Source organism: Anguilla rostrata, chromosome 3 (assembly GCF_018555375.3).
Source record: "Anguilla rostrata isolate EN2019 chromosome 3, ASM1855537v3, whole genome shotgun sequence".
NCBI classification, from domain to species: domain Eukaryota; kingdom Metazoa; phylum Chordata; class Actinopteri; order Anguilliformes; family Anguillidae; genus Anguilla; species Anguilla rostrata.
In genome coordinates, this window is record NC_057935.1 from 63013259 (window position 1) to 63294058 (window position 280800).

At 42.4% G+C, this 280800-nt stretch overlaps 24 protein-coding genes and 1 non-coding gene across 49 annotated transcripts in view; 13 read left to right on the plus strand and 12 right to left on the minus strand.

Annotated features, from left to right (window-relative positions):
• Positions 1-6238, plus strand: part of slc25a43 (solute carrier family 25 member 43) — a 9146-nt gene extending 2908 nt beyond the window's left edge. For all 3 annotated transcript variants that reach the window (XM_064329236.1, XM_064329238.1, XM_064329237.1), the window contains exons 4-5: positions 3267-3401; positions 5088-6238. In XM_064329236.1, coding sequence (XP_064185306.1) covers positions 3267-3401; positions 5088-5300 — 348 coding nt within the window. In that variant the 3' untranslated portion in view covers positions 5301-6238. The remainder of the gene's footprint in view (positions 1-3266; positions 3402-5087) is intronic.
• Positions 6239-6913: 675 nt separating this feature from the next.
• Positions 6914-10120, plus strand: slc25a5 (solute carrier family 25 member 5). Its single transcript, XM_064329239.1, has 4 exons — positions 6914-7126; positions 8655-9141; positions 9377-9517; positions 9672-10120. Exons 1-4 carry the CDS (start codon positions 7016-7018, stop codon positions 9827-9829), a joined length of 897 nt encoding a protein of 298 aa, XP_064185309.1. The 5' UTR covers positions 6914-7015; the 3' UTR covers positions 9830-10120.
• A 5648-nt stretch (positions 10121-15768) lies between these two features.
• si:rp71-46j2.7 (uncharacterized) lies at positions 15769-29502 on the plus strand. 2 transcript variants are annotated; one of them, XM_064329231.1, is made up of 16 exons: positions 15769-16201; positions 16632-16752; positions 17832-18045; positions 18781-18923; positions 19089-19248; positions 19790-19845; positions 20782-20957; positions 21591-21701; positions 22223-22348; positions 23397-23504; positions 23681-23836; positions 26192-26672; positions 26820-26883; positions 26998-27176; positions 28024-28109; positions 28288-29502. In XM_064329231.1, exons 1-16 carry the CDS (start codon positions 16013-16015, stop codon positions 28396-28398), a joined length of 2481 nt encoding a protein of 826 aa, XP_064185301.1. In that variant the 5' UTR covers positions 15769-16012; the 3' UTR covers positions 28399-29502. The 2 variants fall into 2 exon arrangements, with proteins under 2 accessions (XP_064185301.1, XP_064185299.1); XM_064329229.1 differs by having other exon boundaries at positions 15771-16201; positions 23678-23836.
• A 73-nt stretch (positions 29503-29575) lies between these two features.
• On the plus strand, positions 29576-35754 carry ube2a (ubiquitin-conjugating enzyme E2A (RAD6 homolog)). Its single transcript, XM_064329240.1, has 6 exons — positions 29576-29756; positions 30023-30103; positions 30799-30824; positions 33424-33513; positions 33732-33820; positions 34427-35754. The coding sequence occupies exons 1-6, from the start codon at positions 29713-29715 to the stop codon at positions 34553-34555; spliced, it is 459 nt and encodes a 152-aa protein (XP_064185310.1). The 5' UTR covers positions 29576-29712; the 3' UTR covers positions 34556-35754.
• A 1046-nt stretch (positions 35755-36800) lies between these two features.
• Positions 36801-43048, plus strand: haus3 (HAUS augmin-like complex, subunit 3). Of its 2 annotated transcripts, XM_064329234.1 has the most exons (5): positions 36801-36951; positions 37325-38283; positions 38594-39042; positions 39564-39846; positions 40875-43048. In XM_064329234.1, exons 2-5 carry the CDS (start codon positions 37327-37329, stop codon positions 41100-41102), a joined length of 1917 nt encoding a protein of 638 aa, XP_064185304.1. In that variant the 5' UTR covers positions 36801-36951; positions 37325-37326; the 3' UTR covers positions 41103-43048. The 2 variants fall into 2 exon arrangements, with proteins under 2 accessions (XP_064185304.1, XP_064185305.1); XM_064329235.1 differs by lacking the exon at positions 36801-36951 and having other exon boundaries at positions 37178-38283; positions 39564-39804.
• A 188-nt stretch (positions 43049-43236) lies between these two features.
• On the minus strand, positions 43237-49779 carry nkrf (NFKB repressing factor). 2 transcript variants are annotated; one of them, XM_064329232.1, is made up of 3 exons: positions 49193-49779; positions 47638-47762; positions 43237-46531 (listed from the first exon to the last, which is right to left on the minus strand). In XM_064329232.1, the coding sequence occupies exons 2-3, from the start codon at positions 47726-47728 to the stop codon at positions 44289-44291; spliced, it is 2334 nt and encodes a 777-aa protein (XP_064185302.1). In that variant the 5' UTR covers positions 47729-47762; positions 49193-49779; the 3' UTR covers positions 43237-44288. The 2 variants fall into 2 exon arrangements, with proteins under 2 accessions (XP_064185302.1, XP_064185303.1); XM_064329233.1 differs by lacking the exon at positions 49193-49779 and adding an exon at positions 48266-49148.
• Positions 49780-51375: 1596 nt separating this feature from the next.
• septin6 (septin 6) lies at positions 51376-74483 on the minus strand. Of its 6 annotated transcripts, none has more exons than XR_010329170.1 (11): positions 74330-74483; positions 71468-71582; positions 68359-68554; positions 66569-66755; positions 63486-63647; positions 61787-61883; positions 60046-60214; positions 59580-59712; positions 59230-59420; positions 57541-57594; positions 55106-56118 (listed from the first exon to the last, which is right to left on the minus strand). XR_010329170.1 is itself a non-coding variant. In XM_064329244.1 (10 exons), the coding sequence occupies exons 1-10, from the start codon at positions 74357-74359 to the stop codon at positions 53040-53042; spliced, it is 1290 nt and encodes a 429-aa protein (XP_064185314.1). In that variant the 5' UTR covers positions 74360-74483; the 3' UTR covers positions 51376-53039. The 6 variants fall into 6 exon arrangements, 3 of the variants coding, with proteins under 3 accessions (XP_064185314.1, XP_064185311.1, XP_064185312.1); XR_010329169.1 differs by lacking the exon at positions 57541-57594 and adding an exon at positions 58042-58098; XM_064329244.1 differs by lacking the exons at positions 55106-56118; positions 57541-57594 and adding an exon at positions 51376-53049.
• A 2902-nt stretch (positions 74484-77385) lies between these two features.
• sowahd (sosondowah ankyrin repeat domain family d) lies at positions 77386-81087 on the plus strand. The gene is made up of 2 exons (XM_064329256.1): positions 77386-77793; positions 78381-81087. Exon 2 carries the CDS (start codon positions 78521-78523, stop codon positions 79652-79654), a length of 1134 nt encoding a protein of 377 aa, XP_064185326.1. The 5' UTR covers positions 77386-77793; positions 78381-78520; the 3' UTR covers positions 79655-81087.
• Positions 81088-81123: 36 nt separating this feature from the next.
• rpl39 (ribosomal protein L39) lies at positions 81124-82777 on the minus strand. Its single transcript, XM_064329263.1, has 3 exons — positions 82705-82777; positions 82187-82290; positions 81124-81339 (listed from the first exon to the last, which is right to left on the minus strand). Exons 1-3 carry the CDS (start codon positions 82705-82707, stop codon positions 81291-81293), a joined length of 156 nt encoding a protein of 51 aa, XP_064185333.1. The 5' UTR covers positions 82708-82777; the 3' UTR covers positions 81124-81290.
• LOC135252074 (small nucleolar RNA SNORA69) lies at positions 81852-81985 on the minus strand. Its single transcript, XR_010329304.1, has one exon. It is a non-coding gene; the product is annotated as a small nucleolar RNA SNORA69 (small nucleolar RNA).
• Positions 82778-85590: 2813 nt separating the features above from the next.
• upf3b (UPF3B regulator of nonsense mediated mRNA decay) lies at positions 85591-90103 on the minus strand. The gene is made up of 10 exons (XM_064329250.1): positions 89881-90103; positions 89193-89299; positions 88965-89071; positions 88621-88719; positions 88409-88519; positions 88161-88204; positions 87890-88078; positions 87417-87577; positions 86969-87314; positions 85591-86527 (listed from the first exon to the last, which is right to left on the minus strand). Exons 1-10 carry the CDS (start codon positions 89992-89994, stop codon positions 86402-86404), a joined length of 1404 nt encoding a protein of 467 aa, XP_064185320.1. The 5' UTR covers positions 89995-90103; the 3' UTR covers positions 85591-86401.
• Positions 90104-90545: 442 nt separating this feature from the next.
• On the plus strand, positions 90546-91762 carry ndufa1 (NADH:ubiquinone oxidoreductase subunit A1). The gene is made up of 3 exons (XM_064329265.1): positions 90546-90772; positions 91438-91527; positions 91661-91762. The coding sequence occupies exons 1-3, from the start codon at positions 90671-90673 to the stop codon at positions 91679-91681; spliced, it is 213 nt and encodes a 70-aa protein (XP_064185335.1). The 5' UTR covers positions 90546-90670; the 3' UTR covers positions 91682-91762.
• A 2889-nt stretch (positions 91763-94651) lies between these two features.
• On the minus strand, positions 94652-99350 carry nkap (NFKB activating protein). The gene is made up of 8 exons (XM_064329254.1): positions 98309-99350; positions 97644-97724; positions 97411-97475; positions 97115-97204; positions 96873-96915; positions 96596-96781; positions 96163-96312; positions 94652-95330 (listed from the first exon to the last, which is right to left on the minus strand). Exons 1-8 carry the CDS (start codon positions 98659-98661, stop codon positions 95156-95158), a joined length of 1143 nt encoding a protein of 380 aa, XP_064185324.1. The 5' UTR covers positions 98662-99350; the 3' UTR covers positions 94652-95155.
• A 7750-nt stretch (positions 99351-107100) lies between these two features.
• tmem255a (transmembrane protein 255A) lies at positions 107101-120691 on the minus strand. 3 transcript variants are annotated; one of them, XM_064329261.1, is made up of 10 exons: positions 120567-120691; positions 116154-116296; positions 115013-115075; positions 112724-112813; positions 112473-112538; positions 112036-112124; positions 111696-111767; positions 110947-111109; positions 110007-110147; positions 107101-109710 (listed from the first exon to the last, which is right to left on the minus strand). In XM_064329261.1, the coding sequence occupies exons 3-10, from the start codon at positions 115013-115015 to the stop codon at positions 109567-109569; spliced, it is 768 nt and encodes a 255-aa protein (XP_064185331.1). In that variant the 5' UTR covers positions 115016-115075; positions 116154-116296; positions 120567-120691; the 3' UTR covers positions 107101-109566. The 3 variants fall into 3 exon arrangements, with proteins under 3 accessions (XP_064185331.1, XP_064185329.1, XP_064185330.1); XM_064329259.1 differs by lacking the exon at positions 120567-120691 and adding an exon at positions 117681-118303; XM_064329260.1 differs by lacking the exons at positions 111696-111767; positions 120567-120691 and adding an exon at positions 117681-118300.
• atp1b4 (ATPase Na+/K+ transporting subunit beta 4) lies at positions 119349-128130 on the plus strand. Of its 2 annotated transcripts, none has more exons than XM_064329258.1 (9): positions 119349-119602; positions 119797-119867; positions 120664-120883; positions 123211-123339; positions 123674-123778; positions 124115-124314; positions 125531-125587; positions 125683-125775; positions 125939-128130. In XM_064329258.1, exons 2-9 carry the CDS (start codon positions 119799-119801, stop codon positions 126098-126100), a joined length of 1035 nt encoding a protein of 344 aa, XP_064185328.1. In that variant the 5' UTR covers positions 119349-119602; positions 119797-119798; the 3' UTR covers positions 126101-128130. The 2 variants fall into 2 exon arrangements, with proteins under 2 accessions (XP_064185328.1, XP_064185327.1); XM_064329257.1 differs by having other exon boundaries at positions 119350-119579.
• Positions 128131-128684: 554 nt separating this feature from the next.
• On the minus strand, positions 128685-140898 carry lamp2 (lysosomal-associated membrane protein 2). Of its 3 annotated transcripts, none has more exons than XM_064329252.1 (9): positions 140706-140898; positions 138751-138866; positions 137761-137971; positions 137457-137618; positions 136411-136604; positions 135408-135533; positions 135041-135095; positions 134705-134872; positions 128685-129002 (listed from the first exon to the last, which is right to left on the minus strand). In XM_064329252.1, exons 1-9 carry the CDS (start codon positions 140749-140751, stop codon positions 128860-128862), a joined length of 1221 nt encoding a protein of 406 aa, XP_064185322.1. In that variant the 5' UTR covers positions 140752-140898; the 3' UTR covers positions 128685-128859. The 3 variants fall into 3 exon arrangements, with proteins under 3 accessions (XP_064185322.1, XP_064185321.1, XP_064185323.1); XM_064329251.1 differs by lacking the exon at positions 128685-129002 and adding an exon at positions 129361-129917 and having other exon boundaries at positions 140706-140895; XM_064329253.1 differs by lacking the exon at positions 128685-129002 and adding an exon at positions 129927-132621 and having other exon boundaries at positions 140706-140895.
• A 1213-nt stretch (positions 140899-142111) lies between these two features.
• Positions 142112-156338, minus strand: cul4b (cullin 4B). 5 transcript variants are annotated; one of them, XM_064329248.1, is made up of 21 exons: positions 156200-156338; positions 154979-155416; positions 154222-154337; positions 153567-153670; positions 153020-153089; positions 152834-152907; positions 152372-152534; positions 150801-150890; positions 150374-150456; positions 149220-149287; positions 148760-148878; positions 147398-147590; positions 146565-146669; positions 145491-145601; positions 145280-145365; positions 144903-145010; positions 144673-144786; positions 144470-144575; positions 143846-144018; positions 143527-143679; positions 142112-143373 (listed from the first exon to the last, which is right to left on the minus strand). In XM_064329248.1, the coding sequence occupies exons 2-21, from the start codon at positions 155148-155150 to the stop codon at positions 143278-143280; spliced, it is 2304 nt and encodes a 767-aa protein (XP_064185318.1). In that variant the 5' UTR covers positions 155151-155416; positions 156200-156338; the 3' UTR covers positions 142112-143277. The 5 variants fall into 5 exon arrangements, with proteins under 5 accessions (XP_064185318.1, XP_064185317.1, XP_064185315.1 ...); XM_064329247.1 differs by lacking the exon at positions 156200-156338 and adding an exon at positions 155837-156097 and having other exon boundaries at positions 144903-144995; XM_064329245.1 differs by lacking the exon at positions 156200-156338 and adding an exon at positions 155837-156093.
• Positions 156339-156350: 12 nt separating this feature from the next.
• mcts1 (MCTS1 re-initiation and release factor) lies at positions 156351-160077 on the plus strand. The gene is made up of 6 exons (XM_064329262.1): positions 156351-156516; positions 156908-157060; positions 157348-157445; positions 159085-159218; positions 159388-159455; positions 159865-160077. The coding sequence occupies exons 1-6, from the start codon at positions 156506-156508 to the stop codon at positions 159944-159946; spliced, it is 546 nt and encodes a 181-aa protein (XP_064185332.1). The 5' UTR covers positions 156351-156505; the 3' UTR covers positions 159947-160077.
• A 1017-nt stretch (positions 160078-161094) lies between these two features.
• On the minus strand, positions 161095-166070 carry c1galt1c1 (C1GALT1-specific chaperone 1). The gene is made up of 3 exons (XM_064329266.1): positions 165911-166070; positions 164202-164556; positions 161095-163564 (listed from the first exon to the last, which is right to left on the minus strand). The coding sequence occupies exons 2-3, from the start codon at positions 164541-164543 to the stop codon at positions 162953-162955; spliced, it is 954 nt and encodes a 317-aa protein (XP_064185336.1). The 5' UTR covers positions 164544-164556; positions 165911-166070; the 3' UTR covers positions 161095-162952.
• Positions 166071-168192: 2122 nt separating this feature from the next.
• On the plus strand, positions 168193-173359 carry urp1 (urotensin-related peptide 1). Its single transcript, XM_064329268.1, has 5 exons — positions 168193-168370; positions 170092-170220; positions 170586-170626; positions 171052-171154; positions 173150-173359. Exons 1-5 carry the CDS (start codon positions 168268-168270, stop codon positions 173179-173181), a joined length of 408 nt encoding a protein of 135 aa, XP_064185338.1. The 5' UTR covers positions 168193-168267; the 3' UTR covers positions 173182-173359.
• A 21-nt stretch (positions 173360-173380) lies between these two features.
• On the minus strand, positions 173381-179151 carry clic2 (chloride intracellular channel 2). Its single transcript, XM_064329267.1, has 6 exons — positions 178861-179151; positions 177018-177127; positions 176226-176351; positions 175808-175908; positions 175148-175329; positions 173381-174811 (listed from the first exon to the last, which is right to left on the minus strand). The coding sequence occupies exons 1-6, from the start codon at positions 178906-178908 to the stop codon at positions 174650-174652; spliced, it is 729 nt and encodes a 242-aa protein (XP_064185337.1). The 5' UTR covers positions 178909-179151; the 3' UTR covers positions 173381-174649.
• A 3656-nt stretch (positions 179152-182807) lies between these two features.
• Positions 182808-190029, plus strand: si:ch73-335m24.2 (protein eva-1 homolog C). Of its 5 annotated transcripts, none has more exons than XM_064329275.1 (8): positions 182808-183103; positions 185202-185404; positions 185729-185855; positions 186180-186332; positions 186699-186842; positions 187607-187678; positions 188073-188162; positions 189224-190029. In XM_064329275.1, exons 2-8 carry the CDS (start codon positions 185234-185236, stop codon positions 189595-189597), a joined length of 1131 nt encoding a protein of 376 aa, XP_064185345.1. In that variant the 5' UTR covers positions 182808-183103; positions 185202-185233; the 3' UTR covers positions 189598-190029. The 5 variants fall into 5 exon arrangements, with proteins under 5 accessions (XP_064185345.1, XP_064185343.1, XP_064185341.1 ...); XM_064329273.1 differs by lacking the exon at positions 182808-183103 and adding an exon at positions 183142-183707 and having other exon boundaries at positions 184822-185404; XM_064329271.1 differs by lacking the exon at positions 182808-183103 and adding an exon at positions 183142-183707.
• Positions 190030-190859: 830 nt separating this feature from the next.
• Positions 190860-213868, plus strand: ocrl (OCRL inositol polyphosphate-5-phosphatase). 2 transcript variants are annotated; one of them, XM_064329269.1, is made up of 24 exons: positions 190860-192036; positions 192663-192743; positions 194638-194729; positions 195289-195327; positions 196438-196551; positions 197637-197822; positions 198537-198789; positions 199585-199719; positions 200233-200334; positions 200644-200758; positions 201196-201312; positions 201795-201976; positions 202153-202264; positions 202531-202640; positions 203073-203208; positions 204041-204151; positions 205856-206021; positions 206364-206599; positions 207542-207565; positions 209185-209304; positions 210615-210699; positions 211594-211721; positions 212107-212218; positions 212754-213868. In XM_064329269.1, exons 1-24 carry the CDS (start codon positions 191984-191986, stop codon positions 212876-212878), a joined length of 2934 nt encoding a protein of 977 aa, XP_064185339.1. In that variant the 5' UTR covers positions 190860-191983; the 3' UTR covers positions 212879-213868. The 2 variants fall into 2 exon arrangements, with proteins under 2 accessions (XP_064185339.1, XP_064185340.1); XM_064329270.1 differs by having other exon boundaries at positions 190864-192036; positions 198540-198789.
• A 2948-nt stretch (positions 213869-216816) lies between these two features.
• vimr2 (vimentin-related 2) lies at positions 216817-228164 on the plus strand. The gene is made up of 10 exons (XM_064329276.1): positions 216817-216970; positions 217435-217576; positions 218208-218357; positions 218827-218946; positions 220942-221037; positions 222031-222159; positions 223835-223960; positions 225555-225665; positions 225764-225888; positions 227194-228164. The coding sequence occupies exons 1-10, from the start codon at positions 216861-216863 to the stop codon at positions 227234-227236; spliced, it is 1152 nt and encodes a 383-aa protein (XP_064185346.1). The 5' UTR covers positions 216817-216860; the 3' UTR covers positions 227237-228164.
• Positions 228165-244717: 16553 nt separating this feature from the next.
• On the minus strand, positions 244718-268738 carry apln (apelin). The gene is made up of 4 exons (XM_064329278.1): positions 268555-268738; positions 268172-268299; positions 254029-254200; positions 244718-248532 (listed from the first exon to the last, which is right to left on the minus strand). Exons 2-3 carry the CDS (start codon positions 268236-268238, stop codon positions 254034-254036), a joined length of 234 nt encoding a protein of 77 aa, XP_064185348.1. The 5' UTR covers positions 268239-268299; positions 268555-268738; the 3' UTR covers positions 244718-248532; positions 254029-254033.
• Positions 268739-280800: the final 12062 nt, after the last annotated feature.

Below are 280800 nucleotides of genomic sequence, written 5' to 3' on the forward strand. Positions count from 1 at the left end.
CACTACTAGTAATCGAAAGCAATGGGGTTCAATGGAGAACACTGATTTAGAATGTTGGAAAAAGCATTCCAAAAAGACCTATTATTCAAAGGGTTGAGTTTATTATATGGGAATGCTGGAAAACTCATGTTGTGAATGTTTTACGTGGGAATTGATTAATATACAAGATCAGTCCAGGAGAGGGCACACTAGCACCAGCGTATTACTGCAGCAATCATAATAGCAAGGGTGACTCTCATACCAGGGGCACCTTTTAGATGATTTAGAACTGTCAAAAACCAGTACATAATGCCAGTTTGTTGCATGCAGTTTCTTTATTTCAGAAGTATTTATTTGCTTTTAATTCTCCAGCCACTTGTTCTTCTTTGGCATGCTCATTTTCATCTGGTTATTGCCTGATTATGTTCAGTCGATCATCTCTTATGAGCTGGCGCCAATTCATAAATAGTTACACAAGAATGCATAGGATAAACAACAATAGAGTTGGAACTAAGGGAATAAAAAAGACGAATAGACAAGAAATATATAGTTGTTCAATTAACTATAGAGGTTAGTCTATGAAATTAAATTAATATAGAATTTGTATGCATCAACAAAATAATTGATTGCTACCACAACTGTGCAGTATTATAATTAAGCCTTACAGGACTACACGTAACAATACCTTACTGTAATGATGGAACATGTGTGGTAGGGGTCCTTATCAACATCAGCAGTGAAAACCGTTAGTGGAGGAACAACAGGATTGTGAATGGCAGGTGTGAATGAAGAATACTTTGCCTGCATTCGGTGGTCTATTCATAGGCCTGAAGGTGCTGGGGCAGCTGAGAATGTGGACCTTGCTCAGGGTCCAGTGCTGACATTCAGTAATATGGATACCATCCCTAAAGTTCAACAAACCACACAAGTGGCACACTAGCGCCTTGGTTATGGTCAAATCTGATGACAATAAAATCTTATGGCAGTATTTGTAAAAAAAAAAATTGTCACAATTAGAGATGAAAAACAGTACAATGAAATGCATCTGCAACCGTGTGGACCTGGATACTGTTTTGAAACAATAATCACAGTGGAGCTGACACAACAGGAGACATTAGACAGAAACACACTCCTATCCAGCAGAAGGAACTCTGAGGGACCAAATGCAGCAACCATAGCAGAAGTTCAAAACTGTAGATCATATGACTAGAAAGCATATGAACTACTGAAAGCAGTTAGAAATTGAACTAATTTCAAATATGTAGGTCTGTTCCTGTCGTAGAAAGCCGTATTCTCCAAAGAAAGTTTTGTCCAACGTTCGCCAATCTTGCATGACAAAAAACTCACTAGACAAAGTGTGCATTCTATATTACAAATTCATATTGGGTTTGTTGCAATGTACTATGCATGATTTGCTTTGCATTGTTGTAGGGAAGACATTTTGGGGGATTTTAATTTCAAAAAGTTAAACAGAATTTGCAGAGAAAGGTGTTTTTGTTCATTTTGCCTCACATAATTATTAGCCTATATCTACAAAAATAATGTTTAACCTTAGCTATTCCTTACATAGCACAGTGGTGGTAAAGAACATTTATTTTTTTTAATTATTTGAATAAGTGAATGAATATTTAATTCTTCTTGAGGTTGATAGGTGGTTTTCTAAATGTTTCTTACGAAGGTTGTTTCAGCTGGCCCTATATATAGTACAGTATGTGATGTGGAAGGCTCTGCCTGTGAGTGTGACTCTTGGGCTAGTTTTGTGTTTCCTAAACAGACACTGCAGTCCTTGTGAGATAGGGGCCCATTTTCCATGGGGGAGGGGCACTTGCCAGCAGTCACAATTGGTGGCACTGGAATTAGTGTAGCGTGGTTAGACAAGCTCGTGACTTGGAAGTACTTTTCAAAACCTGCACTGCCCAGTGGACTTGAACCATAAAAGGGAATGATAAAGAATAGACCCCCCCCCCCCTCGTGTGTTTGTCACATGTCTGCCCATTTGTTACCCTTGTCAAAAAAGGGAAAGAGAAAACATCTGAGCTGCAGTGTATAAAAATAGCATTTAAAAATACAAGAATGGTTCTCAGCATGAACATTCACTATGTAGACACTCAAGATTCACAGTTGTGCCCCCCCTTCCCAGTAACCACAGCACTGTTACAGCCAATGACAGTTACCCTGTGTTTAGCGCAATAGGACTATTATCATCACACACCAACAACTGTCTGACAAGCCCCACCTGCTAATTACAGAATTGCTTTGGTTGTTTTAGCAGAAGATGCTGTGGAAGGAACCAGTCTTTAAGTACATTCTGCTGAAGCAATCCAAATGTTCTGTGAAGGACAATAGGCATCATTACTTGTACCAACAGTGAGTCAGGGTGAGCAGTGAATCATTGTGTTGACAATGCCTCTAAGGGAGGGTGATTACGATACTCTACACCCAATTTGCATTGTGAATGGAAGAAAGTAAAGAGTAGGCTATATTGCAGAATTAAATCTCCCTGAAGACCAGTAGTGCAGGCTCGTAGTACAATGATGCCAGGTATTCATTCTATTGCTCATTCAAAAACCATTTCTGTTTTTAATCTGACAGATTGCAACTGTTTGGTCATGCAAGTCTTCCAATATTTGAAGAATTGTACATTTAATGCTTTAACATGCTCAAGCGAAAGTACTAATCAGTATTACACAAAGCTGTTGTTAAGTCACTTTTCTATAATGGAAAGACAATTAGGTACAACACATGCAAATATATGTAATTAGGTTTATGGCACTCCTTGTGTCAGTTCCTGAGCCTTTTTGATTATTGGAGTGTGTTCATCCTTCCAAAGTACCATAGGCCATGATAGTACCTTACAGCTGCTTCCTCTATAGGTCCCAAACCTCCCTTCAGGTACCCCCAACCAGATCCAAGTATTTGAAGTTCCACCTCAAGCTCACCTGATGAAACTAATCAAGGGCTTGGGTGGCAATGTAGTACAATGGTAAAGGAACTGGGCTTGTGATCCAAAGGTTGCAGATTTGATTCCTAGGTAGGACACTGCCATTGTAACCTTGAGCAAGGTACTTGACCTGAATTGCTTTAGTAAATATTCAGCTGTATAGATGGATAATATGTAAAAAGCTATGTAAGTCATTCTGGATAAGAGTGTCCACTAAATGCCTGCAATGTCATGTAAATACCTAGATTTGGTTGGTGGTACCCAAGGACAGGCTTGGGAACCACTGCTTTAAGGTGAAGTTCCAAGCCTGTCGCACACTGATGGGCAATTTTCCTCTGTCCTCCAGGCCCAGAATGCTCTGCTGCCACACTGTGGCGGGGCTGATGTCCATTTTAGCGGCACGCTCGACTGCTTCCGACAGGTCATCAAAAACAAGGGCATTCTGTCTCTGTGGAGTGGCCTTACTGCCAACATGATCAAGGTATGGCTTGGAGTTGTCTCGTCTCTTAGGTACCATTCACTGGTGATATTTCAATATCTGATATATAAAGCTTCAGTCAGTTTTTGGTTGTATTCTACAGTATTTTACAGCATGCTCTCATGGCCCTAAAACATGTTAGCAATAGGAACTGTCACATCCACAGATTTTATCATTTTTAAATTTTTTTGTATATTTGGCCTCATTCACAAAACATGCATGAGATCACATTTGATCGTGAACTGTGTGTGTAAGAACGTTTCCACAAACATTTCAGAATTCATCATTTTTTTCTTATCTGTATTTGTTCATGGCTGTTTCCTTATGCTAATCATATGAACATGATTGCGAATTAAATTTCCAAACAGTTAGAATTCATCATTTCATACACCTGGGATATGCACAAAAACTTAAGAGTAATTTCATAAAAGTCTTGTAAGCAGGCAAAATTCCATTCCACTGCCAAGATGCACCACTGAATGGAAAATATTTCATTCTAAAACAAAATGTCACTGAAGTGATAAATATATTTTTATTTACACTAATGCTCCCAAACTGGGCAAGTAGATAAGTGGAACTGGGAAAATGGCTCACCCTGTTCCCCTGAGGCTGTAGCCGGTTCAGAGCGCAGTGGAATGTAAGCGAGGCAGACACAGCCGCACCCAGAAACCCCACAATTCTCTCAGATGAAGCTAAACAGGTTTCCTTGTAGGTGTATCTTGGTTACCGTGCAACCTACCAGAGTAAAGACATTACTGGCCTCGCCCTTGAATGGAATGGTTGAAGACGTTTTTTTGCTCATGGATATTGTGTGCATGAATCCAGTTTTGCATTGTTTGGGAAAAGGTTTACACAGAGCTTGATGGTAAACAATGCCAAAAAGGTATCCCTTTTAACTAGGTCCAAATACTTTATGCCCTGTGTCCTATCTTGTTTTATTATGCAAACATAGTTACAAGAATCCGGATATAGCAAAAAAAAAAAAAGGAATATGTGTAATCATTTTTGTATTTATGTCAGAGGTACATAAATTTGTTTGTTCTTTATCATAGAGATTGATTAAATAAACTTTTGAATTAATTCTGGCCTAATGCACTGCATATGTATTCTGATTCCGTCAGAAGAATTTCAAAGTTTTGGACTGTTCAAACTGCTTTACACTGACAACATGTCACCTTGCGGCGTTCTATGTAATAACGCGAGACCACATTCTTTGCAAGTGTGTTAGTACGCTGTGTCCCTCTAGAAAGAACATTGTTTGTTAAATTAAATTTTTTAGTTGGCTCAAAAATATTAACATAAATTCTGTAGTGTTTCATTTTTACCTTTGGGTGGGATTTTCTCACTGTAATGGTACCAGTCTCAAAAATCTTCTTTACAGGAAATATAATTGGACTGTCTTCCCTCATGTAGACCATCAAATAGAAACTAGAGCAGATGCTTTGACTTGCATATAAAATTATACTACAATTTTATGATTTATTCATTGACAGATACTTTCTAGAGTGACTTACAGGTCCATCAAGGCAGGACATGTAAAGTTCATATCTTAAGTGTGAAAAAACAAGGATGTGAATGCTAAAAGTCATTAATACTTGTCAAAAATCATAAACTAAACTAATAGAAAAAAAGTCAAGTCACCAGTTACACATAACATAGATGAATATCTGGATGTTTTTGTCTCTTCAGATTGTCCCCTACTTTGGCCTGCTCTTTAGCTGCTTTGAGATGTGCAAGCAAGTCTGCCTGTATCGCAATGGCTACATCGTGTCTCCGCTGAGCTACCAGCTCACCCCGGGAGTGGACCAGAGCCTGGGCCCGTCAGAGTTAGAGGAAGTGAAGAGGTACCTGAGGAACAGGAACTTCTGTGCAAAACAGTCAACCATTGACAACCGGTGGTGACACAGGCCTCCAGCCCCTGAGGCCCTGAACTGCTGAATGCCAGCAGAAGGAATCATCAGCTCAGCCTGCCTATGACTCCCCAAATGGAACAGAAATCCCTGTTGGACAACTTGGGGGAGGATACTGCTTCTTGATTGAGAAGCCATTTTTGGTGCAGATGTTTACTTGCACACCTTGTGTCCATGGATTACCTTGGGCAGTACATGATGCAATTGGTACAGTTGTTAAGAAATTTGTGTTCCTCATGCCATATTGTATTTGCAAGTGGCAAAGCATTACACAGCAACTTGACATACTCAGCAGTACATACTTTGAAGTAAGTTTGTGATCAGACAATAACTTGCAGTACCATTCTCTAAACTTGATGAAACATTTGTATGAATTATCTTTATTCATTCAACTACAGGGAGTGCATAATGCATAGTATTATGGCATGGTTAGGTTCCAAGCACATCCAAAATGAAGGATAAGATACAGGAAAATGAAGCACTGACCTATGCTGCTAGAGATAGATTGTCTGCAGAATTATTGCTGGAATTATGTTGAATGCCTTAATGCAAATCCTTGCTGCAAATAGCAAACTATTTTGTTTGATGCACACATCTATGTGCCTTGTCATTTAAATCTTTACAAGCAAATTTGTGTGGTAAATCTTTATCTTGATCATATGCATTTAGAAACAAGATAATTATCTCATGATTTAGTTAGTGTTTATTCAAGAGAAGGCTTTTTTTCATTCCTGAAATGCAGTGCCAATCAGATGCCAAAAGCACTTTGCCACATGTCTAGAAACCTAGACATGTGGCAATGTGAGAGACCACTCCATTGAAATTTTAAGGAAAATACAATTACTGTTTGTCATATGATGTTTTTATGTATTTACGTTTAGGAAAAAAGGTGTCTTTCCATATGTGTATTAAAAACAAATGTGCATTGAATGATTTCTTGTATGTTTCCCAGTCATTTAATGTGCACTGCTAAAGTAGGTTGTATTACAGGAGTCCCTACCCCAGGTCCTGGAGAATTTCAGGGTCTAGTTTCCATTGTTACTCGGCTCTTAATAGATACATTAAACCAGTTGATTACATTGTTTAGCTCATTTTTAGAGTCTGAATTAATTGCTGATTTTATGGGGAAAAACAAATGCCGCACTGTGGCTCACCTGGGCCAGACTTCAATATCTACATAAGCTCTTTTCTCTTCTCTCCCTTATATTCATTCACAGATGAGCACTGTCTTTAGATGTGTTAATAAACTTAAAACCATTTACAATAGTAGATTGTATGTGGATTTATTCTTTACATTAATATGCTCTGTGTTTCATATTGGTAAGTTTAGAGGTAATTAAGCAATTGAGTAATTACAACTTAATACATATCGTAGACCTCCCTCTTTCTTAAATATAAAATACCAAATCCGGACATTTTAAAACAATTATTTAGCCATTTCACCTTGAAAGTATTATTCATATCTAATCATTCAAAACCTCCTTCATACCTTACATAATGGAACAATAGATCTTCTTGGCGTCATATGACGTAGTCCAAAATTTAACGTCATCCACCGAATTCCCGTTTTGTCTCGCGAGCATGTTCGCATTAAAGCCGTACTCCTCGAAACAATCGGCCATTTCGACTGCACCGCCGTAGTACCCGAGTGTCACGGCTGCTCAGCATTGTCCGCCAGAAACAACGCCACCTTGCCCACAGTAGAAGATGAGTGACGCCGTGGTTTCATTTGCCAAGGACTTCTTGGCCGGTGGTATTGCTGCTGCCATTTCCAAAACAGCTGTTGCCCCCATCGAGAGAGTCAAGCTTCTTCTTCAGGTAACGCGATATCTCTAGTAACTTTATCTGACTTGGACTAACGATGGAGTTTAGTGGCATCTAGATTCATTATCTCAATAATTGGCTATCTTTCGCGGAATAAATCTAGTTTGCTACATTTGTGTTTTTAAAATTTGGCCAAATGGTTAATTCGGCGTTTGATTTTCGTCGGCAGAGCAAAGTCAACGATCATTCACTGGAAATGATTGGAGATAGCAAGCTAGGTCTTGTTATATAAGAGGTTAGCTACGAAGCTAACATTACACGATCCATTGTTGGTGCCAAGGCGATTGGGCTTGGCACAAAATGAAGATGATTGGCCACTTCAACTACTTTAACTATCTTTTGTATTAATCTATTGTTTGTTGTCGATTGGTTGGCAATGTCTTGGATTTCCCATTATCAAGTCTTTATCTAGCTGGCTTACGTTATCCTTTTCATGACTGCACGTGTAACGTTGGCTGATGCTAATGTGCTAGCTATATTCTCACTGGATAAGTTAACATTACTTATCTACGGCCGTTTTGTTTCGGTCCTTTTTTGAAGGCAGTCAATTTTTTTAGAAAGTGTATTCGTTACCTTGTGCAGCGGGGCTCTTATTAACATATCCCAATCATTACCAATTAGGTAAGTAATGTTAACCTTATTAATTACTCTAGCTTTATCACAGAGGGGTTGGTAGTTGCCAATAAATCTGACCGTGCTTGTATGCGTACTTTCGAAGGTTCATTGACATTGGTTGACTTGGCTCTGGTTGGCCGGCAACGCAACTTTAGAAACTAGCTAGCTAACGTTAGTAGCACGCTTTGAAGAAATCTGACTTTATCAATACAGTATCATTGTGAGAATAAGTGTTCGGGGGCGGTTCGGAGAACAAGCAATCAGAAATGTGGCAATATCTTCCGTCTGCGGTGCCAAGGTCGCGACAAGGGTAGGCCTCGCCGCGCTAGGGCCTAGCGAGGATTGGCTAGCATTAGCGGTAAAATCGGAAATGAAGTTTCAAAGTGGTTGCGGGCATTAGTGATTTGCCTGAATGGAATGGCTGCATTTCAGTATGGATAAAATTGAAAAATTGATTTGGGTTTATAGTTTTGGATACAGCAATGCTAGCGAATTGTGTTGATGGTCGTTTTTGAAGGTTGTGACATTTGGTTTTCTTGCCATTCAGTTATGGCCTTTCCGTTTGACATGTTCTAGGTTTGCAGATTTGCGTTAGTGTTATGATGAGAAATATAAACTACTTGATAGTATCTCGTTTGTTTTTTCGAAGATTCTCCGGGACTCGGCCTGCCAGACCTTTATCCCATGCCACTTCTCAGATAATTTGTCCCCCGCAGACTTGTTCTGAACGTTTACATATAGCTTCAAATGCAGAGCAGGTGGTCTGTGTAATTTAAATCTAAAATTGAACTAAAAGGCTGATTGGATACATTGGCACATCTCTGTGAAAATGCATTGCTTGTTTAATCAACCACGTAGCCTAGGTCTTTATGGATTCACGTCATCTTGTTTTCTTTTTGGAATACAGGTACAGCATGCCAGCAAACAGATCACCGTGGACATGCAGTACAAGGGAATTATGGACTGTGTGGTCCGCATTCCTAAGGAACAGGGTTTCCTGTCATTCTGGAGAGGAAACCTGGCCAACGTCATCAGATACTTCCCCACCCAGGCCCTCAACTTCGCCTTCAAAGACAAGTACAAGAAGGTCTTCCTAGATGGCGTTGACAAGCATACCCAGTTCTGGCGGTACTTTGCTGGTAACCTGGCCTCCGGCGGTGCTGCTGGTGCCACCTCTCTGTGCTTCGTCTACCCCCTCGACTTCGCCAGAACCAGGCTGGCTGCCGACGTTGGCAAAAGCGGCGCCGAGAGGGAGTTCTCCGGTTTGGGCAACTGTTTGGTGAAAGTGTTCAGGTCTGACGGTTTGAAGGGCCTGTACCAGGGCTTCAATGTTTCAGTCCAGGGCATTATCATCTACAGGGCTGCCTACTTCGGCATCTATGACACCGCTAAAGGTACTTTTCAACTGTTGACCCGTTGATTACAGCATTGCCACAGCCTTGTAATCCCATGGTAGATAGCGTTATCGGTGGATCTCTTATGGCCCTCACGGGAATCGCATGTCTAAATTCTCTTTCTAAAGTAATCCATTCAGTGCATGTGTTGAGAAACCATTTATATGAAAATTGTCAAGCTTTCCTTTTCCGTTTCCATGCAGTTGGTTGAAATTTTATCCGTTTTTCAATTCAGGTATGATGCCAGATCCCAAGAACACTCACATCGTAGTAAGCTGGATGATCGCTCAGACGGTCACTGCAGTCGCTGGCCTCACGTCCTACCCCTTTGACACCGTTCGTCGTCGTATGATGATGCAGTCCGGCCGCAAAGGAGGTGAGCGCAATCCTAAAGCTACGGGAACTGTTCCATCTCTTGTATTCCTTGTGTGTAGCTCTGGAAGTGCCCGGCACGCTTACTCTGTACAGTTACACCTTTTTGACTGGTGTTGTAAATTGACCAATGTGTTTTTCTCCCCCCTCTCTACCAGCTGACATCATGTACACCGGCACAATTGACTGCTGGAAGAAAATTGCCCGTGATGAGGGTGGCAAGGCCTTCTTCAAGGGAGCCTGGTCTAATGTTCTCAGAGGCATGGGTGGTGCCTTTGTGTTGGTCTTGTATGACGAACTCAAGAAGGTCATGTAAAACCGTTTTGTATGTCCGCCATTAATGTTGTCGAATGGTGTTAACTGTAACATATCTTGTACATTTGGAAGGACTGTCAAAATTCCGCCTTATTTATAGGGACCAACTAGTGTTCACTACTAGTTGCACAGGGGGAATGTCATGTATTTTTCTTTTGCCCTACTTTCGGTCGGTTTTCTTCCATCAGAATGTCATTCCCACAACCCTTTTGGGAACAAAAGCGTCTACCTTTCATCCTGCCAGTCTGTTTTAGTCCATACTTTAATAAATTTACCCTTCTGATTGAACCTACTTTCAGTTGTGTGGCGAGCTGTCATTATTTTTGCACCAATGCATCAATGGGGTGTGGCGATAAGCTTCCAGGCTGTGAATGAAGAGGGGTTCACCATTAAGTATGCTGACTTGCTTAAGTCTCTTGGTTTGATTTACACTGGAGGCCCAGCTGGTGTGTGGAATGTTGGAGATGTAAATTGAGAGCGTGCTTGTCCTGCTCGGTTGGCACTGGGCCTCAGCCAAAGTAAGCTGTGAAGGTCTAAGGCTGGGCTACTGTCATCTGTCACATGACTGGTGTGCTCGGGTCTAAAGCTCATCCATGCTGCTTGTAAAATGTCTTTACCTGAAATGCCTGAGAGCTGATTGGAAGTGACAAGTCTTATTACGTAGTCATGAGACGCGTGTGTCTGTGTAAAATGCTCCTAACCAGATCACACTTTACTATGTGGTCTGTTGAAGGGAAGCGGGTTTGTCCTAGCCTTGGAGAAAAAAAAAAAGTTCTCCCCTTCCGCCCCCCGCCCCTTCTATGGGCAGGGTCCCAGTTAAGTTTCAGATGTTGGTGTTCACAAATTCTGAATCATACTTTTTAAGAAATTGAGTCCCCTGGGTTGTAACATCCCCTGGTGGCTATGAAAGCCAAGTTGGATTAGCAGTTGCATGACGTGGATTATACTCTATTCTAAAAATACTTGCCTTATCTCCTGTGCAGCCTTCTGTGACTGGTAAGGTAATGTGTAAGTGCTCTACGGGGACTTTAACCTTGAAACAAGTCTGCTAGTTCAATGTTATTGTGCCTAAGTGGATTTTGTGGACATTCCACTGCTCTAGGCCATGTTTTTATGCACTTGCTGATGGTTCAACGATTCATCGATCTGAAAGTTCCTTCATTTTGCGCTGTTGTCCTCTAACCTTTCAATCGGTTGCTGGCTGTGCAGCATTGGAGCAATGTTTTTATGTTTTGATTCTCTGCGTACTGCATTGCATTATGGTTATACGGCAGGCAAGGCCTGTGTTCTTAAGCAAAATGCAAATCTTGAAACAGAGTTCTTTAATTTTGAGATTTCCATTAAAGTTCCATTAAAAACCTGGGGCGGCACAGGGGGAAAAAAAGCGCATCTACCGTTTCTGTTGGTACAAACCAAACACAATGTCAGTTTGTGCTTGAATGTAGTCCCACAATAGACTGCTGCTAGTGTGTGTGGGACTGTATTTGTGCACAAACTGCCATTGTGTTTGGTTCTTTACACTTAACTGGTGTTCTACAACTCAAAGGATTGCAGGCTATGCAAGACTGACCTTACCCTGAGAAACACAAACTATAGTAGAAATGTAAAGTATCAAACAATTTTCCATTTGTTTGCTGCCTTTATTATTTTTCATCCAAAAATAGTGTGGTCGTGTGTCAGATGTGCACAAACAAGAAAAAAAAAAAAGTTTTGACCAAGTGGAGCGATGGAGCATTGTGGTCCTTAACAATGAATAATGAACTTTTTTCTTTATATTCATGTGTTCTTGTGTCAATATCAGTTAAGGTGCATGAGAATCAAGATTTCTGTTCCACGAGTGCAAACTGAATAGATTGGAGTTTGCAAACATGACTGATCTGAACTGGCACCTAACGAACCAGAGAAGCGTGATGACTGAACCTCACCCTCCCTGTGCCACGATATAAAGGATAACATGCCGCCTTCTGAGATGGTGCTGAATTCAGTCCAGATCATACAGAATAGCGCCACATTAAGAGCAAGTGTCACAAAATAATGTGCCTTTATTGCTAGTGGGTTATGTGGTGTAGTCTTTATACTAACAGATTGGCAAACATGCATTCTTTTCACGACTTGGAATAATGACCCACAAAAATGCCTAGAGGTCTGAGACCGGAGGTGGTCAACAAGGGCCCTGTCTCTGATTTTCGTGTCAACTTCTGGCATTACTTAATTAACCCTAACGTTTGCACCATCTGACATTTTAGCTGTTTGTTGTTTCTTCAAGAATGACAGCTGAAGACTTCCTGTGTGTCTATATGAAATGTTTTACTGTGATTTAATCTGTGAATGAACCAGTGTTTATGTATACAGACCGTTGGCTCATTTAGCCAAGGTTATTGGTGGAAACAAAAGCCTGCATACACACCAGGCCTCCTGGACCGGAATTTCCCACCCCTGCCCTTGACCCTGGAGACTGATGTTTCTCAGCCTTGCGATGAGAAATGTAATGTAATTTGTTCATCTTTGAACATTCATGTTCAAAGGGGAGTTTGCAAACTTTCACAATATAATGTGGTGCAAATATGCACCCTACCAAACCGTCTTTGTGAATATATACTTGCAGATGAATATTTATACATTTAAAAGATATTTAGTCTCACTATTTGTCTTCTATATCCTAAGCCCAGTTCATAAATTCCCCCACCACAGATTTTTTAAATTGGAAATATATACTGCTTCTAGTTCTCAGGCTTTGTTCATTTTCAAATGATGTTGGTTTTCATGGCCATCAAATCCTGCAGTAAGATGTAATTATTTTTAAAAAAATAAATGTACCAGTCTCGATGTAAAATTATGTGCTCTTCTAATCTGGTGAGGTGGGCATGTGCACCCTTCTAGTATTGGGGTGCAGATTATCCAAGAAGAAATGGGAGGTGTTAGTCTGCTCCCTTAGTTCACAAATTGTTTAGGTTTTGTCTGTCACCTGTCCCACATGACTGTAGATTGAAATATGGTTTCTGATGCCATCGTGTGGTGGAAACAAATAGTGTAATTAAAAAAACCTATTGCAGGAGAAAGTCCTATTGCAAAAGCTCTATGCAAGAGGTCTGTAAACCTGGTCCTGGAGAGTTGCTGGATTTAGTTTTGAATCACTTAATTGATTCAATGAAGCAGTTGATTACATATTTCACCTCGTCTGATTTCTTGCCTTGAAATGGTTGCAGATTTGTGGTGGCATTGTGCAGACAATTACAGTGAAGTTACCAGGAAAAAAACGAGTAAAGAGTTTTGACGATACAGAAAGGGGGAATCGTGTAGTGCCAAGACGAATGTATTAATGTACTTTCATTAAGATTTGATCTTCATATTATCCACAATAGGACATCTCTAAGGGTACTAAATCACCAAATATCAGATTATTAAATAAAATGTGTAATGCAAAAACATTTTCATTTGTTTTATAAGCACAGGAGTCATGTCAATGCAATATGACCACGTTTGTTGTTGAAATGTTCTCCCTACTGTCTTCATTAAAAAGATTGTCAAGGAGAAGAGCCATGCCACAACTCTTACGGACGACGTATGGGATTCTATTCAGAGTAAACTCCTCAACATGCCTTAATCCAGTTTGGGATTATTTATCCTATTCATATTTCTAGAACCCAGTTTTACCCATGAATTGTTTGCGGATGTGAGTACTACCAAACACATTGCGTTATATATTCAGGCCGAGTCCCAGAACAGCCAATTTCTTGGACATAGTGTTCGGAAACCTTTCTTCACTTTTTCAAAATGATCAGTTAATCCTACCAGATATAAAACGGCATTTGAGACTGCCCTTAGCCCTCTGTGGTACCGCGTTGCCTCTAAGTAACATACCCATTTTTGGACTTCTACACTCACACAATACATCCTCATTTATGATGCAATACTTTAAAAAAAAGGGAGGGCCCCAAGGAAACTAATAGCAGTGTTTTAATTTGTCACATGACTCTCTGGAGGCCAAGTTGAATCCATTTTTTGCGGCCTTCGTCACATGGTTCAGTTCCATCATCTCTCTCCACAAAATTGGTCTGAAAATGTCTTTTTCTGTCATTTTACAGTCTGGTAAAAATTAGATTCACAATAATAGGAGAGTAAAGTTTTATTTTTATTTGTTTAATGTACTTTATTTGATAATTAAGTCATGGAAAATTGTTAAAATGCAAATGTTGCCTTGAAGTAACACCATACCTTTATGAATTCCCACCATGACATTTTTTGGTATTGTGTATTTATGTTTAAATACTGTACAAAAGCATAACCGTCATCATAATTTTCTTTTTATCTCTACAGATTAACCTAGATAAATTTGATAAAATTTGGCAATGATGGCAGCAACACAACAAATGGTGGCAACATATGTCAGGAAAGACACACACCAGGAAACTGAAAACAAGCATTTAAATGTAACACAAATGATCAAACACTGAAATATGACTCACTATCTTGTTTTGAACAGGGTTATGATAGTTTGGTTTGATAGACTGTTGATGTAAAGTTTGCTGAAATATGCTTACACTCTTTAACGTATTCATTCCTATAGGCTGTTCCACAATGGTACAATGTTGTCTGAGGGTAACGTTCAGAGAAACAAACTTATGAAAAGAGTTAATTTTTAATGTTTTTCTATTTCAAATGGCATGAATTTTAAACTGGTTAGGCGATTGAATATTTTCCATGAGTATTGTAATAAATTTTATTCAAATTTTAAACAATAACTCTCTTTTTTCATTCCTTACCATTATGGTACTGTGTTGCATTAAGGCAAAGCACCCTAAAGTGTACCCCAAAAAAAATTATTTCTTGAAAATTTTTTAAAATTATGTTTACTTTGTCTATTTTATGACAAAAAAACATTGCAAACATTTTTTATCAACTGGCATCATAATACGTACCATAGAGGGTTAAGAAGGTCTATCTTAAACCATATAATGCTTTTGCATACTTTTTATTTTATTTTTTAGCTTGCCATATAATACGTAGAACTCCCACTGCCTGTTTGATGTGTGGAAGGTATGGCACATAATTAATGAGCTCAAGAAATTAGCTGAATATCTAGATACAGGCTTCCCCCTCTTTTCTCCCCTTTTACATGGTTTGTAATTTGTAATTTAAACCACTATGACACCAGGAGCCAATGACTGTGTCACAGCCTTAATGTCCTACAATAATACTGGACAGAGCTTGTGCTAATCAAAGGAGAGACACACCCCTCATTGACCTGTCCCAGGCCCATCCTTTGTTTTTGACTCCTTTACTAGTAACCCACATGGAACAACTTAAACCGGAGATTGAACCACTGAGATGAGAAGATTGGTGTGCATGGGTCTTCGGCTAATACCACAGTGAACTTCAAACCTGTCGTTATTACCGTGAAAAATGACTGTTTGTTCCGTTTTTTACTCATACAGGAAGTGTGTAAGAAAGAATTGTGTGCAACTCTGTCTTCATACCATCTGTGTTGATAATCGAATAAAAATGATTGAATTCTGTAATTCATTGTTAATGGTCAGGTGTTATCTTACTTCAAAGAAATTAAACCTGCTGAGCGTTATTTGGCATATTCTAATATTTCAGAATTGGTATCTCTTTACTCTATATCACTCAATATTCATTTTCAGCCCGAAATAATTTAGTAGTACTTTGCATACACCCACTTAAAAAGAACAAATATTGAACTATTACATCATAGGAATAAATTGATATATCAAAATAATTATAGTTCTTCCACAAAACTGCATCAGGCCCGTTGCTACACGCTCAGAGCGATCCAAATATCTTCGTTAGCCTAAATTTTATCAGCACTCTACAGCCAAATCAATAATTGAATATCTCTATTGTAAAGACATCTGCTGCCCTGAAGCCTGCGCTCCGGCATACAAAATCATAACCAGTTTCAGACGACCAAGAGAACAGAAAACTGATCTCGCTTTAACCCAACCAATCAGGTTCTTTGGTGATTTCTTCTTCTTAAGGTTTCCTTCCGGGGATGTCATTACTTTCTAACTTTGTTCTGATAAAATACATTCGGATATGGTACAGAAGTTATGTGAAATGAGAGAAATTCCAAGAAGCAAAACCGAAACACGTCACACGAATGTGATGATATAAGGAAAATCAGGAGGAAGCACTTTGGGACTCGCTTTGTCCTTCGATAAAAATGTATATGTATATCAGCTATATCGTCTTGACCATTGGGATAGTTTTGTTTATTTATAACTATGGATGGTTTATAATCCAGTTAGGGTGGAAAAAACGATGGTTTTTGACACCTACGCATGTTATTGCAAAAATATTTAACGAAATAAGCACTCAAACGGATCTATCCCATGCGGAAACGCTATCTCAGGTACGTGGCCGATTTTTTTTTTGTAATGTGCACATTAACCGCGTTTTAGAAATATTGAAACTTTACAGGATGAGCTAGCTAGTGGAACGATTTCCCATCTAACTTTAAAACAGTGCAAGCTACCAAGACTAATTGAAAGCTCCGTAACTTTGGCCATATATGAAGTGCAAGTCTTTAGCATAAGTAATGATATCGTATTAATACAACAATTCTAAGTTGGGTTGCTCAGAGTCTCTATTCCACATTGATGTTTATTGTCGCATCAACGACTGTTTATGGGTATACAAGTGTTCCTGGTGAATATTACCCTGGAGGCAAAAAAAATGTAGGCACACCGGGAACCTGAATGACGTAATGCCACACATCACCGTATCGATGACATGGAGCGTTTCCTGTATTCCTCCCTGTGTTCCTTTTTTTTCCTCAACAGGATGCCGGTAAAGACAAATATTCTTGCGGTGGTGATGAAATAGATGCTCCCAACAAAAAAAAGGAGTTGGCCCATGAAGTTGGCCTACAGTGCCCAAATGTGAAAAAGTCTCTTCAGCAGGGTAAATATGTAGTTTTGGTCAGCAACATTACATTACATTACTTTACAGGCATTTAGCAGACGCTCTTATCCAGAGCGACGTACAACAAGTGCATTAGTGCAAGGTGCAGAGGTGCAAAAGAAACACACTAGAGTGAAGTAAAGATCGTAGTGCCAGAAGTGACCACATAGATCAGGACTCCAACCCTGTAGGGTAACCTGTTCAGCAAACAAACAAACAATCCTGCCAAGTACAAACTAGCACTGAAATAACACATTTGCCTAATCAGAATCAGACAAAAAGAATCCTGCCAAGCGTCCAGAGGTGGCAGAACGGAGACATGGCAACGGAAACATGACACGGATGTGTGTGCTATTCTGTGCTATTTCTCTAGAATAAAAGTGAATTCCCTAGGGCAGAATTTATATATTTTTTGATACACAAGAGCCTTGTAAAGACTCTACAGGGTGCCATAGTGATGTGATGAATGTGTTTCATTCTGAGCATGCTAGCTGAAAAGGACTATTCATCAGTGTAAGTGCTTTGAGCCTTGCGTACTGGTTTTAAATGGTAAATGGTAAATGGACTGCATTTATATAGCGCTTTTATCCAAAGCGCTTTACAATTGATGCCTCTCATTCGCCAGAGCAGTTAGGGGTTAGGGGTTAGGTGTCTTGCTCAAGGACACTTCGACACGCCCAGGGTGGGGTTTGAACCGGCAACCCTCCGACTGCCAGACAATCGGTCTTACCTCCTGAGCTATGTCGCCCCATTTTCAAGCAAAGGGAGGAATTAGGGGAAAAGTGGATGGTGACAAAGCCTTGAGAATTAATAATCGATGATAATGCATGCTTCTAAAATTGGCTTATTAAACCACACTGCAGCAGACCACAAAAAAAAAACGAAGAAAAAAGAAGACACACTACTTCCTCAAGGCTGTGGTTTAACTGTAGTTTCCTCTTTCAAGAAAATACTTCACATTGTAGAGTCCTTTTCTGGCTTTGAGTAGTTTGAGCTAAAATAGGTCAGGTGTGGTGTTTACCACTGAAAGTCTAAGGTGACTCTGTGTGTATTGGTGACAGTGCATGACATTTCCACAGTGTTTGAGTGTGCATACTCCCAGCTCATCCTGACCTGGTACAGTGTCCCAGAGCCCAGGGACAACCAGCCACTGTATAATGCCCTGGGGAGGGAGTTTAACATGATTGTTGACCGGGTCATTGGGAGAGCCAGTGACATCAACATCTCTGCTATTGCTGTGGATTATGTCCGAATCCTCACCCAGCACCTACGCAATGTCAAGCAGCCAAACAGGTGAGACCGAGTATTGACTTCTTTCTGAGGGTGTTTACAGTTTGTGCATTTGGTTTCCTCTAACAGTCCTGCGATCAGTTTGGGTCCTGCTAGCTTTTGCTAGCATTAAGTTATAGATCAGTGAGTTTTCCCGCCTGCATGAGATCATGCTACATGTGAGCTTTTTCTGCCGTCCCTGCAAGTCTATGTCCAAAATCATGTTTTATGTTGACTCTCGCTAAGCACTTGTTGACATGTGCAAATGTTTCCAAGCAGCACTGTAGACCTACATGACATTGCGCTATGTGTGTTCTCCCACAACACTTCCTCTCCATCAATGACAAAACATTTTTTTTTGTCAAAGTCAGAAGACAGATGTCACCACTGAACAAGTGGCAGTTTCTTAGTGGTTCAGAATGCACTGCTGCTTTTGTGGGGATTTTGTTGCAAAGTCTGCAGTCAGTGTGATGTAAAAGCATTTAAAATGTTTATGAAAGTTAAACATCCCTTATGTGTGAAGTGTTGATATTAATTAACACAAGCATTACATTTCCTTCAATTTCACGTCCCTTACTGTAGTGAACAGGGGTGGGTGTAGGAAGTCTGTGTGTGTATACATACTGTATGTGCATGTGCTAATGCAAGTGTTTCCGTGTGTGTGTGTGTGTGTGTGTCCTTGTTTGGGTGTGTTTGTGTGTTTGTGTCCTTGTGTGGGTTTGTTTGCATGCGTCTTGTGTGTACACACACGTGTGTCAGAGGCCAGCTGTTCAACTCCAGGGCGGATGAGTTTGCGGTCCTCAGGGTGTTTTCTGAGGCTCTGGTGCGCAACCTCTTCCCGGAGTCCCTCACGGCCCAGGACCTCACTCGCTCTGCCCTTAACGAGATCGTGACTTTGAATGGTAAGCATGGTCGCGCAACCGCCACTTCTCTGACAAGCCACTCCCCACAGAAAAACAACTCTGAGGATGGTTTGTTCTTCGTCATCTCTCTCTTTTTTAAAATATTTTGTTTTACATTTATTTAACCAGGAAAACTTACTGAGATGTAGAATTTAACCTTTCTAGTGTTGGAGCTGTTGGTGAATTGGCTGTCTGACCCGGACAGCCTGAATCAACTACTTGTGAGTAGCCTGGACATCATGACACTGAAAGGGGGTGAGGATGAGCTGCAGGGGCCGAAGAGAGAGGATACACCCTCCTCACTGGACAGTGAGGGCAAAGGAGTGTGAGTGACATGCTAAACCCTCCCACCATCTACCTGGCTCACCTAAATACAGCACTGTCACACTGAAATCTCCGGGCCTGGGGTTCCTTCACCCTGGTGCTTGAGGTACACAAGGTTTTCATTAAGATTTGATTGGTCAAGCGAAGCTGTTTAATAGGTAGAAGTATCTATCTATCCATCCATCCATCCACCCCTGGAGGGAAATTTGGTTGTCAGCAGTAAACAGCAAATGCAAAAAGTACATTACATAAGGTACACAGAGGCTGTATTACGGTTATCTTGCCTCAGCTGGTTTCTTGGATACAACCTGGTTTTGGACTGATTGTTGATTTTCAGGTGAAAACAAAAACCAGTCGAGCCAATGGCTCTCCAGGACCACGGTTGGGGACCCCTGTTCTAGGCCTTCACTTACTGACTGGAAAGAAGCAGTGGTTTTGATACATGAATGACAGCTCCATCACTTGCTTTTGTCTACCTGTAGTAGATGCTTTTCGTGTTTGTATTTATATTAGCCCCTTTTCTTATTTTATTATCTTTGCAGCATAGCAGAGGGTACTGGAGATCTCCTGACCGATGATGTCAAGCCCAAAAAGAAAGGTGTGCAAAAGCTGTTCTGGAACTGAAAGCATTGCTCAGAACACATTTTGTGTAAAGTGGGAGGCCAATGTCAGCAGAATTCAGTATTTGTTTGCCTGTATAATGTATTGATTTAAATTTTTTAAAGGAGTACCATGGTGATTTTCACACTTTCTCGGTTTTATGTACTATTTGTACAAGAGGCATTGAAGAAACACAATGAGTAAAGTATTAAATATGTCCGTTCTGTAATTTTGGAGAAATATGCGTTTTAAATTTATCGTCCTATTTCCAACCGGTTGAGAAAGTTGTCAACTTGGTGCGTCACGAATACAGTAACCACTCCCCTTTCCACGCCCCGTAAACCCATGGGTAACTCGAGACCCATAGTTTGTGCCGCTGGCTTACAGGCAAGACAATGCAAATATTTGACTAACGTTAGGTTCACTTAAATTAGAGTGCCTTTTAAGGACTATTAGATTATTTCTGACGTTAGCTAGCTAGGTAGTTTGCTTTCATAAGGCAATGTTATCGATAACGTTAGCTAGCTAGTTTGCTTTTATGAGGACGTTATAGTTGTGCTTTTATCTTAACTTGGCTAGCTAGATAGCAAAAATTATAACTGGATATAAGTCAACGTCCTTACCTTAGCTATCTATCGATACTTGATATACTACTAAACTAGCTAGCTTGTGATAATTCAGTCTCCCAAAAAGAGTGCGTATCATGGGGGTAACTATGGTAACGGGGCATGGTCTGTCAATCATAGCTAACTGACAGTTCTTATTACCACGCCCAGGCGGTTCGGGTGAACTTTTATAGTGGGAAATTTAGGCTTAGAAAAATACGTTTTAAAGTACATTGAAATGACTGAATAATAAAAAAATTATGCACATTTGTTGTTGCCTAAAGACAACTGAGAAGTGTCAAGTCCAACCACCATGTTACTCCTTTAAGGTGCCAAGTTGAAAGAAAAGTTCTCCAGATTTATTGACAAAATGAAAAGGAAAGAGACCAAAAAAAAGCAAAAGGCGGTAAAGAAAGAGGAACGTGCGACTAGGAGGCCTGAGGATGAGTTGCTTCTGAGGAGCTTCGTGGCCTGCTCTGCTTTGTATCTCCAAGAATCTGACAGTGTAAGTGAATCTTATTCTATTAATTTTTTTTCCACCTTTATCTTTATTACAGTGGCTAGATAAGTAAAGCTGTTTGATTTTTGATGCTTCGTTCTTGAACCAGGTAGCAGTGTAGCATTATGGCTGAGGAACTGGGCTTGTAACTCCAAGCGAGCCTCGTAGCGAGGTCCTTAGCCTGAATTGCTTCAGTAAATATCCATAAGTGGACTGTATGTACAAAAAATATAAGCTGTGTAAGTCACTCTGGATAAGAGTTTCTGTTAAGTGCCTAAAATGTAAATGTAAACCATTGAATTAATTAATGTGAGCAACAAAATAAAATCATGATATAGTCACACAAAATAAACATGGTCATGTGACAGCAGTCAACCTTTCTTCATAATCTAATTTCACAGTGCTTCCCTTCAGCTACACAATTGCACCTTCAATACACCATGTTCTAATAAACATTTCAGCTTCAACATTATAATCATGCTTTAGGTGTACACAACCTTATGATGTACAGAGACAACCCTCCTCCATTCGATTTGGGTAAAATTAGCTCATTTATAATTAATTTAACCTCGATCCAGCTATGGAGACGGACCTCGTTTGTTGGCATCTTTTTCTACCTGCTTTCTATGTGATGTTCAGGATGACAGTGACCTGGAGAGCTGCCCTCCTGCTATCCAGGAGGAAATGATGGAGTTCAAGCTGTCATATGAAATGTGGCGCCTCAGTAGCTGGGTAGTGTCTGTAAAGCAGGTGAGGCTATTACAGGCCCTCTTATTGGTCCTCACGCAGGATATGTTGATGTCTCCCTTATTGCCACTGGTCAGTGCGGTACAATTGCATTTGTGTCTGTCTAATAATGATAATGAATAGATAATACTTAATACGCAATGAAAACAAGATGTGTGCAGACAAATGGAACAATAGATGAGAAGAAGTGATGAGCAGTTCATAAACAGGAAGTGTTACAACTGATCATTCAAAGGGTGGCCTGAAGGAGTGAGGTGGAGATGGTGTCAGTGGAGGGTGAAGAAAGGACAGGAGTGGGAAAAGCATAACAGTGTCATTAGGCAATGTGTATATTCTCAGTCCAATTCCTCAGTCGTCCTGTACAGTTTATTTTTTTTTTGATCAAAATTTTTATATTGATTTTTCAAGAGACACGTATAACTAACCTATATGGACATGCCCTGTACAGTTTGAACAGGACAGTGATAATAGAAGAATGGGATGAGATCATGTGGTTCAGTTTTTTGTGTGAACCTGGCTTGTAGGTGCAGGAGGAAGATGGGGAATTGAACTTCACCATTCGTCTGGAGGAAGCCAGTAACCCTGAAAAGCTGCACTGGGATGTGCGTAAGTCCCAGAAGGACATCCGTCTGTTCCACAGCAGTCTGCAGGTAAGGGACCGATGCACAAGAGAGAGAGGCACAGGTACTATAGAGGTCTGAGTGTAGTGTCTGAGACATCTCCTGTTCAGTCTGTTTCCAGACTTTTTGAATTTGTTTTTGTTCTGTTTTGTCTTCGGTTGATCTGTGCTGCCTAAGGGGCATTAAAATATACAAACATTTATACATTTTTAGACTATGACTATAATTCAGTATCACTCCTGTGGTGTTGAACACAGCATGGTTATTAACCCTCCTGTTCTGTTCATTTTTTAGGTACAGCAAAAATGTTCCCGGGTGATATAAACATACAGGGGGGGTTTGCAAATACATGAAATGAACCATTTTCATTTAGAATGTTGATTACACTAATTAAGGCCAGTAGAAGAAGTTTCATACTGAAAAAATAATTTTAAGTATTTTTCCTAGATTTTCAAACTTTAAAAAGGGTCAATTTGACCTGCAACATAACAGGAGGGTTAACTAATCCTTGAGGCTTAGAAACTGCATATGGGTAGTGGAAGAAATAACATAGGCTAGCAACAAATTACTTCCCCCACATAGAGACACCAAAGTCATACTGAGCTTTCTAACCAAACCTCAAGTACAATTTTAGCACTAAAAAGGTACCACCACATTACTGTGTGGATCGAAGTGTGGTGCTTGAAATCTTGCAGGGTTATGCTCATGTAATGTAAAAATGTTTAACTAGAACTGAATGTTGCAATGAAATTCATGTTTTTACATTTATTATATTGTCTCTATTCTATATGTTCTTGTTCTGTTTTTAATGTTAATTTATCTAATGGTATGCTGTATTAATTGTACACTGCTGCTGACAAATCAATTTCCATGTTGGGGATTAATAAAAATACTATCTTATCTTAAATTAGCTACTGATCAGGGTGATCCAGTTAAAGAGGCAAAAATCAGGTTTACACAAATCACAATAATTTGTCTATGTCAGATGGTCAAACATTAAAGGGAACTTGAATGTGCTTGTTAAATGGTAAAGCTCACCCCATTTTTATGGACTCTTGCTGCTGTGTGTCTTTCCCAGGACTGTCCTAACTTGCCCTCTATAGCAGAGCTGTTGGAAAGCACAGAGTACACCATGAACGATGAGTTTAAAGAACAAGCCAGAGTCACACTGGAGACCTTCTTAAAGGTACAGATTTCTATCATCCCCAAACACCATGACGTGTACCATCAATATATGTGTGTATCCACTGGAAAAATTAAGCGAATTCACCCGCACCGAAAAGAAGAATCACAGTGAATCTTAAGGTAAATGTCTCTTGTCTGTTTGAGTGTTTTAGTTCATCCCTCTCTCTCCCTCAGGAGCTGGTCAAAGACAGCCAGCTGGGCCACAGCCCGGAAGTGTTTCAGTTTCTGTGCCCTCTAGAGCAGCTGTTAACTGAGGAGGAGGCTAACGGTGGAGTGTGGAGCCTGCTGAGCAACCTAGCGTACCTCCTGACCCCAGCAATAGAGGAGGAGGAGGTGAGTAGGTTTGGGGCGTGCGCAAGATTTTGGCTTTAACCTAACATCAGCAGCCAGTATGACCCCCCAAGAAACCAAGTGGAGCTCTCTAGTGGGGCCAGAGTTGGTCACTTGGGCTTTACAGTACATAAGTATTACAAATAGTACTTTTGATGAAGCTGTTTGCAGTTTGCAAGACATCAGCCAGCCTTTTCTCCCTCAGTTGAGGAGTGGCCCTCAGGTTGATGCTGAAGATTTAACTATTCTTCTACAATTTTACCAATCAGTGAAGAAATAGTAAAAAATGACCCTTGAACTGTAATAAAAAGGCCTGCTATTATAGAATGTGAGCACGCAATAGCAAGTATAAAGACAAAGGTCAGTTTTTTTAAAATATTACTTTTACGCAGTGCCCTTTCACATATGGTATTCAGATTCTGTCCTATGGCTTAACAATGTGTCACTAAGGTGTGACACAAAGTGTGAAACATTCTTTTGTTCCATGTTGACTAAATACTTTATCTTCCGTTCACGCACTTTCTCGGTGTGTGGCCCTCGGTGTGAGGCTGGCAGCTGAAGGTACAGACTCATGGGTTTGTGATTGCCTTTTCATTCAACCTTTTAAAAAGAATCCAACTGAATATTTTAAAGATTAGCAATTATCATTTTTCTGACACAGACCATTTTGAAAGAAACATCATCTGGAAAATGTGTAGATAAATTAGAAAGTGCCAGTGTTTTCAATCTGTGTCCTTTTGATAGATTTATCACAGGATCAGATTTAACTTGACACCTTTCATGGAGACCGTAGAGTATAGTACTCTCTTCCAAGAATGCAGTTCCGGAAGAATTTGTTTTGCAAATACACCGTGCTGGATGACGGCTAACAATGCCTCAGAATTCCACCTGTTGCTGTATGACAAAGGAAAGCTTGATCATGTCAAACCGGCTGTGAACAGGTGCAGCCAGAAAATATGCAAAAAAAATGATGAATGAACAGGTGCAACTCTTGCTCTCAGTAAATATTTTGTGATCTTATTTAATCAATTTCTATAAAAACCATTGATGTTTCAGCCATAGTGTCAGGCTTTCATCAGAATTCTGATGAAGGCCTGAGACTATGGCCGAAACATCAATGTTTTTTTATAGAAATGGATTGAATAAATCTAAATATGTTTCCTGTGAGTGTTGTGCCTGTTCATGATCACGTCCCGATAGTGGCAATGCTGCCCTCTGTTGGTGTTTCAAAGATTGGCAGGGTCTGCACATTACAGTGATCTTTGTTCTATACGTCTTATTGAGGTGTAACCATGGTGAGGTTGTGGTTTTCATTTTCCATTTCTTATAGCCAATCATCTAGGTGTTTGTAACCAAAGAATGTAGTTGACCTACCAGAGTAGATGTCCAGTAAACCTCTTTGCCAACAATGTAAAACTAGCTTACCAGCTTGCTAACAACCAATGGTGCCAGTTTATTGAGGCCTGAAATGGAAAAACCTTATCATGCGAACAAACTTTAAGGGAAAAATGTGTCTTGACAATCTCTGACACTGTGTGTAACATTAATATTAATATTGGCCACAAAGAGATCAATTAAGTTATCATTGGCTCAGTGCTCTCTTGCCGGTAGGTAAATGACTTGCCTAGAAGGTCTGAATTGCCTGTTTTCATCATCATATATCGTTTTGTTCTTATTATAAAGTTCATGAAGATTGGCAGTTATTGTTTTTAATTGTAATATTCCTCATTGATCATCAATGGCAGTGAAAAACAATCTTGTGTACATGGCTCTTGCATTACTGTTGTCTGTTGTCTCACCTTAGTGCTGCTGTGTTGGTTGTCTTTTATACACACAGGGAGCATTGTTGCTCCAGTCACATAATTGAGTGCAGACACAACACAGCAGCACCATCTACAGTGGCTGCGGAGGTTTATGTGAACAAAGGGCTGGAATCTCTACACTGCATTATCTCACAGAGATTCTGATTTTCTTGCAGTCTAAACAATAAAGTACAGGGTAAACTGAATATCTGGAAAATGTGCGGCCTAATAATTCATCCAAAGAGATAATTTACAGAGAGATTTGATCTCTGGCACTGTATGTTGCTCGCTTTCTATTGGCCGGTCTCCATATTAGGGAGCATAGTATCAGATTTTTGTTATAACATGTTGAAGGAACACTTTAAATGATAACCAGTTTTGATGTTGAACTCATAATAGCATAACAAAGGCCACAAACACCATACCAGCACAAATCCTTGTCCCTTGCTCTGAATGAATTTGGTCAAGTGCACAGCGTCACTAGCATCAATAATGGAAGTGGGACGCAACAAGAAGTTGAGCTGACACGAGCAGATGCCTTGTGTGTTATTTTCAGGATGTCTGCGCACTAGGTCCAGCCAAGTCCGATGACCCTGGCACAGAGGGGGCGGGGCCTGAAGGCCTGGTTGAGACAGAGGATGAGGAAGCAGACTTGAAGGGAAGCTGTGACGCCCTTTGCAGATTACTTCCCGTGGTCTCTGGAGACAGCAGCAAAAGCCTGGAGAAGGCACCTGATTTCCTGGCAGCAAGTCAGCCAATCACAGACCTGTCAGAGGATGTTGCTTTGACGAGCAGAATGCAGAATGACTCCACTGATGACCGCTGCTCCCGCTTAAAGAGAGGGGCAGGCAAAAGGGAAAAGGCATTCATAGAATTATCTGCTGGACCCCAGAACAGGCGAGAGAAGGGCCAATTGATTGTAGGTAGGGTAGATGAGCACAGAGCTCCGGAGCCAAACAAGAGAGGAGTTAACCAGTCTGGCAAGGAGCAGCAGGAAGCCACCAAAGCCATTATTGATTTGTTGAAAGAAATAACAGGTTTGTACCAACTTTTCTTATCTTCAGGGTGCCAGATTCTGATTACTAAATGAGGAGGAGTCAATGAATAGTAATCGCTCACCACAGTATTTAAATCTGTCCGTGTCTCTTGTACTGATAGGATATATAATTTTTTGTCTTTGTCAGGTAATTCCATGATGTGGAACATCTTTGATGTTATCTTGAAGCCTGTCATGCCATTATTGAAAAAGTAAGAGCTGTAAAAAAGACAACCCTTCCTATATTCTGTACATATGTCTGTAGTTTTGCAGCTGTCATGCAGCTCATGTGGTCTTCCTTAAACATTTGTCTTTTGTTACCCTAGGAAGGTGAACAGCTTTTTGAATCAGATGAACCCCACTGAGCCTCAAATGGCCTCCTACATTGATTTGCTGAGGGAGAAGCAGTGGCCTGGCGGCGTGCCAGTGGTCTCAGAGCCTGCCCGAACCAAGGAGCAGAAGAGTCAAACCAAAGAGAGAGCCAATCAGCTCATCAACACCAAATGTATGTGTAGCACCAGATTCTGGGCCAGTTCAAACTGGTTCCAGTTCCACTCCCAATGTCAATTCAGTCAATTCAAAACCTACATTTTGGGAATTTTTTTTCCAATTCAACAGAATTTCAATTAATTTCCCCAACTGATGGAATTTGAAACATGCACAACACAGCGACCTTCATGTGCACCCCATGCATCGCACTTTCCCAAAGAGAACAACAGTGCTGGGGCACTCAAAATCTATGTTATGGGGCAGCATTGTAGTATAATGGCTAAGCAGTTGGTCTTGCAACATTAAAGGTCACAGGTTCGATTCCCCGGTAGGACACTGCCGTTATACCCTTGAGCATGGTACTTAACCTGCATTGCTCCTGTATATATCCAGCTGTATAATTTGATACAATATAAGTCGCTCTGGATAAGAGCGTCTGCTAAATGCCTGTAATGTAATGCATTGTAATGTTTTCTAAGATATTGAAAGACATTATAGACATGACTATAAAGCCAAGCCCCTTTGTATACAGAAACAGAACACACAGAAGCACTGTAGGTGTTTAGGTGTTAACTTGAAATAATGAATGGCAATTATATCTGTCCTTGTCTACTGTTCAAAAATGAAGGGATAATCTCTAATTAATTTAGAAAACCACTCCCTCTGTTCTGTTCCATTTGGACAGTTTGGGCAGGTGTAGTAGGCTTACTGTATGTTAGGTCTACATGAAATGAAAAATGCTATCCCTGAATGGGAAGTTGATAGATAATGGGAAGTTGTAGATAATTCTTAGCATACTGTGCCTAATGGTCACCAATAACCATATGCTGACATACAGACGTACATCAATGGTCTCTCTTCAGGTTCAAGTTTCTTCTTAAAGAAGAATGATGTTCAGGCAGTTTTTAAGGCCTTCCAGGACACTGAAGAGAACAAGAAGCTGGTTTATGTGAGTATCACCAGAAAAAAAACTTTTGCTGACAGCTATATATTCATTCAAAACTAGTTTTTATCTCTGTTAAATGAACAAACATTAAGTGTCAAAATATTGAAAGTATAGATTTGGATGTAGACATGGATCAATATGTTTGACTTTTATGTTGTTGTTATTTTTCACTTTCTTTTAGATGTTGCTGTCATTTTTGTTGAGGGAGCTAATGCCTGGAGAATCAGCTCTGAATGTTAAAGCCATTGCATTTTTGAACAGTCCTGTCTTGAGTCAATCTGACAAGAAATAATATGATGTCAGAGCGATTTTTGGCGGAATAACTTTTGGACTTACATTTAAAAACAGCTGGGACAATTGCAATATATATGCCTTTTTTGCGGGGGGGTGAAATGAGCAAATGATGATCTTTGTACATACATTTTCTTCAGGTGTGTAAACAGTAACTATAACAGTCTTAAACTGAATGAGTTTTTGTCATTTGTAGAAGTTCACAGTCATACCTCTGATGCATAAAAACCACTGCAAATTGTGTTCTGGGTTTTTTAATGTGAAGGTTATTGGATGATAATGCAGTGATTTTCTCATGGAGCAGTAAAAAGGGAAACCTTTGACATATAGTGTTACCTTCATGCAACAAACAAGTATCTCAGGCGCTGAAATAAATATGCGGTATACTTTTTAAAAATATAGTTGGAACTAACCAGAGAATTCTGGAGTTATTAACTAATTATATGAATTTTGATGTTTTGTATTTTTTTCCATATGAAGACAACACTTGATATGCAAAAGATAATCACATCCTATTGACTGGATAAATGAAAGCAGAAGGTGACTAAACCTCTGTGGCATAGCTGTGGACACACTTGATTTTTTACTAAATTATGCATAAACTTTGTACAAATGTCTTTCCACACTTTAGTGTTGTTTTGGTGCCTTTTGTAATTGATGTTTTGTGTTTTAATTATTTAATAAGACATTTAACATAATTTTCTAAATTTCTATATTCTAAAAATGTTCTAATTGTTGCTAACAATTTTTTTTGCTTTTTGCTCAGTTATCATGCTTTGGTTTGGAATTATTTAATTGCTTAACATTAACTATCTTGCTTCACTAAAAAAAAAAACATTGGCACCATTTAGCCTCACATAAGAATCGTGCAATAAGCAAAAACTCCTGGTGAGTTTGTTTAACGTGTGACGCAATGATTGCAAAAGCAACAGCAGAATGAGCATCTTTACGTAAGAAACAAGAAGAGTGTTCGTGTAAAATGGTGATCAAAATCAAATGCTGGATATGGCTATTGTGGAGCACAAAACGGTTTTATATTGACTGTACGAAGGAGTAAACGCTGTACAATTTTTCGGATTAATAAAATTTTACCGAATCAAACAAATTGCTCGATTCACGTCATCCGTGTCTCCCCTGCATTAAACATGGTACGATCCTAAGTGTTCTGATATCCTGGCTTAGGAAATCGGCAGTCTTGACAGAAATACGAAGCTACGGTTGGGTGCTTGGTTCGCCGAAGATACTAAGAAGTGGTATTGTCTATAAGTCAGGAAGTGAGAACTTTGTTTCAGTTTAGATTTTTAATTACAACAAGATGTCAACACCAGCTAGACGGCGTTTGATGAGAGATTTTAAAAGGTAAGCGGTGGAAAAGAACCAAGTCTCTACTCGGGCATTTTGTACATGTAGAACTAACATGGCGACTTTTTAAATATTGTTGCTAACGCGTTAGCTAGCTAACGTTAGCTATGCTTGACAGAACGCTATGTGCTAACGCCGGGAATGCGAAGGCCGCTACCACAAAGGCTGTGTTTAAAAAGTAGTCTGACTTAGATGTTGGCAAATGGCAAAAAGTTGGCAAAAAAGTATCTAAATTCCAGGAACGTATTACGTTATTTTACTAGGCTTCAAGAAGACCCTCCAGCTGGAGTTAGTGGAGCCCCATCTGAAAACAATATTATGGTCTGGAATGCAGTAATATTTGGGTAAGTAGTAGCTTGCTATCAATTGCTAGCAACACATACCAAGCTAAAGAAAGCAAGTTGTTTTTTCCCCTCATTGTGTTGGGAGCTAGTTAGCTAGCTAGCTAGCTAGTTGGCATATGTTGGCGTGCAGCTATCTATTAAGCAATCTCAATGTGACAAATAATATGGTGTAACGCTAGACTAGCTACTAACATTAGCTTGTAGCTGACATAAACTAGTCAGACAGATGTCCTACACCATTAGTGAATTTTGTTTTTCAGACTGAATTACTTAGAAGGAACAAACGCTAATACGACGTACTTAATTGTATGACGACTTCATTTTGGCCATCATTATGAACTCTACGTCAAACATGTTTTTCTTACGAAGGCATTAGACTACTATTCTCTCAAGTTGGTAATGTAAAGTTCTTATAACAGTAATTTGACTAGGAATGTAATTGGAATTCTTATTTTTCAAATAGCGGCTACAAATGAAACGTTTTAACCTTAATTTTAAATGGAATTTACCATCAGGATGCATTTATGCTTAATGTATATGCTTAAACTTCAGGGTGAATTTACAGTAGCATATTCGAATTGACACTGGAACTATTAACGTTAATGGAACCAAGTAATATGAAGGAAGTGTCTAGCTAGCTACAGTTAAATGTAGATCTTACTCATGAGTATTAACTTTTTTTCTTACATTTGCAGCCCAGAGGGAACGCCATTTGAAGATGGTAAGTTTAAAAATACGGGGTGTAGTTTTATACAAAATCAAGTAAAGACCACACAACTTGCCATGGCCATCTGTGGTTGTAGTTTTGTGATTTTGATTCATACATTGTATGTATAGCAAAAAGTTACACAAATAGTTCACTGATCCTCTGCTAGACAGGTTAACCACTGGTGTTCTTCTGTATTGCGAGATGATGGAAAAACACTGGAGGTTTCCGTGAGAACAAGCCTAGCTGCTCTGGAAGAAACTGAGAGTATTGTCAGTTATTGTGTCCAGGTGGAGCTCTGCATTGTAAAAAAAAAAAAAGATCCACTATGCTACCAAGTGACCTTTAATCTGCTGCATGGTTGTGTTCAGATTAAGCGGGTTGCCAGCATGAGTGGGTCGTCTGGGGCATGGTTTAGAATTGGGTCACTGCTGGGTTTTAAGGCCAAAAGCAATAGGCCATTTCCTATCTCCTTATCTAACAGTTATCTAACAATCTTAAGAGTTCCTGTCCTGTTATTCCTAAATTACTGCCAATCATTTATGACCACTTTTCAGAACGGTTAGGAAGTCTGGAATTGATTACTGTAAAAAATAAATGCATCCACACATTGTATTAATTGTCTTTAAGTTTTGATGTATGGATGGATGTATTTATCTAAGGATTTGGTCGGTGATGGGAGAAGTCGGTGTGTTGCTGCTGTTTTTTCAGTTTTGCACGTCTGTGCATTTAAACATTTTCTCCAGCCCACACCGTTCATGCCATGCCGTGGGTGTTAACACTGGGAACTAGAACAAAGAACATAAAAATACTGAGCTGCCCTGGGACTTGTATGCCTAGTGCTGTGGGTGTGTTCTCTGTACAGCAGCTACGCTGCGGAATGTTCTGAGTCTCGGTACACATTGAGGATGTATTGTATGCGCGGAAGTGCAACCTGTGCCTTGGAGTGCTCTGAGCTGATAGGGCCCCCCCTGGTGAGGTGATTAGTATTAGTTTACTGAAGACCGGTGTGGGTTTGTATTTGGCTTGGGAACAGAGCTGGTGGACTGCCCTGAATTTGAATTTTGTGGCAGCTGGCTGGGATGATGTTATACACACACAGGCACACACGCAGCAGGCACCAAGGCAATCGCATTGGAAATTGTGGGGGGGGGGCATGGAAACTGTATGCTTGGCAAGGACTGAAAAATGCACTCACCTTGAGCCCTTTTGGTATGGCTGCCATGTCTCCTGAACAAAGTTCATATGCTTCTGTGACCACGGGGCAGTGTCCCACGAGGCAGTGGATGCGTAATTGGTGTAATATTGAACCATAGAGGGAGGATTTTAGTTGCTGAGTCTGCTGAACAGAAATGCTGTTTGGTTAGGAGTCTTTGATCTGTTGGCTCAAGCTGGGTCACCTGCAAAACCCTGGCCCAAGCGTGGCAGACGAGTTGGTGGATTACAGTTAAAATTGGCTGACTGACACATGTCAGAAGTTGTAGAGAACCTCACAAACTGTCAGGGGAATGGTGCATCAGTGGGATGAACCCACAATAATTATTTGGCCAGAAATATGTAAAATAAAGAAATATTATAAATTAGATTCTGAAGTTGACACCAAGGTGTGAACGTGCTGTTCCATGCAACCGAGCATTTGCCAAAAATAGTTATAGGAGTGTGGTCTGCATCGTGCCTGAGGCATTATCATTGTGCAGAAATAAGCAAGACACTGTTCTGATATTACTGATAAAAACGAAATCTTAGGATTGCAGTGCGATTGCCAGACTCTGGCCTTTATTTTCAGATCTTTGGGCAGGGAGGGTTATGTAAATTCAGCCATGTAGTTCAAATGCACATGGATCTGCACACCAAGGTATTGTCATCAAGGAATCATGCATTTACAATGAGCTCTGTTTGGCAAATTAATATCCCATGTAAAAAGACTTGTGCATAGGGACCATTCAGTTTCAATTCGGTCTGTGAAAACTTACCTTCCTGGTGAGGCTTATAGCCTGTACTGTGAACCTGACCAGGCTGTTACACTGATGTGAATAAACAACCCAGATTACAGGGGCATGCTGTGGTAAGCCAATAGTCAGCTACTACTTGGGATGAATTGTCATATTGGGTAGGTGGTGAGGAGAGACTCGAACCTAGAGTGTCTGCACAGTCAGCAGCCTTGTGGAACCCATGCTTACTCCTGTGATCACGACCTCTGGACAGGTCTGAATATCCTGGGACCTGTGCTGTTTGAATAATCAAAAGCTCCCATTATATTTGAGAATGTCTTATGCTGATGAAGTGTGTAGGACCACCATCAGCTGTGGTGTTTCTTGGTGTCACCCTCTTATGAAGTTGGATGCAATCCAATGTTGGTCTATCTCTAGAACATCTGGAAATAGAAGTTGGTTTGCATGCTTGGTTACCTGCTGCATGGTGTTATTTGTGTACAGAACCTACCTCCGTAGCAAACTGATGGCACTAACAGTGGCCCAGATTTCAAGTGCCTACCCGGAAGGCCTGACATTGTTTTTTATAGCGACTACAAATTAGTTATTGTGCTGCATGACTTTTTTTTCTTCTGTTTTTATGTATTTTTTTACCCTTTCCTTGTTTTGTTTTGTTTTCCAAGGAACCTTCAAGCTCACAATAGAATTCACAGAAGAATATCCAAATAAACCTCCTACAGTTCGTTTTGTTTCCAAAATGTTTCATCCAAATGGTAAGGACCTCTTGTAATCTTAATTTCTGTTTTTTTCCCCTCATTTAAATTCTTCATGGAAATGTAGGTATAAATATTGTGCAGTGTGTATAGATTGACTCCCTCCCTTACGCATATTCCATATTTAAATATGTATTCACAAGATGATGTAATACAGAAGATCTCTTCAAATTATTTTGGTGGTAAATGGTAATTGCATCCCCCTCTCTTAATATCAGTCTATGCAGATGGTAGTATATGTTTGGATATTCTTCAGAACCGCTGGAGTCCAACCTATGATGTTTCTTCAATCTTAACTTCTATACAGGTAGTGTATTCTTTTAACATCTTTGATTTAAACATTACATTTGCTTTATTTATAATGGAATTGTTTGCTTAGCACCATATTCAGATTATTCTAGAGCTTACAATCTTTCATATAGTCCATTTGCACAGTTGGATATTTGCAGATTTAACATCTTGTTCAAGGGTGTAGTGGCAGTGCCCAACCTGGGATTTGAACTTGCAATACCTCTGAAGTACCAGCCCAGTTCCCTGTCCTCTACTGCAGCCTAATTTGCACACCAATTTTAACGAGGCAGTCTGTATCAAACAGCGGGTGCATCGCTGAACCTAGGAACCAGTTATGCCTGTACGTGCTATTTTTAACTTACATTTTTAAATAGATATTTCCTGTCTTCTAGAAAAGTCGCTAAAATTCTCCTAAAATTTTTGGAAGGTTACAAAAACAAGCACCGAGTACATATCAGATACTAAATTCAAAGGACTGTTGATGTTCTCATGTTAAAAATGGTTCATAATGCTCCACAGGGACCCCATGGTGATAGGGTGTCGGTATGTTTTCATGCTTTCTATTTATAATTTAACATTTTTTGATTAATTAATTTTTTAAAAATGTCTTTCATCGTGTTAGTCTTTGCTGGACGAGCCGAACCCAAACAGCCCGGCTAACAGCCAAGCGGCCCAGCTGTACCAGGAGAACAAGAGGGAATACGAGAAGAGGGTATCTGCCATTGTGGAACAGAGCTGGCGTGATTGTTGACCTCGAGCCAGTTCTAAAAGTACGAACTGTATCCAGTCAAGAGACAACACAGAGAAGAAAAGTGATATCTCTCAAGAAGACAACAAAAAGTGAAAATACACATCATGTTTTGAATTGTCATCATCCTCCTACTCGTATAAAGACATTTGTTCTGTGATCCTTGCAAGGTAGAGTGCTGTTGTGATGTTGTGGCCTCCTCACCCCTCCTATCCTTTTCACTGAATTTTCCTCCTGGAAAGATTGCACATTTATCTAAGTAAATGTACCTGGTTGTGCCCAGTTTTTTTTTACAATGGGTGTCTCTCACATGACCTTAAAATTAGATTAATTTTTTTTCTCTCCAGGCAGGAGTTTGACATATCATTAGTCTATTTTTAATTTGAACAGTTTGAAGTAGCTGCTTCAAGAGGGCTGACTGGATTCTGGATTTTATTTTATTTTTTTGGCGAGACTGCTCAGCCCCTATGTGGCTGTTGCCAGACTACTGATTTCCTGTCATTGTGAATCATAAATCATATTTGCATTTGTGTTTTTATTGTGGTTCACAAGACACAACTGCTTCATTTCTTGTCTGTTTTTTTGAAGTTCTCAACATACATTCAACTGATCACTGTTTCTAAGGAAGGAAGTGCAGTACCATGAACCAGTTTGGTTTATTTATGGTTATATGAATCCATTTAAATACTGCATCATGTCCTTTATTTGAAGGAAAGATTCTGGTTAACACAAGTCCATTGATGTGGCGGTTTTTACAAATCTTTGGAAAGGTGCTTTGTGAATCAGCCTTCTCCCCCTGATATCTGGTCGTGAAACTCGGGTTCAGAAGAATGTATGAAAATAAATAGAAATTGAATAGAATTGAAGGTTGTGTTTGCAGTTAACATTTTTGCATCACATGCTCCATCTTTGTTACAGCCAAGGTGCATGGTTACCTAGCTTGCTCATTTTCTTCAGTTCCATCTGTGCTGTTCCACACCCGCGTCACCCCCATTCGAAGAGCTGGAAAGTCTGTCCCAACTGCCTGAGTGTGATGCTCATGTGCTTGTTCTGGGGCAGAAGTATTGTCTGCTAAATCTTTTGGGTAGTCCTTTTTCTAATGCACATTGAGTTCCAGAGTGACAGTATAACTTTGCACTAGTAACCGGTGTTAAAAAACTACATTTTCTCACTTCTTGTAAATAAATTTTAAAAGTTCGAAATCTTGCTGTCTTTGACAATGGGGGGGGGGGGAGTTGGAGATTATTATTATTTTTAATTATTATTTATCGTGTATTCCTGTTGAGTGTTTAAGTGGTTGCAAACAGTTCTGTGTGTTATTTTCTTTCATAAAGGCTCTCTTATCCGGAGATCTCCAGACATCTTCAGTGCAGTGCCAAAATGGCAGCACAGTCATGATCAGGTGGTGCTAAAGTTGCTCAGTGTGTGTCTACAGAAAACTGAAAGCACAAGGATTCCTAGAAATTACGGGGGGGGGAAAGCTAAACCAATTAAGTGATTGAGCTCCAGCATGTCCTATAGCATGAGATATGAGTAAGCCTTGGAAGTCACAGACAACAGATTTTTTTTCTATTCTCTTGAGTGAATATGAGTTATGCATGAACCTTCTGCGATGAGTCGAACTGAGGTAGGTGTTTATATCTTACAGATTAATAAACAATTTTGGAGGCTGGCATGGTACAGCAGCCATTCATTTAATGTTTAACTTGCTGCATCCCCAGTACAATTTCTTAGGAAAGGCACTAGTTTCACTAACATGATAAGCTGTGAATTCAAACCTCATGCTGGTTTCATGATGCATGATTTACTGTATTTTCTGGTGCAACAGTTTTTAATCTTTGTGTATCGTCTCTTCATTTGAGTATTGGGATTTAAAAAAATATTTATGGATGTATCATACTAGAGCACATTTGAATGTAATCTAGTAAATAAAGCATTCCAATGGATTTTCCTTAGCCAACAACTGCAGGCAACTTTTCGGGAAAAATGGCAACAGCAGGACTACCAGTTGTCTGATTGCTGAAACTTCGCCTGCTCGATTTTACCGCATGTGACCTATCCTCTAGCCCCAGACTGTTGTAGCATTTACTGATAGTAAACAAATGATCTATTTCACATACGGTTCGTGAATTTACACCCCTTAATTCTGTTAATGTAACGCGTTCCGACAAGTATTCACCCCGCAACAAAATCAAATTATGTTGCTCATAGCAGACAAGTCACGCGACTGTATCGAACCAATGAATTGTAAGAACCAGCGCCTGCGCATCAGCAGCGGAACTCGGCTTACGGCAAGTTTGAGGAGTCAGAGCGCGAAATTGCGGACAAGAAGCAGGTCGACGGTTGTAAATTGGCAGTAAAGACGCTGTGTACACCAGGTCTGGAGGAATACGCCAGAGGTAATAACGCATATCAAAGTAGGAGACGTCCTTCGTTGACTGTTCGCAGGTGGCTTTAACTTAGCTTTTGGGTTAGCCAGCTAAGCCCAGCTGCAATAACGTTAGTTCTAACTAATCAGTTATCTTAGCTTGGCTAGCTAGCTAACGTTACAGTTCAGGTGGGTCTTTTCACTAGTTAAAGTTGGCGAAGCATCAATGAGTGCGAAGATCAGGACTCAGATTCTTGGGAACTGATTGGGAACGTCTGAAAACTTCGGATATGTGGGACTGACTGGACACTTTCCACTTCGTGTATTCCTCACACATATAGGATATAGTGTTACTTACATGTAATTATTATAACTTCACTCCTGTGTGTGGGATCGGATCTCAGAAATGTTGGACGGGGGTCGGTTTGTGGAGGCTGTGGCAAGACTGGGCTACCCGGGTGCCGCTGCGCTAAAGGGCGAGGATTTTGACTGGCTGTTCGACACGCCTGAGCACCAGCAGTTCCTGCGCTTCTTCTGCAGCAGCGTGAACAAGAGCAATGTGCTCTCCCCGGAGGAGGTGCGCTCCTTCCGGGCTCTACGGGACTCCGGGAAACCCCTCCTGGACGAGGCCGAGCTCGGGGAGGCGCTCAAGGCCTGCCAGGCAACCTCGGCACAGGCCGCCTCGTCCTGCTCTCAGCTGGAGGAGGTGGACGTGGAGCAGTTGGAGGAGGAGCTCCAGGCCCTGCGCACGGAGAAGAAGCTGAAGACGCAGAGGCTGAAGAGGCTTCAGGTCCTGGCCATCGGCCGCTCTGACACCGCCCTCCGGCTGGCGTCCCGGCAGGAGGACACTGCCCACAGGCTGAGAGACGACCTCTCCGCCCTGGGGGCCGAGAACGCCGAGACCAACGGTGCGCTGCAGGCGCTGACGGACGAGGTGAAGCGGCTGGCCTCCTTCCTCCGCGTGGAGTGCCCTCTGCAGGAGAGCGATGGGGCCGCGCCCACCCCGGCCCCGCCCCTAGCACAGGGCCCTCCCGTCTTCCTCTCCCAGCTCTCCCTGGAGCCCTACCTGCACCAGGAGGAGCTCAACACCAAGACCCTGGCCCTCTACACGCAGAAGCAGTTCTTCACAGGCATCGCGGGCATGCTCGAGACCTCCAGCCGGGAGAACTTCCAGCTGCTGGACCTCAGCAGCTGCGCGGAGCAGGACGAGGCGGCGGCGGTGGAGGCCCGGCGGTCCGAGATGGCCCGGCTGCAGTGGGCCCACATTGTGACCCAGCATCAGCTGCTCCTGGCCCAGGCTGAGGAGCACGGGACCAGGGCCGGCATGCAGTGGATCACCCAGACCCTGCGTGGGAAGGCCAAGGTGAGGATCCAGCTGCTGCTGTCTGTGTCTGTACGTCACTCATCCTCCATCCCCCACCCCCCAAACTCCCACCTATCACGGTGTCATGCCTCGTTTCTTTCCCTGGTACAAGCTAGGCAGTGGACACATCCAGAATAGACAACAAAGTGAATGATAAGGAGCAATTTGCCATGCCATTACTGTGGAATGCAGTGTTTTTCTGTGTAATTGGATTTTCCTGTTCTCTCTCGTTTCATTTTCTGGTACAGCAGTGTATAGGTTAAATAAACTTGGCAATAATGGCTCTAATCCCCCCTTCCTCTCCCGTTAGCCGTGTGGGTCGGCACAGGCTCTTCAGGCCCGGGAGGTGGGCTTTCAGCAGGAGCTGCAGGCGGTTGGGGGCGAGCTGGAGGCCCTGCTGCGCGAGGCCGTCCCAGCAGCCCTCAGGGGGAGCGCGCGGCTGCTCAACGTGCCGGTGGTGCGCGGCGACTTCGAGCTGCAGCTGGCGCGGCAGGAGTACTACACGTCCCGGCAGGATCACGTGTGCGCCTGCCTGCTGCGGCAGAAGGCCTCCTTCGAGCTGCTGCGCCTGGCCCAGGAGCTGGAGCTGCGGCAGGGGAGAGCGCTGCTGGGCCTGCTGGAGGAGCTGAGCGGGAGGCTGGAGAGCGCCAGCGCCTCCCTCAGGCAGCGCCTGCACGTCTTCTCCCAGCCCGAGCTCGGCCTCGCCCACGCCAGCCAGCCCTGCACCGTCATCGGCACCAAGGACACGGCCTTCAGCAGGTAGCGAGCGACCACGCCCTACTGTAGACTCCGCCCACCTTTACCTGCTCACCTCTGCATGGTCAGTGCCTTCACTTAGCAGATTCACTCATAAGTGCCAGAGGATCTTTCAAAAGGGCTGCAGCTCTGGTTTTAAGGGTACAAAAGTGTGACAACACTGAGAAGGCAAAAACAATTAGCCAAACGGTTAGTAGTACAACCAAAAGTAAATGCTGCTACACAGCTAACCTGTATTTACACGACTATACCTGCAACATTACTATCCCAGAAGGCACGTAGAGGATGGCTAAAGAGGGTCATGGTGTAGCTATGGTGCATGTCTGCAGAGGTGAGAATTTTAGATACAGTATTAATTCACAGGTGGGTAACTGTAAAAGTGCCTTTCAGAAACAAATCATGACTTTAAAAAAGAAAAATGCGACTGATTCTTGGTTCTCTATGTATGATACCAACGCTGAGTCCTTACAGCCCTTTGCAGGCAGGGTAAGGGGCTGGGCTGACTGTGTTATTTGCTCCTCCAGGCTGTATAAAGCCCTGGAGCGGGACAGTGAGGCCGCAGGAGCGCGGGACGAACCCTTCAGGACGTTTGAGGGGCTGGAGCGGGCGGCGCAGGCCCTGCAGGAGGAGCTGCGGTCCGTCCGGGAGGCTCTGGGCGGGGCGATCCGGGAACAGGCCTTCGAGGCGGCCAGTCTGGAGGCCGACTGCGACTTGCTCCGCGGGGCGGCGTACTCTGGGCTGCAGCAGCTGGTGCTGACGCCTCAGGTATGTGCCACGCCCAATCGGGAGCTCTGCCCAAACTCACAGGTACGTCACCGTCTCCTCTCCCTCGTCCCGCTCTGTACGTCTCTGCGTCTCTGACCCAAGGTACTGTGAACAGTTTCATACCAGCCACCTTCACTCATGGGTAAAGTGGTTGCACTGTTCTGGGTTTATTTATGTCAGAGCGACAGCACTCACCTGCACACTTAGTGGTGTTAAAAAGTGCTTTGTTTTAAAATGGGTCTGTTTGTTTTCATTTAGGGTGAACCAAGTTAATTCTCTAGTCTTGTTTCCCATTTTTTCAGATGTTTGATCTGGCCAAACGGTCATTTAGTGTGCATTCACGTGTCCTTAATATAATTTTCAGTGTCTATTAGGACTATTCTGCTCCTTTTAGCTATACATAGTAATCTCCCATGAGGCGCTTGTAAGGTATCCACACTGCTAGCTGTCCCCTATTCCAGATTAACACTGACCCTTTTCCCAGTTCAGGCATGCTGGGTTCTTGAAATATGAGATGGTGTTGACTGCACTATGAGTTGGTGTTGACTGCATCTTGGGTGCCTGGGGTCTGCCAGCACATTGGTTTCTTTCCAGGTTGGATGCAAGGAAGATGCTTTATATTGTATAATGCACTTTTTTCCCCCCATCGTTCTCAAAATTTCTCATTCTCTGTGGAGCCATCTGTCTTTAACTGTTTCATTTCAAACAGGTATCTCTGCATTTGTTTGGGTAATGTGTCATGTCCTTGTGTTTGCTGTTTTTTGCACGTGTGGAGCCTGACTTGTAAGAAGCTGTCGGGTTGCAGTGAGGATTTTAATATACAAATATGAGAATGTGTAATAGTGGTCACCAGAGAAGGGGCTTTGAAAGCCTATTGCACCACTAGTGTTGCTTGCCAATGCATACACTAGTATGCGTGTGCTTTTCTCCAGTGTGCTCAAAATAAAATTGCATTTGTATAAAAAAAATGCATGGAAATGAGGGAACTATCCAGTAAATTTGCCTGAATGAAGATGCCTTAGACTGGTCTCTCTTTCTTACTATCCCTTTGTCTGTCTGTCTGTCTGTAGGAGCTGAGAGGGCATTTGCAGGACCTGGAGGCCGAGCTCAGCAGCCTGAATAATCTGATGAAAGACATTGTGGGGGAGATCCGGGGCAAGAGGGCCCAGCTGGAGCGGAGCCGCACCCTGAAGAAGGAGCGCGATCTCTACATCTACTTCCACCTGGACGACAGGCTGCTGAAGAGGGTGGTGCAGGACCTGGAGAGCAGCGTCTGTGGGAAGGGGGAGCGCTCGTAGAGGCCTTGCGATGGGGGGGGGGGCAGGCAGGCTCGTATACATATTTTTGGAGGGGGTCCCTTTTATCACTGTTCAGAGGGGACCATAGGGGAGGCGGGGGAGTCCATTTTGACTGTTGGACATCAGCTCTTCTGCAGGAGTGACACAGACTGCTTCCTTTCACACACACACCACACACCTCGCCTCCACTGGGCTGCCAGACATCGGCTGAGGCTAGGTGTGCATGTTTGTTTCTTGTTAAATCCAAACCTATGTGACTGCTTGAAGACCTTCAGCTGGATAGCTGATAGTCAGGTGGATGAGGGATTGTGCAACACCCAAATATTTCAAGCAGTTTTAATGAAAATCCAACCGGTCTGACTGGAGTGCAGTGTATGCCGCTACAGAGTTTAACTTGTGCGCATCTAGACGTATTTTTGCCCGCAAAGCTCATCTACAACTCGATGGATCGAGTTGACTGATTGACTTACGGTTGATATGTAAAGCAAAGGGGAGAGTTTCTGTGGCTCTTATCGAATATTTCCTGAGGATATTCAGTGGAGATCTGTTGTTCAGATACTAGTCTTGAGATTGGATATCGCACTTATTTCCCCTCACTGATGGCAGTTGTCATGCTGTTCTTTCTTTGTACAATATTCGTCTTCGTGTTCTTAGCCTATTGATGCATGTTTGAATTTCTGACCAATAACCGGCTTCAAAGGATACTTCGCCCTTAAGTAGCTCATGAAATTAATTTGGTCCTGTACTAATGTATGTAACAACACCAAGTGCTCTTTGATTCGCATTACAATTACAGCCTTTGTATATGGGCATTTTTGTCACATCCCCCCCAAGTACCATGGCTTCTGCACATCAGTTAAATTTCATGCTAGAAAACGATTTGCCTCCTGATGTATTCCTGATGCCAATGTATTTTAGTCTACCATATCAACCATCCGTCAAACGTGAATGACTGACATACACACAGAGCTAAGATGGGTCATTGGCAACCTGCCTATGGCCATAAGGACATCCGTGGAAAGGACTAACCAAAATGTTTACTTCTCCTGTTTACATGTTTGCCTGACTACTCCCACAGTAAAAGGAACAAGTCTGGTGTTTGCCCTTTGCCAACCTATCTTGGACAATGAGCAGACATGCCCTAGCTCTGCATCTGCCCTTCAAATGCGAGTGAATATGGAGGCCAGTTTTACACTCACCTACAGTTCAAGTCCCACTGACCCCAGAAACATCTTTGAATTTCAAGTGATTCTGGTGTCACTTACTTGCCCTGTAATTCTGTGGCAGTGAAATGGACCAAACGTAAAAGCAAAGCTGCATTACAGTGTGAAAACGCACTGGAATGTAAAACAGGTAGGCAAAAATTAAACTTCACCGTTTCCTATAATTGGAAGGTCCAAGCTGAACCACACATCCATTTACAGCACCTTCAGAAAGTATTCGCCCCATCTTGAACTTTTTCCACATTGTCATGTTTACATTAACGCTATACTTGCACAGTACTGTAAGTAGATCTTCGTAGTGTCTGGGTTGGTCTTCATGACCGTACAACTGCTCTGACCTGCAGTTTCAGTAGCAAGAACTGATTTTAATCTACAGTCATGCAATTGAACACACCTGGATTTGAAATCCACATAGGTGGACCTTAAAGTTAGCATGGTGAAGAAAACAATATATCTGGCCCAATTTAGGTTGTTAATTTAAAGGGGTGAATTCTTGATTCAGTTTCAGGTATTTGTTAAAATAATTCATCTTAAAACTGAAATTTCTTTTCTAACATTATTTCCTTAAACAGAAATAGGAAATAAAAATCCAATTTAAATATATTATGACTTTGCAACACAGTAAAATGAAAAACAATTGGGGGTTTCCTCGCAGACGGGGTGAAGAGGGGTTTTGGTCTATTATGTAGCCAGCTAGTTGCCAATAAAAAATATCAAACCTGACCTGTCTTTCCTTTCACACCTCTCCTGCCATTTCTTTAGGGGTTCTAAATTCTCATATTCAACAACCCTGTAACATGCCTACCCAAAAGCCAAGGAGGACATCATAAAATCACAGAATAACCATTTACTTCTCTGCAGAAATCAAAACCTCTGTAAACTCCAGACAGATGTGAAATTAAATGGGAAAGTTCCTTTCAGATTTAATTTATTTGTTATTCATGGTTATTACAGCTGTAAAAACAGGCAGACAAGTCAACTGTATCCACATAAACTTTATGCAACATGTCAAGAAGAAATTACTGCTGGACAGTAAAGTCTGCATTTACCTGGTCAAGGAAATCCAAATTTCCAACTCAAGCACAGCTTGGATCTCTAAACCTTCACTATCACCCAAGAAATACTACAGATTTTCTTTTTTCTTTTGCAGCAACATCAGTGTTCCTAAAATAAGCGAAAAGACGTGACCTGATATTTCACTCTGAATAGTGAAATCCTTTTACGTTAAAGCAGAAACATTTTAGGTCCCAAAAAATGCTTGGAAAGTGTCTGGCTCTTTGCAAGGTTTTTCACAATGTAGTAAGTTAATGACCACGAGCAATGCATTTTAATACAATATAGATTAATATGCCATCAGAGAAAAGGATTTATTACAATCCTAGTATACCATACTCACATGACATACAACCTAAATGACACTTATGCAATGTTTCCAGAGGTCAAATGTTGCAAATGCTTCTTTTCTTTTTTTTTTTTTTTTAATGGCTCCCTTTGTAGTATGCATCTTATTTAACTCCAGTATTTGATTCACATGTTAGGAGAAAAATCATGACGGTAGTTTATGTACAATACAGTACATGGTGCTTAAGTTAATCTAAATACATAGACAAAGGGTGCAAGCTACAGTAGGTTACACTAAAAGGAATCGTGGAATGACATTTAGGAGAAGCAGAGGAGTAGAGAGAAATTTGATCCAACAAATGCAAACCTTTAAGTCCAATAACCTCTTCTCAATCATGACACACATCAAGTCTTCACTCGTTGAAAAGATAAGGAACACAGTGCAACATGAATGATTCCAGGGGGGAAAAACTGCCAATTTGAAATACGCGTTTAACTTCGCTTCTGAAGGAAAAGGAAAGAAAACAAAAACAAATAAAGATAGGACCTTTATGAAGTGCATTTATTACCCCATAACAATGGAGTACTGCAAAGTTCCACTGCACAGGTCCTGGCAGCTCAGTCAGTGCGAGGCCTGCGGTTTTACCAATTCGTATCGGCCCACCTGACCCTCCTGCAGGAGCTGGCCAATGAGCTGGTCCTTGTGGACCTTGCGACTGACAATGAGGAAGCGCTGCCGGCCCTGGCCGTAGGACTTGCTGCGCAGGCCGTACTTCTGGGATATCTGGTGGATCTGCTTGCGCTCGTCGTTGTTCAGCTCCGTGGAGAAGCGCAGCTCGTCCTGCCGTTCCGAGCTGGCGTAGTTGCGGATGATGTCCTCTATGTCGCGCTTGCTGAGCTGGTTCATGGGCTTGTCCGCGTCCAGTCCGAGCCCCTCCCTGGAGAACTGCTCTTTGACCTTGATGGGCTCCGAGATACCGTCCCCCTCCCGGCCAAGCCCGCCGCCCTTCCAGCCCATCTTGCGCAGCAGCTGGTTCCCGATGTTGTCTTCCTTGATCTCCTGGCGGGTGGCCTCCTCCCCAGACCGGGCCAGGATCTGGTTTCGGGAGATGGCATCAACGTTGCCCTCCTTCCTCAAATTGGACTTGACCACAGCCTGAGTCTGCCTGAGAGTGGCTAAGGCCTCCTCTGCAGCAATGTGCTTCACCGTCTTCTTGGGTCCGACGCCGGCCGCCACATACTGGCCCTCCAGGTACACCTCGCACCTCCAGCGGTGGTCTGGCAGCACCATGAACTTGTAGTCAGCGGACACCTTGTTGAACTGCGCCGTGTCGTTGATGATACAAATGGCGTTGTCCGAGTTCTCCAGGATGACCAGCTCGCTGAGGTGCTTCTTCCTGCCGCCATGGTGGCCGTAGCGGCTGCCTGAGGGCTCAGAGTAGTGGTGATTCCCCCTGGAGATCTGCTGCTCCTGCTGCTTGGCTGCCTGGTTGAGGCGAAGCTTCCTCAGGGCCTCCTCCGCAGCTGCGTGCTTGGAGGTTTTCTTGTTCCCGTTAGCCTGTGCCACCAGCTCGTCTTGCAAGTACACACTGCACTGCCAGACGCTGCTGTTAGGTACCGGATCGAACCGGTAGTCGATCTTCATCCGGTTGAAGGCGGCCGAGTTGTTGAGGATGCAGATGGCATCGTGGGCGTTGTCCACGATAACGAACTCGGTCCAGTGCTTGCGACGGTCGTGCTCATACTGGCCCTTGGAGCTGGGTGGTGGCTTGTCCTCAGGGTTGCGTAGTGCAGGCAGGAAGGCCGGGGTTGGGGAGTGCATCTGGCACACCACTATGTCATTGACGTACGTGTGCCTGTACTTACGCTGCACGACCCGCACCTCCACGGGCTTTAGGAAGAGCTTAACCGCCTGCTCAGATGCCCGGTCCCGGGCCCCATTTTTACTGCCAGAGTACCCAGTGGACAGGTACACACACTGGCATCTCAGCTCACAGGCATAACCGTCTGAGGGGACCTTCCTGTTCTTGGGCAGGTCTGAAGGTTGGATGTCCTTCAGGTTGACATAGATGTACTCTGGATTGGTTTTGCAGGCCTGGATACTGCGACTCAGGATGAAGTTGTAGTTTGGCGTGTCAGGGCCGCTCATGGACGTAGGGTCTTTGAAAGTGATGGCCATGGCTGCCGACACCCGGGCAATAAGCCTCTGCTTCTCGTCCAGCGTAGCATGGGAGATGGGAGCAGGCTGAGAAGAGCCAGACCCAAACTGGGAAGATGGGCTGCTGTCCCCAGGGCTGCTGTAGACCCTGCTAAAAGGCCTGCTGGAAGGAGGCCTGTCCTGGTGCCCGAAGCCTATGCCCTGACGCCCCGAATCCCAGCTGCCTCCGGAACGGCTGCCTCCCCGAAAATCCTCAAACCTACGGGCCTGAAAAGAGGAGTCTGACTGCCTGGCGCCGTGCGCTTCATATCTGGCAGAGTAGTCCTGCTGCGTTCTCGCCATAAAGTTTGAGGAGCACCCTCGGCTCCCGAATCCCAGGCCACTGGAGGTGCTGGCGGCCATGTCTCGGTCCCTGTCCCTGTCCCTCCTGCGGGCCCAGGAGTCGGACGAGTACGGTGTGGCGCTCTGGGAAAAAGAGGACGACCCGGGGGAGCTGTACGGTCTGCTGCCATATGACGACAGGCTCTCAAAGTCCCTCTGTCGCATGCTGTTCATCTCGCCCCTCCTGCGCTCCTTTTCGTTCTCCTTCTCATCCGTGCCGCCGCCACCCCCGCCACCAGTGGTGCCGCTGCTCACAAAGTGCACAGGCTCAAACCGGGGTCGAGGACCAAACTTGGACACAGGCATCTTCCTCATAGGCTCTTCCCCTGTGTTAAGGAAAGAAGCAGAGCCAGAGTCACCATGGAGTCACTTAGGATCCAAGAGCTCTCCAGAAAACATCAAAACCCCCCTGAGGAGTTTCAAAAATTAATATCCCCTAGTGAAGTCCAACAAAACAGGGCATTTTTATGTCCTTCAATGCAGAATCAAACAGTCCTTCAATGTGCATAGCAAACAAATTTGCTAATTAACTGTGTTTTTAAATCCTATTCCTATTAGATTCTATTTACTAAAATTAAATCTCTATAGCTCTCTATATATTTGGGGAAACAACACAATGTTAACTTGTATTTAGAATGATCTGATACATATACAAGTCATGAACGTGTAAGGAAGTTCTACATCTATTTTCACGTGCAAAAAAAATGTGCAAGAAAAAAAGGATACATAAGTGTTAGAGTACATATGAGTCCAACAGGGGCCATATGTACTCTAAGAATTGATTTAACATTGAACATTTTATTGTATATATTGGAGCATTTAACATGAAACATTTAATTACCCAGTTAGACTCAACACCACCAACAGACATTTTGAATCCCCCTTAGATGTCAACTCTGATGTTTTCACATCCTATCAATGCGTATTTGGCGAAAACACTTAAATGTGTTGGGTTTATCATTTGAAGAAAAAAATTCTAATCCAGGGCAGCCCAACCGTGTTCCTGGAGATCTATCGTCCTGTAGGTTTTTATTTCAACTGTAACTCCTGACTTCACTAATTAGCAGCTCAAGGAGACCTCTTGCTATTGAATGAGGTGCAATTTCTTAGGGTTGGAGTGAAAACCTACAGGATGGTAGATCTCCAGGAACAGGGTTTGGCAGTCCTGATATAATCTGCCCTCATCATATGGGTAGCAATAAATCTACAGTAGTGTGAAGTAGTCAATGCCATTTGACTACCTCCCAGTGCAGAGTGAGTGGTTGTTATATGATTCAAAACACCAAATGAGCTATGGACACCATCAAGAACTATGCTCATATCAACATACTTTAGAATTAAGTGGACAACAACACTGATTACTGATAACAGAAAACAAAGAAAATTTGACTATGACAAGAGCCAGAACAGGTAAACAAGAGTCCAAACTCACTGCCATCAGATGAAATCGGCCTCTTTTTTGCTTCAGAACTGGGAACCAGCTGGAAAGAGGGCATCTCGCCAACATCAATCCCTTCTGCCATGTCCAGCACCTTTCACATCAGTTGAGGGCCATACCTTCAGATAAAAGCAGCGGTTCATCAGGGACCACCAAAAATAAACTGTATCAATACAATGATGTTTAGCCTTCAGTTAGATACTATGAAACATCAGAGTAAACAGCAGTTTCACTACACAACTCAAAATACTGCTAGCTGACAAATACATAACTAACCAATCTTGCTAAAGGCTACGTTGGTTATATCGCCGTGGGTAGTTCCCACCCAAGATGGTGAGTTGGGGAGATCTTACCAAAGAAGATAGCAAGTATCACGTAACTTCATGCGGAGGCACCGGTTAGTTTATGTACACTGGCAAATTCCACCCTGGCTTATAGATTTCAACCACTACAGTCAAAATACGTATTCTATATAAACAACATATTGCAGTAACTTACTCCTCATAATTGTAATAGTATTACTGATTAAATTACTACACGGTTTAAAGTATACTGAAAGCATTTTGAAACTGACTATAGCTATCTAGCTGGCAGGCTAAGGTTTCCATTGTAGTTTTCCTACCTGCGTGCATCCCACGAAGTTAAGACGTGGCCAACAACTCACAGGCTAACTGTTACTTCGTCTGTATTATACTTGAAGATAAATTACGAACGGTCTCTGGTGGACCCGTTTGAAATAGAGAAATACAGAGAAAGCCACTAGGCCGCTGGCTTTCAGCTTAATGGGTATGTGGTGCACAAATGCGCGAACAGTGAACAGGCTAACGTCGTTAGCTATCCCAGGGCCATCTACAACATGGCTACCGAGTTCCGCCAGAGGATTGTGGGAACGCTATGGAGGAATTGGCTAATAACAATTATCACGTTGATTTTTTTAGTCAGATCCTGCTTTTATAAACAACAAATTTAAGAGCCAATGTAAAGCATGTATAGTAATGGAATGTTCATTGATGATAGCTAATGTTAGCTATCGTATGCTACCTTGTGCGCAATCGGTTATTAATCATGTCAACAAAAGGTTAGTTAGCTATAGCTAACGTTAGCTGATTATTATTTAGTTAGCTTGCCAACCTTGGTTCATATTATTTAATTACGTTATTACGTTGCAATATCTAGCTGGCCAAATATCTAGAAAACTTCGAATCAGTAAAGAGTTTGCATTTTTAAAAAGGGGGCACCTACAAATGAGCTAAATCGTACATAAATCCAATAATCTGCAGAACGCATCACGATATGCACAAATGACGCAGTCGCGACAAGCTAACGTTGGCTAGCGACTGCTCTTTACTGCTAACGTTAGCTAGAAAAACGATCAAATCGTTAAGTCGCCCACCTAAATATTGTGTCAACGAGCTGATTAATTAGCTATGAATTCCATCGCCCCGTGAACTCAAGATTTCCCTTGCGTGTAGACACGTCAATTCTACAACATTACTTGCTATCTAACATTTGCTTGTTGGCGAACTAGCTCGCTAAATGCCCTCTTTACCTGTTAGGGTGCAGCACCGATGCCCTTGTCTGAGGAGTCAATTCACAACGCAGGATGCCGAGACGAACATTTGCTGATATCTTCTAGAGATTTTGCTAACTAACAAGTTAGCTCTTACACGACCTCCCGCCACTCGTGCTCTCAGCAGCATGCTCTCCTCCCCTCCTCCATCCGTCTCTTCCTCATCCTTTGCGGGCCTGGAGATAACTGTGCAGACGTCATCGCGTATAATTCTAGCCCCTAAATTTCTATTACTAAGCAGGTATGATTTACTGATTTTCAAAGAAAAGCAACTTCTTCCTAGCTGACATTGCGTCACTGTTGATGGATCTTAACGTTACAGGACAGGCCTGTCGTTTTCCTGAATGCGTAACGGGATGAAATTTACTTGTTTTCTCCAAGTATACAGTTTATACAGTTTACGCTAAGCAATGTCTATATTATTTTCGCGGTTTATGATAAAGGATAATTTATCTACCAGCGGATAATGTCGACAAGTAGATGTTGATGTGTTGTCTAGTTCGCATCTGTATTCATCTACCAAGAGGTTTACAATCTCATAATCTGAAATTCTCTCTCAGTTTTGCAGCAATACAGTCTCTTGAAGTCAACTCGGAGAGTGCTAGATCAATTACAGGCGCCCTCTTGTGGACGTAGACACACACACACACACACACACACACACACACACACACACACACATATAGACAAACAATTCAAAAGATCCTATAAATCTCTAAATGCATCACTTGAATTTATGCGGAAAAGCTGCATTCTGGTCTGACAGAATCCCCCAAAACTGTACTGACTGTACTTTACTACAAATTAAGGCTATGAATAAGTAGGCTACAAGTTTACGAAGCCTACTTTATTCACGTCAGTAACTGAATATTGCAACGCCATTGCTTATTATTTATTTAATCACTTTTAGTAATTTGTGTAATTGTATTTTTGAGTAATTGCATTTGGTCAAATCCCATATTTGATTCAACTTACCTAGTTTAAAAATATATGGTGTACCTGATTTTATTGGTTCATATTGTATTGTCTTCCATTTCAAGGGATACATATACAATAAAAACACTTGAGATCTTATCTGGGTGTGTTGAATTCAGTACACAGATAATGTATTTGACAGTCTTAGATTATGACTGGCTGACATACAACACTAGTGGATTCAGTTTAGGTAATTGAAAACACAAAGAAGTCCTTTATTTTTAGGAGGTGCAGGTGGTATTGAATGATTTTTAACTTGCATTTAGAGGTCTATGGTTATCTTTTACAATTTGCCATCAGGATTGTATTCACATGGTCACGTACCAATATAACCAGCTAAGTAATGTGTACAATAGGAAGAGCTGGGAAAAGATGATAAAGGACTAGAAGATTTGTGGCAGAATTGTGGCATTAAAGCATTTAAATTGATAGTATGCGTTTTGTGTGCAATAAAGGACATTTTCTATATTTACTGAAGGTTCTGATGACTTGCCAGTTTTACGACAAATGGTACTGGGGCAATCAGAGTTTTGTAGTCCAAAGCAAAAAAATACACTTCAAATATCTCCTAAGTAGCTTGCACCACAATGCTATTCCTCCAGAGATGTATGTGTGTACTGTATATTACCCAGTTATTCTTCAAAAATTATGTTTAGTGTTATTTTTGGTTGGAACCATTTCCTCTGGTGCATACAACCTGAGTCTGCTGCACTCAAGGAAAGAAGTACCGTAAATACTAGAAATCTGTTCATATGTAATCCCTGGACATATCACATTGCTGTATCTGTAGCTCTGTAGTTACTTGAAGTGTATTTTCTTGCTTTAGACCACAAACCCCCAAATGCCACAATACCAGCCAAAAGCTGCTTGGGTCAATCCGAAACAATGGATAGTATATAATATTAAAGATACTGAGAAAGTGAACTATACCTTTAATTATCTAAGCCTAAATGACATTATGCATTATTGTTGTGTCAGGATATATCAGCTGCAAAAATTATTACGCCACAAGGAACAATAAAGACTTAGAATATCAATCGGCTCCTTTATTATTATAATTCTTCCAGTGCTTAATAATTTTGCATTTCATTGGAAGTTATTGATTTATGTTGTTAATGGCAAGCTGTGGTGATAACTGAAACAAACATTACATGCTGGATGTATGGTTAAAATTTTAAACATGCACGTTTTGTTGTTTTTAACATTTTATTGAAAATGGACACCAATGGAATAATACAACAGTAAAATATCTCACATGTAAATCTGAGGCATGGCAAGGCCATCGGCAGGAAGGGCCATGACGGACACCGATGCTGTCTAACTTTATGACACCACAAATTTTACATAGGAAGGGGGAAAAAGATTTTTAAACACTATCAGTTATCATAAGACATGTCTCCACTTCATACTTCATAATTAATTACACAAAATAGATCCTTATAAATCATGTATATAAATGTATTCCTATTATCTGGTATTTAGGTCATGCACTATGACCAATTCTATAACTGAAAAAAATGATAGCACTCATTTTGCTATTTGGCAAATGGGGCTGGACCATTTGTAAGAAGTATTACTGAAGCACAAGTTACAAATGGAGTGACCTCACAAGAGTAAAGAACTCAATATCGAACAGCTGAAAGTAGCACTGAAATATTCCCAAAGAAAACGACATTGCTGGTAATAAAAATAACTGCAAGAATCAGGGTAAAACAAAATACCTTGGAAGACGCAAAATATGGATTAGTCAGCAGATACACAAAGCACAATGCATCAGAGGCACTGTATGTGGCCTACATGGCATTTGGAAAATATATTTTGTGGCCGAAAAAGGGAAAACAAAAATTAAATATTTTTTAAATCCTAAAGAACGTACATGTACCATCTAACCCCATCTATTTCCATTTCTACAAATGTATGATCAAAACCAATCTAGAGTAATCTTTGTTTAGATACTACCTTTTTGCTTTTACTAGTCTTTTAAAATTGTTTTAATAGCAGTCTTTGGATTTTTAGCAAAAATCGCAGTTAGAATATTGACCTGGTTTAAAACCACAGCCTTTTGATAAAAATTGGGGCAAGTTTAAAATAAAATAGCTGTCTGACATTAGGCATTAGCTGCTATATTAGCAAACTTTAGAATTAACTCTTAATTTATAAATTAATATATAGTAGGTCAAAATTATGTTTTCTGAACTTCACGAGGGAATACATGGCATTGAGGTCAAATTAGACAGCATTACCATGTGTGCCATTGTGACAAATTTGTTTATGTTGTATAGAGAAAAAAACAATTAAAACATTTGAAATCTTACAAGAGTTGCACAGGGAGTTCCTTATCAAAAAAATAACTCTCTGGGAGCAGCTCTTAGTTTTGACAAAGAGCTTCTCCCAAGGATTAGTGTCTACTATTTAGAGATGTAATTTGTTTAGGAGTTTTTTTATATAAATGGTAAACCTGGCTAGGTCTTTCATTCCACCCCGCAAATGCCTTCCTTGATGGGAATGATCACTGAAATGTAAAAGTCTCACATAACATATCATAACAATCACACAGAGGAACATGGTGAAGGGTCAAGCTTCTAAAGGTTCCACCTTCTCTGGTGATTTGCTGATCTTACCATCTTTCCTTTTCTAATTTATTGGAAAAAAATACCATGTAAGGCCTACATATGTGTGTGCTTGACAGGGGAAGAGGGTGTTTGGGAGCGAGGGGTGGGGCTTGGGGATGAGATGAATATAAAAAGAAAATTCAAAAGGCTGATGAGAATGAGGAAGGAATGAAGAGGAAACGGGTGCCTAGTTCTTGTGGAAGCTGCAGTCTCCTCTTCATACAGGTGCCCGAGACAGATTAAAAGAAGCTGGAGGAGGAGGGGGGGGAAGAGAGAGAGGGAGACACAGAGAGAAGTGCGGGTTACCAGAAGGAACAAAGCAGCCAAAGAGAGCAGCCTGTGAAAGCGCCTGTGAAAGGTCAAGGGTCAGAGGGCATAGGGCAAAATGAAACCCTTCACATGCTATTTGCCCTAAATTTCAGTATTTGGCTTCTCTATGGGGTAGCCATGTTGCATTTTAATTTTAAATAATTATTCTACAGACTATGGAGGAACAGGAGAAATCTTCACATCATTTAGAATTAGTGTAAACATAATTAATTATGTAGCTTAGCAATTGTTTCTGATAAGAGGGATGTAAGCTGTCCTCAAAAATTAACACATTTAAATGGCCTCAACTAAAGTAGATGGATCAAGAAAAGACTTAAATATTCAGAATTAAATTATGCAATGCCACTGTAGCCTTGCCGTTTGAGCTGCTTATATACAGCAGAGCAAAATGGCATACAATTAAGAGATTAAATGTTCTCTCAAGTGTAAGTCTTTTTAATACCCTTTTACCAGGGCAAGTTGGATCATATTTTCTTGGCAAAAGCTGAATGTTACCGATTCAATCTACGTATAGAGTGGTGACTTAGTAAATGGCAAGTATGTCAAAAAGGAATTAAATTTGCCCTGGTAGGGAAGCACCACAGTTAAGTGCATAACAACAAAGCAAAAGCTCTATCGCACTGAAGCTGCCAGTAGAATGGAGCATATTAGTTCACTTCAGAAAGGTGAGAGAGGTCACAGCAATTAAGTGCCTTGATATCTGAGGGGGGAAAACATAAACAGTTAAGCAAGAAACATGCTTTAGTCACACAATAGGCAGACGACACTGTTAGTGCTGTGGGTTAAATATATCCAGATAACACAGTATCCTCCACAAAGCACGCGTGCGGTGTAGATTTATCGCTATCCCACAGGGGCAAGGTCCACAATCTCTTTCTCTCTCTCTCTCTCTCCCTTTCCTCGGGCAGTGGGTCACATTACCCACAATGCCAAGGGCTTGGTCCCTTAGTAAAGCCTGGTAGAGGAGCAACTACTCAGTGCAGAGCCAGGGATTACTGCAAAGGAAAGTAAATACACACAGGGCAGTGAGCAGGGAGGTTAGAGGCAAGAGGAAGGTTACACACCAGGTTCCAACCCTCGCAAAACTCACAAAGCAAAACTATCTGTGTGTGTGGGTGGGGGGAGGGGGAGGGGGAGGGAGGTGGCAAAAAGCTCCAAAATCCCACTACCAGCAAAACCCCAGCAGCTTAAGGATCCAGGAGGTGCACAGAAAAGCTTAGAAGTACCAAGTGTACCAAGAGCACCAACAACCAACAGGCAAAGACAGACACGGGTTTCCTGGCTTTCATAACCATCTGTCACAGTTGTTGCAAGCAGAGAAATACATAATTCAATATACCAAGCACGATGCACACGTTATCTCACATCTTAGTTTTGTAATAAACATAACCCTTTCTCCAGGGCACAGAGGTGGAAGAAGGAGAGGGAGAGGGAGAGAAAGAGTGAGATATAACACCACATGTCACTTGTACAGTCCTTCCTCCTTTAAATAAGTCATATTGACAGAGTATGAATAGTGCACACGTAGCATTTTGAGACAGGAGGAGAAACTGAAAGCCCAGTCTGTCCAGGCAGCAGTGGGTCAGAACCTGAAATAGCTGATCTGCTCCAGTCACCACCATGACATGCTGCGGACGAGAACACTGTACACTGTCCCACTCAAGAACAGCCTATTTCTGAGAGCCACAACTTTATAAATAAGGCGTAATAAGCATTCAAATAATCCAAATGGTGACCTTTAAAAACAAAGGCCGATTTCTGTCAAATGAATCCCAATAAAGAATGAAGATTCTGCAACATATTCACACAGTAAAACAAAGCAAAACTTCCATATTTCCAGGGTCCTGTAATGGTATTCTATACTGTATTGCTACTTTAGCTGCAGTTTTACTCTAAGGCAATGTATTTATACAACTCTTGGGAATACATGTGTGTGTCACATGTTGGTGAAAACGCAATGATTCTGTCCAAATGGTTGGTGTATAATGGAGTTTATTTTCTTTTAAGTAGGTAAGTATTTTTGTGAACAATGATACAGGTGCAATCCTGGTCCCTTCAAGTTATTTGGTCTTATATTTAGCTGAGTGTGCTCATACGTGTATAAAAAAAGTAAAAAATCACAATTGGTTTAAAAAGCACTGAAAACACAAAGAAAATACATTTAGCTAAACCGTTGCCATGCCGACAGCTTCCCTATCTAACAGTTTTGTTTTAAAAAGACAACGAGGTATGGCTGAAGATGACTAGTGAGCATTAATACTGTTTCTGCACATGCAGAGTCGAAACAAAACCGAACACTGCCAGTTATTAGTACATTCCTGAAGGTACTTTATTCCAATTTACGCAAATGTACTAAATTCTATTTTTGAAAAAACATAATAATAATAAATTAAGATGTAACATATCATTACCAACACATTAAACAAGAATGCTAATTCACATTATACTACTGTAAACCTTCATTAATCTTGGAAAATGGAGTGACTGGCACCTTCAGAAAGGGTAGAATAACATTGGTCTGATGCGCTGACTAGCGGGCTAGCAGTACCCTCAGGCTCTCAGAACACAGCCAATGTTCGTTTCGTTTCAACCCGTCCGCAAACTCCCGCCTCCACACAAACTGTACTCGCGCGTGTTAATGTTAACAGCACACTCTTTAGCTTGTGCAGAACCAAGACAGGTAAGACAAAAAACAGTAAGGAGTTCATTAAAATAAGAATCTAAGAGGGGAAAAAAATATTTTTAATTTTTTTTTAAATAAAAAAACAAAACAAACAAAACTGAGTCTTTTAGGGGAAAAACAGAATGTGTTTTTGAGTTAACAGTTCCATTCACAGTTGTGCTCGGCTTGGTCCACAGAGCATGGGAATGTTTGGGTTGTGTAATGGGGGAGGGGGGAGGACACACAGAACAGCAATGGCTCAGGAGGACAGGGGTGAACACTCATTCACAGCTGGCAGAGGGAGCACTGTCTACAGGAAGCCTGAACTGGAAACGAAAGAAAGGGATGATTAATGTTTCCTATGGGTTACCACCAACACTCACAAACATGTAATACTCAATAACCATAAATTATTAATAAAAAAGGTTCATAATTAGTGTTATTAATAGGTTATCATGCAAACAGTTTTTGAATTGTGCTTTTGAGAAGTAACTTGGGTGCTATTGCTCTCATCTGTGTCCTTCCTATGTGATATTTGTATACAAGACCAATCACCCACCACCTTCAGGTCTCCCAAGGGATAAACCTTTTCTAGTTTTATTATTAATTTTCTTAATTATATCTAACTCTTTTAAGCATAATAAGCCTGAAGGAGAGGGTACACAATATATCGGCAGTTTCCTTAATTAGGAAACCCTCTCAAATAAATGCCACACTGGACAGAGAGTTGAGCTCTAATTAACGTTCAGAAAGATTTATGAAACTGCTCTCTCTTTTACACACGGAAATATGACACTCCCGCCTCCCCTGAAGGACTGAAAGGAAACAGCAGTGAGATAACAGGCTCGCCTCTGCTTCGTTTCAGGACATTCTCCCACTCAACTGTTTCCTGAAAACACAGACTCTCCCACGACCTGCGCTCCATCAGGGCCTAACAGACTGCTATTGGCCCCCGTGTTTATAAGGAGGCACAAGCCCGCGCCGGCCCGAGCAGCCGAGATGCTGAAAAGTCCATCTTCTGCTCCCTCTCCTCCACAGAGGAATCGATGAGAACGATCATCGCCCTCCGCGGAGTTCACTAATTTGTTGGCGCAGAGGGAGGGGATCCTGGACAAAATATTGTTTAAAAAGCCAACAGAACAAAGATCTGTCTTCAGGGCCCGCACTGCGCCAGTGGGGTTTTATTAAGAGAGCTCCTATCTGAATGGTCTTTTATGTCACGTTAATCGGTGGGCAGAGGGGCGTCACAATGGCAGGCTGTTGTAGATCCAGAGGGAGGCCAGGACAGCGCATCAGAGAGAGAGAGAGAGAGAGTAATAAACTCTGTGCCAGACACTGGGACTGCGGCTCCAGTGCTGTGATTTACTTCCGCTCAGAGCATGGACCTCGCCCACAGGCGTGCTGGTCAACGGGCATTTTACAACTTTCACAAATGCAAGAGTGGGTTTCTCAGTCACAGCATGTCCATGTACGGTCATGCCTACGGAGATGTTCCTTTATTCCACGTGCTTCTTCAGAGCTCTGGATTTCAACAAAATGGCTTGTTTTCACATTCCAAGCCACACACTGAGGCTTAAATATCATTTGAAAACACAATTATATCTTAACTTAAATTTAAAAAAAAACTTCTCTAAAGGGGAATTCAGGATCGGATACTCAGTGAAATCTCCAGTTTATCTGTTGATTGGCCACCCATTCTCTCCCTTTACCAGGGTCTGATAGGGACAGAGTTAGTGAAGGAGCCTTACCAGGCCAAGGAGTGTCATGCAGCATGCAGCATGCAGCATGCAGGGAAGGGTTAACTGTAAGAGAGTACACACACACGCAACACAATGGATGTAACACAAGCAATGCATGCAACGTCGCATCATGTTCATACCTTCACAAGACATTTCATGCATAGGCCTCTGGGATACTGGGAAAGCACTGCATTTTGCTAAATACACTGACTAGATGTTTATTTATATGGTAGAAATGCAAGTGCAGTGAATGAAATATGTAGTGCATTTACAAGTGGTACCACAGAACTTAGGTAGTATATGAGTACATATTGAGAACTTGCAATGCTAGATCAGTAACCCATTGACACATGGTTATTGGAGATGAAAACGAGGGTTTGTGTGGAAGGCAAAATGAGAATTGCATGATGAAAAGGAAAAAAAAAGAAGCAGGATCCGGTTATCAGCTCTGAAGCTTATGCGGTACACAGGCAGAAAGGTATTTTCAATTTAAAATAAATCAAAGAGAACCTTCTCAGTGCAAGTGTCTTCATCCTTTCTAATGCCTTGGTGATGTGGTCAAATCAGCTTGAATACACAACCAGGAGTGGTTACCGACAGAGTGGGAAACAACGTGGCAATGTGAACACAGTTCCCCTTCATGGCAATGGAGACCTCAGCATCTCTCCTCCCTCAGAGCAAGGCCACCCCCCAAACTGAAATGACACCGCTCTCTCCTGGGGGAGACGCAGTGATGCTGCCGCTCCAGGCCTGTGTAAATGCACTGGGCTTCCAACCAGACTAAATGCAGCGGCCTAGAAAGGACTATTATTGGGTCCAAGTCCTCAGACATCCTTGTACTCTACTTCAACATTACTGCGCCTATCAACCTACCAACCGTACAGTAATGCTAACAGACTTACAGAAGCAGTGATTCTCACCGCTACACCTAAGAGCTGTTCACGCTTAAGTGTGGAGACAAAAACAAACGTGACTAAGTTTAAATACTTCTTGTGTCAAACAAGAGCATTTGTAATTCAGCCGCTAGAAAAAATAAACCTACACGTAACAGTCCTGTGATGATGGTGACTCCATTGCTCACTTTTACTGTGACACGTCAACGCCATTAGTGCCAGCCACCAACGCGGCGCATCAATTCAGAACAAAAAAACAATACGAGGAAAAAAAAACAACAACAACGACAGTGCTTTCTGGTGTGAGTGGAGCAAAATGAAAACTGTGCACAAAATACCTTCAATACACGAAAAAAAAGATTAAAGAAAAGATACACAAGTGAACGATATTGAGCTGAGCTTGCAAATCTAACACGTGTTTCTACGTGCTCCGTAAAAGGGGTTCACAGTTAAAACAAAATGAAGATTACATTCTCGCACGGATATATGAAAGCAACCTGTTCTAACCCAGGAATCGCATATATTAGGGCCAGCTACAGCTGAGCACAATAAAATTAAATAGACTTTCCTATTAACTTAAAATCAATTTAAAGGTCCTACTCAACATATTTAACCCTATGTTGGGCAACTTCTTCATATAATTGCCCTAGGCAGCTGAAAAAATGGGAAAGTGATCATAACAGTATTGAAAAGGTATGATCCTTCTCCCTGGTCCAGTGAGTCTGGTAGTGTTTATGCAGACAGTCACATTAGGGCCTATGCGTTTGTGTAAACTAGGCTGGACGATGTGGAGAGCAATACTTACTTTTTCCTCTCCTTTTCTCTCTTAAGCGTGGTGGAGCCCCCTGCCTGCTGTGCCTGGGACTGCAGCAGCTCTGCAGCAGTCTTCCTCTGCTTGAAGGCGTTGAGCTCGTCGTCCAGGCCCTTTCTCTTGTCCTCCAGCTTCTTCTTCTCATCCTGGTGCAGCTTTTTCAGACGGTCAAACTTCTCATGCAGCTGTGGGGGATAACATATGGGCACAACGGCCAAGACTCAGTCAGCTGTACTCAACATGAGCGCCTGGGGTACAGCTGAGCTGCATATGTCGCAGGCACGCGCACATTTCCTCTCTCTCCCCCGCCCCACCCTCACACACTCACTCACATACACACACACCTCTTTCTCAGCCTCCTTCAGTTCAGATTCCTTCTCCTTCACTCTCTGAACAAACATCTGCCTCATCTCCTCCTCCTTCTTCTGCAGCTCTCCCATGAACTCGTTCCTCTTGGCCTCGTACGTCTCCTGCAGACTGAGGGGGGCACACACAGAGGCACACAGTGGAGGGTGAGGATAGATGTGGTGAAGGAAGCACTGTGGGACTGCACTGGACCCTTCATTTGCAGGCACCACATTGGAACATGGGGAGCTCTGTGGTTTAAACCAAAGTCTCTGGGATGGGGTGTGAGTCCTGGGAGAGGGGCGCTCTGGGGGTGGTGCTGTGGGATGGGAGGTGGTTTGGGTTTGTGTGTGGGGGGGTGGGCTCTTTGGATGCTGTGGGGGAGCGAAGCGTTATCGTTGGTGCGTTTAAATGTGTGAAAGTGAATGAGAATAATTCCACCCAAAGAGATGGTCGCCTCCTCACCTGAAGGGCTTGCTGTCGGGGTCGGTGTCCTTGAAGCCCATCTCCTCCAGCTTGCAGCGGCGGTAGAGCTCGTAGTGACGGGTGTGCGTCTGCTCCCGCAGGTCCTCCATGTTCACCCGGATCAGCATCTCCCTCAGCTTCACAAAGTCACAGTGGCTCTCGTTCTCCACTGCCAACAACATCAATCACATCTATCAACCTCTCAAATTCACAGAGGCGCTGGTTCTCCACTGCCAGCAACAGACCCATAAGTCACATCTATCAACCTCTCAAAGTCACAGTGACTTTCTTTCTCTACTGCAAACAACAGATTCATCTTTGAATACTATTATACAAGAGCTAAGTGTCCTCTTTGTCCTCATGCTATATCCCATTTGTACCATCTTATTTTTAGATCTAATACTGAATACTCAGTCATCAGTCACACATCAATCACACACCAATCAGCTTCACAATATCAGCGACTCTGGTTCTCCACAAGCCAGTAGAAATCCTGTAACTTCATGGCCAAACATGTAATTTAGTGTTTTCCCCATTTTTTCTTCTGGTGGAAGAGTCCACTTTTATCCCTTTGGGAGGGACTGCAGCTGGCTATATAATGACACTGTGGCAGGCAACCCAAAATAAAACAGCAAAGGTGTGTGTGTGCCTATATGCATGTGTGTGTACGTGTGTGTGCGTGCATGTGTGATTGTGTGTGTGTGCATGCATGTGTGCGCGTGTGTGCGCGTGTGCGTGCGTGTACACACGTGTGTAACTTGGGAGACAAATGTGACACTAATCCCAAAGGCATCCAAAACCCCCATTCAAAATGCCCAGTGGCTTCACCCTCCCAAGCACAGTGGTTTCACAGTGGTTTCACAAAATATACACTAAACATGGGATTCCTTTAACTTCCTGTAGCTGGTCAATTTCACTCCCATTAGCACAGAGCCCACAGCAGTGACCTGTGTGCAGCCTCCCAACGAGCCACCGGGTCATGTGCAGTCAGGAGCAAGGAGGTGACACACAATGTCAGCGCAAGCTTCAGGCTCTATTGTATTTCTGGAAAGTCAAACCGTCGATCACACATGCATGTGAACACACAGACACAAACTTAAATGCACGCGCACACACACACACACACACACACACACAATAAAACACAACAGACACAAACGCGTGTTTAAATGAACATATATTCATCTAATTTTCCACACGTTTAGACTATCTGCAGTATATGTTAGAAACAATGCAATGAGGCGCGATTAATTAGAAGCGATTTAAATAAAGTGTGTCACCAATCAGTCCACTCTTGTCCCATGTCTGCTGGATCAGTACTGGGTCAGTGCCGATAAATCAATCACGGCAGAACAAATACAATTTATGACACGGTTTCCCAGGATGATTCCATTTGATTGATGTACTAGGCAAAAAGAGCAGTGTGTTCTCTAAAATGTACATTAATGTGTGCATACTGCTCCAAATTTTTTCTCATCTTACAAGAATATCCAGCTTTAAAGTTGCTCCCTGTGTGTGCCTGTTTGTGTACACGTGTTCCTCTGTGTGTTGTGGTATGTATAAGGGTTTGTGTATATGTGTGCCTGAGTGTGAGTGTGTGTGAGTGTGAGAGTATATGTGTGTGCCCATGCGTATGGGTGTGTTCACCAGTACTGTGGGTCTGGATAACAGACGTGGGCAGCAGGCGGGACTGAATTCTCTCTCTCTCTCATTTCCTCTGTGGGACGTGAGCCCGGCTTACCCTGAACCGTGCCCCAGGGGTACTGCCGTGCCTTCACCATCTTGTTCCCGATCTTCACCTCCTCCGTGCTGCCCACGACTGCAAAGGGCAAATGGCTCTGCGGAGCCAAGGCAAAGAGACACTTCCTGTCAAGGTCTGAGGCCCATGGCCCCTCCCACTCATTAACTTGTCATCTCATTGGACTCTCCACTTACAGATTAGCTACATCCACCACACATAAGAGCATGTGGGACAGTTAAAAACGCACTTCATACCAATATCGTCCAACATAAATTATTGAGTACTTCCTGAAAGCCAGCATTGTTAACATTGCTTTTTAACCAAACCTATATATTTCCAGCGACAAAACGAGGCATAAATTTGCCGAGGAATCCAAGCAGCCACGACAGGACCACAGAAACTCGGTTCATCAGGAAAAGTATGTGGAAAATAGCACAGCTGCGTCTGCTTTCCCCTTCTGTTTCTAAATGGCCGCTCTGAAATTTGAAGTGCCGAGTCTCACACCAGCTGGTGAGCACACCAGAGCTTCCAGCCTTCGCTCGGTTACTGTGGGCAGCGTCTGGCGACGGCCATTTCATCGCTTAAACGGATTCCACAGCGTTCATCTGAGGAACAGACATTCCCCACTTCGGAGCGTCGTGGCAGGAAGTGACATCGCAGGACAGCTCTGGGGCAGATGTGACGGCAGCGGCCCATCAGGACCTTGCGTGCGTCACGTCGTAACCCCCCGAGCTCAGCGGCGCAGTCAGAGCAGCGGGAGGAGGCGCAGGCCTCTCCCCCCCTGAAGAACCAGAGCCGCGGAGGAAGCCAACGGGAGCATCGCCCCCCCAGTCGGACGCCCGGACGACGGATGTGTTCTGACACCCGTGATCCGGGGGCGCGCATCCGACCCGCACCGGGGCCTGCAGAGAGAGAGGAGCCCGCGGGGGCTGGCCGCGGTTCGTGACCTTGCGCTAAGAGGGGGGAAGAGTAATTGGACGCGTGGAGAAAATGACTCATTTAAATCAGCTGGCCTCCGCTGCAAACGTGCACTCCCCCTGCTCAGCTCTCTCCCCCCATCCTCCTTATTTGCATTTTCCCTGCGGTGAGTGCGTGCTGCCTGCAGCATCTCCATCCTGATCAGCCATTCTGCTCCTCTGGTGCTGGGCTTTCCTGCTCCAGACAGAGGGATGCACTGCCCAAGATAGTCTAAAGCAGCAAAGACTGTTAAGCGCATTTTGTAATTGCTCTTCTTATTTATATATATATATATATATATATATATATATATATATAGATATTATTTTCTATTTTTTGAGAATGCAGTCTTGCTCGCTAGCTCCCTTGCTCCCAAAAATGGATCATTATTACACAGATATAATAACCTTGGAAGAAGACATAATTAACATCCATCTTGTTATGCTGTAACTAAAGTAAATAGCCAGCATTTCTCTCTGGACCAGTGGAACAGCTTTTGATATGAACACACAGCACAAACCTCTTTAAAAAATCCTGCTCTCACACTCCCTTCTGTCTCACAAGCAGCACTGTTAACACCATTACACATTAGGCCTCTGCTAATACTGTGCAATTTAGCAATCACAGCCCCAATTAGCATGCTCATAATTAACTGCGCTAATTAGCGCAAAAGCTACTGTGCAGCGGGTCTAACTGAAGAGCTGCACGAAGCAGCTGCAGAGAAGAGAGCAGCTCTCCTTACGTTCATGGTGGAGTTTATCTCCGCGACCGTCTCGTCATCGGTGGGGAACTGGTAGATCTGCACGCCGTTGCTGACCAGCTCGCTGGTGATTTTGATCTTGAACTTGGTGAGCTCGCTCTTGGAGATGGCATCTGATTTGGCGATGATGGGGATGATGTTCACCTGGAGGGGAGGATTTACACCGAGGTTATGAGAGAGGTGAAGCAACAATGACATACTGCACATTGCACCAACTACAATTCATACATACCAGCTTCATAATGCAATAAAGAAACATCAGGAAATACCATGTGAGGGAAAAATACTAAAAAAGAGATGCTTCAGGACGTTTCAAGGAAACAAGGAAGTTTCAGCAATGCCATATAAGAGGTGGAAAGTTTGGGCATTTGGTTTGGGGAGGGCAAACTGTATATTATTTTCAAAAATCAGAAATTGAAATTGCATAGCAAAAAGGAACACATTACACTAAGTATAATTATTAATTATTAATATTATAATTAAGGAGTGCTGTCCGACGTGAAAACTCAAAGCTGCAAAATAGGAAAATTATTTAGCCTAAATAATGAAGGTCTCCTCTAAACGCTAACTCGATAGAAGGAATAAATCCATAAAATGAACACTACCAATGCAAAGAGGAGACAGCTCATGATAGTCAGTGCAATGAGGAGTCAGCTCACAATGCAACAAACAGCCCACAGTCTCAGACCAGACCTCAGCCTTCTGCGACCACATCAGGACCCGGGCACTCTCTCAAGCTAGAGTCAGCCTCACAAAGCAACCAGGACCAGATAAAAATAATCTCAGAGATCTCTGTTGTCTCCCAGTCCTTTGGGCCCCGATTGGGAAGGTTTGGCTTAAAATAGGAAGCTTTTTCCGAGAAGACAAAGGATACATAAATGAAATAAAAAATAACGAATCTGTGGCAGTTCATCTGACGGGCATTTTCTAAAGACTCAAACCTAATGCTGCGGCATTTCAGTGATGCTGACAGGTTGATGCGAGACTGCCATACAGTATAAGCACTAGCACATGCTGGAGGGAGTACCACACTAAGCACCGGAAAGGGAATAGAACCAGGCCAGGGAAGAAAGGGGAGAATGGGCTCGGTATTGGCACTGCAACAACAGCACCATTATCAGATCAAAGATGAGCTGAATGATTCAAGATGTATGTCTTGAAGCTAACCAATCTGAGAGGTTAAAAAATTGTGCCTTCATAGGCCTCAGTTGACACCATTGCACCAGACAAGTGTGCGTTGTGTGTGGAGAGAAGAGCATCACGTCCCTGTCACTTTTACATTACAGTTTCCACAAGTTAAATCAATACCGCTGTCGTTAGTACCTCAATAATCATTAAGATAACAATAAACTGAGCCCAACACACAGCATACTTATAAAAGAATGGTGCACTGACCTATAAATTTAAACGAAAAAAAGAAGAAAAACCACAACAAAAAAGGAAACTAATTTTAGGTTGCTTTATTAATGAAGAATAAAGTGCTATACAGATGACTGAAGATACACTTCTGTGGTATTTAGTAATAGTCATGCAATAGCAGGACTAGTAGTCACCCATATTAGTCAGGATGGGCGGATGAGAAATTAGCTTGGTATTTAGTCTGATGACATTTAAATGTTTAGGTGAATTCCAGCTAAAGGGAAGGCACCACCAAATAAAAATGAACTGTAAATAGCGACGGAAATGCTTCATGATGTATTTTTAACCCCGCTGTTTTTCTCACTGTCCATTCCAAACCAAACACGATGCGATGAAAGCAACTGGGTGCTTTCATAATTTTTGCGCCCTAGTGCTGGCTGCTTTAAAAATAGCCCAGAGCGACTCGGAAACCTGCGTTTGCTTTTTGATCCGAGGCCAGGGCATTTTTAGGGCTCTTAGCGTGGGAGCCAGAAGCACAGGAGCCAAGGTGGGCGTACTACAAGTGGGAGTAAGAAGGCTTCAGCTCCATCAGATGCTGGCAGCTGCCCACTCACCACTCAGGGCCAATCAGAGAGCGCAGATCCCATACTTTACCCTCGATCAAAGTGCATTTAACTGGAACTGCCCCAGTAAATACCCAGCCATATAACTGGATTGTATGTGTACATAAATATATAGATCGATCTGAATAAGAGCATTCAGTTATAACAGCGTTAATGTATTCTCAGACAGAACAGACCTCTAATATACCATTTACCTACGGCAGTGGTGAGAAAACATACTCCTGTAGCACCAGATCAGTTTCTGGATTTCACGACCCACTTGGTCTAATCATTTACATTACCTATGATGTTCAGCTCAATTGAAGGTGAAACCTTCATGAATGACAGCCGAAGACTGCTCTAGTGTCCCTATTTGAAACAGTCCCCTGTGGTCTAATGCTAGTCCTCAGGTGTAATTACACGATTAGGAGCAGAAGTTGACATAAGATATAGAAGCAGAAAGGCCCTGCGGGAACGGGGTTCCCCACCCCCGATCTCAGGGAGCCCCTCCTCAGAGCCTAGCTGTTGTTTAGACAGTGAGGATAAACCAGCATAATGTTGTTTACACAGGGCAGTCTCTGCAATGGGCCATACTGAGAGGCCTGTTGGTGGGCACAGCTGTTCTGGCCGTGTGTGGCTTCAGTGAGTGGGTCTTTGTTCCCCAACAGAGGGCCAAGGGAGCCTATGCAAATACAGGCCTTTGAGCTGCTCGAAAAACACTGAACGGTCACCGAGACAACGGCCTCCATTGCAGGTTTTTACGCAACAGATCCTACACAGACGCCAACAGCCACGGCCATATCCGCCCCAACTGGCCAGTCTTGCGCAACACAGAATCCCATCTGTGCACGGTCGAGAAAATGGCGAACAATGACCAGCCAGAAACAAAGGACAACCTGTCTGATTTTACAACTCACTGCTCTGTACTGCTCAATATGTTTACATGACAATATACTATACCACCACAATCTTCCATACCAGTTGAAGCTGCCTCCACCTGAGAGGCGAATCTGTGGTGATTTACTCATTAAAACCTTCTCAACATAAAAACCTCAGACTGAGCACGGGCTGATGCGCGTTTGATCACCGTTTCCTCCTCCTCACCTTGCTGTCCAGTTTCTTCATGGTGACCAGGTCCAGGGACTTGAGCGAGTGTCCCGTGGGGGCGATGAAGTAGAGGCAGGCGTGGATGCGCGTGTCGTGGTAGCTGTGCAGTGTGCGCTTGATCTTCAGCTCCTCCTGGAGGTAGGCCTCAAACTGGGCGTCAATGAACTCCACAATGGATTTATAGCTGCGGAGACAGGGGGGACGACACTTCATTAAACTCTCAACGGCTCGACTGGCTTAACAGGCCTGACAAATGCCTCGCTCTCCGCTTCAACACTGATATCTGGTGAGCATTCTGGCGCGAAACGGCTGCCGTGCATCACCCAGGTGAGTGCCTCCCCTTCACCTGTAAAGAGCCTTCAAACGATGAGACGAAAGGTGCTGAATAAATGCAACCTGTTAATTAAACATGGAGCTGCAGGTACGAGGAATTAGCATTTTAACCTCACCCCTGGCTCAATCTGCATCTTTATGCCCGATCCTGGGCGATAAACAGGAAGACATGCACGCGGATGACTTACTTCAGTGAAACACTCACATTGTCTATATTATCAAATCATATAATCATATAATCAAAGCAGATGGCCTGAACCGGAAAAGCGGAATATCTTGTTTCAGAGGTGACATTCCCCCGTTTCTCTCCGTCCGTACTGAACAACCGTAGCCCATCCACCACTGTTTTAAATCCGCACTCGACTGCTGACGCTCTTAAAACTGAACGTGGTAAAGACCTCGTAAAATGTGAGATGAGAGATGACTCGCGTCTCAAGGAGGTTTGGGACAAAAGCAAGAGAACATCAACGAGGGAGGAGCAACAACTCGTTAGAGGAGAGGTGGCAGACGGAACGAACGTGACTCGTTAGAGGAGAGGCGCCAGATGGAACAAAGGGAGATCTGGGACCGACCGTTCGGTCCTAACGACCGCAGGATGTAAGAGCACCTTGAACCAAATGCAGAAACAAGGAAGCTTCATGCCATCCCACCAGAAACTGACTTGGTGTCTCTGTTGATACTGTTAAACACTCATGTCTGTTCCTTGAAATAGTAATAATAATAATAACAATTTAACAAAGACTCTTCATACACCCAAAATGTTTAACAGAACAAAAGGTACACAGAATTAATCATGGAAATACAACCCTTTCTGGGCAGTCACACGAAAAAAAGTACAACGATGAAAACTCTGCCCACGGGGGCCTACATGACTGTTCACACAACATGACTCTGCCTTATCCTCAGGCATTACCAGCCTGTGACAGGGCTCACAAAGAGACAGAAGGGATGACATCACCCTTTTCATCTCCCACGAAGAGAATACTGGAGATCAGATGACAAGGGAGACAAGGACCACGGATCTCAATTCCACGGGAAAACCCTGAGATTTATCTTAAACACGAGGCTACGGTTTAAAGACAGCCTTAATGTTTTTGACCGAAGGCTGCTTTCCAATCATTCTGGACAGAGGACTCATTGAGACACAGACGTTTATTGGAACAGAGCAGTGCAAACACATGACCGCAGCTGGCTTGACACAAGATTACCAGTTTCGTCCTGAAGTGTTCTGACTAACGCTTTGCGTAAAACTTGTATTCTTAATTTTGAAGAATAAAAGTTATGACAGGCAGTGGTGATCATCAATGCATTTTTTTTTCGCATTATACTCCACAAATAGAGATTTAAAAAATAAAAACATCAACTTCCAACACAAAAGTTATCCGAATATACAGCCCAACTGTGTTCTTCCACCCACATTGGATTTGCCTGAACGGCGGCAGTTCGACCCTCACCTGTCCTCTTTGTTGATCTGGTCCCCGAAACCCACGGTGTTCACCACGGTCAGCTTGAGGCGCACGTTGCTCTCCTGCAGCTCGTAGGTATTGGACTTGAGCTGGACGCCGGGCTGGTTGTGCTGTGTGGGCTCCCCTTCGAATTTGGTGTTGAACAAGGTGTCCATGAGAGTGGACTTCCCCAGACCGGTCTCCCCTGTGAAACACATGCATTATATATATATATATATATATATATATATATATATATACACAACCCATGATTCTGTGCTTCCCCAATAGTTTGGGGAAGGCCCCTTCCTATATCGGCATGACAATGCCCCCGGGCACACAGCAAGAGTAAATAGTTTTGTCGAGGTCGATGTGAAAGAACTTGACTGGTCTGCGCAGAGCCCTGACCTCAACCCCATCCAACACCTTTGGGATCAATTTGAAAGCCAACTGCGAGCCAGGCCTAATCGCCCACTCAGGGCCTGAATGCTCTTCGGGCTGAATGGAAAGAAATCCCTGCAGCACAGCTCCAACATCTAGTATGAAGCCTTCCCAGAACAGTGGAGGTTATTACAGCAGCAAAGGGTGGACCATCTCCATATTAATGCCCATCATTTTGGATGAGCTGTTGGATGTCAGGTGTCCACATACTTTCAGCCATGTAGTGTATATAAATTATGTATACCTAGTATAAGTTATGATTTAAGTTTATAAAACAAATGTTCAATTCCTAAAGCTTTGTAATTTTGTGTACATTTGTAACGTCTGTAGTTTGAATGCCTTGTAACCAAGGCAGTACAACTTGCACCAACCAGTTTCTCTACATTTTGAACCCATTTCAAGAGGGTCTGATGTGAAGTATACAACTGTGCGCCTTTTTTGACTGCCTGCTTACACAACAAGCATACAGACAAAACCATTACACCAAGAGAATGTTAATTATATGCTAATTTTACATTCGTTACTTTTCAGAATACAGATACTGGGCAAATCAGATCCCCATGGGACCCCCCCGCTCTTTAACGTGTCTTTTGGCAAGAGCACACAGCACTGCCTAAAAGCCAAAAAGAGATTAGCAGCTGATCTTCCACAGAAATCCAGCGATTCAGTAATTACTGTGCTCCTAAGATTGCCGGGATGAACTACGACATTCTGTAGAATACAAGATCAACTGAGCAGTAAAAAAAATACAAGAGCAACTGAGTAGTATGGAGAGAAAAGGCTAATTTGAAAGGGGACAGTGAAATAAAGAGGAAAGGGGAAAAAAAGAGAAATCGAGCTGACACACTGATGAACGGATGCAGTTCTGACGACCACACACCGCCGGCAGAAACTGAAAGAGTGAGTCAGAATCCTCTTTCCCCTGAAAAAGTGAGTGAGAGAGTCAGAATCCTCTTTCCCCTGAAAAAGTGAGTGAGAAGATCCGCCTCCACCGAGGGAGCGAGCCGCTCTCGCACTCGACGGCACAGCAGCAGCCCGCCAGCTACACTTCAGCTGCATGGGAGCAGCAGAGGGAGCAGGCCGTGTGCAGCAAACGACAAGACAAAAAAAAACAAAAAAAAAACGAGAGGCTAGAGTCTGAGAGGCCAAAATTCGGCACCTCGCCTCCCATTTCCTGAGTCCAACTCAGGTCAGAACAGCCTCCTCTCACTGGTCCCCACAGAAACCACTCTGCTTTAGCTTGGCAGGAAGGAACTTTAATTTTTGGCAGAAGTCCAAACCGACTCAAGCGGGGGGGCTACAGTCGGGATTAATGCGCTCTTAACAAATCATACGAGCTAAAAGTCATGCAGATAAAGGACTTAAAAACACAATCATTATGAGAATCCAATTAAAAACATGATATTTGCTTACACAACATTTTAATCCATTTTGTACCACAACCGCACAGATCTTAGAGGCTTGTCTGAAATTGATCTGGATATGACTTTTAATTTCTGGGAAATGTGTAGCTGTGCAGATTTCCCACAGATCACTGCTGCAAACCACAAGTAATAATACAGCTATTGGATTCCTCAATTTACTTGCCAATTCAAATGCTATTTAAATAATATGTAATTATTCAATAAGCACATAAAGAGAATTCTTGCCTGGCAGCAACTGGAAAGCAGCTTATGAAACTGCAGAGGAACTCACAGGACTCCAACATACAGCATTTTTTAAATAATACTGTAATTAGAATTATATTTAGGCTTCACTTCCGTACAGTACTGCCAACAACTGCCTTTTTACTTGACCCAGAAAATTGATAATCTGCCATTGCAAGGTTTTCAAACAGACTGAGTGACAACATCTTACTATTTGAGATCTAGACAGACGTATTCACATTTGGTCAAAATCACTGGCAAAACCTCTCTGCAGCCTAATTACACACCAAATACAGGGATAAACTGTTAGAATTAATACAGTCAGATTTAATTTTTAGTGAAAAACTTGGATCAGCAAAAAAAAGGCAAGCTCACCATAACCATCAACTGACCATTAATTACTCATTACCAAATTCAATCACTTTGCAACGGACACAAAGAAATACATGAGGACCTCATTTTACACAAACCAAACAACTCATTTCCAGAGATCAAAGACACAGGGCTCATTGTGAAAAGGCGACGTCAGCGTCGCTGGCCGCTGTGTCTCATCACAGTTATTGGGGCGATTTGGAAGAGGAAGTGGCCAGATCGCTGTTCCCAGAAGCCGTGTGTGCCGGCTTTCTCGCGCACAGCACAGGCCTCACGTCTGTGCTGGGTCGCGTCTGTGCTGGGTCTCACCCCCACTGCCTCCCCCAGGGAATGACACGCATTCCACTTAGGGGAAGAGCACTGTCAGACGTCACAGCAACTGTGTTTACACTGCACTGGCCAAGCAAAAGGCTAGAAGACCAACCCTAACCTGACCTTACAAGACAGATAACAAAGAGAGCTGATTGTTCAAATTTAACGGTGAGATTGTCCATTCAGGTTGAACAAATACACTAAATAATTGTGAAATGGGAGATGTGGGTGGTGGGGAGTGGGGTAAAAGGAGCTGAATACAATGAATGAGAGCTGAAAATGTAATGAAATTTTAGGAACTGAATAAAAGCGGATAAAAGACTTCTGACGCAAGGCGTCTGACTCACCCACACAGAGGATGTTGAAGCAGAAGCCATGATTGACAGATTTGTTGACCAGCTGGTCAGGCATGCTGTCAAAACCCACATGGCCTGACAGCGGGACTGAGCGTGCGCCTTCTCCCTGTAAAAGCAGAGAACACAGTCACTGTTACCCACAATCCTGGCCACTTCTCATTGGCTCTCCACCAAATCCTGTTTCAATTGTCCAGAATGAAAAAAAATAAATCTCCCTCAATTAAGACATTAATTCAGATTATAACAGGATCAGAGGTTCAATCAGTTAAAAGCTTAACTGCAAATATCCACAGCCACTACTGTCATTAGGTAATGTACAGTATGAATGAAATAATGACAACATAGCAGATCATAATTTGATGATTACAATGCCAACTAGGCCTACGTTATTTTTGTTCTCCGAGGATAATATTCTGATATAGCCTACAGGAAAGCAAATCCAAAATCAATGTTTTACCATTTTTATTTTCCATTTTCATTCATTAGGCCTAATTTATGTTTCGCAGCATTCAGTTGACTAGTACAATCACAGTAATAAACAAGATCTGTGTTAGGTATAGCTAAGCAGATCATGTCCATTTGTAGTTCCTGGACAGGTTGGAAAATATACAGTCCCAATGTTTTAGCCCATTCTGCATAATAGGCTATTTGTTATTTAGTACATGGTTTTCTTTATTTTTCTTAGTTCTACGTTCAGTGTGATTCAATCCAACAATCTACAAAATGGTCAAGTATCTGTTTAACTGACTTCCTGTTTCCTGTTTGAGTTCTTAAATTTGCAGCTGAATAGGCACTCTGCTTAAACCCTGATTTTGTACACAGAAAATTACAATGCCATAATCACTGTGGTCTACATGTGTGTGTTTGTGTGTGTGTGTGAATGTCTGGGTGTACATCTGGGAGGAAACCATTGTACTATCATAGCAGAAATATAAAATTATGCAATTCACTTTTTTTCCTGTGCTTGGAACACCTCCCACACAGCAACCATTGCTAATCATACTGCATAAGACAAGGGACAAAAAGCTGAGCAAATATTAAATCTACTCACCAGAGCTCTGAGTTAAATGTTATGCTACATCTACACACTTATTGTTGGCCGTAAAACACCAAAGTTAATTATCTACTCATTCGTTAAAATAAATCAGATCAAATAATGACACCAACAGAAGAAATGAATTAATGCCTGTCTTTAGGAAGTCACAAGAGGAACTGTGTAGGAAATCAAGGAATTTAGATCACAAGTTTCATGCACTGTGCCTTCATATTCCCAGAAGAACAAAGTTATCCTTTCTACAAAACAGCAGCAACACTAGCAAAATCAAAGCCATGATTTCCAACAAAAGAGGCCTACAACAACCCAAAGGTGAAGAAGCCTTAAATATTGTGGGAAGGACGTGCAATATACCCATCGCCACAAATACAATCCTTGATTTAGTGCTTTGGAATCCTCACTGACAATCTTCAGGGAAAAAAACAACTCAGTTTTTACGTGAGTTTTCATGTTACTCTCTTCTGTAAATATATGTTGGTACAGGATCATACTTTAAGGGAAGTGATAAATCAAACAATTATGTTAATACCCATATACTGCACAATTTTTGGTAAAGTTAAGCAAAGAGAGAGTTAAGCAAACATATACGCTGAAAGAACATTAATTTTGTGCGGTAGCCCTGTGGCCATGTAAGTAGCCTTGCCTGTGGGAGTGAGTGTGTATCTGAAACCATGTTTGTGAGGCAAACAGCCCAGGCGGCCAAACCAACAAGCCCGCAATTTAAAACTGGGGGAGAGGAAGCCTTTCAATAGCACCCTGTTGGAGAACAAACGCACTTACAGCGGAGTTTAATTAGAAAAAATGCGCCATGCCAAACAGATGGAATACTTGTGTTGACCGCACAAACATCGTCTTCGACTGCCTGCGTGTGCAACATTCCAGAACCGAATGCTCTGCCTACATGAGATCAAAGGCACATCTGCCCCAGGAGGAACATTATTTTGAGTTGCTCCACCACTTATCCCCATTGGGTACATTCTCAACAGCATAAGTTTGGACTACGTCCATCAAAACTTCACTGCATTCTACACTTCATTTACGAACTGCAACAATGTGCCACTGTTCTCAAGGCAGACGCATAGGGGCAGATGTCCTGCACGGGTATACCAGATCATGATGACCAAACAAAATATTATACTTTATGGAAGTATGAACAAAAGCACATATACATATTAATTTCACAGAAACAGTCGCGTTTGATATTCTTTATGACAGTGTTCTTGCCCAATTCTATATAGACAACGCCCAGTAGGCTAACGGAACTGACTGACAGGACCAGAACAATGCAATAACGGAATCTAACACCGGCCGTCCCGACGACCATAAACACATTATCATGCAGTTAGCTAGTCACAGATGGCATTTAGAAGGGTATACGCACTAAAACGCGCACTGCACCATTCCTGAAAATTCGCTAGCGCTAAACCGAATATCTGCTGTTTAATGGCAGCTATAGCAGAAAAATTGAATCCGTTACAAAGCTAAAATGATGTAGCAAGCCTACTCCAAGTGTGGCTAGCATGTTAACTCGAAACCGTGAAAATAAATGGTCCCAACAAATACATAAAATCAAAATAAATATAGATTTTCCCAAACCAAATGGTTACTGTTGTTTTTTGATGTTGTTTTTAAAAATCTGTAATATTGTGCATTCATTTAAGGTGCTGAGGAGATTTTACGAATACAGAACAAAACCGTTGGAGCTATTTCTAGTATTACATACATCCACGCACAAATTATAGTCGCGTACATTGTTCGGACTCGGTTCTTCTCATAAAACGACCAAGTAGCCTACTCACCGCTTGCCGTGCTATCTCAGTGGCCGCCATGGTCAGCTTCTCAATCGAGACCTAAACAGGAAACAGAAGACAGGCACAGCTCTCCGCATCGAGGGGAACAGAGAAAAAACCGTACACCGGGGATTGTACCATGTCATGTGAAAAAGACGTAGGCCCACGTGAAAGAATATCGATGTAATTACACGAATCAATAAAATCTAATGTTCTACTTCTAGTATTATGTGTCATCTTTCTAATTCAAGAAGTGATTGAAGGTTAACATTTAATTAGGCAGTTTTACACTATCTCACCCCTCGTGTTTTGCCATATGGTTCATTCTATAAGTAAAAGAGCAAGAAAAGCTCATTTGTACAAATACGAAGATAAAGTAGCGCTCGCCGACAGCAATTTAGCATAGGGAATAAATAGCCTACATGTTACGTAACATGTTCGATTCAATGGGATCTATCTTTGTATTTAAGGGTAATTATGATGATATTCTTACGATAAACAGATTTTCAAAAGAAAAAAAAATTGGAAACCATATCTTTATGTTCACATTCATGGCATAGGCTAATTTTTTTTGTTTTTTTTACTTCCTATTTGCTTAAACTAATGTCAAATAATTTTAATTAAAGCATGAATAGACAATTGTATTCTTTTTTCAAGGGTTCTGATAATTATCTAGGCTAGCTGAAATTTTAGCGCATCTGTCTTAAATAAATGAATGAAATGAACCCAACCAATTTTTTGGCCTGAGAAATCAGACACCCCAGAAATAAGTTTGAATTCCGTCTGTTTGGGAAAATGCTGAATTAGAAACAATAAATAACTTAAATAGTAATTACAGAAAGACATATTGATATTCAGCACACATTGACCATCCCCAAAACCTTGCAAGTGAAATAAAGTGCTCCAATAGAACTCCCAAAAGCAGCAATACATGTCAGAACATAACAGACTGGTCACATGGTCAAAAGAACATAAGAATGCTGATACTAACAGGACATTTTTCTCTTACGCTGAAACGTGGAACAGACTTGCCCACAGTGTTTCTGTTTGCTGGAGACAAACCTGTCCAAATTATTTGACCTATGGGTCATTTGGATAGCTCATTTATTGTGCTGTGCATGTTATCATACATTTTGATGAATACAATTCCAAGACGAGCTTATCTGCAGACTTTTAGTTCTTGTTAAATGTTGTAATAGCAGGTTGATTCATTCCAAAAATGATACAAGTAATTGGTCATTTCAGAAGAAATACAGTAATATATATAAAAAACTGCAAGTGAAAAATCAGTCAGTGTCTGGAGTGGCCACCCTTTGCCTCGTTCAATGTGACACGTCTCCCTTGCATAGAGTTAATCAGGTTGTTTAGCTTGGCTGGTGGAATGTACGAAGTTGCTGGTTATGGCAAAAACTGGAACGTGCTGTTGTACATACCAATCCGGAGCACCCCAAACATGCTCAGTGAGTGACAGGTCAGGTGAGTATGCAGGCCACAGGGAGAACAGGAATGTTTTCAGCATCCAGGAATAGTGTACAGAGCCTTACAACATGGGCCCTGGCATTATCATGCTGAAACATGTGATATTGGTGAATGAATGGCATGACAATGGGCCTCAGGATGTTATCATGGTATCTATGTGCATTCAAAATGCCATCAATAAATTGTACTAGCTCGTTGTCTGTTGTTTATGCTCATACCATACCACTGCCACCATGGAGCACTCTGTTCACAACACTGACATTAGCAGACAGCTCACCCACTCAACGGCATACACATTGTCGGCCATCTGCCTGGTGAAGTTGAAATCAGAATTCATCCGTGAAAAGGATACTTCTCCAGCATGCCAATGGCCATCGAAGGTGAGCATTTGCGCACTCATGTCAGTTACGACGGCAAGCTGCAGTCAGGTCAAGACCATAGCGAGAATGACGAGCACATGGATGAGCTTGGATGACAGTTTGTGCAGAAATTCTTGGGATGTGCAAATCAACAGTTTCCTCAGCTGTTTGAGTGGCTGGTCTCAGACAGTCTTGCAGGTGAAGAAGCTAGTTACACATGGTCTTGCAGCTGTAAGGCTGGTTGGACGTACTGCCAAAATCACAGAAACAACGTTGGAGGCGGCTTGTGTTAGAGAAGTTAACACTCAATTCTCGGGCAACAGCTCCGGTGGACATTCCTGCGGTCAGCATGCCTAATGTGTGCTACCTCAAAGCTTGAGGCACTGTGTTGTGTGACAAAACTGCACATTTTACAGTAGCCTTTTATTGTCCCAAGGACAAGGTGCACCCGTGTAGCAATCTTGCTGTTTAATCAGTGTCTTCGTAGGCCACACCTGTCAGGTAGACGGATTGTCTTGGCAAAGGAGAATTGCTCTCTAACAGGGATTTAAACAAACTTGTGCACAGAACTATAGAGAAAAAACTTTTTGTGCACATGGAAAAGTTCAGTGATCTTTTATTTCAGCTCATGAAACATGGGACCAAAACTTTGCATGTTTATATACTTGTTCAGTGTATACAGTATACATATTCTGTATAATAAATGGGTTCCATAAAACTGTTTTTCTAGGTTGGTTTGCCTTTTTCTCACTTTGAGCACTTTCTCCTCAAAAGGTCTCTGCACAGCCCTGTGTGTGTGTCTAAAATAGTATAGGCAAATGATGCAATATCCATTTACCACTCAGTTACTATTCTGGTAATGAAAGTTTAACTCAGCCCAGATGTTCATAATTTTGCTCTTGCAACAACACTTGCACCCCTGTTGTACTTGTGGGGCAGAGTATTCCATGGTACAAAGATTACACAATCTGATAGAAGAATACTAAATTATAATACAGTTTTCTAATTCTGTCTATAACTTATCCAATTCAGCCTATCATAATAAAGTCAAGCTTTGCAACCAGGAAACGAAAAATCAAACCCTGTTTTCCATGTGAACTAGTTACAAGCAGCTTGAAACATAAAATAAATATTTGCTCTAGAGGGAGGAAGTTGCATTACTTCTGTCTGCTGGGCCAAATATATTTTCGCTCCAGCTGGCACAACGGAATCTTCGTTAATACATTACATATTAAAAGAGACCCTGAGTAGGTACTGTTGAGGTGTTTTTTTTCTCACTCCTACACGTTTCCTTTAACAATGAGTATAATGCAATCACATGTCCCGCGGGTTTTCATACAGTTGATAGGGATTAAAGTTGAACTTTGTATTAGTAACTTGAGTGGGGGCAAGGAGGAGGGAAGAAGAGAAAAGAGAAACTGAACTGCCAGAGACGGTCGCATTTTGGAGCGGAAATTAGTTTTCAGTCTATTTTTAAAACATTTACATATGTGTCTTTTATACACCATTTCATCAGATGGAATACTATTTTTAAAAGCCGGATTGTAGTGTAATCTATTCTCTATGGCAAACTACCGACGAATGCAAAGGAATGTGCGTTATACGCTCATCACGGAACGTCGCACAGCTTTACAGGTGAGAATAAAAAATCATACCCTTAGGTATGACGTGGGGGAAAACATTTTCTTCTGTTTATAAACTTATCTACAGCTCGAGCTGTAGAAGATTATGTTTCTGCGAGTTGGTGGTGTTTTAAAGTAGAATGAACGAGTTTGTCTAATTTTATTCTCTTCGTGGAACACACAGTGGTAATGTAAGATAGAGACTCAAAGTGGAATATCATTACAGTTGACAAGATCGAACAATTAAAATATGGTAGGCCTATCAACTTATTATTGAGAGCTAGTCATAGACCTGTTGCTTAAATGTTAAGTCAGAGTCTTGAAAGTTGAGATTACAGACGTCGAAAAGACAGTTGGGTACGATTTAAAGTGTTAATAGCCTATACTGGAAAATGGCAAAAAGCTGTTGGGAAAGAAACGAATTTAAATGTCCCAGGATATTTTATATGCAGTCTTGTACAGCTGTTTATGATAGGCCTGCATGGAGACAGTCGTTTTTGTTAAAAGTTTGATAGGCTAGGCTACTGATTTGAATATGATAAATTTAGTCAAATGTGGGGCTACCTATAATCTCTGACTGGGCTTCGTTTCTCTCCTAAGTGAAACAAACGGGATCCTAACGATTTGCGCTTTTGGAACAACTTCTTTGTGTGCGATAGCCTACAAAATTAGGCACACGTTATCAGCAGGACAACATCAGTAGGGAAACGAGGAGAAGACTACAAAGGAAACGACCAAACATGTATGACAGCTCTAGCATCCCAGAGCTGTCAGATAGGATCAGCTCTACCGCTCATTTGAATTCCCATTTGGGCGGAGCAGCATCGCCGATGGTTGAGGAGGAGGAATCTGGACGCGATACAGCGAATGCCAGTGGAAAAGACTCCCACGTTTCAGAAATCTGCAGGGCGTCTGGCGACTATGTCAGTCTCGCTGACCGTATGTCTAGGGTTGGGACTCATCAAGCTTCGATACGCCGGTCGAGGCTGCGAAGGCAACCGGAGATAAGTGAGCCCTGCTCCATCGGTGCGCTGAACACCTACAGTGTTTCGCAAAAACTACTAGGGGAAGTAACAGAGAAGGGCTCCATTACTCCCGCCATGCGAAAGAAATACTTAAAGGACCTTCTTGTAAACAACGGTTTGCACAGTGGTCTCGGAAGCCTATTACTCTCATCCAGCGCATCTTCTAAAGACTGTGATCACGACGCACCTTATAGCACAGAAGAAAGCAACACCAGCAGCGCATTCTGGGTTTTGGACCCCATGGAGCATGCGTGGATGCTGTCGATTGTGGATGGAAATTTTGACACCATAGTGGATTATCTCTCAGAGGATTTCAGTTTGTTGACTAGAAAGGATTTCGTCAGTGGTTTCACCGTGGTCCACTGGCTAGCAAAGAACGGCAGGGATGAAACACTGGTAAAGCTATTCAAGTACGCTGAAAGGGAGGGGTTCCCAGTGAATGTAAACTTAAAAGCAAGCGGAGGCCTCACCCCCCTTCACGTGGCTGCGATGCACGGTCAGTACATGGTGATTAAAATTTTGGTCGGCGCGTTTGGTGCCGATGTGGAGGTCATGGATTACAGTGGCAGAAGAGCGTGGCAGTACCTGAAGACCAACGCCCCTGCGGAGATGAGGGAGCTATTGGACGGGAAGGACGAGTATGAGCATGGGGCAGTTGGGTATCACAATGCCAACAGCGGGAGTGCTGCACAAAACTCCAACAGTGACGTTAAAGGAGAGGAGGTCGAGGTAGACTCGTTTGTAAGGAGAAATAACCGTTCGATGTTTGGGTCTTTCAGAAAGTTCCTGTCACCGGTAATAAATTTTGTCAACAGCAGCATGAGAAACCCTATGGGCACTGACTCCTAAGAGGATACGAACACCGATGCTTGGTCAGATTGGAGGTAGCCAATTAAGACATTAAAATATATTTGAATAGGCCTATAGACAGGTCTAACAAGCTACGCGAAAACGTGTGGGTTTCCTTCAATACCGCATTTGTGAGAGTAGTTTGCCTGTTGGGTGTTTTGTAAACGCCAGATCACTGTGTTCGTGGTTTTATCCCAAACAACCACGTTGCTATTCCTTTTTTAATGGTAGAATATGCACTTTATTGTAACAAAACGTTTTGTATATTATAATTATCCAGTTTTTTTCTTCATTTGGCTACTGCTTTTTTTATTTTTATTTTTTGAAAATATCAGTGAAAACCTATTTTAACTATTCACTGTAGGTCTACTTTGGATCTCAAGTTTGTAGTCCAATACTGAAACTCAAAACACTCTATTCAAATCTGAACACCCTGCAAGACAGGTTTTCAAAGGGGGAATTCAGACAACACCATAACCACACCTAAACAAACACGAAGGCAACTGCGAAGTGTAGACAACCATTGAATTAAGTGAAAGCCACTGTAGTGAAATGTATTGCCGACGATGTCCTTCGATTACGATTGATAATCTCTGGTGTCTGGCCTGTTCTGAATCCTGCTTTCAAAAGAATAACAAATACATCATCATTCTTAAGAAATTCATACACAAGGAAGATTTCTTAATTTAATCAGGCTTTAAGTTTTGACATTACCTGCTTAGCAAGACCACTTTATACCAGCAAGCCCAAACCTGAGGCACAGCACTTTAATCAAAGGTAGAACAAGGTGAGATCAGCTCTTGAGTCGCTCACAATCAGGCTCAACAGGACTACTTGACTGCAGGGGGGGAGGACAAGTCCTGTGACCTATCCTAAATAAACCTTTTCATTTTTCAAATCTACAACACTTCTGCTTCTCTCAGTACTTCTGTGAATCAGATCTTGTGAAGAACCCCCAGGCCACTGTCCAAGTGATTTCACATCACTACACTGTTCTTTAAATCAAGCAAAGAATGATAGTATCATTCTGAAAGTACTCTAGATTCTGTTACAACAGTGAGGCAAATAAAGTGACTCCAAACACAATATAATTGATTCTGGATAATCTTGAGTGCAAAAAGCATGAAAATTAAACTTTAAGGTACATTTTATACAGCTTGAATGATGCAGACATCTGCAAGAAACAGGCCTCCAAGCACAAGCCAGTTTTGACTCCGAAAGCTGCAGTCCAAGCCAAACAATCAGACAAGCTGTGAGGACCAGTAATGGTTCTTGTATAAATTTTTTATGTGTTACACTGGTGATGCACTCATCTGTAGATGAATCCATTAAATTTCTATGAAAGAAACTGAGCTTGCTTTCTAAAATCAAAGTGGATTTCCATATTAACAGTGCATGAAGCTATATTTAAAAACTATTACCATAGCCAGAAGTTCATTAAAAAAAAAAAAAAATTCCAATTTCACCACTTCATTTCACCCATTTTTATTGTTCACATACAGAGATGAGCAGAGTATCTGTACAAAAAAGGAGAGACTGCCAGTCCATGTCATGGTCTCTTCTGGTCTGGGCCCAGAGGATGTCATCATGAATAAGGCCAAGACTGTGGAAGCTTGTGAGGATAGAAGGGAAGCAGTTACAAGCCCAGTTTGGTCCTCCTCCAGTGTCTTCTCTTGGAGTTGTACCTGTGAGTTAAGAAATATACTCCAGTATACTTTTTTTCTGTCCACGCCCCCTCAGCTCTTTAAATTATGTTGAAATAACCACTAAGAGTGATAGACACATTGTTACATGTTTCTTCCTTATGGAATATATTTTGAGCAGGTAAAAATAAATGCATCCACTCTTCAGTTTCCAATTTGAGAAAGTTCTTGAAATTCCAGAATATAGGAATAGAACCAGTGATGTGCATATTTAACCATTTACAGTGCGATAAGAAATAAGCAAATGATATATGATGAAAAAATGTATATATTGTACATGAAATTTGAGCAGTTTGGAAAAATTGGCCAATAAAGCACACAAAAATAACAGGCCTGAATATCTGCCTGGACATATTACCAGCCTTTCTCATAAAGAATGTAAACTAGACAGGGATGCATATGCACCTCTCCCAAAACAGAAAGCAGACATGGTGCTCTGCACCCAGAAATAAAGGTAGCTGTCTATAAGGTTAAATAAAATAGCATGCATATCCTTATGTCACTGCCACAGAGCATCCTCATCATATGGGAACTCTGAGGAGGTTGTTACTCCACGGCAGCAGGTTACTGTTAGCAGGATAATGGCAGTACTCCCACAGAATGAAGCACTGTAATTGCAACCTGCTGGACCAAAGCATAGAAACTAAACCATTTAAACCGACCAGGCGCAAGCTCAAGACAATCAGGTGCGCGAGCTCACAGGGTAGCTAACCTAGTCGGCTAAATTATTTAGGTTTCCACGGTCCCTAAATAGTTAAACAATAAGTTAGCTAACCAGCTAGTAGCAGAACATGGCTTTCCGTAAACTAACCAGCTTTAAACTAGTTACCTGATTTTGTTGCCAGTCTTCATTCTGATCCACTGTGGGATAGGTCGGTTCTGTTTCTGCTTCTTCGCTAGAAAGCGTTTGATCCTGAAAGTCTTGTGGGAAGACTGGAAGAGCAAGAATACATGTAATTCGCGCTTGATTCATAAACCTTAATTGGTATAGCTAGCTCGCACGTATTTACAGATCCACATCGAATTACAACGTTAGTTATGTATCCACAATCTGCACAGGTAATAAATTGCGACAATCCAAGGACTGTCAAAGACAAGCATTTCCACCACGTTACTCATTTATATATCGAAGAACACCAAATCGTCCCCAAAAAGTCTGCATCAAGTCGCAGCAAAGCGGCTACTATCTGGTTAGCAGCACCGGGAATATATTTCTTTTTGATAAGTACGTCCAAGCCATTCAATTCTTGCAGCAAAATTTGAGTTAACAACTCATTTTGCTGTTAATACAATCAATTCAAGGACTTAAATATGTATACACGAGGATGATAAACGATATTTTCTCACCATTATGAATTTACCGTCCTGTCTCCACAATGGCGGTAGTTGAAAAGAGAGAACTCTGGGAAATGGTATGGTTGAAGTGAGATTACGTTCACGCCACCCAGAGGACGCAAAAAGTACCACAGACACGATCAGGTAGAGACGCCGAGGTTTAAATGGATAAGGACAGGCATGAACAAGTGTAAGAAATAAGCGAAAGGTAAGCGATGATAGAAAGAGGAGGTAGTTGTATAGAGGAGTACTGGAATAAGAGCCGAGAGTTGTTTTATGATACTACAGAAGGAAATTCAACAACAAAGCTTGAGGCTTATGTCATTTTTAACACAATGGGGTGGGGGGAGGCTAAAGTGAGGAGAAGGGGGATGAAAAAGATAAGGGATTAGCAGGGAAGAAGATGGTAAAAGTAAGGAAATTAGATAAATTAAGACAAAGAAAAGAGGAGTGAGGAAGTGGAAGAGGGAGCCCATGCATGTATGATAGGCCTCCACTAAGAGGTAGATATTCTATGTTCTATATCTCATGTTTTGCTTGTGTTTAAAGGGGTATGGACAGTGAGTTAGATGAAAACAATTAACTGTAAACACTGACAAAATATCATAAGCATAATGGATGCCAATGGAACTTACCAAACTGCAGTACCACACCCAGAATTTCGAACATATCCTGGAAATTTCTGCAAACAGCTCTGATAACTTGCTTTCATAATGGTCCTGAGAGTAATGCACATGACATATATCAATACATATCACCTGTAATACACACTTGAAAATAACTAGCTAGGCCAAAGTGGCCACTCATACCCTAGATCAATTAACATTTCTTTATTAAGATGTGTTCTTTGGATATATTTTCAAGATGAATGGCCTAGACTGGAAATACATTACAAAACATCTATGATAATATGATATTAATGCAATGTACATCACTGGCAACAACACTTAAGTAGGCTTGTGATTGATCAAAACAGAGACACATTTCTGAGCCAGTCAAAAAAAGAGAAGGTAAGAAATTTGTTAACAATTTGATAACTCATTGATATGCATAGGTTCAAGTAAATAGGATACATATTAGAAAATCCACAGTCTCTGGATCCTTATAGCCAGCATTGAGAGGAGTACCAATACCACATTAAATTACCTAACTAGTTGCCCATGCTCTATAAGAGATAGATTTGATAGACAAGAGATAAATATAAATAGATAGAATGTTGTTTCTGATTAATTAAAAATAACAAGAATATGGATTACTAAAAGAACTCACTATACTGTAAGTACCATAGTCAGAAGTTCAAAAATATCCTGCAAATTATTTTCTTCAAAGGGATCCAACCTTCTTTCATAGAATTGAGGGTAATGATTAAAGTATAAATGTCAGCACATAATATATATCACCTGTGCATTATTGTGACATCATGTGTGACCTCAAAGCCCACAGACCATCCTCTGGCTCAGAGGCCACTTGTGACTCATAGTTCTATGGACATCACAGAAGCCTACAGTATCTATTTACAATCAATTTAATGGGAATGCACATTGTCAGCAGTGAAAAGAAGGCTCTTCTTGGCAAACAAGTTAAAGCAGGCTATGTCTGCTTTATTGTTGTAAGGGTAGACAGATAATGCAGATAAATAGATCAACATTTACTCAAGATCTGTCTGTAGCTACATATGAACAGCCAGACAAACGTAGACAGTGAAACATCTAGATATTACAGAGTATAGCAGGTGACACTGTAAGCAAATTAACCTGGTAAGAGATATGTTGAGATGATACAGAGATGTACAGTTCAAAACAATTTTATGTTATTTATATATGTATTCTGTTTATTTTAAAACAAATAACATGAAATTTAACAGATTACTATAAATGGAGCTTGCATTGAACCAAAGGAAAAATGTATTCATTATTTAATAAAGCCAACAGATAATACAGTAAACTACTGTGACACATTTAGCCTCAACACTCATAAACCACATCAACTGGCCTTTGATATATATACATCATAACACTTTACGACATTCATTTTGTTGTCTTGGCTACAGCATGTACTCACTTATATACTCCCAGTTAAAACTTTCCTGGCTATTCATTAACCTGTAAGCATGTATGAATTGCAGACCGGGCAGCTGCTTCCCCACAAGCTGCATGATTGTGTCAAAGTGCTAAGATCCTAGGACATGACTCAAATCCAAATCCAGCCCTGGTTTTCAGGCTGTGACATTTAACTTCATGCCCATCAGGCTGGAGAACACCATACTGCTTCAGCTCTTCAGCTGGCATGTGCAGCCATTTTAATGCATTTTCTTAAACAGGTAAATGTCCGATGCCTCCGAAACATCATATTGTATCAATAACATTGGAAAGTGTTGAAAAACTGTTTAAAACATTTTTATTACACAATTCCTTGTATACCTCTGAACCCATTTATATGGTTGCTACATTAAAGAAATATATTCAATGTTCAATGTACACAACTGAATGTAAAGTAAGGCTGTGCTTAGTCAATCAATGTGAACAGTACCATTACTCAATACAGTATCCCACACAATCTATTTAGAAGCAGAATTTGCAATTGAATTAAGCCTATGTGGTTGCACTACACAATGACAGCTTATGTGCAGCTTGGTCATGTAAAAAGAGTGGTCAGGGTGATCAGAAAAGCAGTCATTTCTGAATCATTCCATGTGTGGAAATGTACAAACTGAACATCAGGGAATACTTGAACCAACCTTGCAGTGAAAAAAAGGCACAGAACCATAGCCTCCAACAGAAGACCAAATTCAATCTTGCCACTGCCCCCTGTGCAACTTGCATCTTCTCTGATATTGTATCTTGTTGATATCTTTTCAGTTTAGTTTACAGAATGGACAGCAAGTTTCCAATGGCGAAACAGGTTATACAAACGTACTTTATTTCACACATCTTTCATTTCACACAAGCAGTTTTGAGGAGCAGAAGATGTCCCCTACAATGTACATTATTAAGCTTGTAAGCTGCAGTAGCACACAATTCAGCCTCGTGCACATCATTAGCTCTACATTCGCTCTACATCAGAACCAGAACCAAACAGCTTGACCAAAGAAATGCTCCTTTTGATAGGAACGGAACTACGCAGACATGCTTTGGGACCACAGAAATGAACAACATACATGACAGTAAAGGTGAACTTAACTCACATATACACTGCTTTTGAAAGACTGAAGAAACAGACCAGGTAAGGAAGAACAGGATATCGTCGTAGGGAGCCTTCACACTCGAAAAAGGCAGAGGAGCTTTATATATGTACCTTCTTTGGGCACAGTGTGTAGGCATTACTTACGAAGGAGCAGGCCTTCCAAATGCATTACATGAACCACAGCTACTCTACTGCATAGTACAGCATATGTTTGGCTCCGTGTCCTCTGTAAGGTCACTTTCGGTTCACTTGGTCCAATGAGCTTTGGCCTCTCATAGCGAGCCCCATTTCTGAGCTGACATTTGGATAGTGAAACATTTCCCTTGCTTCTCTCAGAAGCAGGGGCTAAAACTGGGGCTGGTACAGGCACTGGAGGGAGACACAGGCACGTATGTCGTGGAGGGAGAAGAGGGAGAGTGAGGCGTGGCCCGGCCCCGGCCGACCTGAGGCACATCCTCTTGCGAGTTTGCGCTGACCCCCCACGGTCCTCGCTCATCTCTCGTCTACTTCCTCTCGTTTGTTTAAATCAGTCCTCTGCTTTCTCTCGCGGACACTTGGCCTCGCTCTCCGGCTTCCTTTCTGCGGCCGGAAGGTCTCCTCCTCGGTTGCGGCTTCTGGCTCCTGGCTGGTACAGCTGGATGGCGGGGCGATCCTAATATGCACAAACACACCCATGTGAAGTCAAACAAGTTAAAGCTACAAAAAGTATAGTGCAAAATTAACACTCTACACAAGACCGGCTGAAGGCCGATTCAGATAAAGAAACATCGGCTGAAGGTTTTACAACTTTTTAAGGAGAAATCTTGTTCAGTGTGTTCAGAGTTTTAAAATGTCGACTGGCTGCTGGGGTCTTAAGGATTCAATATAATATGTCAAATCTCAGGTTCAGTTACTAACTCTACCAACAGATAATCTGCTGTTATGGAAACAGTCCATTTGTAAAGTGGTTGTTTTATGCGGACTGTCTTTACCCCGCAACATTGTAATATTTTAAATTAACAATTAAAGATCTTGTCTGCTGCCGCAGATTTGGCCTGAACCAGGATTAAGAAAGCTGACAAGAAATTTATGCTTTGGATCCCTTGACAGTTACCTTGTTTCGTACACGGTCTCTTTTGGCACTATCTTCCTTCTTCTCGTCTTTGGTGGGCTTCTCGGGTTTATCACCATGACCGGGGGGGTCTCCCACATTCTCATTCTTTCTCTTCTCCCAGACACGGTCTTTCTCCTTCTTTCCATCCTCGTCTCGTTTCCGGTAGTTCTCCCCATCGTGACGATCCCTCCTCCTCCGTCGTTCATCGTCCTGTCTCCTCAGGCGCTCCTTCTCTTTCTGACGCCGCTCCCTGTCCCTGTCCCTGTCCCGGTCGCGATCCCGATCCCGATCCCTCTCCCGTTCCACGTCCCGATCTCTGTGCTCCTTCCGGCCATCGTCCTCAGTCCTGCTCCAAGCAAACAATAACCAATGAATGAGTTTTTGAGCAGGTCTGTTTCCCATCTCAGCTTAAAAATCAGTTAGAAACAAACCAAATCAAGAAACTCACTTCCTTCCCCTATCCTCACGGTTTTCGTTGTTCTGCCGCTTCTTTGAGTCGGTACCGCCCAGAGCCTTGTCATCCTTCAGCTTGTCCTTTTCAGTTTTCTTCGCCTTATCTTTGGGCTTATCGGAGTCCACATCATCCCCTTTCTCTGGCTTCTTCAAGAGCTGAACACAGGCAGAACAAGAAGCACCATTTTGCAAAGTGTAGTTGAGTTGAATTATTTTTAAATACGTGAACACTGAATGATGAAAAAGTAGGATTCCACTCCACTGAGCTAAATTTGAGGTCCCTCAAATTTGGTGCAAAATCAAAATTCAGAAAAAAGTAGGTAGAGAAAAAGTTTATTGTTAACCAATATGACCAGGTTTAAAAGTCTTAAAATGTGCATTGACATTTCAGTGAAGTTGAATAAGAATCCTGTACACAGACATCAAACAATCTCTGGCTGGGATTCCAAACCTGTCACAGACCAATACCTTAATCTTTGGCTCTTCCTTAGATTTTTCTCCGTCTTTCTCGTGGTTTTTCTCTCCTTTTTTCAGCTTCTCTGCCTCCTTGCGCTTCCTCCTGTCCTCCTCCCGCCACTTGCGGCGCTCCTCGTCCCTCAGTCGCTTACGCTCCAATTCCCTTCGTCTCCTCTCCTCTTTTTTCTCCTCTCTGATTCGCTGAAAGACCAAACGCACAGTATGAGTACACACAGTATGTACAGCTAAAAAAAGCAACCCCCACCAGAGGATAAACATTTACCTGTTTGTTTTTAAGGAAGTCCAAGAGAGGAGTTGTTTTTTTTGCTGGAAAAAAAATAAAAATAAAACCAACAAGTTAAAAATGAAACAAATTACCTCTTATAATATATATATATATATATATATATATATGATACATACTTCCCTATACCAGTACCTCAAACTTGACTTACTTTGATACACACACAAATAGCAGATGAATACATTACCTCTAAGGTACAAAAGTAAAACATTCTGTCATTTACATACCAACTAACTCTTTTGTTTTAGCCTCGATTTCTTCCAGCAGCGTTTCAGGAGTAGATGTCAATTTTTCGTCATCTCCATTATAATATTCCAAAAATTTCTTGTAGTCAGCATCTTACAAACACAAGGAAAAAAATACATACTTGTATTTTAATCACAGTAATTTGCTCTAGGTTAGCAAGAAAAACAAAACAGAACTGTGCCTTTGTAATTACCTTCGTCAATAGTGCCAGCTTTCGCATCTTTCTTCTTACTCTTCTTTTTGGCAATCTTTTGAAAAGGTGCAAACTCAACAATGGCTGGATATTCCTGCCCTGGTCCAAAAATAATTTGGGTTAATATACTATTTATTAGACAGAAATTAAAACCTAACTTTGCCAAGTAACAAACAATTCTGCACAGATTTCTTTGACATTTGCACCGTCTGTAGGGCTGTAGGCACTGTTCCCACCATATCAGGTAATCGACAAAGAACATTCATAAAACAAATCTGCTGTTAATTTTCCACAGCATGAAACAGGCAGACCACGAACGTCACAACCAATAGAGCAGGACATACCTCTGTTATCTATGAAAACATATCCATCAAACCGGTCTCTGAAAAGGACAATATCCTCTTGGTTCTTGAAATTTATATAAGCCCTGGAGAACAGGTGGGGGAACAGGCTGTGAAGGTAAAAAAAATTATCAGTTGTCTACAGTACATCCTATTTTTTTTTTTTTGTAGCATTCATTTTCCCCCAAAAAAGACTGATTTTACAGTTTGTGTAACTGTGCTTTAAGTCACCTGGTATCATTCGAGAAGAATTCCAGGTAGTCAACCTCAGGAAGGGGCTGAAGTTGCTCCTCTAGCTCCTCTTTAGTTAGACTGGGTGGGAGACGGCGGACCACTATCTGTAATGGATGAATTATTGAAGATGGAAAATATCTCAGACAAGAACATTGTAACAAGTGCACTTTTAATGTCACTGACTTCATTAAATGTGGTTCTATTGTGTTCTTGAACATAACAAAATGTACTAACTCTATTTATAAGTTACACCAGTGTCAGTGATCTGAGTAGGTTTCTTCAATATTATTAAATATTGTTGTTCCTCCGTGTAACGTCAGGCGTACTTCAAAACTGTACATATTAACGTTGTTGTTAATGTGATAAACTTCTCTATCAAACCACCTTAAAGCCAACATCGATGTTTCTTTTTTAGCTTGATAGTCAACTAGCTGCTGATAATTTTCGTAATAAGCTAACGTCAGCTAAATGTCGCCCTACATTTTCTGTTAAATGTCACTTAAAATGACGAATTGTTCTATGAACTACATGCCTATCTCGGATAGTTTAACTGCACTGTCTGAATTTTAAAAATACAGGCTTAATTTACGGCTACATTAGACGGCTAGCTATTTTAGCAAGTGTGCTATCGTGATTAATCCGAGACAGGCCTGCCCATCCCCTTCTCGCTCGCACAGCTCGTTACCTTTGTCATCGCTTCCTTCTTCTCTTTACTAGGCTTTTCTTGCTTCTCGTTTTCTTCACATTTTATCTCCACTTTCTTCTCCCTCGGACGGGCATTCTCCTTGTCCTCTTTCATTTTAAAATGATGTTTTTAGTAAGATCATCCGAAGTACGAACGCAGCTCTGAACTTTTTTTGTATATTCAGGGTTTCTTTTCTGTTAGTCGAGCAACACCGAGGGTAATCGTTGATTGGTTATTAGTGTGTCATAAGACAACGCGATAAAAAACGAGAGCTGTGAAACAGCTAATGTTTATTTGGAATACGCAGGCCTATACAATCTAGCAGCACGTCTTCGTAGTTGTAAGTACGCAAAATAATTGTAGAACTATAGTAGAATATCTGCTCTTCCCTAAATAAATCTAGTGTTATATTTCAAAATTTCTACATTTTAAGAGTGCTGCAGTTTGCTTTATATGGAGCATATGGTAATACCATAACCCAGTATCATTAATTGCAGAATAATTGCTATTAGACTAATAACACACCTAACAAACTACTATATGCATTGTCATATTGTAGTAAAAACTGGAGTAAAAACGACAATATTGTAATCACAATGCAGAACATCAAAACTAGATAGATGGCGCTATTTGGTTATATCAGCCTTTTGGTGTTCTCGTTGCTTCGAAAACACTACTCCTTTCACCGGAAGTAGGCGAATGACCGTCAAAGCTTTTAGGACGGAGGATAAATCGAATTTTTGATAAAAACTTGCCTTTATTACTTTGAAAATACCCGTGGCCGACGACCATGTGGTATGAAATATTGCCCGGTTTTGCTGTAATGGCTGTCTGTCTTATGATTCCTGGTATCGCCACGATTCACATCCAGAAATTTACAAATAAAAAAAGTGTGAGTACCTTGGTAGAGGGAGCCGACTGTAGTGACCTCTTCTTTTAACTGGAGGCTTAGGCTAGCTAGCTAGCAAATCGTTTAACTGTTTTAAACAGTGTTTAACGTTGATTCTCTGTCTGACGTTAATTTAGATATGCTGTTAAGCTGTGTATGGCTTCTTTGAAACTGTGTACAGACCATTATAAGCAAGCTTCTAAATAGACCAAATTCTACCGTAATAGTTGGGTTTCTAATAAGACAGGGTATGGACACTAGTTATAGTTCATATCACGTTTATCGGCTAACTATAAAGCTAACGTAGCGTATGTTTCGCTCTGTTGTGTTATGTGAAGGGTCATGAACGCCGATTAATGGTTTATTTTCATCACCGTAACTGTCTGGTTACGACTGGCTATTAATATTGGTCTGTAAAAGCAAACGACCAGTTAAATAACAACCAACATTTCCCTGTAGCAGGAAGCTGCAGCGAAGTGACTAGCAAATGTCAGACTTTAACCACTGTCCTACTGTTGTTAACCCCGTTGGTTAGCTAGCTAACGCAGAATTTCTTAGGTTAACTAGTTGAGAGTTGATAACGAGCTGCATCTGTTGCAATGGTATGGGATACAGCTAGCCAGATGGCCAAAACGTTGAAAATCCACTAATCATCCGTTTATTTTCAGTCAAACAGCATTGCACGGGTTCCGTACCACTATTACCTGCTGGATAGAGACAGACGACTGTTTGGAGATGGAAAACATTCCGCACCCAAGGTAAAAATCCAAACCATATACAAAAAGGTTTTATTCTTTAATGTCTAAAAATAATTGTCCTTGAGTGAATTGGATCCTGAAGGTTGTTGTTATGAGACTGGTCTAACATTAGAACTTTTTCTGTTCTTTTTAGGGATTAGAAAACATAAACTGAAGATACCAGACTTCCTGTCAAGATTTGGACCTTGAATTGATGATTTATTTTACATTAAATGTATTAAAGGATTGAGAATTATTTATATTTGTTTTAAGTTCATTCAATTTCAAGTCACTGAAAATAAATATTCATAGTTGAATACATACCTGTTTTAGCTACACAACTATTTTGCACATGGTAATGCAGCTCAAAAGCAGAGATGCAGTACATCTGTAAGAATAAAATCTTGCAAACGTCTGAAGTAATTATAGAAATCGCAAGGGCCTCATGTTTGCCCCACAAAAAAAGAGTAATTTCTTCAGATGTTTTAACATGATACATGACTGGAGTTCAAGAAAACAAATATTTTGATGTTAAATTTTTATGACTGACCATCAAATGACCAGAAAATAGCCGTGTGCTACACCAAACCCTGTGCTAACCCGCCCAGGTCTCCCCTAGTTGCATACTGCTTTTGGTAATTTGGGGCATGAATGAAACACCCCGTTAGGTTTAACCGTGCAGAAGTGTCTGCACTTCTGCCTGGCTAGCAATCCCAGCACGCTAGCATGCTATATCAAAGCTATGCGATCTATCAGTCACTAAAAGACTGTTTACAATTACATACAGACTTTTGGCAGTGTCTCTCAAAATATAAATCTTCCTCCGTTGGTAACAAAAAGGGGTAATTCTGCTCATTTAACCCGATGACCTTATACAGTTCAGTGGTTTAACCTGAAGTACGTTGTTCAAGATCGATGCAACCACTTAAAAAGTATGTTACATTTTGCCCTGCTGTCCCCAACACAATACCTTCGGCGTGTTTGTAATGGCGAAACGGACAAGTGCTAATTCCTCTGGAGAATTGCTAAGTAAACAATGGATATTCTATTGACATTTATCTGAGTTAGTATGTTTTCTGGACTAAAATTACTGTGGATTTTGTTCACTAGATCCTTGCCATGATAAAAACACTGTCTTCACCATGATTCATGTCATCTCTGGATTTCCAAAATACAAAGAAAGTGTGGGCCCCCAGTTTTGCCTTACTAAGGGGTTTAAATTAAATTTAGGTGTATGCATTATGGCGGGTGTGTCTGCTGGGCTGTTCTCCTGAATTGGCAGACGATGTCACAGCCTTAAAACCGACCAGCCATTCCAGTGGATTCACAGTCCGGGTATTTGAAGTGGCATGTACTGCAGAACGACCAAATGCATTTGGTTAAGCTCCAACAGGTGTAGAGATCAAGCGTGATGTAGGCAAAACATCCAAGTGCAAACACATGCACGTGCTTTAACATTTGCTTCAGAGGTCTGCTGTGGGAGGAGACATAAGCTCTGTAGCCTCAAATGCAGAACAGCAACGACAGGCATAATGGGCTGCGCACCCTCCAAATCCCCTAGCATGAACCCTGCAGCTCGATTTCCCAGGGACAGCTCTGACATGGACACTTGCTCCAGTTTCCTGTCTAGCCGGAAGAGCTCCTCTTGCACCCCTGAGATGACAATGCATGGGTCAGTCTTTGTCACAGGTAAGCATCTTAACTCAGGGCTGCCCAGCCCTGTTCCTGGATATCTACTGTCCTGTAGATTTTCATTTCAACACAAATTTTTCATGCCTGATTCTACTGAGCAGCTCTGTGCACATAGTTAGGGTTGGAGTGTAAACCTACAGGAAAGTAGATCTCCGGGAACAAGGTTGGGCAGCCCTGGTCTAACTCTAGGGGCTTTCTCTTTGTGCAGCAGTGGAACCGTGACCATGCAGTAAATTAAATGAAGTTCGCAGCCACATGGCCAATGTGGCAATGTCAATATTAATTTAGCTTTTACAACAGGCTAAAGGCATTTAGATTTTTATTTTCCAGCCATACAGTAAAACGAGATTCATTAACAAGCTAAAAAGATTTTTATCTTAACATGCTTAGAGAAATCAGAGAATTTACAACTAACTATGGACAAAATAATATTGAAGGATTACTGTAAATATATAGCATTGTGAATATCCACATATTACAGTAAGTATACAAAAAACATGGTGTGTAGCCACAGCATGTTTACATGGCTTGAAAAGGACAGACAGGTGCATTGTGCTTCTCTTTGTTTGCAATAAGTATTACCTCTGCCTGTATGCTTCATATGGCCATCCATGTGAATGGGTGGACTTTAGTCATGCTTTCAAAATTATTTAATTTCTCCAAGACATAAGATAATAGTTCTAGGTTCAGATACAAAATTTATATTGAAGGGATAGTTTATTGTCAACTGACGATATTATCTATTTCATCTTTGCTAGATTTAACCCATAACGATTAAAATTAAACTGGTATACTTTAAAAGATCATTCCTGTTCCTTGATATGTATTGTCTATTTTTCACCTTAGTTCCTAGCAATGACCACCATGGCTGCCGTCTGCTTCCACCTTTGACACTTGACCCAGGAAGGGATCAGCTGACAGAGCAGAATCAGAGCAGAGCCAACAGAGATCCATATCCCAAATGAGGATATAAAATACAGGATGAAGTAAACTCTGTTTCATGAAGACCATGGATTGGTTTCTGTATGATCATAGGCCTACAAAATAAAAATGGACATGATTTATTTATTCAGGTTTCAAACCCCATGTTTTGTATGTAATAAGATAGTAAACAGCAATTGAGATTTCAATTCATATTAGTATTTGGAACAGCTTTTTCACAAGTTGCCAGTGATAGTATGAGTCCAAGTATGGTTAATGACACTTAATCATATGCTTGGCTACATTTTATTTTTCAGTTTTATTTTGAAATTTCCTATCGAACTTCTTTGACCCCTCATGACCCCTTTTGACTGACCCAAGTATCACAATTTCTGAGCCAGATTATAAATCGTATCCCCATGAATTAAAAAAAGATGTTGCTTAAAACTACCAAAAATCAACCATGCCTCACCTAATATTGAATAGTTTGCTTTCAAAGAAATGTATAAATAATGGGCAGTTTTGTAACATGTATTTTTAGAACTCATTTGGAAAATTTATTTTTGAAAAAACTACAGATACAGAGCTCGGCGTGTGCCAATTTTAACACTACTGAAGACTAAAACACTTTAAAGCCTGAATGTTCTTCAAAATAAAGGAACAATACTGAGATGTGTTCAAACAGCCCAGTGGTGCAAAGTGATTATTACAGAAGCTTGCTTTTAATCATTTTAATAAGCAGAATTATATACAATGGTCTCCATGCGATTTTGAAATAGCTTAAGCAGTTTACACAATTTTAATTTGACCTCATTTACCAAGTTTAGAATTGGATTATTGTCATTAAAATTACAAATGTAATACAAACCTAACACCTTAGTTCACAAAAAAGGTTTACAAAAGTATCAAGATACTTCAGAAATTTCATAACATGAACAAAGCTTAAAAAACATATATTCCATGTCCAAAAAATATTTTTGTCAAAACCTTGAATCCCAAATTCACATATTTAATATTTAAAGTTGGGTTGTATGGTCTATGGCTTGTCACCGCCTTTAGTTTTCCTGTACACCATCTCACGGAAACTGGACAGGATCTTGGTCTCCCTCTTCCTGCGCTCCTCCAGATTAAAAGACGCCAATGCTCTCTTCTCGTCTGCACTATAGATCTGGTTTTCCTTCCTCAGACGCACAGCCTCCATGCGCCGATGCCTAAGGGGGAGAGAATCAAGAATCATAAATAATGTGAAGGATTACAAATGGGTTTTAAACAGACTCCAGAGAGACGTCTATTCAATAAACTATGAGCAGTTGTCTCTCCCACTGTTAATTCTCCAAATGCAAATGTTTAAACACAGCATGTTTGAACTCCCACAAGCAATGGTTGCAGATTCAAGAAACGGCACAACAAGGAGACCGCTCTGATCACAGGCATCAGTTCAGAGTAACTGTCATATTCACAAATCTTTAGAGCAGATGAGATGGGCGTGACAATCTCATCATCATTGTACACTACCATTCCACCCAAAAAGTGTACAGATCAGTGAATTGTTGCACGTGCTCTGAATGGAGGGGATATATTAATTTTCTAAAAGACAGATTAAACATCATGCATAAGAGAAATACTAAAGTAAATATTAAGCCTTGAATATTTGCAGTTGAGAGAAGCAAAGCTGAGTGCAAAAATCTGCCTGGCTATGTCTACAAAGGGTAGTCAATAAAGGCTAGAGAAATCAGCCATTTTAACCCTTTGACGAGTACGGTTTTGGAATGCTTTTTCAAAATTCTAAGTTAGTGTTCTAGAACTCTTTTTAGAACATTGCTCTCCATTACCAGTAATAAATGTTACATCAGCATTAGAATTTCAAAAGAACATTCTAATCACATATGTGATCTTACACCTTAAAGGGTTAATTCATCATTTACATCACTTATTAATTCACAGTAACACAAAATGTGTCAGAGCAGTACACCTTAAGTTAATTAAGTGATCCCTAACAGAACCAAATCTGACACCCCACTGTTTGTGGGTTTGCCTTCTTACCTGCTACCACTCATCACAAAGCCAGACTTCTCAAAGTCAGCAATCTCATCGCTGGTCAGCCCAATTTCACCTCTTCTAGGGATACGTTTGCCAGCTTTCACATACTCAGCCATGGCTGCACCTTCACCTGGCAACAGTGCATGTCCAAAACTGAAATAAAGAAGCAACACATCAGCATTTATCACTGTGTAATGCAAAGGCCAACAGTACCAAAAACCGGTTACACTTTGTTTGCAAGTGGCACTGAATTGTCCACCGCATCAGTCCAACCCAACTCTTGGGCTAATGTGGTAGAAAGTGATGTCAGGAATAGCTCTCATATCTAGAAGTAGTAAAAATGAAAAAATAAGACCATGAACTCATAATGGATTACTTGCTATCACACACACACACACACACACACACAGTGAATAAAGACCAGAAATGTACCCACTCTGTAAGCCTGCCTTCCTGGGACAGATGGGTGAGGGGAACCTCGGGGCCCACAATCTGTGGACCATCACACACTCTCTCTACCCACAGCTCTCCACTTGGGTCCTCCTCCTGCTCACTTTGGTCACTGCTTGAATCACTGGACTGTTTACGGTTCTTCTTGCTCTTCTTCTTCTTTGACTTCTTCCTACAGGACATGAGTTAGGCCATCAGTGATCTAAATGTCTTTACAGGAATTTGAGAGACAGGCGGTAAGAGGGAACATGACCACAAGTTACTTTTTTTTCTTCTTCTTCTTTTCCTTCTTCTTAACTTCTTCCTCTATAAAACAAAAACACAAAAAACAGAAATGATATTAGCTAGACACAAGCACAGATGGGTGGATGAAGTAAGTTTGCTCTCTTCAGTGTAAAGTGCTCTGGGATCATATAAAAGGTGATAAACGAATCCAACCCATTCTTTTTGTTATCACTACGTTACGTTTGTGCCTCTAAAGTGATGTATGCTGGGATATCCTTACCCTCAGAGTCGCTGTCAGATTCACTGTCCTCTGAATGCTTTCTGTGCTTCTTCTTACGCTTTTTCTTCTTGTGTTTCTTCTTCTTTTCTTCTGCACATAAGATCAAACTCATGTGTGTTCAAATGCTAGTCAAAGTGTTTATACATGTTACATTATACCTTTATGTTTTAGCAGCACCATGTTCATACTGCTAATTCACACCCCTCTCATTTGTAGTGAAGACTGGGCAAACAATGGCCGTCCCATGAATTAAGGTTTGTCAAAAATATATCACTATTGCAGTCAAGGGATTTTACCTCCAGAACTTGAACTTGATTTGCCTTTATTCACATCTTCCTCCACAGGGGTATGCTCATCAGAACTTAAAGAAATGAGAGTGATGTTATAAACAAGTATTTGTCAAACCTTTGTTACACATCTTAGTGACACTGCACTGTATGCAACAGGTCAGAGAAAAAGAGCAGACCAACACTGACCACTTTATGCATGTATATGGTAGCGTTACGATTCAACATTGAAATTCACTTACTCTGGATCTCTTACTCTTGGCGAACAGCTCCACACTTCAGGTGAGCCCAATTCCCCAATTTTCTCTCGTTCTTGTAGCCGTCTTAAGTTGAGAACAAATAGATACAGTTTATGGATACATTTTATTATATTGCACAGGACAAGCAGGAAAATGCGGAAATTGTGATTACGATGGATTAAACAGGGAGTAATCTGGATTTTACATTACATTTTATTTGGCAGACGCTTTTATCCAAAGCGCCGTACAGCAAGTGCATATCGAAGGTCACTGGAAATACTACATACACAGGTCCGATGAGGTACAAATCCCATTATATTATCAGTTATCCATAGCCAAGCACATCAAGTCAAGTTCACAGAGTTAGCATACGCTACCTCAGTAGAGTTATAGCAAGTCAAACTAAAAGTGAGGCAGGATTTCAAGAGACATGATAAAGAGCTACAACAGCAAGATGACAATACAGGCAGAGCATAAGTGCTAGATGAAGAGAACAACGGATCTGTGCTGGTAACAAATGCGTGTGCATTCTGCCGTTCCAGCAAGTTGACCGTGAATAAGGGTGGATGAAAACATATTCAGACTTTTAAATAGTGATCTGTCAATATTTGATTAGTCAGCCAGTTCTCGTTTGTACTTCGTGTCAGTCTATTTTGCTAGCTTCTTACCTGGCCATAAAGGGATCTTCTCTCGCATGCCAGTAGGAATTATCCTGTCTGTCATATTGCGCAAAACGAGATCCATGGCCGTGTTTCTCATTCCTTCGGCTCGTGCTGGTTGCTCTATCCCTGGACCTGGATCTGGACCTAGAACGACTCTGGTTATTCCTCCTATAAACACCAGTGCCTTGTCCCGCCTTGGAATCGCATAATCGCAGAAGTCGATCGTTGATGGAACTTCCATCATGTTTTTTGTTTGGTCGGTCCGCTGGACTCAAGTCACGACTCCGGGATCGACCACTTCGTCTGTGGACATGTCTAGGCTCGGGGCTCCGACTCATTGACCGATCGACGGAAGGCATGATTTGTGTTTGTTTAGTTATGTAGCTAGCTAACTTAGTTACTGCTGGATGAAGAACGCAGACACTTTAGCACATACAATCCGTCGTGGCAAATTAGCGACTCGATCTTTTCACTCAGTAAGGATATTTGTTTTGGAAAAACAAGGCCGCTCTAAAAAGACAAGTGGGATTTCCAGAACTGCACATACTTCCTCTTGCGTGTGTGGGCTGACGTAAACGGACCTCCGAGCATCAAGTAACTTTTCAGTAGTTCCTTGTCGAATATAAAACGTGTACGTTTTGAACAATTAATTTCAGTGGTTATATTACATAACGTTACGTGTTATGTAACATCTCAAAATTTCAACAACAAAAAATCCGTTCATTAGAACAGCCATGAAATATTCACCAGTTGTTACCTAACTTGACGCTATATATAGCTACCTCACATTTTCACCAAGCTTGCTAGCTAGAATTTTTTGCCATACGCCGTTTTGACAGCTAAGGTTAGTCTAAACTAGCTGGTTGAAATGGCTTAGTTAACGTGTTAGTCAGCGATTAGTGAAGTAGTATGCAGTCGATTGTGTAGCGCGGTAGGTATTGATATTAGATAGATGAAAACGTACAAATTCGCAATGGAGCACTGCTAGTTAGCCAAAACTACACTGTTCACGCTAAGCTAACGGTACAATGCAAGGGGCGAGTACACTGAAAACACGCGATTCAAAGGAAATTATCGGGTTGCGACTCCTGTTGGTCATGCGATTAACTAGCAGGTCGTTTCAGCAGGAAAAGGGAGTGCGGCGTTTTGTTGTCTGGCGATATATTGGAAATATAAAGCAAGGGCATACTGCTTGGCTTTGCAGGTAAATAACGCATTCGCGGTTTATATCATCATTTGCACAAATTGATTTGGTGTATTGATTAGCCTTAATTTAAAAGATCAGTTCGCTGCAAATAAGGCCACAACCCTCCGTGGACCAGGAAGGAGGGTTCATTGAGAAAACGGTTTTCTTTTTTCCGTTTACATGGCTAGTTAGCTAGCCAGTATATTCGCAGTGCTGTTGCTCGTCACTCTTAGTAATTATTTTAAATATATATTTTTTTAGCTAGCTACCTATATATAAAAGCAGTACTTTGCAGCACAGCTGCCTCAGGCGTCCATATACACTTTCAAAGAACTGACAAGGTAGATCGCTTGGTTGCTGAACTTTGTGTTGCCAGCAAGCAAACCCTGACGGGTTGAAGACACGCTAGCCAGTTAGCTTACGAGGCTTTATACCGTAGGCCTCTTACTAACTTGAGAATTGTCGTTTTTCAGGCATGATTTTTTAGTGGCCGACACAAACGTTCACAGGTTGTGTTAAGGTGTGTTTTGATAAAAATATAGGAAAGATTTTCGATTGCCCTGATAATCTAATTGATTAATATTAGAAAGGTAGCACTTGCATCTGTAGCAAGTGAGCTAACGTTAGCTCGCTAGCTACCGACATCATAAACAAAACAAAAGAATTTATCCCCTGCCTCGATAACGTAGATATAAAGTAAGGACTAACTTGGGCACACGACCTGCATTTTAAATAATATTTGTTCGAAGGTTTTCCTGGGAATTATTTATTTATTTATGGTTTCCGAATGACCACCTGTTCGGTAGATAGCATTACTGCAGCTGAAGTTGACCAATTCTGTTGTGCAGCACAGGGTATTTGTATTTTAATACGAGGCAGAAAGAAGCTTTCCCACTGTTTGTGTTAATACTGAAATTAGGTGGTTGCGTTAACGCGGAAATACTGCAGTGCATTCTAGAAATGCTATATTTTACTTAACAATCCATCATTAGGTTACTGGCGCGATGTCACCCATGCCAGAATGCATTTACTCCCTTTAAGATTTATTGTGCATTGTCTATTTTCGTTTAACAACGAACATTTATGGCAGGTATTATGTAATTGTGCATCTGCCTTCATTTATACGTTCATCTAGTTTTTTTTATTTTTTAGCTCGCCATCTCAATTTGTTTAAAGATAAACTGTGCCTTATTCTTGCATGATTTAAAAATATTGAATGGATTTTTTGTAAATAAATTCTTATGTTTCTTTTGCTTTTTTCTGTAGGGATGTCGAGCTTAAAGCTGATTTCTGCGACTGATGCACTGTATTCAGGGTCATTACTGAAGTCTATAAACGAACAGCGGAATGTTGGATTGTTCTGTGATGTCACCATAATTATAAATGACCGCAAATTCAGAGCCCACAGGAACATCCTGTCAGGATCCAGCTCTTATTTTCACCAGGTGTTCTGTGCTGCTGGACAGGTGATAGAGCTGGATTTTGTCAGGGCGGAGATCTTTGATGTAATCCTGAATTACATCTACAGTTCTAAGATCGTCCGCATTCCCTCTGACTTGCTTGAAGAGCTCATTACTGCAGGCCAGGCCTTGGGTGTGAAATTCTTCGCTAATCTGCATGTGCCGCTCTCCCAAGTCAAGGGACTGCCTGGTTTATCAAAAGAGTCCGGGGAGGAGCGTGTGAAATGCAAGGATGCCCTACAAAATAATGATGTCATCAGCCAGGTGCCTGGATCAGGGTGCACGTCTATTATAACTGAAGCATTTTCACTGTATGCAGAAGAGTTTGATCAGGGCAATGACCTGGACAAAGGTGATGTTCTATTCATCTCCAAACAAGCATCCCAAAACAAAAGAGATCCTGGCAACACACCCCACATCTCCAGGTCCTGTGAAGTGATTGATGAGGATGGATCTTCAGGGGCGGTTGCATCCAATGAAAAGAAAATTAAAAGTTCTGAACCCAGTGAAGGTGTAATAAAAGAGAAGGATGACAGCAATGCATGTTCCACTAAAAAAGTGGAGGGAAATAATCAACCTCTCCACAGTAGGTCCTCAAATGCCCAGCTTGACTCAAGCTCACTGCCCACCCCTGCAGAGTCTCCAGTTGCTAATGCCAGTATGCACCAGTCACCTGCGCATTCCTCCCTGTGCAACACACCAGCTACCCCAGCGCAGCTTAACCTTTCCCCCACCAAATCCCCCAGCAGCTCCCTGCCAAAAGAAAATCAACAGATGTTGGCGGTCCAGAAGAAGGAGATGGCAGTTTTGGAAAAGGCAACAACCCAATCAGTGGATTTCAAAAACAATCAATCGGATGTTGGGTCAGTTGGCAGCAGCAACAATGGGGCAAGCCTTGGCAGCCCTCAATCTCTCACTGGGCTAAAAAAGACAATAACATTAGACAAGGCATCAGAAATTGATTCCTTGTCTACTGGCTGCAAGGTCTATGCCAACATTGGGGAGAACACCTATGATATTGTTCCTGTAAAAGAGGACCCAGGTGAAGGTGATTCAAAAGCCAGCAGGGCGAGGAAGGCCCAAGTGCCCCCTTCTTTCAGTCCAGATGCGTCTCCACACTCACCCCGGGGGGCTTCGAGCAAGAAGAAGGCGAAGGTTGAACAAGACGACCACTACGAGCTGATCATGGATGGGAAGACCTTTTATGTGTGCATCATCTGCAAGCGTCCCTATGTGTGCTTGACTAGCCTGAGGCGTCACTTCAACACCCACTCCTGGGAGAAGAAGTATCCCTGCCATTACTGTGACAAAGTCTTCGCCCTTGCAGAGTACAGGACCAAGCACGAGGTTTACCACACGGGTGAGCGCCGTTATCAGTGCCTGCTGTGCAATGAGTTTTTTATCAACTACCAGCTGCTCTCCTCCCACTGCAAGCAGGTCCACAACCAGGACCCCTCTGGCAGGAAGGAGAAAGATGACACCAACAACAACCTGTACCGCCTCCTGCCCTGTAAGACCCTGCAGTTCAAGCCATACTCGTACGTCACCGATGGCTCTGGGGGAATCCCGATCATCAAGGAGGATGGGATGGTCTACCATGTGGACCCTTCAAAGGGGCCCATGGCGGGTCAGGGGCCTCACCCTTCCAGCCAGGGCAAGCCGGTCAACTGGGATGATCTTTTTGTAGAGCCAGGAGTACGTGGCCAACCAGTTGCACATGGCCCTCAGGGACCATGTGCCCAGCCTGTTGCGCATGGCTCTACAGGAACACGTGGCCAGCCTGTTGGGCATAGCCAGCCAGTTCCACATGGTCCACCAGGAGCACATGCCCAACCGCTTGCACAGGGGTCGCCTGTTGCACACGGCCCACCTAGAGTGCTTGGCTCACCTGTTGCACATGGCCCACCTGGAGTGCATGGCTCACCTGTTGCACACGGCCCACCTGGAGTGCATGGCTCACCTGTTGCACACGGCCCCCCTGGGGTGCATGGGTCGCCTATTGCACACGGCCCCCCAGGAGCGCATGGTTCGCCTGTTGCACACGGCCCACCTGGAGCTCATAGTTCACCTGTTGTACACGGTCCTCCTGGATCGCATGGTTCACCTGTTGCACACGGCCCACCTGGAGCTCATAGTTCGCCTGTTGCACACGGCCCCCCTGGTGTGCATGGTTCGCCTGTTGCACATGGCCCCCCTGGTGTGCATGGTTCACCTGTTGCACATGGCCCACCTGGAGCGCATGGTTCGCCTGTTGCACACGGCCCCCCTGGTGTGCATGGTTCGCCTGTTGCACACGGCCCCCCTGGTGTGCATGGTTCGCCTGTTGCACATGGCCCACCTGGAGCGCATGGTTCGCCTGTTGCACACGGCCCATCTGGAGCGCATGGTTCGCCTGTTGCACACGGCCCCCCTGGAGCGCATGGTTCGCCTGTTGCACACGGCCCACCTGGAGCGCATGGTTCACCTGTTGCACACGGCCCACCGATCATGCATGGCCCACCAGGAGCACATGGCTCGCCCGTTGTACACGGCCCACCGGTTGCACTTGGCTCCCCTGGTGCCCATGGCCCGCCTGTTGCCCACTGCCCGCCGATTGTACAGGGCTCGCCAGGAGCACATGGCCCACCAAGGGCGCACGGCTCACCCGTTTCACGCAGCCTGCCTGGGGTGCACAGCCAGCCAGAGGCACTCACCCAGCACCCAGAGAACAGTGTGAATCCTGCCAAGGGCTCATCAAAGTTTGAGTTTGGTGTACGAGAGACCTATTGAATTTTGAGGGTTAACTGCTGGGAATTGTGCCTTCTAAGCAGGGTTTCCCCTTTGTGTGGTGTTCAAGGGTCCAGGATGGATTTCTATACCTTACAGTGTAGCTGTTGTTTTAAACTAGTTGTGTGTATGTAGGAAGCTCCCATGTACATCAGCACAAACTTAGTGGTCCTTGGCATTGGTTGGCTTTTACAAATTTTTAGTAAAATCTTGTCATTCGGTGATGTATTGTCTCTATATGTTTGAAAGTTGCTTGCTGTCCCGTAATATCATATATCATCATATTTCTGGACACATAGCATACAGAAAAAAAAAAATATAAACGAATTATCAGCACTTAGGTAAGACCCTCTCAGAGCATCCACAACACTGTGTTCCATTTAAATCACTGAAGATGGACATTAAAGTACTTAGAATCCCATTTATTCTGTTTTTTACACAATTTAGAGTGAAGATTGGTCTGAGATGTGGTAGGGTATCTGTAGAAAGAATGAAATGATTACAGAAACACAAACCTCCACCAAAGACATGGGAGAAATGCTCACCTGATATTGGCCATGAATAGACTGTTGTATACTTACTTTTATTTTTCTGTGAGTGGTCATGACTTTGTATTGTTATGATACAAAGGACCTATTATGAATTATTGTGTCATTTTGCAGAACACAACCTCAAGCTGTACATGAGATTCAGTGTATATAGAACTACAGTGTATAGTGTATGAGCACTATACAGATTTCAGAATTACTTTGTAAAATCAAGCTTATTAAGTAAGTGTTGGTACTGAATTTGTACTGATTGTATGATGATTGACAGACATGGCTAAATAGCACATTTTCATAGTATTGTGCAGAGCAAGACCTGAAAACATTTTAAAAGAATGATTCATAGGCAAGAAGGAGGTGCTACTAACTAATGACCTGATGTGAACAATATCACTAGTGATATCCAGTCATGCTGTCCATTAATTAACTATTATTTTCAGTGTTACAGAACTGGTTAATACAAAGGTCCAAAGGTTTTGTTCAAAGGTCCAAACACCAGGTTCTTTGTCAGAGGTGCTTTATAAGCTAATCATTATTACATTTTCACCACACTTAAAGTTTGAATGGCACATGGTGCAATTTCCAAGAGAGGAACTGCAATTGCTGCATTTGTCATTTTTGATGGAAAAAAATTGAATTTCATCCATTGAAAAGTAAATATTTAATTTTATATTCAGCAGTAGTCCTCTATAGCTGTACTTGGCAAAACATAGTGGTGGGATATTGCATATAAAATGGGCAATTGAAAAATGCTGCCTTTCTTGAAACAACTAAACCATGACTGAACACCTCTAGATGTATGGAATATTACTGTTTTTTATATGCTGGCCATATATCATCCTCTCTTTTTAAATGACTCCCGTTTGTACTGTTCCAAGATGCTAAAATACACTTACTGTACTTACTGTACTGTACTTAGGTGGTGCTGAGTGTTAGACCTTTTGCCTCATAGTGCAAAACAGGAAACCTGTCATTCAAATAACTTTTATGTCTGTATTCAGAATGTCAGTGCTGTTTTGGGGCAGCACCTAGTGCAGGAATTGTGATTTTAATGTTCTTTTTGTTTTTTTTTTCTAATTTTGTCTTGTCTGTGTGTAGCTGCTTTGCATTTTTTCAGTAGAAGGCATATTTGACTGTTTTTTAAAAAATATATATATTATGCAGGTAGTCATTCTCTGTCTCAATATGTTGGAGAATAAAAGCAGTTTTAGCTTTTATGGTTTTTGAAGACATTAACAACTGCGTGTTGTGTAAATAATTGTACTAAAGACCTCTTTTTCATTTTAACATTTGTTTACTTTGTTTTAAAACTTATTTATTAGGTCTTAGTGCTATACAAAATGGAAATAAAAGTTTATGGCGCTAATGTTTCTGTTTCTGAAACTGAAAACTGTTTTATCGGATTAATTATTTGCATCAGGCCTTTGCAACAAGGTAAGGAGTATATTGACCCTCCTTTTTTAATAGAACATTAAAACGTATATATATGCTTTTTTTTCATTCACCAAGCCATGGTGTGACTTTAGCCAAGGAAAGCTGAGAAGAAATTGGCCAGGTAAGGATGAACACTAGACTAGAGACATGGGCAACTAAAGAGGAATGCGCATTTAGGTCCCAGCATAATATTTAGCATATGCCACAGGAACCAACCATTATATTTGGGTTTTTTTACTGAATATGTTTCAAAGCTATAATGTTTATAAGTTAATATATAGCCATGATTGTGCGTGATTGGGACATGCAGAACACAATACTCGCTTTTTGCTGGTCATTAAGAGGCCAGGTATGTTTTAGAAAAATTGAGATCCAGTCTTTTATAGCTTTACTTTTTGGGCAATGCAGAAGTAAACACTTGTTAGTGTTAGGATTATTGCAGTTCCGTCACATTATGCCTATAAACCTAGAAAGTAAACAGACTCAACAAATAGAAAGCTCTGGTAAGTACTCAGAAATATATTGGGGGCTGCATCACCCACTCACTTGGGTTTTGCAGTGCTGGTATTTTGCTCCACAATAGTGAGATGAACACTGCTTTGAAAAAGCATTAAAAGAATGAAATCTTGAAGTAATTCTACTCCATACTCCATTGTTTTTGATTATAAAAAAGCAACATTTTAGATGTGCTTCACCAACTGCTTGGTCAGTTAGTCACAGATGACTTGCAAGACCTGTTAATGAAATTGTAAACAAGATGGCTGCCACAATTCAGTGAAATCATCTAATTTTGTTCATAGTTGAAGTACGGATGATTAAAACAGCCATATTTTTATTCATTTGGCTAAAAGTCACACTGCTGAGGTGGGCTGGGTGTCAAGAGCTATTATATCAATGGTGCTATCTTAACATGGTTTGGTACCATGTTTGATTTTTAATCAACCTTTCTGTGCTCGCATTTCATTGTATACACTGTTGAAATTAAACATATTTCCAGATCCTTCTCTTCAAACTGAGGTTTACATTTTTTATCATCAATGGTAACGAGACTTGGTTTTCTCTTTCGAACTTAGAATACACAAAAACCTCTTCCTGAATTACCAGACTGATTTTTAAACAGAATTGCAGAAAAAATACAAACTTATTTCTATGAAAATTTGTGCACAAAATCTTCCTGTTTAAATAAAATGGCTTACATTTGTAAGCCATGTTAATAAAGAAAAATTGACAGCTAATTATCCTGCCAGCATTTGTTATAAATTTTTACATAGGTTTTAATTTGATTAAATGTTTATACAGTCTGGGGGTTGTATCACCATACTTCACCCATTAGGGACGTGACATCACATTGCACTTAGCCTATATACTGTTAAAACCTTCGTTAATAATTTCTTTAAGAAAATGGAATTATTTTGTTTTGCTTTAATTTATGAAACACCAGTACATTACATCATTCTGTATCAGATGATCTGACTAGGAAATCCTAGTGTCTGCAGTATAATTCAGGAAGACTTTACATTCCATCAGATTCCAGTGGTTTGGTATGGCAGTACAATATAACATGGGTAACTAACATTGATCAGCACAAAATGGCCTTCTACCAAAATGAATTCATGCTTTCATATCGTTGCTACCCAACTAACAATTATAACAAAAGATTATAATTCACAGAATACCATTGCCATAGCTTTCAGAAGAAATTACAATAAAACATATATCTGTGGTACCTGAAGTGCAAAAAGTATTTGATAGGTATATTTGATAGGTATAAATATGCCTCAATGACGACTCACATTTTTATTACAATTAAAATATAATTTTGTGAAGAGTGTGTGGCAGCATGAACACATGAACTCTGTATTTTGATTAACTGTCAAGTGAATACAATAAATTAGAGTACAGTGATTGGGTTCTTCAAAGGAAGGACACAGAATCATTTGAGTTGAAAAGTCTGTGCTATGCACCATAAAACTACCTGCTTTGGAGGTTAATAGAGAAGGCAGGTATTCAACTACTAATATTAAAGGGATAGTTAATTTTCTTGAGTTTAGAATATTATTTGCTTTAGTGCATGATTTTTATAGACCCAGACAGTTTTTAGGTGTGATTAAGTTTACTCTGGCAATGTGTCAGCTTTACACTTACAGCCATTGGGGTCTTCAGGGGTTCCTATGTAAGAAAATACATTTCACAGCTGCTAACACAGTCATGTTGTGCCTCCAGAATTTGTATGTGTGCATATTATTCAAGTATTCTTCACAATATTATGTTTTCTAAATATCTTGGCAATTCTTTCTTTTTTGAGGGATGTTCTACTTTTGTATCTAGTGGTCTACGATGACCTATATTCTATGGTAACCCCACTTGCACTCAAGAAACAGTGGCACAGCGTTTTTATATCAGCATTACTACAGGAGGCCTGGGGAGAGGAGAGCATGGCATTGCTTGAGAACTGAGAGGTATTGGCACAATATAAAAAACTCATTTTTACTTTACTGTTTATCCCCCTAAGACCTGGCAGAAAAAAAGCATTTCATTTTTTTACAACACATCTTGGATGACAAGAACATGTAGTGAAAATATTTTCTCAAACATCATTTTCTTTTTTATTGAATGTCCCTTGCAGTGCAGGTTTCAGCACAGTATGTGGAATGTATGGTTCTTGGGATTACGACCAGAGACTAATGTCCCCTGTAGGGGACAACAATGAATTGCTGGGTCCTAGGAGGTTATAATTGCGAATGCTAAAACTTTATCCACTGCTAGGTACAGCTTCTGGAAACGTCAGTGTACAAGCTGAAGTGTATTTTTTTTCTTTTTACCATGATCCATGAATGCCCCGATCCTTGCAAACGTAAAGCCTGCATGTCATCAGCAATTTTTGTAAGTATCTGAAAATATCCTGCATCACAAACAAAAACTGTCTGGACCAATCGAACACACACATCAAAACTGAAATAATATCAAAAAAACAAAAGTAATCTTGAACTATTTAAATAGTCTTGGTATGGAGAAACTACAGAGGGGGAATCTAAAGGCATTTGTTACAACAAGGAACAAGACTTGTGTTTGCACCAGTGTTTATGAAAAGACAGTACAAACAGTACGCAGGAGACAGGCCCTTCACACAGAAAGCCTTCAGATATGAAGTTTAGGCAGAAAGGAAGTGACAGTCGCAGAGAGGCATCCGAGGCTCTCCAGCCGAACTGCGGTCCGGTCCGGTCCGGTCCGGTCCAGTCCAGCTCGGGTGACGCTGCCGTGGAAGCTGACGGATGTTAAGGCAGATCTGTGAACAGTCTTGGGTGTCACCGAGAGGCCTCATAGGTGCTTCCAGCATGGCTTGGGGAGGCTGCAGACTGTTGAAAGGCTGCTGCTGCCCCCCCCCCTCCCCTCCCCACCCCAAGCTGCAGATCACGGTGTCCATCGCCAGCGTGCCGTTGGAAATCCCACCTCAGAAAGTGATCTTTCACCACTTCCACCTTTTCCCGCAAAAAAATCTCCCCTGCAGCTGCACACAGTCACAGCCTTTCCCTCTCCCCCTTCAAACCCCGTGATACACAGAGAAGCTCAGACTACGCTGGTTCAGCAGAGTCACAGTGCAGGGAGGAGGCCCCACACAGCCTGGATACAGTGAAAGTTACTAAAGGTCCACAAATGTCCTCAGTATGATGTTGACAGTGAGTGGTGGAGGTGGTGGGGGGTAGAGGGTCAGGGTTGTGGTTCATATTTCAGGTCTAGCCAGACTCGGAGGACCCTGGATCCTGATGGGCCCATTGCCTTGGCCAGGTAAGTCACTCAAAGGAGAGGGGGGTGGGTGGATTTTTACAAATGGGCAGTAGGGAGAAGGTTCTCCTCTTCCCAACAGCAGGTTAATTAGGGGCTGTATGGCGGGGGCTTGTCATCAGGGGGATAGTATGGGGGGGAGTAGCTGGGAGGGATCTGGGTAGGCCACAGAGAGCTTGCCCCAGACTGGGAGTCATCAGACAACCCTGACGAGTCTGGGAACATGCTGGACGCCTACAGGGACAGACAAGAGGAAAACAGGCCCTGCAAATCAGTTAAAATGCTGATTTTAATTTGAATTATTTCCCCCCTTAGGGCACATTTATCCTTAGTGAGCTCTATGAGTGTCACAGAGCATTATGACTTGCCAGTAACAAATATTAGCCCTAACTAGAGAAACCGTTAAAATTATCTCATTATCCCAGCATTACAACACTAGATTCACACTAAATGGACTGATATTTTTGTATATTTATTTTTGCCACAGCATACTGTGCAATGATGACAACGTTTGTTGGTATGATTGTTACCTGAAGGTCATAGGCAGTGTAAGGAGGCAGGCAGGGGGTGCTGTTGTAATAGTTGTAGGAGGTGGTAGGAGGCGGGGCCTCGGGAGGAACAGAGATGGGCAGAGGGTCTGGATCACAGCTGTCTGGGGCGGAGGTGGGAGTCTGCCCAAAATATGCACAGCTGTGTTGAATGACACTGCCAAGCCAACTTATGTAGCCTATGCAGATGTACCTGCACAGCAATAACCAGCATGCACATAATCACGCATTATTTAAAAAATGGCGTCTCACTTAATCAATGATGTAACATTGCATACAGAGCCATTCTCCCCTTTCTGTCAAGTTTCAAATACAATGAGAGGAAGGTGCATCTGGTTTGTCTTTCATGAATTTGCCTGAATTTTCAAAATAGGTGGGGTGGAAAATGGCAACTAAATGATCAAGGAAAGACGCACATGTTTCATGAGCTGTTGCTGTGACTTTCAGGACAGCCATACTGATATGTGCAGACATCCACATAAACAAACAAGGAAGTGTATGTACGAATCAGCTCTCCACGACTGTTCACGAGGCTAAAAATCAATAATCTTGGATCTCAGTTGCACAGCATTTAATTCTGCGAAGAGTGAAGAGAAACACTACCCTAACACTGCATGTGGTTGCCATTCACACTTCAGACCGTTGTCTAGCCCGGCATTCTGGCACATTACCATATAATTACGTAGGGTAGTGTGAGCCTGATGATTTGTCAGAAGTAACTGATGAATCGTGATCTTGCGTCGGTGCAGATCCAACTGGAAGTAGTGCTTCAAACTACAAAAATCCCCTTGCGGTGCACCGGTACTCAACTCAAAGACTTGTGTTTTACTTGCTGGCACCAATGACGGCGCATAATGCTTAGTGCATGCCAAGCTCACAAACTTCCCTTCCCAGAAAGTCTAGAGCTACAGAGTATTCTTACCATGTCCTTGAAGCCGCCCAGCACTGCGGCAGTGACGATGCCCAGGAAGAGGGCCACGATGTTGAGGATGGTGGCCGACCACAGCAGGTGGTACAGGTGCACCACGTCCTGGCAGCTTCCCACCTCCGTGTACTCGTGGTACCCGCCCATCAGTTCCACGCGGCTGTGCGCGAGAGAGCGAAGGGACAACACACAGAGGGAAAGGAATGAACAACACACGGCAATAGGGTAGGAAGGAAGAGAGAGCGGTAGAGGAGAGCAAGAGAGATTGAGAGAGAACGGACAGGGAGGAACTCCAAATCACAGCCTTCAAATCCAACCCAGTAGCTTCACTTCACCCACCGGCAAGCTCTGGCAAGAAACTGTCAGTTGCACAAAAAAGCATGCCCACTTATGTTCAATGCACTTTTTAGTTTGTTTCAATTTCATTGTTACAAGCATACAACCCACAATCCGTGATTTGTGCATCACCATTCGGCTTGCAAAACCCAAAATGATTGCAAATTGTGGTGCAACAGAAACCCAAAATCCCCAGAAATGAGGCCAGGTCTACTCTGATCCCATGAAGAGGAACCAGGACATGCATTAAGGGGCATCTAAATCACTCATTCCCCTGTCTGTGTTCCACACAGGAAGTTAACTCTTCACAACCACGGCAAAAACAGCATGGACGGTTAGTTCAACCACAACACGACAGCACAGACTTATTATTTGGTGGGAAGGGACAGGGGGACAAAAGCTGGACCTACTTCCAAATAAAGGATGATTGCCTAATTTTTTTCAAAACATCTTTATTTTGACGTCCCAAAAGAGGATGTGGTCTGAAACATAGGTAAACAAAAAAAAACTTTAGATTTTTCCCCCAGCAGCATTCCCCTAATGGAAAAAACCCAAACAGACAGAAAAAACTCTAGTTCACAGATTACAACTTGGGACAGTCGGGTGGAGCAGGAGAGATGAGATTGAACTGTAAACACTAGCAGTACAGAACAGAACACAAGCAGTTAGTCATTCAGTTGTGAGTTCCCCCTTTCAGGTGGATGTCCCTTTGAGGACCTTCCCTGTGGGAGACCGTAGCGTTACACGTACTTGCCGCAGTTGTAGAGTTCACAGCAGTAACAGGTGTTGCTCTTAACACGCAGACTACAGGACACACGAGGGGCTGTTTGACAGTGAACCTGGGAGTCAGACAGACGGACAGACAAACACATAGACAAAGAGGCTCAACATATATTGTGACATCATTCTGTAAGGCCTATATATAAACTCCAAAGATATACTGTCCTTCATAACTCTAATTCAGCTAATGATTTATTCATAACAGAAACATTCGATGTATAAAACAAGGATAATTCACTACAGTACAATTCAGATGGGGAAAAGGAAACATGCCCAAGTGCCAGTTGTTTTATTTTTTGTGCATTCTGTCAGGCCACTGAAAATAACTAGATGAAGGTGCATTTGTACATTAACTTAAATTATGTTATAAAGGGATTTTAGACTAGCAAGGGGGCAGCTGGACTCACGTCCCGGTCAAATGCGGACACGCTCGTGTAGTACTCACACCGACCTGCATACACAGGTCTGAGGTCCTGCAGGATGAAACACAAAGTCACTCACAGGTTAAAGGTCAAAGGTCAAAGAATACATGCCAATTCAGACTGAAAATCGTCACAGTAAAATGAGACACGGTACAGCACATGAAAGATAACAATAATTAGAAATAAAGAGACGAGCAGAGGTTGACCCTGATGAGCAGGAGTCGGTCAGTACTCACTATATGTCGCGCAGCAAACACGCCATCCACAATGGCGCAACAAAACGCCGCCACCACCCCGAAGCTGATGAACACAATGGAGGCCACCAGCTGTCAGGGGAGCAGAGAACAGAAAAGAAGAGACTTCAGTCTCTGCACATCCTATTAGCCTCTTGTCAACCGGGCTGTTATGAGACTGACGCTGTCCCTCTGTCAGCACATTTTGCAATATTGGGCTAAAATTATAAATGTTTTTTTTTTCTCCAGTTTAAAAATCCTTAGATCCTTTCAAATATAACGCATTCTGTATGTACATTACGAAAAATATTCCAGAAGGCCTTGTGAACATACTGAATGTTCTCCTGTCATATCTGTGTCACTACTCTAATTTTGTTAACTTCCTACTGTGCAACACTGTCTATTTCTGATGTAGCTATATGAAATTCCAGTGCCCCAGTAAGGCAGATTAACCATCCACTGATAACATGTTGTTAAAAACCATGCCATAACGTGTCTACTGAACCAAACAGCTTATTGATTTTTTTTATAATGATTTTTTGATATCTAAAAATAAAATGGCTTTGGACAAACTTAATTGATAACTTAGTTGACTTAGTTGATAGGATTAGCAGGTTGACTTTGTATTTATAACTGCATATGCACTTTATGCATGGGAATGTGTCTCACCATGCACATCTGTGTGTGTGCCAGTTAGGATGCTGTTTCCAGGAATATCTATTTGAACAATGAGGACGTGTGTTACAGTCCTGATCCCTCAGAGCCACAGGGATTGCTGTGGAGGATGCTGTTGCACACAGCTTAACTGTGACAGTCTGTTACACACTTCACTCACCTCATGTGGTCTGAGCTGGTGGCTGATTTTAAGGTAAAAGTAAAACCTGCAGCTCTCCAGTACCAGGGATGGACAGCCATGGGTTAAAGGACTGTCATTCAGGACACACACAGCACCAGCTCCCTCCATTATTAACCTACGGAAGACCCTGAGCCTAGCATTTTTCAGGGAGCTTACTCCATATACCTGGCTACATCCTCTCTAAATAAATACAGGGGAGATTCTGTGAGCCCTGCGATAGATCAGTGACCTTGTCCAGGGTCTAATTCCTGCCTCTCACCCACCACATGCTGGGACTGGCTCCAGCCACCCTGTGGCTCTGACCAGGAATAAGCGGTTTAGAAAATAGATGGATGGATACATCGAGATTCAGTTACACTTCTGCTTGCTCTGTCTGCAGAATCACAGAAGTGATGGTGGCCTAAGGAGGGAACTCTGCACACTGCCAATGCCATTCCAATTCCTATTGAAGCACCGCAGATCAAGGGCTTTGCCAGGACCACCCCACTCCTCTAAGAGAGAATAATTAAGTTCCTATGGCCAGTTAATTAAAAAAAGGGCAATGAGAACATATCTGTGCTTGTAGCTTTAAATGCCAAATCAATTACTGTAAGGCAGTTTTTTCCTTTCACCTTAAAATGAGGAAACAAATCAGGCTCGAGAAGATGAGGCGAGTTAACTGTAATCAACTGCTTTAATCGATCCGTTATGTGCTGAGTGAGGAAAAACCTGCACATCCTGTGGCCCTCCAAGGCAAGGAGCAAATATCACTACTTGAAGCTGGCACTGCTTTCCTTTGAAACACGAAAGACACCATCCACGGCTGTCACCAGTGTCTGCTCCCCTGTGCATGTCAGTGGCATCTTAGAAGGACGTGGATGGTGACAAAAAACATCTTATGAGGCTTTAGCAGTTCTGAGTATGACTGCTCTGGACTGTGTGTGGCACACTGCACCCCTCTCTCTCTACAGGGAACTCTGGGTACGGGGAAAGTGACCCTGTTTTGAAAAAGCAGTCAGTGCTATCCCGTGTGCCCACAGCACGCCTGTTCCTCAGACTGAGAGACAGTCCCTGTCTGCACTCCCCACCCCTGGACTACTGCAGCTCCTTCCCTGCATTCCTGCCTGGCACTCTGTCCTCCTCCTCTTACACTGGGGCTATTTCTGGGTGCATCTCACGAGTGGCCTGAGAACATGTTTCCAATGACCAAGATGCATCCAAAACACCACAAACCCAAAAGCATTTTCGCTCACGGGGGGGAAAAAAGGGCGAGGCTGGCAAATGCTAATAGAAAAACAGACATTTGCAAATCTTAAAAAAAAAAATTAGCAAAAAACGCCAAAAGACTGAAGCTGTGTTTGCAAACGTCATGTTGAGAATTTGAAAAGCGGTAAAATTGATGGGGCTACGGTTTAGCTGAGAAATTGATATGAAAGGAGTAACCTAAAACCGCTTACCATCTGCCTCTTATTCTCTATCAAATGTGCTCCAATGATTCCGAGAAAGGAGCCAAACCCCAACTGTGAAAAAAACCACACCAGTTTATGAAGCAATAAGTGTCAGTTGTAACAAGGTATCAAAATGAGCAAATATAAAATGGAGGAAATCATCTAACTTTCATCAGCATCAAATCAACAGCTTGCTCTGACAGCTTTCTCTCTTGGCAGTTAGAACTGACCATTTTTACTGCCCGTTGTTTACCGCAGATATTTTGCTCTAATAGACATTGTCTTCCTATGTGAATAATCTTATGGAGAAGGAATATATTGAAGATATAATTAAGTAAAATATTATCAAAAGATTGCAAGAATGACCACAAAAGCATAAATATACAAATCATCACCGGTTTCAGATATCACAATATATTACATTGCTGTGAAATATATTTATCATTATAGTTTCACAAATCCATATATATATACAAGCAATATATTCCAATTGCATAAATGTATCTAGGTACAGATACAGTGATAACAGTCATGCACAAATCCCAAATGCAACTGCACTTCACAGCCAATGGCCTCCAAGAAAGCAACACCAGGAATGGCACAGCCACATTATTTAAATTTAATTATAGCATTGGACCTATCAAGATGTATATTTAGAGCACCCTTACCCAGAAAAGTGTATTAAATATGTGATTAATATAATCAGAGTCTTGACTGAAGACTACCATTAGTTCAATAGTTCACTCAGGTGGCTTATTGGTGGGTCAGAACAAAACTCTGCAGCCACACGGGCCTTCGTATATAAGACTGGACACCTCTAATGTAGAGGATCTTGGACAACCTGCCAGGAACAAGGATACCTACTGCATTCCAAGAGCAGGGCACCGAGGGTCTACGGACAGGGTCTTTTAATAGGCTAAGGACATGGGACTGGCTGCTAGTGTGACAACACAGAGGAGTGATTAACCGCCAAGTGCTCCTCGCCCTTGGACCTCCCGCCATTACTACAGGGAAAGTGTTGAAATGACACCCGCTGTGGTGAACCTTCGTCCCACGTCACTGTTAATGCTGCACTAAGTACTGATTTATGGTACAAAAGGGGACCAATCGGCTGTCCTCGTCCCGCGTTCATTCCAGGACCGAAACTCACTATGACCCCGGGGTAGTAGCCTCCCACTGTGATGTTCTGTGTCCTTGTTGTGGCCGCCAGTCCGATGGTGAGAATGAGAACGGAGACAACGAATAGAGACGCTGTCACCACAATGGACTTCCTTTTCCTCCGCTTGAATGATCCTTGAGGTAGAAAAGTAATTTGCATTTATGTATTTAGTACATGCTCTTATTCAGAATGAATAACATAGCTTACTTGTTTACATAATAAAAGATTTTAAAAAACAGCTGGACTTTACCCTTAGCAAAGCAGCCTCCCACCTGAGAATCAAACCTGCAGCCTCCAAGTTACATGACCATGCCGCCGCCCATACTTCACAACAGTGCACAGAGAAAAACCAGACCACACCTGACACCAGCTCTACTCCTGCAAGCATGCCTCAATGCAACATATTGCTGTAGCTACCAAAGGGCAATGTGAATGGGGAAGAAAACAACCACTGAACCCTTTTTGTGAGTGAAAACCTCCGCTTCTGCGTTACAGTCCCATATTTGCTCAATGACACGATTGATTACACAGAATCATTATTCCAAAACAGTCCATTCAACAGCTCTCTAAAAGGACGAGAAGAGTAGCTACGAAACCTGAAGACAAATTATAATAAAACTGATTAGGACATAAATGTTTTCTTTGTAACAAAACAATACGTCGAACTCATCAGATAAACAAGACGTGTACAGGTTGGGGAAACACCGTAGCCTACATAATATTTATGGTGGCTAATATTTTGAGAACATGATCCTTTTTCTCGGTACAGTACCGTTATTTTGGCCTTGCAATACGCACTTGTAAATCACTCTGGATAAGGGCGTGCGCCAAGTGCCTAAATGTAAATTTAAATTATCATTTTTAGAAGCTCACAAAGCTGCGCTACACTACCAGACGTTTGTAACAGACTGTCTACGTGCAAGAAATTCCCAGGAATGCTAACATCATGGACGTGTATTAGCTTACGTCTAAAAAAGATTAGCTGCACCTGCATCGTAAGACAAAAAAGAAAAGAAAAGAAAAGAAAAGAAAAGACAAAAACCGAGGCCGCTACACAATATACCACAGCAACATTGGAACAAAATCAGGTGATAACAACAACCCAGACATTCCAATTGACAGATCTATTCATAGAACGCCCTGTTCTCACCAAAGCCATTATCAGATACAAATTCGAATTCTCTCATTGGAATATTTTTAATTAGCCTATTTAATGAACTCTTTCAGTCTCCTCGTGCTTGGCCACTGCACCCTGCAGGATCACCCACGATTCAATAGTTGTGGAAAGAATCCTTTATTTGGCTACCCAATATGTGAAATACTGAGCAACATAATGAACAACAAAGAAAATACACCGATCTTCGATAAGTAAATTAGAAATCCCTCTCTATTTTGTTGTATTTTTACACTCGTTTTGTTTGAACAGTAGCAGTTCGAATTTTTTTTACAAGAAACCTCACACACAATAAGCAGTCTTTCATCCACACACTTCAACCACTGCATTGACCTTGCACATACCCATAGAATCGGAGAGGCTTATTCCATTGGCTTGTTGGTTTAGTCCGGTAGGCATTTTTATCGCATGTGTGTACAGGATTATGATAAAGGATGTTTGATAAACATAACATCCATTCAGCGGCACAAATAAGAACTTAGTGGTCAGTGCAAAGAAATCTTTGCTCGGTGGTGTATTCGCTGATAGCAATCCTCCCTGCTGGTGCGAGGCAGTCTCATTTTAATCTGCGTCTACTGCCATGTCCGCCGTTCTCATCCTATTCTCTGCACCTCATCCGCGGCGCACTATCCGAAAACTCTGTTCTGCGCATGTACCACCATCTCTACAATTACACATACACTCCATGAACACAAAACAGAGAAAATCCGAATGGATGACAGGCTTTGAATTCCCGGACCTGTGTCGCTTAACTCACAATAAATCACAATTTTTAGATTGTCAGAACACATGTAAGAAAACACGCAACTAGTAGTACTATGTCAATAATGGTTTTCATCGAGTTACTCTGACATGTACAATGTCCTCCCTAGTATATTCACTGTTTTCTTTTTGCTTTTTCAAAATTGTGATTAAATTGTTTTCACCGCCCGGGAAATACGGAGAAGAAATGAAAGGAGAGATAGACTGGTGAGGAAGAGAATTCACACATCTGGGTCATGAATTTGTGGAAAGAGCGCTACCTTGTGGCACAATAGAGTATGGAAATAATACCGAAGGTTGTGATTTGAACGTGAATAGCCCAATACAATGGGTTCCAACTTCCCAAACTCCAACGATTTAAGAGGGTAAATAATCCCTCCAAACACGAAAAACAACAATTAAGAAAAATCTGCAGCTTGTTAAAATTATGAGATTGCGATTGTGGTTGGAACGAAAGCCAGCATACACAGGGGGGCCCATGGACCGAGTTTGGGAACCACTGGCCAAGTACGACTCCTCCCGCAAAAAAAAAAAAAAACCCAGACGAACGAACAAACAAAAAACTGCGTACTACTACTACTACTACTACTACTACTACTACTACTACTACTACTACTACTAATAATAATAATAATATTAATAATGGAATAAATATTGCACCATAAAAATAATGATTTGCATAGAAGGTTGCCCAAAATATGCTTCATCAACTCTGACGATGTATGATGTATAGAGACTGTAGGCTACTTTGGGTACCCGCACATTATATCGAACAATAGATCCAGCTTTAACCGATCTAAATGCGCTTCGTATATAGCCCCTATTCATTTAAAATGAAAAAAAAAAGAAGCCCGATGCCCAATGCATCACATTTTAACACATTGAAAATAGACTGATGCTGTCTGTCAATATTTGAGGGTAACGGCAGTCATGTCAATGTAAGGCGCTTAATTAAATCTCTGTGTCATTTATTATTTCATACCCAGAAAAAAGGGCAGAAAGTATTTTAGAATTAATAGAAACCGTGTAGGATTTAAACATACGGTCTCTTTAGCTTGATGATTTTCAAGAAAATGTCGGTTGAAGGTTAAATAAATGAGTGAACGAAGAATGCGCCGCTGGTTTTCTCCAGCCTTATCTCGGTAGACGATGAAACTACATCTGGCGCACGCGTGTGCAGAATACTGTATGATTGATATCTGCATCGCTGCCAAAAGTTCCACAGGGATTTTTTCCATTTTAAAAAGGGTTCTCACACTCTCTGTCCCACCCCCCCTGTAGTAAGGTTCTCGCTTACTACAAGTATGTGTTCACAGTGATGTTCGCGTAGCTGGGGAAACATCCTTCTTACTGTATATACAGAAGCTGCCGTGGAGTGCATCCGATATTCTGATGACATAAAAAATATTTTTGACCAACATTGAACTTGTTCTGCTAAAGTCAAGACTCCAGACACCCATCCGGCTTTTCCAGTAAAAGAGGTAGGCTATTTCGGAATTGAAATGTAAGCACTTCTACCTATTACTTAAGATATTTATTCGCATTTCTGCATGGTTTCAAGATTTATTTAGTTGCAACCTTTGTGGTCAATAGTATATATTTTTCATTTATTGCGTGATGCGAAGTACAACTGATCAATTGCAACTGACAAAATTGCTTGTGGATTGTCATACATGATTTTATAAATTATTCCCTTAGGAATGATGGAGTCGAATTTAACCAGGGACCTTGCTGAGGACCAACTGCACGCATACTGTTTGCCGAATGCAGTGAGTGATCTGTGGGGGGGAAGTGGTTGTTTATCTAGAAATTATTCGTGCTGTAAAACTTTCAGAGACGTGATGCTTATAATAACGATATAAAAACGGCGAAGTTTCACTGCCTTGTCGCTAAAACATTTTGCATCCAAGTGTTAAAAGAAGTGCTGAGCTCAACCTCGCTTAATACAGTGTACATATTGATGCCACAGAAAGTAGTTCACATTCAATCCTAAAGATTTGAAAATGTACACGCAAACGCGCCATACACCCAACATTAGTTTCCAAAGGGCAGCGATCAGCCTGAAGACGGCAGCGGGCGATCGTTGTAAAGACTCATGAGTGTAGTCCAGATGCTGGGAGCCAGTTTCTAACAGCTGGCCTTTATTGCAGGTCAATGTATGATCCCTGCTCGCATGGAAGCGAGCCACGGGGCGTAGCGTGAAACCCCAAAGGGCAGGGACAACAGTGTCAAATTGCTAGCATATTCTACGAGATGGCGGACATTTATAAAGAATAACCGAGTGGGAAACTAAAGTTTTGTTTCCATAATCATCTTTTCAAAATACCAGACACTAAGTATGTGTTGCTGAAATAACTTTTAAAAAGTAGATAAAATATTTTTTTACATGCATTGTACAAATGCAGTTAAAATAATTTATTTGCTGCATTTATTTCAAGTCTGCTAAAGAATAAAATAGTATCCCTCACGTAATCTTCAGCATCCTTTGTTGATATGGGGTATAAGAATCGTACAAGAGAAGGTTCCAATGTCTCTTCACTGCCCCTTTCGCTGTCCATGTGCCAGGATGGTGAGACTGAACGCAAACAGGAAGTCACCCAGGAGGAGGAAGAGGTGGAAGAGGCCATAGAACACAATCCCTTGGAGACAGAAGATCTGAACTTTGATAAGTGGAAACCAAAACCAAAGCCCAAGAGGACCTGCAGGCAGATTATGGCTGACGTTAAGAAGTTTCTGTGGAACCCCGAGTCACAGGAGTTCATGGGACGATCTGGAAGGAGCTGGAGTAAGTCAACAACAGGCAGCTGGTGTTGCTGGGAAACTTAAGTACGTTCACACACACACAATCTTCAAAGCAGTTTGGACTTGGTTGGTTGTCCGTTCCGACTAGTATCTAGAAATGGCTGCTTGTCATTCTTTACATTTACGCACCACAGCAACGAAGACCCAGCTTTCCGCAGAAAGAGTTTGGGATTTAAGCTGTGATTTCCCTGTGTCAGCAGTGCCCATCAGAGTCCAGTCATGGTGTTCGATGGTGGCTCGATCTTTAACATTACAGAGTAGTTTTCACAAGAATATGCATTCTTATCATCAGACTTAAATATGCGTCTTCAAGGCTTACAGAATCACCATCACCAAATCACATAAAAATTGGTTCTGTGTTGCATTATGCGGTGGTTTTTTCTTATCATTCCTCCCGTCATTCCAGCCTGTTTTTTCTCAAAGTCCAGTGTTTACATAGGTGCAGGGAAACATCGGCGCAGCCATTGCAGAATATGGAAGTGGCTTGGGAATGATCCCCAGAGGGAAGCTGCTGTGACGAGCTGCGTGCTGGTCTGGAATCTCATTCCTCATGGAGCTTAACTCTTTTCCCCCTGTCTGACGAGCTAAGAGCCTGTAGTTCTGCCCGGCAGGACTCAGTGACACGTCACAGATCCGCAGTGAAAGAGGACACGTAGAGCAGGTGTAGGGAACCCCGTCCCTAGAGGGCCTGTTTCTGGACTTTCTTTGCACCTGTACTCCTGGCTCATTTAGCTAATTTAGCTGCACACACCAACACAAGGTGTCTTGTTGGTTAGACCTCACTAAAACATTTCTCTTAGAGACCAGGGAACACAACTGTTCAGCTGAGTATTTAACATGGTGGAACTGTCCCACGCCGTGATGTAAGCCAATGCAAGACAACTATCAGATTTTAAAATGTAAGATTACATTAGGCAAACCAGTGTGAAAATTCTCTGCGGGAGTCTCTGAATCTCTGATTGTGGGGAATACATTTGGCCACAGCTTGCTGCCTAGTGATGCAGTCTTCCCTCAGAATTAGCATGCTAAACAAACCAATGTCCTTGAAAGAACCCACGGAGTGAATTCCAATGCACGACAAGACCACAATCACTGGCTTGTTCTTGCTTCGCGCTCAGTTGTTTTAGCTGCCAAATTAATATCGTTATGAAGTGGCAGCCTACAGCTGGCAGCAGTGGAAGGGCAGAGCTACTAAGCAGGGCACTGTTTCACACACATCACTCTTAGCTGGGAGGATTGGGGGGTGGGGGGGGGGATGTGGGGGGTGAGGGTGGGGGGGAGGGGTGAGAAGAGGACAACTCATGTGTCTGTGTTAAGAAATGGGGTGTGAAGTCGCCAGGGACCTGTAATATATGTCCTGTGAAAGGAGTGCGGAGATAGGTGACACGATGCCCAGAGTGGGGTGATTGGGCCCCTGGGAGCTGGAGGCTCGTCTGTGCAGCTGCGTCAGATGGCCGCTTTGAAGGTAGCCAGCGGTTCACAGGGCTCCCCAGTGGAAGGGCAGCTGGGAGAATTCCCATCAATCCCAAACAGAAAGGCCCTTTGTGATCTGAGGGATGTGGCGCTGGCTGAGACCGGTCCCAGTAAATTCCCCTGCGTGGCCAAAAGCCATTCAACGTGGAGACGCTTTTAACTTTATCAGGAGCCAATGGACTGTTAACTAATGATTTAAGGACCAGTATCTGTTCTTTCTTGTTTTTCTTTTTTTAATGATAGGTGTAATTAGGTTGTCAAAAGCAGCTAAATTAAGTTATGCAACAGGCAATTAAGATTATGTTTTAATAGCTAGGATCGTTGTTTCTGGAAATAACACTTTTTTGTGACTTGGGTGGTTGATGTTGCAGTTTGAGCAATCGGTGTCCTCTCTGGGTATTTTTACAGACGGGCTCCATGCAATAATATTACATTTTTTATGTTAAGTTGGCAGTGACAGTTCTAAACACAACCCAGGTTTGGCAGTTTTTTAAATTCCTGTGTGCAAAAACAGCTATAGCTCAGTACCAAGAGCTTTTTTTCTACTACATGAGAGTTTGTTAGATGCTCAGAAACATGCTCTTTTATGATAGGGGGACTTCTGGAAAGCCTTCATAAAGCATCTGTTAATTAATTAGCAGTGGTTATCCATTTCTGTAGTGATAGTCTGTATAACTGAAGAGACACAGTAATGGCATTTGTAACTAGGCAACAGGGCCAAGACATGTTTTCCAAACTGTGGGCTAGGGAGGAAATGCTGGTAGAGGACGAATTGTAGAACACCGTCATTAATTAGAGCCCCAGCCTCTGTGACATCTCCTCTCTCTTACTTCTCAGGTCTCATCCTCCTTTTCTATGCCTCGCTGTACGTCTTCCTGGCAGCCATGTTTGCAGCCTGCATGTGGGCCCTGATGTGGTCCATCAGCCCTTATAACCCCACCTACAATGATAGGGTGGTGCCACCAGGTAAGAGCCCCCCCTCCCCCCCCCACACCTTTTTTCTGGTCCGCTTGCGATCTCTGTAACCCTGTGTTCAGACAGGAGCAGAAAACATAATTTTTATTGAACTTGTCAGTTGGGAATATTAGAAAAATGACTGTTACCACTTAGAGCATTTGTGTGAGTTCAAACCTGTAGCGGTGTACTGTAGGAGTGGAAAGGTTTTAGATATGGTCTATTCAAAGTGTGCTGTGCTGGCTCACTGAATTGAAAATGTTTTTTTTTTCCTCTACTGTGTGAACACAGGTTAAGACAGACAGCTGATGGCAGTTTTTGCTGCGTTTTATTTCCATGTTGGTAGGCATGACGATGTCACCGCGTGGCGATGGGTTCCACATTACCTTCAACGCCTCTGACCGCAGCTCCTGGGAAAGCTATGTTGAGGCCCTGGAGAACTACCTGGAACGTGAGTGGGCTCAGAGCATTACAGACCTCTATGATTACGTCGAGCCAGAAACACACTGAAACCAGCAAACGCTGCAGCCCTCTAGAATTAGAATTTGTGATCCCTGATATAATTTCCCATGCAAGTGGTCTATCTTCAGTATAAGTGATGGAAATCTACCTGTCTTAACCAACACTCCCTCCCCCTTTAAAGTACACCAAATACAACAAGTTTTTGTGTGTCAGATGATCCATGTGAGGTCCATTTTGGGCGAGCAGGCCCAGAGACTACCATCTTGTTAGGGGTTCTCTATGGGGTTTTGTGCTGTTGCTCCCCCCCCCCCCCCCCCCCCCACAGCTTACCACGACTCCACCCAGGAGCTGCGGAACATCGCCTGCACACAGGACGCGTACTTCCTGCAGCAAGAAAAAGAGGAGGATGCGGAGGTGAAAGCATGCCAGTTCAAGAGGTCCTGGCTGGGGGACTGCTCCGGGCTGCAGGACCCCGACTTCGGCTACTCTCAGGGAAAGCCCTGCATCGTCCTGCAGATGAACCGGGTGAGAGACAGGGGTGCAAACGGCAGGTCTTAAGGCTGCGGGCCCCCAGCCCTGAGTCCTGGCAGGCTACAGGGCTCTGCCTTTTGTTTTCACCGTAGAATCCTCAACAACCCAGTCTAACCAGACCTGGGTCAAATTATTATTTAGAGACCAGTAACACTCCTGCAAATTGCTCATAGTTTAACAGGAAGCATATTTTGTCTGCAATATGTTTTCATGTGATGATGGCGTTTCACTGAAACATCCCAGGGATCTGCAGGAGTGTTCTACTACGTCTGAGCGCAATTCTACATCTGCAGGTGATCAGCTTAGGTAACATTATTTTAAAGGCATATTTGATCCAGGTCTGGTTCAGACCCATGAAACCAGGTGAGATGAGTTGACTATGTAATCAGCTGCCGAGTAACAATGAAATGTTGCACCCCCTGCATTAAAGGGTGTCCAGTTATGAGTTTGAAGGTAATGCTAATAATTAATCCTAATACACAAAAATACACATACACAGTTTCATGCTTAAAAACTAAATTTTGTAGCTGTACCAAAAAACAAAAACATTTCCATGAGGTAGGGTTTTGCACTTGAAGATAATTCAGAACCATAATTTCCCAGCCTTATGACACTACATACCACTATTTTATTGTAAAAGAGTGCATTTGTCTTGTCACAAACCATCCATTCTGTCCAAAGTGGAATTTTTCTTGTGTTCCTACACTTAATGGTAAACTATTTACTATCTAAAAAGAGATAGAGAGATAATTTGTTTTTGCAGATTTAACTGTAAAGATGGGTCTGAATATACAGTATGTGAGAATAAACATGATTATGATTAAGAGGATTCTGTGACACCTTGTGGCTGTTGTGAATATTGCATTTTATATTCTGCTCTGTGTTCACACCCAATAAAAGGACCTTGACAAACATCCTGAGTGTATTTCAGCGGTGATCCTGTATTTGCCACAGGATATTTAATGACACAGTGAGTCCCAAGACCTTAGTTTTAAAATTGCATCCATGAATGTCAGACAGACAGACAAGAGAGCCATTCTGCTTGGGACTTATTGCATTTGGCTTTTTGTGGCATCCTTAAAGGTCAGATATGCCACAGTCAGCAATGTCTGCTTGCATCAGCTGACATGACAGCCTGTATCACTGGCGCAATATTTTTATCATGTTGTTTCATAATAATAACAACTGATTAATTGCCTTTTTCCTGTAGATTCTTGGGTATTTACCCGGTTACGGTACTCCAGTCAACGTGAGCTGTGCCCTTAAGGTAACTGTGTTTGATCCTCTCTCTGTCCCTGTCATGACTTAGGCACAACATAAATATCAGGAAGCTTACCAACATATTCACTTTTACATTTTCAGAGAGGAGGGCCTGAGATTCTTGGAGACATTGAGTTCTACCCAAAAAACTATTTTAGCCTGATGTATTATCCTTACTATGGAAAACTGAAACATGTAAGTATGGCTTGAGGATTGCAGTGTTTGCTATTGGTGCTATAACTGATTCTCCCAGATGGCCTGTGTCTTTGTAGAGTCATCCTTGTTCTTCCGTTGGTCAGCAGGCCAATGCAGAGTGGTGACTGAAAGAGGGATGTGCTATGCCCACCTGTCTCTCCAGGTGAATTACACCTCCCCGGTGATAGCCGTACGTTTTGAAGGAGTGCAGCTCGACACACACCTCCGGGTGCGATGCCAGCTCCATGGTAGGGGCATCGTCAACGACTCGCCCACTGACCCCTTCTTGGGCGGCGTGTCCTTCTCCCTGGAGGTGGGTGCGTAGGGGGAAAGCTGCCGCCTCCTGACCCATGGCCAACACACTGCCTGCTCTGCCCGCCACAAAGCTGGAGAAAACCTGGTACCTGGGGAGGCCATGACAGCTGGAGCTGTTGCCATGGATACAAGCTGGTTTTCATATCATGCCTCGTCACCTAGCTCCACTTCCTCTGATGGGCGAGACCACGTTTACTGTTAGTAAGCAGCATACACAGACCCACATACTTTATAGACCCACAGAATTAGGGAAAACGACCACTGAACATTTATCACACTGTCGTACTTAGTCTGATAGAACTTCTAATATGAACAAAATACTGTTTCAAACAAACAACTTAAAAAAGGGAATCTCAATACAGCAGTTATATTTTAAAAGATGGAACTAAGCATATCAACCTATGCACTGTTTTATAGTTAATTGTATAATTAATTATTGTATATTGCCAACACCTTTTAAAAGTTTTTGTCTTGTCCAGTCCTGGGACCCAAATGATGATCCTCATTAGCAACATGGAGTTTAAAAAAAACAATTTACAAAGCATCTGTAAACAAGACGTGACACTTGTTTTGTTTTACTTTACATAGCTATACAGTAAAACTAGAATTCTATTTTAGATTTCATTCACTTACAATCCATTCCCTTAATTTTTCCAACAAAATGAGTAATACAATGGCAACAAAATGTGCTTGTCTACCATATACCTGTATCCCTTTATTAATAGTCATTCTTCTGCACTGTTTTATCATGCCTCTAAGATGTACTTAATTTTATAAACTCCGTTAAAACAGAAACCCTTGAGATGTTGTTTTCTCATGTTGTTACAACCATAGAGTTTATTTGTTTGTTGATTTTATACAATTAGGGAGCAGTATGCCACAGGGACCAGCACACTACAGGGACCAGTGTGCTACAGGGACCAGCACACTACAGGGACCAGTGTGCTACAGGCACCAGCACATTACAGGGGTGCACAACTCCAGTCCTGGAGGGCCAGTATGTGTGCTGGTTTTTGTTCCAACCAATTATTCTGCCTTGATATTCTACACAGCTGTGTCGGACACAGTAAAATTGGGCAAATTACATCTTTAAAACCGGAAATTGGCTTGACTACCTGAAGCATACATCAGCCCTCATTGTTAACCTCTTCCATGTTATATATGAGTTGAGATTTAAGGTTTTCTAAATATATTTATGGTCATGGTGATAAGATAAGCATAGCCCTAGACTGTTATCAGAACCTGTGACTTGAAACAAAACTAGGTTGTTTACTCGTGAACCTTTGCTGCACCTGCTGACTGACCTGATTACATTTTCGAGAACTGCTTTATGACTTTGTTTTTGACCAAAGTCCTACAGGGCATTAGATGGAAACTTCCTTTAATAGGACTGATTATTTAAAAAAAATGTTTTGAAACAGCTGGTTACTGTGCAAAGCCCAGACACCCACAGGGAATAACTACACTAGACTGACTTGAGCATCAGATTTCACTGTAGAAAGTTTTTCTGAATAAGGCAGCATAAATGTCAACACAGCTTTACAAAACAGGAAAGCATATTTATTACGTTTCTCACTTCCATCAAATGTACAGTACATTCCTTGACATCCTTTAATAGACTGAGAGCAAACTGATAATGAAAGCAGGAACATGCACAGAACAATGGAGATGAACTTCCTGACTTTATTCTGGATTTATTCTGGAGTGCCCTGGAAGGGCCGGGCAATAAATAAAAATCAGGAATAAAAATACGGCTCCTGTCCAGATGCAGTGCGCTGAAGCAATTCAATTTTGTGCCGTTTTGCTAAAATGAGTCTCCTCCCAAAGCCTTGGTTACACATCTGTTCATCCACCAAAAAAAGTGCAATTGCCCTGATAACAGGACTAACAAAAGTCCATTCTTCTTGGTCAAACCTCCAACTTATTTTCAAACCATATAAGACTGATGACATTTGATTAAACTGGACTGTAGTTTTAGTTAAAACTGAAAGTGTATTAAATTTGGGCCTTTGTGTTAACATTCATGTGTATACTACTATTCTTTCCCTGAGAAGTGATTCATAAACAATTAAGAGTTTAGATAAATTGTGTGCTTCACTATAGACCCAAACTGATGACAATGTCCATGATTGCACTAAAAGTTAGTCTTGTTTAGGGTGTTTGAAAACATCTCTGAATATCTGCAAGCATTCATTACTTTATGAACTCCGAAACGAAATACTGAAGTCTCTGAAATGGTCCCCATTCATTTAAATTACTTTTCAATCACTCTTTATAATAAAGCAATTCATACAACAAAAAGCCAATTGAGCACAGATTAAACAAAGAATTGTGCATTTAAATGAGTAGTTTCATAAAAGCTCATTTGTTGGGACAAAAAGATCTGTTCATTGGAATGGACAAAAAATACTTCATGCATTTAACATTTCAAATTTATGCAGATTTTCTCAAGAACATTGTTTATGAAGATTGCTGGTGCAGGCTCCAAACCACTGTGCTATTAAATTTAAGCTACACCTACATCTCTTTTTGTAGGCTTTAAATATTGGTTGCCACCACAAGGCTGTGTTTTCCCAATTTGATCATTTATAAATTACCATAGAAACAGCCATTCGCTGGCAATATTAAATTGCAGCTGAGATGCAGCAACGTAAAGCAGAAGGTCATAATGTGGAATAATCCCTCCGTGTTTAACTGTAGAGGGAGGACAGAGAAAGAAAGAACTAGGCCTGTTGTGCTGGGTTGAAAAGCAGAAGGAGGTGGGAGGAGCTACACAGACTGGTACCCAGTGCGACTCTTTCTTCTCCCAATAAGGTAAGAGAGGAGCACGAGTATAATTAGGAAGCTCAAAGCTACACCCACAGCAACAGGCACGAGAAAGCTCAAATCAGCATCCAGGAAGCACTCTTCAGCTGAGAGCAGAGAGGGGGAGAGGAGGGGAGGAGAAAGAGGAGAGAGAGAAAGGAAAGGGACGCACAGAAATAGAGTGTTATTCTTAACAGGAAAACTGACGTTCGATCCCAAAGTGAGTTTACACCCATTAAGAGACATGCTAGAAAGAAAAAGGCAGTGCGCAGAACAGCAGTCAAGCAGCGCTTCAGCCTAGATCCACGCTGTATCCAGAACAATTCATCTCCTGTGTGGGTGGAGATATAAATGCTTCTTTCAGTGAAAGGAGGGGTCCTGTTCAAGACCGTCAGTGTGGAATGAATCTGGCATTCCCATAACTTTTCACCCACTGAAATAGCCCAATAAATCACTGCACAAATAAAAAAAAAATCATTTATTCTCAATATAATAGTGCACAATGAATTTTTTTGAAAAGCTGAAAAAACAAAATACAAACAGACCAAATTACATGCAATGCCATAGTTATGAACACAATGCTGAAGGGAAAGCCACTATTAAACCTTAAAACACATAAAAAAAGACAGTGAAATGGGGTTTTCCAAATCAATAATGTGCTAAATCAATAATGGAGTGGTTTAGAAAAACATTGGCTGCTTATTAAAATGTATGTTATTTGCTCACGAAAATATATTTAGAAATTGAGTTATATAGCAATAAAAATCTGATTGCTATGAACACCTCACATACAGACATTGAAAGAACTTTCACAACAGGTCTGCCACAACAGATGAATCAGCTGAGCAGGCAAAACTGAAAAAGTGGAGCAATTTAGAATGACTCATAACCACTGCCAAGGTTTCGTCGTCGTCCAATGAAATAGGCCACCAACACAATAATAATCAGAACTCCAAGGGCAACTCCCACAGCTATGGGGACAACGAAGTTCGCATCACCCATATCAGCTTGGCATTCCTCAGCTGAGTGAGAAAAGAAGACAGTTAAGGGTGAAGGAATCTAAAAATGGATCAAATAAATGGATAAAAAACATAGAACAATAAAATGGCATTTTCAAAGGAATGCATTATTTTCATAGTGCATTTTAGTCATAGAAAATACTGGGTAAAACGTTTCATATAATATTCAAGATCTTTTAGAGGATCAATATACACATTAATTGTTTAAATTAAAAAGGCCCGCAAAATTATAACCCTAACAAAAAAAAATCCTCTATCAGACAAGTATACAAAATGTTACATGCGATTAAAATTACACATTTTGTATGGTAGTTATATTCAAGATTGAATGTTCCAAATATTTAAAATATATTGTATGAAATCCTTTCTGAAAAAAAAGCATTTGCAACATAATTATTTGAATTATGTACAACTGGGATTCCCAGAATGCACTTTTACAATACATGAGTTGGGAGTCTCTGTGTAACATTTCTCTTTCAAGGGCAATTCTGGTCAAATTAAGGTTAAATATTAACTTACCCTGCACTGAATCTCAGTAACATGAAGGGACAGAGATATAAAACAAGACTACAGTAAGCAAGGCACAAACTGGTGATAAGACATTTATCCTTAATTACGAGCATGTTCTTATGCAAGACCTGTGCAACAACCACAAACCAAAAGACACTGTTCCACATCTTAAGCTTTCTAACTCTTAATACAATGCACTCGACCAGGAGCCAGGAACTATAAGCCACACAGTGTGCAGCAGGAGACGTAACACCCACTGGAAAAGAGCTTTACCCTCTGGCAACTTTAGGCGTGTGGTAAGAAGCTAGAGGGCGCTAATGCAGTGGTAATCCAAGTCATCTTGACTAACTTGGACCCACCTTCCCCTGGCAGAATGAATCCAGTGCATCCCACTGATTCAGAGTCCTGGACACAGTAAGCTACTGACAAGTCCCAGATTTAACAAGCATCGTTAACGTCAGGGGTATCCAGTTTTATCTGAAAAGTGTCCGTGTGGGTGGAGATTTTCATTTTAGCCCAGCACTACAACAACTGATGGAACGAATGAACTAATCATGGTTATCAATCAAGAGTAGCGTTGGCCTAAAACAAAAACCTGCACCCACATAGGCCCTTTTTGATAAGACTGGGCCTGGTCCAGGTCATAAGACCTGCAGCCCGAGAACTGTCGAGAGAACCGTTCTCTGATGGGAAGAATCTAATCAAAGGTCTCAACACCAGACGTAGAGCAACTAGAGAACTAAAAGTTCTGGCAAAAAAAAAAATTACACACAGATTAAAAATAAGACGGTAGTGCAAAGTTAACATCACACTGATTCTTAACAGTACTCTATGAACAGAAGTGCACTTCAACTTAAATATTGCCCATTCACACACTAAAAAAAACTCTTAAGTGCAATTTCATAAATGTTCAATGCAGGTTTCAGAATCAAAGATCCTATTTAAATGTTAAAATAAGCAGCAAAAGTCTCCAATTAAGGTGAATTTTTAAGAGTGACTGCAATCATGAATCGAGTGCAATTATGAAGGGAATAATAATTTAAATGGTAAAGCTATCCCTTTTTAAATCTAATGCCAACAATTGGAAATAAAAAAAAAAAGCTGTCAACCTTTGCTTTTAGGTTTCTCAATCCTAACCCCCTAGCCTCTAACACTGGAGCAGCATTTGGGCTCAATCTCCACCCCGGGGATTTATGTCCCCTTGTTACAAATCAGTGAAGTATCTCTTAAGACTCACAATAACCACACAGGCTTATACATCCACATACTGTATGTTCCTGAGCCCCTGGGTATTAGAGATAGCGGTCTGGACAAATTTCACTAACACTATAAATTATGTGGCATATTTGAGCTATTATTATAAAAACATAGCTTAAAAGACAATTTGTGTGAATCCAGGCCATTCACTTAGAAACAGACTGTGGATATCTCCCAATCTGCTTCTACATACAAGAAATTGGTTCAGAAATGAGTTCAGGAAGGGTGTGTGCATGTGTGTGTGTGTGTGCATGCCTTTCAAGAAGTATGGGACTCAACCTTTACTCCAATCTGAACTGGGACACAAATTCTCACAGCACTACTTTTTAGGGGTGGGGTGGCAGGGGGGGTGTGAAACCAGGAGAGCAAAGGCATACAAAGATTTAACAGAAGGCATAAAGAAAAAAAAAGAAAAAAAATAAATTGTGCAAGAATCTGGTGCAGGGAAAGCAAGTGCAGGTTCTACTCTAAATTGGCCTCGGAATAAAAAAATGACAAAAATGTGACTGGTGTCCAACCACTGAAATATCTGAGATGAATGAATAAATGAATAGATTAATAAATGAAGAACTAATTAGATTATAGTATAATACATTGGGCACATCCTTGGTGACACAAAATCCCAGCCACCACGGCAACCACGCCCTTTGTGCGTCGGCCATGGTGGATCTGGGGCATGTGCAAAACTGACAAACAGGAGGAAGAAAGTAAGAACCTGCACGTGCCCCTGAACAGAAAAATCAAGGGAAGAAACACACAAATCAGATTTGATTGACTGAATAAGCCAATCGCGGTTGGTTTCAGAGGGTCTGATATCCAACGGTGGTCCTTCGTCTACCAATCGCATAAACAATCAGTACAGCGACAATCAAGACCGCCAAAACTGCACCAACAATGACTGGGATTAAGAAGCCGGCGTCATCCATTCCACATTCATGAGCTGCAGATAGAAAGAAAATGAATAAATACACAGAACATGATTCCTTTTTCATTGTTCAAAAGCAAAATGAGATAGAAATTGAAAGAAAATGTACAAATGCAAACAATTAATTCTGCAATGCATGCATGCAATTTTGCAATCCATGCTCCCATCACAACTGCATTCAGCATCTGAAATCAGTATGGTTTTGATTTTTCCAAGATCACAAAAAAATAAACTGCATGCCCACTTAATCTTTTAAATTTAGAACAAAAGCATAAAACGAGAAAAAAAAGGTTTCCTTTCCCTGTAGGAGAATTTACATCATCTCCAGTTTAAAAACCTCTGTATGGATGCCAAAATACATCAAGTGTGCATATGGTAAATGGTAAATGGACTGCATTTATATAGCGCTTTTATCCAAAGCGCTTTACAATTGATGCCTCTCATTCTCCAGAGCAGTTAGGGGTTAGAGGTGTCTTGCTCAAGGACACTTCGACATGCCCAGGGCAGGGTTTGAACTGGCAACCCTCCGACTACCAGACAATCGGTCTTACCTCCTGAGCTATGTCGCCCCTATGTCGCATATTTACACAAGTCACTGCCAGGTGGTGGTGTCATGCCCCTGATAACTGTGAAAATCCCCATGCAATAATCGGGACCAAACGCATCAATCACTTCACACTTCCGTAAATCGCTCCGTGAGTAAAGTCAATTTGCCCGACAATGCTGCACGCTGTTCCATTGGACAGCATTCCCAGCATCGGGCAGGAATTCCTGCTTAATGGAATGGGAAGTTCCTCTGGAAATGGGAATTCCCTCTAAGGGGACCAGTGGAGTGACCCTGCTCAATTTTTCATGGCCTCCCACATGTAAGAGAGGCAATTAACTGCCAGTACATTGATATCATTGCCATACTGCCACACCAGTTCTGATTTCCCATCTGTCCTGACCCATTTCTTCTTGCACTTCATGTTACGTGCAAGTTGGTGAAATAGCTAATGTTATCTGTTGTGACATACATTGACCTATTTGTATGCACTTGAATACGCCACTCTAGATAAGAGCCAAGTTGTCATGATTATACAATTTGGGTTAACCAGTAATTATACGGCAAGTCACCATGTTCAGCAATATTTTCTCGGGGGGGAGGGGGGTGCTCCTAACACCTGCTTCTTGGAGCCATTTTTTTTTGGCTACATAGACTACTAATGGCAAGATATTTTAATCCTCATTACACCCTTGGTATTACTAATTAGGCTACTCCTTGAACAAACCGCACACCTTTCATTCAATAACTTTTATTATTGAATTAAAAAACAGAACACAACAAGAAAGTACAGCCATAGACTAAAGTTCTCGGTCACTGTGAAATAAATAAATTACTCCACACGCAAATAATATTAATAAATCAATAAAGGCCTGAGCTTTCAGCAAAAGGAAAGATGTGCTATCTGTTGTATGGTCCATCAGCACACTGTTTAAGGCGTCTTTTTAGAGGTTCCATGCAAAGAATACACGCACAGGGCAATGCCGTTTCCTGACTTCTGTTTCCTGTGGCACTGAATACCATTCTGAGAGTGCTTGTTGGGCAGATGTGTATTTCCTTACTTCTTTTTTTCCAATAAAGGAAAGTGAGGGTGGTTTTCCCGTCACATTATCTAAACAAGCTGACTTTAAATTGACATTACTTGTCTTTGTATCACCGCAGAAAAGGAGGCCTACTTTCAGTTTCAAAGCTGTTAGATCACGCTGAGAACTGTGAAGCTCTTTCCCCACTCCCTACCCCCCATTCCCTACTAGCCCCGGCCAATTCCCTAGGTTCAAAGTGCACACTACAACTCCAGTTCAGCAGGGGAGAAGTGCACATGGAAAAGTACACATTTCAGGAGAAGATGCACTGACTGAAGCCCATAGCATTAGCCTACAGGTGTTCCTCATTCTATAACTGAAAATACTAACTAATGAGTCTGCTTTTTAATAGGCAAAAAAATTAAATTCTGCTAATTTTTATTGTCGAAATGGCAGTCACACAGCGATCGTGACAGCCCTGAAAATAGCCTATAATAAATTCCTAAATGTTAAGCAATGGGAGACAACAAACCTGTGGCAAATGCGTTTCCGTTGACCTCAAAGGGCTGCACCTGCAGGCTGAAGGTGTTGACCGAGAAGGTGTCTGTGATGTTGTAGCTCTGCTCCTTGTTGCACATGTAGGAGCTCCCCACAGCCGCCTCCCAGATAGACAGGTTGGTGTTGGACGCCGTGAAAGTGCCTGGAACACACAGGGGGGAAACCAGCTTAAGCATTCGCACATGTCCGGTCCCATGCCAGGCCTTGGCCCTTCTGAGGGCAGTACTGTGGAGGGCAGCCTGCACATCACCACATGCTTCGCTCATACGTGCAAGCACAATCGTTTCAGAGGACAGCCCATAACACTTACCGTTAGAGAGTTTTATCATGAAATTGACTGCATGCAGGCGGAATTTCTTCCCATCCTGAAAAATATATTGAAGAAAAAAAACGATTAAAAATGATTAGGCACTGAAAAAGAACACATGTTATTCAAAACTGAATTGTAAAGGAGTTAAATGATTCAAAATGTATCATTTTATTTTATAAACCTTAATTTACACAGGGTAGTTTGACTCATTTGCCCTGTGAATGCCCTAAGTCACCTAACCTGCATGTATTAATTTGAAAGGGCATTCTATTTTATACAGTGTGCATATTTAGCGTTTAAATGAAAGCATTCATTGAATGCATTCTCCAGGGGTGCTGGATTCAGCTTCACAGTTTGAACAGTGTACCTCTTGAAAGGTGAATGTGAGGTCCATTTGGTCAGATCTCAGTACGAGGGTGGCATCGCTCTTGTTTACACTACAGTTCCCATTCACATTAAGGTGTTCTGGATCAATGTTCATTTTCTTAAAATCCTGGACGAAAAAAAGAAAGAAAAAAAAAGCAGAAATCAACACCCGCCTTGTGAAAGATTCCAAGAGCAGGAAGTATACAGGAAATCCTGAGCACACACCACCCACATCTTCCCATGACAAAAAGGCATTTCTTTTTCCTGTGTAAAGACAGGACCATGTAGGGGGTAACCCACTCTCCACAACGATAACATTGCAGGTTAGAGTGTAGTACAATAGTAAGGGCACCATCACCACTTAAGAGTTTGCCAGTTTGCTTCCTCGGTGAGGCACTTTCAAAGTACTTAAACTGAATTAGTTCATTAAATATCCAGCTGTACTGGACTGTATGTTTAAAAAGTTATCACCAAGTTGCCCTGCATAAGAATGTCTGCCAAATGCCTAAGAGCAAGGTTATAGGACCCATTCTACTCAGGGGCAGTACAACTCATTTAAAAAAATGTCAATGCATTCACTGATTACAGGTATTTCCAAAGACTTTCACTATATGCTTGCACACACATGCTCTCAGACAATATGGACAGGTGTTAAATACAAAATGTTAAAGGAATATATTTGTAGGCCAAACACCAAAAGTATTAAATACATTTTAGACCAAGGCTTGCACAACACATTCTCCCAGCATAATGACCTGCACATGTCATTACTACCAGTGATTCTGTACCAGCTAAAACTTAGCTGTTATGGCTTTCAAATTTTGTCCCAAAGCCAGCAGACATGGCTAATACACCCAAGAGCGAGAAAGCCACTGTAGATGTATTTTAATCAAAAAATGAATCAGTTAACAGCAAATGTCTTATTGAGTAATATATGGATCCAAATTGCGTTTTGCACACCGCAAAGGATGCACTTCCTCAGATACGTTCAGCAAAATACGTACCAGGCCATGCTTAAAGCTGATCTGCAGGCCCATGGAGGCCAATAGACAGACACTGTGATTCCCACTGACGCTGTAATTTCCTGTCTTGGGTGTGGGCAGGGGTGAGGGAGTAGTTGGTGCTGGTGGTGTGGTGGCGTTGGTAATATGAGTGGTCGGCATTGGGGTGGTGGTTCTATCCATGGCACACACGGTGTCTGTGAAGCAAGGAACAGCAACCGTAAAAAAGGAGGAACACAGCACAGGCGCACTAAGACGCGTGTGCGCGCACACAAACGCACACACACACACGCATAAGTGGTTGTTACTGAGACTTACAAGCTTACAGCCTATTACAGTCCAGGACAGAAATGCGAACTGTTCTGACACCAATGAAAGTTGATGCATTGATACTATTTTCATAACGGCATTAATGGATAAAAGGAAGTGGGGGAAAAAATGTTTCTCTCAGGCCAGAATATGGATTGTGTGACAGGAAAACTTTCCTGAATGTACATGCTGCAAAATATAGCTCTGCTTTCATAACTGACCCCACCTCTTTGTGAGCGCAGGACAGGCAGATACGCATAAATGATTTCAGACTAATTCAGTGAGCACGGCCACACTCAACAAAACATTTAACATTCTGTATACAATATCAAATAATTTGTCTATACAACAGACTTTACATTCATTATCTAGATGACCATAGGGCCGTCAAATCACTTAACAGGATGGAAGGTACGGTATGTTCAATTCTAAGTTTATACATTCTTTCTTATACATTTTATACACGACTTTCTACGTGTTAGCTACACCAATGCATTGAAGCTGGCTGCGCAGTAAAGCAAATATTGTTTTAAAAAATATTCAAAAATAAAGCACTGCCTCTGGTAGGAAGTGAAATCAACCGCTGAAACCATCACAATCTGGTTGAAAATTCTTACCTGGCTTTGGATGGTAGAAGTCAACTACTACACAAAACTGTAATAAATAAATTATTACATCTGCAATAAATCCAGAGATAAATCAGAGTAACTTCATCCTACAGGGCAGTCACATACACCTACCTTTGTCACTCTTAGTCCCATTGATTATAAATGCCTGCATAGACACATTCCACAGGGTCTGCACAACCAAACCCTTTTCCATGGTATCTTCACTCTTGCAGGAGTAATATGTGTCCATTGACACATCAGAAATGGGCTGAGTGAATGTCACAGATTTTGTTTCTGTACAGAAGAAAGAAAACAAAAATGCATCAGTTGGCATAGGCTAATAGGCTTTCTTCAATTCTTCACATTTCAAAAACATTAGACTGGCAGAGAGGGCTTTTTAATATTCATGTCGTACGAACACAAGGTATATACACACCATTTGAAGAAGCATTCTTGAAGATACTGTCATCTGTAAGATTATAGGTGAAAACAATGTCGTGTGCATTGTAGGTTTTATTTTCCTTTGTGAATTTGATTGTCCAGGAGTGGCCTTTTCCAAATCTAAGCTCCAGTGTTGATGTGTCCTTGTCACAGGTGCTCCCAGAGGCATTCACGATCGCAGGCAGAATAAATTCAGCAGTGTGGTTCTGGCAGGGGGATAATCCAGTTAGCACAATGTCATAAACATGCCATTTGTGGGAAAACAGTAGGACATAATTCAGAAAATTGTATGCTATTCTTTCTTTCTACCAACATTTTAAAAAAGTAACACTGATCTTTTTTTTTTTTTACTGCGAAAACACAACAAGTTGAATATGTGATATGTCCATTTAAATTTTTGAACGATAGCAAAATGTTGTTTTTTTATATAATTTTCAAATTTTTCAATGATAAGTGACTACAACCATTATGGTGTTAACAAGTGACATGGAAAAATCTGACTCAAAATCATTTACTAAGCAATGTAGACTAAAAAAAAATCCAGTCATGTCATTTTAAATAGCCACAACTATAAGTGTAAACTAAATAGCGAAAATGCAGATAATACTACAGGCTGAGGACAGAAACATGGAGAAACTGAACAAAGTTTTATTTCCTTCAGCATTCACAATCTCAATGTCTTCTCTTGTCTTATGGCAGGATATTGCATACAAACGGGATGCTATTACCATCCTTCTCTGTGGTAAACAAATATTTCATTCAACCAAATGCTGGATTTGTACATTTACTTCACACCTGGCCAAATGTACAGAAATCACTGAGAATTTCTCATGTAGACCATTATGCTTAAATTCACATTATCACATATATATCTACAATATTTGAATATAAATATTCAAAACTTTTTATGAACAGTTAAAACAGAACATATCTCACAAATAAACGTTATATGCTGCATAGGCAAACACACAGACAATCTACTTACAACTTTTCCGATTGCTTCATATGTGACAGTAAAGTTAACATTTAAGTTAGCATATAGACACAATTTATGGGCCGTGTCATTCACAGACACTTCTGTGCTGCACGAAAGCTGGATTTCTGAAATAGAAAAACAAACAAAAAAAACATTTCATTAGTACCGTTTCTAACTAATTGACATTTTATAGAAGATTTAAGATTGAAATACTAAATAGTGACTTTCCCCTTGTGCATGCCATGGTTACTCATACCAAAAAACAAACAAACAAACAAAAAAGGAGAACAAACATTTCACACAGAGGTGACAACTACAGCCCCAATATTTAATTCCCAGAATTTTAACACTGGTAAATAAAAAACATAAAGAATGTACTCAAGTGTGACCTCTTATGGCGAAGTTGTAGCACTGTTATCATGAATAGTACGTAATAAGTAGAACGAAGTAATTATGCGTGTAATCCATCAAAGCGAAACTGGGCCGCAACAAAATCAGGCCTACAATCACCGGAAGGGGCACATTTGTGGTTATTTAGCGCGACCTTGAAGAGACAGCATTTCTGTTGAAGGAATGCATGTAGAAGTTTATCACTACTGCTTAAACCCGGATTTATCTGCATGCAGAGCCACCACACAATGTCGGTGTAATACAAACAGCACCCAACTGCTGTCCGCCGTAAGTTCTGTCCAAGCCTATACTACTTTTTTTACTCTGTACTGCTTTTGTTTGGACTGAATGCTTTTCTTCACATTGCTGAAACCTCACTGACACCACTGGCTTTCATTTACTCCCTTCATCATTGGAAAGAGGGAAGACTGATTGTGCCAGTATTGCAGCATATGACTTCGGAGTATTTGGGTCTTTTGAGCAATAATGTACACATGGTATCAGCAAATATCCATAACCCCCTCTCACGTATGGCTCAACTTCCTGTGTGACTTGCAAGCGCCAGAAAATGAAACGACGCGAAGCAGAAACCAGAAGTCACACAGACGAACTCACTCATTTCGCAAACCGATGGTGAGATATATTAACACGATCTGTCTGTTTTCTGTCTTAATGGAGAACTATCGCTACAGGTTAAAAAGTAACGTTACTAAGCTAACTTTACCTACAGTGTTTACCTGAATGAATAACTGCAAAACTCCGTTTCAGACTTCCCTTGTCACATGACTAGTGAAACGTCGCTCGCTAACGTTATATAGGTTAACTACTTGCTGACAGCCTGGGAAAATAGGCTACTTCTTTTTTCTAATGTCCCCGACAAACCGCAACAAGCACTCATTTCCAGGGGGCACTAAGGCAAACTGAAAATAAAACCAGCAACCAACAGAGTAACGAACGTTAGCTGACATTTTAGAATCTAGACTAAGCGAATTTACTGAAAAACGACCATCATCTATTTTGTCTAACAACGACGAATATCAACGTTAAATACAATTAACTAGCGAATTAACAAGCAAACCGAGTGACTTGCACCAACTCGCAACATTATCTACGTTGGATATACCTAGCTAGGTCGATTGACGCCAGTCCACTGACTCGGTTGTTTCATCTTCTTTTGACAGTGACATACAGCTCACTAAGTTTCTACCGACTTACTATATATCACCAGTGCCCAATATATATCCATTTGAGTTTACTTGCGCATTTTTACTGCAAGGTAACAATCAAGATAAAGATATTTAGGCAGCGCAAGCTACCGGTAGATCTTGAAATACAAAGACGACGCGACAAAATGGAAAGCATAGCTCACGTTAATTAACGACATCCATGTCACAGGCAAAAGTATGAAAATGACAACACAAAAACCAACCTATACAGTAACGTAACCTTGCCAGCTACATTAAACCCTTTAGGTCGCTACACAGATAGGCCTTCGGTGACAACACAAGAAAAGTTTCCTTCTGTTTATCATAAATAAAATAAATAGAAATTTCTTCTTCCATATAAATACTTACCACTCACTAGAACCAGGAATAATATCATGCAAGCGTAACGAAACATGGTGCATCGGTCGATTAAACCAAACAGAAAGGGAGCAGCAGTGGCTACAGTAGCCTGTAATCAGTGTTCACTTCAGGTAACGTTTGCCAGTTTGAGCTCGAATGCACTCAGACAGACATCCACCACAGATCAGCAGGAAATTAAGTCATATGATCAGCTTTACAACGTGCATACGCATGCTCTGTTCAGCGGACATTATCGCCCACATAAATATAGTCTAGCTACCGGTGATGGTCGTTATTTCGGATACAGACTGCGTGGATGCTCCTAAATACCTGCCTTGAGTCAGTAACCTTAGCTATTTACTTAACACAACATACATCAATGGTATCTTGAATACCGACACCGTTTTATACTGACCAGTACAGCTGTCCATCTGTATTCACGATAGAGGGAACCTTCCGCCGATCCGAATGGGAAATATATTTTGCCTATATCGTGACTTTCAGACACGATATATCGTGACTTATAAAGTGGTTTGTAGGCTAATTCGTTTATTTTAACATTATTCACGTCATCATGCGATCGCCAGGTTAGTTTGAAACGAAAACAATTCCCCACCAGAAAAACTGGCTTTCACAAAAAAGAAGATATCACTAGACGCTCTGGCGCAGAATTTGTAAACTACTTTATTCATCTCAGAGAGCACAGTTTCATTTTCTGTATTTTGTTCTCACCAGCAGTCATTCCTCAGAGCAATATTAGCATTCACACATAATGTAACCTATGCCAATTTTGCGAACTATTTTGGCACATTTCCCGTAAAGATATGTGGTAACAGAGCACCACGTACCGAAATCGCCAGGGAAGCAGATTTGCAGAGGCTGTAAAAAATATCCTTGAAACTTAAAATGTTTGGCTGAGCTCCGCACTAGTTAAACAACGAACATTGTGTTTAAATAAAAATAAAAAAGCATTATAAAATAAGTGTTGTTGGTATAATTGTATAGATCACGTGAACATATATTCTGTGGCCACATTTTAATATTTTTTCCCGTAGCCTCCAAGACCATTTGGAAATGCTTGACATTTGCTCAGCCACGAACTGGTGTTTACCGCTGCTTCTCGCATCTTTACTGCGTATCTCAAACAGACATTATTGTAATTTTGAAAACTTCTTTAGTATTGCACAGCTTTACAAGAAAATTTGGTTTCAAATGTGGACCAAACGATTGTCTACACACTACAATCCATAAAACAAATAATTTTAGCATCGGGCCTTCAGAGCTAACCGCACAATATTTCTTGCCAAAACAGAACACCCAATTTGGCTGCAGCTTTGAAAAATAAAAAAAATAAAATCACATGGCAAAAGAAAACTTTACTTTCTGGAATACAAAATATATAATGGGGGAAAAAAGCAGAGATTCACACTTTCTTTAATATGTGGCAAATAAAAATAAATGCTTATGCATTCAAACACAAAGACAGTAGTTCAATGACAGCATGACAGTCACACAAACAACCTCAGAAATCCTAAATCTGCAGAGACGCAGTGCTTGTCAGACACCTGAATTGGTATGGAATCACACAGGGAAAAATTCGCTATGTATTTGTAATGAACTGAGTCAAACCCGCTACATATTTATAAACATTTTTATATGCATAATATGCAATGTGCCAATAACAATGAATAAGTGGCTTGGGAGAGACAAAAAAGGGGAAGAAGGCGTTAACTTTTTTAATACAACGGAAGAGTCAAACTAATCTATACTTGAGATGCAAGTGATTTGACATCACTAAATTTCAGATCACGCAAAGAACTGATATAGATGAGAACATTAAAAATAAGCAACGTGAATAAAGATTTTAAAACTTAGCAGCATAAACAGATCCTAATAATGTGCTGTCTTATTTGGCACGAAGTGAATAGTTTCCTATTGAATAATGATCCCATTATTTCGCAAGAAAGTGAGTGGCCTGGTCACGTGATGCTAGATTGCAGTCGTTGTAATCGTCAGACCTCAGTAGTTGTGCAAGAGTCAGAAATATTTTAAATCCTACTGTCAACATTCATCCAACAGGTTTCTAAAACACTACTAAGAAGAACAGATGAACTTAGGTTTATTAGAATGCTTTTTTTTCTTCTTTTTACATGTGGTAAGAGCAGTGTTAGAAAGATCTTTTGTATGGGGTATACAGTGATTTAAAATAAAGGTGACTTAAAAAAAAAAAAAAAAAAAAAAACAACAAGGAGCAGATTGCCATAAACATACAATGGACAAAGATCAATGTTTCAAAATAAATAGTTTTTCTTTTCTTAAAAAAAGCTTGGTTTGTTGTTTTGTCCAGGGTACTCTTGTTTCACAGACCAACAATCTGAAAACGGGCAATATTCTCTTTAATGGGCATGCAGTCCACAGGAAAACTGACCCCCCACCCCACCCCCCCTAAGAAAGTCTCATTCTGTGGGAGCCACATCCGTTCAGTTGCCAGTTGCTGGGTTAGACACTATAATGCTGACATCCACTGAGGCTTGGGATAAGAGACCGGGTACTTGGAGAAGCCGACAGCCCCACTCTATGTCTAAGCCACGTAGTTATACTGATTGGGGTTCTCCTTATCACGCTCCATGTAGTCCCTGTCGATAAGCGACTCTATTCTCTTCTTCAGGTCAGCAGGCTGAAATGGGAAAGTGAAATAGGTCATGTCAGCCACTTACACCAACAACGCCGTTGAAAAGTAAACCCACTCAAGTTTAAGCAAAGCACTGATTTGGACTTTCCAGTTACCGTACCTTTACAAATTAACAGAGGGCAAGCGTGCCTCACTCACCTTGACGGGGAATTTGAGCTGGTTGTACACCTCAGACACCAGGAGATTATGGCTAAGTGTCTTTCTCATTTTCATGATTCGGACAATGGCTGCATCAATCTGGTACTGTCGGTCCTGGAACACTCGTTCTGTCGTGCTGGCTTGTTCTTCCACCTGAGGAAGGCATTGACAATCAAAACTACTTGCAGTAAAAATCCAAAAAAGGAGCTTTGACAAGTATTGTAGAACGTCTTTGTGTTTGCAGTCTCATTTTTCATTTTGTGTGCTAGAGTGATCTTTTGTATGCGTGTGTGTGCCTGTACACATTTTTCCACTGTACCGTTTCTTTCATCTGGATCTGGTTTATTTTTATCCTGAAGAGCTTGTGCTTGAAGTCATCGTTGCAGGAGAACTTGTCCCCATCCTCCACGTCCTTACTCTTGGGTGTTTTGGAGAGTACTCGAGCCTTCCCACAGGCCAGAGACTGCAAGGTCCTCCGAAGCTCACTGTCCTCTGCACAGACAGATGATCATGCAAATTTGCCCATGTGCGCGGGCGTCTTCACGAAAACAAGATAATATCAAACCCACCGTCTTTAATCATTTGTGTGAAACTGCTAAGGGACTGCTGTGTTAAATTTGTGTTCAGTCGCACAGTACTTTATGCTGTAAACCACCCACATTGAAAAAGTGTAAAGCTATTCGCATCATCTGTGTTCTGTCTACTCAAGTTCAGGTCAAAGATGCTGTAATAAAATAATATTAAAAAAACAAACAAAAAAACAAACCCAATGCAGCCGTAAATGAAACAAAAAGTTGTGAACATAACAGAGTTGTGAACATAAATCCATTTGCATCACAAAAGTGGGATCTGGATGTGAAGATGGGATTTTTTGAATCAATTAAACATCTCCCTTGTCAGATTAGCAGTCCAACCATTCATGCTAAACAGAAAACACACAAACCTATTCCAGTAGCCAGTTTTATGTCTTCCAAGCTGAATTCCTCGCCTTCATTAAACATGAGCAGCACAAGCGTCTGGAAGAGTGAAACCTGAAGCTCTTTTCTGCCCTGTGAGGAAACAAACAAAAACAGAAAAGGTAAACGCATGCAACTTATTGCTCTGTATGTTTTTTATTGCAGTTGTCTATGTTTTACATTGTGTTACCTCCTTGAATTCAGCTTTCAACACACAGTGTCCTAGTGTTGATTGCCACTGGAGTTTCCTGCCGCTGTGCTTCCCTAGGTAAAATGTTTTGAAAATCTCTTGCAGTTTGACCATCTGGAAAAAGAAAACGGCAGCACTTGAAAAAATGGCGACAGGTTTTAAGCCATATTGCAAGCCTGAGGTCATGAAGACATCAGTTCCGAGTGGTCCATTATTAATGAAGCACTAACCTCTGGAGGCAAATGAACTTCCATAGGCACGTAGGTTGGCCAGTAACCCATAGTGAGGATGTTAACTGTCAGCTCAATGTTACCGGGGATGTTCTGACATTGCATATACTCAGGAGAGAGAAAAATGACTTTAGTTGAACAACTAAACAAAGTATTCTGAATATTTGTAGTGTGAATGTCAACGCACATGACGTGACTGAAATAATCTAGTCTATAAATTGAAATGAAGTTTATCACATTTACCATATACCCATGTATATTCACATTTAGGAAGCCCATAAAATTTGTTTCATATCTCAAATATTTATTTCCCTAATTGAATACAAACACGTGAGAGACCTTTCTTTTTTTTTTTTTTAAAGGTTTCCTTTTCTTACCTGTTTAAACTGAACCATGATGTCCTTAGAAAGCTCCATGTCCTTGAACATACCTTCCAGCTTGCTGGTGAAGGCTGCTCCGCATTCTAACAAAGACAAGGCCATTCATCATGGTCCACACTAGAAGTGCACACAAACTAACTTTCCAAGCACTGCAGAGGAAGTGCCATGGACATGCAGAGATGCACTGCACCAAGTAGTGTTCACTAACCGTGCTTCAGCTTGGACAACATGGACTTCTCTGCATCCACAGAAGCGCTCTTTCCAACAAGCAGCCTCTTGGCCAGGTCCTTCTTGTAGAAGGCCTCAAAAACATCTTTGCCTATTAGTAAAAAGACAAAACGGATGAAGAAATACTTGTTAGCTTATATGTTTTTTTTTTATTGCCATTTTTCTCCCATTTCATCCCCAATTTAGTCGTTATGCCAATTCCCTGTGTATCACAGTCCTGGTCGATGCGCTATCCTTCTGTTGGTCTGGGGAGGGTGTAGAATACCACATGCCTCCTCCAATACATGTGGAGTTGCCAGCCGCTTCTTTTCACCTAACAGTGAGGAGTTTCACTAGGAGAGCGTAGCGTGTGCGGAGGTTCACGCTATCTCCCCCAGATCCCCTCCCCGCTGAACAGGCGCCCCGACCAACCAGTAGAAGTCGATAATGCAACGATCAGGACTCATACCCTCACCGGCTTCCCACTCGCGAACACTGCCAACTGTGTTCGTAGGAACATCTGTCCAAGCCGGAAGTAACGCTGCCGGGGATTGAACCTGGGTCTCTGCAGTGGTAGGCGAGTGCTTTTACCTCTACACTACCCAGACGGCCCAGCTTATATGTTTTTGAGAAGAAGCATGCAGGTATTCATAAACTGGAACTCTTTCAAAATACTCTATATAACCAAAAGTATCAGGACACCCCCTTGGTCTGGGGCCATTTTTCATGGTTGGGACTAGGACCCTTATTTCCAGTCCAGGCATATAGAAAGTGTAGAAAAACTTGACTGTCCTGCGCACCTCTACCCCATCCTTTAAAAGAACAGCTTACTTCTAGGCTGACAATTTCCCTAGATTTGATGACAACAGTGAGAAAGGACTAATTAAACTTCTCACCCACAAGAGAGACTTGTGCAGAACACTGCATCAGTCACTGCACTGGGGTATCGGTAAGAGAACAGACCACGATCCAAAGTTCATCAAAACATGGTGGACATATTACTGTGTAGCACTGTGTGAGCAGCAATACATGGCAACAAGCAAGCAGCATAGTGAATACAGCCCGAGTACCTCACCATATATGAATCTGAAAATGATCATGATTTTGTCCAGCATCTTCTCCAGCTCTTCATCAGTTGCCTCCTTATTTCCAGCCCTCAGCTTTGAATCCACATATTTAGCTGCAAAACAAATAAATACATATTTTAGACAGCATTCAATTTATTTTTTTTAATGCCAATTCCGTTTTTAATTTTCTTTGACAGTCTGTGAGTACCGGGCACACTGTTGGGAGAGACCAATGCAACAGAACACTTCAGGGATTCGGGCCAACTAGAGCTCAGCCTTCCCCAAGAATATGAGATGAGGGATCCCATAGTGTCTGCTATTGGGGACTCCTGATCAGTGCAATTTAATGACATTCCCCTGACTTGAACAGTCAACGTTCACCATGTGCTCATGGGATTCATCTTTACTTCCCAAGCCAATCAGGATCACTGGACATTTCTTAATATTTTACTCATGCCCGATCCATTGGCAAATCTACCCTGGCAGCCCCTAAAATTACCTTTCAATTAGCAACCATTTCCCAGAAGCCCAAACGGATTGAATATTGCCTGCAAATAAACCACTATGAGTTGCCCACCACAACATACACAATTGCCTATGGTAGACATACCACTGACAATGCTACACACTGCCATAATTTGGCAATGCGCAAAGTACAGCAGCTATAAACTGTATAGAACTACTGAGTGTGTGAGAATTCTAATGGCTCTATTGCACCAAACAGTTCAACACAGTTTACAGCTGCCAATTGTAGATCACAAGACTTGCACAAGCTTTTTTTGCTGTTGCTGACTGGATGCGGGGGAAGTGGGTCTAAGACCGTTCAAGTGGAAATACTTGCCAATGAGCTCAGCAGGTTTATTTGGCCTTTTGTTGATAAAGGTTTCAAATGCCTCTTTCATGGCATTGACAAATTTCTCGTTCTTCAGGAAACAGACGTCGATGATGTGATCCACCTTATCCTTGAAGTCCAGCAGCTCTTGCACCATGGTTTTATCCTTCTCAGGGTTGATGACTATTGTACTTCCAAAGGCCTGTGAAATGTCAACGCACCCAACATGATCCATATTCATTAGACTGCTCTCACTCAAATCAATCTAAGGATCACTAAAGACTTGCTCAACAAGTTAAAGTTCAAGTCAATGACAGTCCAAAGGCTCTTATTTTTCCACTTGGTGGGTACAGACAGTATACATAACACAGAAACATAACAGTGTTTTAAAAGTGAAGGTTTCTGCAATGACCCCATTCACAGAGCTAGCGTCGTTGCCCAATGGACTGAGGAGCCTGACACTGATGTTACCTAGGTTACCATATCTGTACCCATTTGAGCATTTATGGGATATTCTGAAATGACACCTGAGACAGCATTTTCCACTTTCATCAACTAAGCGCGAGTCAACTTTCTTGTGGAAATGAAGTCATATCACTAGGCCACTGGATATTCCAACTGCATTTCTGACATGAGTCAAGACTTTATTTTTTCAGTTTTATTATGTCATTCAATTCCATTGTAATGCTATGCTTTGGTGTCACATAATAAAAGCACTGTATAAATAAAATAATTTATTATTTCAATGCCTCAAATGAACTTGTCCAAAATGAATAGACAACATCATTTGCTGCACACCTGGGTGTCTAAATTATTTTGCTTAAGGGGCAACAGGGGAAAGACAGGCACACTACTATATTTTAATGACACTGATGGGGGTGGAACTTCCTGATTTAGGCCCGTATGGCACAGGTTTCAGTTAGAATGATTAACAAGGCCTTTCTTGCTCATATTACCTCTCCTTTGAAAATGAATAAATTCAATACCTTCTTTTCATACCCTGATAAAGACTTCCTGGTACAGAACACTATAACTTCACCAATGGAGCTGATATTTCTAATTGCACCTTCTAAAGTTTATCTTCCTAAGTGTAAATTTCATCATGGCTCCTGCAGTGACACATGCTGGACAAAAATTGGTTCCCAGCAGCATCTGAACTTCCGCGATAGCAAACCCAGAAGCCCCACTACAACACAACATTTTTGCTCACTTCCCTTTTAGACACTGCTGCCATCTACAGGGCTTAGCTGAACGAGTTTTCCCCAGATACTGAGGCAGAGCAGACTCCACGCATGACTGAGGGGCACAACATGCGAGTGTAAACATCTCACAGAGTCTCGTGTCAGGCTGGAGCTGCGTTTCCATGCCTACCTTGATGTACTCGATCCATTGCTGCAGGAGGGCCTGCACACCCCCCCGAACTCGACTGAAGAGCTGGTACAGCAGAGAAAGGTCCTGGATTCTGTTACCGTCCAGCAGGTGGTTTAAACCTTAAGAACATTTCAAAAGAAAATGGGTGGGGATTTCCCTTCTACACTCTGCTCCTCCCCCTCCCAAAAAAAAGACACATTTCCTTGATTTGTGCTCTGTGTCAGCCCACACTACATACAAATGCATTTATTTATCAACCTTTATTTATACAGGGCAGGTTGACCGAGCACACATGCTTTTGCAGCAATGCCCTGTGAATGCCCCCCAAATTAACCTAACCAGCATGTCCTTGTTTAACTGGGTAAAATAACACATGCAAATAAAAAGCACCACAACCAACAGCACTGTAATATCCAGCTTCTGGATCAGGATTCAGGCACTGATTTGATTTTGGTCATACCTTTCTGGAGAATTGCGGTTAGATGTTCACCGAGCAGTTGCTTTTCCACAGTAGCAATGAGGGGTTTTCTGCAAGAGGACGGAGACACAGATTAAATTCTAATCAGTTCAGTGACAGAATACAACGCTTAAAAGGGCAGTTCACCCACAAAGGAAACTAAAGGTATGTTTCCACTTACCCGGGATAGTATCTGTCCATCCAGACAGTTTCACTGAAATGTGATGAGTTTTCTAGAAATTTACTGCAGCTCAATCTGATAAAATGCACCTCACAGGTCCATGCTTGTGTGGCCACAAAGCACCCAAAATTTACATTAAGTTATTATACTGATAATAATTTTAGCGTATTTTGGTAGTAGTAGTTCTAGATAAAACTGAGCACAAATTATGCTGTGGATGTTCGTGAGTAATAGCGGGATTATACACTACATGGCCAAAGTATGTGGACACCTGCTCATCCAACACCTCATCCAAAATTACGGCCATTAATATAGAATTGGTCCACCCTTTGCTGCTGTAACAACCACCACTCAGACTTTATCCTAAATGTTTGAGCATTGCTGCAGGGATTTGGCTCCATTCAGCCAGAAGAGCATTAGAGAGGTCGGGCACTGATTGGGCGATTAGGCCTGGCTCACAGTTGGCTTTCCAATTGATCCCAAAGGTGTTGGATGGTGTTGAGGTCAGGGCTCTGCACAGGCCAGCCAAGTTCTTCCACACCGATATCGACAAAACCATTTCTATATGGACCTCGCTGTGTGCCCAGGGTCACAGTCATGCTGAAACAGTAAAGGACCTTCCCCAAACTTTTGCCACAAAATTAAAAGCACAGAATCATCTAGAATGTCATTGCATTAAGATTTGCCTTCACTGGAACCACGTGGCCTAGCCCAAACCATGAAAAACAGCCCCAGACCAAGGGGAGTCCAGATACTTTTGGACATATAGTGTATTTGGTGTATATAGTGCAATGTAAATTTCTGCACCTCTGAGGCCACACAAAGATAAAGGTGAGGTGCGTACTATCTAGAAAACTTGTCACATTTCAGCAAAACTATCTGGATGGACAGATACTACTCTGGGTGAAAACATCCTTAATTTAATTTTTGAACAATAAAATGCAAAAAATACAATAAAGAAAACAACCACACTTACTGTGTGCTCTGGTCTAAGTATGTGATGACTCGATCTGCTTCCTCTTCCAAACGTTTATTAACATGGTGGAGGTACTCAGGAACCTGAAGAAAATGATACAGACTTTGAATTAAAATGAGGCAGAAGGGAAAAGGCAGCACTGAGCAGAATTCAATGTTAGAAACTTGGGGGTCTAAAAGCCTGAACACCAACATTTTGAAAGCAGGGTGCCATCGTCCTTTAAAACCATTCATAGAGTACTGTTGTCATAGACCAAGTTTAAAACAACCCAACACTATGAATCAACCACCCAAAAAAAAAAGCATAAGAAACTGTCAATATGCGCAAAATTGTTTGGGGACACAATGTCTGGGAGTGAAGTAGAAGGCTGCACGGTCTGCACTCTGCAGTGATATTCGGCCATTTTCCCTGATGGAGAATAAATCACCTCTCTCTCCTGCATCAGCCTCTGTCCCTCTGCAGCGTACAGGCGGTTCGTCTCCTCCAAGAAGCGCTGCTCGAATGAGTCCTGATAAATCTGTCAGGGGCAGGAGATTTCTGGAATTAGTTCAACTGTTTAAAACAAAAAAAAAAACAAAAAAAAAAAAACGTACACCGAGACCCAGAACATAATCATTAATTACAAATCCAACTGACCTGGCTTTGTGTGTTTGAGTGTGTGTGTGTGTGTGTGTGTGTGTGTGTGTGTTTAGAGTAACTCGTAGCTTTTGGATAGTATTGGTCTTATTCAGCAATGAAATGCCCAATCATCATATTCGTAAATGTAAAGCATCATTCATTAACAATCTTTGAGATAAAGACTTTTTGAAGTCAAGGATCAGCATACTATGTACGAAACAGTTAATTCACCAGAACATTGAATTGGTAGAATTTATTCTCTCTGCACCATGTCATTTAAACGAATTGTTCAATTTCTGGGGTTTCTGACATCATTTCACTTTCTGCTTATGTTTTTGATTGGCCCAGATCTTTAGATACAGTAATATGAAGAGGAGTTCCTGAAAATATAAAATTTGCAGGTACAGAGCTTTTGGAGGTTTATGGTCCAAAGCAAAAAAAATACACTTCAAGTAACTCAAAGCATTGTTTACAGAGATGTTCTTTTTCCAGAGGCTATACATGTGAACATATTCATTTCAGTGTTTATTTCCAATTATAAACAGAAATATCTGTGTTTTTTTTAAATATAAATTTGGCACTCAAACAGTTTAACATGTCCAATTCTCTCACCCTAATTTGGAGTGTCCAACTATCTGCGACAACAGCTGGGTTCATGGCACGAACCCCACAGCAGATTCAGGAGAATGTAAACATCTGTGGTTCACCTCCAAAAGACGTGTCGCTAGCTTGCTTCTTTTAACTTTGACTACAGCTAAGCTCACAGAGAGTGCAGTCGGAGTCGGGACTATCCATATGTGGTAGTGTGTGTGTGTGGGGGTTGGTTGCAAGAGAGTGATAAAATGTGGGACCAATTCCTCCCACACCTGGGTAACTCAATTGCCAACTGAGCATTGCCCTATGTAGCTACCATCCATGGCCTAAATTCAATACGAGAATGTGGGGCTCATCCTTAAACAAAAATTATGGGCCCCATAAATATCAAGTATTTACATCATGCTGGTACTTATTTCATTGAGCACAGGGGTATTTGTTCTTAGTTGCATTCGCCATACAAAACAATTTCAACAGAAAATAATATAAACATTATTTTTAGAAGGATAATAAGGCAATATACATACAACCCCAGGAGGCATAGTGCTGTTGTACAAACTAAACTTTGGAGGTCTGCCAAAGTGCACGCAAAAAAGAAATCTGTTCATAGACCTCTATAAGTAATTTCAGTTCTTGGGAGATGTAATGTAAGAAAATGAAAAAAGCAATTAAAGTGCTTTCTTGAAGTGTGAGCTTCTGAAATTACTGATAACAAAATGGCCGTAGAGACATTGTGACTATGCATCCTGCTGAACCCAGGTGAAGTCCTGGCCCCACATGCCTCACCTGTAGGTCAGAGAGCATGCTCAGTAGACTGCGCAGAAGGCTTCGGTCGATGGCTTCCCCACTCCGCTCCCTCTCGATCAGCAGCAGAATGCCATCGATTGTCTTGCACTGGACCTTTTGGTCACTGATTATGTAGAACCTGAACAACTCCAGCCCCATGTCCCTGGAAAGGTGTGCACTCAAGTTAATGCTGGTCACAAGCAGGCGGAACACAGTACAGAGGTAGCAAGCAAAAACATTCTACTGAACAGTGGAGGGGGGGGGGCACTTTAAGACAGTTTATAAAATTACAGCATTAAACTATAACTCTCCACACACATTTCATTAATCAGTGAGACGAGTGAAAAGGTAGCTTGTTTTTGTGCACAGATACATACAACTGCAAACAAAAATGGTCTTATAATTCATAGAATATCCTGAAGTTACACTCATGGTGAAACGGATATCTGTGAGTGTACTTACCAAATTGAGGGCAGCATTGAGTTTTGCAAAACGTATGTTCGATCCAGAAACAAAAAAATACTTCTAATCATGATCTGTTCAAAAAAACAAAAAAAGGTTTAATTACATAACTTAAACCCCAGATATAAATTTTAATTCATTAAGCAGTTTACTATCATAAAAACTGAATCAGAAAAATGTAATTACCATTTGTCTGCAGTGATCTTGCCAACACTTGTCTATCTTCTTCAGGAAAAGAACACTGTCCAGAGCATCCGTGGAAGTGGAGTTAAAGAAAGAAATACTGTAGCACTGCATCTATTCTCAATAGTAAATCTTCTGCCAATGCCATTATAAGATTACAATAAAGTAATTATCTGGTAATCAAAGCCCTTGTCCAAAGTGACCTCAGAATGATTAGTTTTTTTTTTTTTTTTTCCCCGATCACTTGAAGTATGACAATGAATAGTTTCATCTCTCCACAAATCTCAGGTGCTCAAACAAATTCTCCACTCTCTTGCCCTGTATTACATAGTATCCTTATATATATTCCATTTCAATATCTGCATTTCAAAAGTTGTAGTTACATCATAACAATACAGTATGACATGTACACAAATCATCTTTGCACAGATCTGTTGAAAGACATAGTTCGCCAATTTAAGTATAATGTAAATAACTTGCATAAACACAACTTTGCTGCATGTGCAAAACTGCATTTCCAACACCCTTATCCCGAAACACACAAGGATATTCCCTGAACTGATGAATTTGTGCTTTTATGTGGTCTTCACACACCATCCGTAGCTGTTTATAGAGTTTTGCAGATATTTTATGGGAGCAGAGATTCTCAACAGCCTGAGGAATTGGGAGGGAAAAAACAGAGCATTAGTAATATCAGTAAAACTAAAACTGCAGCATAATACACACATATTCCCTCCGATTCAACACAACACAGCACATTTTTAGCAAAATCCACTACAGACATATTCGAGTACTCACAGTATTCAAAGGTCCTAAAATGTTTCACACAAAAACCCAATGTACTTCCCGGTACCTATTCTCACATGAATAAAGAAAAGCACTATTACACGGCTGACTGCTATAATGATGCACATAACAGCAGAATTTCATGCCACCCTCCCTCCCCCTCCGTCTGCCCTACGAAATGTTTTAAATGGTTAAATTGCTGTTGGGTCCAACAGGTTTACTGACAGGAAACAAAATCTTTTAGTTTACATAATAATACGAAAGTTATAAAACCACAAATACGAAGTGCACATTTCATCAAGACCTCACTGGAGGGCCGCAAAGGTTAATGAGAGAGAAAGCACGAAGGGTATGGCTGTCATCACCACCAAAAGGAAATTGAGGTACCACTGTGGAAAGGTGAAGTGTCCCTATCCTACCTGGTAGAGCTCTTCAAGATTGTACTTGATAGAAGTGCTGTTCTGAATGGCCTCCACGGCCTCCTTTAGTTTCTGCCAGGTTTCATCTGTGTAGTTTTCTGGCAATTTTGGTTTATCTGCAATCAAAATGTGGCAGTGAGGCCTTTGTTTACAAAAAAGGCACTCTCCATTGTCACTGTGTAGCAGAACAGGTTTTTTTTTTTAGAAAAGGGCATATATCAAGAAACTAATCAAGTCTGACCATGCTGGGCTCCTTACACTACAAGCAATTTCAGTTTTCTTGAAAACACAAATGTATGGCATGCAGGTCTAAAAGAAAGTTGCGTTATAATCAGGGGCAATTCTAAAGGTTCTGAAAGTTATAACTGTAGTGATGCCTGTACATGCCTACACATACAACGTCATTAACTGTGAATCGTAAAAAGGTTAAGAATACAAAAATGAGAGACGAACTTCCGACGACAGTTCCTTTATAAATCTACAAAACAAGTTCCGGTCCGAGGTTAATTCGCTTAAGTATTTTGACAGTACTGTCATTCAGAAATGCCAGGTAATACAGGTCGATAAACAGCGAACAATGAAAGAATGTTATTAAAATGTACCGCGGTATAGAAACAATGCACAATTTAACACTGTTAAATACTAAATGCGTAGCTCTATAGGAATTGACAGTTGAAATGAGTGAATAATCAGAACCTTTCGTTAGATAATAAAAAAAAAAAACAATACTAAGAAAGTCAGATTGTTGGGTTGCTACCTTTGAAATTCTTGATAACTAATTTCTTTGCGGCTCCAGGTTTGCTGTTGGAAAAGGTAGTAGAACCTGTGGTCTTCGTCAGTCCATTTGCATGATGCCCGATACCAGCAGCCAGAAGTACGTTTTTAGTCTTGTTCGAACATGATGCAGACGAAGTAGACTCCTCAGCCATTTTCACATCCAGTCCAATGAAATCTACCGAGTCCTCGAATCTTAACTTCTTTTTGATGTGATGAGAAGTGGAACAGTCCGAAGGCGATGAGGAAGAATGGCTATTGCTTTTAGAGGGAGGCGGAGAAATCGAATCAATGTCTTCCCTCTCGGAGCTATTCAGTTTTCTCTTCTTGGATGTTAAAATGTTGCCCGTGCCGTTATTACCATCAGAAGCTGCTATTCTAGCCTCCTGAGTTGGCGGTAGGGGATTAGGGGAAGATAAACCTGTTGGAAACATGAAAAAAAGAAATTATAAATTCAAACAGGCAGTCTATTAGCTAACCCTAAGAGCCTCTGAATATACCGTTAAAGCGTTGTACTTTCTAGAACCTTGCTTCCAGAAATTTAAAATGATCTGCTACGTCTCTTTTTAGTTGGAAACATGTATTATATTGAAACTACTGCTCCACTTAGACCCCCTCTCTTTCTTGTTATTGGCAGAAGAAAGATGGCTGGTTACTGCTTCCTCTTGCACGCTCTCGTATTCCCCCAAAATGGTGAGATCATCTTTCAGTTAGCAAGCAACAATACATAACGTTTATCCAATTTAAGTTCCGTAATAAACATGAATTAGAAAAATCAATGTACCTATTGTGAAAAGCCCCAAAATAAGTTTAACTTTCAAATACGACTAAATTGACCCACCGGAAGTACTTGGCTCCATGCGTAAATGCAGCAAAAGTAATAGCTGACTAGCAAACAGATAGCTTGCAAGCTAAAGTTAGCTACTTTATTTGCTGTTAGCAAATGTTAGCAATGTCGCTACATAGGTACTTTACAAGTATTAATGATTCTTTGACTATGGTATAATTTTGCCGCGAGATGGCGCCGTGCCAAACTTGTAACTTGAAGTTCACTGAAATTTCAACAAACGTATTTTATGTAAATTTTTAAATAACCAAACATTTAACTTGGATTTATCGACATTAATAAACTTTTCTTAACTGCCAGTGTTTGCTATGTACGTCATGCTTAAAAGCACATTACGTTTTTCCATTCTTGACTTACCTCTTCCGTTAGCTAACTAGCAGTTAGCAAGGGATGTTCTGTGGATGTTTTCCATCTGATGTTATTTTGGTAATCTAGATACTCTGCCACTCTATGGTAACCGTTTTAACGTAAACGAATCAACACTGCCGTACTGAAAATATCAAACGCCATCTGCTGTAAAGCTGTGTGTCAGAACTGAAGCGTGGATGTTCAGAGACGCACGATTGAACGTTTTTATTTGCTATTAACATATATTGGTATTGGCATATACGAGCTTGAAAGAATAAACAAATTGAGAATTTTCCCGGGGATCGACGAACAAGGATGTTTAAAAAGTAGGATTTGTTTTTATCTTACTACATAGTACGGCTAGTCAGTTAGCAACACAAGAGACATTCCATTCAAGTCTAGTTAAGCAAGCTACCTAACACTAGATATGGGAATTCTGCCAGCAACCTAGTTGCTTCTTAAACACTACTGTTAAACGTTCTCAACTGCTCTGTCTGGCTAGTAAAATGCATTTGAATTGTTCATAAAGCTTTTCAGCGTGATTGCAGCTAGCTAATTTAGAAAGCTAACCAAATACAGATAATCGCCTTGCTTGGTAGTATGGATTCAGTAACGTGGGTTAACTTTATAGCTGTCTGTTAGATGGCTAAGAATCTGTTTAGGTTGTCTGCTCTTGTTAGATTTAATTTCAGACATTTGTCCATGGTTTCGTTTTAGATTTGATGAAAAAGAGAATGTTTCCAACTGCATTCAGCTGAAGACTTCCGTGATCAAGGGCATCAAAAACCAACTGCTGGACCAATTCCCAGATATCGAATCATGGTTAAACCATATAATGCCAAAAAAGGATCCTGTCAAAATAGTGCGATGGTAAGCCCAACATGTCCAATATTTTATTTAAGTAATTTTTATAGAACGGCATAATTGTATTTGCTGTGTGCACCGTTATGTTGATGTGCTTTACATTCATTCAGCTATTACGATTATCAAAATTGTATCGTAATGTTGCAACAAGGTTTTACGTTCATTACACTTGTGACCTAAATGACTTGGTTTTTGTTGAGTTTAGGAATATCACTGTATTAGGATTTGCGGTCATTGCAACTTTTGAAGGGTTTGAATTAAGTGTGCTTCTCCTCGGTCTGTCTTGATTGCAGCCATGAACACATTGAAATTCTGACAGTAAATGGCGAGCTGCTGTTCTTCAGACAGAGGGAAGGTCCATTCTACCCCACACTCAGATTGCTGCATAAATGTAAGGCCTCTCATTATTGTGTTAACTTAATTCTGCACTGTCTCATTAATATATTCTGTAATAGTAAAGTAGGTAAATTGATTATTGTCATAGGAATGTCATGGTACCATGTACAAATGCAGTCAGTTATCAAATAGCCTACTCTATGCGGATTATTTGGTATCTAACAAATCAGACATGGGCTGTTAGCAAGTGAGCAGTTCTGTTATGTAGCTGTATGTATACAGTAATAATAATATAATAATAATATCCTTGCATTTATATAGCACCTTTCCGAATGCTCAAAGTGCTTTACAGTCAGGGGGAACTCACCTTACCCACCACCAATGTGTAGGACCCACCTGGGTGATGCACAGCAGCCATTTTGCTTCAGAAAACTCACCACACATTAGCAAAGATGGAGAGGGAGTACCCCAGAAAATTTTAAATGTTATGAAATGCATTTTGAAATGCCGAATACTGAGTTTTTTCCCCCACATACACTTACATTACAGCCATTTAGCGGTTGCTCTTATCCAGAGCGTCTTTTTACATAGCATTTATATTGCATCCAATTATACAGCTGCATATATACTGAAGCAATGCAGGTTAAGTACCTTGTAATTATGGCAGTGTCCTACCGGGGAATCAAACCTATGAAGAACTTCTTACCCATTAAACTACACTTCCGCCTTACATACAAATTTTACATACAAATGTATAGTCATATTGCAGTAAAATCGACTCCAAAATTACAGAATATATGCTATATATTTTTGAAAAATATAATGTCCAGACATTTAATGTCCATGGAGGGTATTCCACAAAACTGGTTTAAGAAATGCAGGCTTACCCTATGTTACCTGGCTTCATTAGGAGTCTTACTTCATGTTAGAACACCTATGCCAGACAAGAGAAAGAGGTCATCGCCTTAATGTTAAAGACCCAACTGTCTGTTAAAAGCTGACATATATCCTTGATAGTCTTATGTCTGAAACTAAATTCAAATTAGATTAAATAATCACATTTCTTATTTGTTTTTATCCATAGCACTCTTTGAAAGTCTTTTTCATAAGTCTGCACTATTGCTGTTTGTCATACTTACCTATCAGTGTATTGTACTGTAATGTGAGAACCAGTTGGAAAAAATAACGAACTATTTGACACTGAGCCCATTTTAAATCCACCGAGCCCATTTTAAATCCACCAAGTGAGGGGTCCTTTGTTTAGGTTACTTTTAATATGTTATTTTTATTATTAATTTTAATTCACTACATGGGATATACATTACATAGGGCCAGTGGTAAACTAAAATATTTTTACTGTTGTATTTGACCTCTGCAAATTATTGAAATGTCCCACCATAATGTGTGCATACACAGTGAGTAAAAACAAATGTTTTTTGGCTGGACCGCACCACCAGGGCCAGCCCTACAAACGCGAATGTCTGTGACTGACTGAGTGACTGAGTGAGTGATGAAGTTACACCATTGGTTGGCCGAGTTATAAAGTTACACCATTGGTCGGCTGGATCACGTGTGTTAGGTCCAGCCATATACTAGTTTTTAACCTGGTCCTGTTTCAGTGTGCACTCTCTCTAGCTTACCTACTCCATTTTTGAATAAACTGCAGAGATTTATTTTTAAAACCTTTTCCCCAGACCCCTTCATTCTTCCACATCAGCAGGTAGATAAAGGAGCCATCAAATTTGTCCTCAGTGGAGCCAATATCATGTGTCCGGGACTGACATCTCCTGGTGCCAAACTATACCCAGCTGCCACAGATACAGTGGTCGTATCCTTTACAGATATCAGATGTACTCCGCTGTGGAAAGCAATTCATGTTATACGTGCGATAACAGTTATTTGTTTAGAAAGAAGGTTTCAATTCCACTGTATTCACAATGCTCAGAGTCTTTGCACATATTTCAAAGTTGTTGGCCTCTTTAACATTTCTGTCACAGGCCATCATGGCTGAGGGTAAGCAACATGCACTCTGTGTTGGGGTTATGAAAATGTCAGCAGAAAACATGTAAGTGTTCTGTTGTTTGGAATTTATTGCTGCTTTGAGATTTTTTGAAAATTTGGAAAAAAATGTGTTTTTTTTTTAATGAAAAGGGGCAGTGCTTCTTGGTTGGGAGATGTGCAGTAAAAATGCCAGATTGTGTGTCCTGTTAAGCAGTAGTTTTCACTGTAGCGGTATGCCCTGGATTGACAGAGGACCCTGCAGTGATGGGATGGGGACTTTGTATGTGATTATACTTTCCTAATTAGGAAATAAAAACCTAAAACTGGGAGGGTAAAATAGATATTGGAAAAAGTGTGGTTTGAAAAAAATGAGCTGAAGTACAGTCGATAGCTTCAAGAATGACAGTCTTCTCTTTCGTTTCCGACGATTACATTTCTGAATAATTTCTTTACCATTTTCCTCTGGGAAACAGAGAGAAGGTCAACAAGGGCATTGGGATCGAAAATGTCCACTACCTGAACGACGGACTGTGGCACATGAAAACGTATAAGTGACCGAAGGCATGGAACTCCCGGACCGAGGCCTCAGAGCTGGCTGTCTACTGTTTACATCAATGGACTCAACCGTGTAACTAACTGGCGGAGGCTTTAATTATGATGCACAATAAAACCTTGCATTTACGGCATTCTCACTTTTCACGTTCCTTCACTTAGCCGCAAACTGATTAAGAAAGAATACACTCCCTGCTTATTGACCGAGGACCTGCATATTTCATGTAAAACTAGCGAAAGCTGGCGGCTCATCCTGCTATGGCACTGTTCTAGTGCATTGATGGGCCCCACAGTCTGGTATCAAATACAGAAGGTACCAGTGCTGACTACATTACATTACATTACATTACAGGCATTTGGCAGACGCTCTTATCCAGAGCGACGTACAACAAAGTGTATAACCATAACCAGGAACAGTTCGAAACCCTAAGAGAAGTACGGTCCAGTACAGGAACAACGCATAGTTCAACTTGGACCTGTGGTTAAACTGATTAACACTAACCGAACGGCACAAGAATCATGGAAATAATAAAGTACAAGTATCTTAGACAGCTAGCCACCAGCCCCACAGGGAGGTGCACAATTGGCTCTAGAATCACCCAAGTATGAGACGGGTTCAACTGGTTGGGATAACAGCGTCTCATCGCGCTCTAATGACACCTGCCAATCAGTCGGGGGCTTGCAGTTTGCCTGTTGAGCTGCACGTGAAGCACCTTGCTCTGTCTCGGCAAGCTGAACATGCAAACTGCCATCTGATAAGCAGCTGCTGGCATCACATGCTTCAGAGGGGAACATGCTTGTCTGCGTTCTCCTGAATTGATGGCAGAGGTTGCGGCAATAAGCGCTGATGAATATGATATTCAAACGAGCAAAAGCTGTCTTTGGGAATTTGGGGCATCACACCGCTTCTACATGCTGAATGGTCTCACTGCTTCTTATTCATTGGTTTTTGCAGCATTGTATTCCTTGGCATTTGCATGGCTTCCAATATACATAGGCTTACATTTCCTTCCTCAAGGGCTAGAAGCCATTAAACAAAATAAGGCTAAAATTATTTGTGACTGAAGTAGATAATGGAAAACATCTGTAATTCTCAGGGTCATGCAGTTAATTCAGTGTAAAAATAAATACAAGTTAAAAAAATGCCACACAGTATTTGTCTTGCGTTTAATATCAAAATTGATTCAAAATAACATTTAGCAACCATGTCGACACCATAAAACATAATCGTATACCATTTATTAGCTCCTACATTTACGAAAAAGCATAGAAAAGTCATTCAAAAATATTTGCACAATTAAAGCAGTTATAATTTACATCATTTAGGTTTTTGACAAAACATATTACCTTCAATGTATCTCTTCTGGTATGTTTGTAAAAATATAATAGCTGGTGAAAATGGGACAAAAGAAGTTGTACTGTAGAAAATTTTAATATGATTGGATGTGACTACAATAATTTTTAAAAATAACTACAGCTCAGAGATATTTGTATTTCCCTCATTCTAAGGGTGCTGAATTTTTATCGATCTGAAACGGGAGCAACACTGGCGGTTTTACCAGTGGAAGGAGCGAAGGTCGTAAATCTTATTGCACTAGTTAGGCTGGGAATTCTCACAGAAATAATAATTTAAAAAATCCTATTTCACATTTTTGAAAGAAATGTCATACAGAAAACAGATCCAAATACAGTTTCTACATGAATTGGAAACCTTCATTTTCTCAGGAAAAAAATGACCATCATGATTAGCACCAATGTGATCAATGTACTGACCAGATGCATCTTCATTCATGACCAGATTAATTTATAAGGTACACAGTGCCTCCCAGATTTACCCAATATGGTATTATCACTTTCTTTTTTACTTCTTGTTTTAATATCAACATCCTCTCTCAACTTCTTCAATTCACTTCAGGGGAAAAAACTTCCTTCTTGATAGGATATTATGAGCAAAACAGCCTTACTGGTACTCTAGTTAAGACTTGGCTAACCCATGTCTGCCATAGACAACACGAAATGTCTCATGTTCTAAAGATACCCACACTGTACATTCTTCTGCAGCAAGAGTCACCCTGATTTTGGCAGACAGTAAAGTGGAAAACTGGGAAGGGACATTATACCCCAGCTTTCTACACCAGATGAGCACTCAGTAACCTGACAGTTTTCACCATTTCAGACAAAGTAACAGTGTGGGTGTATTTTGGGGACATGGCTTTCTTTGTCCTGATGAGGGCACTGCAGTTTCCACATTCCCACATACGTTTGCTTAGATTAAAATAAGTACATATCCCTTCGGTTTCACAATTTTTACAAAATGCTATAAATTAATGTTTTTAATAGGTTATTGTTCATTCAATGATTCAGTCAATAATTATGTAAAAAGCTCATTATGCAGTCTGGCCATCAAGTCTGGCAAAGCAACATTTCAAAAAAAGAGCCATTTCCTTTTTAAAATAATCAGTCACCAACTCAAACATTCAAACATAACAGCACTGAGCTATTAGATTTCAAGCTACACAGGTTAAAATAATAATAATTGCTTGTATCCATGTGCCTCACTGATACATAAACCAGTGACAACCAACAGAGTGGAAACAACTAAATTTTGGGACATCAAAAAGTAGAAAAATTTGAAAACAAATAAATTGGAAGTCGATAACGATTCCTTCCGACACCAGTTGTAAACCAGGTCACACCTGGTTCCCAACTGTACCAGGTGGTTACTACTGTCAATATTTGGTATTGCACAGGCACACCCATACACACACATACACAGTTTTGTAATGGATTAAAAATGGATTAAAATTCCCTTAGCAGCACTTGGGGAGTGAATGACTCCAGGCTGAAAATTAATTCCTCTGAATATGTCTGTGTCAGTGTGAGTGTTGGTGATAAAACCTAAAAAGTGTTCAAAAACTAAGACTAAAATGATTACCACCTTGTGCAAAACAGTCCCCACATAACAGCGTCCTTCTTCGAGTGTTGCCGTCACTGGTTCCTGGTGCGGGCTCAGTCGTTGTCCGAACCCTCCGGGGGCAGAAACATTAACGAGTCATGGAAATCGTGCCCGTACGGGCGCAGCCTGTACACCCCGTACATCATGACCTGCATCTGGTTGGGGGTCATCCCGCTGAACGTGACGGCCATGTCGGAGCAGCAGCCCTCGATCACGTCCGGCGGGTTGCGGGCCAGGCTGGCGGAGATGAGGGAGCCCACGGCCTTGCTGTTGAAGAGCCCCTTGCCCCGCGAGTCCTCCCCGTTCTCGGCGAACACTCCAGTGTACTTCAGGCACACGGCCAGCTGCTTCTCCTCGCTCAGCTTCCAGATCGCGCGGCCGCGCTCCGGGCACTTGTCCTCATCGTGGAAGATGCCCACCAGCCGCCTCAGGGCCTCCAGGCTGAGCACTATGCCACTCTCGTACTCCACATATTCCAGCTCGCCGGACTTGAGTGCGTTGCCGATGTAGAAGGGTTGACCGGGGTCCTTGTTCAGCACCAGGTACTTCAGGTTCTCGATGATGGCGAAGGTGGTGGGTCGCGCCACGAAGAACCAGCGCAGGTCGCCGGCATTGTCGTAGGCGTGCTTCAGGGCCTTCCGAAGCTTGGCCCACTCGTCTTGCTCCTGCCGTAAGGGAACGCAAAGTGGAGCGTGAAATTTCTCTCACTGAATTCTCCTAGTCCTCACAAATTTACATTTAACCATTAACTGTACCTGTAGAACAAATGCCCCCATATTAAACATTTGCACTTAAGGGTTTTGAGTTTTAGCGTGAAAAATAATTTTTTTTTCTTTTTTTTTGGAACTACCAGACATGTAGCTGCATCAAGCTGAGTGAAGCTGGTGGATCTTCTGCTGAAGTCAACAGACTTGTGACTGAAGACTGGGGTAGGAGTCTTCAGTGACAGTTTCCAATGTCTAACGTGTTTAGCCGGCTACAGACAAAAATATTTAAACCACATCGGCCGTTTTTACAAAGAGGTGGAATTTGCTGTGACTTAACGCGCACCCCCCACAGGCATGACGGTTACATTTCCTTGTACACCAACTTCCTTGTAAAGTTGTCACGTCACTCAAAATTTTACACTGTAAAAGCGTTTCCGCACCCAGTGGACATGACTACTTCAAAAAAAAACTTCAAATGATTAAAAAGCTATCTTAAAATATTTTTGTCCAATAAGTAAATGGTTTGCATTAGATATATATAAGTACCTATTGGAAAAGTATGAATGAAAATATTTAAAGCCAGCAAACTGCTTACCTTCAGGTCCACGGCCTCCAGGGCTTTGGCCGATTCGGAAGAGTAGAAAGCGGCCCGGTCACAGTGCTTACTCCAGGTGTCCTTGGCAGTGGCCCAGTGAAGAAGCCCCTTGGGCTGGACCATGATTATGCAGTAAACGCGCACCTTCTGGCTCAACTCCAGCTTGTGGGCTTCTGGCAGCCTCTGCAGCTCCTCCTTGCTGGGGGCCTTGAGGTGGTGGTGGAGGTGGAGCTCCACGCTGGGCTGACCCCCCGAGCTGAAACTCCCAATGAGGGACACCACCAAACAAAACAAGCCCCCCATCGCCATCCCCTTCATGAAGGAACTGCCCTCCGACAGCATATTCAGCAGAAAACTGGGAAAACAAAAAATGAGTTAACAGAAGGATTTCCTCCCACATAGTCTGAGCGAAAAAGACATTTCTAAATCTAGTTATATGTTTCAGTTTCTCGATTTACGGAACTGTACTTCAGGTGAAATGGGACCCAACGTTGCCACTACAAGTTCCAAATATTCCCCATATTCCACATTCCGTGATGGTGGCTGGGTATGCATATTATGTATTCCAAATGTATATTTGGAAACGTATAACACTTATGTAGCAAGCACCCTCTATAATGAACTAAGATTTGTGGAGATACAAAACGTATCGCTTTAGTAACTAAATACCTTACCAAAAGTCAAGAGGTTAGCCTAATCTGTTCAGAAAAGCGATTTTAAATTATAGGATCCGTTATAATGAGAATTATACATCATTCCATTGGTATACTAGGGAGCGCATTACATTTGAGATGCACGATTCACTGAATTACGTGAAACGACACATTTAAACAGAAATTGTAACATTTAACCTTTAAGGAAACCATGGCAATGTAGCAGACTACAACTAACGATAAAAACAACACAGTTTTGATTTTAGAGGGAAGTAATATTAATTAATAGTAGCTAGTAATAATGGTTTGCCAAGGGTTGCTGACAAACAAAACGTATTTAAAACACTTTACTGAACAGAATCTTTGTTAGTTCGGTAGAAAAAGCTAAAATACAGATAATAATGTGCACTAATGTGGTTTCAAAACTACTCCAGTAAATTAGCCTGTTAACTAACGAAACAAAACTTTGACTTCACATAGCAAAAGCAACGAGCTAGATACGTTAACACTAACAGTATCATACTTGCCAAGCTAGCTGCCATGGCATTTGCGTCAGGCTGATGGCATAATGTGACTTGCCTTCCTCTCGTTAATGTTGCATTTTTCGTACAGCTAGCTAGCGACTATTTTTTATTCCTGATTAATCAATATCATTAAGTTAACGTCGTCACCTAGCTAGCGAACTATGTTTTAGCTAGTCTAGCTGTTACGACATTAAACTCAGCTTAGACTAATACTTGGCTAGCATAACGTTAAACTAACGTTAGTCTACGTAGCTAGACAGTTTTCTAGAAAACCCCATTCATGCGTTGATCGCAGTGCCTTTGCGATTAGTGTGGAGTGAATTAACGTTATTAAATATAAGGTAGGTAGCTGATAGTGACATCCGTTTAAACGACCATGAGCACCACAATCATGTCTGATAAAATAACTTGGCTGTTCCACGAACGTTACACCGCACTCACTGTAGTTAGACTTCAGGCAAATAGCGGACCTGATATTATAAACATCAAATAAAAAAAATTAAATGTAGTTATGACTTAACTAGCTACTTACCAGCACACACAGCTATAATGACTGGTTTAACAGTTTAGCTTTTCAGTCAACCGTAAGTGATCCTCTCATTTCAGCCATTCGACGAGCGACAGCCACTTAGCGCTACCCCCGGCCATAGACACCGTACACAATAACCGAAGGCAAATCATTAGCATACCACAGTGCTTCAACTCCAGGAAATGTAATAGTAAAGCGCGCACTGCGCATGCCCCTGTCCAATGCCGCAAACGTACTTCCTCTTGAAATTGTACTAAGAAATAAATGAAATAAACTTCCCCAGTGATATTTTCTTTTTCACGAATACCATCTACCATCGTGTTGCTTATAATAATAGGACATTTCATGTTTCTTTCAGAAATATTTTATTGCTTTTCATTAATTTAGTGAAAACGCAAATAAATGCTATAGGTAAACATAGGCTACATGTGTTGAAACAAAGACTCCACTGCTGGATATGGATCAGTGTTTCCTTATTAAATGCCGAATTGCTTTAAGCTTTTGTATGGTTAGTAAGCTTGTAACCAGCCATGTTGGTGCATAAATACATAAAATCCTAGCCTCTATGAAGTAGTTGAAGTGGCTGACTTTGTCTTACTGAAATCATTATTTACTTTTGTTTCTCTGTGTAAGACATTGGTCTATCGTGACATATGAATTATGCATGATTGTTTTTACCTGATTATATTTTATTATGTTTTTATCTCAACATGAAACAAAGTGAGCTATTTGAAATATTTCACGACCAACCTCACTCTTAGTTTTGAATGCATCAGATAAAAATGTAAAATTATTTTTTTAATTTCACGGGATTAAAAAAAAGTAAAAAAAACTGTCATGTGTCTAATTAAACCGAAACCACTCTTTCGTGGGAATCTTATGCAGTCTTTCAGATCGTGCTCTAGCCATTTTCTATGCTGTAGAGGCTAACTAATATTGTACCGATATCAATACACAATATCCATATTCATTAGATTAAATTATATGGCAATGCTCCCCGCAATTGTATTCCATGTTACAGTTAATGTGTTTTCATGGTGGACAAAATGATTGACACAAGAATGCAAAAACTCAGTTAGAAACTGAAAGTGAGTAAAACTGTTCCAAGTAGATGTTGAAACACTGCATGCCAGTCCCTTGTTGGAACGGGAATGAGTACCAATCCCCTCAGACCTGTGCACCATCGCTTCTATATTTAGACCTTATTTTTCATCTGAGACTGGGTAAATGAAGAATAGTGGCAGGACATGAGCTTGAAGAAGCAGTGCCAATAGACACTGTAGACGCCATCATCCATCAATGTACAGAGCCCCAGGTCTTTTGGTAATGTTCTCATCCTGTTGTATTAGAAACCTTTCATTTTGACAGAGCGGCCTGTACCATGTCATTTAAAACTCAACAAGACTGTCACCAAATTCATACACTTTTCTGTGCATTAAAAAAAAGAAAGAAAATAAATTCATGCCACACTTTTAATGTTATACATTTCAGTGCCTATAAAGTTTAATAAAAATACATTTACACTGTTTGTTAAAATCTGTCTGTTGAGGTCTGTCAAAAGTGTTTTCTCCATCAATTTTATTTCAAGTTAAAAAAAAAAAAGTATGAGGACAAGAACATTTACACAGGGCCATTGTTGCAAAGCCTTATTCTTAACACAATTCTTTGATAAATTATCAGTATTTTGCCATGGAATTATATAATATTAATTTAATTACCTACTTGAAAACAATTTTCTGTATTCTGGAACAAACTCTGTTAAGTACTTGAAAACAAATCCCAGGGTAAATGCAAAGTTGATTTTTACCTAGATTTACATGGCCCAAAGAAGCACTCTCCCTGGGTTCCATTTTTTTGCATAGATCCACGCAAGCGCCTTCTACAACCTTGTCTATCAGGTAGAGAACATTGCTGGGTACACAATGTTGTCTCTTGCAACAGGAGGGAGAGCAAAGGAAACGAGCAGTTGAGATGCACACGTGGCGTATGTGGAGATGAGTGGGCCGCACGTGTGTACAATCACAGTGTTCCATTGTCTGGACGTACAGCACTGGGCACAACAATGGGCTGTCAGACATGAAGAATCTGAGCTGACTGACTGGGTCCTGATTGGTATGGTAGGGAGTAAACATTTGTTAGGGTCTCTCTGTGTAAGCACAGATAGTGTTCTCTTAAATTGACAGCGCACCCCGAATCACATCTGTGACGAAGTTGCCATCACGTCACAGCCATTAACATCGGGGAGAGATGACACGATAATGCATCGATCCTGTCAATGCGGATGGCCGCGAAACATATAAAAGTCATCCTCCAGTCAGGGTGGAGCAGAGATAATCTGAATAGCCCAAGGTACTGTCACCATGCTGTCCTGTGCCCTGCTCTACCTTTTGGCCGTGGTCTGCACTGCAAGGAGAACCCATGCTTTACCGCTGTACACTGGCACAAACTTAGTGCCGCAGGAAGGTAGGAAAATTCACTCGTATGACTGTTTTTTTACTTGCCATGTATGGGTAGGCTGAGGCTCTTCGTGGAATCAGAAATGCTTTTTGTTTTTTTGTGAATGAGTTTTACTCATTTTTCCACTGCAGTTAGAAAAACAGATTTGCACACAATCAGTCCTTGTATCACAATAACGAATAACAAATTAAACACACATAAAATAAAATAAGAAATAATATGTGAAACATGACAGAAATGTTTGTAGCAGCAGTCACATAATCTAGCCTAAGACACCTAAAACAACAGAAAGAAAGATATACAAACAAAGGACGGAAAGGAGTAAAGTTAATTTTTTGGTGTGATTAATTCCTTAATGTCAGATAAAATCCCTGCCCATGCCTGCACAGTGGCAGGGTGTGCTTTGTTAAAGGCAGCTGTAATTTATTATAAAGAGCAACAATATCAAGAAACCTAAAGAGCCAAGTGTATTGACATTAATTCATCTGCATTAAAACGTAAATGGAAGATGTACTTTTTTGCCACTTGGCAATGGTGATTTTGAGTGTCGAAAGGTTTGAGCCATTTAATCATTTGGATTAATAGGTCTCCTGGGACTGATTTCTGGGGCTATGTAGGTCTACTGGGACTGATTTCTGGTGGTATACTGGTCTACTGGAACTGATTTCTGGGGCTATGTAAGTCTACTGGGACTGATTTCTGGTGGTATACTGGTCTACTGGAACTGATTTCTGAAGGGTATGTAGGTCTTCTGGGACTGATTTCTGGCCACATTCAAAGAGGGACTGAATGGCCCAGAACACGTCTGATTAGTCTGGAATTAATACCCAGTAACCACTACCATGCAGGTCGCATTTAGTATTTATATTTCATCTGTACTATTTGAGTTAAATACCAGGAAGCACAATAAAGTAGCTAAGAGAAGCAATTCTTGTGGAATCAAATATGTCAGGTGCATATAAGATGTAAAGATTGTACTTAAATGTGAGCCTTATTTAACTTTATAAGTGTGAAATTCTGAAACTGAATATATAAAACATGGTAAGACAAGGGAAATTAAATCACCAGAACTGTGAATTGCGACTTTGATTTAAGAAAGAAATCGTAGGGTAAATTCAAGGCAGAGGCTTTCTGAGTCCATCAATGTCCTTCAAAAGGGTGATTAAAAAGATAAAAATTATGCAGAAGTGATCGACTGGAACTTTACGTGAACAGATTCTTGCCTTTCTGGTGTTTTCACTGCGTTACTGCTGCCATTGGAAGCTTGACTAAAACAGCCATTTTCTGCTTTGTAACGAGGAACAGAACAACCCGATACAGTTCAAGGATTCTATGTCTGGCAAAATGGTTTAATCTCAGAGCTTTCAGTTTTTTCACACCTACAATAGCGGGTTCCGTGAAGCACTTAAACATTTTACCCATGGAGACAAACTATTACAAAGAATTTTAAAATTAAAGACCAATAAGCATCGAACAATAAGACAATGTTACATCCACCAGTTATTTATTTTTTGGTCTGTTTTTTCCCTCATGATGAAAATTCAGTTAATGTCATAATGGATCAGTCGAACCCAGACACTATTTAGGTAATGAGCCGGACTAGTGAGGCTAATTGCTCCTATATGTATATGATGACTCCTGGTGGTCATCATATATCCTAGGAGTGAGTAGCAGAGGTGAGTTCAACAATCTGGTCTGACAAGAAAAGATTTATAATTCACTGGCAGATGTGAACCAGCTGCTGGAGGTGGAAATGGAAGAGAGGGGGAATGCTGAAGCAGGGGACCAGAGGGTGGTGAAAGACATGTCCCCCTACCTGCTACAGCTGGAGAGAGACAGAGACAACTGGACTAAAGGTGAGGAGAGAAGGCATTAGTCTGGTAATCTCTTTCATTGAGAAACTTAAACTGAGGTTTCACTCTTGATAGCTCCAAAAAACGAGAGTGTACCTCCTCTCTTATTTCAAAACCAACATTCCAATGTATATGACGATATTTTTAATAACAACAACATATTCTTGGAGTTAGCAGGAGTTTGCAATTCTAGTTCTTTAGCCTGATAATCTGAACCTTATTTACTCACAGTGCATATTATTTTACTCAGTTGCTTTAAATCTTTATGATTGAAACATACAAGTTGTTGTTTACCCTACACGTACATACAATACACACATATGAGTGTAAATATTTAATTTAAATGGTTATTTCCCATGTTGTTCCAGATGTTAAAGATCCTTCACAGCAGGAGAAAATGAGCAACATGGTAAGACAGCGCTGACAAGCTTGATGTTTGCATTGACTGGCACGCTGTTTGTTTTTTGTTTTTTTTTATTTAACAAGCTTGTCCTACTGAGATTAGGTAGTAGCAATTTCAATAGTCTCTGCTTGCCACAGTGCAGTGTGAAATACTGGATTACAAGAAAATACGTCACACAATAAATATCACTGAATACAATTTCACACTGTAAATAGATTATTTGTTTGCAACAGATTAATGACGGCAAACAAATGAATATTTCCATCCACCAGTTTTACTTTGAACTCTGATCCAACATGTTAATCCTGTCTGCTCTGGCTTGTCATTACCTCTTCTTCAAATATTTACATCTTCCATTTGGCGTGCATCTTGTTTAATGTGATTGACAAGTGCATAATTGGTGGCTCTGCTCTGTAATCTGTGGATTATAGGTGGATTATATTAAGACAGCTGTGCTGAAGATGGCTGCCGCCGACAACCTACGCTCCCAGGGCCTTCGTCGGTCCGACGGCTCACCGAAGACCAACAAAAGGGGTGAGAACTTTGAGTTGCATCTGCCCATTGCACTGGCTAAATAATTATGGCACCATCATTTTTACTCACAGAGAAAGCCCATTGAGATTTATGCACTCTTAACTAAAACTTCATTGCTAGACAGCTTCCCATATGGAACCTTTTTTTAAATCTCAAAATCTTGAAAGATGACTCGTTTGCTGATTGTGGAGCAGATGTCTATTGTGTAACATTTCCTAAGAACCTGTTGGTAATTGTTTGCATAAGTGATATGAGTAAGTTTATCTACTCAGAGTACTGACGAAAGCAACATAAGCCGCGTTTCCACCGCAGGAACTATACCCCGGAACTAGGAACCTTTTGAGGAACTCAGTGCGTTTCCACCGCAGGAACTAGGGTCTAAATTTAGTTCTGGGGGCTTTGTTTTACCCCCCAAAACGTTCCTGCTCGGGGGGTAGTACTTTCCGAAAGTACAGGAACCTTTTGGGTGGAGCTTGCAGCGCTGAACATGTCTGATTGGTCGAGTACTCGCAGCGCTTGTGTTGTATTTATTTTCCGCCATTACCCGCCATGTTTGAAAATATGCCGGCGCAACCCGATTTATTTTCATAATAACTTCAAATCAAACTTGTATGTTATGCGGCGCAGTAGCCTAGTTTTGGTTATAGCCTGCCAACGTCTTGGAATTATAACGTGTGCTCTTCTGTTCTTTTCTTGCTTTAGTATTCGTTTTATAAAATGCTAAGCATTCGTGCTGGGACAGCATATTACGTACTAAAACATTCAAACGGATTAATTCGGTTGCTGAATATTTTCTTCCGGATTTTCTTTGTTAGCCCATTGTAATTGAATCAAAACGTTTGATACAGTTATGTGAGGTATGCGGTAGTTCTGCGTAATTCACATTGGTGATACAGTAAAAGCAAACTGGAAATCACCTTCCGCACTTTTTGTCATGGTAAAATAACAGGTTAATTCTAGTAATAGTACCTCTAGCTTTTTCAGACTGCCGTAATTTTACTCTGCCATTCTTCAATTTCACAAAAAGACCAGGAAGACTATGGACTAATTTATGGTGCATGGTTCGCATCTGGAGGGCACACGTCGCTGCTCGGCTAGCAGTAACTCCGAAGGAAAACAAACGGTGGCTGTACCACTACTAATTTAAAATTTCACGCAAGTCCGAGTTTTCGTTCTATTCTTGTCATTTTGCGATTAGCCTATATAGAATTGACGATGAGAAAGTAATCAAACAGCAAATTGTTTACAACGTGTGCATGTTTTCTGCTGTTGTTGCCAGTTATATTGGAAATGTGAATGCATTCTGTCGCTTCGGATGTCAAGACATGAAAGCGAATGTTCGCATGAAAACATAATGAATGTGTTTGAGAGGATATATAAAACAGTTACAATCTGACTATTGGTCTGTCATATCCTATTTGTTGCATAACGGTCCAAGTTCAACTACCAACGACAGTTTTGCTTGACAACGGTAAAATATGCCCAAACGGCTGCAGAAGAATATTTCAATTCCATGTGATTAAATCGATAAAAATCAATAAATACAAAAGTAACCATATATAGTCATTGTTGGCAACCCGTTGTATATAAGTGGAATAAACCCCTCCGGGCTGTCCCGGTTATTAGAAAATAATGTAGGCTACTTCGGTGGTAGTATGGGGTTACAGAAGAAATCATATGACAGATGGACCGACGACAACGTCGCTTTTCCATAAGTCAGTGGGCTAATTTGCCTAATCTTCGCGGGACTTTAGACCCCGGTGGAAACGCAGACAGCCATTGGCTGAAGGAACCTTTTAGTTCCTGGTAAAGCAGTTCCTGGGACTGAAAGTTCCGGGTAATTTTGGTGGAAACGCGGCTATAGTTATGCAACTGCTGCTCCAGGAGCCACCCTAGTTCCATCCCTATATAGGAAAAATCACTGTATTAAATCTCTATATGATTCAAAGGTATTACTATGCAGTAATTTAAAAAAAATGTTCTGTCCCCGCACAGCTTGCTTCTGGAAGTACTGTGTAACAAACTGACGGCAGTCTACTTCACGAAAGACAAGAAAACCAACCATTCCAGCCTGGACAGGCACTGTGTGTCCACTTTACCCCTCTCAAATCCACCCACAGAACACCCCTTCCCCTAGCCCCACCCATGTGTTCGACATTAAAAGACTCATCACTCAGCTCCAAGGCAATGCGTACATCATTTTGTACATAGGAATAAAACTATATATCAAATAAAAATCTATATTTTTTATTTGGATGAAAGCAGTGGCCGACAATAAAGAGATCTGCTTAAAAATTGTGGTTAAATGACTGAGTGTGTGTGCCAGACCAGTCCTGTGACATGCTGCATGTGTCACACATGAAAACAAAGAAAAAACTTAATGAGCAGATCATTAAAGAAAATGGCAAACAGAGGCTGTAATACCTTGAAAACAGATGTCAATGCAACAGTTTATAAAATGGTTGTGGAATCCCTGGAGTCTTTGGTCATTAAAAGAGTAATAATGCAATTCTGTTTGGGGAAACAAACACTGAAGGTTATTTCTCCACAAGGGGGCAATAGAGTTTATATAAAAAATAGTCAATATAAATACTGAAATTCACGAGTTTCCATCGCAAGCAGGCTAATGAGTGTATACACGCACAGAGATCATGAAATTATTGTGCTGTAAGGTAATTAAAGATTTAAGTAAATGGGAAAATATGGTGTGATGAATTACATTAAAGCTTAAATTATTTTCACATGTAAAAAAAAAATACTTATAAGGCTATCCAATAAAATGGGGGAAATGTGCCATTTATGTTTTGACATTTTGCTCCTAATCCTGTTTTTAGCATAAGATTAGTGCAATCTGATAAGTGTGAGAATATTATAAGGGTGCTTTATTGTTTACTTGCAGTATCTGATTTACATGATCTAATTTTCAGTCACACTATAAGAAATATAAAATAAATATACTGGTACATTTTACATGTATGTTTTCAACTCATTCTAAAGAGTATACGAAAAATATATAATTCTGTGTATATACACTATGGACATGATGCTCCTAAAATAGGTATATTGTTAAATGCACACTTTAGTCGTAAATGCCTTTAGTGTGAAATGTAAGGCTGGTTCACTTGTAAGATTATTAATCAAACTGAGATATAATTTCTCAATGACCAAATTCTGCATATAGTGTATACCATGAACAATATTTTTTTTACTTTGCCCAGACACAAGGCAATTAAATTCTGGGAGTCATTGACTCTTGTGATTATGGTTATGGGTTATTGTGGTTCCTAAGGCACTAGCTCTCAAAATGAGCTTCGCCGGGTGTTCCTTTACCAGTGGGGAGAAGAAGCACTGAGGTGACAGAAAGCACTTTTAAAGACATATGATTCAAAACCATTTAAAAAGTCCTTCATTAAGGATTCAAAGTTCAGATTCAGGCTGGTTCATTGAGCATCCTTCCTGTTCAGGGGTCCGAGTTGACTGGCAGGTGCAGGTTATTCATTTCCTCTGGCTGGCCACATCCAGATAAGCCCTCTCAATCTCCACGTTGGCCGGACAGGTGTGGCTGAACTCCTCCCTCTCATATGCATTACGCAGGTACCTCCATACACCCGTGAATTGCTCAGGGATGTCAAAGTCACAGTACTTCTTGGCTGCGACCTAATAAAAATGAACAGGTGTCTTAACTTTTCTGTTTGAAGAGACTCTTTGCTTCTTATCACGTTGCCACTCAATAATGGTCACATTCAGAGGTGGACATTCCAGGGGTCAGAAAGTAAAAGTATTGTATTTCATCTACCCCTGAACTTGGCCAGCTGATTTAGCTCTACCTCCTGGCTGAAGAATGGTGTTCATTAGCAAATCCAGGTGACTGGAACAAAATTCTGGGATGAACTTTTACTTTCTGAACCTGGATTGTCCACCTCTGGTCACGTTTGTTTGAATGTAGGCCGTGGAAGAAGGAGTTGAGTCAGCGCTGGCGCTTTGGTGACCTACCTTGATGACGTGAAGCTTGGGCAGCAGGTTACAGTCGGCCAGTGTAAGGCGATTTCCATCCAGATACTTCCTGCTGGAGACGAGGATGTCCTCTGTGGAGTTGTGGTCTATCTCCTCTGGGAGTGGGGAGTTCAGGTAGTTGTCCAACCGGTGGAACTCTCGTAGCAGGGCCTTCTCATGAACTGAGCAGCAGGGAAAGAACAGATGCTAATGCTGACTGGGGAGTATGTAATTACTGTGTATAGTGCATTTTTTAGAAACTCCAGCATAATCCATATATTGCATTAAGTGACCTGTAGACTACTGGGGGTCTACACCTCATTCATGGTTCTCATAATCATATTAACATACGTCCTCATCATCATTATTACGTGGGTCAAAAAAAAAAAAAAAAAAAAAAAAAATATTCCCAAATTCTCCTCTGACCTCCAGGACAGTACAGTTAGATTTTTTTATTATGTTCTCATTGGGCTCGAGACACCTGGTTGCCCGACGAATAGGGCTGACTCAGTGGCTGCCAGCCCATTATATGCCATAATACATTTAAGAGGAGGATTAAAGTTTCCACCAGTGTTCCACTCGTTCATAATACCGAAATGGTCGAGCATTAAAATCTATCCCATAATTTACCCCATGCGTTTCCAATTCAGGCTTACTCACAGCTGTTGGTGGGGCTGTTTTTGATGAAAGCAGAGAACTTGGCAAAAATATCAGCTCCGACATTGAAAGAGTCCTTGTTCAGTGGACTGAGGCTGGGGTACCTGTGGGGATGAGGAGGCAGACCTCAGTTGCAGTCATGTGCAGTGAGGTGTGTCATTGAGTAGGCGGTGCCTATGACTCACACTTCAATCTGCCTAGTTTCTGTATGTCAAAGAGCATTTACGACTATGCATAAAATGTGTTGTGGCAACAAAGGTGAATGAAAAATCTTGTGCAATTTAATTGTTTTATTTCAGCTGGATTTTCACTAGGCAGGCAGCTACCTTGCTTTACCACAAACACACATGTCCAATCAGCTTTAACAGCAGTGATCAGCCACAGCCACAGCTGGGCAGCATGTGATTATATGACCTCATACCTGGGTGGGGCCAGCGTCTGCTCCAGGAACTCCTCTATCTTGATGAAGTCAGTCTTGAGTTCCCCATTGTACAGCAGGAAAGGAGGGTTGGTCCCAGGGGCCAGGTCTTTGAGTTCTGCTGGTTTCCTACAGAACAAGGGGAGGGGATGTGAGTGGTGGAGGTTGTGGGAGGAGTGGGGAGGGGAGTGGGGGGTGGGGGGGTGGAATTGCACAATGTCCCTTCATGTGTCCTGGGAGATTTACAGTGCACTGTTAATGCTGATTTGTCACTTCATTATTTGCTTTGGAGGGGGGAGGGTGGAAATATCACTGCTGTGTGTAAAAGATTCCTGATCTTATTAGGTTGGAAAGTTTGGGTAAACATTCCCAGTGTGTATATTTGTTCAGTTTCCTGGATGGCCCTTCAAGGTTTCTAGAAAGTTTGTATGTGACAAGAACATTTTTCTGTAACTTTTACAGAACTTATTTTCAACAAAAAAAATTCTAACTCTGTTTAGGGCAGTGCTGCTCAATCCTTCTCCTGGCAACCTACTGTCCTGTAGCTTTTCACTTCAACCCAAATTTGGCTCCCTTGATTCTACTAATTAGGAGCTCAATGAGATCTCTAGTCATTGAATGAGGTGTGCTTTATTAGGGTTGGAGTGAGGACCTACAGGACACTGCATCTCCAGGAGCAGGGTTGGGCAGCCCTGGTTTAGAGAATGTCGTTATCATAATGGCATCTCACACGCAAATGGGAATCTAATTGTAATTTTCCTGAACGTTCCGCTGGTTGACTGCCAGGAAGCTTACTTTTTCATGTCGACGGTGGTCACAGTGAACTTGACTCCTTTTAACCACAGCACCATGAAGAGTCTCTGACAGAAGGGGCAGTTACCCACATTTTCGCCATCTGCCCCAGCCTGATGACAAACACACACACGGTTACACACCGTAGAGACCACACACAGGGCACAGCTCACTCTTCACATCTAAATTCTGTGCTGCTACTAAACTCTTTATAGCATTGTTTCTACAGGCATTCCACTTCCTAATCATTTCTAAAAATAATTTAAAAAAAGAGAACCGAACAATTACAGTTATCGCAAAGGATTGTTATTGTTGCGTGAAAATATTTTTCCGGTTGATTACCAGAGTGGGCAAATACTGATCAGAATACTATTATCGGATCAGTCCTGCAACCAAAACACTATTGTAGTTCTTCTGCCTACCCAGTTGTATTTTATTCACCTGTCTTCTGTACCGTTCATCCTTAAGCATTCAACAGCAGCACTGGGGTATCGAGGGCTGGGGTATTTCAGGTGAAGACAGTTCCAAACTGATAATATGAGATATAGGATCCATTCATTCCCTGGAGCACAGAGCTATTTTGTGCAACAGCACGCCTTGATAACAGATCCATACCAGACCATTATATTAGTTCTGACAGCCAGCCTGATAGGGAAAGGTTTCCATGACTGAGCTGTAGAGAAAAGGAAGACAGCCCTGCGCTGAGCTCAGGGGTACTGCAGCATGTTCGTTTGTGAGAGTGGCAGAACGAGAGTGGCACTAATCTGCTGGGGACAAGTATGTCTCTGATGAAGACAGACTAAAGCTGCTACGTGTAGGCAGGAATCTCAGCGACACCTTTTAATTTTCCTGACAGATATGCCCAATCAATAAATGGATTTTCTTTTGACAAATGTCCCTGTCCATGTCTGCCTTGGACTTTTTTGATGTATATACTTTACAGTTTAACTTTCCAGTTGTATTATTATTATTATTATTATTATTATTTAACATTTTTATTTTTATTAGTTTTTTTATTTTTTATTTGTTTGACAAAATGTCCTCGCTATAATGCTAAAAAGAGCATACCAATTCCCTATTTCTTTATGTCTGTGGGCACTGGAATGTGTGGAACAGTTATCTCTGTGTGGGTCGGAGGCAGAGAGGAAGTGGGCGTCATGCTGGACGATGGGCGTGCCAGGAGGAGACGGGGGGGAGGGGGGGGGGGGTGTTTGGGGGGGGAAGTGGAGGGGGGGGTCTGCAGCAGCCATTCCACCATCACCTCCTGTCTGTGCCATGATAAGGGGTGGGGGCCTCGAGTCCCTGTCTGTCTGTCTGTCTGAGGCGATAACGTGGGGACTGCGCCCCCTGCAGGAGACTCTCGGCAGCCCCAGTCACACCCGCTACTGCTCAAAGGGACTGTGCACCGCGCCCGCAAACCGCTTTTTCTGACCTCTTACCCAGCCAGCCTGCTAACGCCCAACGAGCAGAAACCCTGTGATTCATGCTGTCTCCTCCAGGGGTTCCTGCCCCGTGACAATGTGGCAGCCGATAAGTCCCACGTGCGAAAAAATCTGGGTTACGGTCCCGATTGTATATTCCGCTCCGAATTAATGTTCTTCGGAGTCATACATTCTCCAGTTAAAATTTTTGACCCTGATAAAGATGAATTTATATGCCTTGAAACGGCACTTTTGCTTTACTGTGGGGGAAAAATGATTTTGATTTTGAATCTGAAACCAATTCCCTCTCCTGCATAAAGACATTCATATTTATTTTTATTCACATGTAAACGACACACACACACATATATATATATTCAGTTTCACCTTCAGTTTCAAAGTAAAATGAAGAAGAAAGAACTGACCTTTATAAAAAGTTCAATATTTGGTTCTTTGCTGGGTCTGAAAGCCATGCTGTCCCACAGTGAGTGTGATCCTCCTGGAGATCCCAGTTCCAGTAAAGAAGAGGCGGTCTCGCAAGTGCACTACAAGATGGAAGCTCACTGACAATCCAGGCTCCACATGGCAGGAATACACAGAGCTTGTGCTGGGTATGTAACGCAGGGTTCTTCTTTTCTTTTGACTACGTGACAGAGGGGGGATTCCAGGAAGCAGTGTATGTAAGCACTCCTCCTTGATCTTTCAGTATCTCCAGTGCACACTTGCTTAAAAAGCCAGAGGGTGGGGAGAGAAGAGGGGCGTGACATGGGGGGGCTGGTGGTGGGGGCCAGGGGGCCCGGGGGGGGGGGGGGGGGGGGGTCACTCGTATGAACACACCAGCAGCTTCTGACCGGGTTGCCTGAAAATAGATTCCAGAGTTGATTATTGTAATCAAGACAAATATATGGTTTATTGTGTAATGACTATAAGCATCCCTTTGACATCAGTTTTGCCTCTCATTGTCAGCAGCTGACAGACAGACTGCTCACTGTACCACAGCGTCTCTGCTCCGGTCGGTGAAAGCTGCTGTATTGTTAGTGGTACACTGCAGTCACAACACACATAAGGCTCTGTCACCAATCCCTCAACACAGTAACTGTACAGCAGACCTGCGGAACTGAAAATGCTTACAACTGAAAATGTTCAAAGAAACACCAGTTTTCTCCAGTTTTCTGAGAATATCTCAGGGATCTATGCATGAGTATGTTTCAATTTGACCAGAATCTGAAGATTTAAGATATCTCAAATATGTATTTGTCTTAAGTCTGCTGTATAGGATACTGCTGTTATTTTGCATCTTATTTTAGGGTGAAATAAAGACAGACTGTTTTTTTTTTCAAAAGCAGTGATTCTGCCTCAAGTTGTGGTTTTTTATTTTTAGGTTAGTGGATGTTGAGTCATCATGGAAATAAGTAGGGTGGTTGTTGAGCATGTGATACATATTGTTAGACAGTTTATGCCTTTTGACTTTAGCTCATTTTAAAGTAATTCTCACCGCTTAATTCACAGGAAATTAAAGAAAATTCTCTGTTCACATTATCTTCTCCCATACAATGATAACCTGTAAAAGCAATTCCACATCCCTGTTTGCTTTCTGGCTTATGAAATACTAGAGGAATGCACTGATTATTGTTCTTCGCTATGAGGGAATTGCTGATTTCTGTGAAATCACAAGATATTTTGGTTGTGGGCGTTGCTCTCTGTTGAGTCATAGTGGGTTACTTCTCTGTGCTATATTGGGAAAACCCTATGAGCTAGACGGGGTGATGAGATGAGGAGAGGTTTACGTTAATGAGCTGGCATGTTATAGAAACTCTGTAGGACGGAAGGGCTGGGCTGCATATTCCAAAAATAATCTTGAATAAGGGAGCAATTCCATGTCCGTTTAAGCACTACTCCGATTTGTTTTTTTTTTGTGTCACAATGGCCTCCACCCTAATATAGAAGGAGTCCTTTGACTGACAAACAATACACTGGCAGGCTGGATGAAGACCACCAAAGTAAAAACATGGCACACTTCACACACTGCGTTAATAGTATGCTTTCTGTGTTTTTAATTTTTACATTTAAACAAAAAAAAAACTTTCTGAAACAACTGTGTAGGGAAGTGGCCTCGGCAACCCCTCCTCGTTGAAGCACATTCCTTTCTGAAGCATAGAGGTTCATGGCTTTGGAAATCTTTATAACTTCACAATTCTCTGCCCAAGCCTGTGATCAATTTTAAATGGTCTAATTAATTAATCTATTACCTATTACTTTCTTTACATTTCATTTTTTTTACAGTCTTATTCAGCCTGTATACTCACTTTTAATTTTAATTGTTTTTCATTTTCTTTGCCTCAATATCTCTCTCTAATCTATGAATAATATTTGTCTTGATAAGTCTTATCTGTCTCCCCCTGCACATGTGTGCTGATATGATATTAGTGTGCTTTGTCCTATTTTATTTTCTTGTTCGTGTAGAAAATAAAATTCTTTGAATTACACGAAGTAATATTAATTAAACTACACAAGCAGTATTTTTCAAAATAATGATCTAGAGTTCACAGTGCTGATAGTAGCTTAAATTCATATTTCAGTAGAATATACTTCTTTTATCTACCCAAGAACAATTTAATACACAACAACACGCAACCCAGGGAAATGTTTGCTGAACCTGAAGTTACGGTAGATTGTCCTCAAAAGATAGATATATTAATTCTTGCCATACTCTTTCTCAACGCTTACTTATTTCAGAGACAGCCTCTAAATGCTTTTGTATAAAAAAAATTGGCAATAAGGCATACTGCCGAATTGACTGTTAAACTTCACTACATGGTTCCCTGAAGGGGAAATTTCAATTCTGCTTTTTTCTACAGTGCACATCTGAGGGGGAATTTATTTCATAATTTTGGGGGAATTTAGACGGCCTGGTGACTTCATGAAGCAGAGCGTGAAGCATAAACAAAACATGGTGGAAAAAAATAAAATGAAGATAAGATTAAGAAATAGCCTGTTTCATGACCAGAGGACTGTTTGAACTCTCAGAGTGAGGAGTCCACTAAATCCGTACGCATCTCCAGTGCCAGACCACAGGGGCTGGGATTTTCCATTAGCCAATAGAGAAGATTAAAAACAAAAGCTTGAAATGGAAACTCCCAACAAATGCTGGAAATCAAGTGAATAACACTCACACTGGCACAGGAAACTGATTGCGACTGCAGCCCCTCCCCTCTGCAAGAAACTGAGGCCCAGACCGGGCCAGATTCATCCACTTCCTCTTTCTTCTTCAATACTTCAGCACTTACACCAACTGTACTCCGAGGCGATGAGCCCATACTCAATAGACGACCTCTACACTGGGCAAAACAAATCGTTTAGTATCATTCAGGATGCACATCCGCGTCAGTGGGACTGTGCTGCTGAATGTGCCAAAAAATATTATATTATAATTATTTTTTGGCACATTCAACACACCGAGGAAGGCTTAGGCTGAAACATTTGGGCATGCTTTGCCTCCATACATTAATGCAATAAAACAATAGTTTATAATATTCTCGTGAGTGCTGTCCGTTTCTCTCTTTCATTTTCTGAAGAAGTGAAAGGGCTTTAGACAAATGTTTAACTATGACACGGCTTCGTGTTTATGTTTCCTCTATTTACTTTCTGCAACTTGTCTGCATTGTTGCATATCACTGTTTGAATTAGATACTGGTAAAAGAACACATGAAGATCCTGGAGAATTTTCGATGCAACATGTTTCTAGCCTAAGTGTACATCGTATGAGTGAAGAAGTGAAGAATTTTGAAATGAGAAATTTCCCCTTCAGGGGACCATGTTTAACTATCAATTCTGCTGTATGCCTTATTAGGAATATGTCTATTGGGTTAATACATTTCAAATATTTATTTAACCCAGGTCTGGCCTGGACTTGGTTTTGGCTGTGAGGATGCCTTGAATGGCTTATGTAGCTCCAATAATACTTAAAGGAATTATCAATGTGAGAAACATTTTCAACCTATCAGGATCCACTGTCTCTATGGTATCCATTTTGGCTCTGGTGCATCCCTCCAGCTGACCAGCTGCGCATGTGGGGGTGTGACCCTTTTCTGCAATAGTTCACCTCCAGGTCACAGGAGAGAGGCTTGTGTTTGCATACCTCAGTACAGCCCAAGACTGTCGTTTACTGTAGGTTCACATTCTGCGTCATTCAACTTTGACAGCTGGCTCACCTCACACTGTTTGCTCAGGTTGAAGTATCAGCGTGCGCTGAAGTCACTCCCACCTCACCGCTGAAGACAACGTGCTGACTCGACCCCCTCAGTTATCAGATTACTTGTGTTTTGGTTGCTATGACAACTGTTTTGATTTCAATAAAGACCGCAAAGGGAGGTAGCGAGATGAGGACATGGCAAGTATCCCGTAGAAACTAGCACGAGATGTACAGAAGAAAGAGAAAAACATGACTTGAGGCCACAACAGCCTATCAGAAATCTCAGTGTTATTTCATGTGTGGGGAAAGTGAGAGAGAAATTAGATTAGTTTGTTACTGGAACTGCAATAAATGTGGTGAATCAATCCTTTACCTCTGACCTCCACCGTTCTGCCTACAATGGAGGAGGAAGCAGTTATCATGTGGAGATGGATGACCCTATCTCCACGGGACACACGGCAGATGGGATACAGCCGGTAAACATCCTCTTTATCTCTATCAATAGGTTTCTGGAAGTTCAACAGCTCTCTGTTGACGTTGTACTTGCTCCTGTCACATTAGTCACAAATTAGTTAAAGGACAAACAAGAAAGCATTAAAACAAAGGTAAACAGCTGTCTTCCTCTAAATGCTAATGAACCCCAGGTCTCCGAGTAACAGTTGTCTTCAGAGTCTGACGAGTTCAGAGATATCACTCAAACATTTGCCATCAGACCTTTAGAATGAAAATGGTGCTGACCATATTTCCAAGACATCGCTGTCAGTCTCTATATAAACAAAATTACAGAATGCTCTGTCTGCCTCAAACATTTGGAAATGTGTGGGTGGACAGCCAAAAGCAGTCAGCTGCTTCTTCTCCTGTGAAGAGGAGCACTGTTGCTGGGCGCAGACAATAGCTGTCATTGACAGTTGGCCGCACACAGTAAATAGCCAAACAAGACCATAAAGCATTGAAACCTATCTGGGGGGTTACGCAAGGTCGGCGCAATGGTTTTGCGGAGCTCAAGCGGGTCCTGGTGTTTGGTGCCGTTCTACCTCTGCCTCGCCGTGTGTCCAACATGGGTGACTCCAGATTTCTCGGGTGAGTGTACGGTGCGTTACTCCTGCCACCGCGTACATGCGCGCGCGCGAGCGAGTGAAGTGTGTTTTTTTTCCCGGTTGGAAACTACGCTCCACGATTTATCGCCTGTGCATCCTGTGCAAAACAGCTGCGGGGACTCCTGCGGAAAGCCGGGTGTCGGGGTTGAAGGCTATTTTCTTTTCTTTTTTTCTCGTTGTTTGCATTATAAATTGCTGATGCCAAGAAAAATACTTTCAAATTTATACTCTCAAATTATATTGAAAAACTATGTATAATAGCAGACCAATTTGCTGATTCAGTAGATCAGTTGTGATCTTGTTAAACTATGTGTGGTAAAAAAAAAAAAGTGTGGTACATATATATTTGGTGCTGTACTGATTTTATTTCTAGTATTACAGGACTTCATATAATATGCCAAATATCTGTCTCATGTAGAGATGTAATTATTGCTGCATTTGCTGCATTACAGCACTACAGAAATACTGCCATGCCATTGGAATGTCATATCAGGCTAATAATAGTCGACTGTGAATGAGTGCCTGGCACTGCTTGCCCTGAAGGCTGTCTGTCTGGGGCTGCCTCTCCGGGGACACAAAGCAGGCGTTACCCTGATAGAGAGAGGCCAAGGCCTGCCAGCAATCCGAACAAGCTGCCTTGGATCCGCAGGGGCCAGTCTTATCGCAGGCCATGGCATGCAGCATCGTACCAGAGGACCACGTGCAAGAGCACTTCATACCCTACTGAAAAACCAGAATGAGCCGTGCTTGAGCTCTTGATTAGAATTAGCATAGCATTAGCATAGCATCGCAAGAGCATTCTGTAGCCCTCCCAGAAACAGGTGCAGCGGTGATACGAATTTGAAAGCAGCGACAGAGGAGCCCCGAGACTCTACCAGCAGCAGCTGTAACAGACTAGCGACAAATGATAGACAAATTAGGAAATGATGGGGGGGAAGTTTTGGTTCCAAAGGCTTTTTGGGTACATCCGCATAATAGTTTCCTTGAATTGTCCAGTATCGTGAATACTTTGTTTTCTTTACTGGTACACTTTTGGCAAGTTTTTTTGTCTTGTAGATTAATTTTACATGAAGGCTTTTGATGTGTTCTGTCAGCAGATGCAGCAGGGACCAAGGTCCTGAGACCTCGCTTAAGAAGAGATATCATGATTCATTTTTATGCCTCTACACAGCGGCCCATATGTCAAGCCTATTTAACACACTCCCTCAAGATTATACTTGACGGAGCGGCAGGTTCAGGAGTCAATGGCCTTACATTGGATTATAAACGGCTGTAAAATGTAACGGTCGCCCAGCTTGACTGTAAAAGCATGCCTGTTATTACCACAGAATTTATTTTTGTGGCCTGTGATTGTAGACGGATAATAAAGCTTAATAAGTCTGTTGTTCTGGGCCTTCATCAACAGAACAGACTGAAGAGCGGAAGTTCAAGTGTCCATACAGTTACACATATCTGCTCCACCTCCCCATGCTTTTAGCATACCTGCATTCGATCCTGAGGAATCACACCATGCACGCGTGTGACGGGGAGACCCTCTCGATCACGTGTCCCACCAAAACCACCGTAACGGTCTTGTCCTCGTTCTACGGACGTCGCATCTCGAGCGAGAACTTGTGTCCCGCTGCGAATGGGAACAGCACCGAGGAGAACACAGACTGCACGTCCTCTGTGGCTACCCAGGTACGGTTCTGTGCTCCGCAGTGTTCTGCTCGGATGAAACTGTCGAACACTTTATGGTACTTTTGGAAGTTTGTGTGTGCGGGCACGTGAATTATATCAACAGGACAAGAGGGCAAGCAGTCCTGTTTAAAATAAAAAAAACCCAGATGGGCTGAATTAACAGGACATGGCGGGTGTTGATGTTGGCAGTTCCAGCCTGGAGCACTTTTAAAAGTAATGAATGTAACTTTAACAAAATCTCAAAGCAAGGCTTTATGAAGTCTTACATAAGTGTACTAGTCCTTGAAAAGAAGACAAAAATAAGTGTGTTTTTTTGTGTGCCAGCAGAAAGTTATGGATGAATGTCAGGATCGATCGTCCTGCCAGATCCCGGTCATCAGTCGTGTGTTTGGCCTGGATCCCTGCCCAGGCACTAGCAAGTACCTCATCGTATCTTACAAGTGCCGTCCAGGTCAGAGTGCAAAAATGTGACATATACATACATGTGTCCCACAGTAAATACTGTCATTGCCTTTCATGGCAGATATTTTGAAGACTGTAGACAGAGTTATTAAGAAAACAAAGACAGGAAGGCAGTGTTGCAAAATGGTGCTTGTGAAAACAAAAGGTCACACTTTAAGTTCAGTACAAATTCTTTTTTTTAATTATTTTTTTATTTTTTTATATTATTAACAGTTATTAGAGTTGCAAGACAAAAATGGCTTGTGGTGGAAAACAAAATTCATGCTACTGTGCTGTGCTGACCTTGCTAACCGCAGACGTTTTTGTGTGACAGAGAATCACAGCACTAAGCTGGCGTGCGAGAATGAGAGACTACAGCTGGTGTGCGGGAACGACACAGTGCTGGCCATCTACACGGCTACATTCGGACATCTGCCACACGGGAACGCAGAGTGTCCCCAGGAGAGTGGAGCTGCCCCTGACATGGGTCAGCGGTCTTCTGTCAGGACGGGAAATATAATGACTGTGACTCACAAAATGGCATCGCCTGTTTCATCGCATTACGGACAAGATGATAGAGCCCCCTAAAGGATAAAAAATGTCATTGCGGCAGAAATATCACAAATAGCAATAGGAAAAATCTTGTAATATTAAACCATAAATTAATTTATACATTAATACAGATAAATATTTTATTAGAAAATATACAGAGATTGTAAATTAGAGACACCCCATGGAATGTCATTTGATTATTCAACTTGTTTTGGAAAAAAACTGCATCATATTTATCATAACTGACATTAAAGACCAAACAGTAAATCTGCAAAACTTCCTGTGCCTGTGTGCATAACAGAGTGCCTGTCCCCCACGGCACTGAGGAAAGTGTCACGCAGGTGTCAAGGCAGGACTAACTGCTCTGTGCTGGCTGATGCACAGAACTTTGGGGACCCCTGTCTCCCAGGGGTGAAGAAGCACCTGCAGGTGTCCTTTGTGTGTGGTGAGTGATGTTGTTTTCATGATTATTTTGGGGATGGTGGGGGGGGGGGGGGGCAACGGAAGGCTGATCTGCCAGCAAACACAAGGCTATTATCTTGGGGGCACAGGTGCTAGCTATTATAAGTACAGTAGATGAAGATGGATAACCACTGGGTAAGTTTAAGGGGTGTATTTAAGGCTTACACTGGCACTCGGGCTAAGGCTTCAACCAAGATTGTCCTTAACTCTGACTTACAAGTAATAGAGCCAAGTACCAAGTTTAATGAGATTTGATCATTGTTGAACTTGCCAAACTGTGCTTGTAAAGTAAAAACTCTTGCATTGGTTTTGTGATTCAAAGTTAAGGAAAATGCTGATTGATTCCAGGCATTAATCAACTCACCAGAATGCCAAATAGCCATAGAGAAGAATCCACAGTGACAAATTGTTTATATACATATAGATCTATACATAGATGCCCTCTATTAGGAAGGAAAAAATATGAAAATATCATTTTAAAAGCAAAGATTCATAAGTACACAAAACTACATTTACACGAACAGTCACGGCAGTAATTAATTCATGAAGATACGGGATTTTGGTTTTGAGGATTCCAAAAATGGGGATTAAATTGCTATCATCAGAGAAAAAAGGGAAAATGTGGTTTTAAAGTTTTATCACTTTGAAATATTTTTCTAATGACTGATAGGCAAGTTATTTATACTGCAAACTAAACAGAAATTAGATATTTTCCATTTGGACATATTTTTTTCTCTCTTTGTCAAGTACCCAGATACCTTTTGGAGGATGTTGGACGTGGGTCCTCTGACCCTTTCTTGATCACAGACTACACACATGGTAAGATCTGCTCACCTCTTTTTCCCTTTGGTTACGGAGGTATCTTGCTGGGGCTTACATTCTTTCATTACAGTTCCGCCCTCGCCCTTCTCATAGCATGATGTTTGTACAAGCAGAAAGCAAGCAGAAATGTGTTACTTTCATTTGCCTGAAGTGCTCCAAGCTTTTGGTCACTCCACCGTCTTAATAATTTTACTCTTTGGTGAAAAATTATTAAGATAAAAATGAAGACCAAAACTCTTACTTGGAGCAAAGGTTGTGGTTTGGTGGTTGCAGGGGGAGTAATTAGACAAGCAGGGCTCAGATAGCGAAACTGTGCGCAGTCAGCAGAGGGGCACGCTGACTGCTGGGAGAGACACAATGGCTGCTAAGCTCAGTCTCCTCTCCTCTGCAGGCGGCTGGTACACCGGCCCTGGCGTACCACGACCCCCTCGAAAAATGGTGCTCATCACCAACTCTCTGGAAATCTTTGCCCAAATATGGGGTACGTGTGCCACTTGCTGTGTTCACATTGTGGGGTGCTTGGTGGCAGCTGAGTCTGGAGCCCGACAACAGTGCCAGAGTGCCCGAATCCCATACGGGTTGTTGAGATATACACTACATGGCCAAAAGTATGTGGACACCCTTTCTAATGAGTGGGTTCAGCAACTTCAGCCACACCCATTGCCAACAGGTGCATGAAATCAAGCATACGGACATGCAATCTCCATAGACGCTCCAATGCTACCTACCCAAATGCATAGTGCCAACTGTAAAGCGTGGGGAAGGAGGAATAATGGTTTGGGCTACGCCCCTTAGTTCCAGTGAAGGGAAATCTTAAAGCTACAACAAACAATGACTTCTCGATAATTGTGTACTTCCAACTTTGTGGCAACAGTTTGGTGGAAGGCGCTTTCCTGTTTCAGCAGGACAATTCCCCCATGCACAAAGCGAGGTCCATAAAAAAATGGCATGCTGAGTTTGGTGTGGAAGAACTGGATTGGCCTGCACAGAGCCCTGACCTCAACCCCAACAAACACCTTTGGAATGAATTGAAATGCCGACTGCGTTCCTGACCTTACTGCTCTTCTGTCTGAATGGCAGCAAATCCCCCGCAGCCATGTTTCATGATCTAGTGGAAAGCCTTCCCAGAAGAGTGGAGGCTGTTACAGCAGCAAAGGGGGGACCAACTCCGCATTAATGCCCATGGTTTTGAAATGAAATGTTGAGCAAGCACATATGGGTGTGCTGTTCGGGTGTCCATATACTTTTGTACATGTAGTGTATGTTTATAAGCTATATGTATATATATATATGCCCATGAAATGTATGTGCCATGGTATTTTTCCCTTGTGGTTTACCAAAAAAATAAAAATAAATTGATACTTGGCCATCGACAACTACGCTATAACTGTGCCATTGTCCTGACTATAGTAGTGCCATCTTCCGGCGACAGCTGTGCCTTCGCACTGGTTTCTCCAGTCAGCATCCCATCCACTACCTCCCCCTCATGCGGATCGGACTTGCGGACACTCCGCCCACACAAAGCTGTCTCTCTCCTGCCAGGTCTTCCGGAGAAGGTGGCCCTGTACTTTGTCTCAGGGATCTGCGCTGGCTTGCTCTTCCTGCTGTGTCTGTTCGGCCTAAAGTCCACGCTGGGACGGGACGTCAAAGACCTGATCTACGAGCTGCGGGAAGACCTGAAGGACACCCAAGACCCTGGCACCGAGCTGATGGAGGAAATTAGCAATGACACCTCCTCGGACTCCTCCTTGCACCGCCTCGAACGCTCCTACTGCTTGGCTGAAATTTTCAGCCCAGAGCTGATGGTAGAGATGGAGGAGCACTGGGAGGAGAAGGAACTGCCGAACGGGACTATCTTCCTGCACAGGGACTCCAGCCCCTACGCGGCTCACAGGATCAAAGCGGCCACCGCCTGAGGAAGGAACCCTTGCTCTTGGCAAGGTGACGCTGTAAATGTGAATTCATCTAATTTGCCTAATTTCAAGAGCAGAGCATGTGATGTACATATTTATGCTGCACTGATTTCATAACATGTCAAAGAAACTGTGAAGCAGTGACTAATGTGATTTATTAATAGGACCAACTTCCACAAGGCAAAGTTCAATTCAATGAGAAAATTCTGAACGTGTCTCCCCAAAATAAATTACGACTACAGACGTATTCAACCATGCACATAATGATCATCTTTTGCTTAGCCCACATTGCAAAGATAATTATACAAAGGCTTGAAGTAAACGTCATACATGTAATTTTGCATTATATCCCCATGAAACATAAAAAAAGATTTGATGGTTTTGCCTCTTCAGGAAAAAAGTTAAATTAAATGATCAGCTCTTGTGTTAAAATAATGTGTTCTCCGAACTCTTTTGTACATACATATACATATCCTTTGCGACAGTAGTCAACATTCTTATGACGAGCCAAAGGTGAAAAGATTTTTTTTTTAAGAATAATGAACAGATGGCTTCACATGTTTATCTCATGCTCTTCGCTAGGAAGTGCTAGTTTTCCCTCTATATTCTGTTTGCCATCTTCCTTAGTCTGAACAAATTTGGAAATGCGGTTGTAAATCAGAATGCTGTAGAAAACACTTCTCCTAGCGTGAACAGTAAACAAAATACGACATTCTATTAAACTATTATTATTTTTTATTTCTCCCAAATTGGAATGCTCTAAAACACGGAGATTCAACACGAAAGGAAAAAGGTGCGCAGCGCAAAGTATGTTCATTACGTTTAGTGTTTAGAGTGTTTACAACAATACACTACTTGTAAACAATATATGTATTCAGCATTTGAATTTCGGTTCTTGTTCATATAATCAACTTGCACTCATGCTCAGGTGATCTTGCGTCTACACATTATTAGGGGTGTAAAGTAAACCAAACCGCTCATAGCTGTACACTTCTTGCGCGATCGCATCTCCCAATCAGGATGACTGTCTCTGCCTGCCCCCTAGTGGCAGAACTAACTTCACAGTGGTCAGGGCAGCAGCTCATTGGCCATCTTTCGACGCAGACTACTTCTACACTATATATTGGTTCCACTCCCATACATGTCCCCACCCCACCTCCTCCTAGCACACCAACCTTTTTCACTAAATTGAGGTTATGCTATTTTAAGGTGGTTTTATTATATGGCAATATGTATAATTTATTAGATCTTATGTAATCTGTATGTGTTCTATTCAGAATGTGTATTTAATTTCTTGGTTAGCATCATTAACTTTCACTTGCTACTTTAGTGACTCGGTCTGGCACTGCCCATTATTCAGGTACAAGATCTGTGTTGTAAGGCGCTCGGAAGAGCGTCTGCTAAATGAACGTAATGTCATAATACTGCTTGTCTTTTTTCATATAGACTAGCAGCATGCCGCCGAAATAAATAATTACACTAGTCTATTAGAATTCCAATTGTGGTTCCATTTCCAACAATTAGTATTATTAGTAAGCGATGTTTTTCGCCAGGACCCATTACAAGGGATAGCCTACAGGGGTAGGCTACTTTCCGTCCAAGAAACGAAATTATTTTGTCCGAGAAAAATACCTACGCTAAAACAAACGACAGTTATTGACCAGTCGTTCTAGAGTCAGTCCGTTTTCGCTTCAAAAGAAAAGGGTTTATTACAATTGCAGGCTTATGTCGTATTTCAGGTCGGACGGTCCGCCTCATTGTACCCGTAGCGCGGAGAAAGAAGTTGCCAACAACACAGGTGTCCTCCGTGAATGGGCGGGGACGATATCGCATTGCTACCAGGTGTATCAACCGGCAAGAAAACCATTGTGAAGGGATAGGTTGTCAAAATGAAAATGTGACGACTCGAGATCTTTCTCGCTAATACTAGGCTATTTAGACTAGCTTCTTGAAAATCACATCCTTTCTCACTAGAAAACAACCGCTAACGTTAGCTAAAGTTATCCGGTTTAAGAACGCACATTGGGCGGCGTTTCACTCATTCAGTCGAACCGGATTAGGATAGCAAACTAAATTATATATAGCCTAAGCTGTCTCCGGTCCGGCTTCGGGAGAAAGTCGTTTTCTTGGGTGGGGAACATGGCTAGCTATACTGTACTCATCTAGCGAGGCTGCAATACTGGAAACTGCAACTGGAGGCTTGCTGTTCACGTGTAGCTGATGAAGTAGCGAAAATACGGGTAGATCCAGTAATCCTCTGGCAGCTGTCTCCCAAGAAGGCCGTATATTGCTTGTTTTGGTTCTGAAGATGGCTAGCTAGCTAGGCTAGCTTGTCAAAAGCGTCTGGAAGAAGACGGACTGGAACACAGTCAACCATATCAATAATTCGATGACGATGGACAAGCTGTTGGGCTTTGGATTTTGTGAAGACAAATGTTTAGCAATATCCTTTCAAAAATGGCGATTTATAAAATCATTCAATAAATACAACATGGATAATTGTTGCTAATACCAAGCTAGCTGTTTGAAGGCTCGATAGTGCTGGTCAGTATTAGCGAGCTAGCACACATTAGCTTTCCATTAATTTTCCGTGTATTTGTCTGTTCCACGCTTATTTTGCCAGCATGTTATTTCGTTTGTGTGTTTGTAGCGACTCGAAACACCAGTTAATCAGGTAGGTATTTTTTCCATCATCAAATGTCAGCAATTAACGAAATAAGGATGGGTAGCAGCGACTACTAGACCGGTGATAAAAAAGATTGCTCCACATCTGATGCTTGTCTGTAATGTTGTCTGTGTAGTTGTTTTCATATGGTTTAAGCATAAATATTTGTTTCCATTGTCAATTTAGTGTTCAGATTGCAAAAGGATGTCCGTGAAGTGTGGAAATTGAACTAAAAAGCATTAGTGCTTTTTGTAAAAAAAAAAAAAAAAAGTGTCCGTTGCATGCAATTTTGAACAGGAGGGCTTGCCAAGACATTTAACTTTTTTACTCAAGTTAGCCTTGTGATTTGCACATACTCCATCACCGTCTTATCACAGTCACGATTTCTTAACCGACATGACCAAACCGTGAAGGGACAAGAGCTCAGAGATGGCAACAAGGAACCGAGGCTCCTGTCACTGATCGAGCGATCTGGAGACTACATGTGAGTGCGTAGCTGTTCACCCGGACAGTGACGTTATTGTGGTAATCTGTTGAAATCTGTTAAAATTACAAACATTTTTCCCTTATTGAAAACTACACTTTGCCATTTGTCGCAGTGTGTTGCTCTTTTGCTTCTGTTTAAGGGTACGCACTTTGAACAGGAGACATCTGTATGCATTAATGGATTCTTTTATATTTTTTCTGGACTTCATGCTTCATAAGGATTTGCCATAAAACTGAATTGCATGGTCATCCCACAGGCAAGACGAAAACGTTTATCTGTGGCATTAAGCAGAATATTTCAATTGAGTTTCATGGATTTCTATTCATCCATTACACTCTGTGCCCAAAATAATTATCAGGAAATCTGTGTGAAATATGAGCTTGTACTTTACTGTTCATGCTACTGGATGCTTTCCTTTTCAAGTGACCAGCAGGATATTGTTGGCTCCTTAAGAAGACTTGTCTCAAATTGCACAGAGGAGGCCTTTCACACATTGCTTAAAACGGATTAAACACGGGCCTTTATGGGCATCAGAGCAGCTAAACTCAGCATGTGTAACACAACGTGTTTTATAATGGTGACCCTGCAAAGTTACACAACGTAAAACAAGGACCTCCTTGTGTTACAAAATAAGACAAAGCCATACCAGTATTTGGTTCTCTCATGTTAGCTTACTGTGAATTGGAAAACGAAACCTGCTAGTATTGTTATTAGCACCGCCCGGGTCTCCTCCCAGCCCCAGAGGTCATCAGCATTTGCACATCAGCTTGGTGGCGAAGTTCAGGACATGGGAGTGGTATAATGGGAGGGTGTTATATGACCCATGTCTTCGGGTCTGCGGTGTGAGTGCTGCCATCGAAGGAGACCGTGTGTGCGTTCAGCTTCGGTACCAGCTAGCAGGATGCCTGTCCGCCTGCATTCCTCTGCCATGTCCCAGGGCCTAATGGGACTCACATGCCTGCAGCCCCTCTAACTGCATTAAAGCTGTTCTCTCCTAAGCTTCCTGCGGTCTCCACGGTGTGCTCAACCACTAAATTAGGTCACTATCTTTAGTGCGGAGTCCCAGGGCACTGAAAGTAATGTGGAAAGTGCTACAAGCAGAAGACTACTGTCGCCTTTTTTAATCAGCCCTCAAAGAGACGGGAATCCCTTTTTAGTCTAATGTGGCAGGCCAGACGCCTGGGCATTGAAAGCTCCAGATTTCCAGAATGTTCAGGGACTGTCACTGGGGCTTCAGGCTGTAGGTTTAAACATCTTGGTGCATCACGCTGTTTCTTTACCATCGGTCCTCCAACAGTACTGTTGGTAATTTCATAAAATATAAGACGATTAAATGTTTTTCAGTGAGAAAGAATAATCAAATTCAAGAAAATAAGTTATGCTCCCAAGTGACTTAGTTAATTCAATCCTCCAGCAGTGACGTTTCAGCCATTTGGTCTTGGTCAAGTGATGGAGCTCACGGTGTCTCTGCTCATGGGTTGAATTAAATAAATCACTCGGGATTAGCGTGTGGGCTGCTGTTTGGCCGTTGTGCTGTTCCCTCACTATCTGATTAGTGCATGCCCCTTTGCCCCATTAAACTGATTGCCAAAATTATTAGTGATGAGTCTAATCTCACAATCTCACAAATCAGAAGTGATAATTTAGTGCTGATTAAGTAAATACTTTGTCATTGTGTGACGTGCAGAAAAGCAATGCAAAAAGTGTTGGGTCAAAAATTTGAATGGGAATTCTTACTGCATACAGAGGACAACACAGTCTGAGAAGAAACTGCATTCTTGTCTAGTGGCGTCTGTGCTTGTGTAAAGATGAGACCTAGTGTCATTACAGAGAGGCTCATAAAGGCACTGTAAATGGGTATATTATGGCTTATACTGGCCCTGTCTTGTAGGTTGGGTGTTTTAGCCAATCCTGATGCTGTAGTGACGAGTCCAGTGCCTCAGTTGTCTATACCCATCAACAGCCATTTCCACCTTGTGCGGGGTAAGTATCATAGAGTTACGGAGCTCCTGTCTTTAATAGGCTTACTCTCTCTAAGCCATTTACAACCAAGTAAGTAGTAGAATAGATTGACTTTAGTCTCTAGTGGACTGTGAAATTAGCCTTTAGTGTCCCCTCATAAACAGTGCATTGACATTAAAAGGAAACATTGAATTTCACTCACTCCATAATGCACTTTACATCTGCAGGCATGATCAGTAGAAAGCATGTTCTAAGTGCCAGTATGAAATGGGCATGTCTGTATACACTGAAAACCCTGTGTGCAAATATTTATTTAAACACATTAATACAAAATGCACTATTCCTCCATTAAATAGCAGTGTTAGTAAATTTCCAGTACTTAGAAGTGAGTTGTGTTTATTTACATGTCTTTTTAGGCCTCAATTTAACAGATTAGTACATACTCACAGACCAGTTAAACACAACCAGTAGTATACATTCATAAAAAGTATTGCATGATTAACCTACAAGGTACCAAATGGATACTGAGTATCACTTTATGTTATAAACCCCTTTTTTCTTAAATTTTCTTCTTTTTCAGAGGCTGAGGAGGCACTACTCATTGATTTCCCCATTAACTGTGAGTAATGCCATGCTGAAGGTCATACGATGTGTAGGGCAATAGGACAAAATACTGGACATTTTGTGAAATGTTCAGCTGCACTTATGAAAGTTCTATAAATGCAGTTATGTATTTATTGCAAGTATTTATTGTCTTAAGAATTCACAATGGAGTCATTGTTTTTAAATGAAGAAATAAAATTAATAGATCTGAATTTTTTTCTTTCTGGAACCAACTGCTCAGTAAAGAAAGGAAATATATTCCATAATAGTAGTAGTGTGAATGAAATCCTTGTACATACTGGAATATTGGGTATTCACTTAATCCCAGCTGATAATTGGCTTAAATAATAATGTATTGTAAAAATATAAGTGAATACCACTTTAGAGTTCATTGTGAGATAGTTAAAACCTGCCTTGTGGCATGGCGTTCAAAATAAGTATGTTTTCACCTTTAATTCCCTAGAAAAGGAAATTTAATGTTCTGTTGTAAGTGCAAGTAAAATCTACTAAATGAGAGGAAGTCTCATCCTGTCCCAGGATTCTTTTCTGTCCTTAATGTGGAAACCCACTGAAACCTAAGGAATAGCTTTAAATACGTTTGTTTTATGGCTCAGTGTTGCTTTAATGAGTGTTTAGAACGGGCAAAGTAAATCAGTTTTATGTCTATAACAGATAAGGAGAGTTATTATATTGTACCCTGAGAACAGTATTTCAGCTACAGTGTAAAGATAAAAGCAGGCGGTTGTTATTTTGATGCTGTTAATCCAAGCTTGCAGCATTTTTGAAACATGCAATGGTGTACCTTGGCTGTCCAATTTTTATGGATATGAGCCAGTCATATATAGTTTCTATATATCTGCAGCAGTATAACCAGCTGCAGGTTTGAATACCTTAGTAAGCAGGTGCAGATTCTGTATGGGGTTCCCTGTGTACATGAGAGAGTTGTGTGTGTGTGTGTGTGTGTGCACGCGTGCGCACAGCTGTGTATATGCATACCTGTGAGTTTGTGTCCACGCGTGTGTGCATTTGTATATGTATTTGATTCTTGTATATGTGTTTGCGTGTGCACACGCGTGCGCATGTGTGCTTGCGTGCTCACAAACACGCACATGTGTGTGCTTCCCAGCTCCTTTGCGTGTGCGTGTGCAAGGCGAACGATCCCCGGAGCTGCTGCTGGAGTTGCTGGACGATGAGCGCAGTCGGGCTTTCTTTGCGCAGGTGAAGAAGGCCAAACATCAAGGTGAGGAGCTTCACGTACTGCGTGCCAGGCTGCTGTACGCCAGCAGGAAGTTTCTACATGTCTTCCCAAACCAGCAGGAATGTGCTCAAGAATTTCCTGTCCTGGCCGTCTCACTGTTGCAACAATATTTGCATGAGGAACTATGGGAAGATGAGTTGAAAGTCCTCAGTGTTTTAGCTATTCTGTCGCAAGGCTTTGTCCGTAGATGACAACAGAAGGAAAAAAAAAAATCCCTTGTGGATATTTTCACAATGAATTATGTGTATCTCAATGTAAATCGTAAGGAGGCTTAACCTGCTGTACTGGTTTTTTTTTAGTTCCTCAACAACTATGCCATCCGGTTCTACTTATGTCATTCCCTTGGATTTTTGTCTGGCACGTCCAGTCAATGATTTAAACTAGGCCGTTGTTATGACGTCACAGCAGGTGTAAAGTTTCTCAGCCAGTCGTCTTGTGTCACGGGCTGTTCTGTCTCTACTGTTCTTCCTGAGTGTTACTCAGCCCTTAACATTTCCATTATGAGGCTTGTGTGGTCTGGTGTGCTGAAGGGTTGTGCTGTAGTGAGGCGTGGCGTCCATGACATGAATTCCTCATTACTGATTGTATTATTTGAATTGTTTGTAAACGTGAGGACATATGAAATCCGTCCGCGGATGACGCATAGTGATACTACACCAAATGTCTTCTTTTGAATGTTAAAAAAATTGGACGTGCACACCAGGGATCTTATGAAACTGAGTCCATTGTTTGAGGCTGCCACTAGCAGAGGCTGTTTCCTCGGGTTTATTTTATGATCCTTCCATCTTTCATGTGTTGGTTTTTAGACGGGAAGATGTGCACATTTCTGTCTGATGCTGTTGCTGTGGGGAAGTGTGCAGATACACCATTGTTTCCACCCCTGACTTATGGAGGAATATGCATTTGACTTGGATTCTCATAGGAACCAGTGGAAAATTTGTAATTCTATACGCCAGAGCACAATACTGATTAGACAAGGGTTTTCCAGCTTCCAGCGGTGTTTCCTTCTTCAGTGAGTCATTCGATCCAGCCATTTCAATAAAGCCTGCTTTTCTTTTCTTTTTCAGCCGTGTCAAAAACACCCCCACCCAAAAGGATGGTCCCTCTTGCCCCAGTACCCCATTTGAAGCCAGTCCCTGCTGCCCCACAGAAGGTTGTCTCCAAACCAGCGGCCATGGTGCTGCCCAGCACCAAACCCTCTGTGACTGCCCTGCCCATCAACCCTAGCAACGGGACAGTCCCACTCAGCACAGGTGTGGACCAGACCTGGACAAAATACTTTATTTGAAGTACTTTAACTCTTTAGAGACCAGTCAATGCTGCAGATTACTGATAGGTTATTGTAAAATAATCATTTTAAAAAATTTCCTTTTTTTTCACCTTTCACAAGCGGAGTGGGTGAAATAAAGACACAAATACATCTCCATTGGTCTCATTCCATTATTACTGAATGTACAGAACAACAATGTGCCAAGAGAATAGAGAGAGAAATCTGTTTGGTTTTCAATTGTTGCTTAAGGCAGACAATGCTGTAACTTTACTACGTCACCAAGCCACTCCCTGTTTACAACGTTCAGTAGCAGCAGTAGGCACTGACAAATAAATAGCAGCATAAAACGCAAGCATGTAAAGCATGCAAGATGTTATTCTCGGTTAATTTATGCAAAGCATCTCATGCACAACAAAAATTTATGGTGCAGGCAGTTTAGATTCACCATCAGAACAAAATTATTCTTTCACATAAATTGTACACGGTTTTGTTTATAAGTCTCGAAGACCTGCACATTAGAATTTTGCTGCTACTTGAAGTATTTCCAGTACATATGTGATCCTGGTGAAGTGTGGGCAGGCCAGAGAAAATGTCTTGTCTCTTACCTCAAACCTGTGTCTTTTGATCGGAGTGAGCAGTAAAGATTAGGATGCTGAACTGGTTTTGTCAGTGATAAATGTCCCACATCTGCCTTCAGCAGATGCCCGAGATCCAGCTCTGTCCCTGGCTATGGACTTCGGCTTCGAGAACCATTTCAACCACGCCCTGAAGGTGGAGGAGAAGAAGAACCAGCAGAACCGCATCGTCGCTCCTCGTGGGGCTCCTCCACCGCCCCCGTTGCCCCCCCGAAAGCCGCCCCCCTGCGCCCCTCCTCCTGGGCTTCCCCCCAGGAACAGAGCACCGTCCCTGCCGAGCAGGGATGGGCCTGTCAACACCCCCACCAGCAGAGAGTGAGTATCCTTACAGGACACATCATTCATTTCTGAATACAATAATTTCTGCGTGCTTCTTATACGTTTATTTTGTTTTCTTGTTTTAAGTCTAATGTAAAAGTAGTTTTGTCTTGGCTTTTTATGCTAACCTAAATAAAAAAAGAGTATTAGTCTTCATGGAAGTGCTGTTAGAAGAATCAGCCAAGTTGCTGAGAAAGCTTGCCAGTGGCTCAATGGTTTTTAGATTATGTTTTAGTGTTGTATAGAATTTGACGCTTGTAAGAGGAACAGCGGCATTGCTCATTATGAGGTTCCCCTTGCTGCAGCTATTGTACCTTATGGATGCAAGACTCTGTTTTTTAAATGAATTTTAGGAGTATAGGTTTTATTAGTATTTTAATTTATTTGCATATGTGATGCCTAACTGAAACCTTCAAACAGAGTTTTGTTTCCTTTAAGGTTAGCCACGCTCACTTATTACTTACTATGAACTTGACAAGGTTGTGAGCAAAGTCCACCCCACTTCTGAGGATGTGCTTCTCTAAACCTGTGGTCTGTTACATCATACATAAACGGCTGTTACATTATTTTCTGCTGTGCGTGTAAATTCAAATCAACTTTCCTTGAGGTTTTTAAAAAATAGAACTTTATACTTTTTAAAATAAGAGAGTGAGGTCGGTGCTGTGGGGGACCACTGGGCCACTATTAATTTGCATAAGCAGTGCTGTCTGTGATAATGCAGTTGCCTCACAGGCGCATAGTACTGATGTAATAACTTCCCGGGCACATAGTGATGATGTAATGCCTTCACAGGCGCATGACCTCTGCTGAACGCTCCACCACCATGAGGCACGCCATGTTCCCCCCTCAGTCCAGCCAGCGGGAGGGGCTCATCAAACACCGCCTGGCCAAAAAGGAGAAGGAGTATGTGGACATACACAACTTCAGGTGAGAGTCCGGTGGTCTTACTCCAGAGAGCAGATGAAAGCTGTGTGTGTGTGTGTGTGTGTGTGTGTGTGTGTATGTGTGTGTGTATGTGTCACAGTGTCCTGCACTGTGAATGACTGTGTCTTTCTCTGTGAATGACAGTGTCCTGCTCTGTGAATGACAGCGTCCTGCTCTGTGAATGACTGTGTCCTGCTCTGTGAATGACAGCATCCTGCTCTGTGAATGACAGTGTCCTGCTCTGTGCATGACCGTGCCCTGCTCTGTGAATGACCGTGTCCTGCTCTGTGAATGACCGTGTCCTGCTCTGTGAATGACTGTGTCCTGCTCTGTGAATGACTGTGTCCTGCTCTGTGAAAGACTGTGTCCTGCTCTGTGAAAGACCGTGTCCTGCTCTGTGAATGACAGCGTCCTGCTCTGTGAATGACTGTGTCCTGCTCTGTGAATGACCGTGTCCTGCTCTGTGAAAGACTGTGTCCTGCTCTGTGAAAGACAGCGTCCTGCTCTGTGCTGCAGGTTCTTCACAGGGACGTGGAATGTGAATGGCCAGCCTCCTGAGGGCAGTCTGAGGCCTTGGCTTTGCTGTGACCCTGAGCCTCCAGACGTTTACGCTTTGGGGTCAGTATGGGGACCAGGATCAGTCAGGGTCACGCGCCATTTTATTACCTTTAACGTCCGTGCCAACTGCCCTGCTTGTGAGGGCATTTAATGTAGTCAGTATATCCTATTGAGTTCTGGTATGCCTGGCTTAGAATTTATAATTACCTCCTGCTGTAGTTATACTGGATTTATTAAGAATGTTTATTCTGTTTGTTTTCTGTGAAGTGTAAATGGTAGATTCATGCTTTATGGAGATGCAGTGCTTTATTTGAATGTGCTGTGCTGTGGCATCTGCCACCGTATGTGTGGCTCCTTTGATTTTCAAAGGTTCCAGGAGCTGGACCTGAGCACTGAGGCCTTCTTCTACCTGGACTCATCCAAAGAGCAGCTGTGGGTGGAGGCTGTGGAGAGGAACCTGCACTCTAAAGCCAAGTATAGCCATGTGAGTCAGAGGCTCAATAGCACCTGCCCAAACTCAGGACTTCCTATTTGGTGTGCGATAACTGGAACTGGTGTGGACTTTTTTTCTGCCTAGAAGATTAATTTTATGCTCCCATTGTAGTTAATGGTTATAATATCTTTGCTATTTAAATAGCATTGGTTCACCTGAAGATTAACAATTTACAAAGCTGTAATGATTTGTATTTCACTTTCTTGGTTACGGAAAACCGTACAGGTTTGATTTGGTCCCGAATGCCTTTTCTTTGCTGCTTTGAAAGCTTTGCTAATGGGATGGAGAATGCCTTTGAAAGTAAAGAATTTTCAAGATGCTGTAGAACAAGATTCTTCAGCTTTTTTTAAAAACAAACATACTTTTCTGTCCGCAGTGATGGATAGCCGCAAAGTCTGAGCTAAGTTCTGGGCTTGTTTGTTCTTCAGGTCCGCACCATTCGCCTGGTGGGCATGATGCTGGTGGTGTTCGTCAACAGTGAGCACAGGAACCACATCAAAGAGGTGGCAGTCGGGTCCGTGGGTACGGGCATCATGGGTAAAATGGTGCGGATGAAGTACTGTGACGTGCTCACTTCCATGACTCACTTTGACCTTCCTCATTGTATAGAAGTAATATGGTCAGTGCGGTTTGTGCTGTTCCTTGTGCTATAAGACAAGATTTACTGTATGTTTTGAGCGTGCACTTTAATTTCACTTCAGTTTATTGCAGGCTTTTATTTTAGGCATTTAGCAGGCGCATGCATTTTTTGCACGTACAGTTTGTTCTTGCAGCGAGGTATTTGCTCTTTATTTGTCCTTTTTATTTTCACTATTAGAATATACTTCTTGTTTCTAAGTGCTCTTGAAAAGAAAATGGCGGCTGGCGGCAGCATGTTTCTCAGAGGAAAACGCTGCTTGTCTGTGCTCTCCTGAGTGTACGGAGGAGGATTGCAGTAGTGAGACCAGCTTAGATAGGCGAAATAAATAAATAAAACAAAAAAAATAGTAGAGAAAATAAATAATGAAATAAAAATATGCATTTTCAGGGAAATAAGGGTGGCGTGGGGGTGCGGTTCGTGTTCCACAACACCAGCTTCTGCATCGTCAACTCTCACCTGGCGGCCCACGTGGAACACTTTGAGCGCCGTAACCAGGACTACAAGGACATCTGCGCCCGAATGACCTTCCACCTGCTGGACTACCCCCCGCTCAGCATCGTCAAGCACGAGTGAGCCCCCCACCCAGCCCCAGAGAGCAGGCCTCGAGGCTGCAGCATTTCATTACCATGGCTCTAATCTCCGTTTGATTTTCTGGTTAAACAGTGCTTATGTACTGCTTATATATACTTCTCATGGGACGCTGGAGGTACTGAATGCTTTTATGACCCTTTTTTTTTTTTTACAGTGTAGTCATTTGGCTGGGAGATCTGAACTACCGGCTGTTCATGTACGATGCAACTGAAGTCAAATGCCTCATCTCCAAAAATGATCTGAAGAAGCTTCTGGAATGTGACCAGGTGGGTTGTGTTTAGGTCTTGGTGTCTCTCTTCTCTCGTCTTTATTCAAACTGTTCCCATTACCTCATAACAGCACCTGTATCACATATGAAACCAAAGAGGTAATAATTCTGAAACCCCAGTTTTACTCTGGTAGACATTAGCTTCCTCTATTGGTAAAGATGCTTGTGACCACAAGTTATTCCACCAAGTGGAGTAGTTCCTCTATAGCTTTAAATAGCATATGTGTCTATAAGTGGGTGTTTTTTTTCCCCTCATATTTTAAGCTCAATGTCCAAAGGCAGACACATCAGGCCTTCACTGACTTCATGGAGGGAGAGATCAAGTTTATACCCACATACAAGTATGACCCCAGAACAGACCGCTGGGACTCCAGGTAGACAACCCGACCCTTGCCTCTCTCTGTTCGTTTGTCATTGTGTGGCCCTACAGCATTACCTGTGAAAGTGTCGAATGGAGCAGATACTCTGGATGAGATGAGGGTGGAGGATGGAGCGGATGAGGGTGGAGGATGGAGGATGTGGGTGGACGGTGGAGGGTTGAGGGTGGAGGATGGAGGATGTGGGTGGACGGTGGAGGATTGAGGGTGGAGGATGGAGCGGATGAGGGTGGAGGATGGAGAGCATGTGGATGGAGGGGATGAGGGTGGAGGGTGGAGGATGTGGGTGGATGGTGGACGGTGGAGGGTTGAGGGTGGAGGATGGAGAGCATGTGGGTGGAAGGTGGAGGATGGAGGGGATGAGGGTGGAGGGTACAGGAGGCAGGGTGCATTCTCCGTTGACTGAGTGCTGGAGGGCTCCCTCTGCAGTGGGAAGTGCCGTGTCCCGGCCTGGTGCGACCGGATCCTGTGGAGGGGCACCGGAGTGAAACAGCTGCAGTACCGGAGCCACATGGCGCTGCAGACCAGCGACCACAAGCCCGTCAGCGCCCTCTTCAGCATCGGGGTGAGACACACGCCCACATGGCCTCTCATTGGCCCACTGTCACTTATATGGGTAGTCATCAGTGTGTGGCACTAAAGCCTGATAGCTTTAAAACTTTAAAAATGTAATTGACAGTATTTTCAGCATTTCTTTGTTTTAACCTGAAACAAACAAAAAAATGAAGCCTTGCAAGATGAAGGGTAGTACATTAGTAAGAGTTTCGAGTCTGCAACCTCAAGGAGTATTAAGTGAATATTTAAAATTGCATGAGGGCGTCTAGCTTCTCTTGGAACCAATAAGTCTAGAGGAAATTACTTCAGAGCAATGAGATGAGGGTGGCAGTGGGAGGTGCCTTAAATATCTCCTTAATGAGCCACAGACAGTGTTCCTGTACTCGTATACAACCATTAACCATTGGACTATACCATGTGGCTATAGTATAATAACTGTCTGTGAGTTCATCCTAATGTAACCTAGTGAAAATAAATCTGGGAGACCGTAGTCGTGTACCTGTATTGTAGCTGCAGTCCTTGCTGAACATTCTTGTGTGGTGTGTCTTAAACCCTTTAAGGTGTGAAATCACAAATATGAGATTAGGATGTTCTTAACTGTAACAATCACTACTGGTTATTCAAAGCTATGCAGTTCTGAAACACTAACTTACAATTTTGAAAAAACATTCCAAAAAACCTACTTCACAAAGCATGGAGAAATGATAGAATTTAGTGAAATTCTTTGAATGTCCTTGAATGAGTCTATTGTTGAGGGGGTTGGTTGGGCACTGTCACTTCCTGTTGCTAAGCGGGTAGGTTGGGTACTGGGAGGGGGGTTGACGTTTCTCTATGTGTGACAGGTGAAGGTCGTGAACGAGCAGCGGCACATGAAGGTCTTCGAGGAGATCGTGCGCATGATGGACAGGATGGAGAACGAGTTCCTGCCGTCCCTGGTGCTGACGCGAAGGGAGGTGAGCAGAGCGAAGGAGCAAAGGGCCCAGAGTCCGTGTTAGTACAGTGCCTCAGAGCAGAACAGCTGACCTAGGATCAGTTTGGCCAGTCAGAAATGGACATCAGTTGTTTGAAAGGATGACAGAAATAGAAAGCATTGAAATACTTGATTCGGAATCAAAGGACATTATCAGTGACTCGCATGACTCTGACTCTGAGTAGTGTGTAGAAGACAAAATCGCAGATCCTGATGCCGCAGTACAGCTGGTCAGGGGTTGAACCTGAGGTGCAGGGATCGAAGCTGGAGGATTTTTCCCAAAGCCAACAACCAGGCCACGATTTAAAGGAGTACTCTGACTTTTTGGGAAATTCACCCAATTCTTACCCAGATTTATTTGGGAAGATTGATACAAATTTCATACCTGTGTGTCCAATACAAGGATTTTAGACAATAAGGGTTGCAGATGGACTATACTAGCTTAACTCCTACCTTAGCTCTGTGAAGTGTACCATCTAGTATCTCCAAAGCTGAGGTAGTGTCACGCATTGCCACAATGGGAGCTATGGCAGGCAAAGCTCCATTCAGTTTGTCCTCTCTTCCCTTCAATCTTTTCACCACTGTCCTGGATCACACCCTTGTAGACTTGGGGGGTTTTTTTTTTTTAGCTCCACAAGGACATGATGCACTTTTAGTATGTACAACTGGGCTGTTCGTTTGCAGTGTGTTGGCCTGGAGTCATTTGCGTTTGCATATTTACGTAAGGTATGTTTCAGGTCTTAATCGAATTAGTATCTACTCTAATCCGCCTCTAGACAGCAAATTGGTCTAGCATCATATGTTGATTTAACTCATCTTCCATTAGTGTTGTTGCAATAATTTTCTGATGCGGATCAAGTTGTAGCGATATGAGCTAATTTTTTAATGGAAAAGGAGCTATAGCTAATTTAACAGTATCTGACTTGACTTCCTCCACCTTCAACCTCACAAAATGTGACAAGTCGCTCTGGATAAGAGCGTCTGCTAAATGCCTGTAATGTAATGTAATGTAATGTGACGTAAGTGACGTAGGCCCAGCCTCACTGAAAAAGGGAGGCTGTGCATAAAAGTAAGCTCATCAGATCTTTTATTTCCTGCCTTTATTTCAATAAAACTATCTATTTAATGTTGTGAATAATAAAATAGGACAATTTTGCTCGTGCATTATATGTTTCATAATATGTGGTGCTTACCCGTTAATGTTCGTAACAAGATGTACAGTTGCACCGGGGACATGTGACCACATTAATCTGGTTAAGCAGAACTTCATTAGCCATTACTGGAGAGGGAAATGACTGTGCCATGCCAGCCACTTCCATTTGAGCGCCGGCAGCAGTAGTGGATTCGTTTTCAGTCCACATTAAATATGGAGGGAGGTGTACATTTTCTGTTTCCCACTGAGAATGTTCTTTCTTCCTGGACTGACTATTGCTGCTGCTGCTGCTGGTTTGGAATTTATAGGCTTAATGCTTTCCTGTATTTGGATGAGACCCCAGAGCGCCCTGTGCCATGTGATACCTGTGTGTTTGTGTAGGCGGATGTGCCTGTGCACGCATGTGTAATTGTTAGTGGATGTGTGCGTGTATGTGTGCATGTGGTTGTGTGTGCAAACGTACGGGTATTTGCTCATCTGCGTGTTCGTGCTTCGCCCTCATCCCTGGGATATACCTGGTATTTCCTCCCGCAGTTCCACTTTGAGAACGTGAAGTTCTGCCAGGTTCAGAGGGAGCGCTTTCAGATCACCAACGACGGCCAGGCCCCCTGCCACTTCAGCTTCATCCCCAAGCTCAACGACACCCAGTACTGCAAGCCCTGGCTGAAGGCCGAGCCCTGCCACGGCTTCCTGGAGCCCAGTGAGTCCGCCTCACTGATGCAGAATAATAATAACAATAATAATCATAATCATAATAGTTTATATAGCTTATTCATTTAGCTTTTCGTACAGTGGTTCTTGCTTCATAATGTAGAAAAATGGTTCCCAGTCTTGTTGGTGCTGGTGGGGTGTTAGAGAAATATTTTGGGGAAGAATATGTAAATACAAAAACATACTTTATGTATTGTACAGTATCTATCGGCATTTACAACAGTCAAGCTAAACTCTGAAAGTGTGTGTCGAAGTTACAGACAAATCCAGGCCTTTATCTCTCTGAACTGCCCCGGTTTCGGCTCGTGATCGGTCGGTTTCTCCCACTCAGACGAGACGCAGGAGATCTGCCTGGAGGTGCTCGTGAACAAGGACTCCGTGACCCTGCTCAACTCGGGGGAGGACTCCATCCAGGACATCCTGGTGCTGCACCTGGACCAGGGCAAGGACTACTTCCTCACCGTCAGCGGCAACTACCTGCCCAGCTGCTTCGGCACGTCGCTGGAGGCGCTGTGCCGCATGAAGAAGCCCATCCGCGAGATCCCCATCACCAAGCTCATCGACCTGGTGAGGCTATGGCCGCCCTGGCGGCGGGGGTGGGTGTGGCCTTAGGCATGGCTTTTGAGTGGGAGTTGGCATGAGTGTGGCCTTGGGAGTAGGGATAGGCGTGGTCTTTTGGGGCGACATAGCTCAGGAGGTAAGACTGATTGTCTGGCAGTCGGAGGGTTGCCGGTTCAAACCCCGCCCTGGGCGTGTCGAAGTGTCCTTGAGCAAGACACCTAACCCCTAACTGCTCTGGCGAATGAGAGGCATCAATTGTAAAGCGCTTTGGATAAAAGCGCTATATAAATGCAGTCCATTTACCATTTTGAGTGGGAGTGGGGATGGGTTTCGTCTTTTGAATGGGAGTGGGAATAGGTGTAATCTTGTGAGTGGGAGTGGGGATGGGCGTGGTCTTTTGAGTGAGAGTTGTCAATGGGTGTTGTGTGGCTGCTGCCGGGGTTTTATTTAGAGTCCCTGTGAACAGCGATGAAGTGACCAGAGCACTGAGTAACTGCTGTTGTGCTAAGAGGACATATGTAAGAAAGGGTTTTCTGAAGAGCGGTAATGAAATGAGTGCTGCTTTTGCGCGGGGCTGGATGGAGGGATTGATAAAAGCTAAGCAGTTCTAGGGCTGGCGTTGCTAAAATCCATTTTATTTCTGCTTCTGCCCTGGTTTTCAGTGATGATGCTTCAGTGCTTTCCACAATAAATATTTCTCTGTTACTCAAGGTATGAGTCTGTAGCCTGTAGCCCTTTATACTGAATATAGGCCCAGTTTATTCAGTGTATTCAGTTTACACTGAGTACAGGCCCCGGTGCTGGTTTTTGAAAACGTTTTCAAAAAACAAAAGGATAGCATGCTGTGAATCTTCAGTCACTGTGTTGTTTTTCTTCTCTCTTTTCTTCTTCCTCTCCCCTTAATCCCTCTCTTCCGATCACACTCTGTTTGGGCTGGTTGCTGCTCAGGGAGAAGAAGGCTTCATGGACCAGGTAAAAATAGAGCAATGTTTACAGCAAGGGCATCCAATAAGAGTCCTTTATATCTACATAACTTGTTTTTGTGATAATTTGTGACTGATTTTGAGAGCATATGTTAAATCCAGATTCCATGTATGCCCACAGTGTATACACAAGTCTTTTATTCAAATGCTTAAGAATTAATGTGAAATTAACGCCCTTTCTGCCATCAAGGACTGGAATTGCTTACTCTAGCATACTCTTGTCTGGCTTTGTACTGTAACAGTGGCCTGAATTCATTACACAATGTCCTTTAACTGACAAAGCATCTGACTTATAGTTAAATGTGACTGTTAAGTTTTTCTTCCAAAGCATTGATTGGTGAGTGCTTATTGATCGCATGGAGTCCGGCAATGGTGGGTCATTTTTGACCCTGTGGACTCGGGGTGGATACATAATATGAAGACAACACAAGGGTTAAGACGAATGGGTCTTTCCAGAGAATGCAGGGGCTGGCCCGGCATATCCCAGCAGCGCTTGCATGGAGCCGCATTTAAATCCTGTGAGCCAAGCTGACTATCAGCTCCTGGAGCGGCGTCAGTTAATCAACATGGCTGACGGTTTAATTACAGTAATCTGTGATGTAAGGCTCCGGACGCTGTACGCAGTATATCTCGGTGGGTTCGGCCTGTTCGCAGCAGTGCTGCAAACTGCTGTCTGCGCCCAGAGGAATTTTCCTTGATGCTGGTGTTCCATAGGAACCTTTAACGATGGGTCCACGTTGGCGCTGTTGTCATCTGTCATCGACTTGTCATCCTGTCACCTGCCACCCCACCCCCTCAAGTGTGCAGGCGAGCTGCTTTCCAGGGAAGGAAGTCGCACACAGTACTGTACGCTCCCTGTCGATGACTGAAAGTGAGCGGATTCTCTGACTGTTAAGCCCCGCCCCGTCGCAGCATCCAGGCCGTGTCCTCTGTCAGAGTTTCCTTCTCAAGTTTCCTCTGCGGTTATTTTGGGCTCCTGCTCTGTGCTCCCAGGGATCCGTTTCACGCGTCCGGAGGAATGCGATGGAGTGTAAAGTGGCCCTCGTCCAAGTCACTGATTAAATATTTGCTTGTTTATCATCCGTGGTGATGATGTCCATTTAGAGAGGGCTGTAGAATGTGGGTTGAATGCATACAGTATATTCTCTTTTAATCTGTAAGTACACCCTTAAATCAGTCTGTCTACCAAATTATTAATGTAAAAATCATTCCAACTTCAAACAAACACTTTGAACCATACATTTCTCTGAGACTTAACAAAACCTGTCCAATTTTTATTTATTTATTTATTGTTGAAAGTGGATATGAAATTCAAAGGTTAAGGACAAATGTTGAGTGAATCCAGGCCACAGTGTAATGTGTCAGATTCTACCAGTGTGAGTTAAAACAGTACTCCCGCGTGCTTACATTGTATATTTTCTTATTGTTTATTGCTATTTATTGGTTGGTCCTCATGGTGAAAAAGTAGTCGGGCAGAAATTTAACACAGACTGTGCAACTCTAAAAGAACGACATAATTCAAATTCCCTTCTGTGCTTGTGTCTCCTGCACATGCTATCTGTGTCCCAGTTTGTGTCTAATCTTGGCCATTCATTTCTCGCCACCCAGGAAAAGTCCCAGATAAGCTTCCTCCTGGCGGACTCTCCCGGAACTGAAGATAGGCCCTTGAAGATCCCCAAGGAGGTGTGGCTTCTGGTAAACCACCTCTTCACCAAGTCCTGCCAACAGGTGAGGCTTAGCGGGCGGCACAACACCCTCTTTCCAATGTGTGTAGCCCAAACAGGCGTAGGTCGACTCCACCTCGCTCAGGTCACAGATTTTTTGTAAGATGTTTAAAAATAAATAAATAAATAAAAAGTAAGGCTGACCGTATCACTTTTAAGTCTTTTTCTCTAAATTGGTTTCAGGGTAATACTGTACAGTCAGAGACCACCCATTTATTTATTCGGTTTCCAGTGAAATCAGCCATTCAGTACAAAAAAAATTTTCAGTGTCAGACAGTAATGTAGGACACATATATTTCGCAGATAATAATAGGAAATCCTCCACCACTACATATAGTATCAGACCTATCAGTATGTGTCCGCTCTCTTTCATGCACCCTACTACCAGTTTGTCTTCCATTCTTCCAAGCAACAAACAAGTTACAGCTATGTCTTCCCAACAAAAGTTGTTACAGAAAGTGTCTATGACGTTATGTTGGAAGCCTTTGCCTTCAAAAGTGACTCCAACAGTCAAGCAAACAACTACCCAAACACACCTTAGCTGTCTTGTAGATTTCTTTGTCATGTGTATCTAAAATGGCTAAAGGAGATGTTTCTAGTAAGATTAGATATAAGATAATGCAGCTGCATAAGGAAGGTGAAAGTGAAAGGAGAATAAGTGGAGAAATGGAATTCAAAAGAATATTGCAAGACAGAAATTTTAGGACTCCTAACAACCGTGCAAGAACTGGTAGAGCACTGAAACTATCGCCGTCTCAAAGACTGTTTTTAAAGATTTTATCTTCGAGCTAGGAAAAAAAGATCAAGCTCCACTTTTGCATCAGATCTGAAGGAGTTCACAGGTGTTTCTGTCATTCCTTCCACTGTGAGAAGACAACTCATTGCTATGGGTCTGAAAGAATGTGTAGCTGTCAAAAGGCCCCTACTGAGGAAAGAAAATAATCAGAAGAGAAGAACAAGATTTGATATTTTAAATATCTGTGAAGTTTTTTGTGTAATTTTGCATTTTATATATATATATATATATTTGCTGCATTATAGTCTGACAGTGAAATAAATAACTTTCTCTTAATGGCTGTTTCACTGGAAAGTAAACAAGAGAATGGGTGGTCTGTGACTTTTACCCAGTACTGTATGTGCTCCTGAAATCAGCAAACTGGAATAGACAAGAAAAGCCGAAATAATTTGTAGTTTTTCGAATGAGACGCTGCACAAGCAAAACCTTGCCTAGCTCCATGGGAAACACAGACCTGACAACTTGAACAGGGGCCAAGGCCTAATTTCTCTCTCTCGACTGGGATTGGTTGGTTCTAGGAGGACCTCTTCCAGACACCAGGCCTGGAGGAGGAGCTGCAGCATATCATTGACTGCCTGGACACCAGCATTCCTGAAACCATACGTATCCTTTCCCCTCTGGATCCACGGCAACACATACACATGTTTTTCATAGATCTGTTTACATAACCCATAATTGCAGATTGGTTTGCCTCTTTAGTTGCACAAAACCACAGGGCGTATTTTTGTTAGGGGCAGCAGACCCCTGTTGGTGTCGCTGTGTACAAATAGCCAACATAGTCCATCTGGTTTCGCAGATAAGTGGATAAATGGGTCCGTGACAAGACGCAGGGCTCAATGTTGTAACTTTACTCGACCCATTTCTTTCTTAAGTGTGCTCGGGACCTTTAACGCTTCTGGCAAGCCCTCAAAAACCAAAGAGGAAAGTAAATAAAATACAAGTAAGCCCAAAGACAGTCTGCTGTTGCAGAAATACGTGATCCATTAGCCCCACTAGAGTCCCATAAACAGTGTTTCTTGCGGCCATGTGGAAGTGTTTTGGCAGGGTGCCCTAGAGCTCTTTGGGCAGATGGCTGCAGCCTTAATCGGTCTGCATCAACCTTCACTTTTCTGGTCCTTTCTCCAGGTTCTTGTACATTTTCTCTCTACCCCCTTCTCTTACCATTCTGAGCTTGGCTTACTTTCCTACCCCTCTGTTCACCCCCCGTTCTCTGTTTTTCCCGCTCCTTTTCCCCACTGCCCCCCTTGAGGGTTTGGCTGTTGATGCCATGTTGATCTCTGCATTGTTTTCCCCCTCTTTATCTTTCCCTATGGCTCTATTTCGCTTTCACTTTTCCCTGTTTTTCCCTCTTTATCACCCTACTCTCCCATCCTTCTCTCTTTCCCTACTTCTTCCCTTCTTCTCTCTCTCTCTCTCTCGCTCTCCCCCCCCCTCTCTGTCGTGCTAGCATGTCGCTCCATGTTTCTCTTTTTGCTTCCCTGACGGTGCCTGTGTCAGCTGGCTGTAACCACTCAGTGGCGGAGGCCCTGCTGATCCTGCTGGAGGCCCTGCCGGAGCCCGTGGTGTGTTACGAGCTGTACCAGCGCTGCCTGGAGGCCTCCCATGACAGCCGCCTCTGCAGACAGGTGACTGGCCACCCACCTGTGGATGACTGTCTGTATTCTGCATCTAACCCCACATAACCCTAACCGCCATGATGTGCTATTATCACCTGAAAAGCATTGTAGGTTCCAGATAGATGTTATTTTGCATAATTAAATATACATTCTTTGGGGAGGCAGTGTGGTATAGTACTTTAGGAACTGGCCTTGTAACCTGGCCAGCCTGTTTTTGCAGCTAATTAGTCCCAAACATTATGGAGCGCACTGTATGTAACTGATTGTATTGGCATAGGACATGAAGTGGGTACTATTAACTGGAAATGAATGTTCTATTTATAGTGTTGTTCTATTAGACCTGGGCATGTATTGACCTTTGACCCCTGTGCTTTTCCCTTGTTCTGACCGGCAGCTCATTTCCCAGCTTCCCCGGGTCCATCGCAACGTGTTCCGTTATCTCATGAGTTTCCTGAGAGAGCTGCTCAAGTACTCCCACAGCAACAACCTTAACGCCAACTTCTTAGGTTAGTCAGTGCTTCGCGTTCACTTCCTCCCCCAAGCTCAGTCTCATCCAATACAGAACGTTCCAGGAACACTGAGGAACATTCTGGATGGGTTGGGTTCTTGTTTGTGTGTCCAGAGAGTCTTATTATGAGAATGTCTTAAAACAGTTTTAAAATGCATTGATTGTTTCAAATAAATCGGGGTTAGGGTTAGAAAATATTCTGGTGCCACCCCCTGATGGTTATCATTTAGTCATGGAAAACGCATTAAGGAGCATGGTAATCAATAAAAATTTAAGAACATTGCTGTGATCATTGACATGTCTCGTTTGTTGTACATTGCTGGCATTTGTATAAAATAATGTGAGGATCAATGCTTGATTCAAATTTTGCAATGTTTTACGATTGCTTTGATCCTGCCAGAACTAATGGAATGTACGTTTTCAGAACGTCTACCCCAACTTTCTGGAACCCATTAAATAATCCGCAGGCTTAGCAAGTGCGTCTGACTGGGCGTGCCCCTTTTTTCTGCTCTTTCTCTCCCCCTGTCCGTCAGCCACTCTGTTCGCCAGCCTCCTCATCAGGCCGCCGCCCAACGTGGCGGGCCGGCAGTCGGGCCAGGACCGGCAGAAGGCCATCGACTTCGTCCTGGGGTTCCTGATGGGCGGGGACGTGGAGTGAGACCGGCGGGACGCTCGCCACTCGCTGCTGCGCTCTACGGCCCGGCTCTGCGCGGGGGGGGACCGGAGCGCTTCGGGAGGGAGGTGCTCTTTGGCCCGGGGCCAGGGACACATTCGACGCCGCGGTTGTGGTAATGGCGAACGTGGAAAGAGGCGGCGGGTTTACTGGGAAGGGTTCCTCCCCTCCACCGCTGATTGGCTCCCTCCGTTCCTCTCCCTTCGCTTTAAGCAAAAAGTCATCACCGTGCTGGTTTCTCCCCTAAGTAAGCACAACTCTCAATACATGCCGTCTAAGCAGTTCCTCTCCGCTACTTCCTGGACCAAGAAGGACACAACCTCCTCTGTTGTACATGGTACTGCTTTCCTGAGTGGACACGTTGACCCTACCTTTCTATATAAAATCCACTTTGCTGGCTTTTTGCACCAAAAGGATCCCCGTGTGGTAAACTTGTGACTCTCATTGTGTGTTTTGGTCCTGGGTACAAAGAAATGTGCAGCTTATTGCACTAAAGACAGGCCACAGTGAGGGGGTGATTGGACTGACTTTAAGACTTTAAGTGATGCTGCTTGAATGTTTCTCTTGACTAAGACTAAGGTCAAGATGTTCTTCTCAAGTTTAATCTAGTATTCAGACTCAGATTCTCTCATTGGACCAAAAAAAACACACCTGGGAATTTTTCCGGTTAAGCACTTTGTTCCAGGCAATTCAGAACTTTGTAATGATCAGAAATTCTACCACTGAGCTGCAAGACTTTTATGTGATGCCCAGGTCTGAAGATAATTGATTGATTCAAAATTGTCAGCAGTTACATCTGTAGTTGTATACATTGTATATTTATTTTTAGTTCCGTTTTAGCAAACCAACTGTTTGATCCTCCTCGTCCTGCGTTTCCTTTATCGATATGATATAGGGAACTTAAAATGAAGTGGAAGAAAATAAGCTTTGTCATTTTATGACGAATGCTTGAAGTAAATATTTGTTTTTGCTTTCCTCCTGGTTGACTGGAGCGTATTTTTGCCATCTTGTAGACCTTAACTGCAGCTGTGAAGTGCCTTTCCTGGTGACTTCATGTTGGATACTTATTGTACTCTTCGCCCACTGTTCAGTTTCAGAACGTCCACAACCCACCCACTTTCTTTCAAAGAACAATAGGGCTGGATTCCCTGTACCCTTCATAATAACTGATAATAATTGCAGTGAAAGTGTTCAGACACGCCCCTTGCAATTATGTCTTTGTGGTTGTTAATAGTGTTTCACCTATCATTGTCTGCTGTAGATATAATACTTCACTTCATAGTATAATGGTACGAGAATGAGTTGACATACAGTACTGTATATGGCATGCAGGTTACACGTTCAAAAAGTGGTGGCCTGTTCTTTACAGATTTTGGTAAACGCTATTCTTTATGTTTTCTATTTGCAACGATATTGGTATGATGATACAATGCTTTTCTCTCAGAGAGTAACTGTCACTCATTAATGTGGCACTTTCCAGTGACATCACACTGAGGTATTCAAAGAATTTTGTGCTGCTGAAAATTCATCGGACATGCATGGAGAAACTGAAAAAAGCCAGTTTTATAAACCTTACTGTTAGTAGCTCATTACTTACAGTAGGTCAAAGCATGAATTGCTTGTGATCCTTCTGCATATAGCATGTAGCTATAAGCATATAGCGGCCATACCTGGCATTTATTTGCTTTACAAGACTGACTGCTCATCCTAAATTTGTTTGTGCTAACATGTTACAGTTCTTGTAATGTCACTGTAACGTGAACTGTTCTTATGCTTGCTCTAGCATTTTACCTGTGGATACTACACTGTACCTCCGTACTACACTTGCTTTAACTGCCCTCAGGGGCACTTCTCTTGCTTGTGAATTGAATCCCTGGCTCGATCATTGCTCTCCATTTAAACGGTACTCCGTGTCTGAAGTGGCATGTGCGTAGGTCAGAGGAACGTGTTGCGTAAAGGGCCTCGATGTACCAGTTTAATTACAGGCCAGGCCGCCTTGGAACGCGTTCCCTACTCTGCAGAAGAATGTCACACCGCTCTTAGAACACGCAGCACGACTTCCCTAAACACGGGCGCTCCGTAAAACACAGGAAGCTGTGCCTCACGACACCTGTCTGTCGTCTGCTTTTAAGAATACCCGTAAAACACCCGGCATCACCGTCTCCCCGCTTCCCGCTAAAGCTTCTTATTTAGTCGCTGCGATGGAGCGTCAGGATGCCAGCGGACTCCCGAGTGAGCGAGGAGGACACCCTCTTGCAATCAGGGATGCGATTTTTCCGGAATTTTCCGGTTTAATCAGGAAGTCCTGTTTTTCATACCCTTAATTAAGAACAAAAACTTTTTTTTTGCTTTGACAGCTCACAGGAAAGAGTCTTCAGTGATTCAAGCCCAGTACTGGTGACCTCATAGGCATTAAGGATCTGAAAAATAAAATTTTCTGATTAATGTGGAAAATCGAGAAAAGTCGCTTCCTGAGAAAAGTCAAATACCAGGCCGTTTGCTGACTCGTGAAAGGCCTGGCAATGCGTTTTCATTGCCACAGAGGTTTTCCCTCACCCTTATAAATGGCGGTCAAGGTTTCGTGTATCCAAAGATGGGCAGAGGTACCACATTCTGTCAGCGAGACGCTGAACTAAAGCAATCGTACATCGCGGTAAAAAGTGGAAAAGCCTTCTGGTTGTTTAAAACGGGTCGGTAACTGACAGCTGACTGTAGCCCCGCCCATTTTGGGAGTCTTGCTTATTTGAGAGTTCTCGCAGGGAGCGTGTGGGCTCCTGGCCTGCCCTTTCTGCCCTGGTTCTCCGAGCTGATGAGTCACCAGTTTCTATACGTTGTCCTCAGCATGGAGGTTCACTCTGGTGTTGCTGTTGGAGAGATACGATGTGTACAGTCTCTGTATGTATGTATGTGCGTCTGTTGGTGTTATTTTTAATCACCCATGTTGAGTGTGTGTGTGTGTTCTGTTGTTCTTGTGTTGGAGCTGTGTAAAGGCTTGTGATTATTGTACATATGCAAAAAAACGAAATACCCATTTGCACACCTTTTAGTGTATGATTTTGGTACGTTTTAATTTATTTAACGGAAATAAATCTGTGAACCTGAAAATCATTCGTTGCAATTTTTTCACCTCTCAAATCTCAAGTTGTGAGAGATGATATGTAATAGAGGTTGTGCAGACACAACGCTGCGTGTGCTCAACCTTCATAGTTATCTGTGTCTATATCTATTCAGAACAGGGGTGGGGCTGCATACTGGTGGTGGTGGGGGTGCGGGGGCTCTGTTTTTCATCTTGCACTGTTATTTAATGCATCTGCCAATGTGTTGAAAAATAAAATGTGCTTTATTGTGCGCAACAAATTACTGTTGTCTCATTTTCCATTTAATGTTCACTTTTTCCACTAATCTAATTTTCCAAATATCCTTGTTCAACTGACAGATGAAAAATATCTGCATTGTCTGTGCATTACCAAATACAACATTTGTCTTCGGATTTTGGATACACCCTTAACATGTGATATTAACCATTTTTACCAAGTCATGCATTAGAACTGTATCTATAGTCTTCCATAGAGGCCTTTATTCTGAAAAACTGAGTATCCTGTTAGTTTAAGCATGTTCACATGTCGTCCTTTTTTGGGCATCCTTATAATTTTGCCCTTCCTTCACCGAGGGAATCAACTTGATGATGATGAGCGATGAACGCATCCAGAGAATCGACTTCTATAACAGCCAATAAGAGCGTGCACAAACACAGCGGGCGCAGATCAGCTCTGGTTGCCATTGTGGCTCTGATCTCTGCTCCCTGTGAAATCCCAGGTCGCTGATCGCGCTTCTATAGTTAGTGCGCTCAGTGGTTGGCGCGAGATCTCGCGCCTCGGTGTGAGATTCCCGCCCCTCTGCCCGTATATAAGGCACCGCCTGCACCCGCGGCTGCTGTTTGCCTGCCGGCTGTTGCCCAGTCCACCCAATGGCCATGCTGAGAGTGTCGTCCTACCGCCGGCTGTTCGAGGAGGGACGGTGGGGCCGGGAGAGTGGCGCCGCCCTAATGTGCGGAGGACAGTACCGCGCCTCGGCCAGGTCAGTGGGGGGGGGGGGGGGTTGCTCTGTCCCAGAGTTAGCCTGTGTGGAGCTCTGGAGCCGAGCTCGATGGTACAGGTGTGAACACTGCTGCAGATAGACTGCTCAGGTAAATGCTTACTGGCACGGTCTACATTTCTGGTTTTCATGCCACCTTCTGGCCGTAATTACTTAATTAGCCAGAACTAACAGTGTACAGTACTGTAAACAACTGTTCCAGCAGTCAAAGTTTTGCTTTTGAAAATGTAAGCCTGCTGTTTGATTCCATTAACGGCGAATGTATCTTGAATGAATGCTTTGAGATGTTAGTGATGTCATTTTACATGTTCATGGAATCCTGACATCAGCACTTATCCAGCTACATTATTTGACTGATGATTAATATGGGAGGGTTGCTTTGCATCAGTGCTTCAGTAACTTTCCTATTGGTCCACCTCTTGGTGGTCTGTGTGTCTGTCCCGCAGAGGCAGAGCTGCAGGCACTCAGTGGGTGGAGCCTGACTTTGAGGCGGCTCAGGTTGTGAACAGGGACGCCGTGTCTCGGTTTGGGAAGGAGAGGGCCCTGATCGCTGCCTTGAATGATCGACTGGCTTGTCTCATTGAGACGGTGAGGCCCTGGATCCAGGCAACTAGACACCAACCATTCACTTTCAGAACATAAATTCAGAAGAAGTGGAGTATTTGTATTTGACTTGTTCTCATCCATTTCATTTAGAAACTATTTTCAGGAATATATCTTGAGAGACTTTCAGCCTCATAACTGACCTGTTCTTTGTATTTTTATAACATTGGCTTTTATAACTGAATCTAATGTTCCTGCTGTACGTTGTGTCAAAGGAAGTTAAATTACAGTTAATAATCTATCTGAGTTTTAATATTGTATGACAGAGACACTGTCGAAAAATGTACATGATTGAAAAGACTGCAAATAATGTAGTACACAGTAAAATGTCCAGTGTTAATTCAACTCTTAACAGATAACATTTGGTCCCACTCTGGAATGCGGGACCAAATGTTATCTGTTAAGACTTGAATGAACACTATTAGAGTTGAATTAACACTGGACATTGCACTGTGTACCATCTCCATGTATCTAATTACAGATGTGCAGAACCTGTTTTAGTGTGTACTTGCATACACGTCTGCTTCATGGCACAGCGCAATGTGCACGGCTCCTCGTACGGAGCTCTTCTGGGGTCAGCCCGGGAGACGTGTGATCTCTGTGTCCCTGATGAAAGGCTCGATGCCTGGAGGAGGAGAACCAGTCCCTGGAGGCCCAGATCCTCGAGCTGGAGGAGAGGCGGGGAGGCCTGGACGCCTCCGCCACCCCTGCCCCAATGCCCGACTGCGGCCTGCAGGCGGTGGTGGAGAGCCTGCAGAGGGAGAAGGTAGCAGAACCGGAGGCGCAGGTTCTACACACCTACACTGTCGGCCCTGGTCCTGGACAGCCACCGGGGTGTTCTGGGTTTTGTTGTCGTGTCTTGGATCTGAATTGGTCACTGATTTTAAGACAAAAACAAAAAACCAGCAGACCCTGTTGCTCTCCAGGACCAGGGTTGCCCACCCCTGGCATAGGCCTACTAGATCAGTAGTTCAAAATGAGGGCCAGTCTGTTTTGTGGCTTCATTCCAACTTTCACTTTTGCTAGCATTTAATACATTATTAGCCAAAACGTATTATGATACAAAATAATTGTTTATTATTGGTTAAAATACTGTACATGTTTTTTTTTTAAAGGCATCTATAATCTTACTGGTGGGAATTTTACCGGTGTTTTACCGGAGTTTAAAGGTTTTGGCTCGGGTTTGTCTGGCAGTGGAGAAGAGTGCCAGTGTTCACTCTTCTGGTCTGCGGTAGGAGCAGATCCTGTGTGACACAGAGAAGCTGCAGAAGGAGCTGGAGATGCTGCAGTTGCGACACGAGCAGGCCGCTGAGCAGACAACCCTCGTCCAGCTGGAGAAAGAGGAGGTTGCCGTGGTAATGCCATTCACACCTGCACCTTTGCTTGTTGCTGCGTTTGCATTAATGGTGGTTTGTGCTACAGATGAAGACATTCATCTTCATTCACAGCTCCCCTGTCTGCCATTTTTGTCACCTGAACAGACATATTGTGGGACAGAAAATAAGACCCCTTTATACAGTTACATAAACTTATAATAATATTAAAATAATTTATATTGCACCATTTATACTAATTTGCAGCTCGTAGTGCTTCACAGAAAACAAAATACAAGTATGGTATATATCTCAAATATTCATATGATTAAAAATGCTGCTTTTGGCACTGCTTGCTATCTTGGTGAATGCACCAATGGGTAAAGTCAGCAGACCGATGTTGTAAAAACAACAGATTTAAAAAAAAAGAAAAAAAGCGATTCCAAAAATGTTTTTATCCACTAGATGGCACTGCTGGCCAACACCGTCAGCACAGGCATGCGTTGCCAGCTCCCTGAGCCTAGCCTCCGTGTGTAAATGAATGTTTTGGGAGCACATCAACACAGCTTTTCATCTACAGATCTGCCTGAAGGGAGAAGATTATTAGTACCACAGACTCTGGGCCGTCCGCCATGTACCAGAAACCCAACCTGCTACAGAATCTTTTAAAAACTCCCAAATCTACAAACTCGAACGCCTCTGAACCCATTGCCTTTAAAGCCAAAATCTGAGATGTTCTCACGGGTTTCTTTCATACGATAACGGTCATAGTATGAAACGCAGCAGTGGTCTGGCTCTCTGTCCTTAACTGAGAGGCAGCTGTATCTCTCCAGGTGAAACCGGAGTGGCAGGAACAGGGCCAGCAGGAAGGCTCCGGTCGGCTGCCGCCCTCTAAACATGGTGGCATAGATGGGGCTTAAAAAGCGCGGTGCGCATATGAGATAAATATAAATGTGCTGTTTAGCATTCACTTTGCGATTCTGCGGTTTGATGACGTTTCGGGGCACGAAACGGAAGGTCGGGCTCGGCTCCTGGGTCTTGTATATCTCGATGGTCTGAGCACAGCGCCGTTGGGCATAATCCTTGGGTTCCGGCGGCCGACGTCTGTTTTCAATGGTTCAACAACAGGGAAACGGCTACTTGGGCCGAGGGCACGAGAGAAGCAGGGTGGAGGCTATGTCGCCACTGCTGGTTTGGATTTGGAAATCCTCAAAGGGGCACGCCATTACTAAGTGTGGCCCGTAGCGTATAGAAAGAGGAGGATCTTGGGAGATTTATTTTCAGCGCGCAGAAAGAGCACAGGCTCTCTCCAATTACCGGCTTGTGTTTGCGCAGAGATAACAGACACGGACCTCCAGCCCCTGTACTGGTACTGTACAGTGTCAGTATGCGCATGAGGCACCCATGTGTTCAGCTGCCATGCAGTGCATTTCGTGCCTTCTGGACCTTCCCAAGCATTCACGTGCTGACGCAGGTATCCGGAGTCATTTAATTCACCATCAGCTAATCCCACACAAAGAAAACCCTGCATCTGAATAAAGCATGGAAGGAGTAACTGTTTCATTCCCTGCGTTGGCCTCTGGATTCTGATGACTACTTGTACGTTGAGGAGTGTGTGTGTGTGTGTGTGCGCGCACATTTGTTTATGGGCTGTGTTTGTTGGTGGATGGATGGTGCTGAGTATATGCATTTATATATTTATGTGTATTTATGTGTGTGTCTATGTGTTTGTGGTTGGGTAGATGGGTGTATATGTGTTCGTGTATTTATGCATGTTTGTGTTTGTGTGGGTGGGTGGGTGTGTATGGGTGGTGTGTATGTGTTTATGGATGTGTTTGATGAATGTGTTGCATACGTGTGTGTATATATGTATGGTGTTTATCCGTTTGGTGGATGTGTATGTGCACACTTTCAGATGTATGTATGCTTATGTTTATGGGTTTGTGCGTGTCTGTGTGTGTATATGCAAGCATGTGTGAATAGGTGGGGGCACATGAATGAGCCTGTACCAATCTTGCCTTCTTGCGCCCCCTGCAGGATGTGGACACGTTGTGCAACGAGTGCCTGGCTCTGAGGGACCAAGTGGCCATCTACGAGAGTGAGCTGGACAGGCTGCAGGAGGAACACCAGACGGTGAGGCGGTTTTGGACACATAAGCTCCCTCACAGCCCGCGCTGAGCAGTAACCACAGAGCACCAGTCCCCCTCCCAGCGGCGGCTCACAGACACCCAGCGGCTGGAGGACTGAAGAAGCCCAGATGGCGGGAGCGGGCCGGCTTGGCTCTCTGTTCTGTGGAAATGAGAGTCTGTGACCCCTGCTACCACCTCAGTTTGAACAGACTGGGGGGCGGGGGGAGGGGGTTGCCAAGATGAGTTTGTTAACTGTTGTGTGGCACACCACACTTTGACCAGATGCCATTACGGTCAACCGTTGCACGGCAACTGTGGTGGGGTGGGGGGTGTTGGGGGCAGAGTGGGGGCACTGGACAGGTACAAACAAAAAAGGACACCAGACAGGATGGGGGGAGAGGGGGGGGTGCTCAGATGAAACAACTGGCTGACATGAGCTGTGGGCTGAGGGCCAAGGAAAAACACTTCCCTCAGACTCCCCCCCCGCCTCCGCCTCCCGCTATCTCTGCCGAGCTGACAGACATGTCTTCATATCTGATTCAGGAGCCGAGGGCGTGAGTGCGGGAGGAGAGCCTCCATCACTCAGTGTTTTCCTTCAGAGCGTTCGCCGCACGTTTCGGCCGTTTACCGCCGTCCCTCTGGGGACGCGGCCGGTGACTCATCGACCGACCCCCCCACCCCCCCGCAAGCGTGTCTGAAAAGGACATGAAAACAGAAGTCCCGCTTTTTGCTTTTATTAACTGCCGTTTATTATCAGCATCTCCACGTACTTTGTGATAAACCTGACAGAGGTGCTGTTATTACGGAAGAAACAGACAGGGTACTGGATTGCAGAGTGTGTGCTTCCTCAAGTGCTTTGTTCTCATGAGGTGAATTTTGTGTGTGTGTGTTTGTGTGTGGTGTGTGTGTGTGTGTCTGTCTGTGTGTGTGTTTTTAATTGATAAAATTTGGATTATGAACACAGACATATTTAGAGTATTAATCCATCCATTTGCAGACCATTGAGTCCCTTGTCGAACCCGCTGATGGTGTTGCCACGGTAACCGTGGAGTTCCCAACCCCTGACGTTACCCCCGCCATCTTGGGCATCAAGGAATACTACTGCCAGTTGGAAGAAAGTCTGCAGGTAATCAACGCAGCCTGTCACTATCCATGTGGCCAAAGTGACCTTTGAACTTATGAACTTGCATGAGACAAAGGTCCACTTTTCTTCATTTCCTCAGTGTCTCCATGCCACAGCTTACACAGTTGCAACAGATTCTCAGTGTGAAATGTTTCAGTATCAATGTTAGAGCATTCAATGTTAAGAACATGGAGTGGAGCATCTGGTGGGTCTATAGAATCTGTGTCCACACACAGGCACAGATGCTCAGAGCCCAGAATGTGCTACATATCAACACAGGGCAGCATAGACCATTGATCTCAGCGGTCTTTCTGAGGAGGAGGAGAGAAGAGTAGGTTCTCGGGGAGGGGGAGGTGGGGGGGCTGGGGGCTGGGGCAGAGAGCGGTTACTCCTCATGTGTAGTCATGGCCAGAAGCTGTGCCCTGGATGGCTTCCCGGGATCTTTGGGGAGTGTGGGGAGCAGTGGTGGAGGGAGGACTCTCTGGAGAGTTCCTGAAACCGAGGGCTGTGGTTGGGGGAGAGAGTGACTGGGTTGGTTGAGTAGCCTCCCGCGGGGCCTGTGGGTTTTTTTTTGTTTATGGGGCTTAATCTTGGGCTCTGGATCAAGTCTACTACTGCATGACCCAGATATACTCTCTACCTCCCTCCCTCTGTCTGTGTCTGTCTCCTTCCATAATTCTCCCTCTCTCTTTCACTCCATCCTTCCCTCCCTCTCTTTTCCCCCCTCTTCTCTCCATCTCTGTCTCAGTGAGAGAGTGATGGACCTCTCTCTTCCTCCCTTCTTCCCTCCCTCCGTTTCATTCCCTTTCCCTCTCTCCCTGCTTTAACCACTGCCGATCACTCATCCTGGGCACCATTTTTAGTGTAAACGACACTGCAGTGTCCCATGGCACTTCTTGTGAAGAGTAAAGGGATTCCCCATCCACCTGGCCATATTCCCTATGCATCTTCCTCAGTCTGGCAGCATAATTATCCCCAGTATGGTGTCCTTAATAACCCCCCCCCCCCAGCTATTCACAAAATGGCTGACAAACAGGGAAGCTGTAAAAAAATATATTCCCCACTGTAAAAGTATTATAAGATTATGATGTGAAAAGCACTGTTTTAAAGGCAGCCAATTGAATGTTGTTATTGGAATGACTAAACAACTGTAAGACAAACCTTGGCATACCTTGGTTCATATTTTGGGCAAATTACTAGTTCCAGCTGTTGTGGAGTGCAGCCATGGGGGATGGGGGGGGGGGGGGTGAAGTCATTTGTTGTTAATTGATACTTTCAGTCAGTATGAAGAGAGAGCGGGAACTGTTTGACCCATGCACATGGAAAACGGAATGAGGGTAGAGTTGGAGCACGGGTGCACAATGAGGGTCCATCTGTTTTGGGTTTTCATGCATATTTCTGCTTATAATTAACCTAATTTGGCAAATCGTTTGTTTGATCTGGCATTTCTGATAAATTCATGAGCCCCAGCTAAAAAAAAAAAAAAAACCTCTCCAGATCTGAAGATGGTTCACTATGGTCCAATGTCGAGAGAAACCAGCACGGGTTATACAGCCATTCAGAACATTATGCAGAATAATTTGTTGGAACAAAAAGCAGCATACACACAGGCTTTCCAGGACTGAAGCTGCACGTCCCCGGTTTAGAACATGACTGTGAACATCTCTTGTGTTGCCAGTTTGAGTTTAAAGCAACATCTCTCATCCCACTGGGAGACCAGAAGGATGCTGCCATGGGCAAAGTGGAGAAGGGGAGGGTAGCCGACGCCTCCAAAGTGAGGGATGTTGGTGAGCTGAAGAACATGGTGAGTGAACTCTCCTTCCAGAACAACAGTTTGACCACCAGTCTACAATTTAAGCTTTGACAAAACAAAAAAAATATAAACTCCAATCTTGGCATCTCTGGATATATACCATCTAGACAAATCACAGCAATTCACAGGAAGGGTGACTCAGGATGGCCACATGCAGCAGTTGCTAAATTGCGCCTAATGGTGAAAATAAACCGTTTTCAACACCAAAAAAAAATTGGCGCTTCAGTCTTTGGCGACTGAATGATTGACGTCTCTGTAATAAACTCTGCCCGATCCTGCTGACCCGAGTGTTTACACTGAGAGATTTAGCAGGGAGACGTCAAGGTTGTAAGGCTGCGGTGTCTTTCCTATAGGATTTATCTTCCTCGGTTTCCCATTGTAAGCCACGAATTTCACTGCCTTTTTTCCTTTTCTGATTGTTCTGCAACTTCACGCATACACAGTTAAATCTTTAGGGGGTTCAAAGCTGGACTAGAGGCTAGTAATAAATAATAGCCTGAATCACCTGTCGTCTCCTGTATCTTATTGTAGTGTAAAAAAAAAGGGACTGTTGAAAGCTGGGCCTGTATAGTAGATGGCCCGACATAGAAATGTAAGATCATCAAGGCGCCACAAAACCGAACTGGGCTGGAACTGGAAACCGCGCTCGTCAAGCACTCAGCCGAGTCATCGCAGCTGACACGTTCCCACGTGCAACAGCAAACGTGGCTCAGATCTGATTATTGTGGCTGCGGCCGCACCCCGCGCTCTTTAAACAAACGGTTCTCTCATAAACTACAGAGAGGCTTCGACGGCATAATACCCTCTTCCTTTATCTACCGCGACGACTTCAGCTTGATGGACGGAGAGGTTTGGTTTTTGTCTGTTCCGTTTCCTCCTCTCCCGTCCTCTCCCCCTGTCCATGATTAGCGCCCCAGGTCTGGGTCCTCGCTGAGGCACGGCTTAACTAAACAAACAGCTTGGATCACGTTGTATATAATAGCGCAAAGTACATGTGGGCTCGGAGCCTCCAGACCTGCCTAATCGGGGCACTGCAGCACAGGGAGCGGGCCACCTTGGCTGGTGGGGAAAAAAAGCCCAATCTCTGATCGACCTGAAAGGAAAGCAGAGGCCCCCGGAAGCACCATTTATCTCCGGCAGCTAATTGTTTAAGTTGCCTGATTGTGGTGGTTTTTCACAGCAGTACCATGTCTCGGTTGAAGTGTGTGCGTGTGTGTGTGTGTGTGTGCGCGTGCGTACGTGCATGTGTCCGTGCGTGTGTGTATTTGTATGTATGTGTGTGTTTCAATTTATTAACTATTAGAATGGCACAATAGTGATAGTATTATTATGGTTAGATTTTTATTTTGTTTTACATGGATATAATAATTATGAGTGTAGGTTGTGTGCTGGGCTATATATGTATGTACCACATATGTATTTGTTTGTGTGCACCCCCTGTGCGTTTGTATGTTTGTGCGTGTGTGTGTGTGCTCTGTGTGTCTGTAAGTGTGAGCATGTGTGTGTGCATATGTATGTGTGCGTGTGTGTGTGTGTGTTTTCTGTGTGCTCATACATGTATGTATGCGCTCATATTTCTGTGAAGATTGCTGAGCTGCAGAGAGAGCTGGCAGACCTGGAGCAGCGTGGGGAGGACCTGGAGGTGGAGATTGAGGAGCGGAGGGAGGTCTACCTGGAGGAGATCGCAGATCTGGAGGTGAGGAGGCCTTGTGGCAATTTCCTAGAGCCGCCCTGCCATTGGCTGAACCTGCATGTGCTCCTATGACACGCCCATGCCCCTCCCCTGCCCCTCAGTGCTGTGTGGAAGAGATTGAGAACGCCCAGGCCGAGCTGGATGCCCAGATGAGGGAGCAGTGCGCGGACTACGACGAGCTGCTCAGTGAGAAGATGGCGCTGGACATCGAGATCGCGGCTTACAGGTGAGCCAAGCCTTGCGTTTCTCCACTGCTCACAAAGGGATGCATAGAACGAGCTGAAATAAAATGAAAGGTCAGCTTCAGCATCTAATGTGGGGTTCGTACAACGGATATTACATTACGCTGGAGATCGGGGAAATGCATGTGTGCATCGTGTGTGTACATGTTTGTGTGCGTCTCTGTGTGTGAGAGACAGAGAGAGGGGAATGGGAAAGAAAAGAATGAGAGAGAGAGCCTGGTTACCTGGGCAACAACAGGCACTAATGATATTTCTAAGGAAAGAGCTGGATTTCCTGTGGTCAGCTAGGACCAGCAGATCCTACAGAAAACATGCTTCCATTTCCTGTGGTCTTGAGCACATTAGTGTCATACCTTCCCTAGTTCTGGGAGTGCTTTAGCCGTCTGGCAGTCTGTTATACGGAGTGACCCACTTTGCTCTTCTCATCCTTTACTTCGAAAAGCTTTTTGAGCTTTTCCAAGTGCTCATCTCAGAGGATGACCTGATGTGACCCACCAGTCTTAGGATGTCATTGGCCGAGCACACTTTCACACATAACATGGCCCAGAGACCCTTTTATGTCGAGAAGACGCTAACTCCTTTACCCACAAACGCGGTTTTCGTGACCAGCGTCTGCATTCGCAGATGTGCCACAGTTTCAAATCACCCATCCATGTAAAGACATTTCCCAAGATCCCAACACAACATAGACTGTCTGGAACAACTTCTCAAAAAAACCTGACCGTAGATCGTCATCCAAGGTGAAACGCATGAATAAGAAATGAAATCTGGGCTTGTTAATGCTCGTCTACGTGTATGCTTCCGAGGTCTTCCTCCATGGCCGACCCTGGCACGATATAGAATTTATGAGCGCCATTTACTCTTGGATTCACTAAGAGTGCATTTCAGACGGATGTCCCCTGCGGCTTCTCCGTCCCGACTGTCTCTGAATGTAGGATACAGAATTATGATTACATGCATTAAGTCAGGCTTGCGTGCGACCTACTGTACCCTGTTGTTGTGCAGTTGTGAAACTAGTTGATGATAAGATGATAAGTGCGGCTCTGTTCTGAGAGATTGTTATCTTGAAGGACACTGCTCTCTGAAGGAGAGAGGTGCTTTAACATGTTGTGAAAATGATGGTCATTCAGTACCATTAAGTAACAACTGAAATCAGCTTCTCAGGATAGGAGTATGCCAGATCCATGCCAGAAAAACATTGATATGGAACCACCAGGACCCTTCACTGTTGGACCACTTTTTTGGCTAACCAACTGTAAAAAAAATTTTTCATGTTCTCCTCCTCATAGGGGCTTGGTGGAACAGGAAGAAGACAGGTTGTGTTTCCTGTGACAGGAAACTGGAAGCAGGAAATGGCGCTGAAGCCACAATGAGATGCCCTCAGCTTACATGGGATAACGCAGAAGGAAAAAATGCAAAAAAAAAGAAAGAATATGGACAAAAAGCACCAAATACATTGTATAAGTGCTTTCAATTAAAAAAAAACCCAGCTTGAACACATATATAACCTCATTCTGACAGATTTACAACAGCCAAGACCGTCTGGGTTGGGCCTCTGATAACAGCTTGCTGACAGGTAACTTTTAACTTGAGCAAAAAGAAGGACCACCATTGTGCAGTGGCTAAGGTGGGAGTATAAGAGGGTGTGCAGGAGTGCTTTTGGGATATCTCTCTTGGGTGAGTTGGAGCTCTCAGAGAGACCAGCGATTATGTTAATAAATCAGCTCAAAGTAGGAGTACTGATCTCGGTTCAGTTCACCCTTTCAGCTCATAATAGATGAAGGAAAGGAGATGGACAGGAGAATTCTGATCCTAGGTCATTGCTCCTATTCTGAATATGAGTATGAACCCAGCACTCTTTCTATGTGTTCTCTATCTGCCTGAAATACCCTGTTTTTCGTTTGTCACCAATAGCATCTTCTGTACCACTGCAAGCCCCTGTTTGTGGTACGGTGGTGGCAAGACATGCCCATCGAGAAAAGAGGGATAGTCATCACCCCCCTAATGCCATCACTGATATATCTCGTACTCTTAACCTCTGCTCTGCCCCTGAGGCCAACCGATATCCTTTGCTCACAGATAGGGTACACTGCAACTAAAGGATCTCAGACCAAATCAGGGTAACACGCATCTAGTTCATTTTCATCACACGCATATGTATCAGTGTGACACCAAACCAACTGCAATCTGAATGGCCATGGCTTAATTAGTGTCGGCTGGCATACAGTAGCAACTTGCATAATAAATTTATCTGTGTGAAGTTTTGTTATTTCTTTACCAAAACCTGTGCTGCTCTGAAAGCTACACATTAGGATGTACACTCTGAAAGTGTACATCCTAAACTTGCATACATAAAATTAGCCTTTTGCATGAAACACAGTTTTTTTTTTTAACCCCATCATTTTTTTTGTCCAATTGCATTGCCCGAAAGTGGTTGGGAAATTCCATCACCTCATACGCCACTGCTTGTAATGCCCCCCCCCCTCCCCATTCATTCTCATGGCTAACCTCATAAACTGAAAGCTCAGGGGGGCTGGCAGGCCAATCAAAGCCTTGTTAGTCCTGCCACAGAGATTAAAAACCCCAGCTAATAATGGGTCAGATGAGATTATCCACAGTCAGTCAGCCCCTGCGGTGTTTTTGCCTCTCGCTGTCCCTCCTCCCAGGCCATCTGATGGCACGCCGTGGGGTATGAAGTGACTTGTTAAATTGTGTGGACATGAAACATGGTGTTGGGGGGGGGGGGGCGGGTTGCCCGGGAAGTCAGTCTTTGAGAGCCTTCATTTTTTTTGGGGCCACGGTACTCCCAGTCATATTCTCTTTTTTGGAGGGTCGGATTCTCAACCCACCAATCCCCCACGCCCCTGCCAGGCTACCAACCACCCCCCACCCCCCACCCCACCTCTTTACACACCCCAGCACCTGAGGGCTGATTACCAGACTGGTCGTTTTGGGAAGAGGGTGAAGGGAGGGGAGGTGGCGACCCCTGGATGGGGAGAGAGGGCTGATGGTGACCCAGGGGACTGGGTTTATTAAGATTTATGTTTCAGGCAACAGGCATCAAGGGCAGCCATAGAGTGTTACAGACAGCAGTTTATTTGTTCTTAAAACTGCAGCCAAAATTTGGGAAAAACCTCAGGTAGATGGCCAGACACCTTTATACCTTTCTACCTTTTAAGGCCTTTTAAAACAAAATAAAATGGCAAGATTATAAGTGGCATTGACCTAAATTATCTACATGATGCCAGAATGCCTAAAACACACCGAGGCAAGCAGTGATTAACATATTCATACATTCCATTCTCAGATAGCTAAAGGTTCATCTGTGCTAAAAATGCCCTACGTTCAATGGAAAATGCCCTCGCTCCCTCATTCTGATGGAAGAATGGACTGGAGTGTTTGTTAAAGATCTTGAGCGTGTTGGGAGTGTGGAAACTGTTGCCTTCTCCTGTTTTCCGTTGCCCTCATCGCAAGACCTCGAGGGCCGGGGGTGTAATGGTTTGTTAACCCCGGGAGCACGTCTGAGGCTTTGAGGTGACCCGGGAAGGGGGTTGTGCGCCTCTGACCCCCTGGCCATCCTGATTTGGGCCGGTGGTCATCAAAGGGCGGGGGTCACAGGTCATCGGTCCCTGACTCGGCCAGCCCTTTCTTTAATCCAGCCCTTAGTAAGCGCTGAGCGCAGGATGTGGGAGAGTAATGAAAACCAGGGCTCTTAAAAAAAAAAGCCCTAAATTTGAACACTTGTCTCAGCTGTAAAATCTTATCAAAGCTCAGTAATGGCATCCGCGCTGGCTACTGAATGCATTAGTCCTCAGGAATGCATTAAAACACCGTAGCGTATGTTTAGTTAATTACTGGGTTTTATTTATTAATGTACTGTGCAGTGTTTCCCATAGTTCTCACTCTTCCCTCACCGTTAACTCGTTCTTTTGCATTATGAGGGTTTTATGCCCTTATATGAGTATTTGAATATTTATCGATGAAAATATCAGGGAAACTGTGACTGTGGAACTGTGACGCAGTGGTAACCTTGGCAACCTTGGTATGATCCAGTTCTGCTTTCACCCACCCACCAGGAGGTGGACGGCTGTATCCCAACCAAAATAATTGGCTAAATAAACACATCCCTAAAAAAAGAAAATGAATATATTAGATGCATTCGCTTTAATGACTTGCATCACTTGAATCATTCAGACTAATTTGTAAGGACTTGTTCACAGCAGGGGAAATGGACTGTGTGTTTACACACCAAATAAATAAGGGAAAAGGGAGGAAATCAAGTTAAGAAAAAAAATTACTGTGAAAACATACAAAACTGAGTGGCAATTGAGAGAGTGTTTCCCTAACCGGAGGAGAAGAAATAATTAATGAGGAGAGCCCCCCCTGAAGTTGTGCTGGCAGAGGTGGGGGAGGGGGGGGCATTGCATTGCTGTCTTTATAGGGGTCACGGGCCTCTCTTCACTACGTGTGGTCCTGGAATTCCCTGAAAAAACAGCAATAATTCCAGCCAATCTACGCCCCCCCCACTCCAAGAAACTGTGTGGTCATGTGACAATGAGGCAGCCGTGTAGTCATGTGACCCCCTGAGCCCCTGACTTGTACCCACTCTACCCCCTGGCAAGGCCAACTGTGTTCCGCTGTGACTCCTGGTCTTACTCAGCCAATGAGTACTGTACAATCCAGGCTTAAAATTGCAGTGCCCAGGCTGTCAGTTCTGTTCTCCACGGTGATGACAGACCAATCACCAAGCGATTGCAACTGACAATGATCAGGCTCCAATACATATTCCCATAGGAAGAAATAGCAGCTTTATCCAATAAGATATGGCAATGAGGTGAAGAATAGAAACATTTGTGAATAGACAAATAATCAGTGTAATTTCACGATTTATTTTTCATCTGGGAATATGTTTTTGTGACACATTCATGATATAAACACATGTAAAACAGAATACTGTGATGGGTCATGGTGATTTGAACTGAATTACATGTAGGAGCGTTGCATAAGCTTTGCAAATAATTTTGTGAAGCAATTTTCATTTTCTCTGCCCATCCGAAAAGGAATGATTTGTGTTCGCCTTGGGCGGCTGTGCAGACTGATCAAGTTATTTATTTGACCAATTCTGGGTTTGAAATAACATAAGATAAGCCAGCCCTCGTCTGTATATGTGAGGAGAGTTTAGCCCCCATTCTGATTTACACCGTTGTCATCACATGTTATAAAGTAATGAGGATAGAAGTCCTGCCTACAGTTCTTGCACGCACGCCAGGAGAATTTGTATTCCTCGGAAGCGATAGCAATTATTCATGCGAAGCAGTACTAGCATCTTTGGCAGAAAAAAAAAAAAGGCTTTCAGTTTTGTCCCTTTTTTATTCTTGAACTTTGGCTGCGGAGCCCCAAAGGGAACTCTGTTCCCTTGAAGTGTTGCCCTCACACAAAGCCACATCTTTCATCACCACAAGCCTTTTTTTGTTCTTGTCGAAGAATTAAAACGTAAATCAAACACTCTCATTGTTTCTTTTAAAGGTTTCACAGTAAAAGACGAGAGAGAGATTATATTAGTTCATGGAGAATGCCATGCATAATTTTAAAAGGATGGTTCTCCCTTATTTTAATGTCTTATTCTTTTCTCTCTCTCTCTCTTCTCGAGTCCACGTGCTGCTGATTCCTGAATCACTGGCAACAAATCCCCTTGGATCTTCTGTACATTTTGCTCAGCAGGGAGAACATTTAAGTGGGTATCCCTTGGTGCGTTTACATGTAGAGCTAATGTAAAGTTTGGGCATGTTTATTGTTTGAAATGGAAACTGTAATAATTTTTTCAGATGGATTAAGTTTGGCCCAGGGACAATGCAAACACATACACAGGCCTGGTTCCTCTCAGTTATGACACAGCTCGCAGGTAACCTGGGTATAGAAAAAAGCTGAACTTATATTTATCTCTTGAAACATGCAGTTATGTCATGATGAACAGACAGGTTAGGGGTGAAAGTGGGCCAGGGTGGAAGGAAGTGGGACTCGGTATCCTCCTAATCGCTCAGACGAAACTGGCAGTTACCTGATGTTATGGTGACATGTAAGCTTCAAAGACAGAGCCCTGTATGCCTTTCATTATCTGGGTGATGACTTGGGAGGTCAACATGTGGAACAAATAGAGATTACTCTGCAATGGCATGGAGGTTATCCACACAAATTCATCTTGTATTCTTTGCAGTCCCTCATATATGGCGGTTGAAGAGACCAGTTGTCTGATCCTAGCTGCAACCTGACAGAGGCTCATGCCTAGAGCACACAATATGTTTATTCATTTTTAAACTGAAAGTGGGTGAACCTAATACCAAACATGCTAATGTCTCAGTAGCTTGTTCAGAGGTTTAACAGCACAAAACACCTGACACAAAACCACCAACATAGCATATCTACCAAGCTAACCAGCTATTTCTTCACACTTATCGTGACTACTGTTTGTCATGGCCCCATAGCTAGCTGGGGCTCTGTAGATAATTCTTACTAAACTCAGGTGACTTCTCACCTTCAGCTTCTGTCAAACATATACGTTTGTCACAGTCTGTGTGTCTTGTTGACACTGACTTTCTCTTTCCGTGGCTTGTCTGCTGATAGTATCTCTCAAAGCCACACAAACCATTATCAAAGCCAATACTGTACCGTGCTTTTCTGGAGATACTCTGCTTAACATGGTTCCTACTAGTTCTCTGTTGGTGTACGAAGCAGTGCCTGCCCTAACCTTTGAGGGGCTCCAAGCGGGATTTGATTCCTGCAAATTCCAGCAATTTTGAAACATTAATCTACATTTTAGAATAACTCGGGGGCCACCTGGCAGTCATGGGACTCAAAGCAACCGCTTATGCCACTTGGGTCGAGGCGGCTCTGGTGTGAAGTTTGACATAAAGATTAAATGAGGACAAGAGGATGTTTTGGAAATGTTTCCTGACAACTGACCCTATAATTTAATATAAGGCTGGGTTTAGCCAATAGTTAATGTAGATGTACATTAGCAATGCATAGCTACGGTAACACTAAACCCGAGTGTAGTTCGGTGAACCTCTCTGTGGTCGTTCTCTGTGGACATCAGACCGGCATTGTTTTCCCAGCATTAGGTTTGCAGACAAAACAATTCCCTCACCCCCAACATCTGCTGGTAATTCAGCTGTTTAATATTCACCAGGGCCTGGAGTATGGACTTCCAGGGAGGGCCCCGTGAAGAGGCCTGTCTCCAGAACCCAGACGCTAAAATATTAGGGGGTTAAAAAGCACGTCTTGGAAGGGAGGCGGGTTAACCCAGCCGATTAGCAGGGGAAATAATGGCTTCTCTTCCAACTGCCCCGCGGAAGAGACAGTGGAGATCACCGCGCCGACACTAAGCCACACAGGATGTTTACACAATGGCGGACCGGCAAATAATAAAAACCTTTTTAATCATCAAGCGGAGGGGAGATGAGCTCTCGGACGGCCAGGCGCGTCTCAGCAGCGGTCAGAGATGAAGATGAATGCGTAGAAGCCCATTAAGGAGCCAATACCGAGTGCACTTTGAGTTGTGTGTCTTAAGAGTAAAGGTCCCCGGTTCAATGTACACAAGCTGTCTCACTGTAGATTCTTTGGACGTCTTTGGCTAAATATAGTATATATGTATATGCCTTTTGGTGGTGCATTAACATTATTGACATTTATTTGTGGTGTTTTTAATTATTTTCATGTGGGCGTTTAAAAGTAAATATTATGCTACTCATTAAGGAATAATTGAACTTGATGCATTGCATCCTTTATAGGAAATCACTTACACATGCAAGACTGGACTACTTCTTTAAATCAAAGACTTTAATAAAAAATGAACATACGCACACACGCATGCTTTTTTATCTTTACATTTTTATATATTTCTTTTTAAAGTTTATATTTGCTGAGTCCCCCCTTTTTTAGATAATAAAAAAGTTAAGGAAATGCCGAAAGAAATGAAAGCAGGCTCACTTGATGAGTTTCATGAACATTGTTGCACAGTAAAGTAGGACAGACCTGATTCTGTCTTTTGGAAGAGGGAAGCCAATTTTGGAGTCGTATATCAGATATAATTTCAGAATAAATGCATCAATGGGACTTTCGCTCCTCTCTTCAACATTTAGGGAAGTTAATTGATCATTAGCTAGCAGGTTGCAAGGATCACTTGATAGGTAATAATGACTAGTCTGTAAAATACAAGGTACAGTATATCAAATACAATGGTTGCCTGTGGTGGCTGATGTAGCTGCACGTAACTGACTAGCAATGTTCTGTTGTTGATTGTCGATGTCTTGAGAGAGCAATGCAGTGAGCAAACATCAGATTCCAAAATTGAAGCAGTTCCTGCACCTGCAATGATTCATTGATTAAGCGTTGCCTTGTATTCACTTCCCCTCTCTTCCTCTCCCTATTTACCTCATGTCATCTAAATTTGTTAGACAAATATTGGGCCTCATTGACAAAACTTTTCTTAAATTATTATTCTTACTTTTGTTCTTAAAAATGTTCATGACACATGCCCAGACCTCCATATCCCAGGTGTATGAGGTGATGAAGGCTGACTGTGCATTTTTGCGCAATCCTGTTCATGTGATTAGCATAAGGAAGCAGCTGTGAATAAATACAAACAAGAAAAAAATGATGAACGCCGAAATGTTCTCGGAAACATTCTTACGAACAGTGTACAAATCGTACACGTTTCGTGAATGAGGCCCATTGTCTCTTAAACCATTAGCGCATGAAACCTCACATTGTAGTTTTAGCCATGAGGTGGACATCTTCCAGCGATAATTGTAGTCCACAAATGGCTTGAGTAACTGGATTATTAAGATGAAAGAAAATGAACATTCACTGCAGTCACTCTGTGTATGCGTAGTGGCTAAGAGATGCATGATCTGCTGACTTGAATTTTACTTGGGTTTATGTGACCCCCTTTCAAACGGCTTCTTGGTCAACACGGCATTCAAAATTCTGGAGAGCTTTCTCCCGGTCACCCGGTCACTGCCTGACTGCTACAGTGATAGATGCGCTCTCGAGGAAGGGAATGAACTTCTTTGTGGCAAGGCAGCCAGAAGACCCCTGAACATATGTTCCCACTTCCTGTTTCCACAGCTTGCTTTTTTCTACTCGAAGGGCAGATGACTCAAAAAATAACAGCCACGGTAAACATGCTCTCCGCAGCAGAGTTCAGTCCCGTGGAGGTGCATCAGTGCGGTGACGGGAGACAACCGTCCTCGCTTTGAATTCTGTGTGACAGAAACGAGAGCGGAGCCACCGGTTCAAGCTGTGTTTGGCTAAAAATGAAAGATGAGGGTGTTCCTCTGCGCTTGCCTTACATGTGTTTAGAAGCCAGCAAATGGAAGTGCCTGAAATGTTGAGACGACGTGCTAAATCCACCCGGCAGGCCAAAGTCACACTGTTTTTTTGGCAGATGTTGGTCCAGTTTTTAAAAAGCAGTAGCGAAAATGTGCTTAGCCACTGGTTTGATTATTTGTTCCACTCATTGCTTTTGCAGCTAAATGGTGCTTTTGGCACCAAGCTAGGCCCATGGACAGCGGCCAGGGTTTCTGGGTTCACTGCATTGTCATCCTGAACTCGGTTACCGTCGCAAGAATGCTACTTATGGCCGATTAGATAAAGCTGAAACTAAACGGTAAGACGGTATGTCAATTTACATAGCATTTTTTTTTGATGTGTTGTAGATTTATTTGAAAGAACATAATTGCCTTGTTAAGAGAGAATTATGAGAAAGGCTGTGATGGAAGAGAAAAAATATCCTGCCAAAGAATCCATTATGTTGGCACTTGAGAAGTGCATTAGAAAAAAATTTAGTGTTGCTTGAATGCTACAGTTCTTGTTTGTGACAGCAAAGTCAATCTTCAATAGGCCACACCCACCAGAGTAAATCTATTAATGTTATTTAAAACAAAGTATTTATGGCGTCTCTTTTGCAATTACAACATTTTAATCTTATTTTAGCATTGTTTTATTCCATTCAGGTCTCTACAGCTCTCAGGTCACAATATGAACAAGGAGAACTCTGATCTGATATGATATCTTTTCCTATGGAAATTTGAAATGTGTTTCAAATATTCATAGGAAAAATATTGAGCTACTGTAAATGCAATATATGGACCTACACATCACTGAGAAGTAGCAGAGCTTCGGTGAAAATAAAAAATGCTGTCCACAGTGGAAAACTCCACCATTCTCTACAGCTAAATTAGGAATGTCTTGGTGGTCTCAAAATGAGAGCGCTTTTGTGAAGCTTGCTTTTGAATCATGTATGCTGTGGATAGACTACTTTACGTGAACATGTTACTACACAAACAACCGAAAAGTTAATAATATGGAATTTTCGTAACGAAAGCAGCTGCTGCAACGACCTTGTTCTTATATGAATGTGCCCGTTGTCTGCTGTAGTTTGTGTAGTGGACTAATCTGGACCTCTGGAATTCATTGTGCTGCACCCCTTGAACACCAACAGCCCGTCTCCTCTGTTTATACCATCCTTCTGTGTTAGAAACCGCTCATGGGACGTAAGCCATAGACGCCATCCTGAACAATCTGCTGTCTTCGGGGTTCACCCCACAAAGAAACCGAGTACATGTTTTATAAACAATTCTGTGAAAAATCATTAGCACACACTGATGTGATTTACCTCAGGGACTTAAATGTTATAAATCGCCTCCATACGCAGCCGTGATTGCAATGCATGGGTATTACCATATGCTGAATATTTAACACATTGGGAAGCTGAGGTTTAAAAAAAAAAAAAAAAAATTGAATGCTGATGTATCCTTGTGGGATTCCGAAGGAAAGGACAAGGCCTGGCTTATTTGCATCTCATTTTGCATTCCTCTGTTTCTGAGATCTGGGTCTGACGTCTCGGATGCAGCCGTCACCTGTGGCCAACGCAGGAATATTGGATCAAAGACCATCCTTATTCTAGCCTCCCTGCTTAGCTTCTGACAGAAGAGTAGCTGTGATTCTTTTACACATCCCACTACACTGGAGAGGTTGTAAAAAAGTGTGTCTGGGTTTGAGAATGTGGGGGTTCAGCTGGCTGTTCTAATGCTAAGGCTGTAAGCATGTAGGAGTTTTTTTTTAAAGGAGGACAGCTTTGAATAGCTTACTGCTTCTAGACCCCTGCATGTTCTCTCTCTCTCAATTTAGCATTTTTAATTTTTGCGGAGGTTTATAAGGAAAGATGACAAATAATAATTAAAAACAGCCAAATAAAAGTACAAAATTAGAAATTACAGCACTTTTTACAAATAGTCCCCCATTTCACCACAATGAAGAAAAACCCTCAAACAGCTGCTCTACAGATCATACACACTCTTCGGGAGGCAGATGTGGATCTGTCAATGACTACTGTCCACAGGACTTCATGAACAGAAATTCAGAGGTTAAGAAGTTATGGGAAAAGGTCTTGTGGATAAATGAGACCAAGATTCACTTGTGTGATAGTGATGGCGGTCAGTATGGAGGTCAATAGGAATTGCCGACGATCCAAAGTACCCCTCTCATCTGTGGAACGTGGTGGTAGGGGGTGTTACAGTTTGCGCATGTATGGCTGCCACAGGTATCAGCTCACTTGTCTTCATTGATGATGTAACTTTTGATAGCAGCAGAACTCTTCCTTGGCTCACCAGGGCTCTCTTCCTTCTCAATGATCTTCCAAACACTTGGCTTTGGTTAGCCTAAGGTTTGGCCTATGTCTCTGACGGTTTTTTCTTCTTTCTCAGCCTCATAATGGCACCCTTGATTTTAATTGGCAAATCTCCAACTCTTTCATTGGTCCTCTCGCTTATAACCTGTGGCCACCCCACCTTCTCTCCACCCTCTTTAGTTACATAATCTGTTGTTTTTTTTGGCTGTTATAGCTATTTGTCATCTCTGCTGATAAGCCTCCTCAAAAATGCACAAATTTAGATGTATGATCAAACAATTCAGGTGTGGGTAAAGTGCACATTCTCAGCTTTTATCTAAGGGTATTTTTTATACACTTTCACTATGTAGAAATTACAACACTTTTTATACATATGCATATCACTGTATGCACATATACATATCACTGTATGCACACACACTCACACACACACACACATATATATATATACTGTATATATATATACTCTTTCTGTAATGATGAACATCCTCGAATGCTTGTTAAAGGGCACAGAGCTTTGGCAGTGTTTTAGGAAGTCGGTCCTTACAGTATTTATTATATTTTAATAGTGTTCCTATAATCCAGGTCTTGGCAGCTCCTGCTCTCCAGTACCGCTTAGGTCTGGCAACGGTCCTTCTATGCAATTTTTTTTTTTACACATTTAAATTAAATCTTTATTTGGATTAGAAGAAATATTTCCCCTGCCCTGCTGCAAATCAGTTCCCGCATGAAAGTTAACTTGCAAGGTAAAATGTGTAACACTCTTGCACTTCAGGATTGAAGTTGCTTGTCTTATACATAATTCACTTTGGCAGATTAGGGCTGTCTGGGCTACTTTCATGAGGTTCAGCAGCTTCACTTCATAACATTTCCATGTCAAAGTTAAGCATTTATGAGGCGTATGCCGCCCTCAAAGGTCGCTAACCTGTTTACGTCTTATTGGATGAGTGAATCTTAACTGAAGATCTCCTTCCTTACCACCCAAACAGCCTCTTGCTAAAGTGGAGCGGTAAACCGCACCAAGATCATTTTGGCTGTGGCTGTCTTTTATTTAGCTTGCTCAGCCACTGAATTGTGTGTTATATCTTTGAGCTGACATGTCTAATGTGCCACAGCAAATTTGCAGCCTAACCTTCCCTGCCTATTAGAGTTCCCTCGTGGTCATCATGTACTCAGTGGTACTTATGGGGAAAATTGGCCTCCTTCAGAGCAGTTAAACATACCCTCAACTCCACCCCCCCCCCCGCCCCCGAGCTCCCCATGTTGCCCAGACCTCGGCCACCATCTGACAATAATTTTCCTATCATGTGCAATTTCGTGATGGTTACCACCCTCAGAGGGCGCTGGCCCAGAATCCCAGCAGATTGCAGGAGCTGCAGTCCATCGCTGCTGGCTGTCATAGGTCATCATAGGCCGTGGGGACATTGTCTTCATTGTAATGCGCCCCCCCACCACCACCACCACCTTCTGCTCCATTGAAAGGTTCTTTAGATTTTCATATTCGTTTCTAATGATGAATAGTAGTACATTTTCTTTCATGTTTATAGTAGTTATATTTGTGGTTATAAGTATGTATATGGCTACATATGGTTATAAACATGAATTTCTATTTATAGTGTTTATATTTATAATACTTAAAAGAAGGAAGCTTCTTAGCTTTTAACAAATGAAATTCAAGTGATGAGTTTCTAAAATACTGTTTCCGTGTTTTTCAACGTCAGTGTTTTCAGTGTAGTTTACCTCATATTACATGAATTGTTTAATATGGGATATTGGGGGTCAGGATTTCAGGTAGTAACAGCGAATTATTCAGTAAATTTTAATGCTGTCCAAAGTTAGGCTTCACATTAAAAACTTCAGAACTGCCACCTGTTCTCAACCAGCCAACTAAGCAAAAAACAAAAACTCCACACAAAAAACAGTCCCAGTTCACTTCCTTTCATGCTCCAACACCTACAATTCCCCTGTTCATGTGAACAGCTTCCAAAATAAGGTAAATAATCCCAGTTGGCACAGACAACAAGCTCAAATCTTCTCTGAATTAAGAGGCAGCGATTAACGTACAACTTTAAGGATTAGTAGAGCGCTTTGAGGGCAGTGGCTCGTGCCCGTGGTGATGTCAGTCCAGGGCCACGGCCATTAGCCATTCTCTGGCCTCGTAGGCTCTGTGGGACCTGAAATTGCTAAGCTCCCCCGTTCGTTCTCATGAGGCCTGCCCTCTCAACTGCCCGTAACAAGATAATGACAGTTGAAGGTTGCTGTCATTAGCAGCAATTTATGTCTTTAAATGGCTTTCTTTCTTTCTTTCTTTTTTTTTACTGAATGACCCTGATCCATTAGTGATCTAAGAAAAAAGCTGGACTTTGTATTCAGGTTGTATTAAATATCTGCTTTGCACCATGCAGGATAACATCATCTTTAATGCGATGGGTCTTTTCCCAGGAGACTTGCTGCATACTGCAGCACACTGCAGCAAGGCCACATGGGATGTCAGAGAAAATGCTGCCTTGCATTTTGTCCTATTACATTTAAGTATTTTTGTCATATCTCTTTGAAGAAGAAATTACAATGACAACTTTTCTCAAAAAGGAAACGCTTGTACAGTTTGATGAATTAACAACAGTAATTTTGTCTGTCCTACAATCCCCAATCATCCTCGATCCACACACACACACACATACACACACTTTTTAGTCTCCTTTATTTTTTTGACATCATGTTACAAGGCCACATTCCATTTACAATGTCACAGGGAACCCTGGAGAGTTCTGCTTTACTGCCTGACACGCAACAGCAAAGACTGCAGTACCGCTATCATCCCTGCACACCCCCCACCCCCCGTCCTCGTCCCCATTCCCATCCCTGCCCCCCACCCCCCCCCCCATACTGCTTCAGTGTTGACCGTCCTCCTCTCGAAACACGCTGGGGCTCTGAACATGGCAGAAAAACATGGTGAGACTGAGCGATCTCTCTCCCACAGCCAGTATATGTGTGTTTTTGAGGGAGGCGTCCCTTCGCCTTCCCTCCCATTCCTGAACTGGTGACAATGTAATCATGGGAAAGGTGCGACCTTGAATATGTTTTACTATGGGCCAGCGCACTCGCCTTGTTCCCAGTCTGTGAGGTAGGAGTAATTTGGCTGTTCGCTGTATGTATTAATCCTAGGGGACAGTTTTGGCTTGCCGAAGGAGGTAAAACAAGTTCAAGGATAAACGCGAACACCTCCAATCTGTATCGCGAGATTGAGAAAATTATTTCGCAAGAGTATCCTGCACTGTACTTAATTTCCCACTTTTGATCTCGGAGGCAAACGTCCATCCTGATTTGTAAATAGGGTGTCATGTTCAGCGCTTTCACCCTCTCCTCCCTATCCCTACTCCTGCATTAATAACCCCACTCTATGTGCTGTGCTTGTGCTGGACCTGCTTTTCCTGACCGTTTTGGTGGTCTGTACCATCTACAGTGTCACTGGATTTAACACAGCTGGGGGACATTTAGGCTGCCTGTTCTCTTAACTGAGTCCTGGTGTTGTTTGAGATCTACGGTTTCTCTCCTAATCTATGGAGATGTGTGCATGTAGGAAAGACTCTTATTCAGGGGGTTTGACATGCAGTTTCTGACCCATGGTGTTTTGTAGTATAGTTCTGTTTGAAATGGGGGGGGAAAACCCATTGGTCTTGTTCTTTACCTCTAGCAGCCTGGATCAGTCCAGAGTAGAAGAGGAACGATGCCTGAAGCTATCCAAGCACATTTTAAAATGAAATGGTGGACATTGTGTAAAGACATCATCAACAGTAATCAAGGGGATTTCATTGTTGTCTGGTAGACTTGTTTAAGGGAAAATCTGTGCCTTTTTCATTTTTATAGAATTGAGGACTAGCTACTGCTGGGCCTGTGGGTCCCAGGACCACACTGCGTTGTGCTGCTGTCCATTAACACCAAAGGCAGTACCCCTGTGCGCCTTATTCCTCCATATAGCCATAAGGCTGGGAAAGGCAGTGCAGTTCATGGCAATAAATCCGTCCACTTTTCAGGATACGCCACATAAACTCAGCGAAGGCCAGCCTGAGTCGATGAAGGCAACAATTCAAATTGACAAACCCAAAAATGAGACAGAGGGATGTGGCTAAACAGCGAAAGGAGGCATTTGTCAGATACATCACTCGCTTTTGTGAACTGCCTTGTGAGAATCGATCGAGGTTTTAGCTGCCCCCTGGCACGCCTAGCACTGCTGTGGAGAGTACTGTTCCCAGACAGGGAAGCAAACGTGCCTTGAAATCTGATTGTCTGGGCTCCGAGTCTCATATGCCACCACTGCCAGGAGTAGTGTTTTTAAATGCTGGATGTGTTGAAAGAAATCACCTTCATGTGCAACGTTTTCTGCTGTTAGTCCCCTCCGCCTGCTCAATGTCGCACTGTAATTCTATAGCGCTTGTCGTCACGCTTCGTGTAGACCCAACAAACCCCCTGCCCTAATTTTACAGCTGACCCAAGTTTGATGACATAATCCCCCCCCCCCCCCGCCCATTTCCCCACCAGTGTCCCAGACGAGTGGGGGTACTGTCACTCTCTGGGGTACCTTCTTGTCTGTCTCTCCATGTCAGCCGTGTATGCTAAGCAGGGACTGGCCCCTGACCTACATTACTGTGACCAGGAGACCCCTCGACTGTTCCCAAGGCACTGGCTGGCTCAGCATTTTATTTTCCTTCTTCTCTTTTTTAATGGTTTGCGTGGAGCTCTGGTGTCACCTTAATTACATGTGAAACTCGGGGCAGGCGGGTACCTTAAATAACTTTTTTCCCCTTTAAACAAGTGTGGGCCCCAAAGGTTTTCAGATTTGTCTTGGGTAAACTAACTGTCAGACATGTTCGATTTTCCCTCTGGCTCTGTCTTTCTGTTGCACATTTGACCTGTGAGAACTGCTGGAATATTATGGGATGAGAGCGGTGGACCTTTGCTCTTGTTACTTGTGTGCATCATTTTCTTAGGCCCAGGAAAGTATACACATTCTGTGCGATGAATTTTCAAAGCAGATTGAATAAGGTAAGACTGATTAAACTTATAGGGGAATTCCTCTTAATGCTAACATCAGTGCCAGGGACCAATTACATTTCAAGTCAGTCATTTCTGGAATTAACTCATTTGCTGAACTGATATGTGCATAACATCCTATGTGGCATTTTCAGTGTATTAATTCTATTAAATTTCTGTTCATTTCAGGAACCAGCTGAAAAGAATAGAATAGATGGAGCTGACCCCAAATCAGTGTGCTGCATTATTCCATTTTTTTTTAACAATCAGAGTCACATCAGCAATCAACAAATGGGTTGGTTATTAAAAATACTCTTTTCTGAGTAGTTCTCTGGTACTTTATTCGATAGTATGGTGGCAGGTGTGCCTGGTAACTTGCTATGATACCAGACTTGTATTTTGCATAATAAATGTAAGTGAAAAAACATGCCTTGTCACATATCAGGAAATCAGCAGTTGAGCACAAGGCTAAATTGTCTTGCTTGTTATCAGCACATCAAGACACATCAAAGCCCGGATTCTCAGGCACAGCATCACTACTTGGCAGCAGTCAGCCCATTATATATCAATCAGAAACTTCTGCTGAATGGGAGTGCAGGTTGGAATTTTACACGAAGGTTCATGGTTTGGACTCTGATGTGTAATTAATGAGATGCTTAGTCCCTGAGGGAGTTTGCATATCTCTACAGCATATCGACAGCACAGCTACAGTACTATATTCCACTTCATGTTCACATGTAGTGTCTGTGAAACCATGCCAACCACACTGCATCAGCGAATGCTGGTTAATGCGTGCAGTGGTCTAAGGCCCCCCAGAAATCGTATGGGAACATAGGACCTCTAGGCAGGGAGATCTACAGACTGCATACACACATACTCTGTATGTTCATCTAGCTGCTGGAGTCAGTGCTTAGCCGGTGTTCAATAAATGCAGAAATAATATTCCAAATACTTTTATGTTGATCCTAAAGATAGTGCTTTGCTAAAGATAATTGGAATGTGCACAAACAAAATCCTAGCATGTATTGTAATTAGTGTGTCAGGGCAGTCTTCATTAACCTCCACCTCCTTGGCCCCCGGCATGCACATAAAAGCCCCATCATGCTATGTTTTCCATGGAGACCCATGAATGCATTCTTTTCATCTCACAGTTCTTGGCCTTGGTCTTCACGGGCTTGTTTGTCTTAGGTTTATAAGTGTTCAGCATCTTCTCTCACACCCCCTCATGGTGGTCCGTGCGACCAAACACAACTGGTACGTGCGGCCAACAGTAATACAGTATTACAGGAGACTCTTTCCCACACTGGAGCCATTTGCACAGACAAAAAGGACACAATGCGAATCAGTTTCTTAAAATAAGATTTTTTTAATATTACTTATTATCATAAAGATATATTTACACACTTTACAGAAATAGAAAATAAAAACACAAAGCTACGCATGAAAGGAAAAAAATAAAATAAAAATAAGTACTCCAAGAGCTAAAGCTTTTATAAATTAGAAACCAAAAGTTCAATTATGTACACTGTATTTCAACCATTTCAGATACACTTGTTTTATTTATTTATTCATTCATTTATTTTTCATTTATTTATTTTTGCCCAGTTCAACATCAAAACAGAGACAGAGACTATACATTTGGCCTGGTGAGCATTATGAGCGTACACCTTCAACAGGAGAAATGAGAGTAATACAACACGTTCAAGGTATTTAGCCTGTAACAGAATAATACTAATAGGTTGGCCTAGAGGGTTGATCTTTATTCTGTTTTATACTCGTGTGGATGGATGGACTGGCCTCACAGCTGGGGCACACGAGAGGACCGGTCTATACTAGCCCGAATCTCACTCTGAATGCTTGGATGAGACGGATGAGTCTCAGTCTTATGTCACTCCTCCGGGAGATGAAATCTAGTTATCCTGTTAGATTTCTCAGCCAGCGGATTTGTGTGAATTAGCGGGATTGGGTTTCAGATGCTCGATCCAGAGGACGTGATACAGCGCTCACACATGGCTGGCCGACTGAGGGACTCGCCGGAAAGACGAATAAATCAAATGCGTTGCATTACTAACCGCCACTTTCTTCTTTTTCCCCCCCCTCCCTTATATATTGATTAAATGCAGCCCTGGTGTTGCTTAAGAAGTGGGGAATGTAAGTGACGGGGGAGCAAATTTCGGGTGACGGCTCAACCCGAGATGAAAAGCAGAAGCTGTTTTCATTGACTCTCGGGGGGTGATGTATCTGTGGCCGCTGCATTAAGCAAACCCAGACCCACGCCTCTGCCAAACCGCTCTGTCAATCGTGTTTGCCTACAACTCTCTTTCCCTCTCCAGTCAATTCTAATTATGCGTCTTTTTTTCCCCCTCTCTCATTCCCACTCATCGCGTGTCCAGCCAGATACACGCACGGTCAAAAGCGAATGAGAGCTAAGTGACAGAAATCGTCAGCTCTTCAAAAAACATAACATAACATGTAATACTAGTGAGACAAGCTTGCAAGTGCATAGGAACATTGCTCAGGTCTTCTGATCTAATGAAGACGAGAGAACAAAATGAAAAGAAAAAGAGAGAAGAAAACAGCAGGCTGTTTCTCTGTTGTAAGTTTTTATCGTGAAAAAAGCCACAACAAAATGGCTCTGCTTTTTGAGCGTAATGTATTGGCTTGCCATCTTAGGTTTGGACGCATTTGTCCTTTTAATGCCACGGCCCGTTAACCTGAAGCACTGACGGGGGGCACTGTGGGTTGCATCGAACAACAGTGAAAGGCTGATTTACACACCTTTACTATCACAAAAAAATACAGCTGCCCACTCTGTATTTGGAGTGGCTTTGAACAACCAGCTAAACACGTTTCAGACAGAAATAATCACCATACAATGGAAACCCATCACATACCAAGAGACTCTTGTTTTTGAGGATATATTTTCTCAGCAGCATAATGGAATTGCGAAAGTGCAGCCTTGCAGGCCCGTTCAGAGAAATGTTGCAGCAGTAGCCAAATGGTTTTTTTGGGGGTGCGTGGGGTGGGGGGTTGGGTTGGGGGAGTACACACCCCAAGGAATACGCACTCTAAATCAATGTGTTAAGTTAGTGCCACTCAGGAACATTAGGTTGGGGAAGCTTTGAAGTTTGGCCAAAGCTTTGGATGTTAATATATATATATATATATATATATATATTTGGCTTTGGATTGTGGCTCTGAAGATAACCATCGCCAGAGTTTGGTAACACTGAATGGGACATTTTTTGGGAGGATAAGACGTTTTGTTTTAAACAATGCCATTGCCTGGCTTCAGCTCTCTGGATGGGTAGCTTGACCGACGCAGGGGGTGGAGATACATTCATGAAGCACAGTGTGGATACAGAAAATTGGCCGACACTTGACCAGTTACTTCCAGAAAACCTCTCACAGAACCAAAACCCTCTTCCCAATCATCCTCCGTGAAGGGACAACTACACGATATTGCCCCAGATTTCCCCCACTATTGGGTAGGGTGAGGAAAATAAAATTGTCTACTGTATAAAAAAATAGTAATGAAATCCACATCTCTGTCTGAAGATGAATTAAATAATGATAGTGCAGCTGAATTTATTAGTATTCAGTTTGCCCCTAAGATTTAATACATTTTTAATCAGGTTGAGCTTGGCTGGGTGCATTACCACTCTTATTAAGAGCCACTCATGCTGGGGGGCTGAGGGGCTGGAGAGTGTTTTTTTACAGAAAGAAATATAATAGCAAAATGGGAGTAGGAAAATGGGAAAGTCTACATTTTAGCCAGCTTCTCCTACAACTACAGCTTTCCTGTGGCTACGATCCATTAAGTAGGGTGTCGTAAGATCTCCCCGTTAGAAGTCGAGTGGAGCTGAACTCACCTATCTAGACAACGCAACCCAGAATGCTGATTGCGTGGCATTTGATCTACAGGTTGGAAACATTTGTTTTAAAAAGGCCAAACAGGTTGTATAAACCAGTGGTAGACAGAGGGCGTGACTCCATTGTAAAGTCAATTTTGCAATGAGTTCAGAACGTGGATGCCCCTGGGCACCTTCTGGGAGGCCCAAACGAGAGAGAGAGAGATCATGCTGTTGAATTTAATGACCGTAATGATCAAAGCCATGACCACCTCTACAATGGAAGCTGCAAACTAAATGTAAACCGCTCCTGACAGAGGCAATAAGATTGGATAGCAAGGACCGTATCTGGGCACAAAGCTAGTGGTGCATACATAGGCAGGGAGATATACAGTATAGGTATATATATTTATATATATATATGTACAGGTAAATATTTTTTTTGTGTTGCTTAAATAAATGCACAGAGTAGACATTTGCTCTGGTATAGGCTTCTATCACAGCACCCTGAGGAAAAAAAAAATTTAACTCAACAAAACAGTAACATATTCCAGTATAATGTAAAAGGCATAGCATCCATCAATGAAAGGTCTCTGTCCATTCTACTGAGGGTTGACTCCAGCCTCATGCCAGCAGTTCAGAGAAGAGTGCACTGTGGGAAGGCTGGACCCAGTGGCTTAGTTATCGCGCTAGTCTCAAGTGACTGCTTGAAATTGGGTTTTTTTTTTTTTGGTCTAATTCCTTCGAACTGTCCTCCTTTGTGTGTGTGTGTGTGTGTGTGTGTTCATTTGTAGATTGCTACTACTGCCTTTCAAGGAGATTTATAACATGTGTCTTAATGCATATGTGTCAGTGTTTTGAGACTTAAAATAAGAGGTAACCAGTCTTTTTCCTGGCAGCATGGTGGAGTATATTGTTATTTGGCACTTCATTAAAAGGAGAGGAAGTCTGCAGTCAGGGCAGACCACCCTGGCCAGTTAACAGTCGTGTAGAGCAGCTGCTCTGGGCTGGGGTGTGGAGAGGAGGTGAGGGTAAAGTTTTTGGGAATCATTGTCCCGGGTGGGAAACTGCTGCCTTACCCTTCAGCAAGATACAGGTATGCACGAGGAACCCTCCCCCAGGTGTTTAATGGGTTCTGTGATTTGTGAGTCACTTTGGATCAAAGCATGTTCTGAACAAATGAACAATGACAGAATAAAGCAGAATTTCTACTCCTATATTACTGTACATGTACTGGTTCAGATGGCGCAGTGGAACTGACGAGGACTATCAATGTGAATTTACCTGACATCTGACTACAGTTAAAAACAGCAGTAATTCTAATAGGTAAATACCTCTAAAAGATATATTTCAGATTGACATTTGCATGTCAAGTAGCGTTTTTCGTTGAAAGCTGTTGATCTGGCTTTGAATGAGATGCAGTATTTAGACATTAAAATAAGTGTCGGACAAGCCTCACAGTTGCCTACAGGTGACCTGCTCCGTTCCACCCCAAAGCTTCCACCACCTCTTCCACTCCTTAAGCCAGAATTAGCCGCACGGCGATAAGCGGACGGCGCACGGCCGTGACTGCTTTTGAATTCGGAGAGAATGGGAATACCACACTTATGAAGACTGTCTGGCGTTTTAAGACTAAGACTGTTTGGGACCGAGCTCCCCGGCGACCACACGTCATGCAAAAAAGTGTGTGACGTAGGGGGCTGGTGATGTAAGGGCTCTAGGAAGCGAGGTGGAAAAACACAGCGAGAAGGTAAGGGGGGACAGTAAGAGAGAGAGATATAGAGAGAGAGGGAGAGAGAGAGAGGGAGGGGGGAATCTGTCAGCCCGGGTTCAAAACGAAACCCCTCCCCGACCCTCCGATCCTTTGCTGAGCTGTGGGTGAGCGGCTTGTCCTGTTTGCTGGACAGACAAAGAGTTGCTAGAAGAAGGAGGAGGCCGTTGTGGACATCCCTCCTCGGGCTGGGGTAGCTTAATAGGCCCCCACTGCAAAGCTCCCCCATCGACAAAAGGAAGAGCACAGAAAATCAAGACCTGGGGGAGGGCAGCCGCAGCAGTGCCTGCAAGAAAAGAGGAAAATAAATGTTACAATCGAACCACTCAGATCTCCCCATCAACTGTTTGGATCCATCCCATAAGCTTGGATTAACTGTTTTTAATTTGGGTACGTACAGTAAATCATCTTGGGAAATGGACCCATCACTTGCAAATATGAAACGACCTTTATAAATAATCCAGAGAGAGATAAATCAGCAATGCATCATGTAGAATGAGCAACAATCGGCTCCTTCTTTTAACATACAATGACGGTGCTTTTCTGTCCATGAACTACGCTTTGTTCCTGCTAACAGGAGATCATATTTTTTTCTCTTTTCTTTTTGTGAAAATCATACTCTGGAAAAAAAAAAAACGGTGATCCTCTATCCAGACAAGATAAATTCACAATCCCCATCATTGTACCAGTTACCATTGGACTCAGCTCCCATTAAGGTCAGTTACATGACAGCATAGCCCGCTGTGTGATAAGAGTCCCCTTTTGTGCCTTGATGTATCTGTGCATATTTCTACGGTTACGTATTTTCAGGATGTTGCCGCGTATCTGCATGGCGATCTACATATCTGCGTATCTACATGATTGTTCGACAAGGGTATCGCAGTGCCCATTATTCTGCATTGCAAAGTGATCTCACAGTGGAAAACCATACAGGTGAGGGAGTTTGCATGCAAAGACAGTGTAGAGTTTCGGTTTGTGGGAGTTTTCCAGAATGTTCACAATTAGGGCAGGTAAAAAAATATTTACTGGCTTCTCTCATTGCACCTTGACCGAACATTCTCTGGCTCCTGAATCAAGTGTTGCAACAAACGCTCCTACGACGCTCCGATATTTGATGTTCTCAGTTGTCCTTTGTCTTTATTGTGGTGCAATGCAACTGCACACATTGATGTTTTGCAGTTGTAATATTTTTTCAAGCTAATATAAAGGAGAAGACATTTCCTCTGCAACAGTGTGTTCGACTTACTGCAACTGCAGTCTCTTTACGGTGGATTTTTTTCCCCTCTTAGCCTGCAACAGTGCAAACACCATGCATTGCAGCCTGGGAAAATGAGGCAGCGTGGAAAGGAAAATAATGGATCACTCTCTGCCTTGTTGAAAATTTAATGAAATATTGATGTTGTTATTGCGATGGAAATTTTTTGGGCGAAGCTGCCCTTTAAAGCGAATCCCTCAGAGGTGGCTCGATCTATGGGAAAGCGACCATCTGCTGGAAGGCGATAGCCCGCCTATATTTTTGCCGTGCCTCGCTGAGCAGGGTGAAATTGGTTGCTTTCTTCCTTATTCCTTAGATGTGCTCTCCCCACAAATGGGTTTTTTTGAGGTAATAAATATTTTCAGCCATTCTGGGCTCATTCCCGGGTCTCTGTTCTGTTTGGGCTCAAAGGGCTGCTGGCCCGGTTACTGTACTGTTTATGTCAACTGTTGTGGTGTTTCGGAGGGGGGGAGGGGGGTCAAGGGCAGCATAGTTCCTCCCCATGTACTCCAAGTATTGTCTGGGTTCTGTAGATGCATAGATTTTTTTCCTTCTATATATTTATTCTGCTCTTCATTGAACTTCAGCTCGGATCCTCCCTTTCGGGTTGGAACGAGCTTTGCTCTCAAGATGAGGGAAAGAAGAGGTATCAGTTAGAAGACGGAGACAGAGAGAGGGTGAGCACGAGAGAGAGAGAGAGAGAGAGAGAGAGAGCGAGCCTTTTAAATAAAGGGGTTTAAGAAGTGTGTCCTGGATCTCTGAAGCTTTCCAGGCCTTCTGAAGAGTTAATTCCCCCAGACAGCAGCATCGCTTTGCCACAGCAGGAATGAGGAGCCGTGGGGTGAAGGTTCTCACACAATGGAAACTATTCTGGGTCGACCACGACATGTCCCTGGCCCGCAGCCTCACTATCCATTTCCTCCATGAAAAAGTATGGTTAGGGCTATACTGTACAGTATCTCAGCATAGAACATGTACGTACTGTAAGACAACGAATTACACTTGATACTGCGCTTGCTTCACACCGCAGAGCTTTGCTAATATTGGATGTACTTTTTATCTCTATTTTACTAAGTGTCACCAGAATTTTCATTTTCAGTAACAACCAGTGGAATTGCAGGAAGTAGGAAATGGAAGGGATTGTATAGACATTAAAATTCATGAGTTGAGGGTTGATGTCACTGGCCCATTCCAATATCCAGTTGTTTTGATAAACATATTCAGGAGAGCTAACTCCATAGCTAGCTTGAGAAATGAGAAAATGCTGCTATTGGTCTTTAAATTAGCCTAACACAAGGGTTTAATTCATTTCCAGCATTCCTTTGTCCAAAGATTTATCCAGTCCAGAATTTAACCTGGCGCAACACATCGTATTACCAGGTTTGACACACGTTACATATTGTCACATTGAACCGCATTTCATGATGCATTTCATTTCTAGCAAGCTAGTCAACATTCAAACAGACAGCTTCTTGTTTAAAACTGGAAGCTATAAAGGGCCCAAATTATCATGCATGCACAGAACTCTGTTTTTATATTGATGTTTTTAAGAACATCTATAGCGACATGTAGGGGCATGGTTAGGTTTCCAGTTTTGTGTGAATGTAATCTGCACACCAGGGTTACACCCCTAATCTTTTTTTTTCCAGCAAACTTTGAAGATCATATCACAGCACACAATAGAGTTAACCATGTAATATAAAACTGGAAACGGAAAAACCTCAACTTTTTATTTTTTTGCTACGTTTTGGGTACTGCAGTGTCCCCAGTTGATTTGACATAAATGCTAGGGGTGCCCCAAATGGCTCAGCATCCAGCCACTCAGGATTTGCATGCCAATCTGTTCGAGTAAATTGGGCCTTGTTCCTGGGTCTGTGAGATTTGGTGTTAAAAAAAAAAACCCTGAATGAGGTGAACTATGAACTGAGCCATACGAACTATTGGAGAGGCGCATGACGAGAAAGAAAAAAAAAGAAAGCCCAAGCCTTCTAGGAGGCTGAAATGGTGTTCATGGAGACTGCATTGTGAGTCACTGAGCCGTTGCTTTTTATAGAGCTACACAGCTTCCCGCGGCGTCCCTTATTGTGCAACAGGCATTCCTGCCCTGAAAACAGGCATTGACCGCTCGACTCCTGGAGAAGCACGCCTGCGTTTTGTTGGTCAAGCAACGCATCGAAGTTAGTGGGGGCCTAGCATTGTCTCAGTAATACTGAACAGCCTGCACCCTTGTGCGGTTCAATCATCGCCGCTTGGGTCAGTTGGCTGGATTAAGCATATGGAAGGTTCTAACATAGGGCAGACCACAGAAATAGAAAAAAACCAATCATTTCATCTCCCATCTCTTTAAGCCTATTAACTGCCAAGCGGGGAATGACAATCCCTGTTCTTCTCATTAAAACTGCTTCTCCCGCGAGGTTAATTTATGGTGGGACCCTGCAGGATGGTGTTGTGCGCCCTGAACCTCCTGGTAGGATTGTACTCTTGTGCTGGTCTTGAGAAAGAAATCTGAATGAATTAAGGGCTGAAATGGAGAACCAGGGTCGTTTCTCTCTCTCTCCGAGAGAGTATCATGACAGTTGATATTATCATCCTTGCCAGGATATCTAAGAACCTGCATCCATTATCCTGTTCTGAAACTGATATAGACCAGAAATCTTTCCAAGGGTTTCATGTTGCGTCCTTCGTTTCTGCCAGTGAACCAGTTCAGGTTTAATTAAATGACACAGCGGCTGCTTTCAAACAGCTGTGGCAAATTCATACAGGCTACGTCAACATAAAATGTAAGTGTAATATTTTCTCAGGTGTCAGCTTAAAAGGTGTTGTGGACAAACTTCATATTATCCCAGCCAAAACATCATGCAATAAAAACCTTCCATTGCTGTAGGGCAATTAAACCCTTCCCACCACAAGTGTTGTTCGTGATGGTCTTTAAGTGACTGTTTTAACTGACAAAATGAATACGAATGTTAATCCATGCAGAGATGACCTAGTCAGGTAGTGTGTCTAAAGTCGTGTCGTTCCTGCCACCAATAGCAACATATTGAGTTTCTCTCTGTGTAAATAAATCTGTGGGAGTTGATAGAAGAATTATAATGGGGGTGCGAAAGACCAATAATCCAATAAAGCTGTGGGTTTGCTGTGTCAACAGTAATCTGCCTGTGTTGTGGCAGAGAGGTGCTGAAGAATTGAGTTGTGGTCAACGAGAGAGTTTCTTCTTATCATTACCATGTGGCCACACATTGCCCACTGCCACCAGATACTATAAGGATTCCGGATGGGTAGACTTCACAGATTCTCAAGTTCTACAGTGAGGTCACAATGACCTCTGTGTGAATTGGAAACTTGAGGTTAAATGCTGAATTTGCTTTTCATTTAGAGAAACAATGCCCACACACCGCTGCTCCCAAATGTGATGTTTTATTGTGCAATCAAGCGTAACGTTTTCGACCACACTTGTGACGAAGACCCACATGGTAGAAATGTTGTCTTTGATTGTGTGGACTCTGTGAGGATGCTGTTTCTCCTTAGTATTTATTTAGACTGTACCTTGCATATGTAATTATTTTGGATGTGTATACACCCCCACTTTATTCTTTCCATTAGCTGAGATGCTGAATAGTAGCTTTGGAGCTGCATGAGACATAATTCTGTTACTCACTCGACCGCAAATTACTTTTCCATCTTACTGACAACATGTTCTGTGCGCTTTTTATTTTAAATTAGTATTGTATTTGAGTTTATAGGCTATACAATCACATGTGTTATGTCAATATATTGATATTAATTTTATGAATTAAGAAGGGTTTGTTTATTATATTCATGAGAGAAACATAACCAGCTAACATAATCAGCGAACAACAAATGTGAATTGGCAGACTAACATCTTCTAGCAGAGGGTGGGATTGTTGGTGCACATTGTGATAACCTGTACATTTGTGAGCATTTAATGAATTGCTCACACATTAAGTTAGACACATGCGTCAGCAATATCAAAAAATGTTGGAACATCGGATAGCTGCCACAGCGCAAACATGCACTTAGCTGTCGGGTGGTTTGCCTCATTAAATATAAAAATAAAGCACATTGATTTTTCATAGAGGAAGACCTTATGACCGTGTTTATGGGGAGATATTGCATTAGACTCTGATAAGAACAGGTGGTGGAAAAACTGAAAGTGCTTAAAAGGTAAATTAATGAAAAAGAGAAAAGCGGGACCTTAATAATGTGCAAACAAAAACAGCATATTGATTTTTTTTGAAGGCACGAAAGCTTGAAAAAGTGCTCAGAAAAAAAACTGAAGTGACTCCAGATGACCAAATGGTAAATGGACTGCATTTATATAGCACTTTTATCCAAAGCGCTTTACAATTGATGCCTCTCATTCGCCAGAGCAGTTAGGGGTTAGGTGTCTTGCTCAAGGACACTTTGACACGCCCAGAGCGGGGTTTGAACCGGCAACCGTCCAGTCTTACCTCCTGAGCTATGTCGACCAATGTCAGAGGCGTGGGTAAGGTGCTAAATACTCACCTTCTCTAGAACGGCATCGGCCCCTTGTGAGAGAGGCGGGGTCGGGGGCGTCTCCGCTTCCAGCCGGCTGGCCGGTGGCTCTGGCTGCCCCTGGCAGGGTTCTGCTGCACCAGCCTCCTCACGGTGCCCCCTTCCTCCGCTCCCCTGCCCTGCTCCCTGGAAGCCATGGGCCCTGCATGGGGAAAGAGATGCTTTATGTTTTTTGGGGGGGGTTTTAAACCATTAACATTTTCTGAAGCTCTTGCCGTTTTAAGCTAGCCCCGTGTCGGGCACGCAAAACGAGGACTGATCTTTTTCAGGCTTTCATGCCAAATGCTTAATTATTTAATTTGCCCATTTATTAGATCAGACATCTTTTTTTATATAAAGCCATGAACTACAGCAGCAGCCTGCAAGTAATCTTGATGAAAATGTTTTACAGTGCTCCAATAAAGGAGTCAACCAACATCCCATATTTTTGTGTCCAGCTGTGTGTAAAATCCAGATAGAACAGCATGCCAGCACACACACCAGTCCTTCACTAATTGAATTTTGCACTTGTGCTTTGCATCATCAACAGATCATATTGTTCTAGCACATAAAGGGCGGGAAAACACTCAGGATCTAAATAGCTGGCTAGCTACTGTAGATACCTCAAACTGCTTAATAGAATGTGTGTGTGTGGGCCTATTTTGACAGTGGCCACCCAGATTCAAGCTTTCAGGTTCATCATTCAATGCTGAGGAACCGAATGGGAAGCAGACGGAGATTCAGGTTTTATTTGTTTATTAGAAAGAAGAAACCCGAGCTCTAACGTGTCGCGTCCTCTGCCACCCTGCCTAAGAGGACAGATGTCTGACGCACCATAGCACTGGAGCTGCAGCTCAAAGGCTTGCAGCTGTGCGCCTCGGGCATGTGGACACATGGAGGAGCTGTTTGTCTCTGTGTTTGTTATGCCTGAGTGTGGCCAGATGTTTCCAGTCATCATTCAATAAGTGTGCCCAGACTCCTTAAGCTCCCCTCCTACAAACTGCTTGATCCCCATTTCACGGCCTGGTGACCTCTTCGGGATCTTGAAGAGGTCCACATGGCAGAACAGGCTCTCTAAGTTGTCTCGATCATGTAACATGTTTTATAAGGAAAAGTTGTCTTTCATGTCCTAGATTCAACTTTTATACCCTGGGAATATTCTTGTTCATCTATATTACAAGGGCGAAGTATAGAGCACTGGGGAATTCAAGACTTTGATATTCAGTAATTACTGGAGCAAGATCATTGCTTGTCATTCAGTATTAAAACCTGTAACGTATTCAACATTACAGCTTGCAAAGAGCTTTGGAAGAGCTTGTAAAATACCTTCCTAGTCCTGATTTCAACTATACCTGTTTTTTCAGGTACAGGTACTGTTTTGCGTTGTTGTATTGAGCCACTGCTGTATGTGCCATGGGTCATGTATGTAGTAACCGTTAAATCAATAGTCAGTGGCAAGTTCATGCGTTTGGTTTTCATTTCAACTCTAATTTGGCACACCTGTGTCTACTAATTAGCAGCTCAACAAGATATCTAGCTGTTGAATGAGGTGTGCTTTATTAGGGTTGGAGTGGAAACCTACAGGATGGTAGATCTCCGGGGACAGGGTTGGGTGGCCCTGCATGAGGAGAAGCCACCATCCATCCACCTTCCTCACAGTACCTGCATCTACCAATTAAGCAGCCTCTTATCTCACCCTCCAGCCCCCAGACTCCATCTGCCACCACTCAGCCCTCACTCAGTAATATTAGAGGGGGCATCTTTCACAGCCAGCCAAATAAACACCGTCCCGTTTAAAGAAAACAGAGGACTCCATGTGGCTTTTCCCGATGAGAACCCCGAATGATATCACCCTCGCGGGGTCAGAACATTCTGGGCTGAACTGGTTTTAATGCACTCAGGGGAACAGCTGGTAGCTGATGGGACGCCTTCGCAAGAATTTCGAGTAAACCATTGAGAACGGTGAGAAGAGAGCGGTGACATTATTTATGACAATAGTAAACATGCTTAAATCATAACCTCCTCTGTAGGAGAATGACAGACATAACCCAGTATATCCATTAATAGGAGGATGTCTAGAGCATTTCTCTCTGGTAATTCGTATGGCTAGTGTTTCATTAGCAAAGAAGTCAAAGTTTTGTAATACACCATAAAGAGAAAATATATGTCTGAAAATGAAAACAATGCGTAAAATCAGAGGCTGAAATTGTACATTTGCTGGCAGGAGCACTCAGATCCACAGTATGCTAGCGAGTTTAGCTGACCCTGTTCCAGCCAAGAAAGGATTTCCCCCCGAATGGAATGTAAAAAGCATGCAATCATGAAAGCAAATAGCAGGTTCTTGTTCTGGCCAACCCTTGTGTCTACAGAAGGAAAGAGAAGAAATAATTGAAATATGCTATTTCCACATATGCCTCTCCTCACCTTTGCATGTGCAAAGAAAGAGTGAATCCGCATCATCGAGTAGCTGTCAAAATCAGCCTTAAGGAATTTAAAGAATAGTGCATTTCCTTTTTCTGAACCAGGCTGGTCTGCGTGGCTTTAAATGTTTATCGTGTGCGTTTGCATTTTTCCAAATGCCAGAAATCTCAGATTCCATTTTCCACATTAATCTTCTTTTTGGGGGGGCAGATATTGCACATTTGCTGTGAACAGTGGGTTAATTCATTCATCCATATGGGAGAAAGGCTGCTGTGCATATTTCAGCGTCTCACAAAAAGGAAAGCCCATCTTTCCTTCAAGGCAATGTAATCCTCGTATTATCCCCTTGTTATTATACCAGATATCGAAGGATTTAAGGTAGTTTACACAATATGTCTGCATTCAGTCCATTTTTTTCTAATCTGGACGGCTTAATATGTATGAAAAAGCCCCCTGTTTCTGGAACGCTTTCACTGACTGACAGGAAATTTTCACGAGAGCCCTGGCTGGAGTTCTCTCTGTGCTTGTCCCTCTGTAGTTGAGGAGAACCATGGGCCGTGTAGTGTATCCTGCTCTGGTGTTCCTGACCCAGCTCTGTCTGACCGGGGCGAATTCTCACCCTGTCTGTATAGCTCCGCTTAGGGAACTAGAACCTCAACGAGCACTGCCTGGGAGATCTGCATCTGAGGCTCATGAACCATGCCTTTCATTACGCCTGAAGGGGGACTGGGCCACATCACTCCCTTCTCTCGCCTTCCACTCAACTCCCCATCAGACCTCTTGGTCCCTAATGAGCTGAATTAGATGTTTGGGCTGGACTGGGCTGTCAGTCATTTTGCTTTGTCCTCGGCATGACAGGGAGTGGAGATTCCTGAAGAATCTCAGCCAGCCTGACCTCGCAAAAGAGCAGTGTAATGAAAGCTGCTAGGTCTGTCAGGGTGACGAGGCTGGAGATGATGCATAGCTTCCCTTGTCCGGTGGGATTTTGGGCAGGTGGACTTGTTTTAGCTGTTAGGGAAGAGAACGAATTGTTGGCAACCTGTGGGTTGCTCTGTTCCAGACTTGCAGTCCACCTACACCCTTCTGGAATTCTAATAAAAGACAGGATTCTTTTTTTTGTTGCTGTTAATAGCTGAAAGGTTGACCCACGTGAGAGCAAATCCCATTTGTTAATGTTTATCCATCTTATTCCAACTACTACACAAGGCTAGTAAGGCCCCTCTCCCCTCTTATTGTACTTTAATTGATACCAGTCACGATGCATTATCTCAAGTTTTCTATCCCAACAGCCCTCTCTCCCCTTGTTATTGGATTCATGATAAGCAAGAGAGAGGCTCACAGATAAAACGGGATAACATGACTTCCCACGATCCCTATGTCCTGACTATCATGCCATCTGACCTTGGAGGGCAATTCGGTATGTCGTCCACTCCAAAGAGGCCCAGTTCTCTTTTGTCGATAATTGAAGAGTTATCATAATGGGAATTTCAGGAATGCCTGGATATTCCTTCTAGTCATCTTGAAGAAGAAAAAGAAGAAAGGAAAAGGATTTGATTGAGATTTTTTAATTCAAAAAAGGGATTATCAAAATAACCTGTGAAAGAATTTTCAGGTTGAGTTCTCTCAGCAGAACAAGTGGCCATAAATGGGAATTATTTTATAATTTTACATCAACGAAAAGAAGTATTTTTTTTTGACACAGGGAGTTGTCAAATGTGTAAAACAGCTTCCCAGGTCATGTAGCAGAGGCACAGATCCTCTGGGTTTTCAAGTGCTGGGTACTCTCTAGACTGCCCAAATGGCCTGTTCACATCATCATGTATTCTTATGTGCTTAGGAGAAGATTAAAAATCCTGCGGGCCTTGAGCTGGACTGGCTCCAAGCTAATGATGAGCAGTCCACGGCTCCCGGGTTCAGCTTCCCTGTGCCACTCAGGTGCTATCCATTATATTTTTCTCGTCTTTCCCCTCATGCACTTTCCTCTCCTCTTCTCCCTGTCCGTAAGCGGCAGCACCTTTGACAAAGCCGGCCTCTTTCAATTGCTCTCCGGCATCTTCTGCAGATGGGGGGGAAATCGTGCCTCCTCTTCTGCTGTTTCCCTGCGAGGTAGCTGGGGGTCGGGGGTGATGGAGTGCCTGCGGGCTGGATGAGAGTTTATCGCGTGCCCCGGCGCAGGCGCAGCGGTATATCACAGGGAAGTGTGAGAGTCGCTGAGACGAGCAGACGGGATCATGGGAAAATGGGACTGGGAGTGGCAGGTATAGACTCAGAGCTGCCGCTACCTAGCCCAGCACGAGAGGATGCAGAGACACAGCTACAAATCTCAGTCTAATAGAATCCATCTGTGACCCCCCCTCCCCCATCCGTTATACCTCATACTACACAGTCACTAGGATGTCAAAAATTAAAAGGTCACATTGAAGGAAAAGTTCAACCAGCAACAGGTGATGGGACTGAGATTCTTGTATATGGATATATTTCAACAAAGTAAGCAAAGCATGATACCATATATTGTATTGTATTTATATAATTTCCGACCACACATGGTATGAAATTATACTCTTTAATTTCCATGTATTCTTCTTCCAGTAGGCTTTGGTAAATTGTTTTGTTCCTGAGACGGCTTTCTGATGAGACATTCCAGTGCAATCTGTACTTATTGATTTGTTGTCATTTTACAAAACATTTAGAAAACATTCCTTCCGTTTCCTCTCTGCCCCTGTTCATCTTCCCTCCTTCTTCTTCTTCTCCTCCTCCTCCCTCACTTTGTCCATCTGTTTCGTTTTCTTCCATGATGCAGCAAAAAATGTGAAAGCTGGAAGGGCCGTGTATGCGTAAACAGGCAGCTGCCGCACACAGTGGAAATGCGAGTGGTGGCCTGGGACTGGGGGGTTGGTGGTAACCATGGCGAAGGGAGAAGACTCGCAGCGCACTGCGAGCAGCCTGTCGACTAGCGCCCCCGGTGGCCACAGCTTGAAATGCGAACTCCGCCATCCCTTTCACAAGGGCATTGTCTGACTCATTATTACCCCTGGCAACAGTTAAGTGCCCAGTGTCAGAGGTGGAGAGCACATGATAATGAGCTTCACATTTTTTTTATTTTGTTTATCCCCCTAAAGATGAAAGCGGCAGAATGAACATCCGAGAGAACAAAGACGTCTTAAATGCGCTTGAAGCCTAACTTTTAGAGGGGGCTATTTCTGACTCAAGAGGGTCTCAAGAGGGTCAAAGTCTGAGGTGATTAGCCCTTTAAAATGATAAAGCTTTGCTAATTTGTGGCTGCTCCAGCCATTCTTGCATGTTTCATAAGCAGTCCCTTGCACAGCTCAAATCTGGTGCATCATCATATAGTGACATACCGGGTGCTATCATTTGTGTCCTGTTTTTATTATATTTATCACTGTCTAACCGTTAGGGAACTTGGAAAGGTACGTCACCTGAGGTGCTTTGTAAATACCCAGCCGTCTAAATGGAGTGTGTGTAAATACGTAAGCTGCATACGTTGCTATGGATGAGGATGTCTGCCACGCAAATAAATAATGTAATGTAATACTAAACCTCCTCGCTAGCGCGTATAGCACGTCACTCGGGCGCAAAGGGAGAGCTCTAGAGACTGTGATGCTGCTGAGAGGCTGCTGTGTGGAAGGGAGGGAGGAATGGAGGGGCATCCCTGGATTCCAGTCTTTTCTTTCCGTCTTCCCCTGCGATCAGCTCTCTCCGTCCTCAGGGCCCAGACCACTGCGGTGCACGGTCCGTAAGGGATGGGCAAACTGTGTGTGGTTTCGTGTGTTTTATGGTGTTGTGTGTGTGTGAAAGAGTGAGAAAACCGGCTCCATTTCAATTATATATAGTATTACTGTCTGTGTGTATCCATGCATACATGGGCAGTGACGATTACGTGCATCTCTGAGTGCGAGTCTGTGTTTTTCTGCGAGCATGCGTGTGAGTCAGTATGCACACATGTCTTTTTATGTATGTATATATGCTAATGATTTTTTTAAATGCAGTCTGGGCTGAATTTCACTGACTCCACTTCACTCCGGCAGACACACTAATCCACACACCCAGAATGAGCGATGCTCCTGGAACAACATAAAGAGGATCACAAGCCTTTTACACGGAAATAAGAGGCGTAATCCCCCTCTAAAATTCAAATCCAATGTGCAGTTTGTAATGTTTGTAAAGGACAGAATAAGCATCTGTCATGCTGCACTGGCTTCTGTTACCGTTAGCCGACTACATCAGCGTCCATACATTCAGAGGGTCGAGGAAGCCCCTCCCCTTCTCAGCATCCGAAATCAACAGCCTCCATTCTGAAATATTCTGCCCTTTCTTTTGAAGCTGGAGTCAGCGCTGCTTATCGCATGCCCACCAGTAACTCGGGGGCCTTGGCAGAAACTGGTACCAATCTCTTGCCGACTTTCAGCCCACGTTTCCATGGCAGCGGCCATGAAAGGCGCTCAGTCAGGAGCAAAAAAAAAAAAAGAATGACATTGTCAGTTGGAATGGATCAGGTTTCCCACTTTACAAATTTCAGCACAGAAGCCCTGAATCTGTGATTAGGGCTCTCTAAGAGCAGGACCCAGTTAACCCTTCCCCCCCCCCCCTTCGGGGTCTCACAGGTTTGGCCCCTGGCAACCCCCCGTAGGCGCTCAGCGCGGTTTGTTTTTGTTGTGATGAGTGCATTTTTCATTGCCGCTTCCCCCTGTTTGATATGCGGCATTGTGCTGCTCAGATAATACAGGGACTGTGGGGGAAATGAAGGCCATCATTGTCTGCAGCGACTCCGCAGAGGAAGGATAAGTGCATGAAAAGTTGCACTCGCTGTCCCAGCACAGACTTAACCTTCCACTCCCCAGTATGTTTACCATGTACCCCAAACTCTTTACTTAACCTGAAGAGATATCTACAGATAAATGTACACTTCAGATCTACATTGTCAGAAAAAAGGCTCATTGGCTAGTATCCATAGGGGATAACTTTCAAGTTTTTCATAGAATCCTCTATGGTAGGTGTGAAAATTGTGAAAGCTCTCAGATTTACCAATTTTGCTCAACAAAGAACCCTTGAACTGCTGTAGATAGGGTTCCTCAGTGTAGAAGCAGAGGAGCCTTTTGGTACCATTTCTTCTGAGAGTGTACTGTGCTGTGTTGGCCCATGGTGAAACCATTCTATGCTGAAGATACTGTAGGCTACAAAATTATAATTCTGCCCACAGACTGGCAAATGGTATTTCTAGGATTTTGGATACCTTAAAAAGAATGTTGTTGTGGCTCCAGAGCAGTCCAACATTTAAAAAAACAATAAAAAACATGAATTTTGCAGCCCAGGGATGGTTGTTGCTCTAAACAACCGCACAGAATGTTTATGCCAGCGGCCAGCTCTTTTGCATAATGGCAAAAATGTTATCAGACACCTGTTGCAAGGTTGCATAAGAAGTAGCAAAAATATATATCAACTGCATACTGTAAGTTATTGTTTCTAAGCAGAGTATTACCTTTATCTGCTGGGACACTGCACCATTTGCGTAGGTAAATATGATGGGAAGATAGCTGCAGTGGCTCTTTTGTAGGTAAACACACTAGTCTCAGGTTGGGTACCACTCTGAAAAGCTGATGTATTTCATCATTTTAAGGTATGGATTTCACACACAGTAAGAACCTAAGAAAATCTTGAGAGTATTGAGCCTTGATGACAGACCATCAAGGCCCATTGTTTTAAATACTGTCTAGAGCAGGAGTGCCCAATCATTTTCGTAAAGGGATGGCATGGGCTTTTGTTTTAGCCCAGCGCTAAGCTAAGACACCTGATTCAGCTTATGAGTGTCTTGACTGAAGACCACAATTAGTCAGTTTAATCAGGTGTTGTATTGCGGACACAGAGCTGGATACTCTAGAGGGTATCCAGCACTGCATCAAGTCTGGTCTTGACCACCCCAGGGAATCCTGCTTCCACTGCATGCCCTGGAAAAGCTATTCCACGCGTAAAAAATTATCAGTGTGCAAAAAAACTATTTCCTGATGTCACTGTGAAATCTACCAAAGATCTACCTGGCTTTCATTTAAATGTTGATTTGAGATGTGAGTGTGGTTCTTAGCAATGAGACAAGGCATAATCTCAAAACATAGTTCATGTTAGCTGTACTAGTTCGGTTTCAAGGTGTTGTAGGTGTTGTAACGTGAGCCTAGGCTCGCATATCTGCCAAGCCATCATAATGAGTTCGCTCATAGGGAACCAGCATAATAATTCAAGATCGTTATCAGCAAAAATCTAACAAAAAATATAACAAATATACAAAAATGATTTACCTCTTTAAGAGCTACAACAAGCGACATGCCAAGTCGTAAACAAAAATTGCATAATTCGTAATTACTCTTACAGCAATATAATTTATACAAATGATGACAAATGATTAATGTTTGCTGCCTTAGTAATACCCTCTTCACAGTTTGTGCTGTGGCCAGGAAGCAAAAATGAACGAAAAATAAATTATGGACTAATACACAAGCGCTTTTGTCTTATCTTTGGGCTACATATTTTAGTGACAAAAATATTGCCAATGGGTGAGGCATTTCAAGATTTGCCAGTGGGATAAGAAAATTTCATTTGTCAAGCAAACAGTAACATAAAACAAGCTATTTTCTACTTGAGAGAAACGATTTTAAGTCACATTACAAGACAGACACTTTTTAAGTCAGGCCTTTTTTTTACTGTGCACTCTATCATTGTGAAATGCTCTTGTGTTGGCATTAATGAGTCTGGCCTCAGATATTGTCCTTTGGCTTGGATTCAATCAACACTGCTTTGCAAATAAAGGCAAGTGTTAGCTTTTTATTCACAAGCATAGTCTGGCCAGTTCAGTAGCCATTAGAATTAACTCACCAAAGTGCAATCGTTGAAGAAAATTTCTGACACTTCCATTTATGCGTAAGTCAAAGTTGACAAATGTTAATTGAATCCAGACTTTTATTGTTGTTGTTTCATTAAGACTGTAGATGAAGATGAATTCCAATTCTCAAGAGACCGCCTAACAGATTAAGCTGAACGTAACATGCAGAACAGCACCCGTCGGCATAAGTAGGCATGAATTTCAGTTTCAAATTTGTGTTTGTATCTTGTTTACATATCTATATATTTGACAAGGACCCTGATTATATGGCTCACATTTAAATGAACAAGGCCTAGGGATATATCTTTGGATAGTATCAGATACCGACTGATAAAATTAAAAAAAACATTTCCAACTGGAATTTTGGTCAATGATGTCTGGGCTGCTCAAGTGTATAATGCCATTGGTCCATATTTAGCAAATTGACCTTGCAAGTCACCGAAGCACATGCATTCAGCAACCTAAAATATTTTGTGCAAGCAGTTTAGCCCTGTCATTGGTAAAGTGCGCACTCACATCCATCCATCCATCCATCCATTATCTATACCCACTTATCCCTGGTCAGGGTGCTGGAGCCTATCGCAGCATGCATTGGGCGAGAGGCAGGAATACACCCTGGAAAGTTCGCCAGTCCATCGCAGGTGCACTCACATAAAATTGGGAATATATTTCTGTGCAACACATTTGCGTTCGATAAGTGAAAAATAAATAATCATATTATTTAGCTTAGGTTAGTATGGTAAACATTTTATACGTCGGGGGGTTTCGTTTCTGTAACCTGTAAGCAGGAAAAGGAGCTGAGTTTTCTGGCTCAGAAGAAGGCATTTTGATGTTGAATGGAACGGTAGCTAACGCAGCGACTGGCTGCATCTCGCGGGTCTGCCAGCCGGTGAAAAACGGCTGCAACCAGACGTAGGAGAGCCTCTCTGCATGTAAGTAGATTTGGCGGAGAAGCGCTCTTTGAAGGCCTGTTTTTTATTATTGCTCCTAGCCTATTTATATTTCCCTCTTCTGTCCACCTGCAAATTTAGCTAGGCAAGCCAGACCACCAACTGTGAATTTTTACAGGCTTTTTAATATTTCAGTGTCCGTGCGCTCCTTCACCACTGAAAGCCTCTAGGACCTGCATATTCTCAGACCGCCTGCTGTACAACCCCCCCCCCCCCTTGTCTCTTTCCCTCTATCTCTCTCCTCTCTCGCTCCTTCAATCTCTGTCTTTCTCTACCTCTCTTTTTCCACCTCTCTCTGTCTGGTCTCCCACAGTCTTACTATCTCTCCTCTCACAATATCCCCTTTCTCTCTCGCTCTCTCACTCAGCCCCTCTCTCCTTTCTATGTCTGTCTGACTTTCCTCTTTTTTTCTCATTGTCTCTGCCTCACTCTCTTTCTCTAACATTTTCTCCCTACAAATCTGGGCAGAACTGAAGGCTGTTGGTGAGATTATTCATTGGCTAAATATTCACAAAGCTGAATCCACTGGAGAGCTACATGAAACCAGCAGTTGCATGTATCCATGGAAAAATGGGTTATTATAACTAATCATCCACCTTAAATTTTAACAGATGCAACAAGTGGCTTTTATAAGCATGCCTGATTTTTGAGGGGTGCCATAGAACACTATTAGTACTCTTCTTTGATCCTGCTGAAACACGGTTGGGCCTCCAAGCTTCATTTTATACATCTCTCTCAGACAACAGGCCATCCGACCAATGGCTATAGCTGCATCATTCTCTCTCTCTACCTTCTGTTTCTGTTGGAGTTACTGCATGATCACTGTCTACACTGCGTACAGAGCATATCAGAGAGAGAGAGAGAGAGAGAGAAAGAGAGAGAGAATGAGAGAGAGAGAGAGAGCTGTTATCAATCAAACAAAGTCTCAGCCTCAGAGGACTTGCTGACTGATTCCATACAATCCTTTCCAACAGCGTGGTTTGCCTGCCATCATCATGTTACGGCAAGACATCGGAAAAAAAAGTCACGGGCCTTTCTCTTCTACTTTACGGCCTCTACACGCATGGCGGTGGACACAAGCACCTTCTTAACGCCGAGTTGGCTCAGCGCGCTGGAATTATAATCTAACGCTTCCGGCACGCTGTTGGCCGCGGGTCTATTGGTGTTATTTCACAAAATATCCTGGCCCTCCGTGAAAAGGAACTTTGCACACTTGCAGTTTGCTTAATGAGCCCCGTATTTATTTAGCTGGCCTCTCTGTGGCTCGCGGTGACCCAGAATGCACGGCTGCGTGATTGGATCGGCCATGCCGGTGCGAGATCCAGCTCCACAATGCATCAAAGTTTAGCGTTAAACAATGGCGGCGCTGACAGCCCGCGCGAAAATGCCCATCTGCGCAGGGGGAATCTTTTCCAGAGACAATGGCTCAATCAGACAACCACAGCACCAGGCACCTGAATAGTCTCACCTGCTCAGTGGGGTCTGTGGTGAGAAGTCAACCAGGCAGCTAAAATTAGACGTCCCAAGAGCATTGAGTGTGTGTGTGTGTGTGTGTGTGTGTGTGTGTTGTTTTCCTGTTCTGTGTCTTAGTGCATCAAGGGATTTGCTTCCGTTTTTTTCCATGACAATGAATGGTAGGACCCACATATCTTTCTGAGGCTGGTAGAGAAAGATATTATTCCTGTGCTGGGGTCTGCCTATTTTATGAGCTACCGAGAGGTTCTGAAACGGGTTCTGAAAAGCGCTCATACATTCTGAATCCTACAGAGAACATCAATCACATTACAGGTTACACTACCAGAAAAAAATAAATAAACCCTACCACAGGAGATTGAGAGCCTGTACATTTTGTATCAGTGCTAGAGTGTCTTTTCTCTCAATCTACTGTGACACTAGCATTGATAAGAAATGTACAGGGCCACGCCGCGGTTCGATCTCATCTCGCTCGTGCGACTGTAAATGCCATCCCCCTGCCTGAGGATGTGTTAAATTAGACTGCCGTCGCCTGTTGCGCCATTAGTTCAGTTCCACGTCCCCACCCTCCTCTCTCTCTCTCTCCGCATGGGAGAGCCAGCGCTCATGCCTCCAGAATACTGAAGCCAGATGCACACACGCACGCACACACACAAACACGCGCACACCACACACACACACACACGCAACACACGATTGAGAGGTGCTCACGATTTTTTAACCAGCAAACTCTCGGTGAACCGGAAAAAAGCGTTTCGTCCTCGAGATGAAAGGCTTCACACCCACTGCCTACACGCCGAGCCGCCACCGACACCTCCCCGCGACGGCACAGAGTGCGCGGGCTCGCACAGAGCGGGCGGGCAGGCAGGCAGGCAGGCAGGCAGGCAGGCAGGCAGGCGAGCGTCCGCTGCCAGTTCCGTCAATGGAGCTAGCTGGTGCTAGCGGCGAGAGGACACGCTGTACAGCCATACAGCCGTCAGGAGGCATGAGCTGAAAAAGCACGCTCGCGCAACAACAACCAGAGCTGAGGATGGATGCAGAAGGCTGATGTTATGATTTATTTAAAAATAAATAAAAAAATCACATCCTGTAACGGCTCGAGCCGCGGTTATCGAGGATCTCTCCCTGCTGATCTCTGGAGCGGCACGCGCAGCCCAGACGAAAACGCAGGACATGAAAAACGACACCGTAATGCAGGACGATAATCGTTTCCCATTTACTCATGTGAGGAGACAAAAATAGCATGTCTGTAATGAATGCATCCCCCCTCCCCCCCCCCCTTTGCTTCCTGAAGTGTGGGGTACCAGTAAATCTTGTTCATCACAGCTTGATGCTGAACCTGGGATACGCTCGGAGAACCAGCACCCCCAAAGACACATGCAACACCGTGCTCATTGGTAGAAGGGTGTCAGCCTTTGTAGAGATGTTGGTATTTACACAGACTCTCCACTGTTGTTTTTTACACCAAGCTGCTACCTGCACTGCACCTGTATCTCCTTTGAATGCTTTTCTCTGACATATTGCTAGGCTTCAGTGAGCACTGTTTAACATATGGTGCCCTCTGCCCTCTGTTTGACCATTTACTCAATGCAGTTTTATAACAGACAAACCATAAATTTAGTACATGGTACTTGAGCTTGGTCTAGTATTAGATGTGCAGTGGCAATGTGCAAAGATTCACTATGACAAAGCATTGAAACGGCATTTCCCATTCAGACATTGTCTGAGGAATAGCTGTTCTTGTAGTCCAACAAGAAATGCAAGATGTAACATTCATCAAGGAAGATGGCAGCACGATCATTACAGCGTTGTCAAATATAATATCACTATCAGATCACATCAAGACAAATGCCTGCATGCACTGCACAAATATGGTGAAGGGCCAGTTAAGAAATTGATCTGATTTTAAGTACTGTTTTTCACAAGATGATGCCAAAAATACAACTAGCCACTGAGCCCAACACCACCATTGAATTTTCTATATAAATGCAAATTGCAGTAATCAGCTCAAGCTATTGTGGTATTGAAGTGCTGCACAGAACAGAGGAAGCAACAGCCAATCTTTGCATTTCACACTCAGACACTGACCTCCCTGCAAGCTGAAGCAAGTTACGAAACTGAGCAATCAATACCATCTGAAATAAAGTTCAATAATAATACTAATCACTGTAAAAAAAAAATTTTTTAACTATCAACAGCAGCAACAACATTTAAAAAAAACACTGCACTGCAGTACAGAACACAGCCAGGTGCTGATCCTCTTCAGTTTAGAAACATAACAGCATTAACCACGCAGGGTAACTGATCAACTACAGCTGTCTATCTGAACCCAGTGCTGCTAAGGAGAAAGAAAATGCATCACAGGGAGGCTACAAGTAACAGCCTGCGCCCCCTGACTTACCGGCACTAGCAGAACACAGCAGAGACAGCAACAGCACAATCACTAGCGTCAGGATCTTCACATTCATTTCTGCACTCCCCTCTGGCTCCCCGTTAGTCACTGGCTGATATGGTATAGTGGTGTGTGTACTAGAGGGAGGGAGGGAGAGAGAGAGAGAGAGTGAGTGAGCGAGCGAGCGAGCGAGAGAGAGAGAGAGAGAGTGAGGGAGTGCTCCTCCCGCGTGTGTGTGTGTGTGTGTGCGCGTGTCTATGTGTACGCTTCTGAGTGCGTGTGTTTTTACGCGCGTCGGCTGCGCGCGTGACTCCCGCCTGCGTGCCTGTGCGCGCACTCTGCGTTTATCAGAAAAGCGTCAGTGACAAATGCCACTCCGAGACTGAACGCACCTCTTTATCTGAGCTCTCCCACGGTGAGGCGTGCGTATGTGCGCGCGTGTGTGGCTGTGTGTGTGCGTGCGTGAGAAAAAGAGAGAGAGTGTGTGTTTTGGTTTTTTTTCTTCGAAAAAAAGGCAGGCTGTGCCAAGTTGAGTAGAGCCGCAAATGTGCTGGGAGGCAGCCTGCTGCAGGTTTCTGTGTGTGCTGTGTGCCTTGGATATTAAACCCAGTCTGTCATGTGGCCATGGCTTATGTATCATTGACTCCCTCTGTCACGGAAAGGGGGCCTCCCCCACATGCAGCCCCCACATAGACACCGACCCTCCCACAGAAGACCGGGACAGGAAAAGCTGAAGGGGAAAGGTGTGGGGGGGGGGGTTGGATCCTGCGGGCACCAAATTCTTTGGAAAAGGTGTTCAAGGTTTAGGACAGTACCCAATCCGAATTCTGTTCGAAAGTTTGTCTCAGTTCCCTGCAGGACCCATGCCAGGAATCCGAGCATTAAGTCAGCTTCTTGTAGAGAAAGCCAGGGAAGGAGAAGAAAGAAGAGGAGAGGGAAAGAGATAAAAAAAGAGAAAAAGCATGGTGTTCCTTTTTTTTTGTCATTCCCAACTGTAAAGAACTATATCCCATTTACTATTTTTTACAACACACATTCCCAAGTTGCAAACAGCATTCCCCCTGCAAGCAGCATTTTGAAACATTCAAACCCCTGTTCAGTTAATTTGGAACACTCAGGAAAACAAGCTGTCGGACTCTGGAAGTGATTGGATCCCTCGTTCTGTTTGCTTTAACTGATGTTTTGGAATTTTGATTCTTTCAATGAACAAAGCTCTCAGATATCCAAGGCCAGCCGGTTCATTCTGTTATTTCTCATATATTTATTGTACAACAAACAGAAAAGGGTTGAATTTCTTGAACTGATTCGTGAGAAACGTAGATCTACCCACATAACTGAAAAACTATAACATGCTCTTATCTCTTGTGGCCATTAATAGCGGTCAAATGAAGTTAGGTACGAAAAATATTTTTGTCAAATATCCTGCGTTAAAATGCAGTAAGAAATGTTCTTACTCTTTACATCTGATTAACTTTTCCCCCAACCAGTCCCTTTAGGCAGGCCACATATGTGGACAAAACCTACACGCAGTGACAATCACAAGACACAGAGAAATCATTTTCCCCCAGCACAATACAAACATATTGAGTAACAGCCTAGTGGAAGATCATGGCATGATTAAAAATGTCTGATTTAGATTAATTTGGCTTTGCTACTGAATTTTAATTATATGCCACCTTTATGCAGAAGGATTGAAAATATCCACACGCATTAGTTCTGAGCTGAAATTAAATTAGAATTAGCATTTGTCACACTTAGAGACTGTGCACTTTAAAATATAAGGGCTAATAATGCAGACTGCCAAAGCATAGCTGCCACAATGAAAAAAGTGTGGAAGCATTCATTAGAGAACTTCAGTTGATATGAAATTGATTTTCTGCATTTTAACTTCTGCAGTGTAGGTGAACTAACGGTGGGCATTATGATACAGTTGTCACCTGTAGGGTTTTTTGCAGTCAAGTGCCCTTGAAAAGATAAATTCTGAATGGAGGCCAGTTATGTTCAATGAATGATATGCAACTTTTAGTTACAATTTATTTTTTTAAATCATTATTTATGTTATTGGTCACAGCTCCCCAGAGCCCAATGGTGAGATCAATCAATGAAGAATCTGTTCTGTGTAACGCTGAAAGAATCTTCCCTGTGTAAGGCTGAAAAAATGCTTGCAGGGACTTAAGTTCAGAGGCAATATGACTTCATTGTCTCCACCCTCCAGCCCAGCTATTGCTCCATGCAGGGGGGGAGGGGGGCTAACATGTCTGTGTCACCCACTTGAGAACCAACAAACAGTAGCCCCCCTTTCCATTTATACCTCTTCCACTTCAGACCTTCGCAGTATGTGAAGTAATCCTCTCGCCTATGGGGTGCCCGAGGTGTAATCTAAAGATGCTTATCGGTCACGGGTCCTTTTTTTAGCCCAGATATTTGCCAAAGCTCATTAAAACGACTCTGTCAATGACACGTCCCGGCCACCTCTCTCACTATCACTCCGAGCAGTGAACAGTACACTGAGCAGTGGTTATTCTTACGGGGCAGCTAACAGGGCACGTACACATGAGAAAACTAACCGCTGAGAGATTTGGAACGTATACACCGAAAATAAGCTGCTCAAACCACTCAGTGTGTTCTTGTTACCCTTGTGCCCAAACACTTTACTGCTTTAACTATATACAGCATGCCCAAACACTTTAACAAACATGCTCAAATACTTTAGCCATAGCTCCGTTTCCAGCCTCCTGACCATGTCCCTAAAACAAAGTGAAAATGCATTCTAAACAATAGTAATGCACATTAATTTATCAAAGGACCCCAAGTGACCTTTACAAAACTTACATACAGGTACATATATGTATTGCACATAAAAATAGCACGCCAAAGTGCAAATATTTGAAGAACAGTTTTTGCACTTTTATCAGGTATTCTGTGTTTGAGCATTGTATTTGTCCTCTTTTGTTGAGCATTAATATACTGGGCTGACCTACTGTGAATACTAGTAGACCTATATTTCTCAAGTCTACCCAGAAAATTTAGAAACTGATGCCATGGCTGAGTCATGCCTTACCTGTGTCAAATGTGAGCTTGTCACTTCAACAAGCATCCCAATGTGGCAGAGAATCTGCTCAAAGTGATTAGGAAAGTATGCTGTGGCACGCTTGCCCATTTCAATTTAGAACCATGGATTTCATGAGCCATTAAAATGCCAGGGGAAGGACAAGGGTATGCAAGAGGTTACTAAGTAGCTAATAAAGTTCAAACATTTGCGCCAAATTATTTTGAATAATCATTTCAGGCTGTTGAATATTTATGGTTTTGCAAGTGAGATGACTACATAGTTCTCAGCAGGCAGTCAGGTGTTGGATTGTCTGCCCTGATGACCAAATTCCTGAGGAGTTTTTGGGATGGGTACCACACAGGGGGTGGTCTGAGTCACTCAGGATGCTAACAGTGGGCACCGGCCACGTTTCCTCGACATCTGCCATGACACAGGAAGTGCTCGGATGTTTACAGGAAGTCAGGAGCAAAAGAATTCCATCTATGTCTCTTTTTTGGTCAACAATGACGACATTCACTATCCTTTCGCCATTGAGAACCTGGTACTTATCCGCACACACAGTGAGGTCTTCCTGAATGGATGTTTTATTAGTTAGATGAAATATGCCCTGTCATTATTCTGCCAATTGTAATTTCTCTCTGGAAAACAAGTTATTTTTATTCCCATGTGTTTCCATATTTCATATATCAAAACTGGAAGTGAAGGAAGTGCGTGTTGTTTCAGTCAACCTAAAAAAAGGGTGCTAACTAAAATTCCCCCCTCTTTATCCGTTTTGTTTGTTTTTTTGTTTATCATTTTCCCTCCAAATTTGCACTCGAGATCTGAAGTAAAAGCTCATAGGCCCAAGACAAAATTACCTTATCGTTAACCTTCAAGCCTGACAATGTTTAATTTTTCCGTTAAACTCATCACTCATTAAATGTTTGAATGAGTGAGTAGGAGAAAGCTGTTCTGCAGATGCAAGCACCACCCAGGAGTACTTTACAAGATCGTTGGTTCTTTGGGCATTTTTTGATGGGATGGGAGACAAATGAAGTTCTTCTGAGGATGGCTGATAAGAAGAAATGGCAGGGATTGTGGTATCTTCACTTAGACTCCTGTTTTTGTACTGCGTGCGTCGGACGTTCTTGATCTGAGGAACCGTATGCACGCAGGTCAGGGGTGCTCGAAGTGACCGTTGTCCCCTTCCAAGCGTTCGTACTGCTTCCCATCACCCACAGCAAGAAACAGAGAGCCTGTGGATTAGCTTATCTCCCTCGAACCACAACATTATCATCATCGCTGTGATTGAATTGAGAAATGAGCTCTGTGCACATTTCGGCAGTCCCCTCCCCCGAGATAGAGCAGAAATGATGACTTTTCTTTCCCTGTCACACCAGTGCATTTACAGGCCCTTCAAGTATTGCATTCATACTTTCATCACAAGGTCAGCCTCAGTATACACCAGAGCTCTTATTGTGCTATGTAGGTTAGTCTCTTTAAAGGGGCTGCTTGAGTTGTACAGACCATATCTGACGATGACCTGAACACATGACAGACAGCTTCAGATCTGCACTAACTTTCTGAGGGAGTTCTTGGATTTTTGGGCTAGCCTGGAACATTCAGGAATTCTAAAATGCAAAGTTTCTATTCCCACCTTTTTTCAGATGCATGAACCAGACTGTGGATTGCTAAGACTTAAGAAAAGCTTTATTTAACCTCAGGGGGTCATTTGTCATCTGCATTTAACCCATCCTAGCTACTTTGGAGCAGTGGGCAGCCATAGTTCAGTGCCCAGGATAGCAACTCCAGTTCTAAGGCCAGTGTCTTGGGCAAAGGGCAACAGCAGGACTATACCTGACCTGCATGTCTTTCAGTGTGGGAGGAAACCAGAGTCATCTGGAGGAAACTCACGCGAACACGAGGAGAACGTGCAGAGTCCACAAAGGGAGGATCTTGCTGGCTGGGACTTGACCTTGGAACCCCCTTCTTGCGAGATGTGAGATGTGAGCAAGAAATGACTAAATCTACCATGTCACATGGTAGGTTCACTCATATTGCCTTCTTACCCCATTTCTTCCTTAGTCGGTAATACCCAATTTCAGTCAAAGGAACATCATCCCAACATCTTCGCTCAGTTTGAGTGCTCACTCATAATCCAAGCCACAGGCCCCATCAATCGACTGGCCACAAGCCCCTTCACCCTGTTTTCTTATTAGCACAGATATACAGATATTCACTGTTACATCTCGCAGAAAATGTCAATTTTACCTTGTTTTGAGTACCTTGCAACTAAATTTAAAACCAGATCTTTAAGCTGGTTTGGTCCCGTAATTTTCACCCATTCACCCCAGCCTTGTGTGACTCCACACCAGTTGTCTCTACTGTCAAGGCTATAGACTGTCAGCTAGAAGAGAATTAACTGTGTCTCACATTTAGAGAATGACAGGTTACAGTGGCTAACAGGTCAGGAGCAGATCTATCAAATGAAATGGAAATCATGGCAAAAATCTAGGCTCCATAAATCATCACAGCGCTTCTGTCAGGTAACCTCTACCTGTACCTGCTTCTATAGTCTGTGGAATAAAGGATGCATTGTGTGTTGGGAGCACAAGGTCCCATTGGTATATTATCCGGATTTCCCACTGCTTAACAACCTTTTGTGTGAGCTGAATTCTTAATGATTGAGACTTTACAGCGTAGAACATTTCAGAATGTTTTTCTTTTTCCTTGGTTGCTTGTACCTGTTGTGTCATACAATGAAGATACCATCAAACCCCTAGAGAATACATCATGAAAATAGACCATGTCATCTCTCATGCCCTCACAAGCCATTCAGACACGAGATTCTCCTTGGATGTCTAAAAACAACAAACAAAGGCTTAGCTTTGAATTCCTCTACCGCTATCCTCCAACCAGACACAAACTCTCCTGGGTGATATGAGTCTTATGCTCTGCGTCACCTGTGTCTTTTAGCGGCTGTGGTGAATACGCAGTTGACATGGCTGTGGAATTTATGGAGGTTTTAAAGCCAGGTTCTGCATCAGTTTTATTGTATGTGCATATGATGCATGGACCTGTGGATGCAGCCATGTTTCCTTACTCATCCTTCATCAAAATGGCAGTTACTCCTCCGTCCTGCTGCAGTACTTGCTGAGCTCTCCCTATTCTTTGTTTCGTTCCCCCTTTTTCTCCTTTTGGGGTCTCTTAGCGACACTGTGCTGTTTATCCGGAGTTCCTCTACAGAACACAGGAGATCAAAGGAAGTCAAAACAAGATTGGTGGTAGTCTAAATGCAGCGTCCTATGTCGTGGATTGTTTTCTTTATTTTTTTTGTTCTTATCACTGCTTCAGATCGCTTTGCTCGTTCACACATTGCGTAGCTTACACATGGCCTGCTAGTTTTGTATGGATCCCACTGCGAGCATAGCGTGCAGGGGGTGAGGGAGTGTACAGGGGCAGAGCATGCCACAGCTTGGTCTCTTTGCCACATTCTGCGATAGGGCGATATCGCCTGACAGACGCAAGATAAAATTATGTTTTTTTTTCTGTGACTGGAGATGGGTTCTGCAGACAGGTTGTATATTTCTGCTTAACGAAGCCTAGCATGCTGTACACAGATCACTCAACCGTGTCTGTTTAACTTTTCAAAATGGCTTCTTCCTCTTCACAGATTTCTAATTATTGGCAATTGGAGAGAGGCCAAGGGAAATTAATTGGCCATTCCTGCAACTGCCCTAGACGAACCCAGATACAAATTTGGCTTTGTGGAAAGATCATTTTTAAATGACTGTAATACTGTACATATGTCATACTGTATGACATGGGAGTTCGTCCCACCTACAATACAGTACATCAATTAGAATTCTTTTATCTTACTTTTCTAGGTAAAAAATATGTTTTGTTTTTTTACGTGAATTTCTCTTTCATTTTAAAAAAATATTGTCGGCTGGTGTGGTGTGACCTTTTTTAAATCATCATAATTTTGGTCCTCATTAATCAGTAAGTACTGGCACAAACTACTCGCTAACTTCTTTCTTGGTAAAAGTTCTGTCATTTTGCTGAAGGGATTAATTTATGCTGATGTAATCCGGACAAGGAAATGGGGGAAAGAATTACAAAGAGAGTGTTGTCTTGACCGCTCGTTGTTCCTATCTCATTTGCTGACCGTGAAAATAAGTAAATAGGTGTATTCATGTTACTGTAGTGGAACCATACCTACATTTATTGCCACATGTTGTCCACATATTATACATTTCACATTACAAAAACACATTACACATTTCACACCACTAACATGATAAAGCAATTTTTCCACTGTTAACTAATTAGAGTATTTATGAATAAGTTACAGTGATGCACCCGTGTTTAACATGGGATAAATTAAATATGCAGTATTGCAGAGCTTGATTTTGACAGCGAGCTGGTAGGGGGTTAAACAAGGTCTAGACCCCAGAGTAAAGTCTGAAAAGAGGAAAAGAAAGGAGAAAGAAGCAGAAAGGGGGAAATTAAGCCAGCGAAGGATGTGTTGTCCTTTGTGAGTCTGGCAGGTTGGCAGCACTTGATAAATGGACTTCCCTGGTGAAGCCCTTTCCCCTCACACAGTAAGCTTGCCCACCTCTTTGGTAGCATAGCAACTAGCCCCTGGGTGGCAGGAATGGGACTTTGTGTCTATCCCATCCATACACATCCGTGTATGTCTTTAAAATTGAAGGTCATGTGCTCTTGAAAGGGGACATTAAAAAAGCTGTCCTTAATGACTAGTTCCTCTGATGTTTTTTCTCCTGGTTAGCTGGACACTGATTTCACTGTGTGGCATCTGTTACCCCATCACCATAATGTAGTTTCAACCACTTTTCTCTGCCTACCTCCTCCACTCTAGCCTTGCACACCTGCTTTCTCACACCATCTCTCAGCCCGAAACTTTGACCTCGCTGATCTCCGGCTTACTCCTGAATTTGGCAGTCAAAACATTTTACTCAATTACCTGCAGCATTACACAAACAGTGAATTCAGTAATATGCATTTTAGTTGTAGTTTATTAATAGATCTGCAATGCAATGCATTTGATGTTTTCCAGAACACCTGAACAGACACAAAAGTAATTTTTCTACTTTGAAGTTTCATGACAAAAAAATTCAAATCTTGTTTAAAATGACCTTTCTCTCACTTGCAAAGGTTGGCGCTGTCCAATTTTATACCTGGGACAAAAAGAATAATGTATCTGGAAGGAGAGAAAGAAAATTATACTTCTGATAATCAAAATGATTATAGTGCATATACATACAAGAAAGAAAATGATTTTCATCGGAAAGATGAAAAAGACTTGATGAATACGGGGGTAAAAAAAGAGAAATGGCTGTTCACTTAACCCAGTTTGAGTTAAGTGAACACTCATACAGAGTGCTTTTATAATACCTTCCTTTCTGCAGCAAAATCAGTTCTGATAACAGGCCTGAAATACCCCATGCTGGCATCAGAGCGAAAAGGATGGTCTTTCTCTCTCTCTCTCTCTCTCTCTGTCTCTCTCTTTCTGTGTCTCTGTCTCTGTCCTTCCCTCCCTCCCTCCCGCCCTCTCTCTCTCTCTCTCTCTCTCTCTCTCTCTGTCTCCCTCCCTCCCTCCCTCTCTCTCTCACTCTCTCACTCGTGTGCAGTATGTGCGCAAAGCATTTTCATTCTGTGTTCGGTGAGCAGCGTCCCACGTTCCCCCCACCACGAGCCATGCTGTGGATCCAGCCCGCCTGTCAATCAGAGTCCCTCTCGAAATAGGGGTTCATCAGAGAGCAGAGGGAGGGGTGGGGGGGGTCACACCCCATTCCACCCGCACCAGCACAGGGCATAGGGTCGTCCTGCTTCCCTCTGAGCCCCGCCCCGCCCCGGATTAGTGTACCCCCGATCCTGCTGGCGGGCTCGCCGCTTCACCCTGGGGCACCCTCGCCCCTCATGTGTTAATATTCTGGAGGGGTAAGAAATAAGAGGGCCTTGACTGCACGAACGAGTCAAAAAACACATCTGTTTCTGAGGATTGCCATCAAGCAGGTTTCCTGCTTTGTACGTGTGTGTGGTTAGGATTCAAATGAAGAGGATTTAGGCTTTGGTGTATGGAGTCCTCCAGCCCACCACCCCGAGGTATTGACAGGCCAGTCTGACACGAGGGTTGGGGGGGGGGGGGTTTGTGAGAACATTAACTCACTGCCACAGCCTGGCATACTCGCCAACCTACTCATATGCAAAGAAACAGCTGTGGGCCGAGGGAAAAGAGGGTCACATGCTGTGGGGTCCAACATGGAAACAAATTCCCTTCTGTGACTACTGCCAAAACAACTGGCATCTAAGCACAGAAACTGTCTCGTTGATATATTTGTCGTTTTCTTAGGTGGCTTTCTCTGACAACAGCGATACACATCCTGCTCTTCTCTGTAACACCAGATTAAATTCACTAACCTATGAAGGGCAGTGGACAGTGGACAAAAGCAACCAGAAAGGCCGGAAGATGCGATAGCCAAAGTTTAGCGGCAGTACTATTTTAGTTAGTAGTCCGTTGTAATTAAGCACATAGCTAAAATGATAATGAAACAATACATATAGTTGAATTAATTTAGAGAAACACAACTGTCGTTTATTCAAAACTAAATTAAGCTATCCCTATAGCAAGTAAACTGTAGACATTTAAGCATTTTGTCTACTTTTGATATGTCAATAAGTGACTGCACAATTTTCACATGCTTGTAATTAGCAAGAAAAAATCTTTGTCACATTCTATTCTGATATTGTCTTTCTAAAAATAGCTTGGTTCTTACCTTGACGGCAGTCAGCTTTTTGAAATCCCATCAAAAGACAGAAAAGTTTCTCTTAACAAAAATTTTTAGTAAGATTTTTTAAGATTGAAGATCCTGCAAGTGCTGTTGTTGTAATCATTTGCTGTTTCCATGGTGACTTTGCAAAGTTGTCTCATCATTATGATGTCGAAGAGAGAAAATGGTTTCAGAGAATTTTCCTGTGGGGTTTTATTTTCTTGGTAATGGTTTGACATTTTGGCAGTTGCATACACAGAAATATTCCATAATTGAAATGGCTGCTGCTTAGAGAATAAAGGGTGATTTCATTAAGCTTGAGGGAGTAACAGGTAACCTTTCAGTGTTATCTCTCCGCATGGTACCTATGGAAAAATGCAACAATAACAGCAGATATGAAAGTAATAGGGTTTACATAATATCATAATATGAAATTTTTTGACTTCCAACTTCTTCCAACTAAGTGAAGCCAACTCTGCTCAGGAGTGAAATATAAATTATGTACATGTCTCAAACCGCTAGCCGTACATTTACCTTATTATATCTAAGAACAATCTGACTAAAATTAGACACAATTTCAGTTGGACCTTTACCTCGGCCGAACACCTATCCTTATTTCTGGATGTATTATGACAGATAAAATGGTCTCCGAGCAATTCAAAGGTCACATCTGTAATTAGATGGAAGAAATTAAATTGGATTTATTTAAAGTACTGCAGTGTTCTCTCTTCTCCAGATTATTAATTATGATTGAACTTTAAATGCTTCCTTGCTCTCTAGAAGAATATTATCTTTGATCCGATTTTTTAAATAAGAATTCAAGAGCTACAGGACCAGGTCTTTCCATTGTCCCACCCTAGGTGAGGTTGTGGATTGGATGGGGGGTGATAGGCATCGCAGACCTGGCGGGTCACAGGGTAGCGATTTTGCTGAAATTATTGCATCGTGCTTCATTTTCCAATTTTTTTCCCATTTTTCCCCTTCAATTGGCAACCCCCATATGGATGGTGTGCTAGGTGACTGCTTCTATCACCAAACCAGCTGTAATGTGCAATGGCAGTCCTTCTTTGATGTTGTTGAGGTAGAATTTGTATGAAAGTAAGTCTATACTTGTGCCCATTACCTGTTGTAAATTATATCTTGCCAAATAGCCTCTGTTTGCTCAGTGACAAAGATGTTTTTTTTCTTTTTCGTTTTTTTTAACCCTGAATGTGAGGAGATTAGTTCTGGCTTTGCAGTAGCCTAATTTTCTTCACCATAAAGTCCACTGTAAAAGACTTATGTTAAACCGAGAAATGCCATATGACTCAGTGAATCTTGTCGTATTGCCAGGCGAAGATCTCTGTGTTGTTAAACTGGAAACAGTATGCATTTCCTCGCAGGCAAAATAACTTTGCGTCCACCATCTGTGTGCTATTTAGATTGCTCCCAACAGCCAAGGCTGCTTAATTCAAAAACTGTCAGGTAGCATCATTAGGTGCTGCTGTTCTGAAGGTTTAGATTTCATTAACCACAGGAAGGCCCATGTTACCCCCAGGATTAATGTCAAGATACTTAGTTCAGTGCAACAGCAGTGGCCTGCATTAGTATGACTTTGCTGACCCGTCTTGTTTAAATCTCACTTGACTCATTAAAGATTATGTAGGCCAAGGGGAACCCTTAAATAGCAAGTAAATTATGGGCACTTGGACCCCTTAATGCACTGTCCCCCCCAGCTCCCTCCTCTCATTTATTGGTAATTTGAAGGCCAAAACCAACACAGCAACACAGCAGATATTTCACGTGCAATCACATGAAAAACTGCTTGCATTCTACATTCCATCAACAACCGTTTCATAACTGCCTATAATCAGCCTTAAACTCGGACAGGACGGCACGGTTTTGCAGCCAGGGTGTGTCGTCGTGCGAGTCCTGGCCCAGGACACGTTGTCCACTGCCCGAGAAAGCTGCAGTGAGCTGATTCACTGCCGTCACAAACGCAAAGGATAGACCCTCATTGAGCTCTCCATTTCGCGGCGGGGGAGAGAGAGGCCCTTCGGTGGGGCGATCGCATCGCCACGTTTCCCCGTGACGATTAGAGAGAGGAGGAAGAAAATGAACGGGTGGGCTGGTGAGCGCCTGGTGCTGTGATGCAGAGGAGGCGACGGCTTAGACGAGTCAAGGGCCGGGTGCCAAAACCAGAGTTCCTCCGCTGGGGTGTGCTTGTGAGGGTGTGTGTATGGGGGGGTGTCATTCATGAGTCTGTGTGTGGGGGGTATCATTCACGAGGTCCCTTAAATAATTAGGCTGGAATCTGGCAGCTGCAGTGATGGAATACAATCTTGCTTCTTAATAACGAGCCCAAATTAGCTTTCAGCCCATTCATCTGCTGGCCCGCTCCGCGAACGTGACATTTTCCAAAAGCCAGAAGCCCTCAATTAGACTCCCACCTTTTGCGTGTGTGGGTATGACTTTTCTTCCAGAGAAAGCTGTGGAGCGTCTGTGTTTCATCATCCTGGCGCTCGTCTTGCCGTGTCACAGACTGTCCATCTCACACCCCGGATGTGCTGCGAGGTGTCAGCGAAGCTTTAAGCTTTAAGCTTCAAAGCGGGGGGGAAAATGGCGGGCTGTCTCAATCGCATGATGTATAGCCGGGCCGTCTAACCAACCAGAACGGCCGGGCTTTGATGAGCGTTCACCAGAGACCTGGACCCGCAGTATGGACCTTTGTTTTAGAGTTTGCCTCACAGTGAACCTCGGAATTAGGAAAAGGCTCAGAAGTGCTCCGGTGTAGATTTTTCTAATTTGAAAAGCTCAGTTGAAACAAAACACTA

Excerpts from the sequence above, each read along its gene's own strand:
- slc25a5 (XM_064329239.1), top strand. The coding sequence starts at position 7,016 with ATGAGTGACGCCGTGGTTTCATTTGCCAAGGACTTCTTGGCCGGTGGT. Across the intron at positions 7,127-8,654 it reads GAGTCAAGCTTCTTCTTCAG|GTACAGCATGCCAGCAAACA; the intron begins GTAACGCGATAT and ends TTTGGAATACAG. Across the intron at positions 9,142-9,376 it reads CATCTATGACACCGCTAAAG|GTATGATGCCAGATCCCAAG; the intron begins GTACTTTTCAAC and ends TTTTCAATTCAG.
- si:rp71-46j2.7 (XM_064329229.1), top strand. The coding sequence starts at position 16,013 with ATGTATATGTATATCAGCTATATCGTCTTGACCATTGGGATAGTTTTG. Across the intron at positions 16,202-16,631 it reads ATGCGGAAACGCTATCTCAG|GATGCCGGTAAAGACAAATA; the intron begins GTACGTGGCCGA and ends TTTCCTCAACAG. Across the intron at positions 28,110-28,287 it reads AGAACAAGAAGCTGGTTTAT|ATGTTGCTGTCATTTTTGTT; the intron begins GTGAGTATCACC and ends ACTTTCTTTTAG.
- ube2a (XM_064329240.1), top strand. The coding sequence starts at position 29,713 with ATGTCAACACCAGCTAGACGGCGTTTGATGAGAGATTTTAAAAG. Across the intron at positions 29,757-30,022 it reads TTGATGAGAGATTTTAAAAG|GCTTCAAGAAGACCCTCCAG; the intron begins GTAAGCGGTGGA and ends TTATTTTACTAG. Across the intron at positions 33,514-33,731 it reads CAAAATGTTTCATCCAAATG|TCTATGCAGATGGTAGTATA; the intron begins GTAAGGACCTCT and ends TCTTAATATCAG.
- haus3 (XM_064329234.1), top strand. The coding sequence starts at position 37,327 with ATGTTGGACGGGGGTCGGTTTGTGGAGGCTGTGGCAAGACTGGGCTAC. Across the intron at positions 39,043-39,563 it reads AAGGACACGGCCTTCAGCAG|GCTGTATAAAGCCCTGGAGC; the intron begins GTAGCGAGCGAC and ends TTGCTCCTCCAG. Across the intron at positions 39,847-40,874 it reads AGCTCTGCCCAAACTCACAG|GAGCTGAGAGGGCATTTGCA; the intron begins GTACGTCACCGT and ends GTCTGTCTGTAG.
- nkrf (XM_064329232.1), bottom strand. The coding sequence starts at position 47,728 with ATGGCAGAAGGGATTGATGTTGGCGAGATGCCCTCTTTCCAGCTGGTT. Across the intron at positions 46,532-47,637 it reads GCCGATTTCATCTGATGGCA|GGGAAGAGCCTATGAGGAAG; the intron begins GTGAGTTTGGAC and ends TCCTTAACACAG.
- septin6 (XM_064329241.1), bottom strand. The coding sequence starts at position 74,359 with ATGGCGGCCACTGAGATAGCACGGCAAGCG. Across the intron at positions 61,884-63,485 it reads AGATAAACTCCACCATGAAC|AGCCATTTGCCCTTTGCAGT; the intron begins GTAAGGAGAGCT and ends TTGGCTCCGCAG. Across the intron at positions 59,421-59,579 it reads TGAAGGAGGCTGAGAAAGAG|CTGCATGAGAAGTTTGACCG; the intron begins GTGTGTGTGTAT and ends TATCCCCCACAG.
- sowahd (XM_064329256.1), top strand. The coding sequence starts at position 78,521 with ATGTATGACAGCTCTAGCATCCCAGAGCTGTCAGATAGGATCAGCTCT.
- rpl39 (XM_064329263.1), bottom strand. Across the intron at positions 81,340-82,186 it reads AAGACTGGCAACAAAATCAG|GTACAACTCCAAGAGAAGAC; the intron begins GTAACTAGTTTA and ends CTTAACTCACAG.
- upf3b (XM_064329250.1), bottom strand. The coding sequence starts at position 89,994 with ATGAAAGAGGACAAGGAGAATGCCCGTCCGAGGGAGAAGAAAGTGGAG. Across the intron at positions 88,079-88,160 it reads ACTTCCTTAAAAACAAACAG|CGAATCAGAGAGGAGAAAAA; the intron begins GTAAATGTTTAT and ends TTGGTCTTTCAG. Across the intron at positions 87,315-87,416 it reads CGTGAGGATAGGGGAAGGAA|GACTGAGGACGATGGCCGGA; the intron begins GTGAGTTTCTTG and ends TGCTTGGAGCAG.
- ndufa1 (XM_064329265.1), top strand. The coding sequence starts at position 90,671 with ATGTGGTATGAAATATTGCCCGGTTTTGCTGTAATGGCTGTCTGTCTT. Across the intron at positions 90,773-91,437 it reads AATTTACAAATAAAAAAAGT|TCAAACAGCATTGCACGGGT; the intron begins GTGAGTACCTTG and ends GTTTATTTTCAG. Across the intron at positions 91,528-91,660 it reads GAAAACATTCCGCACCCAAG|GGATTAGAAAACATAAACTG; the intron begins GTAAAAATCCAA and ends TGTTCTTTTTAG.
- nkap (XM_064329254.1), bottom strand. The coding sequence starts at position 98,661 with ATGCCTTCCGTCGATCGGTCAATGAGTCGGAGCCCCGAGCCTAGACAT. Across the intron at positions 97,476-97,643 it reads CCAAGAGTAAGAGATCCAGA|TTCTGATGAGCATACCCCTG; the intron begins GTAAGTGAATTT and ends CATTTCTTTAAG. Across the intron at positions 96,782-96,872 it reads AAGAAGAAGAAGAAAAAAAA|GAAGAAGTCAAAGAAGAAGA; the intron begins GTAACTTGTGGT and ends CATGTCCTGTAG.
- tmem255a (XM_064329259.1), bottom strand. The coding sequence starts at position 117,735 with ATGCCTACCGGACTAAACCAACAAGCCAATGGAATAAGCCTCTCCGAT. Across the intron at positions 112,125-112,472 it reads TGTCCGCATTTGACCGGGAC|GTTCACTGTCAAACAGCCCC; the intron begins GTGAGTCCAGCT and ends TCTGACTCCCAG. Across the intron at positions 111,768-112,035 it reads GAACTCTACAACTGCGGCAA|ACCACATCCTCTTTTGGGAC; the intron begins GTACGTGTAACG and ends CCTATGTTTCAG.
- atp1b4 (XM_064329258.1), top strand. The coding sequence starts at position 119,799 with ATGATGGAGTCGAATTTAACCAGGGACCTTGCTGAGGACCAACTGCAC. Across the intron at positions 119,868-120,663 it reads CATACTGTTTGCCGAATGCA|GATGGTGAGACTGAACGCAA; the intron begins GTGAGTGATCTG and ends TCCATGTGCCAG. Across the intron at positions 123,340-123,673 it reads TGATAGGGTGGTGCCACCAG|GCATGACGATGTCACCGCGT; the intron begins GTAAGAGCCCCC and ends CCATGTTGGTAG.
- lamp2 (XM_064329251.1), bottom strand. The coding sequence starts at position 140,751 with ATGTTTCGTTACGCTTGCATGATATTATTCCTGGTTCTAGTGAGTG. Across the intron at positions 137,619-137,760 it reads CAAGAATGCTTCTTCAAATG|AAACAAAATCTGTGACATTC; the intron begins GTGTGTATATAC and ends TCTTCTGTACAG. Across the intron at positions 134,873-135,040 it reads CATGATAAAACTCTCTAACG|GCACTTTCACGGCGTCCAAC; the intron begins GTAAGTGTTATG and ends TGTGTGTTCCAG.
- cul4b (XM_064329245.1), bottom strand. Across the intron at positions 150,457-150,800 it reads GGCTGATGCAGGAGAGAGAG|GTTCCTGAGTACCTCCACCA; the intron begins GTGATTTATTCT and ends CATTTTCTTCAG. Across the intron at positions 146,670-147,397 it reads TAAACCTGCTGAGCTCATTG|CTAAATATGTGGATTCAAAG; the intron begins GCAAGTATTTCC and ends TTTGTTTTGCAG.
- mcts1 (XM_064329262.1), top strand. Across the intron at positions 159,219-159,387 it reads CTGCCACAGATACAGTGGTC|GCCATCATGGCTGAGGGTAA; the intron begins GTATCCTTTACA and ends TTTCTGTCACAG. Across the intron at positions 159,456-159,864 it reads AAAATGTCAGCAGAAAACAT|AGAGAAGGTCAACAAGGGCA; the intron begins GTAAGTGTTCTG and ends TCTGGGAAACAG.
- c1galt1c1 (XM_064329266.1), bottom strand. The coding sequence starts at position 164,543 with ATGCTGTCGGAGGGCAGTTCCTTCATGAAGGGGATGGCGATGGGGGGC. Across the intron at positions 163,565-164,201 it reads TGGAGGCCGTGGACCTGAAG|GAGCAAGACGAGTGGGCCAA; the intron begins GTAAGCAGTTTG and ends CCCTTACGGCAG.
- urp1 (XM_064329268.1), top strand. The coding sequence starts at position 168,268 with ATGCTGTCCTGTGCCCTGCTCTACCTTTTGGCCGTGGTCTGCACTGCA. Across the intron at positions 170,221-170,585 it reads CAGAGACAACTGGACTAAAG|ATGTTAAAGATCCTTCACAG; the intron begins GTGAGGAGAGAA and ends ATGTTGTTCCAG. Across the intron at positions 171,155-173,149 it reads ACCGAAGACCAACAAAAGGG|CTTGCTTCTGGAAGTACTGT; the intron begins GTGAGAACTTTG and ends GTCCCCGCACAG.
- clic2 (XM_064329267.1), bottom strand. The coding sequence starts at position 178,908 with ATGGCTTTCAGACCCAGCAAAGAACCAAATATTGAACTTTTTATAAAG. Across the intron at positions 177,128-178,860 it reads ATATTGAACTTTTTATAAAG|GCTGGGGCAGATGGCGAAAA; the intron begins GTCAGTTCTTTC and ends GTTTGTCATCAG. Across the intron at positions 176,352-177,017 it reads ACCACCGTCGACATGAAAAA|GAAACCAGCAGAACTCAAAG; the intron begins GTAAGCTTCCTG and ends CTTGTTCTGTAG.
- si:ch73-335m24.2 (XM_064329271.1), top strand. The coding sequence starts at position 183,614 with ATGGTTTTGCGGAGCTCAAGCGGGTCCTGGTGTTTGGTGCCGTTCTAC. Across the intron at positions 186,333-186,698 it reads TGGAGCTGCCCCTGACATGG|AGTGCCTGTCCCCCACGGCA; the intron begins GTCAGCGGTCTT and ends TGTGCATAACAG. Across the intron at positions 187,679-188,072 it reads GATCACAGACTACACACATG|GCGGCTGGTACACCGGCCCT; the intron begins GTAAGATCTGCT and ends TCTCCTCTGCAG.
- ocrl (XM_064329269.1), top strand. The coding sequence starts at position 191,984 with ATGACGATGGACAAGCTGTTGGGCTTTGGATTTTGTGAAGACAAATGT. Across the intron at positions 200,759-201,195 it reads CTAAAGCCAAGTATAGCCAT|GTCCGCACCATTCGCCTGGT; the intron begins GTGAGTCAGAGG and ends TTTGTTCTTCAG. Across the intron at positions 206,022-206,363 it reads CCACGGCTTCCTGGAGCCCA|ACGAGACGCAGGAGATCTGC; the intron begins GTGAGTCCGCCT and ends TCTCCCACTCAG.
- vimr2 (XM_064329276.1), top strand. The coding sequence starts at position 216,861 with ATGGCCATGCTGAGAGTGTCGTCCTACCGCCGGCTGTTCGAGGAGGGA. Across the intron at positions 218,947-220,941 it reads AGAAAGAGGAGGTTGCCGTG|GATGTGGACACGTTGTGCAA; the intron begins GTAATGCCATTC and ends CGCCCCCTGCAG. Across the intron at positions 221,038-222,030 it reads TGCAGGAGGAACACCAGACG|ACCATTGAGTCCCTTGTCGA; the intron begins GTGAGGCGGTTT and ends ATCCATTTGCAG.
- apln (XM_064329278.1), bottom strand. The coding sequence starts at position 268,238 with ATGAATGTGAAGATCCTGACGCTAGTGATTGTGCTGTTGCTGTCTCTG. Across the intron at positions 254,201-268,171 it reads GCTGTGTTCTGCTAGTGCCG|GGCCCATGGCTTCCAGGGAG; the intron begins GTAAGTCAGGGG and ends TTCCCCATGCAG.